We start from the raw sequence: 235823 nt of genomic DNA, 5'->3' as shown, positions 1-235823 counted from the left end.
GACTTCTGTCACACATATAATGATGTCGATCTACAGAACAATACCTACAATGTGCATATAACGCGGGTGGAACAATAAAACGACAAAAATCTCGAATCCAAAAATTATATGAAGCTCTTCTTGCAAAGAAAAGCCAAACTCTGTAAAATCACCATAAGACAATAATACCATACAGAAGAAACCTTGACCTGTGTGCTGCTGCAGTGCCACCGTCAGCCGCGCAGAGCTTCATCTCCGTCACTTGTGGAGCGTTTCTGCCCCCTAGCGGTCATCTAGAGACAAAGGGGGGAAAAAATTGAATGAAAATGTTGAAGACCAAGATTAATTTCAAAACACGCTGCTGGGTTTATTTGCACTCTGTTAAACAAAAGTGACCTGGCGCTGTTTGTGTTCAGGTGAACTGGTAAACATTTGGCTGAATGGTTACTTCCACAGTTTGAGTCCAATAGCTGTGCTTTGAGTTCTGCCATTGAGTTTAGGAAACGATTAAATGGAGAAAACGTGTGTGAGTTGTTCAGGGTCAGGTGGGAGCACAGATTCTGGGGGTAGGACCTTGATGTTTTTGTAGCTTAACTTTATTTATACAAAAATATATCGTCTTTTCAGTTTCCTGTTTTTAATAACTGGGGCCTACCTTTTGTATTATCTTATAATTAGACATGAAAATGGATGAATCTCACACAATAAGACACAAAGAATATGTTCTGATCTGTTCACACACTGATGTTTTTACATCTGTTGTTCATTGATGCAGTCAACTTGTGTTTATAGTTATTTTATATAGAGTGTGTGGGCAGCTACCTAAAGGTTATAACTGCTATAAATGTCCCTCTAATGCCTTCAATATTGAGTAACAAGCATATTATCGTGACATAAAATAAAGATTGTCTTTATTGATCAAAAAAGTCTCTCTATATTGTTTATAAAAAACTGATTATTTAAGTCATAATATATCATACAGACTCGCACGTGGTAGACTTGCAACTCTTTAGTGTCAGGGAATCACGCACCAGCTGTACATGAATCAGAATTCTCATGATCCATTTAATAATAAAGTCATTTCAGAAAGCATTAATATATAACTAGTGTGAATAATGTATCACGATTAGTCTCTACAGATTCATTTGAAACAAGAGAGGTTGCCATTTTGAGTTCTGGGCCGGATCCAGAGCCAAAACAAAACCTCTATAAAAAACCTTTCAAACACCTTCTTTATTATCTGCTGCTTCAGAGTCAGTGGAGTTCTTTTCAAGTTTATTTTTAAAAACTGTGACAAATCTTCAGATTCTAAACTCATGGAAGATCTATAAAGCCTCTAAAAAGAGACAACATATACAGACTTTTCATTTGTAGCCATTTTCTTTCTTAATGCCCAGTAGTTATAACCACCGCTCTGTCTTTATTATTAAAGCACTGGTTACCACAGAGCAGTCCTCCACACACGCTCTCTGCTCCAGGTACACAAGTAGTACAGATAGAGGCAATTATACTTAATATTCCAGTAATGTTAAAAGAATGAGACTTAATTTTCCATCTGGCTGCATAGAGAGAAATGTCAAACGTATTGGATTGAGACCATTGTGTTCATCATTAAAGGCACACGGGGGAAGCTTGATTGAGACGTAGGGTTTCTCTGCACATGCAGAAGTTGATCGTATCGATCAGATTGTGCTCATTTGGCTGTAATTTGTATTCTTGGTGAATTGTATGCATTTTGTACATCTAAGATCTTGTAAGTGACCATTTCTCAGTAAAGGTAGCATTATTGGATGATAATATACAGGTGATTGACATTTTAGTGTGAAAAAAAACAACTCTAAAATAAGCTAACAGTTGCAGCACATTAATTCCCCTGTGTGTGTTTGTGCTGCAGATTTTTTGTCTTGTAATGGAAATGTGTTTCCCTCAGAGGATCTCTGTCTCTCCCTCCCTCCTTTCGCTCCCTTTCTGCTTGTCTCTATGCATGGAGGGAGGCTGGCATTTACTTGACAATTTCTGCCTTTAAGTGCAGTGTTTTTATCTACACCTAAGATAGCCACGGAGCAGGACAATTTAACAGGCAATTTAACTGACCGTGTGTTAGTGAAGCTGTCTGAGTCCCACTCTCTGCCAGAGTGCCATGGCATGATGGATGTAGGCAGTCTGGGCTAGGTGAAAACACACACACGTACACACACATGCACACAAACACAATCCTATTGTATACACAGATACACAGACACACCGCCCCGCCATATTTTCCCAATACAAACACATATGGGCCAATCGGCAGCCAAACCCCGTTCCATTAAGTCAACATCTTGTGCTGGCGGTTGGAACAGTGCGGGGCTGGAGTCAGGTCGTCCAAATCCGTCAGTAAGCGGAGGCAGAGGCGTTTGTCATCCTCCTCTCTGGGCACCATCCTCTTGGAAGAGGGAGATGGGGGGGGGACAGAGGGTGGTGCGGCTATGTAGCATCTGGCTCTGGTAGCTCCAGCTGCAGGGAGAGAGAAGGGGGACAGGAGCCGCGTCGCAACCCAGGGGAGACACACTTTCTGCAGCCAAAAAAAAAAAAAAAAGGCCCTCCACCACTCTATCTGCTGGATGTGAGCAGGAGGAAGAGTTTAAAGATGTCGTCGATGAAACGAGAAAGAAAGTGAAGCAAGCAAAAATCACAGATATTTGTTTTCTTGATTTCTCTTGAGGGGTTTTAATGATCTAAAAAAAGATGATCAGTCAACATGTTTTCCTTCCTGATACCTAGACTTAATCGGCCAATACAGAGTGCCCTCCCAATACTGGAGCAAAATGAAAAATATACAACATTGGGAGCAAAAACACTGATATTTTACTAGCTTTTAATAACTTTAAGATCTTCTCTAGCATCACACTGTTGTTGTTTGTTATCCTCTCACGATAAGTTACTTGAAACCTACATATATCAGTATCAGAACCATTTGAAATATCACACCCCTTTTTCAGAACAATATCTCAGATTGATCTCTTAGGGTCATTAGATTACAGAGCGAACATGTCTTAACATCACAAATAAGTCAGTGTGGCTGTACCAGAGTGTGTCCTCTGCATGCAGACTGACCCTGCAGAAACAGGACAGGGGGCTGGAAAATGACGTCCGCGGGCTCGTGCACACTTTTCCCTCAAACAGTCCAGAGAAGGTACAAGAGAAGTATTGTAATGCCAACTGACTAGGATGTTGCACCAGAGGAAAATGTCACCCAAATGATGACCCATAAATCACAGGCCGCAGTCACGCAGCCAAGGCCCGGAGACAGTCTTTAGCATCTTCAGCGACGGCACACAAAATGATGCTTAGCCAGTGGCAGACATTTAGCACCAGACTCCATCGCGTCTGAGGGGCACTTTGTCACAGATCTATGGATGATTCAAAAGCCCAGGGACAGCTTTCTGTATTAGCACTTAATGTCCCAGTGGGTTCCAGGGTTTGTTCTCGGAGCAATGTAGTTACACTGATTGAAGGAAGGAGATCGAATTAGATGTTTTGAGGGAGAGGATGAGGAGTCCACAGTGGGGCAAAACACATGCGTAGGACTCTTATTGTGAAATATGACCTTTACGGAGGGGAGAACTGGGGGGTTGAGGAGCCCCTCTCCTCCAATCTGAGATGTCCTCTGGGATTAATTAACCCCATTCTCCCATTAGGCCTCTGGGATTTGCATTTCTCACATTGGGAGAGGTCCTGGAAGAGACAATTTATGCTTGCTTATTCAGGTGTGTGCACTTTCTGTTCTTTTTTTTTTTTAAAAAGGTGATCCTGCTCCCTATTAGGTGTCTTCATGCATCATAGTATTATCAAATGTGTGTTCTTGTTGCAGTACATGATTCTGTACGCCTTAGTCACCCCTAAAGACGTCTATAAAACACTTCCTACTTGTTTCAGCAACAAAAAGTAAGGCCTGTGGTAAAAAAACAAAACCATAGGCCTTAACCTAAAAGTTCATGAAATGAATGGTACAGACCACAAGCATCTGTCTGATGTTACTAATGATGTATCAGGGGGGGCTACCATGTGCTATTGTTCTGATCGCCTATAGACACACGTCTGTAGAAAGTGATCACCCAGAAAAAAAAGAACAAAAATCTACCATTCTTTCCGTAAACTGGAACATTAACGTCAATCATGTGGACGCCTGCAGGGAGCCGGAGGGAGCCAGCTCACACAACAAGCGCAGGTCCCCACAGTGTCGTGATGACGCTCCCCAGACGGGCCGCTGTAACAGCTCCAGCTAATCTTCTTTTCACGGGCTTCATTACGACCTGTCAGGACATAAATTGACAGTAAATTGCCGTGTTTATTAACACAGCACTGAAACAGCATCCTTAACTGTTCTGCCCCCTCGTGCAAATGTTAACGTTTAACAGTGACCAATGGGATCAATTAAGATGCTGCGCCCACAACAAATCCCCCTCTGACACACACACACACACACACACACACACACACACACACACACACACACACACACACACACACACACACACACACACACACACACACACACACACACACACACACACACACACACACACACACACACACACACACACACACACACAGCCTCACAGTCACAATCCCACCTTAATATGCCTCCTCAAACATTGTGTCCTCTTTTGATGACCCCCTTTGAAGACCTATTCAGACAGACACTTGCTCGCCACATATTTGCAGCCTGAGTAACGATGGGAAGAAGGGCCATGCTTCACGGAGCGCTGCATCCACAGAGTCTGGAGTCTAGGACTTGCAGCGGCCTTTGCCATATAACACAGTAATTACTAGATCAAATCTGTTCAAATGGAGCCAACGCTGTTCTGTGATCCCTCCTATACTAATCAGCACGCTGAGGTATGGCTGTGCGACTATAAATTGCTGACTTAATTAAAACCAGGACCCCTCTGTCATCTAATTACAGGGAGAAAAGGTTATTGCTTCAATGCAATTTTCCAAATATGATTCCTTCACAGTTATTAAAGGCTCAGGCGTCGTTTATTGTTTCAGATTTTTCAATATGGAAATGGCCCCGGTGACAGACGTAATGACTCGGGGAAAACGCTTCATCTCGATAGTGGCCTGGCACGGCCATTTGTCTAAGATAAGTGGAGCGGACAGGAACGGGGAAATGTCATGGGAGGCATCCCATGATTGCCTCCACTTTACAGTTGTCATTAAACAGAGCAAAGGTTTCTTTTCTCCTGTGTGGCAGCAATGAGAAGTTTATTAATCTCTCTGGAATAGTAGGGGCGGTGAGTTATTATAACTATGAAAATTCACAAGAGAGGGAAATTGTGGGAAGTAATTGTGTGAAGATGGACTCTATATTACCCGTTATTGTCACGCCAAATCAATATTCAACATCGTCTCCAAAAATTCCTTAAAAAATGGATGAAAATCTGCTGGAAAAAAGGTTTTAAAAAAACTCTATGAAACAAAAAAATTTGAAAAAAAAAAAATTGTTGAGAAAATAATGTTGCCTAAAGAAAATTAAGCATCAAGCATAATATCAAATATCTCTGTAGAGTTGACAAGATATCAGACTATTTGTGAATTTGTGAAAAAGCAGAAAAACTCCTGTTCACTGTGCACACAATGTATCTGTGCTACTTAGACAGCTTTTGCTTTAAAATATGACTGAAGAGAAAAAAATTATCCTGGGTTCTTCAGTCAATTGTTAAAATAACAGAGACTGTATTGTTTTAAAACATACAGTATTGGGGGCGTCGGTAGCCTAGTGGTTAGTGTGCGCGCCCCATGTACAGAGGCCTAAGTCCTCCAAACAGAAGGCCCGGGTTCAAATCTGATCTGAGGCTCCCTTCCCGCATGTCATTCCCCACCCTCTTTCTGGTTTCGGACTTCACTGTCCTATCAAAATAAAAGCAGAAAAAGCCCAAAAATAAATCTTAAAGAGCTGCATGAGTCTGGTTCTGCTCCAGGTTTCTACCTGTTAAAAGGCCGTTTTTCCTTGTTGTTACTTTGCTTAATGTTGCATGTAAAATGACACAACAGATGAATCTTTAGTCTAAAAATCCTCACTTTCTTTGTGTATTGTGTTAATTCAGTATCTCAGAATGTTCACATCTAGTACACAATAATCCAAGTTTGAATTGTTTCATCTTCTTTACCCTTCAGAGCAGCAACGAGGCCGCTTCAGCTACACAGGAAGATAAACCCGAAAAGGTGTTTTTGCCTTCAGCTGAGCAGCGAGAGGTCTTTAACTTTATCTCAGTCTGTCAGAAGCCTGAGCAAAGATCTAAACTCTGACAGCAAGAAGCAGAGAAAGGATTTGTAGACATCCATCAGATTGTGTCTAAAGCCTCAAGAAGACCTCTGGTTTTTAGTATTATATGAAATATCAGGTGCACATTTATCCATAAGAGACGTACTTCTTTTCATGTAAAATCTTTTACATCTCCAATTTATACATTTTGTTCATCTTTGAGTGAACAAATTCACTTTCATAATCAAGTGAGATGTTAAATATTATCAGGTTTAACAAAAGCTTTTCTTTTTTTGGCACATAAGGAAAATATCTGTAAATGAATACAGTCTGTGTGGGTCGGGATGGGGGAGTGGCTGCAACACAACTGTACATGCTGGACACTAATGCTCTGTGTCTCCCACCATAGGGTTTTCTTAATTACATTAACCAAATGCCTTCTGCAGTGTGTGTAATCTCATGGTTAACTGAACACCCCTGTAGCTGCATGCAGCCCCCTCCCCTTTCTGTTCCTCAGTGAAATATTCATGTTGAAAGCCACATTTCTCATCCACTTCCTCTCTTCAACATATTAATGCCATGTTACTATTGTTTAATCCAAACTCCTCAATAACCTTCAGCATGCAGGATGTGTGTTCCCAAAGTGTCTCCCTTTATCTGGGATGAAGATACAACTGCATATATTCTAATAGTTACTAGTTAATATATAGGTGAAGCCTAGACATCTCTTATAAAATATACCTTTATCGTGTGAGGTCTGACTGATTTTTTAAACAGTCTGATGTTCATATTGTAAAGAGTTCATCAAATACATGCTGATTTATGGATTTGTTTTTGTACATTTTTTGAGAAGTATCTTGCTAAGAAAAGCACATTTGTATTTCTTGTCTGTGCAACACACTGATTCGAATTGACTAGGCAGGACTAATTTAAATACATTAACTATTCATTAATTGAATAAAGAGGCTAGTTAGCCCCGGGGCCCCTTTATAATCATAAACTGGGGTGTACTCTTTATGCAAAACAGCAAAGTGCCATGTGCTGGCTTATTATGCGACTGATGAATGGCAAAGTACATGTTCCTCCTGCCCACAAACGAGGATTAGGCATGGCAGTGTCAGCAAGTTGTTTCCAGGGTACAGAGTCTGCTCGTCCACATTACAGCATGTTGAGATGAGTCTGAGTAATGTGAGTCTTCTAGTCTTCTCCATACCATCCCCACAACCCCCTCAAACCATGCTAACTCTTGTGTGTCTTTCTGCAAAACATGAAGTTGCAGGTTAACAAAACTGCTTCCAACACGTTCACAGTCCCTTTTCTTTGATCACTTACAGAAACACCTACTGCAGACTCAGTGTAGTGCTAAGAAATGTGCTTGTCAGATACACCAATGAAACTGTTTCTTATAAAGTCATTTAATAATACTGTGTACACTCTGACACCAGTGCTCTCTTTTTTTTCCTGAACTTCAAATCCCTTTAGTGTGTTGAACTATTCAAAATCATTTTCATGTTGGGGTAACATGAGACTAAATATCTCTGTATGACTACAAACTGACCAAGACAAAACACAGTTTGTGGAGACCAATCACTGACAGACGACGGTACATCCTCTTAATAAGAGCAGATGATATAACAGATGGGTATAGGTAGGGCTGGGCGATATGACTTCAAATCAATGTCACGATTAATTGAACATTTTACCCCTCATAGTTCACTGACATGCTCTCTACTGTAAATATGCTCCACTATTAAAGCTGAGACATTTTTCCTAATGAAAGAGTGCATATCTGATGAACTATTTTGTGGTTATTTATTGAATATTTCAAAACTGAAATCAAAGCAGCGCTTGAAATGAAAACGACACATTTTAGTTTTAAAGTAGAAATTAACTTCTCTAAAACAGTAGGAAAGAAATAACTTGCTTTTCTTGCAAACAGTTTTTCCTCAGGGTTTACATTTGACTTCTTTTTGTTTCGCTGTCGTCTTCCCTGAAGACAAAATGTGTCAAAACGACGGACACTGCTTCCATGATGCAGATTGGACGTGTCGTCCAGTGACTGAAAATAATCTAAATAATCGACATGGGCAAGATTACCTCTGTTACAGGTTCTGAATGTCGGTTTCGATTAATTAGGTATAGGGCCAGGAAGTGGTATAAGTTAACTTAAAACTCCACCTTAAAGAAGTCTATATTAAAGATCACTATAGACCCTGTTGAATCCAAACATCCTATTTATAAGTCAGATGTCTCTCAGGGAGACTTGGGGTCATGATTTATTTTAGGAGTGCTTGCATTGGTTTGTTTGTGACTTGAAGTCTCGTAATGACTTAAACTGGTTCATCTCTTTACTCTCTATACAGAACACAGCAGACATTAATGTCTTAAAAGACCGTGTCATCCTCGAGGATGTGATATAACATTTCTCCTTTTTATCATTTTGACTGTACAACAATTACAACACTGTACAACACTGACTTCTTATCAGCAAAAAACCCTCAGAGTCCCTTAAAGCTAACGGTATGACTTTAGTAAAACTTTTGAATTATCAAACAACAATTGTGTTGCCCTTTAATATTTCATATTAGCATCCCCTGTAATCTACATTATATTATCATACAGTCCTTATGCCTGTGACAGACACATAAGAATATAATAACACTATACCTGCATGCATAGTTTGTACATCCAAAAGGATTTGACCTGCAGGTTGTGCTTCTTGTGTGTTTATGAAGCTACTTTGTTGAACTCTAGCGCTGTTTGAGTATAGGACAGTCTGAAAAAGTCACAGGCACTGCTTCAGTCGAGTCAGCCGATCAGTGCTGCAGCTGTACGAACATCCAGTGGCTGTACTCTAGTCAGAGCTCGGCCTTTGGGAATAAGTAATGTGCATTGAGATGATCATATAAAGTGTCAGATCATCTCTTCATTCTGTAGTGCTGCTAGAGTTTTTCCTAAACTGGTCATGTATCACAGCTGGACTTGACAAACATACTAATAAATGTCTCCACGGATCAGCAGAATACAAAAACATGCAAGAGAAGCTATGTTTATAGGGAACTCAAAAGGAGTTCTGGAAATCTTCCTCTGTCCTTCTTAGTAGTCATTGTTAGTCATTAGTGATAATATTTCCCAAAGATACACCAATCAATACACCGCGCCAGTATCATGTGAGGATGTACTCAGCTCTTTCTTAGCCATTCTCTATCCCTAATAAAGACATGCTTAGTTGCTAAATTACCCAACGAAAAAGCAACCACTACAAAGCAGTTTCCTTCACCAAGCTGTCAAGTTGCTGAACTCTCTCTGACCCATCTCACCTATCCATGAAGGGACAGACACTTTACTCTATAGAAAAATAATTAGACCATGCACTGGCACTTTCTCTTTTCGAAGCCACAATTTGAACATGACTGCTGCTACTTCGACTTTGACAACACCTGTATTTGTCCACTGACAAATTGCACAATTGTCTTTTTTGTTTTTCCTGTTCTTGTCTATTGTGTCTGACTGTTGTAATTTTGTTTTTCTGATTCGCTGAGGTCTGGGGAAGACGACATTTGGATCATCTGTATGTCTAGTACATGTGGTAGAATTAACAGTGAAGTAATCTCTGTTTTCAGATTCTATACAGAAATGTTGATCAATCACTGCTGTTGGTAGACCTACATCCTCTTGCCAGGCCATGGACACTAACCAGCTCTGTATAGGTCTTAAAACATTTCTGGGTTCTAACCTCTCTCCATTTTCTCGAAAGCATCTCCAATATTTATCCTAGTTTTTTCCACGTTTCTGCTCGTGGAGTATTAGAAAAATGCAGAGGCTTTTTAGATCGGGTAGAATAATTCATATCTGAACCAGTTCGCTTGCCCGCTTAGATCGCTGCATCACCTGTTGGTTTTCCGTTTGCCGGGCAAACCGAGCTGGTCCAAAACAGCCGTGTGGGGCCTACATCTCTGGTCAAAATAAAAACAAACCATTCTGCACTGGAATCTAAACTTAGGAGGACATACTGGCTGCTGCACTGTTGAGAAGCCAGCACTGCAACATAGCATGTTTCCTTAAAGGCTTTATATGTGATTTTTCACACTTAAATATAATATAAATCAAGTATATCCTCTGAAAATAACTCTGAGTCATGACTGTCTACAATGAGTGTAACAGCTGAGTCCCACTGTCTGTGATGTTTTCAGAGTTTTCAGAGTCCTATCTTCACTTTGTTTACATCGTTGGGACGGCCGGCTGACTCCTCCCCTCGTGTATAAAAGTTGTTTAATTGAGGGACTAGAGAAGAATAACATACTGTACTCACTGCTTAACTGTGTTTCTAGATCACGCTCATTTCAGGTAAATTTACATGCAGTGTGAAGATACGAGCATAATAAAGATCGCTAGCATTAGCATGCTAACACAACAATGCAGCGCGAGTTGTTTTGGTTTCATGCTGGTGCTCAAGGGCGACATCTGCTGGATGAAAAAATCATATAAAGCCTTTAATGTCTGACGATATACTAAGTTCCTTTTATGCTATGATTCAGTAGATATCTTACATATTGGACTTTTAAATTTGCTATGAAAGGGTTGAATGCTGCTGCTATAGCTGTTTGTTACTGAGGCTATAGTTCGTTACCAAATGTGTTTGTCTTGAAATATGGGTCAATATCTGTCCAGATTTCCACCTTCATTGTTCTTTTAATCGCTGAAACGAGAAGGATTGTTACGTTCCCAAGATTGATATGACTTAGCTAACCCTTCAGGGTTAGCTCTGGTGTTTCAGTACTGCAAATGTGTGAGGAAATCATTTGAGAAAGAAACCGGAGTCATTAGACTATATTCAGATCTATTGTGCACTAATGATGATAAAGGGATATCATACGCCTCTATTTGCGCATTTCCCATTCACTTTTTTGTTTTTTGTGCTAGTTCTTCTTACATTTGTCACTACATCTGTGTGACTTTAGTCTGCAGTATATCTTTCACTCTGTCATATTTGTAACGACATAGTTAGCTCTAATTTTAAGACGTATGAAGATCTGCTGACTTGTTAATATTGTGTATATTGGTCACGAGCTGCTAACATCTCCCCTTTACGTAAATGGTGCTGATAGAAAATCTGGGTTTACTTATCAAATTGATGTAACTAGCTGTGTGTGACTGTTTAAATGCATCACCTTTGTGAGGGTTAGTTTAGGTCGGTTCAACAGAAGATATACCCAGAGCACTGAAGTCGCTCTGCAGCACAGGCCTCTGGAGCTCTTCGATGTATTGTTTGGACAGTTTGGACAGAAATCAGGCGTCACACAACTGAACTTTTGTACACAAGAGGAAAATGGTGAATGAATTAGAAATATGGGCTGAGATGAGAAACCTTTAAAAGCCTCATGCCCTTCTGTTCTAATAAATAACTGCCATCACAATCAAAAGAACGACAACAAAACCGAATCTACTCACAATACTTCAACAAATGATTTTCACTCCTTAACTTTAAACTGGCCTATAGCCTTACTGTGTGAAGAACCAACTCCCCATACTGTAGCTATTATTCTGGATCAGAGGTGGGCAACTGGCGGCCCGGGGGCCACATGCGGCCCCCATCAACCCTCAACGTGGCCCTTAGGTCAATTTTTACACATCAATTAATTGGAAACATGAAGAAAACATGACAAATAATCATAATAATATTTGATCACTTTTATATGTTGAGTTAAAATTGAGACATAATTGACTGTAATCGTTTTTGTATGCTACAATTTGGCCCTCTGGCAGTGACAATTAAATGAATGTGGCCCTTGCTGTGACCAAAGTTGCCCATCCCTGATCTGGATCAAAGAAAGTAACTCTCACACTCCAAACAAACATTGAGCTATCCCTCTGCTTGCACAATGTGCTGACTGCAGATATTGTAAGTTGTCTGGAGAAAATCCTCTCACACAGACATTTTGAGTTCCAACTTTCTTTCTTTGGTCACAGCAGACATGACTCCATAGGGGACTTATTTGGACCATCTTTCTGTCTTGCACATGAATAGCCTACCTGTATACTCCAAACATTCACTTACAAGCAGGAGCTTTGTTGTGCTTCTGAGGCAACACTGTGGGCTTGTCGAGCTGTAACAATTTCGCCAAAAAACTTAAGTCTCGTCCCTGCTTTCCTCTCTAGTGTCAAACTGAAGCCGGTTTTCAGTGGGCTGAGTTTGAGCGTCAGCTTGCAACGTGGCGCCGGAATCCTTCTCGTTGTTACTGACATCCCACTGACCAATGGCAGCTGTTCTTTAAGTGAAAGAGGCATGAGTCTGCCTGAAACGGACACTCTGATTGGCTGTACGTAAGGCGGCAGGGGAAAAAAACCCGGCTTGGTTGCATCCTTTCCTCAAGGAAAGCGGATAGGAATGCCCAAAATTCGTCTTGAGTGAGGACTGTGGATGCCCTTAGTGGACTTCAGGTGCTGTTTTGCAGGTTTCGTAACCGGATGCAGCTTAAAGAAATCCTCGCAGAAGAGAGGAGTGTGTCGATACAAGCAGTGGAAAGTGGCCACATAGTGTCGCCGCCTGTTATTGTTTCATCCCAGAGCCACGGGGGCCTGTCTGGATACAACTGTTTGGGATTTCTCTTCATCCTCCCTGACTTGATGGACGTCCTCGGCTTCGTCTGTGCCTTGCTTATGTGCGCTGCCGCGGCGCAAAGCAAGCCCACGTTAAGAAAGGAAAGGGTCCACCATGAGCCAGATCTGCTGAGCAGGCCAGGCCACGAAGACAATAAGAGCTACCAGTACGACCATGAGGCCTTTCTGGGGAAAGAGGAAGCCAGGACATTTGATCAGCTCACACCAGAGGAGAGCAAAGACAGGCTTGGGTAAGGACAGGGCCCTCCTTCACCCTCCAACCATGACCTGATTTTTCATGTTATCTGACACAGTCTTGGTGTTATTGTCACACATGTTGCAGCAGCATTTGGAGTAAATCACTCCACACTCACTCCTCTCCTGCAGGAGGCTGCTGCGTGTTATCTGTGCGAGGCTGGGGCGCATTAAAATTTAACAAAAGCCTGAGAGAGACGTGCATGCCAGAAAAGTCTTACAAGGCTGGATACAACCGTGGTGCATTACTACTGTTCGCACACACTCAAATGGATCTAATTGCGCAGCCTGAATCTTAATTATACATCGTCATTAAAGAAGCATTTGTAGGCGATGTTAGTGTGAGTCAGAGTAGTGTGGGAGCTGTCATTGGCTGCAGTATGGTTCTGTTGGGATGAAGAGGTGACACCATGTAAAACGTGAAGGAATCCTCTCTCCTGGTGGTGCTGAGGGTGGGAGGGGCCCTCCTAACATCACAACGTGGCAACCCAGCTCTAGGAATAAACCACAGCTATACATATCCTGCATTTGTCATGTAAATGGCTCTGCCTGCTCCCCCCCTACTTAAGTAGACTCATTTAAGCCACGGTACCTTTTTTACTTTTACTGCTCACTCTACATTTTTCTTAATCGTCTCCAAAGTTGTTATAAAAGTATTATACGGTGTATTTTGGACATCTAATTGTTATCTCTTGTCCTGTTTGGGTGTTAAAAGTGTAAATTCTAACAAATGCCGACCTTTCTCTTCCCTTGCAGTAAAATAGTGGACCGGATAGACGGCGACGTCGATGGCTACATCACCACAGCCGAACTCAAGGCTTGGATCAAGCGCGTCCAGAAGCGTTACGTGTATGAGAATGTGGCAAAGGTGTGGACGGACTACGACCTGAACAAAGACAACAAGATTTCCTGGGATGAATACAAGCAGGCCACGTATGGGTACTACCTAGGTACGTGTGTTCCAGGCGTGAACCATCATATTTCCTTTAAGACGTATCGAGTGATTTTTTTTTTTGGTATAACCTGGTTTAATTTCCCCCTTTTCAGCCAACCCCGAGGAGTTTGAGGATGCGACCGACCAGTTCAGCTTCAAGAAGATGCTCCCTCGTGATGAGAGGAGGTTTCAGACAGCTGATCTGAACGGAGACCTGGCAGCCGACAGAGAGGAGTTCACATCATTCCTCCACCCTGAGGAGTTCGAGCACATGAAAGATATTGTGGTTCTGGTAAGCCCTCTGTAATCAGACAGTAGTTAAGTATGATTAGAAAGAGGTGTTGAAACATGTTTGGCATCAGGGACCTGAAAAAAACTCTCTAATTGAAGAGTTTCTTAACCTTTCTCACCACATTAATAGCATGAATAGAGTCGACTTCTTCTCCATAAATCTGATGACCCGGGCAGATAAATGGGATACAGTTGGATAGCTCCTTAGTGACGTTTGAACGTGTCCAGGAAGTGATTGAGTTTCAGTATTTTTTTTGGGAACAGGTCCAGTGGGATAGCACCAACCGTCCCCTTTCAGACTTAATCTTTAAATATAAATTTGGCTACATGGAACAGTTGCGTGGCAAATGTTAGCAGCGATGCACTATGCCGCTCTGTTCATAAAAGTTGTACCACCCATTCGACAGAGTTAATAATTCATCTCTCATTTTTGATGATGTCACAGGATGTAACCAAAGACCTGTTCCCTCCCAGGGGGGCCTCATCAGTGATTGTGGTCCATCTGGGTCATATGAGGCTTGTTTCTTGTTTCAGTAATGGTTCAGACTCCGGGGCAGATGCAAGTCTTTCACACAACCACACAGCAGAGTTACTGATGGTATCTGTAGTCATGTGAGGAGAAATGGGGACACACTGCTCACTGCTGACACAGATTAGGAGGACGGATAACTGATCGGGCTTGTAAACATGTGCAGTGTGTTGTTATTGGATCCGTTCACTTTATTCCACTTAGAAGTGAACGTTCTTGTTCTGCAGCGTCTCCCAGTTTCGGTCCAAAAATGTGTCATTGTTCAGAATCACGGGCGACTTTTTTTTCTTCTTTCTTTTTGTAATCAAATATTCATTGGATATTTTTCAATATGGGGAGGCAGCAAAAGAATTCCATGAGTTCCATTTAACAGAACAACACATACATTGTGATACTGCAGTACCTGCCTCCCACCACACCAGTGTACACCAGACAAAGACATAGAGAAGGCAAGGACCTAACAATAAGAGACAGAAAAAAATGACAATGAAAATAACTAAACAAACAAAAAGGCATGGAAAGGCTCGACCTCCCAGCCCCATCACCCCACCGCCCAGGGATCCCCTAAGAAGTCAGACATAAACAAAACCATTCAAGCAAACAAGAATCAATAGGATGATTCATGATGATATGATGATGTCCACAGAAATAGACACAAAAGAACATAAGATGTGTCTTCTCTATCACTTGTCTTAAAGAATAAGGAGCCATTGCTCTGTTCTACACCAGTTTGTTGGAGATACTGTTTCTTCTATTTAGTGCCTCCTCAGAACTCCTTTGGTAAATCCTGGCATGGTTGTGTGGAGTGGCATATCCCACATTACCTCTGTAATGGTTGCTTCTGTGTGTGAAGGGCTCGAGTGTTGTGCAAACCCAGAATGTGTTGATTATGGTTTGACTCCTGGTCTCCATAGAGACACATTACACTTCTCTCACTATTAGCTTCTATATCTTTGTCCATTTTAATCAAAGTATTATTCAATTTTTCCATAGGTTTTATATTTTGAATGAATATCTCTTCTTGTTTACATGCAACCTTTCACAGGTTAAGTGGGTATAGAAACCCCATAGATGGTCGCTCATGTTTATTATTAGTCAGCTATAAGACGAGAGAAGATCCGTGGTTATCAATCATTTAGCGGGGCTCAGAGAGAGCCTCTCACCTGCAGGAAAGGATGCATACAGTGATTTGAATCTGTGTAGCTGGGTGCATGTGATATGAACCAGATGCATTTCACTTACTGCACATGTATGTGTGTGGTTGTTGGATAATGATCAGCTCCACACGGCAAGCCATTAAAAAAACATTTTGTGAAATTCACACTCTGTCACATCCAGGATGGAGAAGAGAAAAAAAAACCCTCCTGTAATGTGCGTGTCAGTCTGCCTGCCTGGCTGTAACCTGACCCTCATACACTCACTGTTTCTGCCTGAGGCAACAAGTCTCCCTTTTATTACTCGGAGTGAAAGTTCCAGCATTGTTGACCCTTGTGTCCCCCCCTTTAATGACATCATAAACTCATTGTTAATGCAGGAAACCCTGGAGGACATTGACAGGAACGGCGACGGACACGTGGATGAAGATGAGTATATCGGTAAGTCTGGGCAAATGAATTCAATCAAAACAAAGCAGCTGCATTAAAATACAGATACAGACTCAACAACATGGTATTCTAAGCAGTAAAAGCATAGAGTAAAAAATGAGAAGCTCAAGCCGTCAAGTGGGATTACAATATGCTGCGTCCTCAGCTCTTCTGAACACTAATCAAAGACTCTGCTTGTAGTGTTAGTCTGGGTCAAATATATTTTCAGTAGTCCAGCCTTGAGCAAAACGTCTCAAATAGGAATACATTCCTGTCCGAATATTACAATACTTCAGAGTAATTCAAAGTATTTGATTTATTTCTGGCTTTTTAAGGAACCAGAGCTGTAAGTGCGTTTAAATGTCCAAGCTTACTAAAAATAAAACGATGTCGTGGTTGTTCAGTTGTAACAAAACATGCCATAATAACAGCTCTCAAAAATGCATTACTTGGGGGGGTTTTCAAGCAAAGTTTTTTTTTTTAAAGTTATTTATTTATTTATTTTTGGGCCATTATTTGATGGTACAGCTGAAGAGAGACAGGAAATGTTGGGAGGACATGCAGCAAACGACCAAGGTCTGATTTAGACCCGCAGTCACTGGGGCAACGACTCTAGCTTCTGTACATGGGGCACTCAACATAACCACAAGGCTATCCAGTGCAAGTTTAGGGACAGGCTTGTTGCTGGTATTTTTTCTGATCCATCGGAACTTCAACTCTGTCCTGGTTAAGCTCTAGGATTTCAGTCCATCTCATTTCCAACCCTTTTATTAAAAGAGGGGAAAAAACAAAACTATCCTCTTTTCATAGACCGCTAAATACAGTTGTGTATCATCAGAGTACAACTCTAGTTCTTTCATTGATTTCATCTCAGTTTTAATGCAATTTTTGGTTGATCTGATAAAGAAATCAAATCTGTGTATGTTGCATTTGCAATGATGGTTTGCATTTTAAATTTTTCCTGCAAATATGTACTTACATCTGCAAGTTTGTCATTTCTCGTCTCCTCATTTGTTTGCACTCTTCAGCTGACATGTTTGCTCACGAGGATGGGGGTCCAGAGCCCGACTGGGTCAAGACTGAGAGGGAACAGTTCTCTGACTTCAGAGACTTGAACAAAGATGGTAAAATGGACACCGACGAGATCCGCCACTGGATTATGCCACAAGACTACGACCATGCCCAGGCCGAGGCCAGACATCTGGTGTACGAGTCTGACCAAGACAAGGTACCTTAGTCTTTACTGCATTAACATGTTAGATTTGAATGCAGATTTGCCTGTCATGATGTATGTAGGAGTTCTTGTCCACTCTAAAATGATTTATCTACTGTGACTTCAATTATCCAAAAGATAGCCTTTACATGGAGATGCTAATATCTTTACCTGAGCAGCCATTTTCTCCCTCTTTGATTTGTTAAGATGTATTGTTTTAGTTTCTGAGCGCAATAAGGAAGAACTGAGTGGGTTTGGGATCTACATGAGATCACATAATGGTCCTTAATGTCATTGTTAATTCTATTCATTGCTAAAAAAAAAACCCTGTGTGATTATAAGATGTATACACCTTGGCAACAGTTTGCAAAAATGACCTTTTCTTTTTACTTTTTGTTTTAAAACTCTGCAATAAAACTGGTTGTAGGTCTTACCTGATATGGCTAATATTGTAAAAAAAAAAAAAAAAAAGGTTTAGGGTTAGTTACTTACCGTGCTATTCCCTTGTCATCATTTCTCAGGACCAGATGCTGACCAAAGAGGAGATCCTTGAAAACTGGAACATGTTTGTTGGAAGTCAGGCTACCAACTACGGAGAGGATCTCACTAAGAGCCACGACGAGCTCTGAGCTCTCAGTGCTCTTCTGACGTGTGTGTATGTGTGTGTGTGTGTATGTGTGTGTGTGTGGAGGGTTGTTAAACATCTTTGTTTTAACTGACAGAATTCAAAACTCCTCCACCTCCAGACGTCACTAACAAGCTCCACTCCATCGTCTCCTTATGACAACAGGACAGATGTCAGTGTGAGGGACCTTGTGAACAAACACTGTAGAGCCCAAACTAGAGGAGGGATGAGTGTCAGTCCCACCAGTAACTCTTAAGGGTTCATCTCGCTTTTGTTTCTGACATTCAGGAGCAAAGTCAGGCCAAGTGGACTCAACTCTCCAATCGTTGGTGCCTTCCAGCCGCGTCGCCGGCTCTGCTGCCTCAGAATCTGTGTGCACTAGTCTTCAATAAAACAACGCTAAAAAGCTGAGCTTCACGTGGATATTCAGATACAGGAACCATTTTTGATAGCAATGTTAATGTGAAACTACAGTGCAGATAAGGACATTTTATTCTGATTTTATTTATTTATCAAACATCACATGAACTTTGAGATGAATACATGTTGAACAAGATTTTTATTCTTTAAGCAAGACACAAGCAATGATTCTTTGTTTACAGTTTTCCTTGCCAAATGATTATTATTTTTATTTTTTTGCCATTATTGTTTATCTTCTGTTTAGTTGAGATCTTTAAAACTGTTTATTAAAAGATGTTTTATGGCATGACTTTTGCACGCCTTGGTTTTTTTTTTTGTGCCTGTAAAGTTTCAGTTTGACATGTATTTATTGCTTTATGTGAGAGTTAGCTTCATCTAAAAATCCACTCTGATCCTGTATTTGATCATGCCTCTAAACCCCTCTATTTCAGCCCTGCTCAGAACAGGCTGTTTCTGTGTCTGTACCTTTAAATGCAAATGAGCTGTGTTAGACCACACCCCCTCTCTGGAAGTGGATATTGCTTGGGCTTTCTTGCACCATGCCCTATTGTTTACAGTAAGAAGGCAGACTCAGAGCAGAACAAACACCTAGCTATGGGAGTGTCACCCACCTGGGGGAGGGGCTACTGCCACGAAGTAACGATGTCACCAAGGGAAAATCTCCAAACGGCCTGAAAACTGGATCAGGCAAAAGACAGAGAGGATGGACTTTTCTCATAGTTTGGGGGTTTTGTATTCAGACTAGAGACACATCTTAGTGTATTTTAGTATATAATATGTTATCTTTAAGTATTTTATTGACCTTTGTTGATCTTATATTTGAACTGTACTGTTTACAACTGTCTAATTTAAGATGCTTTTTTGTACTCTGTCTTTAATACATAAGACTAAAGAAAAGTTTCATTTGGTTACTTTTGCATGACAGTTTGCTGTTGGTTGCATCACTCCAAGGTCATCTCTTCTAGCGTGTAATGATTTTTTTCCACTGCTATTGACTATTTGTTACAGCCCGTTGTTTTGCTTCAGAACTATTTTTTAGACTTTTCATTTATTTTCTCTCACTAATGGCCACAAATGCATCCCAATAATCTTATTTCCCCACTGCAGAGGCTCATGAGTTGTCTCATAATAAATAAAGATTTTTGTTTTTTGTTTGTTAAGCTGCAAAGCATCATCATTGAGACTTTGGCGGTGCTGTGTGCCTTTCCAAAACAAAGAAAGTGTAATATCAAACTATTTCTCTGTTTATTATTGCTGGATTATGACAAGAAATACAGAGTTCATCATTTTGGGACATGCTTAACGGTTTTCTTGCCGGAAGTTAGAAAAGAAGAGATCACTACTACAAGAAGTTGGTTTGCTAAGCACCAGCTCCTTGCTCCTGGTGTAGACTCCCGGTTTTCTCTGCAACCCAAAACAAAGTCATTATTTGACATATTGTACCACTTTAAAAAGTTGAGATGTTTTTTTTATTCATAGACTGTAAAAAAAAGATGGACAACACTTGTCCGTGGTCTCCATCTCCTCTTCCTCCTGTATTTCACTTGGCTGGAGCACTGCCAGCAAACTAGACGAGTTCAGACATGATGAGAACAATAGGCATCAGGTGGCAGGAGAAAAATAAGTTTGAATTTGCACATTGAAATTCATAGGAAACAGAACATACTGTTGTGTTATACATCACATGTTTTGCAGGTAAAGTTATGTTACCATGCCCCTCCACTCGAGTTTTCTTTCTTCCCTCAAAGTGAAACTGACCAAATTCGAAGCTTGATCCAAAGGCAGCTGGACGTTTCACCTCTCCTCCGAAAGGCTTCTTCACTTCTAAGCTTTCTGGTGGACAGAGCTGTAAATGTAAGCCTCTGTGGATCATTAGCATGCAAATCCTTCAGTCCTTCAATCCTTCACAGTAAATTCAAAGTACTGACACCTCATTGACTCCCAATACTAGAAATATTACTCCTTTAACTTCAGTGTCATCACATTTCCCTCTGGTATAACTTAAGGTATTTCTAATTCTGATCGTTTGTATATTTAGAGTTTGTCACAGCCACCGAAAACAAAACATTTTTCATCTTAATTTGCCTAGCTATGTTTCAGATTTCTGTCAAAACTAAATACATATTTGTACTGAAATGAGATTATTATTATTTTTTTGTCAAAGGAGAAGTCTCACTGACATCAGTTAACTTTCACCCTGTGTTGACCACAGACAAGGGTCATTAATCTATGAGTTTTAGGCTATTACCTTTGGACAGAACTAAGCTAGCTGTGTTTTGCCAAGCTAAGCTAGCTGTGTATTTGCTGTAGCCTCATATAAAGCTTTGATGAACAAGTTGTATTCTCTTCCTCTAACTATTGTCAACGGATGGAGTTATTTATGAATACATAAACTTCTCATTAAGCAGATCATTATTAGCCCTTTTGTTTATGTGCCCTTTTGTTTATCTGCCTCCACCTGCCAATGTAGTTAAAACAATAGCATAGCAGTAAATGCTACTTTTACTATGTTAGAATATTATTTATGAATCCCATGATGTCATCTGACTGATCTGAATATAAATACATATAAATAAGACATGATAACAGATAAAATACTGTCCTTCTTGTGTCCTATTTTAAGCCGTGTTCTACTTTCCTTGCCTCCCTGCTGTTACCGAGCATGATGGGTACAGGTAAACACATTCACTGTCTTTTTATAGCAGTTGGAGTCCAGCCTACAACACACAATACTTTAAACACCCTGCGAGGCCTCTAGGCTGATACACTGAGGTAATTTCCTGCTTAAACTCCTGCTGTTAATACCTTTACTCTTTCAGCGTATTCTCTCTAGCAATTTTAATAGATAACAAGACTCCCAATGAGAATCTACTGGTGTTATTTTTCTTTCTTTATTTGCCTGAGTTGGTTTTCCATGCACTTGGTTTTAGTCCCACTGCAAGTTCGTTTAACCTTAAAGTTTACAATAGCTTTAATGTATCCCAGGTACCTCTATTGGTTGTAGCTCCTTTGTACATTTGAGTCTACATATTTGACTCATTGAACATCAGGAGCAAGCGGATGCTGTTAACACTTCTCATGACTAATTGCAGTGTGCACACACACACAGCAGAGATGGAGTTAAGCTGACTTGCCGTTGCTGCTGGCTGTTGCAGTAAAACTCTCAGATGTAACTGAGAAAGCAGCGCTGCCACCCAGCCTGTCCCCTCTGCCTGCTCATGTGGAACATATGGATATATGTGTGCCAGTTAGCAAGACAAGTCAAGCGGGACCAATGCGATAAAGCTCATTAGGAACAAGGGGACAGGGCGATGTATGTGTGGGCTGTGTTGTGATGTAGGACCTTCTTCAAACACACTCAGACAATCACTGAGGTGGCCAGAAAATGTCTGGAAAGCTAATAAATATTCAGGTTTTTATGTTAGTTTCACATTTATATAATTTCTTTGACATTTTCCAGGTTTGAATAACTTAGTTTGAGGGTGACATGACAAAAACAAGGATTATTTCATAAAAAATTAGCAAAAATAGGTCACCGTATTCTGGCGTGGCTCCATTTGGCCATTGACTTCAAAGAGAACAAACTTCTTTGCAGATGACTTCCTTCTTTGTTCATCTGACTAAAAGGTCCAGGTCTCGGGGGGGAATTCAAAGTAGAGGTGTTACCTGTACTGACATTTCAAGTTTTCAGTTATTTCTGGTCCTCATTATACTCATTTGATAATCTAATATTTGCTCAATTGCCTTGCTAAAGAGTGTGGGGTCTGTCTAGCATCTTACATTTGAATAATTGGGAGGCCTGAAACACTAAGTAGCTCAATGTACTTCCTGCAAATAGGATATGAGGTTTGTCATGTGTCAGTGTGCATCTGTGTGTGTGAGTGGAGGTGGGTGAGTGTAGTAGTGCACAAAGATGTAAGGGAACCAAAATGCCTGAGCAGGATGGGGGCACTTTGCGGCCTGCCTCGCGGTCATGTTTAACAGCCTCTGCCCCTCCTGTATATGATAGGTTCCTAATCATTCACACTGGGGGTGTGCGTGCGGTAATGCCTTAAGACAGCTCTCATATGAGTGTCTGTGTACATCAACCCCTCTCTACTGATAATAATGAGCCCTCTGGGTGAGAACAGGGAGGAGATGGAGGATGAAGAGGGTCATAAAGTGAAGAATATTAATGTCTAAGACTATAAGCCCCCCATCCAGTGTAATTTTCACTTAGCCTCGTCCACCAACAATCTCCTTTTAAAGAGCTTTTTTTTATATTGCACTGCCATTTCCATATCTGCAATTAACAGCAGCAAACCTAGGATGACTACTACAATTAAACCGCATGCATAACAAACTACATACTGCATCCAGCCCCCTCCTCCCCCTCCCCCTCCACTGACTCTGATGCCCTAGTTTTCCTCTGAATATTTCTGAACTCCCTCATCTTTGTCTTTTATCTCTTGTGTTTGTTCCTTCTATCCCTTTGGGATTTGTAGCCCTGGGTGTTGTTTCTAATGATCTTTGGGACATCTGACCCATCGTGTGCTGACGCTCTCTGCCCATTATATAATGACATGCATTAAAACATTTAAAAAGTACACAATGTTTCAGTATCAAGCTGTTTTTCTGAGTGAAATTGGGTCTTTAAATGTTTCTGTGGCTTAACATGACACCTCATGTTTCTTTTTCTCCTCTTATTGGAGGTCAAACTATAATCTTAATATGAATCTTAAAAACAAATACTGCAACTGCAAAAAAATAACTTTTCTGTCCCTGTTTCTTTTCAAAGGGTCATCGGACTTCATGATCAACGTGTTATTTTTGAATATGGCACCTTTTAGCCTTTACCGAGACATTAACATCCTACAGTAAAACTCCTTCACATGGAGGATTTATTGTGTCACGCACATACAAGCCCCTAGCCTCCCTTTTTTTTTTTTTTTTTTAAGAAAAATCCTGTAAAATAAAAGCTTTTGCAGTGTTGAAACATTTATCAAACAAGAACAAAACATTGTACAACTTTACAAGCAAAATTATGTTGTTGTTTTTTTTTTTCAAATAAGATCTGTTTTAACCAAAGTTCCCCTCCAAAACAAACCTTAAGTTTTTAAAACTCATCTCGGGGAACACATCCAGAAAATTTGCTGAACTTAAATCATATAATTAACAAAAATTAAAAGGACTTTGTACATTGTACATTTCACCAAGTCCCATAGTGAACAAAGTCTTTTCTATAATGATCATTATTTAAATGTGACTGCTAATTAAGCTTCACATAGTGCCCAGCATTAAGTCCATCATACAGAAAATTCAATTTTATGGAAAATAAAGTTTAAAAGTTAGATGAGTCATTACATTAAATTGTAAAAACGTTCGAGACCTTCCCAGTGTGAGGTCAACCCTCTCTGCGTTGCCTGTTGGTCTTTGTGACCTCGGTATTTTCCAAAATGCTGCTGCAGCCCAAAGCATTGGTTCTGTGTTTCGTGCGAGAACTGTGGTCGTATGTGCGTGTCATGTGGATGTAGGCTAATTCAGCGCCTTGCATGTTTCTACTCCTGGACAATGAAGCTTGAAAGAATCCATCAATCTTTCATGTCATCTCGGAGAGAGCTGTTCTCCCTCCTCTCTCTGATCACAGGGCTCTACTCCTCCTAGTGGTGATGATAAAAAACAAAAAAAAACAAGATGAGGAGTCGTCCCGCTCTCTTTTTAAACAACTGCACTTCTGCTCGTTTATCATCATGAGTTTTTTATGTCCTCATCAACGCGGTGTAGATATGGAATCGGCCATTAATGACTACACAATTAGAGAGGAGGCTTTAAAGGGCGATATATTTCAATTTAGGAGACATAAACCTAGTGAGTTGGTAACTAATTGTAAGTGCCTCTGGAGTAATGGGAGCCCTTTGAACTGAGGTCAGGATGACTCAAAATCAGCTTCAAACAGCTTTTACTTGGCTGCTTTAGTCGCCCACTCACTCTGACAGGCTGCTGCATATCTTATAATGATATACGCAAAGAGAAAGTTTTCAAGTTTTAATTAAAAAGCGGGCAAAGTGGCCCATGGTGGAATTGTTTTGGAGTTCATGGAGTTAGGGGTAGAGACAACGCTTTCCCAGTGAGACTGATATCTTTGGACAAAACGCCTCTCTCGCTCCATTTGTCAACATTTGTCTCTACTCATTCTACGGCGCTCTCCCCGCACGTCCCGGCATCTGGATACCTTTGGGATGGAGGGTAGGAGAGGGGAGAAGAGGCCTTGTTTCATCCCCTCCTATCCCACTGCTCCCCAGGGGGGCTTGAGGTTGTTTTGTGATCCTGTATCTCACATGATAGAGACACATCTAATCCTGTTAGGTATTAATATCTTACAGTGGGATAGAGGAGACAGCAGGAGGGCAAAAAGAGGAGAAGATGAAAGACAGGATGGTCGAGGAGAGAGGGGAATAGTTAAAAAGCTGGCCTACATATTGGTTTTGGTTAGAGTATACATACATGTGTGTTTTTTCTGTGAATCCTCATGGGAACTTCCCGGCTGCTGCCTGCATATTTGACAGATTACTCTCAAGGTGTTTTTTTTTTTCTCCTCGCTGTCTTTCTCTGTCCGCTCCATCTCTGCTCCCTGAGTGAGAAAGTTTACCCTCTAGGCTCCATCTGAGCTCCAGGCCCCCAAGGCCTCATGCATTCCCAGAGCTCCTTCACACCGGAGCCCCTCAGGCTCCCTGTGAAACCACAGGGAATACCCCCAAGAACCCCTTAGGCCCCTCAGACTGTGCAGCAGCAGCCCTGCACAAGAGAGCTAGCCCGAGGGGGGGAGGAGGAGGTTGTCTGGGAATACAACTGCGAACATGCTTCACTTAACATTACAGCAGTCCCTGACAGCGCCTCCTGTTGGTGCAGCATTGTTTTTGCACGCAGGCCTTCTTGTAACCCCGTTAAGTTTCCTCTCTGGGGCCTTGACCTTGTTAGCAGTCCCTCGGGGCTCATTGAGGCCTGCGTGTGTGCTATATGTGCACTGACCTTTCCCCTTCCTGAGGGTTAAATAGCGTCTTTCTGGCCTAAAGTGTCACAGTTTCAGCTTTGTGATGATAATGATGGATGCACCTGGGACTTCACAGAAAGACATACTGAAAATAGTATGACTTCTAAGTACATGTAAAGACTCATTATTCAATATTATACATATTTTTTAGTTATAGTTCTTTTTAAGTTAAGTTAACTAATATGCAAAAATCTACTTACTTTTACTTATACACAGCTTTACGTTTTTATATTGCCTTTTTTTTTGTTGAGACCATGTTTCAGCACATCGTTGCATATAAAAGAAAACCTTCTTCAAGGTTTGCACATGGATATGCGAGGCTGTGAAGCTAGCAGGCCTGCTGTACTACAGATGTCTTGGGCTGTGCGTTACCAGGTGTACGTCACCTGAGATTACCCACGCCGACACCCCTTAAAGGCAAACAGCCAGCAGTGCAGCTGAGGGGGCATCTGGCGCATGTGAGTGTGAGTTTGTGTGTGATTGTGTGTTCGCGCTGCATTTGTGTGTTCATGCATTCAGATCGGTGGAAAACGTTTGACGGAGTGGGACTGAGTGCAGTTGTTTGTTGTGTTATAGATCTTATTATTACAGATATTACACTTGTTTCCGACTATCTCAAATCAGAAACAATCTAAAGAATGAGGGTCAGGTGGATCATGAGGTCATTGTCTCTGTGATCAGTTTGAAGCTTGGTCTGGTACAGCCTTTGCAGTAAGGAATGAACTGGAGTGAGTAACGTTGAACTTCATGGTCCATCTGATCTTCCTCTGCTCCTGGTGCCCCTGCAGAGAGAGAACAAAGAGAAGCCTTTCCTAATCAAAGTGCATTGGATTAAGTAGCAGAACATCACAGAGAACACCACCTCGCAGCCATTTAGTGGATTGGAAAAACAGCCTGAATCACGACTTCAAATGAGTTGTCTGTGACCCTGAAACAGGAGAATTTTAATCTTTCTGTTAAGCTGTTTTCACACATGCACTTCTGAAAAACTTCCTGTGTCTTGAACACACATGTCTCTCACAGCAGGAAGTTTCCCCCCCCCCCCCGTCCGACAGGAGGGGGCGAGGTCTCAGGAGGTAAGACGTGACTTTGAAAAGACGTGCAGAGGTGGCAGGGCGAGCACCAGAGTCTGACGCTGTGATGACTTGGTGGAAAATAAAATACTAGCAAGCAGAAAAGAGTGTGAAGCAGATTGATTATGTGCACGAAGATCGCGCACGCTGGTGGGGTAATATAATGCCATCGCACGGCACACTCACTTGTGTAAATTTTGCTGATCATTCCCTGCTGCGTTCACACATCGGCTCACTTCCAGTGGACGTTTTGCTTGTGGGCTGGCAGAAACAATCCGGGAGGGTCGGGGTTGAATAATTCTGACGCCCGCGTTTTCAAGAAAAGCTTCCCGTCGAAATTTGCTGAAAATGTTCAGGTGTTTTGTCCAATCGTGTGAATCAGGCTTTAGTTTGGCAAGTAGGTTATAAAGTTCTGCTGAGGGAATGAAACAAGCAGTGTGAGCATGTTTCTGTTGAGTGACCGCCTTAAGTAAACCATGTGTGAACATATAGCCAGCAGCTAAATCTACCGTGCCTGTATGTGCGTGTTTACATCACTTCTCCAGGTATGTGACATCAGTATAGCACACACAGAGCCATGCAACAGCTCTGTCTTCCCACATTGGCTCATATTTTATTAACACACCTGCTGAAGCTGAATCATCTCGTCTCTTATAGACTTGCACACGAGCTGACACACAACTCCATCCACATCGTGTATATTTGATGAGCCGGGGACCCGCTCTGAACGTGGCTTCCTGTTTCTCACTTTCGTTGATGGGAACATATTCAGTGTTGCCTCTCAGACCTCAGAGGGCGAGACAAGAGTGGACATGGACTTCATGAAGGCTCGAGTGTGAATACTAGTCAGTGTTATGTGTTCAAAGCAGACTGATACTGCCATCATGTGGCGGCTGGAGGATGTAGAAGTCAGTCTCAACTTGAAGCTGTTATTTACGATGTGGAGTTAAGAGGGGTGTGTGTGTGTGTGTGTGTGTGTGTGTGTGTGTGTGTGTGTGTGTGTTGGGGCCCAACCTCAGCAGAAGGGGGGTGGGAGGGGGTGGGGGAGGTCAGACGGTGAAGTACAGCCAGCTGACACTGAGGTATGTGTCTTTTCTAATGAGATTTATCTGGCTCCAGATGTTCCTGGTTATGAAGATGTGTGTCAGAGATTTAGAAGGGTGAGACCTGCACCCTGTCAGAGTCACAGTGGGGTGCTCTTTTACTGTCTGTCACCCCCCCTACTAAACCCCCAACCACTCATAGGTGGCCTCTTAACCTGAGAGCACCAACACCTCTTCTCTCTTTCTCTCACACAAAAACAGCCAATCAACCACTCCTTGACAGAGAAGTGACTCCAAATTTTATCAACTTAAAAAAAAGCATTAAAGTACAAAAAGGAATGTCTATAAATGGAAGCAAATACACCACATATATACAAAGCAAGTAGGTAAGTATCATGTATACTGTAAGTTAATATAAAGATGTTCACATTCCCGAAGCTAAACTTCTGGGTGTTCAACTTCATGGACATAAAAAAGACACATTGTCCAATTCCTAAATCCAGTTTACATCGTCCAGCACATTTTCAGAGTGACACAATTAAAATGATAAAAAAAGAAGCCAGTGCAAGTGTACTAAAATATATCCAACATAGTGTATTAACATCTTTCTCATCCTGCTTTTTAAAAATCATCTTTGGCTCAGATAGAGTTTTTAGGTCAGATAACATCTCAGAGATCTCGAGGATCATCAGAGTCTCTTTTTCGCTGGCCGGTCAAGGGAGGCATCAGCTGTGCTCGCACTTCATCGAGTCTGGCACAGAACCACAGTCGCTGACCAGGCTCCGGCAGCTTTTTATCTGCTAGCTGGCACAACATCTCGTCACCTTCCTCTTCCTCTTCATCGTCCTCCTCTGGCTGCTCAGATGGCAGGCTGCAGCTTGCTCAGGTTCCTCTGGTGCATGCTGTGGTGGCGCATCAGCTCGTCAGAGCGGGCGAACTTCTTCTGACAGTTGGCCCAGCGGCAGGTAAAGGGCTTCTCACCTGACAACCAGGGGATGAAAAAGAAAACAGAAAACAAATGATCCCTTTAGAGTATGTTCAATTCATAGAATGCAAACTTCTATTAAAGCCAATTAATGGGCATTTCTAAAAAAAAAAAAAAATGAAAAAAATCCCACTGGAAAAAGATGGAGAGGTAGAAAATAAAGGTATACGCACTTGTTTTACCTGTATGAGTCCGCGTGTGCGTCTTAAGATGATCTGAACGTGAAAACCTTCTCTGACATGTCTCGCACTCAAACGGCTTCACCCCTACACAGAGATGATAACAGTTTTTGTGGTAGAGACAGAAATGAGAAGAGGGTGAGGGTCAAATGTTTAAATACATCATTAGATGGAGCTATAAGTGGAGAGAGGGAAAAAAATAACATTTCTTATGAATTGGTGTTATAGAAATACAGCTTGATTAACAGATGTTTTAAACTATTAAGTAGGAATATGCATTCTTAAATGGTTTGTAATGAGAAAATTGATCACTATAGTTTGTGTTTTTTATTGTTTGTTTTTAGTATTCCTATAATTAAGTCCTTTATTGTCACATGTACAATTACAGTGACAAAGTCATTTGTAATAAACATTTTAATTCCTCGAATGGCACGCCATTTAATAAATGATAAATAACAGAATAGAAACTAATATATTCAAAATATCTTCTTAGTTACTGAGGGGAAAACAAGGAAAAATATATAGAGGGCAGAATCAGGCCCTAAAATCCCCTCCCCCTTAAAGCTGAAAATTTATTGCACTTTTTGATTGCACAGATATCTTAAACAAACACGAAAACTGGCCCCATGAAAAAGTTAAAAGCATCAAATGAAATGAAGTACAGCCAGCTAGCAACAGGAACAAATATGGAGGGAGGAGTCCATAAATTATCAGCAGGGTAGTAAATAGATTCTGAAGCATTGATAGGGCTGCTTTAGAAAGGTTATTTCTAACTCTGTACCATATTGAATTTTACAGGACAAGATTTAACACTGCTTTGTTACAATGAGATAATCCTCCTTCAGAACATTCGGATCAGAAATAAAACAGTTTTATTTAGTCAGGAAACTATCCAGTTCAATCTTGTAGTAATCTTTGATCACCTTTTCCAGACTTCTCCACACAGCCAGGAATAAAACATCATAAGAGAACTTCTAAATGGCTTAAAGGTATCCAGATAAACTATTTCTGGAAACACCAATGTATATCTGTAGAAATAAAACCTTCTGTATGAGGAGGGTTTTTAAAAAAAAGTGTAGTATGAATTCCCCTCTGGTTTAAAAATCTAAAAATTCCCATTAAAAGTGGAGGTAGGGCCCGGGGGGGCACTCATTCAGTATACTGGTGTACCTGTGTGTCTGCGCTGGTGCCTCTTTAACTGGTCCGAGCGAGAGAATCTGCGTCCACAGTCGGGGAAGTCACACGGGTAAGGCTTCTCTCCTGAAAAACAAACAAGCCCTCATCTTCATCATCCAATTTAAAAATAGAAACCAAACAATATTCTCCTAGTTACAGTCGGGGGAAGGTCAGTGCTCTAGCAGAAATGTTCCCTAATGAATCAATTTTAAAGCGGTTTAAAAACAGTTTTTTTTAACAGTATGAATTTCAATGACATTTGAAAGATGGCAGCAGTTTGAGGTGTGTGTAGGGAAAAGGAGGAGTATGAGTCACATTATCTCACCTGTGTGCTTGCGGCCGTGCATCTGCAGATGTGACAGTTTGAAGTATTTCTTGCTGCAGCCAGGATGAGCGCAGACAAACGGACGCTTTTCGTTGGCCTCAGTTGACCTCATCACTGGCGGAGCGATACTAGCTACCCGTCGAACATCCTTTAAGAAAGAGAAGAAGGAGACAGAGGGCTTTACAGTATGGAAGATTTCTGTTTGTTTTTTTTGTTTTTTTGTTTGTGTGATTTTAGTCTCACTGACCTGAAGTCCTCTTAAGACTCCATGTGTGTGTATGTGGTACTGGGCACTGACCAGCATGGATGGAGTTGGGACTGTGGGGTCACTGTCGTAGCTGGTAGGGTGTCCGCTGACGGGCAGGAACAAAACAGGAAGAATTAAGAAAATAAAAAAACTAACAACTCAACTATACTTGAAGAAGTCACTTCACTTTGTAATGACTTAAAATAGTCCTCAAACACTCAGGGAAGCACGTGACGGCACACAAACATGTACACACACACACACACACACACACACACACACACACACACACACACACACACACACACACACACACACACACACACACACACACGTGAATATGTTCCCCACCACTTCCTGATCTCCTTAGGCAGAGGGCCAACAGCCATCTGGTCAAATCCCCCTCCTCTGCATTGTCACAAAAAAAGCTCAAAACTAAAGGAAACAGCGTGTTAATGTAACACAAAGTAGAACAAATGGCTCACCTCTTCATGGAAGATGCAAGAGTGTTCATTTGGTTCCATGTGACACAGTCCAGCTGAGACGCCATTTGGTACAGGTTATCGCTGAATAAAACATACAGACAGGTTATAAACATTTTACCCAGAGGTGTTAAAACATAAATACACTCTTGTTTAATCTGGGAAAATACAATGCAAAAAGTTCCTCAGTAGACTCGCTCTGAGAATGACACAGAAGTTAGTTTTTTTGTTTTTTTACAAACTATATTTGGGAAAACCTTGAAATGTTACAAAAGAATCATGCTACTCTGATCTCTTCCTTTCTTTTCTCCTCCCTTTTAAGGAAAATGAAGAGGTTTCATTCAGAGGGGGAACTCCAAACTGCTCTCTTATTATCACATCCTGTCCACCCTGCACACTCCTCACTGGCTTCATTAAAAAACATGGGCTCAGAGCCATTCTTTACCTTGGCAGATCACACTTTTGCACTCTCACTCTCTCACACACACACACACACACACACATATGCAAACTTGGAGAGGCGATGGTGCACCCTGCGGGGGTGAGTGCCTCCGTGCCTAGCACACCACGCACCAGTGCATGACATCACTCTGTCCTCAGTATCATTAAAAAGCGAGAAACAGTTTTCGGGGAATTCTGGACGGCATTCCTTGAGAAGTCCTTGAGGGAAGGATGGTGATGGCTCGCTAATCAGCTCTGAGATATGTTAAACTGTGGAAAAACTCACTGATATCTGACATGTATTCAGTGTGTGTGTGTGTGTGTGTGTGTGTGCATGTCTCTGTGTTTGTTTGAGGATTTCCAGCTCATGCCATAAGCTCTAACAACAGCTGAGTCTTCCCTCCTCTTATCAAACACTGCTCCAGTGTTTGGGTAGCGCATGTTCCTTTTCTACAAAAACATCACAAGGCGGCATTTCAAGAATTTCATCCTAATTTCCCTTTCAGATGGTTTGCATCAAAAATGAAAACAACTTGGAAACCAATTCCCGAGGTTAGAATAAGAAGATTCCCAGCCTCAACCGCCACTTAACTTTCACTTAAACTGAACTTGTCTCTTTTACTTTTCTCCTCATTTTTCCTCTGGGTGGACTCGGACACATCAGCAGTAGATCACTCTCTGTTTGTTTTGGCCTGCTGAGCAGCAGTGGGCAGCACTTAACCTCAGAACAAATTAGGATTCACAAACCAGACAGCGCCGAGGCAGGATCAGAGGGAGTTCACACGTTTAAAAAAAAAAACGACCAAGCAAGTAAGCAAGTGAGCGAGCTGCATGCGGTGTTAGTGGAAAGAATCTGACATTAATGGATGTGTTTGGAGTCTGAAAACTTTTTGAGACGAATGGAATTGTACCATGAGGGGATTTAAGGTAGCTGGAGTCAAATGAAGTGACAACGAATGCTCGAAGAGGTAGATAATTGTACCTGTTGTAGTTTCTCAGCAGCAGGGCTTGGCTGCTCGGACAGGATTCTGGGGGATTGTGGCAACCGAACATGGGAGGAGGAGCCGGGTACTGCTGCTCAACTGAAAGTAGAAAAAGTAAAGAAATGATTCACATAAGGGCTGCGACTAATTGATGTTTTTGCAAATGATTATATGCATTAACACTGGTTTATTGGTATCCAAAATGTCAGAAAATATCAACTCAATGAGAAACTTTATGGAGCAACTTGTTGTTTTTATAAACAAAAACTCCAAATATAAAAAGCAGAGAAAAAAGGGAACTAAAAGTCACATAAAAAACAATTTAAAAAAAAGATAAGCAAAGATTACCCAAAACAAAGTCACTCTTTGTTTGAGTTTGAGTGTTTAAAAATCACTGATATATAAATATATTTCTAATAATGATTGTATTATTGCACTATTTCATGCCCTCTTTGGAACCAACACAAAACACATTAAATTCAAACAAATACTTCAAATAAAAAGCTTTAAAAATTCAAAGGGCTACTCTTGCATGTCTACAGGGCCCTCCTTTGAGAAGAGCGAGCGGGTCACTCAGGAACAGTGGTCTTTTTCAGCCTCATATACTATATTACTCCCCTGACAGTTTTTGACATTCCAGCAGAGTCACATAAAGCCGCTTCCTCCAGTTATCAGAGTCATTAACCATACGTGTGCTTACAGAGCGAGAGGGAGTGTGTGTGTGTGTGTGTGTGTGTGTGTGTGTACGCCTGCGTTTATGAATGTGTGTGCAGACAGAGACGGAGGGAGATGAAGGACAATGGGTGACAGCGATTCTGTTGTGATATGAAAAATAACGGGTTACTTATATAACCTTGCTTTGACATGACAGTCCTCCAAGTCTGCAAGTCAATTTAGTGGCGAGACGTCAGGATGCAGACGCTTACCTATGTTGTTTGGCGGTGACAGCGTGTCCTCGTGTTTGAAGGACAGGCTGGAGAGCTGAGGGGTGTGGTGAGACGGAGTGTGACCATAACTGGGGTTGCTGTCGAAACTCAGGGCTCCGTAACCTGAGAACAAAAGTAGGAAGCAGTGGAAAATTTCAATAATCCCATTTGCCTGGTGGAGGAGTCATCAGATTACCATCCTGCAAATGTTTGTAACATGGTGAAGTCTGCAGAGTCTCCAGTATCTGGTCAGTTATCTGAATCCCCCTGGTAGTGGCTCTCAGTCTCTGGCAGGGGTCACCACAGAGAGACATTCATTAAACAACTAAATCCCTTTTCCTTGTAACATGTTCTTTTTCCCCCCATCTATCTTTGGCCTTGTGGTTGCAATATTTATGGCAGGTGGAAAAAGAAATTTGGCAAACACAGCACAGACGGACTGAGATGAGCTGCTGTAGTGTGCTCAGTGATCAAAAAAACCCGGCTGGGAAGTGATGAATTGCATGTATGCTAACTTAATTAAAGTTATAAGAAACAGAGAGCATTGTGATTTATAGCATTATTTAAGGAAATGCATGAAGGTTCTGTTAAATAAGAATGTTACATTTGAGAAATCTGCGTACAAATGATGCTTGTTTAAATGTTACATACACATAAGGGAAAAGTCCATCTTTTATTCAATTTGAGGGCGGAATAATGCCCTTTAACCAACCTCCATCCTGGATTTAAATCATTCATAAACTTATGTAAAAAAAAACAAAAAAAAAACATTAATTGTTGAAAACTGTGTAATCAAAGATTTTTCATTTGTTTTTTTATTTTATTCTATCATTCTTTTGATTTTCCAATAATAATTATTTCATGAAATATTATTTCACCTTATCTAAAAAAACTGAAACTGTTGACTGAAAGTTGATAGAGTAGCTTTGTTGTGACTGTTAAAGGGTGAAATCAATGTATTATTATTATCATGAGAAGTAATAAACTTAGTTGGAATATATATATATATATTTTAAAGTATTTCATTAAGAGTAGTAACCTCTGGCGCTGTTGAAGCAGCCATACAAAGTTAACATCCGTTCCATCATTAGCACATTGTTTGACTGGAAGGGCGTCTTCGGATTAAAAAAATTTTTTGCCAAATAATTTGTTATGTTTGTTTACGGCAAAGAATTGCATATCATATCAGAAACAGATTTCACCAGGGCTTTTTAAGCAGAGGGGGGATGGGAGATGTTAAATCTAACCATGAGTTCATTGTCTTCTGGATAAAAAAGGTGCATTCTCAACACATTTAAATTCCTACTTTCTTATAGGAAAAGGAGAAAAACAATACAAATATCTGGTCCTTGGACACTTCCCTCTTTTCTAATCTTGCCCTTGTAAAAGAGTTTTAGAGAAGTGCTGTCTTAAAGTGGCAGGCAGACAGATCCTGAGTCAGGCCCGTGAGGGATGTTGAAAAGTTTCAGAGAAAAATGACTCACTTGGTTTTCTTATTTAAAACCTATCCCGCCTGCTGAGCACCAAACACACCGTCTATTTTTATTATTTCATCAAAAACTACTTTCCACTGAGCAACGAGACTTCCTGAATCCTGACTCTGAAAGTCACACCGGTAGAGCCCGAGCAGGTCTCTGATCTCTGAGTAATGAAGCTCAGCAGACATGAGGGTTGTTTACAGTAAAGGCAGAGTCATCACATCTATGAAAGCACTTCACAGGATAGTGTAATAAAGTTAATCCCTGAAAAGGATTCCAGATAAATAACATTGAAACTCTCAGTGATGTGTGTGCAGGTCTACTAGGATAAAAAAAAAATCCCAGAGGAAATGATACGATTAGTAGCCCAAGTGAAATTATGATTAAAATATTTCTATTTGTGTTTTTCTTGATCTTTTTCTTGATAATTATTTTGAAGAATACGTAAAAGAACGTAAAGGGAAACAATGGTTTTTTTTTGTGTGTGAGTTTTTTGTCTTTAATTTTAGCATGTAGTAATCACTAATGGATCACAGCAGGTCATACATATGTGCGTTTGTATTTTTTTGAATTACCAATAATGATACACAAGCTCAAGTTTAACGCCACACAAATGTATTATTTGTTTCATAGAAACAATGCACATGACTTTCGTAGCTGCAGAGGCTGAACATAATATAATCAGGGGCACCCTCAAGCATTTTGCGCCCCATGAAAAAAAAAAAGATTAGCAAAAAAATAACTAATGTTCTAATATTTTCAGAGCCCCCGTAAATCATGGGCCCTCAGACTCGTCCTAACGTCTCTCCCACATGCGGCACCCTTTATTATAATACGCATAAAGTCACATATACCTAAAAAAGAGATAATAGAAGATAATAAGAATCTGTCACCACTTTTGGTTAGAAATAAAAAAGCAACGGTAATATAATAAAGGACACTGGGTCAAAACAGATCTTTGCAAAATGCAGCTTTCTACCCGCGGCTGCTTTTACAGACTTATAAGGTTAATATTGATTTACGTTTTCTTTTTTTAATCAGAAGTTTAATGTCATGTTTTTTTTTCACTGTAATGTTGAGGTATTGATCTAATTGTGCTCAGATGCTTTTGCATTTTTCCCCCTGAAATTGTCCTGCCATTAAATCCTTTAAATGAGTAACGAGACCGGCTCAAACTGCAAAAATGATTCACCGAAAGATCTATTCTGACATTATGAATCTAACAAAATAATGAATGCATAGCGGTGCTCTTACATTTATCTACAAGTGAATGAAGATCTAAAATCGGTGTCCAGTGAAAAGCCCTTTGAAGCACCAGCAGAAAAAAAAAAGAACTATTGTATGGATCAGTGCCAGAGCGTTACCAGGAAGCTGTCAAGCCCATTCCTGACCCGGGACAGGGTGACCCAGTGCTGCACACAAAACATCCTGCTGAGACACAACACCCTAAATATGGAGTTCTATCATGAATGCATACAGCAGGAAGTATAAAAAAAAACACTGACCTCCTGTAAAACCTGGATTTTACGTTTGTGGGTGAAAACAGGTGAAGAAAGGTGGGGTTGGTGATGAGCATGCTTACCCTGGTTCCTGGGTGCAGGAGTAGTCTCCATGCAGCCGGGCAGGTAGGTCCCACTGGGAAACATCCTGGGTTGACCTGCAGTCGTCTCTCCAAAGGCCCCAACTCGACAGGGGCCAGATCCTGTGAACTGGCCTGAGAAGTGCACCGTGAAGGCCCCGAGTCCACAGTGAGGGTCCTCTATGGTGTCGGAGGTCCCCCATCCTGGTTCCTGTTTGATGATGGAGTGGTGGGAGGGCAGGGAGCTGTAGGGAGAGCCGGAGTGGAGGTCCAGCAGTTGGGTCCACTGTCCCCCACCAGCGACAGACATCCCACAGCCGCCACCGGCTCCTGGTAAGGACGGCATGGGAGGCGCTGGAGATAAGAGGGTCAGATCTCGAACGTCTGACCCCATGGACATGGCTCCACACGGGTCAGTCAGCATCGGCAGAGTTGGCTCGAGAAAGTCCAAATAAGGAGGGATGGTAATTCCAGAAGAAGATGCAGAGGGGAGAAACAAAATCCTGAAAGTTTAACACAAACAGTATCTAAAAAAAAAGAAACAAACAATAATGGAGGAAACCAACATCAGTGGTCACAGTTCGCTATTGGAGCCATCTTTCCCTAAAGTGATGAAGCTATAGGTTAAAAAGGTAAACTGGCGGTGATGATGGATGCCAAATTTCACGCTCCTTGGCTGTTAGGTGTGTCTTTGCAGTGGGAGTGTGTGAGGCTTACAGCTCCTTGTCCCTCTGTCTCTATACTGTCTGACTTTCTTTCCTCTCCTGAAAGCTCAAATAGTGAATAACTCTGTGGACAGGGGGGAGGAGCGAGGGAGGCTGAAGAAGAAGAAGACTCCCCTGCTCTGCCCTGGCCAGCACACACCAAACATCAGGGGGGATTCTGCTTAACATAGCATTTGCATGAGCCCCTGTTGCTCTAATTTCTTTATTCAAGTATGATGTGTTTGTGTTAGGAGGTGGATTGCGGGTGGAGTGTGTGCAAGGAGTGAGGTGTTTAAAAAAAAATTAAAAATTAAGACACCGAATGTGCTGACATTAAAGCGCGACATCGTCACATTCAAGTTTGAAAGTAGAGTAGTTGATAAAAGTCCTCATCACAGATTAAATTAGTTTTTACAAATTTGTAACATTGAAATATGACATTTTCAGGATGTGAGGATTTGTGTCAGATACTGAATACTGGAACACGTATGTATGTACAAATAACCCTTTCTCAAAAGGCCTGATGTCCTCTCAGAAGCTCATCATTCCTGACTCTTTTGACTCATCTGTTTTCTGAAACTTACCCCACTTTCAAAACACGTTAACCATAAGGATGAGGCAACACCCTCAAAGGACCAGAAAAAACTTGGTGAGTAAGAAGATACCGTAACAACTCAGTAATGATTATTTCTTTTACTTTTACTAATGCGTTAAAATGCGTTTAAGTTTCAAAATGAGGAGTATTTTTTTAGATGCAGTATATATCAGAGGATTTGGGAGATTAGGACAAAAAAAAAAAAAAAATCAGAGCCGGATTCAAACTGCATCACTTAAAGAATACACAGATAAATGAGTTATGGTTTAAGATGTAAAAATGATAAAACAACATATCGGGGTTTTTCCCATTGTGGAAAAGGTTCTGTTTTTGCTAAATGTAACTCACATAAACTACACACGTCCTTGGAGGAAAGCCACATCACACAAAGGGATAATTATTTATTAGTCGAGAAGAAGGGGGAGTTCTGTGCGTGTGTGTGTGTGTGTGTGTGTGTGTGTCAGTGTGTGTGTGTGTGTGTGTGTGTGTGTGTGTGTGTGTGTGCTTAAGAGATAGAGGTTTTGACCTTAACTCCAACTTCACTCTACGTGGAGCTGCACAGGAATGCAGTCACTTAGAATATGTCTATAAATTTCAGGCAGCTGCTGTGGATCTTTTAACATTATTGTATTTGTCAGAACAACAGCCAGACTTCTCCTTTCTTCAAACGCTTGAAAAAGTCGTCATGTTTTCAGAGGCCCTTAAAAAAGAGAAGAAGAAAAAACCAGCACTGCATAACGGTCACTTTAAACATAATTATAAAAAGCTAATCAAACTGTTTATATCACTCGTCTTAAGACCAGTATAACACAAAATTAATTTGAATACTTTACTAAAATATATCATTAGATGGTTTTACTTAAATCTACATTGTGAATTTAAAATAAATCCTATTATTTAATTATCTGATAGAATAATGTTAATTAAGTTTATCTCTATGATAATGCCATTTTATCCAATGATTAGTATTTATGCTGATTTACCTGGTTTCTTTATGGATCTCTTGTTGTTATTTATAATGTAATATTATTCTGATATATAGGATCCTGTATGTTTTTAAAGATGTTATTTAAAAGTTATAATATCGTACTACGCCACATCTTGTGCAGTGATTGACTGAAACATCTCCCTGGTTCATAAATAACGTTAAAGCTGGCTGTGTACATTAAAGATAGTCTTTTTTTACCTTCAGGATGTCTTTGCTGCATTGTCTCGTAACAAGATAACTGAACAGAGTTACGAATCTACGCACAGGATGTACCTTCCTCCCTTCCGTTTCAGTCAAACGTACCCTCACCTCCTCTAAATGTCATCACTGTGAAACATGTACAGGCTAAATCTCACATGTTTTGTAGGAATGCAGACATTTGAAAAAGATCTGGAAGGCGCTGAACAGCCTGACTGTTAAAGGTTCACTTCCACTGGTTATGCATATATATCTACGTAGAGGATTGGTATAATATCACATCTAGAGAATAAAAGACCTCAAACTTTTAATCTGTTCAAACCAATGAAATTATGCCTGGAACAGGCGGACATTTTTTTAATTACTTTTTTTTTACAATATGGGAGCTTCTTATGGACCTCTGACCATCCACTCTTCAGAGCCAGATGTGTTTGGGCCTTATTCAGAGAAAAAACTGTGACCAATTAGAAACCTTTTTATTTATTCACTCCTTAGTATTTTGTACTATATTGTATTAATTTGTATTATGTTTTGGCTGCTAATATTACTTCTTCCTTACCCTGTTAATTATTTCTCCTCTTTTCTTTTTCTTAACTCTCTCTGATTGTTTTTTTGGTTTTGTCTGTTAAAAGTAAAATGTGAAAAAAAAAAAAAAAAAAAAAGTGGTAACATGCATTTGTTGGACTTTTTTAATAATAAAAGAAGAAAGATAAAACCTTTGAATGACAGAAGCCTGGGCCTTTTACTTTGCAGAGTGAGAATTAGCTCCTCTTAAAGTCCAAAGGGGTCAGAAGTATATGTTTAGGCAAATTAATTTATATGTGTGTGAGTGTCTTAAGTGTTTGTATATGTATATGAATATAAATATGTTTCTAGTGGCAAAGTGATTAGTTTGTGCACAATGTTTAGAGGCTATACAATCCTTGAAGCGGTGCGCCTGGGTTCAAATCCGACCTGTGGCTCCTTTACCGCATGTCATACCCCACTCTCTCTCTCTCCCTGCTTTCTCACTCTATCCATTGTCCTGTCTCTCTAACGCAGTCATAAAGAGCCCCCCAAAAAACAAATCTATATGTATATGTTAGTACAAATATGGATATTTATGTGTACATATGCATGTGGGCACAAAATGTATATTTAAGTGAATCTAATGTAGCAAGTTGAAATCAGTACCTAACCTAAAGTTGCTATAATTCCCCCCCTCCCCCTTTTATTTATTTTATTATTTTGAGCATTAGTTTTCTGTTCTAGTTCATTTAAAAGCTTTATTATAACTGTTTGTTAGTATGACTGTATACAATGGGTTTCAGAGAAAGAACAAAAAGAGCAAAAGTACATCTTGTGCTGTCTGTTCATTTCTAAAAACATTTTCTATTGGACACCTTTTCTCTTCAAACCATAAAAATGTGGATCATAAAAAGTTATTCGCCAGTTCATGACATTAACAAAGAGATTTCTTTTCTTTTTTTGTTTGATTATTCAATCATGCACTCTTCCAAAACGAAAGCATATTAAAAATCTACAGCAGATTTGAGATTTGGGATCGAGACCATGGGGGACGAGGATGCTGTGAGGTGAAGAGTTCTATCCAGTTCCTGTCGTCACCATCTGGAATATGAGTCTAGGATTCCAGCAAACTCTTGTGACCCCTAATTCAACTTAAGAGAAGTGATGGCTGAGTGGTGGTGGGGGGGGGGGGGACACTAGATAGAGAAGGACAAAAGGACACAAAAGCAGAACAAGTGAGAGAGAGAGTGAGTGAGAGAGAGAGAGAGAGAGAGAGAGAGAGAGAGATGCCTACAGTCCACACGCTGATTTCATCACTCGTACAGTAAAAGTGATGAAATCAGCTGACTAGCTGCTGAGATGGAATCAGTCATTATTGCTCAATATCACTGATATTAACCTTAGAATTCTCACTTGTGCATAAACACAGATTTTCTTTTGTGATTTTTGGGGCACGGAGAAGAAGAAGAAGTGCTCTCTGACTTTTCCTTCATTTTGGGAAATAAACTGGTGCAAAGGCAGACCAGTACCCCAGAGGAACACCCAGTCATTCAGAGGATGTCGAACTGACTTAAAAATAGTAGCAAAGATAATTAATTTCTCCCAAAACTACTTAAAAAAAACCTCCAGTGGCCCGCCCACTACAAACAAACAACCTCTTAAATAATGGACTGCATGTACAAAAGGTTGTGGCACAATTGAAAGTATTCCGCCAGAAAACAGAGAGAGAGAGAGTGGAGGGAAACTCAGAGCATCTGAGCCAAGAAAATGCTGGCCGTGCCTTCCCCAGCGGAGTCTTTAGCAGGGATTCATCAAAGGTGACGGGGCCGGGAGAAAACAACCCTTTCAGCCCCTATATGACGGATGGCGGTCCCCGAATACACCCATTCTTCAGATCAATCTCTGGTTAACTCAGGGTTTAAAACAACAAGACTGGCTGTGTGGAGGAAGGGTAATGGTCAATACTGCCTGTGACCCTTAACAAGAAATACACAAGACTTTAACTTTCTACAGCGAGATGCGTTACGAGGAAATTGGAGAAGGCTTTTGTTTCAGCCAGAGAGACGTTTGATAAACGGCACAGACATGTGACCTGGCAAGGAAGGACACGTGAAGAAGAAGTGACTTTTTCCGTTTTAATAAACATCGGTATTCCTGCTACCGCGTCTGAAGGTGGACACTTTGTTGAGCTTGCTCTTTTTTAAAGCAACGTGGTTTATTTACACGTTAACATTTTAAGATATCAGCATCAAAACAGCTTTGATATGAGGAGAAAAACAGCATGCAGGAGAGCAACAGGTGTGGTTTTCATGTGCTGACTGTGGCATTAAAAAGAAAAGGCCCAGTCCTTCACTTTCCTGAGTGGGCATGGAAACAAACAGATAACAAGCCAAACAGCAGTGTGTTGTAACGTTTCATCATTTCCCCTATCTGCCTGTGGCCTCTAGGAAATGGTTACAATTTCAAACAAAACACAAGCAGAACAATATTCTTCTTTCTTCCCCTCGCTACTTTCTCAGAGGTCTGTTTGGAAGTTTGTGACAGCCAGGCCTCTGCTCTTTGAGAAAACAAAGACGCACTGGTGCTTATCATACATGGCTTCATACAGCCACAGATACATTTGGAAACTTTTTGACTATACATACGATTCATTATTACTCTTGAGGTGTATATCAAACGCAGCTGTAAACAGTGTGGTCATTGTTCCCTCCGACCAACTTGAAAAACAACAGTCGTCAGTTTTTAATTCTCCGTCACATCTTCAAAGTGAAGCATATCACACCGCAGATAAGAGCCGGAGAGAGGGAAAAAAAAAAGATCTGTGGGAGAGCGGACATCTCCATGCTTCATGTGTCAGACACAACACTGGTCCACTGATCTTTCACGCACCCGATCTCTTCTTTTTGTTACCTTTCTCCTCTATCAGCACACCAAAGAGTCCTCCCTCAACTGTATTTATATACAGTCAAAGCCGGATGCTCCTGGATCAAATCTCAGAGATATAATTAAAAACCAAGGAATTTAAACACTAAGATCAAACTAAAGAACGGCTGCATACTCGCAGGAAAACATTAGTGATGTTTAAAATCGTTGTTGTTGTCAACACATCTCATGAAAATACTTCAAAAAACTGTGTGTTATTCTGTCGGACATTTGCATCCGACTTTCTCAGCTTATCTTCTGTTTCTGTAAACTCTTAGAAACAGGAAATCCATACTTCATCTCCTTTTAAAGAAAGCTAAATAATGAGCTTCAACAACTGGTTCAAAGTGAAGTTTATTCTTCAAGAAATATTGCCAGCTGGGATGAAGACACAATCAAAGTCTTGCTAACTATCAGTCTGTGTGTTGTGATTTGTGTGTCCTTGTTTATTGTAATGCAGGGAAATGGACGTGGCTCTGTTGAAAAAGCTGTCGAGAAAATGCTTCATAGCAGAATTTATTTATTTTTGTTATAACTTTGTTGATATTAAAAAAAAATAGGAAAATGATTCCTATTGACTCCTAATTCTTTTGAGGAAGCCCAGTTTACGGAGATATCTTTTTCAAATCGCTTCTAAGAAATAACCTTTTAGCTGCTGGCTTCAAAGTAGCTACAAAGTTAGATATAAAAGTGTGTATATGTATTCATTTTTGTACCTGCTTTCTTAGAAATGGTGCTTTTAAACATTTGACTTAGAGCAGGGTTAATAGCTGAATAGTTTAACACGTTTTAAAACACATTGTCTTGGTGTTTCTTATAAAACAATGTACAAAGCAACAGAATCTGAAATGGGAAGTATACGTAACAGATTTGTGTCTTTTTGAAGAAAATATAAAACCTACCAACATAAAACTGTTTCTATAAATGTGTTCAATAAGTGTAATGTAATGAAGTACAGTGACTACAGACTGTTCTGTTAATGCTGTTTACTCGACTGTTTTGTATTTTATTTCTTTAATTTAACTTTTATTTAACCAGGTCATTAACTCATTGAGATTAGGATCTCTTTCACAAGGGTGACCTGGTTAAGAGGTCAGCAGCACACGCCTTAACAAATATTACACGATTAAGAAACAGTTTACAAACAATACGTTAAGAGAAAACAAAAGTTACAATGTGCAAATCTGTTCGCAGATAAAAGTGCGGAGTCGTGATCAAAGATTACAATTCAAAAACACAGACACTATCCAATGGTCTTGTGGTGTTTTTTTGTCTTTTAAAGTAGAGCCAAAGGTTTCACGTCGTTTTGGAGAAAGTTCCCTGCAGAGGGCGGGCGGCAAAACTAACCGGTTCTTTTTTCCCCGAGCTCAGTGCGGACGCGAGGAACAGACAGTTTTAAAAAACATCACAGGAGCGCGAGGCAGAGTGGCTTCTGGTTCTTTGGAGGTATGAACTTAAATATGAAGGAGCTAAACCAAGAAGAGCTTTATAAATAAGACTCAGCCAACCTGCAAACCTTTAAGGGTGGACATTCATATTTTATATACAGGTCACAGTGATGTTTATTTATTTATTTATTTTTGGATGGACCGGGGCATCACGGGGTGGGGGAATCTGAATATTGACTGAATTGATTACAGACTTGATGACACATTTTCATCATCAAACTAAACATAGCTGCTGGATTAAAAGAGACCCAGTGGCATGACTGGATGTCTTACTTTTAATTCTGAGCAGCTGCTGATGCCTTTTTATTTACAAGAGGAACACATTACACATGTCTGTGATGTAAAGAAGTGGCTTCATGAATTTCACCAAACAGCCCACGTCTCATCCCAGCAGGTGCTTGTGTGTCAGCAAGCAAGGCCGCCCTTTATCAGCTCTTTACAGTAAACCACAGCCTCTTCCACGCCGTCACACCCTCACAGCTGTGGCCGAGGCCTCAACAGTCATCAGAAAACATTTTTTCAGATATCTTGAGCTGCAATTGTCTGCTGTCATACCTCTGAGTCGCATTGTGAGGCTAGACGAGCAAAAAAAAAAGTTTAAGGGATGACTCCGATGTAAGCAACACTGATGGGAAATACACAAATGACCACAATTCACACAGAATTTGACCTCTCAACACTTTAGGGGAATGCTGCTTTGCTGCAACTCTCTCGATCTCAGGAAGCGAAAAGGCTGAGTGTTGAAATCCAAATAATACCTGAAAATGATTTTTTATCAGATCAGATTTAGTACATTAAAATGAAATCTATATATTTTTTAAATCTACTGCAGAGCTACTGTTAAAAGACACTGTTGTTGTGTGATTTAGTGGATAAAATGATTATTGAGGAAGTTTTAATGTCCTCCAGCCACAGTACGGTTTTAATTTATTAGCCAACGTTAACGTGTAAATGACATCTCAAAAGTATTAGTAACATGACATGCAGCAGTTCAAGTCAAAATATGTGCAATTCTTCCCCGATCAAAATAGATTATTAGATTAGATAAATAGATTATTTAGCTTAATGTGGCTTTTAAGGTCACATGCTTCCTCCTAGCTACCTCTGAGTGTGCCTAGTATAAACACTTTGTGATGACAACATAGTGCTCCAACATGACCAGCGCGGCGGTTCTACACTGCAGAGACTCGATCCATCCAGAGCAGGAATGTAAGAACTCCTGGAAGACTAAAGCCTTTTTTTTCTGTCTTTTTTTTTTGCTGCCATGGGGTTTAAACAGAGCACACACATTCCACATAGTGGGATTAATGACCTCAGATAGCTCAACACCACGAATGTGAGCTCGCTTTGATGGATTGCTCGCGGTCGTCAGTGATGGAGCTGGTCATGGAGTGATATGAAAAGATAACAGTGGTATTTCATGTACCAACCTTCGTTTTGTACAGTACAGCCGAGTCAGCATCATCAGCTATAGGAGGCGGCCAAGAGAACGATGACCTCTTAATTGAATGGGCAAAATAAATAGTAATTAAATGACTCTACGCTGGAGGTGTGCAGCTGTGCAGTGTGATTGATCCTCTATCAGGTCGTTCAGAAGATAAGTGATCACAGGGGTTGAACAGCTATCAGGCCGTTAGCTAGATAAGTTGGTTGCATGCATGCACGCACACACGCACGCACACACACACACACACACACACACACACACACACACACACACACACACACACACACACACACACACACACACACACACACACACACACACACACACAAAGCTGCATAATGTTATACGTTACATTGAGGGAAATACACTGCTACATCATAGTGCAGGCTAATGAAGTTGCATGGTTAACCAGTAAGTCAAACATTTGATGGACTGAAGACACATAATACAATAGTATTATTCAAGAACACGATTCAGCCTCCATTTAGCTCTGGATTAGTTTCCAGCTAGTTCTAAGAAACTCTGGGTCATTCATTGTGTAACTACCAGCGAGGGCTACTCACTGTTTATTTTTGTCAACCATTTGCTGCTTGGCTACAGAACAACATGTTTATATGAGCTGCCAACATAACTAAGTGCATGGTCAGATAGATGCCCAACTAGTGACTAGTGACTAGTGACTAGAAGGTCAACACTTTTTTATATTTTTTTATTTTCAGGTCTAATTACAGATTTTTTTCCCTCAACTGTTTATAGGTTCTTGTTTTGTCATTAAACATATATTTTTATCCCTGCACGGGTTATGTACATTTCTTGTATAAATCTATTTTTAATTGCACAGTTTTTATTTAAGTTTGTTTCATTTAGGGGTATTCTTTCAATCTTTTTTCGGGTTAATATATATGTATGGGGACATGGTCATTTTAAGATTTGCAAGCTCTGAACGTACGTAACAAGTCATTTCTGAATACTGTTCTTTTAAGTCACTGTTTGATGTTACTGTAGAGCTGGTACGATATCCCACAATTAAATATATCTATCTATCTATATTACAGGCGTTTTTTGTCTATATTGATTAGGCCTGTATCCTGAAACCACACATACCAAATATAGACATTAAAAAGAGTCTTACTCCACTGCTTGTAATATGCATACAGATAAGTGTACATTAGGTTCTGCGTTTACGTTTTACCAGAGAGTTTGTGTAGGGTAATGTGAAGACCATCTGTGGTGAAGACATTCAATCATTCATCAAATGATCAGGAAAATGTTTATGGTTTTTTTTAAGCAACAGTCCAGGTCCAGTCAAGCTGCGTTTGTGGATCAAATGAATAATTAAGTTAAGGAAAGCCAATAGCCTGTTGTTGTGTACTACTTTTCTTTCTACCTGTAGAACTATTGTATAATATCAAAGAAGATGAAGTTTTGTTAAGGCTGTTCTTTCCTGTAAGGAATCAACCTCTCTCATGTTGGATCGCTTAATTGCCAAGATATAATTGAAGCCATAAAAGTCCCTTGTTTAGTCCAACCAACAGAACATTTTCAGCTGACAATCACAGATTGCAAAGTGCAGTGGTAAGCCCTGAAAATTCGGATTTAAAATCAAAATAACATTTGGCTTTTTGGTTTTGTTCACAAAAAATTACTTTATCGAAAACTGATTGACAAAATAACACCTTTTTTTCTGGTTAACAAACAGATTGATCAACTATCTGTTTTAGACCTTCGCTTTATTATAAATGTGGAAAATTATAGTCAAAAAAGCTTCTATGTAATTATTGAAATAAAAAGTGTCCAAATGAAAGTGAATCCAAGATAAAGGCAGTAATAGCTACATTTTTTATTAATCGTAACCTAAAAGCTGTTTTACAAGTCTGTATTGTTCTTAGCAGGAACAACCTGGTGTATCAAGCTGTGTTTATTAGCTCACTTGCGTAACCTAAATGTATATGAGATAATGTAGGACAAGACATAAACAGAAAGATAACCGGCCTTTACTGAGATTATGTCTCCCAGCCTGGAAAAGGAAAGGGTCCATCAGAAGGGCCCACGACTTGAACCAATATGGAGTCTACATTCACCGGAGTTAATACCTTCCCTTTGTTTATTTATTTGTTTCTACTATCTGCGTGTAAGTGTGGGGGGAGGGTGGTTCAGCTCATAAGTAATTAACAAGCAATTTGCTCCACCCAGGGAAGCAGGGAAGTTACTCATGCGATGCTCCCTGACAAGGTCACTGGCTGATAGATGAGCCTGAGCGAGGGGATTTTTCAGAGATTGTGAAGGCAGGCAGAACTGTGGGAACCAGACAATTAGTGGGTGGAAGGTGGGCAGCCATGTTGGATGATGACCATGAGACTGGCTTACACGGATAGGATACTCACAACTTGGCCGGCTGACAGGGAGAAAACAGACACCTGGGCTCACCCAACTCTTAACACAGTCATTTATCTTTGAGGGGGCTGAGCAGGCAATTTGCCAACCGTTTAGGAAGAGCATGTGCTGTTTCATATCAAACAAACATGGATGAGGTCAATCAAGACATACAGACAACATAAATATTTCAAACACACACATTACCATGAAAACATATTCATCTTGAATAGCTTTAGTAGACTTCTCACTTGTCTATTCTGGATCTGACTTTGTGTTATTGCACACCGTAAACCAAGAAACACACAAATTATCCTACATATATATATATGTATAGATATATATATATCTATACATATATACGCCTTTAAACATGACAGAAAAACTTTATCCACCCAAATTCAACCATAAGAAAGCAAAGAATATATTTAAGTATTTACAGGGAACTATAATCAAGTGAAAACAAAAACATTAAAGTGCCCACAGTTTACATATTTTGAAAGCTTTTAAAGCAGATGTTCAGGATGTTGTGGGCTCTGACAAAAGTGTGTTGCAACAATCCTAAAAAAAAAAAGAGAGAATTGGGATTCGACACAGGACATTACGTTTTTCTGAAAAAGTAACAGAATAACATTTAGCTTTGGTAATTTCTGAAATGATTTCACAACCTCAGGGGAAGCTATGATTTCAAGAAGGAGGGTGTCTGACAAGCACTGATTTTTTTTAATATGTACATACACCAACATTAAACACCCAATCAGACATCAGTGCTTGATACTGGAAACATTGACCATGTTTGCTGAAGGATTAAACGTGCCTTGTTTGTTTGATCTGTGTCTTGTCCTGACTACGTTGCTGGATAAGATTTAAAATGATATCAAAAGAGGTTTTCCTGTACTTGTACTTTTGTTACTCTAGTCAAATCTAGATATTTCCAGGACTTTTTGTCACAAATATTAAGAGCTAGAGGTTCCTGAAAATAGCAAATTCTAGACCACAATGTACCGAACCAAATCTCCCAGGTACCACATCCCACTTCAGACACTTATGATGTAACAATGAAACACCAAGATAATAACGAAACATCCTCAGAGTAACAGAAACAAGCCTGTTTCAAGCTTTTCCTTGAAATGTCAGATGTAATGAAGTCATTAAGAGATGCCATTGTTGTCACTGACCCCTTGTATTTTCTCTAACTTTTAGCCTTGTATTCCACTCATTCTACTTTAATCAACAACAGAAGAGTTCAAATCCCACTGGGCTAAGGTCAATGTTTGTATTTTATAATACTTGAATCAAATCTCCCCCTCCCCAAATGTGTAAAGTATTTCTGATTCTGATATTTAAACAGCCACTACTACTAGTCTACTTAGCGTGGTTAAGTAGCCTACATGAAAACATGAAATAAGTCAATTTAATTTTTAAACAATTCAATTATATAAAGAAAACTCATTATGATCACTGCAGTGTAACAACATGCAGAGATAATGTACAACATATGAAGCACAAAAACAAACTTTCGGTTGTTGTTTTTAAATAATAGTGTGCTGTGAACTCAGATGGTGAGTTTTTTTCTCAATGGCAAAATAAATATAAAGATTTAATGTTCATCTGCAAACTGGGTAAACTTGTGGAATACCTGCGGAAGATGTTTCAGAAATAAAAACTGTGTTTAATAGAATTGAATAAACTGTTTTCCTACTTTTTTGTATTTTGTATGAAATGTTTGGAACTTATTTTTTGCTATTTTTCCTGTACAACCTAAACCCAGTAATAACAGGTTTTCCTTGAAGTATTATGTGAAAAGTTTCGTTTCACAAGTCAAAGTTTCTGCCTACTTCTTTTCTTTCTACTACTGAATGGTGAAAATGACATTACTATCATTTTGTCAAGATTAACTTTAGGACTTCGGCCGTGTGGAGTGCATTTGTTTGGCCTTTCAGAAAACTCCATCATACCACAAAGCTCACACACAATCAGTTATATAAATACCACAGTTTGGGAATCACTGATATAGAAACTAAGCATCATGATACACTGTGGCATTTTTAAGACCCTTTAAATAAGACAAAAACAAAGTCTCATATGCACCTGGAGCTTCAAAGCCTCCAAAACTCTTATTGTGGACTTGAAATACACCAGGAACTTGACACCAGCTGTTAATCAGATAATGAAAGCCTTGCAGTTACACAAGCACACTTGTGTGGAAGCAGCTATAAATTCTTTGCCATGACAGCATGCGAGGGCAGGGAGCGAGTGAGAGTTGGATTTGGTACCAGGCACTTGTCTTCCCAACTGAATGACGCATCGAATGAGCATTATGCTGAAACACTCCATCAGCTATTTTCCCTCAGCACATTATTTTCATAAATATATCCTTGTGAATGCAACAGAGTTCAGTTCCTGCTAAGAGAAATATGTGACAAGCAGACTTTAAGGGAATTATGAAATGGCATGCAGTGTCTCTGTAGTCTGTGAAGCCCCTAAAATACACATATTTTTGTGACAGATGAACTGCGAGCTGCAGTTCAGGTTGGAAATGGAAAACACTCCACTGGGACACATCCTACTCAACATTTCCATGTTAGTAACCTGACCACAGAGTTTTAGAGTGAACCCCTGCTCCACTTACCCTTTTCACCTCCATCACCTCAATCACCAAGCAGCCTGCCATTGTAGTAATACACAGGAACCCACCTGGTACAGAGGCGCAATAGCACACCAATAGGTCAGAGAGTGTGAGGAATAAGAGTTTTGCCCTCTGACACTGACTGTGTTTCCGGGCTGGACAGCTCCTCTGGGCCAGGCCAGCCATGGTGGTCCCTGCATATGGACTGAATCTCAATCAGATAACCTCTCCTGGGGATCAGGTTCACCTCTGTAACTCTCTTCCAAGACACCCAGGGTTAATCTCCCACAGAGCAGAATGGATACCTGGATAAGAGAGAATGAAAGATGAGGATATGGTGGTGGAAGTGAAAGTGATTTATATAATTTAGTAGGTTGTCTGACCTCTGAATGAAGGGGTTGCACCAGCTGAAAGTAAGCAGAACTCTGCATACAAGGATTTCTCAAATAAACATATTGATTAAATATATGTTCAGGTTGCTGATGCATAGCTACTTTAAAATTACAAAACATATTTTATCCAAGTAATCTTTGAAGACGGACTTTTCAATCAGTAACGTAATCTCCTCGTCATCTCTCTGAATTAAGTTACTGCGGCTTTAAGAGCAGGACCCGGAAGTGAAACAGACTCACCGGCACTCTTTTCGCGTTTCCTTTCCGCTCAGGTCTCAGCAGTGGTTGGAGCGTGGATTTCATCATCTGGGCTCACAAAATCACCAAACATGAGTGTCCCAGCGTTTATCGATATCACGGAAGAAGATCAGGTATGACCCAAGTCTTTAAGAAAACTGATTAAGTATTGTTCAACTTGCGGGTGAATCAATAAATGGAAACTAATCCACCGGATGGGTTAGCATGCTAGCTAGCTAGAATGCTAACAGTTCTTAGCTGCTGACAGATGCGTGCTGGTTGTTGAGCTGCATGAGGATAAAGCTGCATATGGAAACACAACATACGTGTATTTAGTAGTACTATAACCTCTTAGACGGCTGCAATTAGAACCATTGGCATAATGACGATTCTCAGCCTATTTTTTAACTCCCCTTCTTTTGTACATGTATTAAAACTGAAGTGATGAGCTAGCTGAATGCTAATGCTAACCCAGGCACCGAAAATACAACATGCATCAAAGCATCCTCACTGTTTTTTAACTGTAACCTTTAGAGGAATATAGTGTTAGACTACAATTTTAAAGTATTTGTCTTAAATTTACTCTGTGATTCAAAACTAAAACTATAACCTTGACTAATTTACGACATATTGAGATAATCAACATCAAAACACAGCTTCAGAAGTAACCGAGGTTATAATAATAGAGCCGGATTTTCTTTTGTCTTTAGTTTTTTATTTCGTTTTTAATTATTTTTCAGTTTAGTTTAATGTAGATTTTTTATTTTTTATTTTGTGTAAATCTTAGTTTTAGACACGTTTTTTAGTTAAAGTATTATTATTTTGTCTCTGTATTGCAAATGGTTCAGAGAAAGATATTAGGATAGGATAAAACTTTATTGATCCCCAGAGGGGAAATTCAGGCGTTACAGCAGCACAGACAAGAAAGCTCGAAAATACACATTAAACAGAATAGATAAGATAAATAAAAACAGGGGGTATATACAAGTACAAAATGAATGAAGTTAACTATGCAGGGAATTAAGAATTGAGACAGTATTTGCAGAGAATGACAAGATAAAGTGACAAGTGATTAAAGTGACTTGGTATGATAAATAGCAGTAAGTAATGTAAACAGCAGAGAAGAGAGGCAGTGTTGTACCACAGTAATGCAGAGTGCAGTTATATAATATAATGTAGTATAATATAATATAGTGCAATATGAACAATATAGTGTAATATAATGAAATGTTATATAATATAGACTAGTATAATAAAATATCTAGAATGTACAGTATATATGTATTGATGCTTATTAATAATAATAATAATAATAATAATAATACAATGTTAGTAATGATAAGAATGATTAAGCAACTTATTTGAAAATACCTTCTTAAATATTGTAGAAAGGAGAAAAAGTTTTAACTTCTGCAGTCAGAAAACTGATCCAGAACTGACGTGCCTGAGACAAATTGTAAGGATTGTAAGGTTATATGTCACTCAGTATGCTTGTGTCCAACACAAAAAGTAAGGACATTTTCTCTGATTTTATTTTATTTTTGTAAACATACAGTACAATTTCAGTTAGTCATTGTTTATGGTAGAAGCACGTTTTGTTAATGATAATAACCTTGAAAGTAACTTTTTTTATTTGATATTAACTAACTACTGCTAATACTTTTGCTTAATCGTTCCAGGCCTCCGAGCTGAGAGCCTACATGAAGTCTAAAGGAGCTGAAATATCAGAAGAGAACTCTGAAGGTGGACTTAATGTAGATCTGGCTCAGATCATCGAGGCGTGTGATGTGTGCCTCAAGGACGATGATAAAGGTAAGTGATGACCATGAAAACAACTACATCTTACCCACGGTCAGTTGTTTATTAATGGTAGAATAATAGAAAACACGTCTTTTTAATGTGTGTGTTTAATGTTAACAGTTTTACCAAGAACAGCATTTCATCATATTGTGGTTGAGTTGTTTTATGTGTCACATGGGCTGTTCCAGTCTTCCAGCATGCATATCAACAAGACACCGGACCTGCCTCGACTACATGCTATGCAGTTATAAAGTGATCTCACCAATTAATGTCACATCTTCATTGACAGGAAACAATTCAGTAACTAGTGCTCTTGACTCACTACATGTGACTGTGTGCCTCTTTTCAGACGTGGAGAGCGTAATGAACAGCATTGTGTCTCTGCTGTTGATCCTGGAGACAGAGAAGCAGGAGGCCCTCATTGAAAGTTTATGTGAAAAGCTGGTGAAGTTCCGTGAAGGAGAGAGACCTTCCCTCAGGATGCAGCTGTGAGTCGTATTTACTCTTTTTCCCTTTAGATAAATCCACAGCTGTGCCTCTCTTCATCTCTGTATACCTTTCACAAGCATGGAAACCAACTGGTCCATGATTTTGATGTAAGAAAAAGGTAGCTGGTTTTATAATCTAAACAGAATACTTTTCAGAAAATCAACAGGTAGAAACATCTGTGTTTCTTTGGAAATGTCATGCAGCAAGAAACTGCCAAAGCTAAAAATCTAATCTCAGTTACTTTGATATCTCCTTCATGTTTCAGACTGAGTAACCTGTTCCATGGCATGGACGAGAATGCTCCAGTGAGGTACACTGTCTTCTGTGGCCTCATCAAGGTGGCAGCGACTTGTAATGCAATCGCTTTCATCCCCACCGACCTCGATCAGGTATAAAATCTCTACGGCTATTCTGAAATAACTGAGCATATTGCTGCTGCATTTTGTCTTCTGCAGTTGATTTATGATGCCTGTTTGTGCTGCTTATCAGGTGCGCAAATGGATTGTCGACTGGAACCTGACCACAGAGAAGAAGCACATACTTTTGAGGCTGGTGTATGAAGCATTGGTTGACTGCAAAAAAAGGTAAATACAAATTGGATCAGATGTGTAAAACTCATGTTTTTTGGTATGATCAGAAGCAGATATAGTTTTGCATAGTACTCAAGATAAAGGCCTCATGGTCAGGTGGCTCATCTCTCAATCAGAAGGTTGGCAGTTCGATCCCCAGCTCCTGCAGACCACATGTTGAAGTACACTTGGGCATGTCGCTTAAACCCAACTTGCTCCCGGTGGCATAGCTACCGGTGTGTGAATGCCTGTGGATGTGATTCATTAATACTGATTGTCACTTCAAATAGCATCCTCTTCATTCAGTCTATAAATGTGTGTGAAATTTTATTTGTAACATGTAGTGTAAAAGTGCTTTGAGTGGACAGAAGACTCCAACAGTGGTATTCAAGTACAGTCCATGAACTAACCATAACATTATTTAGGTCCCTTTTATTCACATTAAGACATGGATTGTGTTTAACCCCTGATGGAAATGATCTCAGTACAAGAGAGTCTTCAACAACTGCTTTGCTCGTTTCACAGTGAGGCTGCAGCTAAAGTGATGGTGGAGCTGCTGGGAAGTTACACAGAAGACAATGCTTCACAAGCACGCGTCGATGCCCACAGGTAAACTTTGAGACCCTGTTGAACTTGTAACATGAAGCCTCGATTTGAATGTGCATCTCTCAGACACAGTACATTCATGCATTTGGGACTGTGTGCCTTCTCTTTAGATGTATAGTTCGTGCTCTCAAAGACCCCAACACCTTCCTGATCGACCACCTGCTCACCCTGAAACCTGTCCGCTTCCTTGAGGGAGAACTCATCCATGATGTAAGTAATGAATGACATTGCCGTTTTGCCGACATTGTCTGTTTGTTAAAATGAGCAAAATTTCAATAAATATAATGTACCTTTGGAAAAAAAAAAGGTCACTTATTATTTTCTCTTTCAACAAGTTTAAAAAAGCTCCCAAAACATGTCTGTGAAGTTTATTTTTAAAAATCCACTCTGATCCTGTATTTGATCATGTCTATAAACCCCTCTATTTCAGCCCTGCTCAGAACAGGCTGTTTCTGTGTCTGTACCTTTAAATGTAAATGAGCTGTGTCTGACCACGCCCCTCTCTGGAAGGGGGTGTGGTTGGGCTTTTTGCTGCATTCTTGTGCTGCTCGGTGGTCCAAGTTTCCAAGTTTGGAAGTCGTTCTTCCAACTTGATGGTGTGTTCACGTGATTTCAGTTCGGAAAGTCGGAAATGTTGTAACAACAGCAAAAAACAGCGTCGATGTCATTAAGAAGATCTGTGAAACGTCACTGTTAAAAGTTATATTTGAGCAAAAAGTTGATGTGCAATATGTGAATTAATAAAAAAATTGTTAAGATTAACAAACATATTTTGCCCCCTATGTGATGACGATTCTGACCTCAAGTCGGGAAGTCGGGCACCTAATTTTTTTCCAGAGTTTCCGACTTGTTGTTCCGACTTGAGCAGGTGTTCATGTGCATTTTACAACTTGGAAACTCGTTTTTCCGATGTGTCCGACATCACATGAATGCAGCATTTGCACCATGCCCTATTGTTGGTAGACTCAGGGCAAACCAGATATATATATGTGGGAGTGTCACACACCTGGGGGAGGGGTGTAGCCCTTTGTGATGTCATGAAAATGGAAACGTTTTCTGAAAAGTGCAGCAGGCAAAAGACGGAGTGGATAGACACATCTCATAATTGGGGGGGGGGGGGGTGTAGACTCAGGACACATTTTTGTATTTAGCATAATATGTGACCTTTAAAGCACATAAAAAAAATATATTTTTAAAACAAATTGTCCCTCTGTCATCCTTACTAGTCTGTCGTTCTTGTATGTATATGACACCATTTAAGGTCACATGATTAGAATTCAAGCTGACTGTGATGTGGAGGCCTCTCGTCTGTGTTTAACACGGGTTTCCTGATATACAGTGACAGCACAGCCAAGAGAAACACAATGTTTAATTGCAGACCAGTCAATGGTTCATAAACTTTGAATGGTGAGCAGCAGGAATGTTTGCACATCACCAGCTGAACAGTCTGAGACAATGAAAACATTTTTTTAACAAACGCGTGTGCACAGTTTGGTAAAAGAGACTTCTCGGGTCAACAGGCTAGCCTTCCTGAAGATATTAAAAGTGAAGCCCATTCATCATCAAGGGAAAATAAATGTCATTCCTCATTGTATTTATTTATCACCTGTTCATAGTTCTGATTTTATTCTCTGAACAACTTTCAGACTGAGCGTGTAGAAGTGTATCTGACTGTTTCTCGTCTTACGGTGTGATTTCTCCCTCTTCTCACCGTCTCTCCAGCTATTAACCATCTTCGTGAGTGCCAAGCTAGTTGCTTACGTTAAGTTTTACCAGAGTAACAAAGACTTCATCGACTCTCTTGGTAAGTTGATATTGCACAAGATGTTGCTTGCATCAGCCCTGCACAAACAGAAATGCACACTCTGACCATGTATTAGAAGTTCACTACACCGTTTGATTTATGAGAAAAAAAATCTACACGGCAAGGTAGCTTTCTTTATGAGCCATACAAAACACAAGAAAATGAATTAAGATAGTCAGAATAGTTACAGTGCGTTTATGAAATGTAATTTTAACACCCGTTAAATCTGCAGTAATCTCAACACCCTGAAATAACATTTTATTTGTTGTTCAGAAAGGACACAATGGGTGGCTGCACCTAGATTCATATTAATGACTTTCGACCAATCAGAAGTGTGTTGTAAAAGCTTAATAAGTAGAGGTGGGAATCATCAGAGGCACAATTATACAATATCCCCACGATACGATATTATCAGGATACTTGTGTCACGATACGATGTTACTGCGATACAATAAATTGTGATTTAACTTTTTGAACTGCATATTATGTCAACAAAATTCAATGCATGCATGCACTGAACAATCTGAACTGTTAGTATTTCAGTCTAATCCAACTTGAACCTGTATGGATGACTGAAAAACAGCAATAATTTTTAACAATGCAAGTTCAAAATGAGTTATTCAGCCATTAAAATAAAAAAACATATTTACTATTAATATATAAAAATAACGATACTTGTTGATCGTGAAGCTATATAATATCTCCATGCTACATATTGCGATACTATGCTGTATTGACCCCCCCTCCCTACTAATAAGAAACATGTGTGATACAATTCTTCCATTTTTTTAAAATCCCCATCTTAAAAATCCAGCTGTTTCTCTGGGGCTGATGGGAACTTTGATGATCTCAGAGTGGAAATATAAGAATGGGATATGAATCATTTCAATACTAAAAAAGTTTTTCCTTCTGTTTACTTACCTTTGTGCAGGACAGAAACTCATTTGAAACCATTGAATCTGTCTTTTATCATAAGAATTAAAGCATCTTCTCATTTGCAGCTGTAACATTTACTACATGGTGATGTTAAAGTCAGTTTGAGCCATCGCACCGTGCTCTGTTGACTCAGTACAGGAATGTGTGTGTGTCAGCAGCGTGTCTCTTTCTCACTGCTAAAAGGCTAGGATGCAATTACAAGCGTGTGTAGGATGGACTCTCCAAACAGACAATGTGGAGTGATGTTTGTGTTAATGAGAAGATTCCCTGACTGCATGCTCCTAAATGTAGTAACAACTATCAGAGGGAAACTCCCAGTGTGGAGGCTAATCGACTGTGACAGCTCTGTGCTTAATGATCCCTGCTTGTTCCTCTGCAGGCCTGTCCCACGAGCAGAACATGGCCAAGATGCGTCTGCTGACATTCATGGGCATGGCGGTGGAATTCAAGGAGATTTCCTTCGACACCATGCAGCAGGAGCTGCAGATCGGAGCAGAGGACGTCGAGGCCTTTGTGATTGACGGTACAGGCACTTCACCTCAAAACTGTCTGTCATTGTTTACCAAGGATGCTCTTTGTTTGTCATTTGGGACTTCTAGGTCTTAAAACAAAAAGTACCTATTGGGTACTGAATTCTTTGGCGCTCTTTATAAAAAGAAAACAGGGACATGAGTAGGATTTTACAAAACTTAGAACAACACTCAGTGATCTGCTGTTTAAGCTGCCTCCTTCCTTATTCATTCTTTTGACTGTGGTGTTTGTATTACTTTTAGTCAGAGCTTCTGCTGTTTCTTTATCTCATTCTTGTCTTCCTTGTCTTTCTAGCTGTTCGCACCAAGATGGTGTACTGCAAAATTGATCAGACACAGCAAAGAGTTGTTGTAAGGTAAGTGTTTTCCCCACACCATTAAACATGGCTCAATTCTGTCTCACTAAATTAAGATTAGGTTTAGAAGGTGTTGATAATGTCTGCGGGTGAACAATGCAAGTTGGCTCGCAGAGTGTGGCTAACGTTCACAGTGCTAGCATCACCAGCCTTGGGTCCTCCTGGCAGGTAAACCTTGTCATGCCTGTACTAAATGTGCTTATGCATTGCTCCAGTTTAATGCCAGTTCAACCTAAAACAGCCTAAATACTTTCATATCTACATCAAAATACTGCCTTGCACGCTGCTCCTAAAAGATGCTATCTGTTCATTGTGCTTGTTTACATCAGGGCAGTAGAGCCAGGAGAGATGGTCCATTAGCCAGGACTATAGTCTCTTTATAGCAGCGGTCTCCGATTAAAACTAAACAGGGTCTGGTTTGATTTGATAAGGATTCTGGTGTATCAGTCACATTGGGCTCTTAGTTCATTTATTTTCATCCTCAGAGGCTCAAAACATGTGTGCTTTGTCTCGTAGTGATGCTTTTCATGAACGCATTTAATGATCGCAAGTTTCTTGAATAATGTTAGGGATTAAACTGTCAGTGAGGAGAATAAACATAGAAGAGACGTCCATTCTTGGTTAAAATTCCTGTTAGTCAGTGTCTTCTTTTCTCATCTTAGAACACACCATGTCTACTTTTCTCACTCACTTAGTTTCTCCACTTCAGCATCTTTTCTGCCCATGGACTCTCCATGTGTCTCTGTATTATCTCACTCGCCGCCTTGTCTTAGTAAAGGATTTGATTGGCTGAGTAGCGTCCCCTGTGACAATTCTGGACTAATGCATCGGCCTGTGACCATACTGGCCGCTGAAATAGCTGCTGTAAAGGAAGGAAAAGCTCCGCCATTTAAAATAGACTACTGTAATAGCATCAAAGGCTGCACTGCTCATCAACATAAAGCTGGGTCATCACTAAAACAGCACCTCTGTCCGGATTCGCACCATAGTCCATCATTTGGTGAAGGCCGGTCTATGGCTCCAGCTCCAGATAGTGGCAGGTGGCTGCATTACAGTTTGAGCACAACCATAGAGCGGCGCTGTGGGCCAAAATATAAAAATATGAATTTGATCAACTGGCTAGTAAATCTGTTGCTGACTAGCCAGGGTGACGTTGTTTAACCGTTGAGTTCGCTAGTCGCACGCATCCCTAGTCTCTGCTCTTTAGTGACTAAACATAGAGCATAAACATCAGTGAGAATAATTTATTGTAAAGATAACGACTTCAGCATTTAAACAAGGCTGTAAAATCAACTTCATGTATGCTATCAGATTTCCTCTGAGACAATCTGTTTCATCTTTTTTGTTCTTGTTCATGCTGGGCCTAGACTAGGCTGCAAAGAAAGACTGATTCATTGGTTTGTGGGTTATATTGCATTCCTGAATCTGGCCAAAGAAGTCTGGCCTTTGTTCAAAGTCATGGATGACTTAAGATTGTTGGTTCTGAAATGTGAAAATAAAATAATTTGTGAAAAAGGTAGATGTTTTTGTGTGAATAAATCCCCTTCACTGAAATAATGCACAGCCTTTTGTTGTTTAATGTAACTCCACCTCCATAGGTCTTTTATTTGAAGACCTCATTGAGAACATAAGGGAAATGTCTCTTCATATTATTGCCTTAAAGATTTGAGACATTACTTGACATTTTTGTCTATTAACACATTCTTTCTCCTTTCCTTTCACCAGCCACAGCACACACCGCACCTTTGGCAAGCAGCAGTGGCAGCAGCTGCATGACAGTCTCACTGCATGGAAGGCCAACCTCGCAAACGTCAAGACCAGCCTACAGGCCCTGTCCCCCTCTGCTTAATCCCACCTTAAAAACCCAACTTTCTAGACTGCAAGATCCTTCAATTCTTTTTCGGATCTCAAAATACCACGGCTGAAATGATCCGTTTTTATATTTCTCCAATAAAAGATCACTGGAGATCACCTGTGATTGCTCCTTTTTTTGTTGAATAATAGATTGTTCCTAGAGGTTTTCGAAGTCAAATAATGCCATCAAAACAAGAAAATAAACTTTAGTAAGCAATTTTAAATCTTGTGGAAAAGTGAGAAGTTTTATGGATATACAGTGTAATCAGTCTTTCAGACAAGTACCCCACCAGTTGCCTTATCTTTTCACAAAGCCATACATTGACTTTAATGGGGGCTCGTCCTCCAGCAGCCCTCAACATCTGGTTTCGGTTAAAGGACAACATGTCAGTATTAGATGAGCTGTGACTCTGACTGAGAAATAGCCTGTAGTGAGAGGGTCACTTGTCTGGGCGCACATGAGAGGTGACAATAGGAAAGTGAACTTCAAATGACCCTGTCTGCTGAGGTCAGAGCTGTGGCATCAACACTTTGAGCTCATGGTGTGGGCTGAGTCACTGCCACTGCATATTTGAAACTGTCCTCTTGGTTAATAGATACAGTTCAGCTGTAGTCGGCATGACTCACGGTCTCTTTATGTTGCCTAAAAACGTAGGAAAACAAGACTTCTAACATCCACTTAATAGTTCACCTTGCCCTCGCTCATGATGTAAACTAAAGTGCTATTTATCCCCCAGAGAAATCTGTTCTCAGGCACTGGTCCAACGCTAGATTGTGAACTCTAATGATATATGGCCGAGGCATTAGGTGTAAAAGGGGTCTGTTAGAGTTCTCTCCCTCTGGGGCTGTGATGAAATCAGCACAAACTGACGAAGAGCAGACTACTGACAATGAATCCCCACCCCCACCCCAAATACGTGCTGCTTTTTTATATGTCTAATAAAGCCAGAGCTCATCCTGGTTACTGTTTTAAGTGTATCAAGTAATCTGATCACTCCAGGCCCTGCCACTAAAATATTCTCTCTCAGATTAAATGGGCATTAGAGGTATACATTTATTGCTGCAGTGTGTTCTTTTTCCTATCGTAGCAGAGGTCTGCTGAGGCTCACCGCTCACTTCTGTCCGGTTGTCCGCGAGGAGCAGCATCTCCGACTCTTATCAGCCAGTGTAAATCACTAAACACATTCTCAGGAGCATAACCTCATCACAGCCACCCTGCAAGGTGGAGCGTACAGAAGATAGAAGCTAATGTGATCGAAGCTAAACAAAATGTTTGCAAAGCCTGTAACATCTTGGTTTCCATCTCTCATCAAATGCATCCTTTTTGTCTGTGGACAGAGGCTCTCCAGCTTCTTTTTCTCATGCTGTGCAGAAGTCTCTCCCTCTCGTCTCCAATTTGTCTCACTGGCTTACAGAAACTGTTGTGTGGACGGGCCCATGATGTGAGACACATGTAAATACTGCATGCTGCCGTTGGTTTATCTGCAGCAAATGTCACGACCTCGTCTTATCACAGACAGATAGAGGAGGTTCTGTATTGTTCAGTGAGGAAAAGCAAATGAGTTGATATTCCAGTTGGGAGCTCTATCTGCCTAACAGCTCGCTTTTGCATACGCAGCTCAGGTTATCAGACGCTGCAGAAGCGAACTCCAGTATTAAACATTTCATTTGCATATATTTGACTTATTTCAATTTTCTGTTAGTTCTATTCTGTACAGAGTTTCAGTGAAAAGTATTTCACTGTTTCTGTGTTGTACAGATAATAGTTTTCCGTTAAGATTCAACATTGAACTCACATTACAAGCTCATGGAACGTGTCCCTGCAATTATTCAAAACCTTTTAAGCTAGTGACTTTTTATGAAAGCAGGGCAATTAGGGCGAGTTATTATAGTTTGATGTTTTTGAGTTTAACCAAAGACATCCTCTACATTTTACTGTTATGTTGAAAATCTGTTCAATAAACAGGATTAACAGTTGCAATTTTAAAAAAAAAAAGGGTATTTTTTTTCTGCAACTGCTATCACTTTCGATGTTTTAGTGGATTCTGATGCTCAAACTTTTGTACTTTTACTCAGGGGTGTGGCCAGGGGTAGCATGGGGCTCCTAGAAATTGGATTGGACACCCCAGGTGCCACCCCAAAAATAAACTGTGATTGGCTATTTGCCCTGTCAGAAGTGGGACTTGTGTTAAAACCAACTATTAGGTTTTTGGTTTTCTTTTGGAAAGGCTGCCAGTATTTTTCTTTAAATATATTCCTTTTAAAAATAACTAATTGCCGATGTTACGGAACCAAAACATTGCCATTTAATGTATTTTTGAAAGGTAGATTGTGTGCAGGAGTTTGCATGCACATTTTTAAGTACTTTACATTTTGAGTTTAATATAAATCATATTGTTTCATTATCATTTTAAGCTAATGTTGTCATCATATTGTGTTATAAAGTAGATAATGATTGAAGTATGAAGGGGTAGATAATTGATACTTCATCAATCAATCAATTTTTATTTGTATAGCGTCAACTCAAGTGTTATCTCGAGACACTTCACAAAAAGCAGGTAAAATACCTTACTCATTGTCTGTTAACATTACAAAAGAGCAGGTAAAAAGACCTTACTCATTGTTATGTTACAAAAAGCAGGTAAAATACCTTACTCATTGTTATGTTACAAAAAGCAGGTAAAATACCTTACTCTTTGTCTGTTAACATTACAAAAGAGCAGGTAAAAAGACCTTACTCATTGTTATGTTACAAAAAGCAGGTAAAAAGACCTTACTCATTGTTATGTTACAAAAAGCAGGTAAAATACCTTACTCATTGTTATGTTACAAAAAGCAGGTAAAATACCTTACTCATTGTTATGTTACAAAAAGCAGGTAAAATACCTTACTCATTGCTATATTACAAAGACCTGGCCTATCCTTCAAGAGCACTTTAGCAAAGTGCCACCCCTGGATAAGTCATGCCCCAGTTTGGCCATCCCAGTCAAAAATATGTGGACACGCCCCTGATTTTACTTTAGTAAAGCTTCAATCCAAGATGTAACAGAGCCATTAAAAAATGGTGCAGATACTTTGACTTTAGTTATGGACCTGGATACTTCTCCCACCACTGGTCTGGGATCAACTTAAATAAGCACAACACCACTGTGTGAGTTGATTCAGGTCAAAATGAATTTCGCACATTTGGAGTGAGACACTTTTAAACATTCTTACAGGCAAATGGCAGTATGCTGTGTGAGGTGGCAATGTCATCCAGAGTCTATTTCTACTTCTCCTCGCCCCTTTTCTTTGTATCAACATTCTTCTGGGTGAATCTAAGGCTCTGACAGTATCCAGAGTCACATACAAGAGACAGTCACTCACTGTGCTTCAATTAGCACCATCCAGTAGTCAGTAATGATAATGTTCAATTGCATCCTATCTCTGCTTTACATAAACACTGGCCAAGAGGCCCAGAGGCTCAGAGACAGATATGTGTATGGACGGACTGAAACATAAACACTTCTGTGCGAGCCTGTTTGCCAGACAGACAGAATGGGAGATTTTATTATCACTGCATTGCTGAATGTTTTGCTGTATGTGGTGTCTCTAAATGTGCTTTGTGGATCAAGAAGCAATGCTAAGTGAACTGGATCACTTAGTCTGGCCTTTTCTCGTTCTAAAGGACTCCTCAGCCCATATCCTTACCCTTTCCCATACAAGGCCTGTGCATGATGGTGTAGTCAGCAGCTTCCAAGCTACTGAGAGAGGAGGTTTAGTGCTTGTAAAAGAGTCAAACATCCCAGAGGATATACAGCATTGTGTTACAATTGTAATTTGTGCCCACCCGTAAGAAGTGGATCAGATGTTGCGGCAAAAATGATGGCACTTGACACTTTTAAGGGGTCATTTAAGTAAGATGACCCTTTGAGTCCCAGTAAAGCTAAGTGTCTAAAATGGAAAAATGTTTCACCTACACTGCATAGGATTAGAGTAGCGGCCCCTAAGTACCATGTACACTGTTGTATTTTGTGTTTTGAGGAATGCTTAAAAGCCTTTAGTAGGATTTTGTATTCAAGACGTTTGAAGGGTTGTAGCCTATGTGTTTTGTCATCTACAGGCTTGTATTTCTTTTTTATTCTCAAAAGTAAATAGCCTGTTTAATTGCTGCTGTTATTCAGAGCGTTTGCAATTTAAATTAGACACACAATGTTCACAAACAGCCAGTCAATAACTGCAGAGCAGATATGACTAAATGCCTGTCAGTAAATGACCTGGCCTTGGGGAGGAGTTGTGCTATCTGACTCAAAAGTCAAATGATGTATGTGTAACTCTATGTAACACTTGCATGTGAAAAGTTTGGCCGAGAAAAGTAGTTTCACTTTCGCGGTTTCAGCTGCCATCTAGCGTCCACTTGCAGTTTTCAAAACTTATCGTATTATCCAGGTAACAGGATCGATTGGTCGAGTCTGTGCAGGTGATTCGGTAAGAGCTGAGGCCACATCTGTTGGGAGTAAACAAATAGCTTCTTTTTTTTAGACCTTCCGGAACTCTTTTGGACTCGTCACCGACTACTATAGCTTTATTTAACTGTATTTTGCCGGTGGACAATGAGCTGTGGTAGACTTTGTCAGAGGAAGCTGCTAAACACTTGTTGTTTGTGACTGTCAGTGAACAGTTTCCTGACTCATCTTATCAGCGTCGAGGCTCCGACACGTCTCCGCCGCTCCTTCAGCTTTTATTCACTTGTTAACTTTTTTATCCAGCATTATGTGCCACCCTTTGTAATAGGTAAATGTAGAATATAGGTAGGCCTATCCGATGCCGGTTGTTTAGATGTTAGATATTTAGGTGTATAGTTGTTTGAAAAAAGAGGGGTGTGTTTTAACAGTACTCTGCCCTCTGGACTTACAATTAATGCCCCGCCCGGTTGTCCTCGCTCAGGTAACATTTGACCATGTTTTTTCATCTGCTCATAATCCTCCAACTCCTGTCATGTGGACATCTGGCCTGTATGAGGAGGTTACTGACCAACCAAGAAGGAGACCAAGAAGGTGAGATAGAAGAATTAAAAAAAAATCCTCAATAATGTAGCCTGTCTTTTTACCTTTTTTTTTTAATTTATTTATTAGCACACATATAAGAATACATCAAAATAGGATTAACAAAAACATAAAAGGTGTGTCAGGAGAGGTCAAGAACAGGCTTATACAAGGGACCTCACCTCTTAAGAGACAAATAAATCAACTAAACAAATCGAATTACACAATTTCAAAACAAAATTAAATATAAACCTATACACACACACTTAGACACATACATACAATAGAAAGACTGAGAATGTTAACCCTCTATCAGCTAAATGAAACAGGCATTGATCTATTAAAAAGGGAGTGAAATGAGTGAGTTGATGGAAAAAAATATATATATATATATTTTTATATATATGCAAAAGTTTGACCTCATGGATTAAATGTGAAGACAGTTTCCTTTTAAAAATCTCTGTAGACGAAGAGCCGTTAACAACGTGTCTTTTCTTTAAATGATTTCTGCTCATGTGTTCAAACCATGCCAGTGTTTGTAGATGAAGGGGACGCCAACTCGTTCCTGGGTCGTCATCTACTGTTCAACCGGTTCGACTTTGAGATTTTTGTGCCTGGGGATCTGGAAAGGGAGTGTTATGAAGAGGTCTGCAATTACGAGGAAGCAAGAGAGGTCTTTGAAAGCATCCCGGTTACAGTTAAGTGATGCTGCTCACTGAGGGTCTGCCATGACAAAGGGAACTGAGATTTGAATATAGCCTACTAATAATGTTTTGTTTTGCAGGATGCTTTTTGGAAGAAATATACTGCAGGTAAGACAGACGGGCATTAAAATGACCTGTTTTTTCTTATCAAATACACTTTAAAGTACAGATACAGTAGGCTGTGTGTTGTTAAGAAACACTTAAGCCTTGCTAATGCATTTGTATTATTAGTGCTGTCAATAACCTGCTAAACCACCTTTTCAACTACACTGTAACTTTTAGATTTATCGCCAGGTCTATGCTGCTAAAATGTCAAGTGCATCAGAAATGAGCACTGAATTCAGAACAAACTAACAACCATGTCCATGCTGCTAACTCTATTTCATGATGGTCCACAGAGCAGGATAAGCGTCCCTCTCGGGTGGATGTGACAGCTCTTTTAGTGGGACTGATTGCTGCTGGAGTGTCCATTGTTATTGTTGGACTTTTGGTCTGGTATTTCTGTCAGGGCAAATGTAAGGACAACGTAAGCCGTGCAAGGTGAGTCAGAGGTCATTAATACCTAATTGCTGCTTCTGATTCATTCCTTTGACTGTATTGTAAAGTTACGAGTATTTTCGTATATTTTCCTGGGCTCTGGCTCTGTATAAAAAGGAAAGTTCATCAAAACTAGCGCCAGCAACTTTTTAATTTGACTGCACATTCTCACTATTTGTTTTAACCTCTTCCTATTTTTTTGTTTAAGAGACCCAAAACAGCAGATAAAAAGAATGTTAAAACAGATTTAAAAAAAACAAGACTACAACATTTTCAGAAAAACACTGTCGACATTAAAATTCCTCAGTTTTCCATAAAAATATGTATGCTGATGCGCCTTTGCACTTACCGCATCAGTGTTGGCTCCAAATGTAAGTGTGCCGTCAATTATTGTCCCCAATCTGAGCTGATTCACCATCTCAACAGCCTGCCCATTCATTAGGATGAGGGTAACAGGTGAAGGCTACCTCCTATGCTTTTGATTCCCTCATTGTACTGAGAAAAGACATTATAACAACGATAGCAATCATATCAAATAAATGTATGGTTAGAATTTTACAGCAGTTACTGGAACCAGAGGGTACTATGTTAGGCCAATACTAAAGATATAGGTAACAGAATGAGGAAGGAAAAACAATAAGTGAACAACTCTTAAATGTAATGTTTGAAGGCTTTGATTAGGGTCACATTAAAAATGACATGATGTAAACTTTTTTTCTGCACTCACAGCTCCATTCGATCTCGACCGAGGAGAAGTAACGCTTCTCTAATAATGCGACGGCTAGAGGAGGTGTCCCTACATCCTGTGGTCCCGCCTCCGATCCCCATGGTGGACATAGACCCCCCGGGGCTGCCGTCATATGAGCAAGCAATAGCAATAAGTGGACAGCATGACGCCCCACCTCCTCCATATCCTGGGTAATTGCATATTCATTAGTACTTGAAGTTAGTTTATGACTCACTTTTCACGTTTTTTAGGTACATGTACACAATCCACGATGCAGTCACAGACACATGATACAAGGAAATTGACTCATATTTTTATTTTTTTTTCCTTTAAGCTCAAGAACTGGAAGTATTCGGCGGTAGTATCTCCAGGACTCCACCAGCATGTCTGTCTAAGCAGACAACTCACGTTTACACTGTGCTGCTCTGCTTACTGCTTATATTTTTCATCATCACAAATTTGAAAAAGTCTCCTTGGTGCCTTCTGTTTATTGTTCTGATCAAGCTTTGTTTTTTATACATTTATAATATGAATGGTCTGTTGTTGTTCCTTTTCCTCAGCGGTGTAATATCATCTTTTCTTTTACCTGGATGTGCCAAAACATGTCCTCCTTGGTGTGTTTTCACAGCTGTGGTTATGCTTAGTAATGTAACCGCAACCCTTTGCTAAATAAGCTTTAAATACCTATGCTGCTCTTTTTCTAAATGAAAATGAAGAATTATTCCTGTTTTGAGCGTCAGAGCGTTGAGTTCAAAGGGAACACTTGAGCCCTTAGGGGAATGTTGCTTTCGACACAGCTTAGAGGAGTTGAGAGCATCATCATTATAAATATTGATTTCAAATGAAGAAAGGTAAACAGTTGTTCATAGCTCTACAGCTTTCTGTCTCCTCCAGAAGGAAAAATAGAAACTGCAAACCTGCTTGAAGTGACTGTATGGTTTGTGTAGCTATGAGGACAATGTTTTGATGCACTGTTTGCTTTAAGATTCACTTTGATCTGTTTCTCATCATCTTGCGCTTTTTTAAATCTACAGATATTCATCTTTCATATTGTGATTTTAACTTTATATACAAACAATGTGTTAAATTATAAAATGTAGGCCTGCTGTATATAGACACATGTGGAAGATTCAGATGCAAGACCATTTTGCGGTTGTAGACCAACACGAGAGTTGTGATTTATATGAGAGAAGAACACTGTTATGGTTTTGTTAAGAATACAGCACAACAGATTGATCTGAGACACTGTCACTCACGTAATTGTTATGTGAATTATCTTTATACAAGATGGTTGTATGCTATTGTCTTTTAGATGATGGGGAACACAAGACAAGTTTCAACATGACATCATGAGAATGTATCCACTGGTCTGAAGTCTAATTAAAATGAACATCTTGTTTTTTAATGTTTCAAATAAAACAGATATTTTAATATATGACTGGGTCATCTTTCAACAGTGAGTGAGGTTGTGAATTACTCATTTCACACTTTAAATTGTATGTGGACGTGATCATCCCTTAGTTTTTTTGTCAGTGGTATGAAGTGGTATTAGATGAAAGTGTGTACTTTTTTACAATAGTGGATTTGGTTTCGGCTCCCTTATTTTAAATAGACAGAGACACCCAAATTATTTTAATAGCCTACTTTCTTAAGTACACAAAGACAGGTTTATTTAACATACAATAAAAACAAGTGTGACAGACCGGGGTGTACTGAACTGTGTCCATTTACAGCCTTTGGGACCTTAAAGAATCAAGTAAATGAAGTTGGGCTTTCCAATGTAAATGTATTCATGTGAGATTTATCAGCTAAGTTGTCCCAGTGTGTGTCTATGGTGCTAAGGCCTACATGTTTCCAACTTGATAGCCTACTAGTGTGGCTACTTATAATCTAAACTTCATTCAAAAGGGCTCAAAATAGTTTGTTTTGTTTTTATTTTTTAAGCAGGAGGTCTCAAACTAGTCTATGTAACCTAAACTATGTAACAAACGCATTATTAATGTCTAATTAATTTCAAAATGAATGTGTGAATGTGATTATTCCATATCCATTTATCAATGAGAGGCTGTAACAAGTCACTTCAACAGGTCATTTTGGGTTGCTCTTTTAAAATAAAAACTTGGATATCTATAAACTATCTCAAACAGCAGACAAGTAGGTTATGACATAGCTGAACTTTTAGGTGGTCAGAGGGAAAACTACAAAACTTCCAGCCAAAGTCTGCGGTGCATCCTGGGAAATAAACTAACATGGGTACGTGAAACCATGCAGGGCTTGCACGTCTCTCCCCATGACGAGAGATGAAGAAAATTTAAGAAAATCACTCCCAAGGCGAAACGGCACATATTCATCCGGCACATCGCCACAGCTTCGCGGTTCTTGCGGACTGTGAAGTGCTCCGACGGGGCTGCCTCGCCTTTCCAGGTCGGTCTGTCGGGTTAGTGGGTCGGACCCTGGCTGCTACGATGTATGTCCGCTGCTCCACGAAGCTCCGTCGGGGAAGTGAATCTTTCACCGGATGATGGACAGGAACTACCCGACCTCCAGCTTCGCGGACGCGCTGGCTGCTCCAGCACAGACCGTAGCTTCTTGGGCCTATGACCGCAGCACGGCTAGTGTCAAGCCCAGGTAAAGGATGCAGGAGAAGGGCACATTCCCAAGGAAATACCGGTGATGGAGGGCCTAGGTTGCTAGGAGAGAATTGAAGAAGCTCTTGTTGTTGTAGGAATGGGTGAAATATGAGAAATGTGTAGTCATTAGAGAGTCTCCCACCTTGCTAGTTGTCGAAAGCACACCACCTCCACTCTATGGCCATGCTAAGAGTTGGTACGAAATAGGGGAAAACGTGTGAAATATGCAACTTGGCCAGCTAGGTAGCCAAAACAAGATAGGTAAGTAGCTTCACATGCTAGTTATGGCACTTCAAATTAGAGGTATTTAGCTTTTGGTGTTGTTATCTAAGTGCGCAGAGGCGACGTGTCGTAGTCTGCACAATATGTGTGTCACTATTTAAGTTATGAAAGTTGCATGTCCATGACTTTCTTTCACAAAATGTGTCACTTTTGAACCCACGTAACTTGCATAATAAGTCGCAGAGCTAAGACTTAAAGTCAAAGTCATTGTTTGTTGTTTTATTTTCTACAAATTTAATGATGATAAGAGATTATGGCCAATTTTATTATTTAGTATTTGGCACATAAAAAGTCGGATTGTGCTAAATAATCATCACCATATTATAACACTACCTAGGTTCACCCTCCTAAAACATATAGAGCAAGGTCAAACAGATGAAATGTGATGATGCACTAAATTATCCCATAGAAGTGTTACTTAATATATTTGCTGCATGGCACAAATCATAGCATACTGCACTGCCAACAATCACTTGACTATAGTAAATATATCATGTTTGCACTGATTACAGGTTCAGAAAAAGTAGCCTTGGGTTATCTGAGTTTTCTTGTCATATCTGTGTGACCCACATAGCAAGGTTTTTTGGCTGTTGATGCGTGTGCCTCAGCTGTTTGTGAAGGGTAATGTTATATGCTCAGTCACCATTTATAGGTTAAAGGTGCTTAAAATTAAAAGAAACCAATGCAAGGTCTATTTTACAAAAGATTATAATGCTCAGCTGATTGACAGTCTTAGAGAGCTAATTATTTACCTATATGGAATAGTGAGGTAGTTTGCAGTGTTGTTGTACTGGGATGCATTATATTTAAAAAGAAATCCAATGTTTCACCAATTCCATTTACCGTAAACATGAGGGTGGATTCAGTTGAATGTGGTCCAATATCATAATAATAAACCTAGGTTTAAATTGATGGTACAATTTATACTTCTGTGACAGTGTGAACAAAATTGTACACACCGTGATCTTTTGAAAAGAAAGAAAGCTGTTGTGTATGATTACAAACGTGTATCTAGTTAAGAGGCAGAGGAGTTTATACTGGGCTTGGCTTGATGTTATGTTCTCAGATTGATAGTTAAATTGAGGAGAAGAGAGAGAGAACAGAACATTGCACATCTGTGAATGTAAAAGGGACAAGAGTAAGCTGTGGATGACACCCTTTCTGCTTTGAGTCCTTCCACAGATGTTTTCCTTCTGGCAAAGAGAGGGAACATTTTAGGTCAGACTGGCTGCCTTCGATTAGCCCACCTCTGGTTTTATGTCTGTTTCCCATGATTTTCCTGGGATAAGCAAAGAGTCATATGTCAGATATTAAGCTGTTTTCTCCCTGATTGGTCCAGGCAAACATTACCTCAGTATCTTACCCCAAGCACACTGGTTAATTCTACAACAATTAGAGTACATTATGGGTTTGAGTCATGTTTTTAACATTTGGCACTTTTTTCAATGCATGCTTCATATAGCCATGATTGCATCTTCTGCAAATTGGCTGTGGGCCTTCTTAGGTTGTCACTCAGACAATAATTTACAGAAAGAAAACACAAGAATGCTGTTTTTCAAGAAAAGCCATTCACTCTACATATTTGGGTGCTGTACTAAAACCTGTAAAGATGAAAGCTCTCATGCAGGTGTGTTGTGTGTTTATGCAGTTCCAGTTATGGTGCAGCACACCTTGAGGCAGAGCTCCTCCAGCGGCAGAGCTATACTTCAACCCACCAGCTTCCCACCTACACTACATCACACCTTCCTGCTGCAGCAGGTGAGTTATTAATGTCCTAATCCACTGTATTTTTAATGGGTCAGTTCACCCAAATTACAGGTAACGCATGTTGTCACCTACAGCCTGTGACATCTGGTCATGCAGATATTTTCTGGTTTTCATTTATTTGTTTTGGCTTGAATTGATGACCAGATATCACAGTTTGACAGATACATGATTTTTAAGACTAATATTGATATTTGTGAGTTAAATATGTGTTAATTTCTTTAACAACCAATTATATTGATAAGGGTTTTTGATTCGGTTCCCCTTAAACTTCAATTGCTACTACCAAGAAATATTCTGGGCAATGGCATGAGTGAAAAAATGAATTTACATGACTTTACTGGGCTGAAGTATAAAATCATGACACTGCTCCAAAACATATCTTTGGCATTTTTCAGATCAGGTAATAAACTACCCCTAATGTTGATACGACATAAAGTATCACAATATAAGGTATCATTGAATTAACATCAATTGGGATATCAGCCCAGCCTTTTTTGCACTATTGATAACTAACTCTTATCCCTCTTTTTCCGTTTGTTGCTATTAGGAACACTTGACTCGAGCAGTAATACTTCTGAGACCTCAATCATGAGCTTCCTGTCAGCTATGGAGTCTAGAAGCCTTCAGGCTGGTCCTGTTAGTGCCTCACTACTTCCTCCTTTCAGACCTCCATCATGGCCTGCTGGTGAGAAAACATCAGCTTTGTGTTGAAATTACACTGTAACTTATAAGCATGTAACAAAATAACCCTGTCTTTACAAAGTTTAGGCTTCTTTTTTTATAAACAACTTACCAAAGGTACAGATTTTAAATGTGACGCAAAGCGAATCTTGTTCCTTTGAATGAGAATACTAAGTTTATCTGCAGTGTTTATGGATATATGGACTAGTGATGGAAATTTATAGTAATCCCTGTACTCGATTACTCAAATTACCTAATGAACGAGTACTCGAGTACCTGCAGATTATTATTATTTTTTTTTTTTACCGTAAACAAAAAAAAGGTTCCGTCGGACACAGACCTCCCGGACCGGAACCGGCTTGTACTCCGGCTCGACAAGCGCCATTTTGGTTATTAGCAGGCTAATCTTCTCCGCTCTGGTTTCGTCACAACGACGTGTGCTAACAGGGCTAGCAAATGACGTGATGCAAGACTGCCTGTTTTCTGTCTCCGCTGTTTTCTCCTTGTGCTTTAAGCGCATGTGGTTAAGCATCGAACTAGTATTTCTATGGTATGCAAGTTTAACGCCACATATCTTGCACTGCACATTAACTTCATCGTTTTTGTCGAAGTACTTCCAGACATCACTTTTCTTGACTGACATGTCGCAGGTGTAGCAGACGGTTCTGTATTTGTTGTGTTTTCGCTTTTGGTGTAATAATTTATTCCTAGAGAGTTGCTGTAGCTGCTGTAAAACAGTTGTTTTTGCTGAAATCTGGCTCGGTGTGTACTAAAGCTGAAGCCGTGGCTGGAGAAGTCATACGTTTGTAGCCCGTTAATTATTGTCCTACCTAGTATATTCAGTTAGGTGAAAACAAAAAGCTGGGTCACACATGTAACGCTGTATGAGTTCAAGTTTTGTAGCCAAAAGCAGCGCTTGCACAGGTGCACTTTTTTGGGTTTAACGCAAGATATGGATTTAGGTATTATTTATTATTCTTACTGTACGATTATGTCCCTTCATGTTTCCAGTCCTGGATATTAATTGTTTATTCTGTGCTATGCAGGTACAAACTCATCAACCACAGAACTATATTTGACTGGGGCCCTGCCTTCTACTGCTACCTTCCCCTCTCCTGCTGCTCTGTCATCCTATCAGCACACTGGTGCCTACCCTCCCAGGAGTTATGCCACAAACCCTTCCTTGGCTCTCCCGGATCCTGCCTTCAGCCCTTCCACCAATGGCCTGTTTTCTCACCATGACCCCCTCCTTCATCTCAAATCAAGCCAGACTGTGCTTCCCACTGCACTGGCTTTCAATCATCTCTCTGCATCCGCTCTGGGCTCGACTCTGCCAGTCCAGTCCTCCACTTACCGCTCGGCCCAGGAGTCAGCCCCCCACCTCTTACAACCCCAGTTCAGTCTGCTACCTTCTGGCCTGCCAGCTCCTCATGGCACTTCACAACCATACGGGGCCACGGTTTTCTCAGGCTCCATTGAACGAGCTCTTCAGCGTGAATGTAGTGTGATTAAACACCACCAGAGGCCTTCTAGTAGCCACGCAGCACCCGAGCAATTGTCCAATTCAGAGCACTCCTTACAGGGATACTTTGGCTCTGGCAATGAAGCGGATGTGTCCTATGAGCAGGACCCGTCCCGACAGACCCAAGTGTCCTGCAGCCCTTCCACAGGCCAAGATTCCTCTCAAGGGGTCAGTCGTGCTCCACAACCCAAAACAGACTCAGTTACACAAGTATATTCATCCACTTCTTTGCCAAAGGCTAAAGACTGTTCTTCAAAACTGGTTCAACACTCTGCTGGTGCTGAAGAGAGTCACAGACACTCTCAGAACCTTTCAGCAGGGTCTCCAGATAATTATTCCCCAGGTCAAAAACAGAACTCAGTGATTGCTAATCAGCAGTCAATCCAGCTCTCCAGCCTTATGTCCAGTAGTCTGGCTCAAACCTACATCACCCCCCACACCCAGTCGCAAAACTCCAATTCCACCTCGGGCAAACTCTCCCCACTTTACAAGACTCTGCCTTCTCTCTCTAGCCAGTCTAACAATGTTGCATCTGTAAGTCAGGCTCTTATTTACTCTTCCAGTCCTGGGCTGAGCCAGGAGCAGGAGATCCAGTATGGAGCCCAGGTCCAGGGCTTGTGTCAGGGGAATCTCTCTGAGAGTTACCCCACAGCCAACTCTCAGGGTGCCCCAAGTGTGACTTTTACATCTCACTCTCAGGTGCAAGCTTCGGTAACTCAAACTCAGAGCTACGCAACAGGACAATCCCTTAACCAATCCTTAAACTCACCTTATCAATCCACATGTGTACGGAGTCTGCCCACACCAAATTCTACGCAGGACTACACCCTCATGCAGTCGTCATTGGGAAGTAAAACACACGACACTCTGTCCCAGCAGCAGACAATGTCATTGCCGACATACTCTTCAACTGCTCAAGCCTTACAAATCAATGCTAGGTCATCAATCCAGGACATCAAGCTAACATACAGTAAACAGAAACTTGAAGAGCTTCCTATCCAGGATCTAGATGCTCTCCAACAAGCATCTATGGAAGCCTCTGCTGCGGCAAGCAATATGTCTGCTCATAACAATGTCATCTATGTTGTTTCAAAAATGGATGATCATCAGAAAACCCAAAGTGTCATCCGAAGCAATTCACGCTCTGATGATCAGCTCATGGGACTGGGTCATACAAACACAGCACAGCTAAAGGATGAAAGGATTGATTCTTTGAGCCAACAGCACATTCATCTAAGCAGTACAAATGGTCATGATACAAGAACCCTGAAAAGCACCAACTCCAGTATTATAGCGTCACATGTACCTCTTAGCTCAGAACAGCTCAAGCAGCAGTTGCTCCAACTTAAATCTCCTGAGCCACATCAACCAAACCATCAGAATCATAGTCAGTCCCAAACCACTGCACCCCACACCCAATTTATTACTGTCCCCAGCACTCAGGTTCTCCTTGACCATAACCAGATGATTCTGCTCCAGCAGTCCCTCGCACATCATACCCAGAACACTTCGAAGGTGGTATCAGTGCAAGGTATTCCACCAGGACACGATTTGGGTCCTGTACATGTTCAGTACCTTCAGATGGATCGAGAACTTCTTGGTCCCAGTGTCACTGAAACTCAGAGTCAGCAGGGCACAGTAGTGTCCGAACAGAGCTCAGGATGCCCTGAAACCTCCAAACAACACTACAGCCAGTCCACAAACCAGCAACCCAGTGATGCCAAGAACCACTTTGCTCTCAACTCTATTTGCTTCCCCGACTCCATGCTACTTGGAGATGACAGAAATATTTTGTCAAATGTTGATGACATCCTAGCTGCCACCGTGGCAGCCTGTGGTGTCACACCACAAGACTTTGTCAAAGCTACGTCCTCTGCTGAGGCTGAAATGGCAGTGATGTCAAGTCCAGTTGATTCTAAAGGCCACTTCCAGACGGTGGATATGAGGCACATGTCGCCAAGTTTTACACACTCTCACGCCATGGCCATGACACTAAATGGAGCTCAGATGGCCACAGACTGTCAGGGTCAGTCTGTCCACCACAACAACAGCTCTGACCTCGATTCAAATGGAGATGGAGGGAGCTCTGAGAACGACTATCACTTAGCCGGGCAGGTGTATGACCCGTCAGGTCTCCAGAGCAGAGTCAAAGGGAATGTGAAATGTATTAAAACAGAGGATGGCCTCATGGACAGCCAAGGAGTTGAAGACTTTCCCAAAAAGAAGGCCCGCTCGAAGACCTTGATGAAACCAGGGGGTCCTGAGGAGGATAATGGACAGGCAAGAGCGTCAAAGCGTGGTGGGCAGGCGAAGCGACAGAACTCCAGGGGTAGTGACGTCAGCTCGCCATCTTCTTTACAGAATGTATACGATGGTTGTCTGCAGCAGGAAAGAATCAGGCAGAAGATCCGCGAAGTGGAAGAGAAACAGCCAGAGGTCAAAACCGGTTTCATAGGCTCGTTCCTCGACTTCATCAAATCTGGTCCCAAACAGCAATACTCTCCGAGTCCTACACGAACGATAAGTCGCCAGAAAAAGCCGTGCACCTCATCCAAACCACCGCCGTGTGCTTTGCCATCTTTGCCTCCCAAACTGCAGACTCTACCCAGTCCATTGATTCCCCAGGAGAGTCAAGGAGTGAGCTCTCAGCAGAAACGTCTGGATGACGATTTGCAAAAGAACTTGGAGACTCTGCCGTCTTTCAGTTCAGATGAAGAGGAGAACACTGGGAAGAACCAGGCCCTGAGGAACAGCATCACCTCAGCACTTTCAGCCCTGGATGAGTCTACAGATCGGAAAACCAGAACAGGTAACTTTACCTTAGCAAAGATCTCTTTACTTTGCATCTTTTATTCTTACTTTATCTATTGAGATGCCAAAAACACCCTTGCTTGTTAGCTCTTCGGTTTAAATGCAATTAGACGCTTGTGAAGTACGTTTTTTTTATCTTTTAAATGAATTCTGTCTGAAATATCTTTTATATTATTGTTTATATGAGAAGTCTAGTTGACATTTCATTTAAATGTTCTTTGTGTGTTTTCACTGAACAGTCCTATATTTGTAACCCTTCTCCAGATAACCAAATCCCTGGTTCAGTGATGAAGCCACAACAGGTTCCCACCATGCCACTCCTCGTCCCTGAGGCCCGAATGTCACAGGTCGTCACTCCTACTCAGACAACAATCGCCGTGTCAAGAGGGACTACCTTTGTGGCCAATAAGGAGTCCAAAGAGACCCCTCCAGGCCAGTTGGCTGTGAGGCTTACGAGTGTGGCCATCGAGGGACTGACTGACGAGGAGCTGTCTGACAGTGGAGGAGAGGGAATGTACAGAGAGAGGGACGAGTTCGTCGTCAGGAATGAGGACATCGAAAGCCTAAAGGTAAAACTGAATCAAGCCATAAGGTTGTTCAGATGGGGATGCTTGGAATAAATGGAGAATTTTCCATGCCGCAGCTAAACTGTAACCCTTTTCTGACTGCCTTTTTTTTTTGCAAAAGTGCCGTAGCTAAGCTCAGCCGTCATCACGTCTTTGTACATTCATATTGATTCCGCGACGGCGTAATAGTAGTGTCCCAGTCTGTGAATTCACATTGTGTTTTGGCATTGTGGAAGCACAGCACAGTGGGAGCTCCACATTGACACACAGTCAGACATGCACACACACACACAGACAGCGCTGCCCTCCCACCCTGGCTCAGCTGAAACCATCTTGCCTCTGTTCCTACCTCTGAAGATGTTACAGATCCCATTATGCCTCCGCAACATTCATATTGAAGGTGAAACATCACAGGGTTGTGAATATCACTGCTTGAAACGCTGAATATAGCTTATATGACCTTGTGGCTGTGTAGTGGTCCTTATTTTCATGAAACATCATAAATGTAGAATAGTGTCATCCAACACGTTTCCTTATGATTGTGGAAGGACAGTTATTTCCTTTATTGCCCCCTTCATTGTTCTTGTTGTGCATCTATCACTGAAACCTATTCTGCACTGTCATGTCTGTGTGCACAGGTGACAATGAGAGCAGGCAGCGAGCCTCCAGCCATCTGGAAAGTCCAGAAGGCTCTGCTGCAGAAGTTTGTGCCTGAGTTGAGAGATGGAAAGAGAGTCTTCTCAGCTACGAACAGTGTAAGTGTAGGCGGACACGTCTAACCTGTGTGTGCATTTAAGATGATTTGTTATTCACATAATTGTTTCAAATTGTGCAGCCGGTGATATTTTCCTTTTCTTTGTCTGTGTAGTATCTTGGATACTTTGGTGACGCCAAGACAATGTACCAGAGAGTCTACGTGAAGTTCTTGGACACGGTTAACAAAAGAGAGTATGTACGAGTTTGCAGTCGGAAGCCGCGCTGCAAGCCAATGAACTCCCTAAGGTACGTTAACCGTATGGACAGGTGTAAACCAACTTTCTTTTTTTTTTTTTTTTTGCATGACTAACAAGGGACATATATGGTAAACAAGAAGAAACAGTAATGGAAGAAAAGGAAAAACAATGCAATACGCTGATACAGATCATAGAATACACTTAACGTTTCCTGTCATTAACTGTTGTTGTGAGATTGATCAATGGTCGAAAAATTTACAGAATTGAGGATTGAGTTGATGAGAGTTAAGGGTAAACAAATATAGAAGAGAAACACATCACATGTTTTGTTTTTACACAAGTGGGTGCTGTAACTGTTTCTCTACCAACCAGGGGTGTTCAGGTGAAAACTTTGCTGGGCCTGACAGCCGCCCCGTCCTCAGTCTCCTCGAGCCAAAAGCCTCGACCCAAACAGCTCAAGACCCGGGCAGAACCTCCGCCTAAGAAGAGGAGGAAATGGAAGGAGGAGTTTTCGCCCACTGCCTCTGGATCATCTGCAGAAGAAGGTGGTGAAGATGATGGTGAAGGATTCCTCTGACTTTTCTCCTTTAAATCTCAAGTATACGTGATGTTTTTGAAAAATGTCTCCTGATATTAATTTCTGTCACACTCACACCTTTAGAGTTAAACCCCCCTGTTCCGTTCGCTTCACGGCTCCTCAACACACGAACCACGAAGGAGACATTCAAGAGCTTTGTGGAAGTGCTCATCGGCATTGCCTTAGACGAAGATGTGATCACAGCACTTGAGAGGGCAAATGGTAAGAGTTGAGTTTAAGTTTTCTATTGACATATTTGCTTGACGTAGGTGAAAGATTGGAAAACAAGGTCATGAAACTTTATTTTTTCTCGTCATGATTCAGATGAATTGCTGCTGCCACATATGAAAAGAGTTGATGGGATGATCACAGACAACAGGAAGCGCCTGCTTCACAAACTGCACATAGGGCAGGTCCTAAAGGTGAGTGTGTGTGTGTGTGTGGCACTTTGAAATATGCTGCAAAAAATGTACTTTTCATTTGATGATACAATTTTCTATATTAACATTCATAATGTATCTTTAATTGCAAAGGTACAAATCTTAAGAATTGAAAATAAATACTGTTAAGAGTTCAGTTTTTTAATGAAGTCCTTGTTTTCTTAAGAGGGCAAGCTGTTCAAGTAAAACTGATTAATTTTACTGACAAAGAACAGAAAAGATACTAAACGTTGACTGTTGAGTATGAATCTGCAGTAAGTCTCGTGTTCTGTCTTCAGACGGCTCTTGACAGCTTCCCAGAGATCTCAGTGGTGACTGAACTTAAAAAGGATGGGGAAACCCCAGCCTTTAAGGTGCGTCTCAGCGGGAAGGCCTACAACAAGAAAACCATGAAACCTTACAAGATGCCCAACAAAGTGCCTCAGGTAAAACATCATTTTATAAGATGTACTATCATGGTCTCTCCAGCAGAGGGCATAGTGTTACTACTTGAGTGTCTCACTTACGTTCCCTTTACTCTGCTCAGCACTGATGCCACTGTTCCTGCTCCTGTGTACTGACTCTAATGAGACAAAAATAGGATGCCCTTGAAAGTGCTGTAATAGTTTGCTTTCTTCTAGGAGTATACAGTGGACCAGCAGAAAACTCAGTGGTTCTCTCTGTACCACTCTTTGCAGCACTACAAGTACCACACGTACCTCATGTGTAAGGACGAGGTAAGACATCATCGCATCCCTGATTGTGTTTAATTTATTTAGCTTTCTGTTAGTGTGGATTAGATAGATTGTTATTTAACATGGATGTCAAAATGACATTAGACAGGGAATATTGGCTGGTATTAATGGTTTGGCTTTTTACTCCTTTTCTGTTTGTGGCTCTGCTGTCCAGATTGCATCTCTGCGCTTGCAGGTCGGGGACCTGGGGCAGGAGGAGACGGTACAGAAGTGTCTGCAGAACGGAGCGTGGGTGGAGGGGCTGTTCGATCGCTTTGGAGAGCTAATAAGTCAGGTGCAGCAGGCCTGCCGATGACTGAAAACAAGTTCAGACAAGAAGATTCCTCCAGCAGAAAAAGGGTTGAGTGAGTCTCTCCTTGGAGCCGCAGAGAGATTTGAACCAGGGACCTGTCAGACAACTTGCCTGAAAGACTTTGGATGGCTTGTAGTCTGAAGGGGCAGCAGGTGAACAGCAGGAACGTTTATGACCTGCATCGCTGCATCCCAGCAGAAAGCAGACGCTTGACGAACAGAGGACACGGACATGTTTTTGTAATCATTTTGGGAGACTTCCACTTTCATGCCTCTCCTCGTCTTTGTAGGTTTTTGTAGTTACAAGCCCACTTTTTATGGGCCTTTTCATAGATTTCTAATGTTTTTTTTTTATGTTTTTGGTTGTTTTTAGTTCACAGCCAGATCATAACCCGTGAGTAAGCACTAGATAGAAAGCAGTCGGTGTAGAGAGTAGAGCACAGTAAATATAATACAGGATTCTGATTGCCTACAGTTATAACAAGCTTTCTTCAATCATTTGAGAAGTATGCTCACATACAGCCAGGTTGATTTATTGTAAAAAAAAAATAAAAAAATAAAAAAAATACAACGATATATTATATATAACCGTAGATATACTGTTTGTAAAAGATCCATTTTTGTAATGGAGCACAGACTTATATATAATGTAAATTTTGTATAAAAGAACCGGGAGATGGGAACTACAACAAGTCTTTTAGTAACTATTTACTTTATGTATACAGTTGTTTGAACCTTTGTGCTTCAGACAGCACTTTGCTTTCAAGAGAAAAGTCCGACCTGTTCCAGGACTGAGTTTTATGAACTTTGTTAATCAAATATTCTGACCTTGACTTTACCGAGGGTAAAATAAAAATACATATAAGTTGTCTTTATACTGCTTTACAGATGTAGCCCACATTTTATGACGAATAGATCTATATTTTCACAGAAGTAAATAAATATTATGTTATTTGATCATCACAATTTCGGAGACACTTTCCCATTGTTGTTTTCTTTAATTGGATTCTTCATAAGATGCTTACCAACTTTTATGTTATCAAAAAATGGCCTTTTTCTTTACAGATGCAGTTTGAAAATAAAGAGCCGCATGTATTAGATGATTGGTTTGTTTTTCTCTTAAGTTAACTTCCTCCTTTATTATTTGCACATGTGTGAGTCATTTGATTTAAAACATATTGTAGTACAGTGATCAGCAACTGGCGGTCCCCCCAGAATATAAATAATGGTAGATGATTCAACAATAAACATCAAAATAAAACCACAAGGTTGTGAAATACTTGCATTACGTTAATGAGAGATATTACATTTCCCCTCTGACATCACCTTCTGAACATCGGGCTTGACAGCTGTCAGGCTTGTGTCTTAAGTATATTTGTCCAAGTCCGGCCACCACATAATCTGTCAAGCATAAAAAACTGTCCCTTGTAAAAATGTAGTTGATGACCCCTGCTGTAGTAGCACTAACCGCTTAAGTTTCGATATAGAGCTGGCTTCCTATAGCGTGCTTAAACAACATCAAACCTCACATTTATAAACATGACTCAGTCCCTGACAACGTAAACCAGGGACACAAATACCTTTAAAGCATCGACGGCCTCTGTGGTGAAAGTTAGAAAGATAAAAACAGTTTGAACAGGAGATACTGAGTACAGTCTAAATATGTCAGAGAATCAGAATACTTTTACCAGGAAGGCAGTGTTGCAGAATATGAACACACACTTTAATCACTTTATTTATTTTTTAGATTTTCTCCATCACACAGGATCTGTTGAGTTTGTTCTCTGTGTTATTTCAGAGTCTGTTAGCATCTGGCTTGTACATTAAAAAGAGTAGTGGGCCAGAGTGAGATAAGTGCAGATGGTTTTTTCCCACACTCCAAAAAACCTTAAAAAGCTTCAAAAGTGACTCCAGCCATCACAAGAAAGTTCAGTCACCACTGTCACATTCCTTCCTGACTTCTTATCACAGCATTGTTTCTTGTCTTAACCAAGTTGCCTTACTAAAAAATGTGTTTCCAACATGTCAGGGGTCAGTTAAACGTCACCTGCCTGTTGGAGGCTCTTATTCTCATAGAGTGTTTCAGGGCGCGAAACTTGTGGCACTGCTCGCCCACCATGCTCTCATGACCAAACTATTCACTGTGAAGGGGTGGCTGACTTTGTGTCGTCCGAGAGGCTCTTTGGCCTGTTGAATAAAATATGATTGCCCAGTGGCTTTGGTCACAATGCGAAAATTACTGGCAACCCCCCTAAAAACAAAAGTGTCTCTGTGCTGCATGGACGGCTCTGTGAGGAAAGCCACTGTCCTCTGTCCTTTGGAGTTGGCGGAGGACGGCCTGTCATGCAAGCGTTTGGGATTCCAGTACGGGCACGACTGTAAGACACAGATACTGAATGTCTGCTGTCCAGATGAAAAGCACATGAATATTAATGCATGGTATTGTTCCATAATGTGGGAGACAGACTGAGAGGACCCTTGAGGCAGCGTGAGAATAACAGAACAGGCAGAGTTAAATGGATGGCTGGATGTTGGATAAGATTTGAAAACACAGACTGTTTATTGGTTCTGTAGTAAAACATGATGTACTGTGTGATAGTGGTGTAGTTTAAAAGATGTTTTGACCAGTCACACATTCGCTGAATACACAGTAGAAGACAGAAGAAAGGAAGACGAGTTGCAGATTTACACTCTGTCTAAAAGCTGAAAATATGTAACTGAGTAAATCTACTCTTGAGCTGCCCTGTCAATCATAATGTGTGTTTATTTTTCTGTAGTTTTACTCTAGTCTTAAAACAATCATAAAAAGGAAACCAGTTACTTTTTATGATAACTGGGGTGTGTGATCTTTTTAAAACAGCAGTAGGCTGTCTAGATGTAGCTTCTTATAGCTCCGCTCTTAACTTCTCTAAAGGTTTTGGATCATTTTATGTCAATGTGTCATAAAAAAAATTATTGACAAATAAAGATAAAGATTTGTGTCTTCAAACATTTTCTTTTCTTACTGGATTTTTGTCCTGACAGCTAAAATGGAGCTTGATCCCTAATAGGCAATCCAGGACTCATATCCAGTTAGATAACAGTTCAATCTACCTCCACCTTAACCAAATACACATTCATACATCAGCAGTGACAGGAGAGCTATACAAAAAAATCCTTCACGTGAATAGAAATAGGTACAACAGTCAGCAAAAATACTCATTACTCTACATAATATATAATAATACAATACTGAGTATGTTACATTTTTGCATTTCACAGCTGTAGGTGTTCCAGGGAGAACAACTTTAAAACTGTGTTGACTAATTTATTCCAAGGCTTAGTATCATAGTCATTTGAGTATCTAGAAACTAGAGCTCAAATGTAGTAGAGTAAACAAAACAGTTTTTGTCTTTTAGAATAAAATACAGCACAAGTTGTAAAAATGGGTGGAGCTGGCGCAGGTATGGACCAGCTCCTAGTTATGCTGCTATAAGCTTTAGACTGCTGGGGGCACTTTAACACAACTGGCACCTTGAGCTCTCATCTCTCTCTCTCTCTCTCTCTCTCTCTCTCTCTCTCTCTCTCTCTCTCTCTCTCTCTCTCTCTCTCTCTGTCTCTCTCTCTCTCTCTCTCTCTGTGCATTCACATCATATAACTGCATGTCACTACCTGTACATCTGTATGCTATACCTGTATATGTGCTATATAAGTTACTAACCACTCCTGAGCTCGTGTCCTTTAGGTTCCTCTGGATCGTTAGTGGGGATGGTCTACTGCTACCAAACCACTTTCCCCCGTTTGTCCCTTTCCTTCTTCTTCTACCTCTGTCCCATTTTTCAAGTTTCGAGTTTTTTTCAGTTTCGGCCGATGGCTGTTGGTCATGAGATTGGTTTTGCCCAAGGTTTCTGCCTGTTAAGATTTTTTTTTTTTCTTGCCAATGTAACTTTCCTAAATGTTGCTTAGTGCTCATGATGCATTAACGTTGAGTCTCTGTAATATAACAATGAGTAAGGTCTTTTACTTGCTCCTTGTAATGTGTCTCCAGATAATAGTTGTAATAAATTGGTGCTATACAATCAATCAGTTGTTGACTTTGCCGTAGTTTTTACTTTATTGATGGATAACTCTGGTGTTCATGTTCATTTTCCAGGTCACACTGGATCCAGAAACTGGCATGGTAGATTTTTCTTATTTACAATGTGACATCCTAGATAGAAATCTCTTTGAGTATTTGCCTTAGTCATAACTGTAAGTCAAACAAGTGACTAACATTGCATGACAGATAGGAGGAAAGAAAATGAAATATGCTGGGCGCTCAGGGCAAACGAGGAGAACGAGGAGAGTAAATATTGCTTTGACCTTGTGAGTAGAGTTTCTGATTGTATTAACCAGGGTTCTCTCTCTCTCTCTCTCTCTCTCTCTCTCTCTCTCTCTTCCCTCTGTGTTGGTGTAAACCACTTTTCACTTCACAGCACTTCAGAGTCAGCTTTGTTGCAGGTTTACTAAATACCAGCACATGAAGTCGAAACACATTCATCATTTGAGTCGTAGAACCTGTTTGGCCCACGAGTTGCCTTAAGTTAAGGAGTGGATTTCCTATGTTTGGACACGGCAGCTGTATAAATAATAAAAAAAATACATTATTCACGCGGCAACTAAACGTGAGTTTATACACACATGCAACATGTTAAGGCTACAGGCAATGGTCCTGCGCTTCTATGAATTGAGTTCTCAGAGTCTGTTCAGAAGCATTATTGTCTGACTGAAAAACTCTTGTGATTTATTACGGTGACAATGTCAGGAGTTATTTTTTGACAGAGTCTTCTGTTAACCAGGTTAAGAGTGGGATATGTGACTGAATGCAAACAAGATAAAACGCATGTGTTGTATCACGTAATTTTGCACATAATGCCCAAAACTTTACCAAACACAACTCTTATTATTCGTCAGCATTTCCTCCACTAAGCTGTGGGAGAACACAGTCTTTTTCCCACAGGGGATGTCACTCAATTGAGTTTTTCATTTCCATAAAGTTGGTGTACTCACAGAAGACAGAACAGAAAATAAGAATGATCAAAAGTCATGTTGCAGAGATATCCTCTCTTTTTCCTTAGATTGCGTCAAGCTACAACAGCATTGGGATCCTACATTTCCAATGGTTCTACTCAAGCACCAAAGGTAGCTCAGGACTTTTTTGTCACAGGAAACTTCTTTGCAGCTCACCATTGTCTGTGTTTTCACAAAGGGCTGAAGTCCTGCAATCCTCATATAAGGTGATGTTTGACTAAGAAGTTCCTGTCCTTTTCTAAAGTACAATCCCCAGTGCAGGGACCCTTTGTTGGGTAAAGTCCCAGGAACTGTATTCGGTGCTAATATAGCAATATTACTACTACTACTACTTGAAGCATAATGCAGGACAAAATGAGTAAGCTAAACGTGAAATTATTAAAATGTGTCCCAAGTAACCCGTATTGTCTCCTCGCAGCATCCTGCCTTGCTCAAGAGCATTGTAACAGTATGATGTGTCTGTATAGTATATGTCCTCGTCTTTGTTTTGGAATGCAAACTAAGGATGTCAAACCGCCCCCTCCCTCTTTTAACCTACATGCATTCTTACTTCCTTATGTAAAAAAAAACACATGTTTCTGCATAAAGGAGGTGAGGACAACAGTAATCAAACCGGTTTGCACTAGTTGGACGCCTCACCCATTGCACCATGCTTGTCTCTTGCAATGATAACACCTGTCTTCCTGTCAGTCTCCCTCTCAGCCAGTGACCAACTTTTGGCTTTGCAGTGTCTTCTTACTGCTTTTCCATTGTCAGATTACACCTGAAGAAAGGAGGCACCAGGTTAGAGCCTCGGCTCATCCGTGAAATCTACAGCTCAGGTGTGTTTACTCTGAGGTGTGTGTGTGTGTGTGTGTGTACATATTTGTTTGTGTCATTTAAGTAGATGACTGTCTGTGTATATGGATCCTAAGGTGGAGCAGTCACATGTTTCATTATGACGCCTTTTGTTTTGACAGAGACAGGGAAACTGTTCTCAATTTGTTATGTTCATTAATCCTCTAGTTAAACATCCTCCTCTTCTTCTCTTCTCTTATCATATCTGTCTCTGATCTGCTTTACAAGATCAGATGTAGGGTATACTGTCAGTCTTAAAAACTGTGACAGAGTGATATGTTGTGTGAAAACTTTTCTGGCATTTCATTTGATTGTTCATTTTTCACTTTTAAAGTTAAATATTTGTAAAGGTTACATTCTAAAGAAATTGCTTTATAAGGAAATAGCAATTAATTACAATGGCTGATTTTTTTATTTAAATCATTTGGGACACCATGACGAAACCTTCAGTTTTACTACTTTTATTTCTCTTCTTCAAATTGACAGTTTCAGCTTAGGAAGTTGTCCCCCCATGTAGGAATAAGTGACTTAAGAGTTCCTTTTGATAAACATGAGGGACTCTTTGAGCCTCTTTAAGGCGTTAATGGCCTGGCAGGGCGCTGATTTGGACATGAATAATGTACGGCAGTGGGAGGGGACGGTTTCGGGCTGGACTCCTTTTAGCTGCGTGCGTCACGTTGTGAATTGAAGACCAAGGACGAGGTCTGGATGGCTGTCTCTAGTCACTGGAGGAAGTTTTACTACAACGAACTCCAGGTAATACACTCTGAATCACTTGTTTGTGATCAGGTTTATTCTGTATGTTTATGTTGATAGTTTTTTATGTCGTGTTTGAGGCTACCTGAAGATTTCGGCTTATTTGGTGTCTAACCTGTCGTGTTGAGATGGGAAAGTTTCAGAAATTACATTTAGACTACTTACAGTCTATAGCCTAGTTAAACATAGATTTGACTAAAAGCTTAGTTTATAAACAGACATTTAACATAGGCTACTTTAATAGGCTGTTATGCATTGTACGCACAGTTCTTGAAGTCTATTTGTTCGGTTTATAGCCTAATAATAATTTTTCTGTAAAGTAAAGTGAATGCTATTTTTAATCGAAATCCAATATTTCTAAAATATGTTCAGCATAGGCTATTTATTTCGCTTTTGTTATTTAATAGTCCCTTCTGAGTTTTCTGTAAAGTTTTAAGTGTGTAGGCTAAAAGTCAGAAAGTAGGCTATGGTGTTAGAATGATATAGGCTTAGTGTTGAATTTACTTTTTGTTTTATTGTCGTTTGATAAATGGTTCAAATGCTATGAATGATAGACTTAACACCGGCTGTGTTGTCTTCTTGTGACATTGTGATTGGTGCAGACTCAGCAGCCTGCAGTGTTTGTGTTAAAACACAGGAGGAAGGGGGTCATTCCGTTTACTGACCTGCATATTCTATATGAGGATGTGGGGGTTCAAATCTATACGGGCCATGCCCTTCTTATTCACAATGTGTCCTGAGGCTCCATCAGTTAATCTCACTGGTCTCAGCATGTTAGAGGAATGAAGGTATCTGCGCGGTCTATAACCTGCTGCTTCTCATCTGTCAGTCTCATTGTTGCAGCTTGATAGTTTAAAAAACAGACTCGATAGGCCTTTCATATTTTTTTTCTGTAGCTTATTAGTGACATTACAGACAGTGATGTTAACCCCAGGAGATGGATCCTCTTGTGTTGACTGTTCTGGTCCCCCTGCGATTATTTACCTCCACTGATGTGTGCAAACACACACTGTACTGTTGTCAATGGCTGTAACACAGAACACAGCCTCTGTTGTATACCACAGTCTGTCTGATGGGAATTAGCCTATTGCAAAAAAAAAAAGAGGACCAAAGTCAGCAGAAAAGAAGTGTGACGTCGGCTATACTAACTGAGCTTAAATCTCAGTGACAGAACACAGCCGGGTTCCCAGGATTGTTTCGACCTACACCTGACCTCCATCTCTTTTTTTGCTTTTTTAAGGAGCATTAATGGATATTGATTAGATCCGGATTTACTGTGTGACTGGTAATCCGGAGACCCCTGATGGGATTCTCCAGATGGCCCTGTATTAACTCCTATAAGCTATGACACTCTGATAATGCAGACCAAAAAGTCTTTTGTTCCTGCAATCCTCACAATTGTATTCTATACAATCATATCTATCTCTGATCTACTTTACAAGATCAGATGTAGGGTATACTGTCAGTCTTAAAAACTGTGACAGAGTGATAGCTTGTGTGAAAACTTTTCTGGCATTTCATTTGATTGTTCATTTTTCACTTTTAAAGTTAAATATTTGTAAAGGTTACATTCTAAAGAAATTGCTTTATAAGGAAATGGCAATTAATTACAATGGTTGATTTTTTAAAAAAATCATTTGGGACACCATGACGAAACCTTCAGTTGTACGAGTATTTCTCTTCTTCAAATTTCAGCTTAGGAAGTTGTCCCCCCCATGTAGGAATAAGTGACTTAAGAGTTCCTTTTGTCTATCATTAACTACCGTTTGCAAAGAAAGACTTCTCCTCACATCTACAGTAAAGATCTCTGTTAATACTTCTTTAAGCAAAGAATAACTTTTCTGACTCTTTTCCATTAGTTTTCATATCATACTTGCAAACTGCGGCTAGCGTGTTTTTTTCTTATCCATCTCTTGAAGCACAAGTTGTTCTTCCCTTAGGCCTATATATATGCAAATACCCAGTTGAGGACAGTTTCCTCCCCCCAAGGGAGACACAGTTTGATGCAGAAGGATCTCATTAATCAGCTGATCACAGATAAATCTTCCACACTCCTTCCTCTTTGCTCCACGAGGCGTGAGCTGTTGTATTTGCTTTTGAGAAGTGGTCGAACATTTGCTCGCCGTGGTACCTTTCCTGAGTGTTTTTGTTGTCAAGTTTCACAGATGGGTCAGTAAAAGTATTTGTCCTGATGTGTTATCATAACATGGAGCCAGGCTGCTGCTGACAGCGCCTGATATATGGCCCATGGTCTCTCAGAACACCCCCCCCCCCCCCCCCCCCCACTGTAACATTTGCTCAACAAGCTTTATAGGTTTCCTGTTGTGAGATGAAAGCAGATCTAACATCCCACCATGCCCAGCTCTGCTGTCGTTCACTGGTCTGGCTTTTGTTGGATGACACAAATCATTTTCTATCTGTGGTCCTGTCAAACATAGACAGGAAGAGTTTGAGGAATTGCATCATGTACTTATGGACATGTTTAGTGTTGGATTACGTGTTTAATTTTCTGATTTTCTGCATGTTCTCGTTGCCATGAAGTGGAAAATACAGCAGGAACATATCACGGTATCTCTTGTGGGAGGAGGCTTACAATATGATCATTGTCTCTGTATCCGTGTGTGAATAAGTGTGGCGGATGGGGTAAACAGATTGCGATTGGGTGTCTCTTGTGGTAAGAAAATCAGAGAAAAGTCATGTTTTGACTTTGTATTTAACCTTTACTGCCTGACTGCAGGTCTAGATTCTCAGGTTTTAATGATCTGTTAATAAACAAGCGGCTGCACATATTGTACACTAGCCTGCGTCAAACAAGGATTTTGGGTTGGGCTACTTCCCCCATGAGATGGGTTCATTCTGGACCATGTGCCGTAACACCCACACAGAATAACTTGAAATGAGTTGAGGTTTTATTTCATCTGCATGTGTATATCCATGTATATTTATATTATTGGGTGCATTATTTATCTCATCAATTGATTCAAAGATTGTCTATGAAGTGCCAGAAAACTGCCATCTTCTTCAGCTCTTATAGTCTAATTATTTCCCCCCCCCTCCCCTATTTATCCTTCCACTCATTGTTTCTCTCTTCCTCTGTCAGAAGCAGGCATGGCTGGGAAGCCTTTCCGGGCCACCTACATCTGGGGCAGCATCATCTCCAACCTCCACACTCAAGTGGAGGTCAAGCGGAGACGCCACAAGCTGAAGTCCTACCATGATTGCTTTCTGGGCTCCGATGCCGTGGACGTGGTGTTGGCCCACATCGCCCTCAGCCGTTTCTTCGGTGAAGAGGTGGTACCACGCTTCAAAGCTGTTCGTCTCTGCCAGGCCTTGATGGACTCCAGGGTGTTTGAGCCGGTGGGTGTCAAAGTCTTTGGGAAGGAGAAGAAGCGAGCTACGTTCGAGGACAGTTGTTTCAGTTTGTACAGGTTCCTGAATCCTGCGGCCAGCTCCTCTCCATCACTAGCAAACACCAACTCTCACTCCACCAGTACCATTGAGAGCGGCTATGACTCACCGAGCATTAACAGGAACAAGAACAGCTACACTCCGTCACATGAAAGGTACAGATTGGTGTCACAACGTCTTCCAATCTCACTTTTGAGTAGCTTTGTTCTCCTTCCTCCTGAGCTTATCCTAAATCCAGCGTCTGTGATAACTAGTGAGGCGTGACCTGAGACTCTTGAAGTCCAATTGTGCAGTCATGTCTTTATGTTCTGGATTTCTAGAAACTTTCTTATTATCCAAAAGTATAAAGTTCAAGTACAAAATGACATTTCAGAGTCAAGAAGTGATATTGAAAGAAAGATGGATCAGACAAACACACTGATATACTTGCTCCAAAACATTTATATTTGTTTTCCTGCAGCTTTAAAACCACATTCATGTCCTAACCATTGACTGTTTATAAAGATGCATGATCGACTATACCCCCGTTTGCTTGTACATAAATGGTTGCTGAAATATTGGTGACATCATTTGAAACCAGGACATGCACAAAAGACATCTGGCTGCTGAAGCAGCGGTAGCATTGCCCATAACTAAAAACACACTATTGACTTTTACAATAAAACAGTAAAGTTCCTTCAGGTCGGTACAGTCTAGCAGCAGAACAGATTTTTGTGTCAGTTTGACTTTCCATAACACTCGAGGTTATGTAATCTTATGCGTTAAGTTACGATTCCTCTCGCCATGCGTTCTCCACTCTCTTAATCCATACAGGTTTTGTCTTTCATGACGTTACGTCTACTCTTTTTAACATAAAAAAAATAATAATAAAAACTCAACTTCACCAAAAAATAAACACTCGGCCAAATATCTGCATGACAACAGAAACAGAGAAAAAGAGTGTAACATGTATTGTTACAGTTTTATAAACATACCGTAAAACTTCAAATAAAAGCCCATCCCATAATAAGGCCCAGTCCCTTTTAACAACTAGTGCAGCAAGTTGGAATAGATGCTTTCTTACAAAGCAAGAACAAATTAGTGATTTCTAATTACTTTTTTTTTATGATATCCCATTTGTTTTACACTGTTCAATTTTCTTTCTGGTGTAAATTTAAAAATGAATTGTCTTCCTCATCTTTTCTGTGCATGTGTTTGGTTTGAAAATCATTTAATCCCAGTAAAGTATATATGGTGTGGGGGGGGGGGGGGGGGGGGGCTTTTGGTCTGTAATATCCAAACTAGACTAGACTACAAAATAAAAATGGGGGGAAAAGCTAGCTTGGCTCTGCCTTCCTTTTGGTTACCATGACAATAACTACAAAAGTTCCAAAGCTCAACCAAGAAGTAGTTAGACACATAATGTGAATCCTAGTTTAAAAATGTGTAACCACAAGGTGTCATTTTATAGTTATTATATATTTAAACCAGCAGAATGTAAAAAGTGAGCTTCAGAGATGATTGTTAGCACAATTTATGATAGAGAAGGCTAGCTATTTCCTTCTGTCTCTGGTCTTTTTTGGCTAATCTATGCTAATTGGATGCTAATGTGTACAAAAATAATTCATCTAACTCTTTGCCTGAAACAAATCATTGTAACTGTTCCTTTAAACTCAGTTGATTCTGCTTTACTTTGAGGATGTTGAATTAGATTTAGGTAGGCTGGGAGTTAACAGCAAAGACGGACGTGATGCATGTGGTGCTAACACATGGCCTTACCACTTTGTCTTTTTGAGAACGATTTACTCCAGACCAGACCGGATCACAGAACAGCCCTGACGTCCCTAATGAGAGATGAAAGACCCAGAGAAAACATGCGCTCTTTACTGGATAAATAAGGCTTTCTTTTCATTCACAGCATGGAGTTTAAACAAAGCAAAGGGGGTGTAGTCCGCTTTGTGATTTGCAGCATGGGTTAAATCAAGTCTTTATGGGATGTAGTTAATAATCACAAAAGAAATTCTAGAAACTGGGCATTTATTTTGTCTGCTTAATATGAAAAAAAAACTGAATAGCCTTCAGACTGTACCAAATTGTGACTGAATAACAGCTACTTGAAAACATTTGTTGCCCAATGCCACATTTGTTCATGTAATTAGTCTGTGTGTGCCCCCCCCTCTCCTCCCCTACAATCGCTTTCACTGATTGCTGTTATTATGTGACTCTTCAGACAAGAGGTGCTGAGCTACTCCACTCACTCCCCTGTGAAAACGGACAAATCATTGGAGGAGGTACTCGGAAACCTCAACATGAGCTCGACCGTCACCCCTCAGATGATCAACCTCGGCCTCTCACAAGAGAGTAAGTCCAATGACGTCAAATCTGCAATGTGTTTTTTGAAGCACTAGATCAGCACGTCTGTGCATATGTACCTGTGACACTTATAGTACATGTTGTCCCCAGTTGTAGATGAGGTGTGGCACCAGCAAGCTGTCTTCAGGCTGCTGCAGTTGATAGAGCTCCCCCTGCTGGAGAACTTGTTAGAGGGTAAACACGCATCGCGGCCTCCTCTTCATGGTATGGACAGTGACCCGGACCTGCTGTATACGTCAAGCTACCTGGACAGAGAGGTCCTCAAAGCCTTCAGTGAAGCACAGTAAGCCCCCTGAATCATTCCACATTTAAAGACTCCTAAAGTTCATTTTCTGTTTCAACTCTGGGATTTTTGAAGTCTTTATCAGCTGCTTTTAAGCCACACATCTTATATAATTTGATTTCTTGTATTTGCCTAACTTGATGTAATTTAAATAGTTACAGTGAGGTAACAATTTTACACAAAAAGGCACATGACAGACTTCTCCAATGTAGACATAACTACCCAGCTGTAAAGGTTAAAAGGTTAAGCTCATTACACCAAAACTAAACATAATATTAATAATCATCATCATAATATTAAAGTTTTGTGACATTGGCAAGGGCTAGGGGGCAGGCGGTGGCAATTCTAGAGTATTTTGGGGCCCTATGCAAAAATCAATTGGGGGTCCCTCTTACCAGTGTTCATCACCATCATGTCTGCCACTGTCCCGACTCTTACTCCTCTTCCTCTTTTTTTCTGTTTCTTTTTTCTCTCTCCTACAGACGGAAAGTTCCTCTTCATCTTTCTTTGTTGACTTTCATAATAATGTGTGCAATGCTTCAATGGGCTATGAGAGTGACTGCTGTCATATGGCGCCCCCTTAGGGAGGTTTCCTACGGTCTTTGCAAAATTTGCGCCACTGCTTCGGTTTAGGTTTGTGAGCCCTCAGGGGCCCTCTACTGGTCTGGGGCCCCAGGCGGATGACAAGCAGTGCCTCTGGGGGCACGTTATATTTGAAGCGCCTGGAAGGAGTTTTTCTCTTTCTATAGTCTTGTTTTTAATGGCTGTAAACGCTGCTGCAGGTTTTATGTCAAGCGTCGAGATTAACAGCACAATGAATGCCTAAACAGCTTTTTCTTACATTTTCCAGTTCAAAGAATCACCATGCATGATGCATAATGTCTGTTAAAAGACTACAGGATGATTTTTCTTTGTTAAAAAAACACTATTTTCACATACTGGAGAAATCCAAAAAGCAATACTGCTTCATCCACAGGGGGCGCATACAATCAACACAAAGCTGAGGTTCCTCACATAACTGTAACCTAAAAATAAAAAAAAGCTTTTTTTCCGGTTTTAATCTCCAAATTCATGCTCACTGTCCATTTTTAAGACCACTGAAGGTCAAGTGCTGGCCTGACCTTATTCATATATCTCTGTTGCTCCACTTTTCTCAATCTTTTTGCCGTGTTTTAAAATAATTCCTCTCCCCTCTCCCTTAGGGCTGACGAGTGGATGTCAGGTGCAGTGGACTGCCTGGAGTTTCTGCCTGATGAGCTGGTGGTGGAGGTCAGTCGAGGTCTTGCTGGTTGTGCTGAGGACCTGCTGCAGTGTAAGAGACTGCTCTATGAGGTCCTGGCTCAGCATTACGGACGCACACAGCAGCCACCTCTGCTCAGCAACCACGTGTTCGACATCCACTCAGGCATCTCAGAGCTCCTCGGTAAGAAGAGGCCATCCCAAATCTCTTTTGTTGCATTACGTTAAGTCATTAAGGCTTTGATTGAAATCTATAAAAATCCTTTCTGTTGTCTGTACCAGTGAACGGCAAACAAGAGCAGGCTCTGGAGGCCCTGCAGCTGAGCCTGAAGCTGCAGGACTCCCGCAGCAGGGAGGAGCTGCGCAGACTATTAAGATTCATGGCCGTCGCAGCAAAACCACTGGAGGTCAAACTGCACAAAGAGGTGAGCATGTGTGCACATTTTGCGTGAATCTGCATGTGTTTGTTTGATGCGAGTTAACTCACAATAATTCTCTGCTCAGATCGAGAACAGGATGGCGGTGAAAAGGTCTTTTTCGAGTGCCATTGTCTATAGTGGTCGACTCTCCAAAGGAAAGGTGGACTTCATGGTTCTGTTCATGATGGATAATCACTGTGATCTCTTCAAAGTGAGTGCACTCAATTTGCCTCTGTGTACGTGTGTTAGTCCAGTTTTATAAGAGGGATGTGATGATAAACATCTGTTAGCCACTGAGTTGATTCAATGCTGTTTACAAGAGCTGTTTAGAAGCAGGACTGCAAATCTGACATCATATGCAACTTGAAAGGGAATTCATATTCAAATCAGTCCATCTGTTTTAAATCAAAGCCACAAAATACATTCAAATAGTGATTCCATTTACTAAATGTTTGTCTCTCGTTCAACTAGATTCCTGTTTCGTTGCACAAGATGGTCAGTGACAGAATAGTGAATCTTGTGAAAGGGAAGGATCCAGACACGATAGCAGGTTTGCAGATTTCCCGTATTTCCATCCATTCATTATTCATTTAAAGGTCACATATTATCCTCCTAAGTTTAAATAAGTCTCAGAGCTTTCCAAAACATGTTGTTGAAGTTTCTAGCTAAAAAATCCACACTGTTCCTGTATTTGAGCATGCCTGTAAACCCCTCTATTTCAGCCCTGCTCAGAACAGGCTGTTTCTGTGTCTGTAGCTTTAAATATGTAAATGAGCTGTGTCTGACCACGCCCCCCTGGAAGGGGTGGCTTGGGCTTTCTTGAACCATGTCCTATTGTTCACGATGAGCTGGCAGACTCAGAGGGCAGAACAGACACCTAGCTGTGGGAGTGTCACCCACCTGGGGGAGGGGTTACTGCCCTTTGTGATGTCATGAAGGGAAAAATCTCCAAACAACCTGCTTAAGCACACTTTTTCTGAACAGTGGAGCAGGCAAAAGACTGAGAGGATGGACTTATCTCATAATTCTGGGTTTTGTAAACAGACTACGGACACATATTAGTGTTATAAAAACATGATAAAGTGTATTTTGTATAATATGTGACCTTTAAAAGCTGTTTGTATCACCAAAAACACTTAAACATATAAAAAGGCAAAGCTCTTCCTTCATTTAACTTCTGTGTCTTATTTGCTGCAGGATCAGCGTACTGCACAAGGCTGAGCGCAAAAGACTTTGCAGAAAATGCAAAGAAAACCACGAAAGAGGAGCTCTGGTCTTTACTCCAAGCAGTCCACGAGAACCCGAGACTCTCGGCTAAGGAGAAGAGACGGCTGCTGGGACAGTTTTTCAAAGGCCACCCTGAGATTTTTGTTCAGTACTTTGGAAATAGATTGTCGAGTATCAACATGTTACAGTGATATTTATGTCGTTTTTTAATATGTCATGTATCATGATGAAAAGAGATTTAGATGTAGGGACAAGATGTGGTGGAATGTGAATGATGTGCTTTAATGTAAGTAGAGTTTATGTGCTTCGATGTAAAATGTTTAGACCACTGAACTGGAATGTGAATTTAAACTGCACAGACTTTGAATAAGCTTCAATGTATTTAAGGACATATTTACTTGTCTTAGGAACTTCTTGGGTGCAGGACACAAACATGATAACTTCTCATTGCTCTGCATCTTGTGGGCACTCTGTGTCTGCATACAGTTTTCAATGGCTGTGTTCTTTGTGCTTGGGCAATAGACAATGTAACAATGTAAGCAATAACAAATATGTGTGTCCATGTGGTTTCCATGTACAGAGTGATGCACAGCGGAGCTGTGTCTGAGGAACCCTCAACCGGATATTTGAACCTGGACATTTAAAAGTCTGATGTAGTGCTATTATAAACAGGCAGATGCATCCATGAGATGCAGCCCTCTGGTGTTTTTTTGTTTTGTTTGTTGCAACAAATCAGCAAAACAGATGTTTGTACATTTTCTTTGTTTGGACTGGAAAACCTTAACCGCGTTCTAGTGGCATCTTCAGGGTCCTGTTTTTAAAATCTATGCTAAGAGCTATGTGCATCTTCTAATCAGCTGAGGCTCATTTCCCGGTAAAGAAAGCATTCCCAGACTATTTCTTAACCGTACACATGTTGTTTCCTTTGTTTGGTTTTGCCAGGTCTTTTTAAAAAGTCTGAACAGAATTGTCCTATCTTTCATTGTGTTTTCATTGCTGACTCAAAAATATGCATAATGTGATGTAAAAAAGCGTAAACGGCATCTGGTATGTCAAGTTGTGATTCCCCCGGAACACTCACAATATTAAAGTATGAGATATGACAAGATGTGTTACAACTGTGTGGTTTCTCTGACCCACACACAGACCGTACACAGGGTAAAAACTGACATACAATCATGAAAAATGACTGTTTATCAATTACTAACAGAGTGGCACAACTGAGAAATCCATTACTGCTAATGCTACTGACGTTTCAAGTAAACTAACACAATGTTTAAAGACTGTATTTCTTTCAAATCACATTAGTTTCGAAGCACTGAGATGCTAATTTTACTTATATCAATCGATCTTTATTTGAATAGCGCCCATTCATAACAAACCTTATCTCAAGACTTAAAAGCAGAACCAGACTCATGATGCACAGACATCTGCCAACATTCTGCTGGGCTTGGAAAGGGAGATGGAGATAAACAGAGCAGCAACAACAACAACAATGAATTAGATAGATTTAAAGCTACAATGTCACTAATGATGGTGAATGTGTGTGTAGCATTAGCAGTAACAGCTAGGTATGACAATAGACTGCTCAGTGTAATATTAACATTAGCACCTGTAATGATGATGAAACAGAGAGGACTGATTATGTGAATTAGAGGTTGAAGTTGAGCAGCTCTAAGATTTACTTTAATATTTATGATAATAGATGTAAGGCTGATACTAATAGCTCTTAGATTCCCTTTTTTAAAATTGGTTCTCATTCATTGTTTTGGCTCATGTTAAAGAGTTTCCAGCTCAAACACTCTCACATCTAAATATTTTGTTGAGAAAAGGGAAGCGGTATAGATAGAGAGAATGAGTGGCACTTGAATTTTTGAGTCCTGCTGTTGTTTTTATTTAGTTACTGATATACGACTTGCCTTTGATTCTCACTCGATATAACAGTCTACAGACCTTTATCAGGAAGTTGTCTTAACTGTATTCAGTGAATCACAATTCACCACAAACTGGTAAAATGAGGAAAAGCAAGCAGAGGATTGTCTCCTGTAAAACTCTAAGAGAACCCATTTACTCAAATGTCTCTACTTCTGAAGCTGAAATACAAGACGAGAGTATAGACTTTCAGTTTTCCAAATGCTGCATCTAGCAATCTTGCATGAATTATTTGTTAGTCGAGTTGTGTTTAATGTAATTGTTTCCTTTCAGAAAACACATCTTCATGTACCATGTAACTTACTAACCACATCTTTTCCTGGGAGCTCCTGAGCTATCTTTTCTTGTAGGTTATTCTGGATCTTTGGTGGGGACGGCCTGCTATAGACCCACCTCCCCCCTATCCTTCTTCCTGCATCTCCCTCTATTCCATTTTTCAAGCCCAGCAGAGTTTTGACAGATGGCTATTCATCTCTGCCTCTTAAATCACTGTCACTTTGCTAAATGTCACTAAGTGTTGTGCACATGATGGATTCATCTTTGTAATATAACGAGTAAGGTCTTTCACCTGCTTTTTTGTAACGTGTCTTCAGATAACATTTGTCCTGAATTGGTGCTATACAAATAAAGATTGATTGATTGTAATAGGTCCAGAGCTCAGTCAACTGCAGCATACTCAAAAACAGAAGCTGTGCAGAATAAACCTGACACCAAGATAAAAATAAGCAGTTATAATAATTCTGTTGTTTTCCTCGGGTGGTGTCAGACAACTTGCCAAGAATATGATCGACACCGCTAGTCCTCTGCTGTCCCCTAGTGGTTATGAGAAGGCCTTCCATGGCTCTTTATGAAATGTCCTGTCAATCACAGAGAAAGATAGGGAGTGAAATAAAAGACCAGCTCCAGTTGAATTCTTTTTTGGACTTTTATTGAAAGGAACTGTGTTTCTTCCAGTTATCTAAAAAAAGAAGAAGCTTGGTTTCACGTTGCCATTACTGGAACATCACAAGGCCAAAACTGAGCTGTGTGTCAAATCATAGCTTGAGTTAAAAATTTTGTACAGTATAATGGTCAGTCTTTAAAAATAAAAACTGTTAACAAAAGGAAAAAAAAAAAAGAACAAAAACAAGAACACACAGGTGAGCATACCGTTTGTATGTCTGTGTGTGTGAGTGAGTGTGTTTGTATATATGTATGCTTATCTTTTGTACAGAGATCAACGGAGGAACTATCTGTCTGAGGATCAGAAACATTGACATGTACATGTATCCCATAGGACCATCTGTTAAGATTACATTCTTGTAGCGTTCAGTGTGTCGGAGTTTATCGAATCCTTTTCTGCTGACGTGAGCGGTAGATGTCATGTATGGGCGGAGCCACGGCTCCTTTGTCATCCTCCTCGTCGGAGTCTGCGTTAGGCCTCTTGAGTGACTTGGCAACAGCATGGTTCTCCATGGATCCATTGCCCTCCCCTCCTGTGTCAGGCTGTCTACCAGTGATCAGCTCTACAGCAGCGTCGACAGCTGTGCAGACAGAAAACACATCAGTAGCATGTCAAACAGCGAGAGAGATCATAAATAATAAACAGAAATGGTCTGGGTTCATCTTGAGTGCAACTTACTCTCAGGAAGTGTGCATCTCCTTAAAGTTTCCATGAGCTCTTCCACTTGAACAAAGGGACCCTGCAGAAACAGACAATGACAGACTCTCCTTATTCTATTAAGAAAAGGCCCAGCTTTCTTCTTGGATGCATTACCAGCAAATAAGAGCATAATAGTGTTAAGCTGCTGCTACTCACAGTGAAGCACGTAGGCGGAGGGAGCAGCTTCATTAGGACAACAGCAGCTGGAGGGACAGGGAAAACTCCACCAGGGACAGGGTGTAGACCTGGAGCTGTGGGGAGGGAACATGAGAGGCTACATCAAAGAGGGATAGTTTCATTCATATGGTACATATAGAAGAGGTCAGTGCAGACAAGCAACCGCACAGCTGCCTTGGAAATGATTTGCATTTTTTAAACCCTGATTTCGTAGCACATTCAGCTGACTTTAGTGGATTTAAAGGGGACATATTATGAAAAATCCACTTTCACAGTGTTTTTGAACACATATTTGGGTAACCTGAGTGTCTACTGACCCACAAAATGTGAAATAAACCCATCCAGGCCTTTGTTTGTGGTCTTCATAAGTCTTACAAAACAGAGAAAAATGCTCTGATTCAAATTTGCTCAACTTGTGATGTCACAAGTTGGATTCTGGTAAAAACAAATCCCCTCCCCTGATATCTCCACCCATGGACTCCAGCCCAGTATAGAACAAAACGTTTGCACAGGTCTACCTTCATTCTTGCTACAGAGGAGTGATGTCTACCGTGAAAACTCAGGGGGGTCTCATTACATTTAAAGAGACACACACACCAAAACGGAGCGTTCTGAGAGAGCTGGTTTATACAGGATCACAAACCTCCTCTGGTGATTGATTCATGTTATATTTTGACCAAAGCACAGCACCGATTTTTCATTTAGATCACAGGGGACTGTTGTAAACGGCAGAAAAGGGGTCAAATTTGTCCTCTTTAAGGGAAAGTCGGGGGAAGCTAAGGACTACATACGGGCGAGGTGACGTGGCTGGAAGGGGATCATCTGGTTGGTGTCAGGTTTCGGGTACTCAGGTTTGCGGTCTGCTTCATCCTTCAGTGTAGGCGCAGAAGGAGTCACCACCGTTTCTGGAAGAAGCTGTGCCAGTTTGGAGCGAGACACATCCTACAAACACGCAGCAGAGAGTGTTCAAATATAAGAGAAAAGACCAAACGTGCTTGATATGAGCACCAACAGACAACAATTTCAACAAATCACAAAGAGTTAATCACCCACCTTGTAGCCGAGGGCCTTGAGTTCACTAGCTGAGCAGGGATAGAGATCCATAAACTTGTATCTATCTACGAGCAGGGCCGTCTCTTTGCCCTCATACTCGTCTTTGAAGGCAGAGAACCGCCTTCGCTCAACTTTCAGAATACTGGCCAGGTCTCCTATGTTGCTCTCAAAAGCCAAAAACCGAGCCCAGATCTCCCTGGAGAGGGAAAGAACAGCAGCAATTAGCTAACAACATCATAGACATCTTATCATTACATCACTTAGTATATGCACGGAGAATAATCAAGCACGTGGCATTACCCTGACTTCTCTGGCGACAAGCTTCCTGAGGTGAGGACGCGCTCGAACAGGACTCTTGTGTTATTGTCCTCTGGTGAGAGAAGCAGCAGAGAAGAATAAATAAAAACATGGTGACAAACGATGAGCTTCAATGTTACTCAGACAGTAACTGAAGGGAAATCTTTCATTTTCAGCTGAACAGTAATGCATGTGCATTATTAAATGGTGCAGAATGTTTTAATAAATTAATTGATGATGGTTGGATTATATATCTTGTATTAGCTTCACATTGTATCCCACATAACCTACCGTTAAGATGTGAGAGGTAATCAATGTATGCCAGTATGTACTCTGGAATGTCGCCATACTTCTTCAAACCAAGCTCAAAGATCTTGAAGGCCACCGACTTATCCTGTAGAGAAAAACAAGAGTATTTAGATGTAAAGAAAGCGGTGTGCAGGATGGATTATTGTCACAGTTTACACACTAAACAAGTGATAAATCACCTTGCTGCAGTAGTACTCCATGAGCGCGGCGGTCACGTACACATGGTGACGTGTGCGCAGATCCTCCCGGGCCTTTTTGAAGATGGTGCGTCCCGATTTGATTCCCTCGGCCCTCCTGGCAAACTTCATGTACTGAATGTAGACCAGCGTGGGGTCGATGTCCTCGATGGCCAGCAGTTTGTTGTAGATGCTGTGCACCTTCTCGTACTTCATGCGACTCTACGGGGGAAGTCAAAAGAAAACGTGTTGCTGATGAGTCCCTCTGTCCCTCATACTTTGTTGATTTTTTTATTATGTGTTCGGTAAAGCAGGTGGACACTCACTTCTTCATAGTCAGCAAAGGAAAAGTATAAAAGCATGTTTTTCTTTAAGAGAGTACCGATGGCACGTTCGTAGATGTTGGCGGCCTCGTCGCTGAACAGCTTGGAGTTATTCATATCCTGGGAGCAGAAAATAAGGAATCTCTGTAAAAAAATGCCTGACAGATTTCTGAAAATGGATCTTATAGTCTAAGTCTGAAGGGAGGGTGGCAGGGGGGGGGGATTTCTTACCCCCTTCTCTGCCAGCAGTTTGCTGGACTGCTCCAGGTACTGTGCTGCCTCGTACCACACGTCAGGATGGTGACCCAGCACTAGCAGGCACTGCTCGTACGCAAACATGACTGAAACAAAGACGCAACAGCAATCTGACAAACCATTCACAAAATACAGAACCACGACATCTTACACAACTCAATGAATAAGTGACAACCCACGCCCCCTAGTGGCCACATGGCTACATTCATTGCATACCCAACAGCACACTAATGCTGTGTATATGCTGGCCTCACCTCTCTTTGTGATGAGCGTCTGGTCTTCTGTGCGCAGTGGGTTGCTTTTCTCCCACTGGATGTACTTCTTCCACATTTCCACCTGCTGAGCTTCCTGAGGGGAGTTCTGTGGGGGAACTGATGGTGCGTTCCTGTCCAAGCCCTTCATCACTGTCTCATACTCCTGATTCACACAAACATGATAACCTGGGTGAGTTTATGAACACAGCCTGACTGGGATTGGGACTGGTCAGTGTAGATTGGCGACTCTATCCAATGTCTCACCTTTGCCACTCTCCTCGCATTCATGTAGTCCCTACTTCGATCCTCAATCATCTTTTTGGCCAAGTGCACATTGATACCCTGTTCATGGAATAGACATGTTAGTCTGGCACTTTGTGGTTCTTTGAACAGCAGCTAGAGGCGTGGGGGGGGGAACTTACCTCCTCATACTTGCTATAATCTCTCCAAAGCTGCTCAATGTTGATCATGGGGTTCACACAGCCTCTCTGATACACCCTCCTTACTGCAGTGATCCGCTGGTTCTCTGCATAAGAGCCCACCGCCTCTCTAAAGCAGCAAGAGAAAAAAGAAAACACATCAGAATTGTAGAATTGTAGACTCAGCACCCAAGAGTTGGCTTACACACTTCTTAAAGCCTCATAACATGGCCGGGGGAAAATGACTTACACTCCTTTGAGAAAGTTGATGTAGTCCACCCAAATCTGGAAGAGGAGCAGATAGCAGTTAGGGTGAAATCAGCTCACAGAAACGGGCAGAAATAAAGCATTCAGATCTGTGTACCTGATAAGACATAATCTCCATGCCTATTTTATCCAGGGCAAAGTCATATGCCTGGGCCATCTTCTCTCTAAGGGTTAAACATGAACGTTAAAGTTAACAAGAGTATTTAAATGAGTGGCAGTATGCGAACATAGCTCATCCCGTCATGCGGCATGTTCTCTTACTTGTAGCTGGGCAGCTTCCCTTTGGTCTCCCGGACATATGAGAGGTAGCATTTCCACAGGTCGATGTGCAACACTTTCATTAGACATCTCTGAAACAGCTACAGGGAGCAACAACACAGAAAGTTACAACTGGAAGAGACTCTCCAACACCATTCTTATATGTACTGTGCATTTCTCTACAGACATCCACCTGGGTTGTTTATTGTTTCACTCAGTTTTCTTAAACTAGGCATGACGATGAGTGACATGTCCCCTTGTTAAAGGAAAACAAAGAGCAGGTTTCTACTTCAGCCCATATGTGCCACGTTTGACTCCGCCCAGTTGTGCAGGGCACTTGGGTTAGGACTCAGATTTGACTGTGAGCTCAGCGGTGCTCTTCCAAACGTGTTCATACAGCAGAGTATGAAGCTTGTTGGAGGGATTGAAAGATTTTGATTTGAATAATTTACATAAACAAATAATAAAAGTGAACTGGAAACAACAATTTCCACAAGGGGAAACAGTGAGTAAAAAAAAATCTATTCCACCATTAGAGCAGAATGTATCATATTTGACTATATTTAGTTTTAAGTTAGTGTTTTGTTGAGCAATATATAACCAACAAGTGGTTATTAAATAAACATTGAATTATCCATTTGACTTCATAAAGACTTGGTAGTGATCTCAAGGAGCATCCATTCATTCAGTTTAAGAATCAATATATGTTTGCTCGTTAGGACTCAACGTGAGAGCTTTCTCAGTTATCATTAACACCTCGTAAAACAACGATGATCACACTACAGTAGAGTTAGAGCTCCTTACAGTGGAACTCACAAAAACCAGTACAGCTCCACTGTTAGGAGAATGCTTCACAGATGATGGACACTTACCTTTTCTACTTTGTCATAGTTTTTAGCCTTGATCTGCAAATAAAAAAGTGTAAATGCAATGTTAACTCAAATGTCTTCTTTGTAGTTTGTACAGGTAACATGCAGTCATGCAAATGGGACGACTCCCACACACACACATATCTCACCCACCCACACACACACCTGAGCCTCAAAGATCAACAAAGTGAAATTCACACAAGAATGAGGTAACTTTTAAAGAAGGGGTTTATTTTCTGTGTAGACTGCACTACATAACCCAGAAAAACACAAGCTGACAGGTGTTACAGACAAAAATCAATCAAATTGCAGATTTGAACAATAACTCGAAGAATAACACTGAAGAAGCAACGTTTGAAAAATTCTGAACAAAACAGCCTGAGGTGAGCATGTCCGCTTTGGTAAGCACAGCTGGAGCAGTGTGTCCCATTTTTTTTTTGCTATAGTCAGTGGTCTCACTGCTGCCTCTAGTACAGACAGGAGAGGTGATTATATTGTGGTGTTAGCACGCTGGGCCTTTCCTATTGTTTTGTTTTTCACACACATGGGCTATTCAGAGTTAAACAGCAGACTCAAACAAGCCTGGAAGTGACATGAAGCGACAGTTTACACAGCAGGATAAATGTCTGCAGGGCTTTCATTCAGTGAAATAGGTTATAACCATCATAGCATTACAAGTAGAAACATTCCTGTACCATGAAGAATGCTTTGCTTAATGATCACCAAAATGAAAGACTGAACTGCATGTTCATGTGACCTCCTGTCAGAAAATCTAAACCCACAAGAACCTGGAAGCATCCGGTACCTGTCGGGTTAGATGCATTACATATAAGATTGCTGTGCTCTGGATTAAGCCCCCTCCAACCCTCCCCCTATGTATCAACACTCAACTGTCACTATTGTATAAATGAAAAAAATAAGCATTCAGTTATATGAAGCAGCTTCGATTTGTGCAAACAGCTCATGACTTGGTCATAAGGGAAAAAAAGCCACAATTAACATTTCAACATGAAAGGTAAATTTTGGCAGTTTATGTAAATTATGCGATTTAATATCCCAGTGTTGCACACATTTTACACAAATGACCAAATAAGTCTTTCACTGTGAAAAAAAAAAGAAAACACTGAACCACACGGCATGCTTCACTCATTTGAGAGCTGGATTTCTGTGTATTAATGCAAACTAGTTTCAGAGCATCTATAAGGAACATTTCAAAAGAAAAAGGTGGACCTACATAACTTTCTCCTTCAAGGCCCTGCACCAGCACAGATGACACCCTAAGCTTTCACCTACGTTAAAAACAGATAAACTAACCAGGTATCCAAAAAGTAGAAGAAATACCAGAGGTTTGCTTTAACTGATGAAAATGTTTTTTTTCAGAAAATACACCTGCAAAATATCAACAAGTACCCCAGGTAAATTTAGAGAATCCAATATGGCGACTACTCTTAAGAATTCTTGGGATAATACTGGAAATAAGCTCATTTAAATCTTCCATGGTCATTTGGTTCAAAACAATAAGAGTGGACTCCTCGGGGTCTTTCAGAAAAAGCTACACCATACCTTTTAATTCTACATGCATGTCCATGTTTCTATACATTTAAATTATTTCTTTAAGGAGCACACGACTTTAACTGCCAAATATGGCTTCACTTTTTTTTTTTAAAGGAATCATTACTACACCTCCACTTGCAGGTTTTAGTCTGAGTATCTGGTGACATGACGGCCTCATTAGGCTCAAACTCTGCTGCAGATTAGTGCTCAAAAGATTCTACAAACACACATTTTACATCCACATTATCAACCTCAGTTTGATAAGAGAATACAAAATAACTATCACAACCTTATTCTTTCTAAACAGACGTTATGGAAGGAAAAGTGAGATCATGAAAGATAGAGGGCAGGAACAGATTAGTGAAATGCTAAATTAGCATGAAGAATAATTAGGACAAGTGTGGAAGAAACTGCACTGGAAGTGTATCTAGTCAACTCTTTCTATAAAAACAAACTGAACCACACTTTATCAGAATGATGACTGCTGTGATCATTCTCATTTCCATCAATGAACACACAAATTAACTTGCATTAGGTAAATGATTTCATTTCTTTCATGCAGAATGAATCGTTATACTTATAATACACGCAGTAAAATGTTGACATTGTGCCCTTTGTCTGGGGGAAATGGCCTCAGTGTGCGGGACAGATAACTGTATGTCTCTGATATATTAAGGGAGACTAACTCCAGCATTGTGTCTGACAACGTGTGCTGGCAGCCCACACTGGGGGAATAGTTTCTCACATAAAGCATGACGTTTCACTACGTGTGAGGTGATCCTGTTGGAGCTGTACTCTGTCAAAGGCTGTAAAACATTTGCTGTGACTTGCCTTGTGTACAAATCTTAGAAACAAGGCTGTATGCAAGAGGACAAGACTATGACGCAAACATGAGGCTACACTTTGTTCTGCAGTGGGTTTTTTTATTTTATGGCAAAAATGATGAAAATGAACAATGACACGGGGCCCTTTTTTTTTTTTAACTGTTGCTTTACTTTTTAGAATTTGGGGGTAAAGGAGCTTAATTACCATACTTACCCGATAAGGAGATGTTTTACTACTTAGACATGCAAATAAGTTGTAAGCGATTAAAAAAAAAACACGTCTTGGATTCAAACTGTAATTACAGAACTGAACAAAATAACCAGCCTGCATTTAAGAAAAACAAGCTCATACTAATGAAGATGATTTTCAGGAAGAGCTCGATGAAAACATGGAGAAGTTGTACCTTTAGGTTTTAAGGCAGGTTAGTAGGGAGATCGAGGCTAGTTATAGGTTATGTTTAAATACTGACTGACGATTAGCAGTAACTAAAACAATTGAATTGTTTTAGTTAAATTAAGCATACGGGCCTGTTTGTGACATTAGGAGTCATTTTTACAGCCTCCTTTTCTCTTTCAGTGTCAAACAAAGACAACACATCAACTGTCTATATTTTAAAATCTATGCAAAACACAAAACGGCCAGGGGATACTGAACATCTTCTGAAAAAATAATGAGAGGAAAAATATTAATAGATTTCAGGGAGATATTGAACAAAGTTAACAAATCAAGATTTAAAGCAAAACTATACAAAAAAAATGTACCTGTCCTCCGCCCACAAATAGCCTCAATTAATTTAGCATAATTCATTCTCTTTGATTTCTTTATATCCTAAAAATGACAAACATTCTTTCTAGTTGTACAGGCAACCTTACTCTGATAGTTTTTCTGTATTTGCTGGCGGTTTTCTTTACTATAGAGGACACTATGTTGGCAGTGAGGAGACACCGATGCTCTTCTGTGATTTAGTTAAGGACTGTTCCTGAGAAGCCTATAACAGATAGATACATTTCATCTTCAAGAAATGACAGCTGGCCTTTCGTTGACCTGGTTAATCTGAGTGGGAGAGACGGGGGTGAAGGTGTGGGGAATAAGGGGGAACGACCCGACAGCAACAAACAACAACCACTACAGCCTCAACATACAACGACATTCACTTCACAGAATAGAGGTGCTCTATTAACAGGACTACACGCTGGACTTTAAACTGGAGGCTAAATTCTGATGCTTGATCATTTGGTAAACACTCAATGCAGTGGTCATCTGCAGTGATGTAGCCATCACAAAATGCACTGTACTGAGGTTAGAGAAAGGATGATGTGCAGTGAATGATCCTTACTATCAGGAGCTGATTACACAAAGTAAGGCAGAGCCTGGTGATGGCTTCAATGCAAATGGATGACTGGTAATATATACAGGGGGGTGGGAAGAAATATCTAAAGGAAAGGATGGGCCATAAAACAAAAATATTTGATTGTAAAATTACCCGAAAGAAATGACACAGGAGGCAATAAATTGACACGACAAGTGAACAAAAGGCTAATGCACTCCAATACCATTAAAATAGTTTTAATACTGTTGCAGACCAAACATGCAACAAATGCACTTTACCCCATTTAAATATGACGCAGAGAATGTGCATATATTTTTTAATCCTGGAAACATAAGAACTCTCTGAAAAGGAAATGGTTAGAGCTAATATCCCCTTTTTGTGTTTAAATGCACAATTCTTGATGAGTCCAGCAAGAGCCTCACATATCTAAGTGTCAACATCATATTTGGTCTTTTCAATTGTGTGGGATTGTCCTCGGCAGTGAGATGCTTTGGACAGTAAAAATTTTGATTGGAGATAATAATTTTGATAGTAATATAAAAAGGTTAATGTCTGATAACTGCCATGAACCTGAGCCGCAAGCCTATTGAGTCAAATCAAGAATTGTGACTTTAAACTCCATTGAAGTAAGAGACATATTGCTTGTGTGAAAATCACAATGTTGATCGTGTTAAGAAAATTCCCAGCCATGCACACGGAAGAAAAGAAAAAAAAAAGTATTAACCTCAGCTTCAATGAACAGTTTCCAGAATCTGCCAGAACTTGGGAACTGCGTGACAAGTCGCTCATATGTCTTCCTTGCTTTGTCTATGGGTTGATTCTAAAGAAGAAGAATTCATTTACAAACCATACTATTTTAAATACAAAGAAGCAGACAAGTAGGGGAAAAGATTAAATGCTTTATATTTTTAACAATCTGTAACCCCTATGCCCTCTCCTCCCCCCACCCACCCGTGTTCCCCAGTTTGCTCAACCCAAGAATGCAACTCTGTGTCACTAAACCTGTGCTTCTCGAATCAGAATGCTCCATGCGTCAAGGTCATATGGGTTTTCTTCCAACTTCTTCTCTGCCTTCTTCACCTTCTCTGGAATATACTCTGCTGCAGCCTGCAAGACAAATACAAGACACACAACAGGTTACGCCAATGAATTACCTGCAGTGCATTGAGATGCATCAGGTACATTGAGGAATCAAAGGAGCTGATTGCAGCATACTTCAAACACAATGTTGAGCAAGGGCTTATCATAGAGGACTGGGTTATATTATTGTGTTTATACAGTATTCCCCTGTAGTGTTTTGCAGAGATATTATCTACATCAGACACTGGGTAAACCTGGAAAACATTTAAAAATCGTAAAACACTCTACAGTTAGGAAGAGTATTACAGAAAGGCTAATTCTGCACTTTTACCATAATAACACACGCTACATGCTAAGTTTGCTAACCACGTTAATGTTGCACAAATTAAGTAGCATCGAAGCTAACGCTATTAGCCACAGTGAACAAGGCGAATAAACAGGCGAAATACAACAAAGCCTGGGGATAAAACCCGACGATATGGGGTATTACTAGTTTCAAAGTGTGTTTAAAAGTAACAGCATAATGCAGAAACAGTCGTGGAGTTCGCTTGATTACATTAGAACAAGTTTAACACAGAAGCTAATCAATGCAAAGCGTCAACATAAGGGTTAGCTTGTTAGCTACCTGGTCGGCGGCTCCCTCGGTTGTCATGGCTGAAGAGTAATGCAGGTTAGAAACAGACAACTGTTGTTTCTGCTGGTTTGTCCTTCAAGTGGTAACGTGTTGGCAGATTTGAAAATAGACTAAGTTATGAACATAGCTTCCTATGGATCGATCACATTGCACTCATACATGAAGTTGCTCGATGGTTGGCCAGTGTCTCAAAATGGCGTGAAGCCCGTGTTCCGCTCCACCAACAGCTACAACAATAAGACTTCCGGCGTTAACCCTTCAAAATAAAACATTTATAGCTATAAAACTAGTCCGACTTAAACACTTGTTGTTCACTTTTATCAACATACAGTAGGCTGGAAGTTATTATTATTATTATTTTTTAATTCATATGATACATTTATGTTATTGTAGATGTTTTTTTTAAGTTAAGTCTATCTCTTTTTATTATTATTATTATTATTGTTATTATTATTGTTGTTATTATTATTATTATTATTATTATTATCATCCCCTTTCATGTATAAACATGTATATGTGCAAGAGTGTAATAGCATGTAAATTTACATATATTTAGGTTTGTTTTAGTTTATTTTTTAATTTATTATTGTTGTTTTTTATTATTAATTTGTTTTCTATTTTATTCTCTAATTCTTTCTGTTTAGTCGAGTATACTGGCTGGTCACTTGGGGTGGGAGGTGGTGGGGGTACTGTGTGGGGTATTGTGTGTTGTATTGTAATCTTCAATAAAGACAGAAAAAAAAAACACTTGTTGTTACCATTGTGACCACGTATTTAATCTGTTATGTAGTAGTAGTAGTAGTAGTAGTAGTAGTAGTAGTAATCATTTATTTCGGTCTCAAGAAAAAAAAAAACATTTTGACCGAAAAGGTGTAGGCTGAAGCTTTAGCTTATTACACCTACCCTTATTACAAATCTGATTATTTAAGACACTACTAGTTTGGTTACAAAAAACAAAACATATCAGAACAAAATTTGTTCTAAGAATTTCTTTCAAAACAAAACAAATGAAACAAACAAACAAAAAAAAGTCACACTCACAAAAAATAATCAAACCGACCTTTTATATTAAGCACCATTTTTTTAAACAAAAATGTAAATCTGGAAAGTGAACTACACATTCTTAATTCCATGGCACAAGTATTCCACAAATTAGCCCCTTTTACCGAAATACACCTGTTCTTTATGTTTGTCCTTACCTTTGTTTTTTTTATACACACGTATTCCCCTTAGTTCATACCATGTCGCATAACAAATTGCATAATATGTATCGTCATATTATTTTATATGGCAAGACATACATAAATTCATTTATTTTGTCATTTCTGCTGACTCCCATATTTTGAATTCATACAGAGCCTGTTAATTTTATGAATACGTTGTGAACCTCCCTGCCTTGAGTTCATCCCATTAATATAACATAATATTATGTACAGTCTATGGTTCATCCCACTCAAAGCCTACACTTAGAACTCAAGATAAAGCCTAGCACAAGCACATTCAGGTGTTTTAAAACATGTTTTTTAGGGAGCTCTATTTTTTTTTCTTCAAACCTGTAAGTCCTTCCCGTGAGGGGTTGTGTCATTAACATCTAGATATGCAGGACTATACACCTTATCGAAATGGTGGCTAAAAATGCTGCGAACACAAAACACAATAAAGGCTGGTTTTGTGCAGCACAATGCTGGTCGCTTTGCTTTGCAGTAGGGGGAGACAAATGACAGCAACCAGCGTGTACCTGGTCAACGAGCAAAACAGACCAGAGCAAAGGACCACAGAGCAATAACCTGCATCTACGTCATCAAATGCATTTTCCTCTTCTGGAGAGAACAACGCTTGATATATCATAGGGTTTCATAGTTGTAGTGCTGTAACACAAAGCAGATGTTTTACGCTTGTCTAAGTTGTTTGCTTGAGTTTTGGTGGACCAAACAATAGTGCAGAGGAAAAAGGACAAACATCTAGGGGTCTGTTAAATTGGGGAAAGCCATGTCATTTCAAGGCCTACTTTTGTGGAACACTGTGGGTGTAAATGTTGTATTGTGGTCAGTATGAAAGCATATATCTTTTTTTCATTTCAGGGTAAGCTATGCCCTCCTGTAAGGGGCCATACTCACAATGACATCATATCACAGTACTCTAGGAAGCACTCTTGTGTCTTTAATGAGAGGCTAAAGGGGGCTTTACAGGGGGCTGTACCTGTAGGCTACTGTGCTTCCTGTACTTCCATCACAGCTGTGTTTACTATTACTGCATCAGCTAAGACAAGAGGTGTTCACACCTGTTTTCCAGCTGACCAGGCCTTGTTGTTTGTAGTTTTTAATTGGGGTGGCGGCTGGAGGAATGAGGAAAGACAAATACCTTTTGGGAGATTAGGTTACAGCTGGTCTTCTCAGACACTGGGAGCTTATGAGCAGCTTACTTTGTCAGCTGGGGGCCTCCTGACTGTCTGGGAAGTAGATGTCAGCTTGTGCTCCCCCACTAATTTCCTTAAACCCACTCTGCTGTCGGCAATGGGTGAAGACAATTAAGAACAGAAAAGGAATAATTCATCTTTAACATCATGACAAGCAAACTGAAGAAATAGTCCAATAGTTTACCCACTTATTCTGTTACAATATTGCAAAAGGGCTTAACAAAAAATCTGCAATAATGTATTCCTAACTCTGAAATATTATATAAACTTTGAACCATTATTCCTTTACCTCCCATTATCACCACCAATAAAGTCCTCTACACTTTAATTTATTGCAGAAACTTCAGGTTTGGTTTATTAAGTAGATTATCAGGAGGAGGCAATTGTTTCACTCTTTTTCTATCAACTTCCAGGTGATAAATGTTGGAAATCTTAGCAGAAGAGACCACAAGTCACTGTCACATTCGATGACACAAGTGGATTTCTTTACTTCAATTGCCTTTTTAATAATAATAATACTAATAATAATAACTTTATTTAAATAGCACCTTTTAAAAACACAGGTTTACAAAGTGCTTTGACAAACAGCAAAAACAAGAACAAACTAAACCAAACACAGAAGAACAGAAACAACAGCAAGAACAAACAAATGCAAAATACTAAAAATAATTAAATACAATTCAACAGAAAAGAACCCAAAGTGCACGATACCCAACAGACATATATAACCAGACCATCACAAGAACCATCATAAGAACCCAGGAAACACAAGAACCATCATAAGAACCCAGACAACACAAGAACCATTATAAGAACCCAGACAACACAAGAACCATCATAAGAACCCAGGCAACACAAGAACCATCATAAGAACCCAGGTAACACAAGAACCATCATAAGAACCCAGACAACACAAGAACCATCATAAGAACCATTATAAGAACCCAGACAACATAAGAACCATGATAAGAACCCAGACAACACAAGAACCATCATAAGAACCCAGGAAACACAAGAACCCAGGCAACACGAGCTGAGACCAAGAGGACCAAAGATTTAAAAAGATGTAAGAAACTAAAAGAGCTAAAAGCAAATCAAAAGATAACAGCAATAAGAAGGTAAGAGCAGGAAAATAAATAGAAACAAGTGGTTAAAGGATAAAAAAACCCAAAAACTATAATATTAATAAAAATAAAAAGTAAATATAAATATAAAACATAAACAGACAAAGTAAGTAAGATAAGAAATTACCAAGTTAAAACACAAGAGTTAAGATAAGAGCATAAATAAAAGGACAGTAAGAAGATAAAAATAGTAAAACCAGTAAGAAAAGACATTAAGAAGACAACATCACATAAAAGCAAGTCTGTAAAAGTACGTTTTAAGAAGGGATTTAAAAGAATTGAGGGAATCTAAGTATAACTAGGCTAAGTAGGCCTGTGTTACTTTAAATATAATGTACATTGTAAGAAATGAGAGCACTGGCTTTCTTGTGAGGGTTTTCTAAAGACAGTTATGTTGCATTGTATTAGTTTTGCACTGGTCGTTCAGTCTTTGACATAGTGGTAACTGTGAAGCTCTTGGATCTGTTGCTCTGGTCTGGTCTATGCCGTCAGTTCACAAACATTCACTTGCAGTAGCTGGAGAAAAGAGAGACATGTTGTTAGAGGCTGGCAGGGCCGCGGAACAGCACGTACTAACGGGGTAACAGACACCCTTTCGGAGATGGGCTACTTTGCCCAAAGAGGAAGGAGACGATTTTGAACTGCGTATCTACAGCCTGGGCTCGGTGGGGTTTTTGTGGACGCTCATATGCAGGACTTATTTAATGTTTAAAATGTGGGAGATGGTGTCGTTACCGAGAGGGAGCTCTCCCTTCCTGTCGTCTAGGACAAGATGGCAGCAATGCAGGCGAACTGTACATGGTATGGATTTATAAGTCCATAACATGTTCAGAGAAGGATTATACTTATAGTGACTCTATGTGAAGGTGAGTAATACATAGAAAAATGTCAATAGTTATATCTGTTTATAAGTTTAGCATTTGAAACGATACTTTGTATGTGACGTAATGCAAAGTCATAATAACTTAGTAGCAAACTCAGCTAGCGAGCTTTTGGCTGTATATGGTTTGAACATTTGCTTCGTACGCAGCTTGCTCTGTCAGCACTTCTTGGTAATTACTAGCGGTATATATATTTTTACATATTTCCAAACAACTTTGACGTCGGTGGTAATTGTGAACGTAATTTTTTATTTTTTTTGCTATTTGAATGTTGTTTAAACATGTTGCAACAGGAACCCACCCTATACAGCTAATATGGACCAAGGGACATAACTTATCTGGCCTTTGAACACATGTCTTCAGAGCAAACATTTCAAAGATAATGTTATATTCAACACTGTAGTTATTGCCAATAATAACAAAATATTTTTTTTTGACGTAGATAATTAAATAGGCTTCCGTTTCTAATTAAAAATGTATAACCAAATGTCCATTACTGTCACCTACTACAATTATAACATTATTAAAGTGACCTCGGGATGTGTTACATTTTTTTTTACATTGTTTTTTTTCGTCGGTAAAACTTTAACGCCCCAACAACAGGGCGAAATGAATTCAGCAAAGACAGCTAGCTGGTTCAGGCTACATTCACGTGCTCCTGGATACTCGGACTTTCCAGGTTGAGAAGTTTTTTTTTTATGTCTGACTTCGGTGTGTTCTTGAGCTTTAAGTTGTTTAAGTTGTGGAAACCACTGGGGCGCAATAAAGACAAGTTGTATAACTTCTTTGTTGTAGTGAAAAACTTTTTCAAATTTTCAAATTGGCAAATTCGTGCGAAAAACTATTTGAATGCGTGGATTTTCCCAGTAAGAACGCAATTTTCCCGATAATAAAAACACAACGCGAATATACGGTAATATCCAGCTGGCCTCTTTCAGGGTGGAAAACTAAAAGCAGCCTCTGCAAATCCATTGTTTTTGTCCGATGATATTTCAAGTATTTTCCGTCACAGTGTTTTCTTCTCGACTCGTGGTATGAGTTAAACCAAAAACTTTTTTTTAGACTAACACAGCTTAAAAAAAATAGTCTCTTAACTTGGCTTGCCATGTCACCATAGCCATCTTGGCAGATAAAATAGATGACAGCCATGAAACGCAAGAAGTCAAAGTTAGGCTTAATGTTAATACAACAGTTTAATAATCAACTTGGTCTTTCACCACAATGCAAGTGTCCGTTATGTGTGTAGGGTTAATAGTTAAGCTCATGTATAAACCACAAACCATCAGAAAAAAAATACAGTGGGGGTTCTATTTATTGTTTGCTGTTTGCTTACACATTTAGCTGCTTATATGGTAGAAGAGGAACCATCACAAAGTGTCCCTGGTCCCACTGAAACTCTCAACAATAGGGAAACTTAGGCAATAAACAAACCCAGTGGCCCTTAGACCTAAAAAAGTATGTACTTTCCAAGCCTTCTTCATTTTTGATCTCGTTAGAAGAAAAGTAATGAAATATAGTCTGTTTTGATATTTTTTTATGACAAGCTGAATAAAATATAGAAGACAGCAGATAAATAAGGGACATTTTGGCTGATTTGGTTCGTATCAATGGTCACAGTTTATTTTATGACTTTTTAAGCAACACTTCTTTCTTACAAATTAAACATATTATCAACTAGGGTTTACCTAGATTCTGTCCAAGTTACATAATAATTTAAATATGCTCTTTAGTACCGATTACCTGGAATTATTCATTCACAACAGGTTGTCTCTAAAATATTTTGTCATGAACCAGTTACAGAAGTGTTTCCCAAACTTTTTCTACCAGGCCTCGAGATGAAAATATTTTCAAGCCCCACACAATCCCTCACCATACACATCAATATTGACATACATTAATCAAACTGTCAGTCACTCTCTTTGCTAATAAATTACATTACATATACATTGAGAATTTATCTCAAACATTGGCTGCAAAAAGTCCAAAATTGCAACTTCAGTGTGACAACAAATTGAAAAACCTAACATTCCACTTTTTTAAAGAAGCAATTACAAGTGATACTGAAATGTGAAATTTTCAAATCTGTGACGTCAGGTGTAGATTCAGCCTTAGATTCAGCCTTAGATTTACCGGAAAGTCCCCTTACAAATTCTGACATGCTTTGCTGTGCAGTGAAAAACTGTATTGTATTTGTTTGCTATGTAGGGCCACCCCTGTCCTAACTCCGCCCCCCCCCCCCCCCCCCCAGGGGTCCAGGCCCTCAGTGAGGCAATCAAAGAGTTACAGTCTGAGTACACCTTGAGTACAGTGCAGCATTGTTATGTTTGTGCAATTCCCCTTTGTCTAGATTCTTCTGTCTGCTTTACGTGTGTCACATTCCTAGCCTTATCAGTATAAAGGCCAAATAAGTGAGGTTGTGGGGGATAGTGATACCAGTAATTCCAGAAGAAAGTCAGCATGTTGTGGCGAGTAAATAAACAATATAGTAAACAGTGTTTTCCCAAACAGAATAAGTGGGTAATGGTGGTTGTTAATAGGGGTGTGGAGGCAAAGAGACTTCTTTACGCATGTGTTATGTGACGTAATGCCACACTGATCTGCTATACTTAGGGCAGCTGGTTATCCCTATTACATTGTGGCCAACTTAAAGACTGGTTTTCAAATGATTTCTTGTCGAAGTGGACTCAAAGTAATGAACAAAACAGAATGACACAGAGTTTACCTGGAGAACACCATGACAAGAAGATGTTGTGGGGTAACTTGGGGGGTGGAAAATATCCAATATCTCAAGAAGTAAACATCTGTTCCAGCACACAGTACAGTACGTAATTACTTTTATCCATCCAGTGATCTCGTCAGAGCCCCTGGATTTTTAATAACACGGTAGATGCTTTTGTTGTGAAACTGGTGAGGGGAAAATAAATACCTATAGCTAGAACGGCTCACTCTGCAACTGTGTTCATGGATTGTGTAATGAAAGGTGTAACAGCTTGTGTGGCTCTATGATTGGCGCTTTACTGATCGATAAAAGTGCTTGTTGGGACGTGTAGTATTTCAGCGTGCATTGCTAGATTACAGCTGTTAAAACATGATAGAGGTGAGAGAGTAGTTGCTGTGAATGCATAATGATTAACTTAATATTTTTGTCTGTGCTTTGAATGCATTGAGTTAGGAGTACATGCAGTGATGAAGTAATATAATATGTGCCTTGTACACATTCTTTTGATGCATCCACATAACAATTCCACTATTTAGTGAAGATTAAACAAATCATAGCTGATGAAACATAAATGCCCATATTCTGTTTTCGTGTTATCATTTTGTGAAGTAAAATTCTTACTGTTGTGCTAAAGGAATAGTAATTTCTGTTAATACGGAGAATAGTCAACTGCATAGTGTATATCTTTTTCAACAAGAAAAATACTTCTAAATGATAGTCATAAGTTCACAGTCCAAATACCATGTGGTCACATGCCTCAGAAAACAGGGCCTTTTTATCTAATGAGCACAGAACATCATGTTCATGGGACACACGTGTGTAGGGAGGTTATTGGACTGTGAATGAAGACCACAACTTCTGCTTCATGCTGAAAGGATAGCAACAGCACTTAGATTTGTAACTTCGATGTGTTTGTTTTTTTATTAAGCAGGAAAGAAAACAAATGATTGCATACCAAGAAGAAATACTAAACTTTTCTGTAAAGAAAGAAGAAGCTTTGCAGTCTGTGAAAATCCATGTCCCAGACCGCTCAAACATCAACAGATAGCCCTTAAAAATATGGTATTGTGAAGTTAGCCAAATTTCAAGGCATTGTGGCATTGACAAACACCCATAATTTCCAATTGTTTTAGATATGATTCAAAAACATGTTGGGCTAATGCATATTTTATTGTTCCAATAAGCATACTAAGGCTATAAGGTCCATGTTTTTTAAGAATAATATTCATAAAGACTTGTACTTATACTTATGTCATATATTTTGTTATCCTGTGTGTTCTGTTTGCTTTTTGTACAGACAGCAGAGCTACCCAACAGATGATGATGCAAGGTGATGATATCAGCCAAGCTGGTACCATGATCATCTGGACTGTGACAAAATGTGAATGCCTAATGCATCTGTTTTGATATTCTGTAGGATGGTAATAGATCACATGTTCAGAGTCTTAGCTGCACTGATCACAGCAACACTGTTTCAGATTTAGCTTTGAAGTCAAAGCACATGGCTATGAATAGGTCCTACAGCTGTGGAGGACAGGTGTATGCATGCAGCACGCCGGTCTGGTTAAGGCACCTATTGTCTCTTACCTTTGAATATTTAAGAAAGAAATAACTTTTTGCAAGAAGCAGGGATGTACATTGTTGTTTCAGCTGCTCCTGTTGAGCGAGATGGAAAGATAGCTCTTTATTTTTGTTTCGTTTTTTTCTCCACGTCATGGTGTGTCTGTCATCACCTGCTCGTCCTCTCATTTATTACTATTACATCTGTCACTCTGTACCATTTGTTCATTGTGGACAGGTGTATGGTGTTTATTTTCTTTACAATTTAAATTGTGGTAGGCTTGGGTCAAAAGTTCAACAGCAAGCAATTACTTAGCAGCTCAAGGTTGCTGGAGAGCTTCTATAGCTTTGAAGGTAATGTGAAACTGCAGGAGGAGCCTGACGGCTAACAGAGGGAGTGTATGGCTTCAGATGGTAATAATAGCTGTGGCTGCCATTCTTCTGCCTTTGAAACAACAGAGGCTGTCTACTTTACTTCCTTGGGTCAGAGTTCTCTTGGCCATTTAGTGATTGCATTGGGGGGGGGGGGAATTAACAGATGCCCAAGTTACGTTTTGTTTTAAATCGGATTTGGGTGTTGTATAACACTAAGCTGATATTCCAATCTAGATATCTTGATTGCTCAATTGGTGACAGTTTCCAATTGCAGGCTGCCTCTACAACCATAAAGCATGCTCTCCGTCTCCAGACCAGTAAATTAACATGGTCAGTCCCCTGGCTCTGACAGGAAACTCATTTTATAAATGTGGTATTTATTTCATGTGGAAAATTACTGAGCATTTATTCAACTTGGCTCATGTTTTCTTCCCTGTAAACAATCCCTAGCAGCACAGCAAGCACTGAGTTTTAAAATGCATTGTTTGAACTTGATAAGGAGCAGGGTAGCACTTAGGGGCTTATCAGTTTGTAATGTATTCTACTTATTTGCATGGTTTGAAAATAGAGAGAGCTCTGAAACAGGGAAAATACATGTTTGAATTGGCTACTAAGCTGATTGACAGAATACATCCCTACACTGAGCTCTGTCTGCACTGCAGAGTCTGCAATTGCATTTTCTTGTTGTTGGCTTGGGTGTGTTCTATTTACCTATGACCCTTCAGGCGCTGCCCTTTCCTAGGAACCATCCTTAAGCACTCGGCATACTCCCTGAGGAAAAACATGACTTCTGAAATGCAGCGTTTACCATTCTCCCCTAGTTAATGTAAAATCACTAGAGTTGTGGTCTCAACTTGCCATTACTCTTTGTCGGGGTGGTAAAAATCACCTTTGCATGAGAAGGCCAATGTAGAATACAACTGAACAGTGATGACACTTTTCAAGTTACTCTTTCCCCTTTAAACAGTATGTGTGTTGTTTCTTTTTGTCCCCATTATTAAAACTACATTAGTGTTGGTTTTTTTAAGTATGCAGAAAAGGGGATGATATTTTTAAATTAGTACATCAAAAAGCCAGTCACCAACACTGAGCCATGCACAGTTGGCCAAACCTCAAACCATGATTTTTCAGATTTAGAGAGGCACACGATGGGTAATTGCCCTGCTTCAAAGTGCACACACACGTTTGGAGAACCTGCTGTGAGGAGCATGTCACTTCCCCCTCTTCATTTTGAACAACTGGAATAATTAGGAAAATCCATGCTCCTCAATTACATTATAAGAATCACAACACACCCAATGTGATATTGTCCACACAGTTGAGTTGTGTTACATGTTTGATTAACATCTAGAATTGATCCTGGAAGTGACCAAGATTCACAGCAAAAACAACAGAAAGAGCTCAAAAAGTTTAAAAACATTTTTTTAAACTGCTAACAAAGCGAAAATGACAGCTCTGCTGCTCTTTTTTTTAGCCAGATTCACCATGTGCTAGTGTTGTACTGTTGCTCCATCATATCTGTGAAGTTCTGATGGAACGAGTGTATTTAGCAAATTTTTAAAGTGAGAAAATCTGGTGTATACAAGCCTGCTGATCAAAACGGATAAAAAAATGTGTTAATGCTGTAATGCAGAGTGCATTGCTTTTTGCCTGTGTCTTGTTTTGTAAATGCCCTTTAGGAGCCCCAAAGTCATACATTTTACAATTCACATAATGGCTTTAATTGAATAATGGAGGCCATGTCCCTTAATTACAGGCAACACACACACACACACACACACACACACACACACACACACACACACACACAATTTAAGTGAGTTAGCAACTGGCCCAACAACAATTTCGTAAATCTTGTGGAAACCAATGCTGACACTTTTTCCACACATAAAGTTACTAAACAGTTGAGATTACAATAATGTTAAAATATGTTAAATTACAGGCTAGTAAACACTGGGGATACAGCAACACAGTCAGCACAAAGTTCAATACGTACCTTTTTTTTGGGGGGGGGGTCATTGTTTTCGGTTCCGTTGGTTCTGTTGGCCCAGGTTGTTGGAGTGTTTTCTTGGTGGTTTTTATTCTTTAGAGTTTTAGGCAGTATCTAAAGGGACCACAAGGAAGAAAAAAAGCAATTTATTTTTTATTACAAAACTATTTCTGTATTTTGATTTTAAGCCAAGACATTAAGACATTTAAGACAACTTTTCTATTCATACACATTCCTGGTGTACGGTGTTATGTGTCTGTGAAAAGAAGGCAGCGTTAAGATAGTGCCATGAAGTACTGCTGTACAATAGGAAGATAATTTAGTATTTATATATTTTTAGATGGACTTCCACAAAGGAACAGGTCACTAAGTGTTTGTATTTGATTGTGTACTATAACTTTGTTTCAATTACTGCTTTGTCTTTACTCCATTCACTCTTACCCTGTCTGCATTATGCAGGGAACAGGTGGTGTCTCTATGTCAAACAATCAGCAGCTTTATGTTAGTTACGCTACAGCCTGCTGCAGTCTGTTGCTGGAAACTTTTTTGTAGGCGACGACGCGTGTAAAGCACTGTTCACCATTTCTCGTCCTTGTCATTATATTTAATGCTGAAAAGGTTCACTGATTTGAGAGATGGCAGTGCTTCCTCATACTGCAGCCTCTCCTCACCGCTCGCCGTTGTAAAAGTTGTGTGAAATCTGACACTGGTGTTGTCAGCTTCCCCCAACTTTAGCGCATCATGATTGGATTTTAACTCGGGGGAGTTTCCTTATCCCAGTGCATGGACTCACAGGAACACCAACGGATTCAATTAGGAAAGGAATACAATGTATGGTGCTACAGAAAACCAAAATACCCTAATTCACAAGCGAGTATTGAACTGTGGGTGCTGTACCGAACCGTTCAATATTATATTGAGAATTGTTGCATCCCTAGTAAACAACATGTGATGTAGGGTTGATAGTGCTGTGGGGTCCGGCCAGGACACTTACTTGTTGGTACTCAAGCGTTGCCAATTTCAATGTCACTATTAAGCATTTCCAATTTGTACTTTCATTCTTTGCTAAAATGGTTGCCCTTCAAAGTCATGCTTCTATCAGAGACGATGGTAAACAGTGGCACCAAACAGTAACACAGTGTTTGATTGTGCACAGAGCTGTCAAGGGAATTGGTTGACCTTATCTTGCTGCTCAGAATAAGTCAACGGGGTGGCTCACAGTTTTAGTGTTATCACAGCACCAGTGTGTTTTCCATCAGGGATATTTATTTTAGGAGACTCTACAGGGGCCACTTTAAGCCCAAAACCTTTCTCACTTGTCTGTTTAGGAAAAAAAAGATCTTTTGAAAGAATTGGGGGAAATTAGGCTTAAAATTGACTTTGAGTCAATATAGGCTAGCTTTTTGTATAGAACACTTTAAACATTGATTTTTCTTATTTTGTTATTATGGAGGGAAACTTAGATGAGTAAATGCACTGCCGATTAAAGTATGGAAACCCTTGTGAGACAAGCAACTGACAAATGTCCCTGAAATTAAGTAGGTCAAAGGCGCCACTTTGGCACACACAGGGTCTGATAAGGTCACAATGCCAGTTTGAATGTGACATTTAAAAACAAATGTATGATGGGGGAAGATATATAGCCATGTCTTAGGTAAATGGACATGTGGGCCTGATGATGTGACTTTATTTTTCTCTTTGTGTGTTTCTCATCCTCTCTCCCGCTCTATTGGTTGCCTAGAGACCCGCAGTAGGATGCAGTGAAATGGCAGGAAAAGGTCAGGCAAACCTTTGAGAAGTTAGTCATCCACTGTGTGGAGGTGTTGGTGGGATTGCAGTAGATAGGACTGAATGGCAAAGGTGTTTTCAAGCACTCTGAACCATTTGTTGATTGTAATTGGGGTGCCGGGGTATGGATGGAAATGGGACCTGTTTTTTGTAATGTCATCTAGTAGGTGTAATTAAAGTAAAATAATTTTGGTCAGTCGTTTTAGACTCGTAGTAACATAAACTCACCTAGGGCCTTTTGAAAATGGAGACATAAAACACCAGAGATCTGGACAGTGGTTTGGTTTTTCAACTGATGCTGATCATTTTTGTAGTATGAACATGCTTAACTTTCAATGTTTTTATCATTGTTTCTCAAAAAATTCCCACATTTTATGAAATTTGAAAATTGGCTTATTTGTTGAAGATGCAAACTAACCACATTTTCTTCTCTCCTTTTTTGAAGGTATGGCCTCACAAGTCTTGGTCTACCCACCACACATTTATCAAACCCAGACAAGTGCCTTTAGCAGTGTGAAGAAACTCAAAGTCGAGCCCAGCAGCTGTTTGTACCATGAGAGGGCACACCCGCGGACTTATCTGAACAGCAGAACCCTTGGAATTGTGCACCCAACAAAACAAGCCCACTCATTTGTGAGCCGAGACGTGGCCGTGGGCGTGAAAGTGCGTGGAGGACAAGAGTACCCAGTGCAGACGGTGGTTGTGCGTGGCGTACAGAGACATCAGCCCGGTAAAAGAGGAGGAGTATCAGCAGGCCCAGCTGCGGCCCAGCAGGGACAGGACGCAGGGTTTGTCCACTTGCAGGGCAAGGAGCAGCAGCAGACAGACACAGCAAGTGGGGGCAGCAGTGGAGCAACAGGAGCAGGAGGAGGGGGAAGGGGAGAGGGCTGCTGTGGAGGAGGGGAAGGAGTTGAGGAGGAGGGCAACAGAGAAGAGAACTGTGGAGGTTTTAACTCAGCTGACAGCTCTCAGCGATGTGGGCTGAAACGTAAAAGTGAAGAGCTGGATAACCGAGGGAGCACCATGCAGATTGTCGAGGAACTGTCAATGTTGCCTGCCATGTTGCAAACTACGAATGTGGGGAATGCAGCCATGACCGCACCTGCGGCTGTGGGGGCTGGAGGGGGTCCTTCCAAACAGGGTGTAGGTGCAGCAGGAGGGACGGGAGCAGGGGATGGGGACTATCAGGTAGTACAGCATGAAGTTCTGTGTTCCATGAAGAATACTTATGAAGTGCTGGATTTCTTGGGACGCGGCACATTTGGCCAGGTTGTAAAGTGCTGGAAGAGGGGCACGGGAGAGGTAGTGGCTGTGAAGATCCTGAAGAACCACCCCTCATATGCAAGGCAGGGTCAAATAGAAGTGGGCATCCTAGCTCGTCTGAGTGGGGAGAATGCAGATGAGCACAACCTTGTGCGGGCCTTTGAATGCTTCCAGCACCGAAGCCACACTTGTCTGGTGTTTGAGATGCTGGAGCAGAACCTGTATGATTTCCTGAAGCAGAATAAGTTCAGCCCGCTGCCCCTGAAAGTGATCAGACCAGTGCTACAGCAAGTAGCCACAGCTCTAAAAAAGCTGAAGAGTATGGGTCTGATTCATGCAGATCTCAAGCCTGAGAACATAATGCTGGTGGACCCAGTGAGGCAGCCCTACAGGGTTAAGGTGATTGACTTTGGCTCAGCCAGTCATGTGTCCAAAGCAGTGTGCTCCACGTACCTCCAGTCTCGGTACTATAGGTAAGTACAAAAATTAGAAGAAATATTTCTCAATTTTAACAAAGAAGGTTTGACTAATGTGGATTTCAAAACAACTTCAGTGTGTTTGTTTCCAGACTGGCATAGTCTGGTTTAGAAACTCTCCTTCCTCTAGAAACACAAGGAAATATCTCCCATACTGCACAACATCCTGCCTATTTAGGAGCCACATACCACAGCCTCTGAAAAAATGTGACCCTGCAGTGTTTGCTAGCAGACTACGGGCTTACTGTCCATGTCTCCACTGCCTGGGAAAGAAAATTCTCCCAAGATTTAAAAAACTATAGTAGAAAAAAAAGCTTCATTAAAAAACTGATATGCATTTGGGGCGATGGCTTTTGGAATTATAGGGTTTATAGACATAAGAAAAAAAGTAAAATATTTGAGAACTGACTACGAGAAGTGTGGGTGTTACAGCAAGTCAAGAAATGTTCAGTGAGAAATTACTGAACGCCATTCCAAACATGAGTATACTGTTAGGGGCTCGAGGGTATCATGGTATGTGTATAGTATAGTAGGATGCCTGTGTTTCCTTATTGTCTTAGATATCATGAACTAGCAAATCTGGCAAGATACATTTTGTTACGAGTGCTTTGGTTTGATTAAAAAAACAGGCCTGAAATGGTATCAACTGTTGCATAAGAGATGGGAGTGACCCAGTTCACTGTGTTTGTACCTTACCCTGGATTACATAGACTCTGGGTTGATAGAAAAAGAAAAGTAAGCCATTTTTATGCATAGTTCGTTATATATGCATACGTTTGAATGTTTTTAATAGAGTTTTGTCACTGTTAATAAGTGTGGAAATGCTCACACTTGTTTCAAAATTGAGGAAGTTTAGGCCTTCTGTATTTTTTAACAGGCGGACATGAATAAGTAATATTGACATGTCTTTCTAGTTAAACAAATAAAACCATGACATATCATTTCCATGATCTCCCACAGTTAAACTAGTCAACCTTTTGTGAGATGAGATGCTTATTTCCACCCAGAGCTTAACATAGTTAATCCGATCAACTAAAGATTTTGGTCTCATCATGCCAATACTTGCTTGGTGCACAAATAGTGTGACTGATGGAGGCAAAATGATTTGAATTCGAACCTTGGCAACTGGTTCATTCAGCTGAGTCATTCAGCCAATTCATGTCTTAAATGACTCATTAGCAGGGACATCATTATACTTTCTCTGAACCAATACCAGGACACATGGAATGGATCATGACAGTAAATATATATTATCAACTTACATATTGTTTAGTTTTTGCAGTATACCTGCTTGTTTGCCACCCCTCTGACGTAAAAGTGCATGTGCTATACTGAGCTAATGGCAAAAGGGCATATTCAACTAAATCTTGCCACACTTATAATAGCAACATGTCTATGCCAGCTGCTGTTAGTCTTCCATCTGACGCAACTGTTTCTAGTTAACCACAGCACCTGTTTAGGCTTGCCATGTTATGTGGCATGCATCACTTGCACTTTGATCAAGCTCAATGTTTATAGCTTCAACTCAAAGTTCTTTTTGCACTTGCATGTGGGCATACTAACTACAAAATCTGTGTGCCTGCCAATGTATACAAATTAAAACATGCATTATAGAACAAATTACTGTAAACCATTCTAAGATAATATCCCAGAAAACCCCTGATGAAATGAATATTTTCTGAATTCTTTCTTATGAAATGTTGCTGTAAGAGATGCTAAGAGCTAAATAAGCGAAAGTAATACAGTGCACTAGAACCTCTGTCAGATCAATATTGGTAAGTAAGACATGCTAGTTAATTTATTTAGTTTTTAGCATTGTGGCTTGGAGGAAAAGCACTATTGGTTACACTACATTTATGACCTGTTTCACTTGACTGCACAAACCCTTCCTTTATTAGGCAATATTTGACATAAGAGGAAAGTTACGCTTGTTTTCTTCCTCTATGATGACACACTACAAAAAGTATGATGAAATCTCTGCATCAGCTTGATGCTTGGGAATGTTTGGGACGGTTTGTGGTTTTACTCTGTCAGAAGATTCAATGTTTTGTTTTTGCTTTTAGTTAGTTGACCTTCTGATGATTAGGAGACATTTTAGCCCTCTTTGACCCTCCTTTATTGTCACTAACTGTTTGAATTTGTTGCAAAACACAGCTATTAAAACAAAAACAAACGAAGCAATTCTGGTTTCCCATTTAATCACCATCATCAGAGTAAAAAAAAAAAAAGGAAATTTAAATCCAAACTTGGACATTCAACGAACCTAATAATAATGTAATGAAGACATGCAGCGAATGCTCTGACAGACTAATTCAAACTTTAGCATATTTGTCTTGAACGTTGGGTTCTGGGGTTGGGAAGAAGCGAGCAGGATTTATGAGCCACATTCAGGGCAGCGTGAGCTGTTTTAGTGAAAGGCATTTACATGGCATTTGAATAATTCTCACTGCCTGCACACTGAGCCAGTGAAGCGGTGTGCTCTGACAGGAATTAAAATACTGCTGATGAAAATAGACGATTTGATATCTGTCTGTATTTGCATTACTGTAGGTATTCTTACCGACTAAAGTGAGAAGATAATAAGTTCTTCTACTTTCTGCCCGTGCCCATAATTTTTTAGAGGCAGTTTAAAAATACTTGTCAGTGACATAATAAGTAAACTCTCTTTTCATCCCACACATGAATGGAGCCGTCATTTTGTGAAAATTGTCGTGTTGTAAACGTACTTTGTTTCAGGAAGCTACTCAAAATAGAACTGTCGTATGAGGGGGGAAGTGAAAGAGTGCAGCTGCTTCAACTGTTTGTCAGTTCTGTCAGCCTCAAGCTTTTGTGACCAGCTAACAGTTTCTTACAGGTCTTAAATGTGTTATATTTTGATACCACACATATCACACACTGCTGATTTGAAAGAGCAAAATGATTAAAGAATAAAGTTGAAATGGAAATATGGAGGGAAAGCTCAGTGAAAAAACTTTCCCTGCATATTTAACTGTTCATAGGTGGAAGAGAGTTCAGTAAAGTTGTGACTTCATTCTGTAGGAAAAAAGATTATACTTACTGTGTGACATAATAATTAATAGTTTAATAGTTTTATAGAGATATGTGAAGTTATAATGCACCTGCATGGAAACGTGTTAAGAACTGATTTTGAACCCCAGGATTCTCCAGTACCAGTATGTGATTTATTTATTTTTTTAGAACCACATGTTTGGATTTGTTTTTGATTTAATTCTACTGTCTGGTTGCTTTGGTTACATATCACTTCTAAGCATTATATTTGTTTGTAAAAATGTTGCTAACATCTTAAGCTTGTGCACCCTGTTAGTCAGGAGTATGCGAGGCATACTGCGAGGGGACAGCGTTGCTGAGGCTAGGAGTGAAGGGCTGCTCAAAATAGCTCGTGGGACACTGGCCAGTGGGCTTTGACTTCTATAGATGGTGAAGCACATATGCAGCCAGAATGAAAGACGGACAGCTTGAAATACTAGAGAGCTCTCACTTACTTGTTCAAGGTCAACCAGCTCTAACGTCAGCTATTTTTGTTTTCATATGTCAAGTTGTGTTTGTATGTAATTTTTGAAGTGCCCAGCATGCAGCTTATTTATTTGCCAGTTATCCAAAGTGGCTGGTGTGGACATAAAATCTATCAGCCACTCAAACCAATAAGTTTGACAGATACACCAGCCACTGTCGCAATTTACAAGCATTTGGCCAGAGGTCGCTTATAATTTGTCACTCTGGTTTGCACAGTCAGCTCAGTTGGAGCTCTCAGAGTGGAGCTTTCCGGAAGAGGAAATATTAACACGGTCTGAAGATGGCTTTTACATTTAAAAACAAAGCCTTTCTTTATTATATTCAGTTTGTGGTTTAGTGTTTGTATTTCATATTATTCTTCACATTCTACCAGATTTTCTCATATTTGACCTTTTGATTGAAAATAAGTAACAAAAGTTCTTTACACATGTTTTTAGTCACCTGTGGAGCCTTTAAAAAGCTTTATTGCATGACTTTCCATACACTTTGAGTTGCCTCAGTGTCTTGAAATGTGCCATACTAATAAAGCTGCGTTGCCTCTCCTACATTATGCATTTGGCTTTTAACAAATGCTAGCAAAACAAATCATAGTCTCCTGCTCAAGCCTCTCTTCACTGGTTACCAGACGGTTTGAAACTAATTTTGAGAAATAAAGTGTTATATGTAAAGTACTCAATAGTTTATCTCAGTGATATTGTTAAAAAAAAAACTTTCCTTACAAGTCTCTGATCAGGGGACACATTCTAATCCTTCACAATCTAATGTTTTCAGATCGCACACTCCTACATAAGTCCTTTTAACTGTCACGTATCAGATAGAAAAGGAAGTATTACCATCATAAAACAAGCATGTGATTTTAAGTTCTTTTCAGCTTTGCAATCTAACAAAGTAATTACAAATGTCTGGCAGGCCAAAACCATTCATGCAAATCCCAATTAGCTGGATTTGAGACAAAGTATTAAATAGTTTGGATGTTAATGCTTATATGGAGTTTCTATCTCTGTTACACAATAATAAACATATGATTCCTATAAAACATTTTAGCATAGACTAAGTCGATTTTAATTCTACATTTTCTACAGTTGTCCAATACCTCTTTATTAACTATGAGGTGATTTTTCTTCACCTCTCCACACATGAAAAATGATTAAGTTTCCACCCCAAAAAGTAGCTCAGGCAGTCTTACAGAAAGAGCCAGTTATCCCCCCGACCGTCAGAAAAACATGTTTTCTGTGTGTGGAAACTTATGGGCACACATGTATCTCCCCTTGTATGAACTGTGTGCCTTTTTAGGTTTGATCATGTCAGTGTTCACAGGTATTTCTATCGCTGAAATAGCATTATTTATGTTGGTAAGTACCAAAATAAACATCAAGTTTACTTTTCATGATGTTTTCTGCAACACACTTTATCTTTTACAAGATCAAGGTTTGATCAGTAAATTGTTGGGGTGAAAGTTTACACAATTTTTTACACTGTTTTGAGACTGAATCCCTTCACTTAAGATTCATTACAATATCTCAAACATGTGCTCACATGCTGGAGATTAAGCTACCGATCACCTCAAATGATCTGATATGCCAATTGTTGTCATGTGTCCCTCACCAGGTCCCTCTGACGCACCCTGCCTCATTTTTCCAGCTACTGAATACTCTGCTGGACTTTAAATACAACCTATTGTTCCCACTGCTATGAACAGCCACAGTTCCTGCATTTACCAGTGCTGGCTATACTGCTGCAAAGCTGCAAATGTTTTGTTATGTTACAATCAATGTGTGCAAACTTAACCCAGCGAGCTCTCTATCCTTCCTTTTTACCAGCCTGTTCTGTTAAAAGATATTTCTTTATTAAATATTCTTGACCTACAATGTTAATGAAAAATACCAAAGCTTAGTAACATATTGTGCTGTGATACTACGACTTCCTAATGAATTCTGGTCTTTCTGGCATGCCTGCCTGAGTTGGTAGTAAAAAAAACAGTTCAAACACAATAATACAGGAAATGAAAAATATAAGAACTTCTTCAAATCCAAGACCAGGTTTGGGTTCCTGAAAGTCTACTGGTCCCTTTAGTTGTTTCCCTGAATTATTGGCTTCATCTTGAAAACAGCATCCTTCACAACTGAGGCCATGAAGTTGGCAAGTACAAGCACAGATATGTTGTTGTCAAGGCTGTAAGCTGCTGATAGCACTCCGTTTGCTGTTCATTCTGGCCAACGCTCGGCTGAAAGAAGATTTAATTTGATAAGTAAGCCGCGGGTTCCTTTCAGACGCAAGCACAGCTGTATGAAGCTTTGTTTTAATATTAGAAAAAGTAATTTCCTCTCATACAACTGCAAAGTCATGCACAACTTAAAAAAAGTAAAATAGTTAGGCTGGGCCTGCTAGCAAGGAATTCCATATAGCTTCACAGGAAAACAAATGTTTTTAATTGCTTTGATTGTTTCGTTTGCTGAAATCGCCCCGCATGTTTAACTACCCTTAGGCAAGAGCTCTTGTTATCTTGTTCAAACCCCAATGTAGAATTTGCAGCTGATTTCAAAATACTCCAATTTAAACAGCAAGGCTGTAGAGGAGATGAGTTCACCTGATCTTTATAGAAAATAACTCTTTATTATTAGCTCCATGTCAGCACATTGTACAATATGTTTAAAGGCTTGTATAGTTAAACTAACGTCTGGGAAGATCAGAGTGCAGTACAACCTCCGCCTTTGCTTCACTGCCTCTGTGTTTCACTGAATAATGCAGAGTGCTTGGAGAGTGTGTGGAATTACAGTTCCTGGAAGAGATGTGTGGTAAAACTCCATTCTTCAATCATGGAGTCACAGTGTTGTCTGTTTGCCTTTGTGGGTGAGCTTATGCCAATTGCAGTGTAGTCCAGATCGTTTTATTTATCAGAACAAGCTTACTGAAAGGCCTGTGTAAGCATGCATGGGCAACGGTGCCCTCCCTGCGTGGAGCCACCTTTATTTACTGTTCTCTGTGTGAGCTGGTAGGATGCCACCTTACACTCGGTTCCTCCCTGTGTGGACAGAGCAGGGAGGTTCAGACGACTATTTCTGGAGTGTGAGATAATGGCCATGAATAAGAAATAGAGAAGCAGATAATTTCTCTGCACTGCCATGGCCCTGCTTGCTTAGAGTCATGTACCCACTGTTCTTTTTGTATTCAGGTTAGATCAAAATAAGGCACAACTTCAAAAACATGACGATATCTGAATATCAAGGTAACAATGGCATTTTTGGCAATATGCTTGTTCCTTATCAACCCACTGTCAAAGCTGAAGAATGTTATGACTTTGTTACTGTGCAGAACAAAGACATGTCTGGGATATAGTTAGCCTCACTTAACTCAAATACTTGAAATAAAGGCAACATTTAGCTACAGTAAAGCGAGAAAAATTATCATCTCCACAAAAAACTTCAATGGATCCTTGATGTCTTAAGTGTTGGCAAACAATCCATTCACCAATACAGCTGTGAGACAAGTAAGAGTCAATACAGTGCAAAGCTTGAAACCTTACTCTAGGGACAGTGCTATATTTGAGCCTGCGTTTTTTTTAACGTGGGTTTTAGCTTAAATTACGTTCTTGTGAAATCCAATTTTTGTTGTCGTAAAGCAACTGAAGACCTGTAGAGCTCAGCACAAAGATATAAATCTGAAATGGATTAATTTTTACTTACATTTATATACAGTTAAGACATAAAAATACAACCTAGAAAAACAAGTTAGAATGTTTATTCATGCTCTCATATACAATTTCCCATGTTTCTTCTTTAACTTCGGGTCAACAGTTGACATACACTGTTTGCTTTGGAGTCCTGCCATAAATCATGTTTTTGATGCTTCCACTAACATAACATTGCCTTGTGTTCAGCTTCTTTGTGGATTAGACACAGACAAGGGGGGAAGAGTAGAGGAGGATGGGAAGCAGCTGTTTGAGGTGAAGGAGCACACTTGTTGAACTTGTTGACCAGGGAGAGAGTTGTTTTCATTGGTCAGTCAATCCACAGAAGAGCAGTAAAATATAGTCAATGCCTCAGGCTGTGGGGAGAAAAAAATAGCAAACCAAATCCAACCATTTGCTCCTGTCTGTTCTGGTTTTATTTAGTGATTGTTGCTGAATATCATACCTGCAGTGTGGGCGGGTTATACTTGGCACTGTGGTGTGCGTGTGCTGGGCCTGCTGTTACTGCTGTGCTCAGCATTGTGTCTATGGGTTTGTTACTGATGGTTTCCATTAAAGACAAGCTGGCAGCCAATGCAGAGTTTGTTATTCTCTGGCAGGCTTTGTTCTGTATTGACCTCACAAATACCAAATGCTATATGTTTCATCATACTTCCGCCTTATTCTGCATAAAATGATGGAAGCCCAAATTATTTCTAACTTCATGGGCTTCTTTTAAACATTGTGGCAAACAGTGATAGAAAGGTTAAACCTTAAGAAGTGAGGAATGTTTTTCAAAGGGCGTTTGAATAAACGGCTCTAAGACGCAGATAACTCATGTCTTACTCAAAAGCCTTGTTCACACTTGCACAAAACTCCTGAAAACGCCCTGAAGTCTCCTGGTTGAGCTGCACGTGTGAACGCAGACAGCCGTATTTTTTACTCTGATTTTATCCGGAATTTCTCCTACCAGCCTCCTAGTATTTTTTTTTCACATGAATTACGAGTGAGCTGATACGAGAACACGGCAAGATTTAATAAGTAGAATACACCTTGAGCGGAAGGGGTCATGACGTCAGTTATGACCATAGATTGTATGCAGGCAACCATTGTGATCTTAATGCATGTAATTAACCTGCTGCATTATGTTTTCTGCTTGCCATTATTTTCCTCTCTGTTTTTTTGATGATATTCTGATTCTGTTAAACTGCATAGAGCATTGATACAAAGGCAAACAGTAGAATTATAGTGGATTTTGTTGCTTTGTCTGCTACTTCCACGTTGTTCTTTTTATATCATGTCTTGCCTCAGGAAACCCTCGCCCCTCCATCTGTCCAACAGGGACAGTGTCCTGCTGTGAGTTGCATGTGCAACCAGATCCGGGGGATTTCAGGGGCAGCCCTTCTGAAATGAGCAATACATTGTAAGGAGCGCATATGTGAAAAGGGCTTAAGTCATTAATTTCAGACCTTTGAACACAGTGTTATCAGTCAACAGACTTGATATGCAGCCTTGTGATTAAAAATGGTTCAGAGGTGTTCTTTCTTCAGCACACTATACTATAAGAAGCAGATTAATTGCAGTTAATAGAAGGAAAAAATGTTGAGTCTATGCTTCTTAATTTTATTGAGATAGCAATCATAAACTTGAATGAAAGGTCCATATTCATGAATTGTAACACACATTGTTTTGCCTCATGTAAGGGTATACTAGTTCTGGTTATAAGGAAGCCACATGTGTTGTATGACCATACAACTTCACTTACCTGAAGATGAGAAATTGCCTGTTCAGTTGCAGCTTTGAAGCATAATTTCAGATTTTCTTTGTGTTAAACGTGACCACCATTATTATCTGCTCTGTGCAGTCATTTGTCTGAGTTTATGCTCGTTTCGGTACATCCATCCATTCATTCATTGTCTGTTCCCACTTACTCCTGTTACATGGGCCGAGAGGCTGTTCATGCACTTGGCAAAAGCAGGATAGTAGTCCATCACCCTGCTCATCTTTTTGTCCTACCTGTCTGTTTCCTGAGAAGCTCCTGCACGTGGCTGTAAACAGTCACGAGGCTTTGCCCCTTAGTGTTCAATGGCCCATCTGTTTGTACGCCACATCCTCAGGATGGAAAATAGATTTGGTTTCACATGAGGGCGGTGAGGCTTGGGTTGCGTTGATTAGGACAGAGCTGTGCAACCATGGCAACAACCCCTGCTCCACCCCAAAAACGATTGTTTTTATTGTTGTTTTTTTATTCGACTTTCTTTACTTCACTCTATGATTATGCTTACAATGCTTATCTTTCCCTGCACTTGTCGTGGAAAGGTTAAGAGCTAACCGAGAAGCAAAATTATTTGTAGAATCTGACAAAGTAATCATCATGGTCATTACTGACTCCTATCACTCTATTTTCCTAATGTTTGTCTTTTTAAATTTCCTAGAAATAGATCTGTTTGAAGTTCTGTGTAATGTATCTCTTCCAAGTTAAGATACATTTTAAAATAGCTCAGGCGAATCTCAAAGTTGTTTCATATGACACGAAACATTGAGGAAAGAACTGTATGCCAGACAAAACTGAACCGATTTTGTCATAGTATCTTTTATTTGAATGAGATCCCATTAGTGGGCTTATTTACTTTTAGAAAGAGAATTGTTTTTCATTCTAGCAGATTATCAATGTCTGTGTACTAGCTGTTATCCAGTGAAATAGGTCTGTAGGCTGCCACACTCTGTAGTTGAATAGGAGTTTTGAGGCTGCTGAGGGATTAATGCATTGGGCTGTTGCAGGAGGTAGCGTCGTGAGTGTTGGGTTTCAGGGTAGTATCCAACTACAAGACCAACTTGGTGATGACGCCATAGTGCTTCTCGCGTGTTACCAATCAGCAATACAGTATGTTCCTATAGTAGCCCTGTGTCCTGGTGAATGCGTGTGTGCGTGTGCGTGTGCGCGTGTGTGTTGATATGTAGCTCTCCTCACTCCTCCAGGGAAAACCTGTTCCTTATAAATAGGACATGCCTGAGAGGCTGAGATGGTTGGAATAACGGCCTGCTTGCTTTTCTGCTGCTATGTTGCCTGCTGCACCAGCTGTTGTGGGCATTTGTTTAGACTATCTGATAAAATTGTCTAAAACTTATTTCAGTAGTTCTAAAGTTTGCTGTTGCCAGCCATATGTTTCACACCATTCAGTCCTATATGGCTCCAAAGACGTCATAGTGAAGTCTGCAGGATCCCTTTTGATATGTTCTGTATGAAAGTGCAAGACTGCCCCAGTTGGTATGTCCAGCTGTCTGAAGGACAGCTGTCTGAGCTAATTGTCTTGAAATCATACTTCCAATCCTCTGAATTCGTCCATGTATTAAATAGTTTGGAGAGTGTCTACCTTGTCTATAAGCTGATCAGAAGTGAAACAATATCTCTTGGTCACTCGGCAACAAGTTTCTCATGTTTCTCTTGTGTATAATTTAAGGGCTGAGTCATTCTAAGCAATGCTGTCATCTATGTAACAACCAGACTAATTTGCTAAATACTTATCACACTATGATATTACATTAATGCTGATACAATTATAATTACATTAAATAAAAAGTTGAATTATTCCCCAGCAATTTTGTTGGTAAAATAAGGACTGTGTGGAAAATTTCACAAGGTCTCCATTGACATCGTTCTATTTATAGACATTTCACATCATCATAGGATAATACTTTATTGATCCCCAAATTCGGTCATCATCATCATCATCATCATCATCATCATCATCATCATCATCACCCCTTGATGGTTACTAAAAGGACATTTTCCTTTCTGTTTCTTTAAATTGCCTTTCGGATTACTTAGTCTAAAAGGTATCCTGTTAGTCTTAGGCTGTGTGTTTGATATAATATGGCTATACAGTACAATAAATATCACAAAACAGATTTCAGGGTTAAATATACTTCGATGTGATAATATTAACAATGAGATATAATGCCTTAGTTTAAACAGTGTCAGGATAAGCATTCTCATTTATCACAATCATCTCTAAATATCACTCATGGCACTACCATTCAACTGTGTATTCATTTTCTTATGATTGAAAGCTGGTACAATAGATTGTTCACCAAAACATTGAAATATTGAAGTGTACTCACATTTTCTGACATTCCTAGTATGTTTGTGTGCCACACAGTCATTGTGCTGTATTTACACTTAAAAGGAGGCCTCTCCTGCACAGCAGACTCGCATCAGAGAAACGAGCTCAGACTACATCATGCTGTCAGAGCAGTGTCACAGTTTATAGGCTTTGTGGTGTCCTAACCACTGAGTTCTTGATAGTTGTCAGCACGTCTTACCTGTATTGGTGCTGACAGGCCTGCGTCACCACTAGCCATCGCTGCAACATGGTATTACAGTGCTATTATGGAGTTGGTTAAGGCAACACTGGGCCAGCACGTAGGCGAATACGTAGTGACTGTGCTCCTTATTTCCCATCAGCCTAGAGCAGATACAACAGTCTGTCAGAGGTCTGATCCCGGCCTGGCTGACCTGCTAACCCACTGACTCAGCCTGCTGACGCTTGGCGACAACACTGGCTTACAAGTCACTTGGCACCAAAACACATACAACACGTTCTCATCTGAATGGCCAGGAAGAGGAATTCCATCAAATTACTGTAGTAATCATTTCTATTCAGAAGCATGAGAACAAAACAGGCATCAGGGTGAATAAAAAAAATAAAAAATGTTTTAAGGTGTTAATGAATAAATCGACTATGTTTACAATCAAATGCCTTTTAAAGTTAATCATTTGAGTATACAACACAAACAGTGCTAGTTGGGATGTCAGAGGCATTTACATTCTCATAATTTTTAACAGAGAGATGCTGTGTGAATTTCATAGCTTGTTTCAGAGAGAGGTTTTAATTTATTCAAAAATAACACAAACAGTTTTATTACACTATCTTTATATTTAAGACGATGTTGGTCATTTGATTACTGTGTAAACAATTCAATGACCATTGTTTGAACTTAGCTGAACTATGGTTGTGTTTTGTCTGTTCCACAGGGCTCCAGAGATCATTTTGGGATTGCCGTTTTGTGAAGCCATAGACATGTGGTCCCTGGGCTGTGTGATAGCTGAACTTTTTCTGGGCTGGCCCCTTTATCCGGGGGCCCTGGAGTACGACCAGGTAAACAACAATCCACCCACAAATCTCTTTTATACCGCCATTGGTTCTTGGCGCATTTTCTTTTCCTTTTTTTAGTTTTCCACTTTTCAGCCATTCCTCCATTTTGTACCTCCTACTATCCCCTCCTTTTGGCTCTATGTGCTACTTATTTCATCATCTTCTACTTCTACTTTCAACTTCCATGACTAAATCCCTCCTTGCTGTACCATAGCCACATGGAAACTGCTTTCATCTGGGGCCCCATTTTTCACTGGCCTTTCCTACTTTTATAAGTTTTAGTCTCACTACAGCCGTTTCTCCCATATGTCAGCCACACACCGCACAACACACACTTATCTTTGCACACAGCCTATGTGGCTGTCTGGGTAGAGTTACACCCTCTGTCTCCACCAAACCAGTTATTTTCCTTCTGACTCTCTGTCCCTCCTTTCTTCTTACTTTTACTCCTGCTTTTTCCTTCGTCCCCTTCACTTTCCAATCAAGGCAGCCCACAGAGGAGTGGGTTCTGTGTGTTTTGTTTTTGGGTTTGCATTCAGTCGAGCTTTCTATTACAGGCTTGCCTTCAGGGTACTGAGTCAGACGAGGCTCCCACTGTTGAAGTTTGCAGAATATGTGATTCATTGCCACTTCAGTCCGAAAAAAATCTCCCAAAAAGAGGGATTGCAAAGATATATTTCAGAAGAGAAGCTGACAAAGCCTTAAAGGGCAGACAGGGACACTCAGCAGCAGAGTTCAGGACAGATGGCTTGAAGCTAGGACAACAACATTGTCACAGTGTGTACCATTGTAAAAGAAAAAAAAAAAGGTTATTTCTTTTCTAGTGGGATCCAGGTCTAATGTCATCTTTAGGGTACTCAAGGAATTGTCTGTATGATGGTGGAGGGGAATTAAACTTTTGAAGTTTAAGGACAAATAACACGGAAAGAAAGACGGTGATTGTTGTTTGACTGAGGAAAGAGACATACTGCTCAAGGGATTCACAATAACAAATTAACGCTGTATTTACGGCTTCCTTGGTGACGTACCCACCCTGAGGATAATATAAGCTGCGTGTGTGACAGCAGAATGGCATCTTTATGTGATTGATGCTTTGTCTATTTGGAGCTGTCGGATGCCTGCCCCTCCCAGCGGAGCCCTCACAGTGTCTTCCCAGGACCAAACTGATCTGGGCTTATGTTGAGCTTCTTTCCCCGGCCCCAGAGCCCTCTCTACTAAAAGCCTGCCAACAGTCAGATCCTGCTCTGTACTAGGCAGAACCCTACTTTACAGCTCCAGCCCCTCTGCACATCGCACTCATACCGGGGTATTTTTATATCCTGGCTCCATTTTTCACTCTCCCCCAAAACTAAGACAGGAGAGCTAACTCAAGACCTCCGAAAGAGATTTGACTTGAGCGCTGCACCACCAGTCTGAATATGAGGAATCTGTTTTTGCAGGAACCAGTCAGAATGTCTGCAGAGCTGATTTAGAGATATGTGGGGGCAGACTGACTCCTCAATTTAGTAAGGGCCTGCTTGGAGCTGATAGGATGACGAGGGTGGGTAGCAAAAGGTGGCATAGATAAGGGAGTGTGAGATACAATGACATAAAATGCTGGATAAGAGGGGAGAAGAAACCTGTGGAATGTAACAGATAGAACTTGAAACCCTACTATATGTAAATGAGGGTTAAACACTGGCAAGAGTTAATTGCTTTAGATTGCTACTTGTTGAATCTCGCGCCCCTCATCTTACAGTCTATTATTATCTGCTGATTAAAATTACAGCAGTGAATTTTAAGCTAAGGATGTTCTATGGGATGGCTGAATACCATCCTGGACAGTTTTAGCAGAATGGATATGTTGTTAGGGGAAAGTGCAAGCCTGTCCCTGCCCATGTGCATATGTTTTTTTTCTGCTTTGACATCCACCCTACATAAAAAAAAAACATGTCTCCCTGTGCCAAGTCTGCCCACTGGCATGCAGGGTTCTCAGTTTGGTTATGGAAATGCCCAGCACATAATGAAAAACAGACTGTAGGAGTAGGAGCGTTTATTTAAAGGAAAATCTTTTGCTCTCTGGCAGTTTAATAGTAAATATTAAATTAAAGAACTATACATACCCAGATAGTTAAAGTTCTCTCAAATGATCATTCTTATTTGAACACATTTCAAAAATGCTTTCTAGTTTTTAAACCATTTCAGGGAACAATTAGCATCACTGACTGGTTTCCAAACGTGACATGAAAGAAGTTTGTAAGGTTGAGTACATGGATAAACTTAAATGGGCATTCCCTGGGCTATCATTCTGATATATTAATATTCCAGAGCTTGAAAATAGAAAGCTTGTAAATTTGTATCGCCTAAAATAAATAGCCAACTGACTGTATGTCAGTAAACAGCCAGGCAGCTGACTGCTGGTGTGAGGTGTCATCCAGAGGCCACATGGTGGTCTGCCTGCCACCCCCTTCTTCCTCCTTTTTTTTTCTTCTTATCTTTCTGCAGGGGGTCTTTTTCCATGCCACCAAGCATGTTGTATTTATAACTATAGCTCCTCCTCTTCTGTAGGCCCCTGTTGCTCTCCTCTTGCCTTACCTCATTCCCTAGGCTCACCACCTTTTTTGCCTCACCAGTACCAGCAGGAGGCTGCTCACGTTGTTGACTTGGCCGACCTAACAATTCAGCCGTGTATCATTGAGTGGCTATAATAAGCCCCAGAGTTGTAATCTTGGGTATGACTCCCTTCTCTGTACTTGTTTTATCTTTCTTTATTCCCTCTTGCACTCTCTGACTCTTGTTTTCTTGGGAACCATTGAAGTGGTGAAACCATGAGGGTCAGTGCACACAATTGCAGACAGCAAAGTTATGTGATCGCTGTTTTTTTCTTATCTTCTGAGCTCGACCTAGCTGGCAACATGGAGGATCTGAAAGAATAAGAGGATGTAGTCAGGATCAGTGGGAGCAATAAAGATTCGGGTTATAAACGCAAGGTCAAAGAAGGAAATTTCCTGAGTGTAAATGGGAACAAACTGTACCCCAATGTCTCCAAATGTAAATGATTATTTACACACAAGGTAGCTGGGAGGGTGTCGCTATCTCATTCTAAGCTTGGATCTACTTTTATGTACTGCATTGAGGCATATCATTCAAATGCATTTTTTATAGCTTGTATTGTTATCTGGATGGCTATAAAATGAACAGTGCCTGTTTGTGCTTCCTGTCTGCTCTGCAGCAGGCCCAGGCTCGCTTGATAGTTGTTTTGTGAGCGCACTAGTTGTGCACCAGTGATCTCACTGGTTTGTCAGATCTCTGCAGAGACACGCCTTCCAGGAAAAATAAGGGTTTTCCCGTCAAAAGAATTTTCCCACCCACACACAGTGACTGTGATGTTTTGTGTGTTTCTGTTGCTGTTGACATGTTGCTTAACTACAACGCAGCTAGCCAGCTACAGCATATTATGGGGATGAAAGGAGGGAATTTTAGTCTGTGTACCTCCAGAGTTTGTTGGAATCTTCAGTTTCAGTAATCTGGGACTGATGGGAAAGACAAACACAAAATGAAAGAGAGGAAGAGAATCTTTAGTTGACATTTATCTGCTTGTTTTTGAAAAATAAATAAAGGAAGGATTTGATTCCTGAAGAGAGAAATGGACAGGAACAAAATTGTTTTTTCGATGCTTGGCTGTTAGTTTGCTTTGAGATAAGCAAGATATCTCCACCATGCCAAGTTCATCAGCAGATGAGGTTTGAGTCATCACGCATACTGTCAGAATCCCAATTAATACATAGCTTTATCATGGCTTAATTTACAGAGTGGTAGGTCCGAACCACCCACACAGACACATTTGCAGTGTTCGCAGTGCAGTACAGGACAGACAGGATCAATTTGGGCCATGTAGAGCAACATGAAGATCAACACATGAGAAGCTTCCAATAAAAACATTAAGTTACAACTTGCAATCTGACTCATTCACGTTTAGCAGCCTGTTGTCTTTGTATGTGCAGGAATTGCAGGTTGTGTTTGTGCCAGCTGTCGTAAAAGGAAAAAAATAATTTCCGATACGAGAGCTGATGTGTTGGATGTAGTCAAAAGCTGACATTTCTCACATCAACATTCCCTTTGACATCTTTTGATACCTGCGGTTTTAAATGGCCACTACAGCTATGCTTACCTTCTGGCACAAGCTGGACTGATATTACACAATTAGATGATATCAGTTGGGTCTGGTTTTGGATTCTTCTCATCGACAATATTATGTGTCCTTTGTCTTTCACTTGTTTCCCTCTTAAGAATTTGGCATTTAAAGCTTCTCCCTTTTCCTCAAATGGGAACTCTTTATTTCTCTATCTGGGAATTTAAGAGGCCATTCTTTGCAGCTTGAAGGGCAAGCTTCAAAAACATTAAGTAAAAAGTTGAGGACTTACATTTTAGTCTACTTGACATTTCAAACTATGTGTTTAAAAGCCAATCTAAAAAACTAGTCATCAGTATCTGTATGCCAATCTATAATCTGCTACATTTAAAAGTTTGTAATTACTGCTTCATGATCCTCACCGTCCTCCTGCTGTGTGCCTCCTTGCTCCTGCTTCTTAGCAGCGCTGAATTTTCTAATGGTTGTTGGCCTTTACACACGGGTGTGATTGACGTCAGCCAGGCTTCTCACTGGTCTCCTCTCATAAACCTGTATGTGACACATTTGCCCCACTGCCATCTGACTGACAAGCACCATTACCCAGCAAAGCGTTTGGCATTGAGAGCACAGGGACCTTGTTATCAGAGTTTACATGAAAAGACCCTGACTGCTTTCAGAGATCATAAACATGAGCTGCACTCAGTACAGGGTCTTATTTGGGTCCAGTCATTTCTCAGGAATGTGCCATCTTCAGAGTCTCTGCAGCGGTCTCCACTATGTACAGATCACTAGCTATAGCTGTGAAGGACTTTATAGTGTGTTTCAGTTATTCTGAAAGACCTTGTAGTTGATCAGTTTCTGAGAAGAGTGTCAGTGTTAGGTGCTCTTGTGATATGTTGGTTTAGTAGAGTGTGAATGATCAAGAAATAAGTAACACTTCAAAGACGCCCTCACTTACATATGTCAGCTAAAAGCAATGAAGTGTCTTTTACTTCACCTACAAGACTCTTTCATTAAATCGTTTCCTCCTTCCTCTCTTATCTCCAACAGATTCGATACATTTCTCAGACACAGGGTTTGCCAGGAGAACATTTGTTGAATACGGGGACAAAGACTGCACGTTTTTTTTGCAAAGAGTCCGACTCACCTTATGCAGCATGGAGACTCAAGGTAAGTTTTAAACACCTGAAAAAAGATGGCGGATTAGGTATTTTCATTAGTTAAAAGCGACTCACCTGAACTCCTGTTTTGCGTCACTGAAAGCTAACATTGAAAGTCATTGGCCAGCTGTAACTCAATAAGCAAATATTTTCTTCCTGCCTCTGGGCAAACAAAGACTGCACTTCCTAAAAAAATAGAATTGATAGATTTCCGGGAATAAAACAAAACATTGACAGAAATGCTAACTATTTAACTCTTATCAAAGATAAGGTCAAAGAAAATATTGCACTTATAATAGTTTGCCAGTCACATTGCCTCACATACATCAGCCAAGGTCCCTCGAGCGATCTTTTTCCAATAAGCAAATCTGACTAACAGTTTCTTACAAAGCATGCCTGAAACCTTTTTATATAAGCATAACATATTTATATCATAACATATCTGAGCTTGGTAGCTACTAGACTGAATTTAGTGTTTACGTCACCACTGATCATGATCTTTTCCACAGTCAACAGATGAGCATGAGACGGAGACAGGAATGAAGTCAAAGGAAGCCAGGAAGTACATCTTCAGCTGTTTGGATGACATAGCGCACGTACGTTCAAGCTGCTTGTACTCAACAGGACTTCAGAGGAAGTCACACATGAAATGTTTAGAGGCTATAGACTACTAAGCCAGAGGAAGTACACCTACAGCTGTTTGTACAGAACAGAGCACGCTTGTCTTATTTCTGGGAAAGAAAAGGTCACCTCTTAGCTTTACTTCCCTGCGTTTGAATGTTCAACCCAAATTCACAAAATGAAAGTTCAGGTTTTACTCACTATTCTTTGGTTAAACAGACCACAGGTGGAAATTCCCCAACAATGCGTGCTATCTCAGGTCTGTACTTTTATCGGTCAGAAGAGGTTCTTGTGAATTTATGTTCATGAGTAACTCTCTGTCATGCTTGGGGGATGAACCAACTGATTAATCAGATACTGGTTGTATTGTCATTTTACAGTTGACTTTTCTTTGTTTCTCCTGATGGGTTTTAACATGTTTAAGTTATTGTGACTGCTTGTTTTAACGGTAAATGTTTGTAATTCAGGTGAACTTGGTGATGAATCTGGAAGGTAGTGACATGCTAGTGGAGAAGGCTGACCGCAGAGAGTTTGTGGGCCTGCTGAAGAAGATGCTGTTGATTGATGCAGAAGAGAGGATCGCCCCCGCCGAAGCGCTCAGCCACCCGTTTGTGACAATGCAGCACCTGCTTGACTTTCCCCATAGCAACCAGTGAGTCCTTTTGGCCTCTGATTTTCAGACATGTTGTCACTTTGACCTCCCAACATAACTTGAACTCTCCCTGTCACTCCCCTGCCTGTAGTGTTAAGTCGTGTTTCCACATCATGGATGTTTGCTGGAGTCGTCCCAGTGCTTATGAGGCGGCCAACAGAAATAAAGGTCCTTTCGTCAGACCAGTGAACACAACCGCTGCTGCCTCTGTCAACCATCCGTTCAGCAAGATCGCAGGTGTCCATGCTCAAGTAAGTCATTCAGAAGGTTTCTATTCTAATGTCAAACAAATTTATAAATCTACCATATACATTTTTTTGCAGTTTACTCTCCTATCGGCTTACTGTGTTGTCTGTAAATCTGCTCCTGCTAAGACTCATCAAGCAGACAATTTCCCCACATTTATTGCTTCCGTGTTTCTGTCCTATTACGTCTTGGCCCTGCTGTCATGGCAACAAAATAACGTCATGTGTCTGAGGTCATGGCAACAGTGCAAATCAGTGTTGTTGCCGAGGAAGAAAAGGAGCTGACCCTTTTTTTTTTTTAATGGATCTTTATAATCGAAACATCTCAAAGTCTATTCAGAAGCTGCCACACGAGGATGAAATATGAAAAGATGATCTAATGAGATGTGTAAATTGTAGGACAACACAATGCATTTCATCAACACAGATATAAAGATAGTATGATATAGGCCACTTTTCTTGAGCAAGAAAACAACTGCTCAGATATTTTATCCTTTTGTGCATCAGTGTAGTACATGGTGAAATGTTCTTGTTTGAGGGACTTTTACAGAAAAATGTGGTGGCTTCTTTAGTATTATCCTGTGAAAGGCTGCTTTGTGTTGTTAACTATCATGCGTGTGTGGGGGCAGGGCAACATGCAGGAGCTGCTGTAGAACAATATAAGCCTAGTTCTCCTTATTCAATAAATGTGATTATAGCCCGGCACGAGAGCAGCGTGAGTGTTTGGAAGCAGAGGCACATGCTCGACTGTTCTTTGTTTATCTCAAGCCTATCGCAAAGACTCATTTCAACATTTTTCAACAAATTTAAATGGTTAGTGTTGATAAGTCTGCTACCAACCCAGTTGCCAGTCAGCTTTCAGCAAGATCCCATTCAAAGTGGACATGTCCTTTGCAGTATTTACACATCAAGAGCGGCATAGCCAAGTGAAAGTATTGATTAAAACACAGTAACTCATTGTGTTTGTCTTTGGGAGTACTTTTAGCTCTAATTCAAAAAGATGAGTAAGCGATTTGTTCTTGAATCATTTCTGATGTTAAACTCTAAAAAGACCTGCATTTTGTCAGGGTTATAACAGTGATCTATCAGAGAGGGACAGCCAGGGTTGTCCCTAAAATAAAATGACCAACCCACTGACCTGAGTTCTGACTTGTCTTGGAAAACAGCCTTCTCTTGACAGAGATGGCGCCATCTACTGGATCCCTACTGCTACTGTTGGTCATTTAAATAGCCCAGAAAAGTCTAGTCATTTCCCTTTTTCCTTTTGCTTTTGTTGTTTCAGGGGCTAGCTCCATCAGCCCCCTCAGTGATGCACCCTGGGATACCACTTCAGACTGGAAGTGGTCAGTTTGGATGCAGTGATTCATTTCAGCAGGCTCTCATTTTATGTCCCCCCACCCTTCAAGGTAGGACCTGTGAAGTGAAATATCTTTATTTATTTTGCTTCTTAACGGCTAGACTAAATACCTTACCGTCCGATATATTCTTATCCTATCGTCTCTGCAGGAATCCCAACCAACACAGCGAAACCAGCTGGCTACTCTGTTCGCATGGAGGCCTCTGTGCCTCTGGTTACTCAAGCACCACCCATTCAGCCCTTACAAATACGACCTGGAGTCATAACACAGGTAAGATGGTAGAAACAGTGAGTAGTAAGTGAAGGTCATATATATTTTTCAATAGGTTTTCTTGTATTTGTATGATGTTGATCTATTCAAACTGTAAGCAGATTGAAGAGCCATTGAGAGGACAACTGTCACGTGTAACTAATACGCTTCTCTTTAACAGGCCTGGTCTAACCGTGCACAGCAGATTTTGGTGCCCACTTGGCAGCAGGTGACATCAGTGCCCCCACCACCTTCCACTTTGGCATCTGACACTGTGGCCGGCTCACAGAGATTGGGTGACTGGGGGTAAGAAATTATTTTGAGTGTCAGGACCAGAATTAGAATTAGAAATGTGTTTGTTGCCAGGTTTACACATACAAAGAATGTCTCTTCTTTTATTGGTGCAAAACAATATAGAGAAAGTTAAAACAAAGTTAACAGCAAAACTCCTACTGTGAAAAACATCAAGAAAATCAACCTCAAAGACTAAAGAATCTTTTATAAAATAATGACAATGTACAGACCTCCCTCTTACTCGATGGTTAATCATTTATTGCCATTAATCAACAGGTTATCGCCGAAGGGGAAAAAAAGTTTACCTTGTGGAGACTGTATTTGTGGATTTAAAATGAAAGAACATTTGGTGTTAATTGATGATATTCGAATAAAGGGTAATGATTGAACTGTAATATGTTTTCTCAACATATTTGTTCATCTCTGGTGTGAGCGTGCTGGGGGAGAATTGTTCCTGCATTTCTGTACTTTGCCAATCACATCCCCGTAAATAGTATTATGTTAAATAATTTGTATCAGTGCTTCATTAGTTGCTTTGTTCACTGTTGGGAATGGCTGCACTGCTTCAAATCAGAATGGCTGCTCCCCTGAATGTTAATGATCGATGAGTCATACATGTCCTTTGCGACCGGTGACTGAGAGCGTTTCGTCAGTAATGGTGTTAAAGGCTTTTGGCTCAATTTGTGATGTTCTGTTTTCTTAATGCAGGAAAGTGCGTCCCCATGGTAACCATTACAGCTCCATGATTGCACATCCTCAGCCATTCTTAACCAACCAAATGACCATGTCCGCCCACCAGCCAATCAACATCGGCATCGCACATGTGGTGTGGCCACAGCCTGCTGCCAACAAGAGAGCCAAGCCTTGTGTGAACAGGTATGACACTTACTTTTATTGCATCAAAATCTCTTATACATTAAACAAATACATTGTTGTGTCATATTGAGAGAGACCTTCTTTCCTCAACAGGGGCAGCAACTTCTCCCAAAACACAAATATCCAAAATTTAGCATGCCAGTCCCCAAAGATGGCCGATACAGCAAAGAATGTCCAGGAGGTCGAGGAGGAAGCAGCCAGATGCCCAAAGGAGGGGCAGACTGCAGGAGAGGGGCAAAGAACAGAGCAGCCGGATGAAAACTGCTGTAAAGTGGCTCCAGCGTGTGAGGAGATTTCAGTTTCACAGGAGCAGCGTCAGGCCATGGTGATCTCTGACTTAGCCAGCCCAACTGTGAGTGTCATCAGTATCAGCAGCGATGAAGAGGAAGGAACCCAGAGACACTCTATGGGGGAGTGAGTACTGACCATGAGGTTTCCTCTTAGAATCTCCTTAATGGCTCTTCAAATGTCTTATTTTTTTTTATATCTCTGTGCAATAAGGTGTAAGGGAAGTGCAGACTGTGAGGCGTGTCAGAGCACAGTCAGCATGGAGAGAGTCTGTTCCCTCAGCAGTCCAGACAGCACGTTAAGCACCAGCTCCTCAGCCTCGGCCCAGTCCAGCACCTCACCCTGCAAACACCCCAACAGGTAGGGATAATACAACAAAACCTCCCTTGTTTCCCTTGATCTACACAAGTGGCCACACTGCAGCAAATGTAACTTCCTTCCTCATTTGTTTTCCCTCATGCAGTATGTCGGACGACGAACAGGAGAGCGGTTGTGACACAGTGGACAGCTCGCCTGCCTCAGACGCCTCTGGCCCTAGCAACAGTCCCTTCACAGAGAGACGCTTCATCGCTGACACCAACCAGAACTGCGAGCCCCGTGTGGCGTGCGTTGCCCCGGAGACCGAGCCCAGCAAGCCAACAGTTCGTACTGTTGTGGTGCCTCCAATGAGGGTGCAGAACAGCAACAACAACAACCCTACTATCGGGGAAATGCCTGGTAACTCAGGTAAGACTAGACAATGAATACAGTGCTATCAAAAATACATTTAGTATTTCTCACTTGGAGTTGGACCTAATAATATGATTTCAGGTGTCTAGCTTCCTGACTGAAACTTGTGACAAGCAGAGTAGTTAACCCAGATTCTCTCTAATCGAGATTATCAAATGACTAAAACTGGTCTCTTACATACTCAGTTTCTATATGTTTACTGGTCTTATCCCCGCTGAAGACCTACTGAGTAGGTCATGTTAGCTCAAAGGTCCAGTCACCACTGCTGCTGTCTGCTCCACAGGTCACATTGCCTGGGATTATGCTGTCTTTGTAGGCCACAGAGGTTCTCACAGGTGATTATGGGTGACCTGAAGTGTCTGCTCTGCTCTCTGGAGTGGATATTTGTTTGCTGTCAACACTCCTCACTCTGACTCTGAGAGCCCCTTGTCTCTGCGTGCATTTCTTCAGGCTCCATATGCATGCGTAATTGCACCCAAACGTTTAATATCCTGAATAAAATATTCAACAAGACAAAAACCAGCCAGGGAGCCTCAACACATTTGCTGGCTGTCATAACCAGATAAAAGTCTGATGAATGTTTCTTTCAGGTGTTAAAGGGGGGTTACACATGTTATATGCAGGTTTTATAACAGCTGTGGTCAGCTGGACACGTTTTCTCTTTCAGCAACAGAATTCATATTAGAGCTAGGTTTTTTAAAGGTCTTTTAAACTCTAAATCCACAAAGTGAGATAGCCTCTAATGTTAATGGCATCATCCTCCCCAACCCTCAAACTATTGCAACTTAAGCCCAACATAAAAGGGCACAGCTTGCTATTCTGGTGCTACCAGTTGTAAAAATAGCTGATGGTCTGACCCCACTATAAGATCCACGAACAAGCTTAGTTACAAACTCCTCCCAGATACCCCAAACACATCTATTTATAATCCCCTAGATCATATTCACAGGACAGATGCCACAAGGTTTAAAGGTTTTGGACTGATCAAATACAGCTTAGAGCCCTGATAAGTCTACAGAATGTCCTGCCACTAAAGTTGCTGTTTCTCTGGTTGAAATCAACTCTGTTGTTCCATCTCCTTTTGCCTCTTCTAGAAAGTTGTGATACTGATAACGAAACACTGAATTGTGTGTTGTAACTTCTTTCACCTCAATCTTTGCCTCTGTTTCTCCATCTTTTCATGGCCTCCTTCTTCAGTGTTAGAGTATGCGTGCCATACCAGAGGGCGAGGCATCCCTGGGCGACAACACCACCTCTCCACTCCCCTCCTCAACAGGCCGCAGAAGATCCCACCTGCATTCCAGCCCCAGCAGCAGCAGCCAATGGGCTTTGGGCAGGTGAGAACATGCAGTCACATACATGCATTATACATATCACAAACACATGTAAACAAATGACATAGGAAGAACTTTTTGGACAGCATTTTTAAAGCTTGTTGTCGATAAGTGTTGTTAAGACCAGACAGACTTTGTGATGATTAAGAATTTAAAATGGCTGACTCAATTTTATTTTTAGAAAAGAAATACAACGTACAACATTGGCTCATTCACTAGCAGGACACATTTTTGTTCTAATGTAAATAATTTGCCGTGGTCCAGTGTTGGAGGTCCTGTTTGTTTTAAATTGTCCTGTTAAGTCAGTACTTCCTGTATTGGTCCTTTTTCTTTCATGTGTATGAACAAAGACTTTGGAAAGTTGTACCTGAGAGTCACATTGTTGACTGATCTGGTTGTGGCTACACTCAGTGAATTTAGGAGGGGGAAAAATCCGACATTGGAATTGCAAGTACCGGTATTTCCTTTCCATAGTGGAGCAGCAGCTAAGTGCACACTTCACACAGTAAATGGAACTTAACTTTCCTGCTACAGTAGCTCTCTTTGCTGACACATTTTTCAGGTTGGTTCTTATCAACTTGCAGTAGATGAACATTCAATCTGTGTTAAGGGTGAGGCATTTTACTTTGATACTGCTTACTTAAAGCCCCAGCGATGAGTTTTTAGCTGGTTATGAAACGGACTGAGATTGATAATGATGATTCTCTATGACCTAAAAAAGCAAACCAGGCAATCAGGAAGAAGATTGAGTATTTCTATTTAGTAATTCTTGACGGCCTAAGCAGCTAGATGGGAGATTTTTCCAGACTGTTTATGCATGTACAGCTACAAGACCAGATAAGAGAAACAGCTTTGTCCACATTGATAGCCATGATCGACACATACTGAAAGTTCCTGACAGGGGCTTCAATGCCCTCCCAGTCAGAGAAAGAAAAACATAATTGTGTAATGTTATGCACACAAATTAAGATCAATGAAAAGAGACCTAAAAACTACTTGTGAAGAGGGGGGGAAGGGGATCAACCCCCTGGTACCTTTAGATAAACTCAAAGGGTGTGGCAGTAAAGAGCAGCATTCAATGTATTTATTATTTTTCTGACAAAAACTGAGATGAAACAATGTTCATGTTTTATTTACGGAACTATAGAACAGAAAAGAACACTTTAAAAAACACACATTTCTTTAGAAAGAACATTAAATAAATAAATAAATGAATGCATAAATTCATATTTGACAGACAAAAGCAGCTTGTGTATGTAGACCTTTCAACATTTAATGCAGAAACTTCAGAACAAGTTTCTCTCTCTTTTTTTAATGTTAACCTGAGACTAACATCTTCTGTCATTTTTTCCCCATTGTCGGTAACTACAAAAGATGTTCTTTCGAAAAGTGCTACTAAGCAGCTCTGCATATATTTGCTTAGCGCATGTGCAGAGCCACAATCCTGGGTTCTTGTCATTACAACAATACCTTAACGTTCGTATAAATGAATTACAAAGAGAAAAGAGAATAAAAACATGCTTCCATCTTCCTTGGAGTGCAAATGGAGAGGGGTAGTTGTGTAATTTGAAGTGACTCTGTACGGGGAGCATAATGTGACAGGAAGTATTGAAGCCTCGACTTTCAGTTTGTGCTATGATAGCATCTTGGGACAAAGCAGGACAACTCGGTTCATCAGCCAGTCTTCTTCAGTAAGCTTTCATTCCTCTGTAACCTTAAAACTCCCGCCCTATGAGCACCAGTGTGAGGCTCGTACATCGGCCTACTTTGTAGCACGTAGGAAAGCATTTACCTCTCGTCAATAAAATAGGCAACAATGTCACCGATCGCAGGTCAGTGCAACTCTCTCTGCTGACTGGAGTTCATCCTCCATCTATCCTCTCATCGCAGCATAAAGAGCTGGAATAGCCTTTCTTTCTAGCCTCTTTTGGATTCAAAAGCTGCGAGCTCTTCTCTTTACTTTTTTCACTGCTGTTTGTCTCTAGCCCGCTGTCTTCTTCTTTAATTCCGCTGTCAACTTCTTCCTCGGCTGATTAAATCCCACTCAGGTTACCCTCAATCATGTTTTAAGTTCACTACGAGAAGTCATGAAGTATTGATGGGAGTCGAATTGGCAATCAGGCAATCTGCTAAGAGCGTCACATTTTTTTAAATTAAAATATCAATACCAGGGGCCAGTGTATCAATGAATGGATCACACAAGTCAGGACAACGATATCTTGCCTGAACAATATTTTGTCCAACCCCTAGAGTTGATTCTAATGATATTATTCCCATCTCATTCAGGTGCAGCATTTCGGTTCCTGCCATCAGGAATGGAACGGCAACTTCGCCCACCGGAGACCACAGGCCTATATCCCTCCCACCATGCATGGCCACACATTCGCCCTGTCCCACAACAGCCCAAACCACAACACAGGCCCCCACCCTCACCTTGGGGGCCACCCGCACTCACAGCCCACCTTACTGTCCTACCCCCCGTCTGGTCCCCTGGTCACGGCAGCACCCGTGGCCCACCTCCTGGCTTCCCCCGTCGCCTCCCGCCCCGTCCTCCAGCCCACCTACAGCATCTCCCACCCGGCAGGCATTGTGCATCAGGTCACAGTGGGCATCAACCCCCGGCTGCTGCCTTCGCCCACCCTGCACCCCCAGGGCCAATTCAAGCCCCTCTTTCCCCCGCACTCCTACATCGCCTCGCCTGCCTACGCCAGTTTCCCTCTCAGCCCCACCAAAATAAACCAGTACCCTTACATCTGAGCAAGACTGCCCAGGCTCCCTTCAAACCACCTGAGGGCTAAGCGAGCAGGGCGAATTCTGTCTAAAACCACAAACAACATGGTTTTCATTTCCAAAACCATGGCACAACCACAGAGAAAGCAAGCTATTTTTTGAATCATGTAGACTTGGGTGTAATTGAACTTCAAGCTTTAAAAAAATCAAAAAAAAGTTCCAATGGTGGAGATGATTTGGGTAAAAATTAAGAAGGAAAAAGTGTATGAGTGATTGAATGAAAGAATGAATGAGTAGTTAAACTCACACTTAATGTGTTTTGCACATTTGATATATCTTTGCATTGGATCTTCTACGAATACTCCTCAAAACAGGTAAATAATTGGGGTGGTGTTGAATAGTTAGACTTTGCACCCCTTGGTCCCAGCTATTTTTCTATATTGCCTTCTTACGTGTGCAAGACACATCCATATTTGTAAAGCCATCCCAGTCTCTAGCTCTAGATTGACAGATGCACACGTTGTCCACAGTGTATGTTGTACTGCGTTTGAAGTATTTGTACCTTTTTGGTGTCTTTTGGTGTTAGCAATGTCAAGTCAATTAACCGATCTAAATAGGGTTGTTCCTCACGCTGCATGTGGTCTTGCATGAGCAAAAAAATGTAAAACGGAAAGATGCATAGACGTTGCTCTTGTTGTTCGTGTCACAAGACTCGCTGCATTGTATTACTGTCCCCAGCCATAGTGCCTTACATATTTGAGGTTGTTAATGTTACTACTTATATATGACTATATACATGAATATTAATGTACTGGACTGCAGCACTTGAAATTCCAATCAGTTGATGCATCCTATGTGTGAGTATATATATGCACATGTGTATATGTCCATGCATAGCCTGCATTGATGTGATGTACCGCAAATAGCGGTGCTTATATTTTGGAGTTGGTGTAAATTTCAGTGTGTAGTGAGTTACTTTTCTGTTCTTTTAAAGAACAGCATGCTTTGCTGTTGCGAATGCTTACTGTTTCATGAAATACGTTTTGTTTTTTTCCGTTCTCCCCTTCCCCCGAATGACTAGTGTACAAAGTGCAAGTACTGAGTATTGCTTAATATTTGATAATCACTTTCTATTTAGTGAAACTCTTATTACAAACAGCATTTTGACTGTTTGATGAAACTGCAATACAATCTAAATAGTCGATGATTCTTCTTTTCTTTTCTCGTCTTCGTATTTTTCATTTTTTTTTGAGTGTTTTCACTTTGTTTCTTAGATGTTTAGAAGTGTGGTGGGCATGGCTTTGAATAGGTAAGGAAACATTGCAAATTAATTCACGGTATGGAATCTTCTTAGCCTGAGCAAACCATGCAGTATTTGATATACACACATATATGGACATATATTATAGAGCTAGACTATTTAGTACAGATGCTTGATAAGGTGTGAGTTAATTGTGTGCAATTCTCTCATTTATGCATGTGTGACAAAGTTAACTTTTCCCTTTACATTATACCATTTGTTAAAGGCTTAAGGCTTATCGCTGTCGACTGCTTATTTTATACATTCCGTCAGGGAGGATATATACATATATATACATTATATATATATATATATATATATGATGGTAGCACCAGTCTATATATATATATATATATATATTAATACATATATATATGTAGATATGTTGTGTGTGTGCATTTTTTTGTTCATTTACTAGTTACGTGTGTAATTTTTTCGTCTTTTATTTTCAAATGAAGTTGCTTGTGCAGCACCAAAGACTGTAATTCATTTCCTGAGCAAGGTAGCTATTCTGTTTGCATAGACCTCAGTTATACTGTAGTCGTAGAATGGGGTTGAATTAAAACAATTCAAAAAAAAAAAAAAAATGTATTTAAAAGAAGAAAAAAAAAAACAGCCGAGGTTTTGTCTAGCTTATTGGGCAATTAATAAGTCGTATCATTTCTTCTTGAATGTATCATAGATAAGCTGCTATATGATGATTGCCACTTCAATAGCTGTGAAATTAGGTGATTTCTCTGAGTTCAAACCTAGCGTTGCTATTTTTGTATAGGTCCCTAATTATCTGAAATAGAAGTGGTTTTAATTTGTGTTTTTGCGTTCATATTTGGAGTGTCATTGTAACTACTGTATTGCTGATGATGAACATTAGTTGCATTTGTGTTTTCTCGGGGTGTGTGTTTTTTTGCATCAGTATTTTATCCTTATTAACCTTTCGGGCTCATCACTGCATATAAATGATGTATCGATGTAACTTAATTTTTGTATGTTTTCATATGGACGTTTTGTACACATCTAAAGCTGTAGCTTGCAGGATGATTTAACTTTTTCATTGTGCGCAAACGGTAAAATAGCAGTACTCTATTACGTGTGTTGCAGGAGCACTGTGAGATGCCAGGAGAAAAAAAAAATCCATTGCGTTGATTGGAGAGCGTCTGTAATGTTTCCACCAATCGCACACAAACACGCTCAGCACTAAGCTCTCATACAGGTAGTGAGGCTTGTAAAGGGTTCAGCTGATTACAGCCTGTGTGTCCAAAAAGAAAAGAAGCCCAATGTTTCTGTTCCAAGGTAATGTTTTCAAAAGTTGTTTTCACTTTCAATTGATTTTAATTTGAGATACATTTATTGCAACCTTTTTACCTGTTCAATGTTATATCTGGCTGGAATATCCGTTTCACAGTTTGATATTCTGAACTGCCTTGTGTTCGGATCGCTCTCCCCTTTATGAGTGTCTCATATCAAAATGTTTTGTCAGTGCAAAAGTGTGGCCATTGTTATGTGTTCCTTACTGAAATTGAGACAGTGTGAGCAGCACTGTGTATGTGCCTTGAGATTCAGAAAGTTAGAATTCATGATGGTGATACCTCTCCGCTAATTCATGGAGGAAGTCACAGAATCCAGTAAAGCAGATAGCCTAACAGCCACCAAACAGGAATACTACAAAAGGACGTCATGTTCTCCCCTCTGTGATGACAAACCAATAATACATTAGACACGCTTTGAATGATATGACACTTGACGATCTCTAGATAGTCTCTCTGGCTGAACAGCAGATGCAATACTTAACATTGTGCGGTCATTGCACCACCAAGTGTTCTTAGATCATCTCCATGCTTTTGCATTACCTTGCATGCACACCTAAGTTGCTTCACTGTGTCTTGCCTGGAAGCTGTCTTCTCAGAGCAGCTTTTTCATCGTGCAAGTTAAGAATTAGCGGGGGCAGCCAGAGCACAGACGACGCTGGCCTTTTAAAATCCAAAGAGCCGTGCTTTGAATCCAGGAGATAGTCTATGTGGACGTTACTTCTGTGCTCTGGATGTGAACCGCTCCGTCAAGGAGATTATTGTGGTCGGTCATGAGTGCAATACTCCACATTTAAACACTGACATGGATATGGCTGTGTGTTTTCTAAAAAGCTTTTTTTTCTTCTTCTTCTTACCTGTATGCTTTTACTGCTAATACTCGAGCATCATTTTGGTAAAGGAAGCTGATGATAACAAGGCATGCACTTGGCAGATTAGTGCTTGAAACAGTTCCCCCACTAATAAGCATGTGAAGTGTAATTCTGTGTTTTGATTCCTCCAAAGGTATTCACCAGCAATGCGCCTGCATAAACTCTCCTATACATGTTAGGAAAAGAATGGATGCAAGAGGAGAGAAATCTTAAAAACTGTTTTTAATTTTCCACATGATTGACTTTTTTTGGTTTATGGATTTTTTCTTTCTTTGATTTTTTTGATTTGAGGGTTCATGTAACATTTAACAGATAAATCATTGGTTTGTAAACGTTCTTCTTTTAAAGTGAAGGCTTTGATATCGGAGAGAAAAACAAATCCTCTGCTAAGGTATTATCCTTTAGAGATGTTAATTCAGGGTCTGTATTAGTCTAAACCTTCTAATGTGTTGCTCTTTGATTTGATGAGGTTTGTTCTACTCGAGCTCTTATTTTCTGGTCATCTGTATCAATTTCAGAGTTAATTCACACTGCAAGTTATGGAATCACCTGTTTCGATTGCTCATCAAATGGACTTGATCATGAAATCTGAACTGTTACTGTTTTAATACCTGTAGATTTTTCGTGGCTTTGTTTTCTTCCGTTTGTTCGTTTTCTGTTTTATTTGCTTTTTTATTTCGTGCTACACTAGTTTGCCATGTAGCAATTGCACTGTGCAATATTTACAGTATGAGGACTGGGAAAACTAACTCTATGGATGTGATGTCTATTTACAGTTTGCGATAGTGTTTCCTCTCTAGTTCTCAGTGATTTAGGTGTGACCAAGCCTTCTCTACTTTGTCACATTAAGCGGGTTTTCCAGGTGACTCTTTTGGTGAGTGTCAAAATAAGACTTTATGGTGTATTATTGTTAAGATTCACTTTGAATTAAAAAAAATCTATTGGAGCGGCTTGTTTTTGTCTTTGTCTGTTTTTTATTTTCAGTTGCATCTTGTGCATTTAACACTGGATATATCACATTTATCAAACTAAAGGTCTAACAGCTTATACTACATTAATTTACAGGTGATAATCCATAAAATAAGATGAGGTCATCTACAGCAGATGGAATATTTATTAACAAATCTTTTGTTTATAAAATCAAATCTGCAAAAATGTATATGCATTACTATCTCGCACAGCCGAAAGACACATCCTCACAGTCCTACTTGTGTGTGGCCAAATTATAAATGATACCCAGCAGAGGTCACCATGTCTGACAGAGGGAATCGGATCATTCATGGTGATTTTGATTGATAGAAATATTTAAAGGTAACAGTTTTAATATCTGTGGTTGATCTTTGTCACAGTCAAATGAGGGAGTCATTGACCAGGAGTTTATGCCGCAATGGTCAACAAGAACAATGTCATAAAAGTATGGGTGTTTAGACATTGTTGCACAATAGCATTAGCTGATTAAGATCAGATGATATTATATAAAGCTCTGGATCAGCTACTAAAAATGGGCTTGAATAAAAAACAGGCGGACATAAAACACAAATAAACAAATGCATAGTTTCCTCACGCTAAGTTATATTGTGAATTATTGAAATATGATGTTTTTTACTTTATTGATTTGTGTCAGAAAACAAAAAAAATTGGGGGGAAAGCAAAATCATTTTGACATGTTCCATTTGGTTTTACAGCCTGGTATTTTTTTTCTGAGTCTCTAGTGACATCTTGCGGCAGAAAGGGGGTACTGCAGCCGACCTGGTCGTATGTGCTCGATTAGGTATTCAGGTTGCCTCTAAAACTAGCCTAGATTGTTGCTTGTATCACTAGACTATATTTCGGACCAACAATAAAAAAAATATTCATTTACTTATTATTAAACCGTAGGCCTATTGGTTATTAAGACTTGAATTGAATATCCTGCCTGCTCTCATTTGTCCAGCAGAGGTCGTCATACAGACAGCTGGCTGTGACTTTCAATTAATAGCAGAGAGACTAATTTGCACAGTTTGTGTACTCGGGGTACTTAAAATGATCGACCCTCTCCAGCTTCCAAATCCTTCACATTTGACTGGAACATCTAGCACCGTGTCTGGCAGGTCTCTGTGATCCAGTCTATCATCTAGAGCTCGATGTCAAACCTTTGGCAGACTGTGCTCTGCGCCGCCCTGCGCCACACCGCGATGATGATGCTGGGTGGACCGAGCGCCGCGGAGCGATAGGGCGCATTTCTTAATTCCCCCTCCAACACCGCGTCCACCCCCTCCCCACTATACCACCAAACCCTGCAAACACCCCTCCAGCCCTGGACAACACGACGAGACCGCGGGACCGCACGAGGATCGATCAAATGTATTATTTACGGCCGAAACTTCAGCAACTTATCCACTGGATATGGCTCCCGCTGTGAGGAGTGGACGGCGGACAGGTCACCCCAAAGTGTCGGCCGTGGTGGTGGCGGTGGGAGCCGGAGGAGAGGACCCCGGTGGGCGCTCGGATGCCGGAGGAGAGGGGAGGTGTTTGAGGACCAGGTGGCGAACCGGAGCAGCGGGGATGCTTGGAAACTGTGTGCTGTCTGTGGGAATGCTTTTACTTGTTGTCCGTTACGCTGTGGCCGCAGAGGGTAAGCAGCACACCGCAGAGAAAACATATGAATGTGTTGCATTTGTCGAGACTAATCTGCGAGTAATATCTGCTGAGAAGAGTTGGAAGACATGGGGAGAGGAGGGGGGGGGGGGGGGGGGAGATGGATCTTTTGTTTGGCACATGCAGCGTTTTGTAATCCGCACATTTATTGCTGCTGGATGCATGATACATAGACTGTATGCACCGAGATGTGCTTGGCTTAATGCCTTTGCTTTGTCATTCTTTAGGATAGGAAAAACTTAGATGTTTCCTTTAAAGGCATCTATAAGGTGTTTGCATGCAGCAGGCTGTTTTGCATTGCAGTCAGGGAATACCCAAACTGTACAGGCTGCCTATTATTAGGATGAATGCCCTCACTGGCCGCACGGACATGATCTGTTGTTGGACTGACCGTGTTGATGTTGGTCTGCGCCGGCTAAGCTTTATGTCATGTATCACTCTTTTTCCCTCCCCAAAGGAATGTTTCCACCTGAGACCAAAACCTGTCTACTCTTTTGTCTCTGATCAGACCGAGATCCCCTGCAGCTTAACTCCTTATGAGCCATCTCAGCCTTAACTTTGTGTCTAAATTCTCCCTTTGTCCTACATTGTGCACTTGAATAGTGGGTTGCATTTTCATGACCGAGCTTATTATTGGTCTCTGGGAGTTTTTCCGAGAGTGCATCGCAGGCACAGGACAGTCAAAGCATCTGGGTCAGCACTAATGACACACATACTGTAAGCCCTGCTCTGTGGGGTTTGTCTGTCTCTGGCGGCTAAGAGGCAGCTGAGGTGAGGTGGAGAAAAAATAGCTGCCTCTTTACATTGAAGAAAAGGCTCGACTATCCTGCCTTTACAGGTTCACTGATTTGGCTGCATCGCCTTTCTTCTCTTTACAACACCTCAGTCTGCCTAATTTTTCGGGTCCTTTGGTATGACCCCTAAAAAAAAAAAACACGTTCTTTGAGGGTGTTGTGTGTGTTTTCCAACAGTAGGTCTGTCACTTCTTCTCAGTGTACAAACAGTGATGTAGTGGCTGTAGTCTCACCTCTGCTGATGCACTGCTACAGTAGCAGTCTCCTCCTCCCTCTCCTCCCTCCCTCTCCTCTCCCCTCCTCGTCCTCCTCCTCCTCACAGTCAGCACATCCATTCTTAAACACATGAGCCCAGCAGAAGCAAGTGCACCTGAGCCATTCAGGACATATTGGCTGAAGAGCGCACACCAGTGATTTCTCTTTGTAAGGAAACAAGTAGCCTAATCATCAACTACAGACATATGTGTAGATATAAAGCAATGGATGCTGGATTCTGTAGTCTTTGTCACAACGACTGGGTGTTTACAGTAGTCTAAAGAGAACCTTTTAATAGTTTATATTTTTTATTTTAAAATTGTCATGTATTTCAGTTCTTGAGGAAGCAGAGAGCGTCTGGGCTTTATTGATTCATTGATTTTTTTTTTTGTGCAAGCATGTGGAATTTAAGACACAACACAGCAACAACATCCACATGTCACATGACCTAAAGAACCTTCAAGAAGAAAAAAACATTTCAGAAGATTACATATCCATATCAGAATTGGCCATGAAACCTGTTTTATATGCCATGCATTTTCTTTAATCTCACCTTAATACACAACTGATTATTGAAAAGCCCACTAAGCATGTTACCAATAGAATACACACACACACACACACACACACACACACACACATATGGTAAGGCAGTTGTTAACACAGGGACATCCATAATTAATTAACGGATCAGTATTCACCTTTGTTATTTTACCTAATGTCTGAGCTTTTACTTCCTGATTCCCTCCCTTTATATGACCTCATCCATCTGAACCTGTATACAATATGCAGTTATTTAGGGATCCACATATCAGATGTGTTGGATAAGTGTTGTTGGCGATACCAACATCATCCCGTATTGTCCTGGATGTGACTGAACTATAAATGTCTTTGTGAACGCCGTCATAAAAATCTGTGTTTCCTCCATCTGTTACTGAAGGCTGGCCAGCCCGGGAGTTTTTAGTGCCACAGTAATGCCCTGTCTCATATTGCTGTGAATATTAAAGAGCTCAGATGAGTCCTGTTCAGAGACATATTTCCCCCCTATTTTCTAATGTAAGAGAAAAAGAGCAGTTATGTTTGATACCCAGTATTGGCAGATAGGTTAAGAAAAACATGTCCTTGTCTCAGGGGTTTACACAGACATTTCTTTTTTTTGTACTTTATTTTTCCAAAAGGGAAACACCAATGTGACAAAACGAAAAGACATATGTAAAGCTTACGCACACAATGCACAGACATTTTTGAGAGCAGGGGCTTAGGCCAAGAGGGGGGATTCACTCCAATACCACAAATTGTGCACCCTGATGTTGCTACACAGAGGTTTTCAATGACACAGGATTCACAGCATGGTAACATAAAACAAGAAGCTAAATCACAGGAAGAGGCCTATTAATATATTTTTGTTTCTTCTAGATTTATTTGCATTGGTGTATCAACCAATAAGAAGACACCTTATTGCAGGAATGACAAATGTTGAATGATTTTTAAACATCAGATATCGATAACTGGCCTCAGAAATCCAGTACCGCTGAGGCTCTGCTGCTGTGTTTTTGTGAGATTTACTGAATGAAAAACATCTTCACCTGCTGTGAGCGGCTAATATCCTGACTCACAGATTCCCCATGTGTGGACTCAGTACAACATGTGGTTTCTATGGAAACAGCAATTTTGTTGCCCTGCAATGACCATTTCCCCCTTTAACCCCGGTATCAGTCAGTGGTGTAGAGGACAGTAAGCATCGATCATTCTGAAGGTTGTGGCTGCAACGACGAATATGTTTTATGCAGTTAGATTTATCTTCTGTTAACTCTCTGGAGCTGTTGTCTGGTTTATTTCTTTCTTTCTAGCACGGCTGGTGAAATCAATGCTCGACAACAGCTCGAGGATACAGCAGCAGAGCAAAGGCATCTTTGGTCTTTTCACGTTCAAGAAGACTGTCCTCTTACGTCAGCTTTGTTTACTCGTACAATTACAACCCCCCACGCCCCTTTGCTTATGAGTGCTGACGGCTCGGTTTTGACAGGGGTTAACCTCAAGGACCTCCTGCTGTATGAGATGCTATCCTTGAGCTACTGCAAGTCATCAGTTTCCACTTAGGAATTCATGGAAAGAAGACATGACAGTACGATTCAAAGACATTTCCTATTTGTGAAGCAGTCTGAGTCTTTTTCCCTCTAAAATGACTGTGAACATGCACATCACAGAAGTCTCTTTGGTTTGTCTTCTTGTGTCTTGTGTCTTCAGTTTTCATTTTCTCTCTGTCCAGATAAGCCTTTTCATGGCTGTCACGATGTTTAACATTAAAATAACTTCCAGGAATAGCTTCTAAAAAACAGCAGCCATGACTCAGCCATGGTCTGATAACCCATCTGTGTGAGCACTCAGTTTTCAGGAGCATGCAGCAAATTTGAATTCTCTGTTTATTTACCTTGTTTCACCTTGTTGCAGCGATTTGTGTGAACCTGTTAATTATGTTACGGGAAACCATGTCAGGAGGGCTTTAAATGTACACAGCCTGTGTGTGTGTGTTGTGTGTGTGTGTGTGTGTGTGTGTGTAGGGGAGGGGGGGATTTGTTTGAGTGAAGATAGATGGTAATCTCTAGTTACAGATTTCCCTTCAAATGTAGAATCAGTACTCAGGATCTTGATATTCAGTATGAGAAGTAGTCTAGTTTCTGCTTGTGATAAGTTTGTATTGTGTGTGTCAGCAGGCTTTGATGTATACAAGAAAAACAGAATGTGTAGAGAGCAAAAGGAGACAGAATATAGTGCTGCATGGATGACCTTTGGAGGCCAAGTCGTTGTTAGCATCTTGCCGGTTCCATCGATAAATGGAAAATAAGCTTGGTGGCCAAAAAGTTTATGACACTTACACATTTTGTTCATCAAGATAACAGACAGAAATCAAAAGTCTCCTCTATGCTGATGACTTGGTGTTGTTGTCTCCTACAAAAGAGGGTCTACAGCAGCACCCGAACCTCCTCCATCAGTTCAGTCAGACCTGGGCCCTGATGTTAAACCTAGAGAAAACCAAGATCATGATTTTCCAAAAGCAGGACAGGAGCCTGGAAAACATTTATCAGTTTTATTTGGGCACCTCTAAATTACAACACACAAAAAATGACCCATATCTAGGCCTGAAGATCAGCTCCACAGGAAGCTTCACCCTGGCTGTGAAAGATCTGAGAGACAAAGCAAGAAGGGCTTTCTATGCAATCAGAATAAATATCACATTTGACATCCCAATTAAAATCTGGCTCAAAATGTTCCAATTTGTGTTAGAACCAATTATTCTGTATGGCAGCGAAATCTGGGGACCAAGGACTTTGACAAATGGGACAAAACAATCATCGAAAAATTTCACACTGAGTTCTGTATGAACCTCTTACATGTTCAAAGAAAGACCCCAAACAACGCATGTAGAGCAGAACTCGGGCAATATCCCCTCCTCCTCAAAATGCAAAAAAAGAGCTCTCAAATTCTATCAACAACTAAAAACAAGTGAACCCCAGTCCTACCATCGCATCGCTTTGAGCTGCCTCAACCAGCTAAGTGTAACTTACTATTTAAAGTCAGACTCACAAAAAACAGATAAACGGTGCTCCTCCAGGAGATTTAATGAATCAAGAAATGACTGTATTTATTTTGTAGACATATCTAGAGGGGCGTATGGAAAAGAAAGTCTTGGCTGGAAGTCGTATGCTAACCACTTTCTGGACCAGAATTCCAGAGTAGTTGGCCATTGTTCCCAGAGACATACGTCTATATCATCATCAGAATATCGTCGGTTGTTCCTTTGGTGGTCTTCCATTCGATTCAATAGTGATGCCATCATTTATCGTTGTGAACAGACAGATATCCAACATAGGATCAACAGTGAGATTTTTTTTTTATCCCACTCACAGTTCTTCCATCTTTTTTTATTTGCATGTTTTGCCGATATTTTGACAAAGGAGATAGTGTGACTCCTGTTCAATCTTTTGCAGAATCTTTTACAGGAATGCAAGGAAGGAAAGTAAGAGTGCAGAAACAGCGTTATCAAGTGATTGAAAATATAATCGCGTGCCGTTCTTGATTAGAACGTTGATTACCTTATCTTTGCTATCTGTTTTTTGGGGATCTGTTTGTGTCAGATCTTTGCAGAACTGGAAAGGTTTGCAGTATTTTCTCCTCCACCTCTGTAAACAACTCAGGCAGCACATCTACAACACGTAGATGTAATGATAAGAGGCAAACAGGCTTCTAATTAGTATCCTGGACCATCTGCCTCGCATTATCCCCTGTATCTGCAATCAGGGAATATTGTGTGTGAATGTGTGATTGTGTGTTTTATAAGCTATCTCTCTGTACCTTCGTGCCTTTCTGCTCTCTCTCTCTCTCTCTCTCTCCCTCTCTCTCCCTCTCTCTCTCTCTCTCTTTCTCTCTGTGTTTGGTGCAGGTTTATAGCGGACAAAGGCTTGGCTCTGAAGCCAGATTGAGGACAGGACAGCAGGCAGTCTGATTTATTGGGTCTCACTGTATAATACACCACACTGCTCTGCACAAGGCCACTGCTCATCACACTGCATCACACTGGGCTAAAGCAGAAGACAGTAGGCCTGAATCTCTGGGACATGTAGGGATGTCTGATTTTAAATATTAACTCTACATTATGTTGTCAAGTTTGTCTCCATCTTAGAAAATTAATTTATAACAACTTGTTTTGTGATGATTGAATCTTTCACATGTAGCTGATTGGAGTGACCAGGCACAGGAACATTGTTGACTTAATAAGAAATATTTTATTAAGCGTCTCTAATGTCTAAACACCAATAATTGAAAATAACAAGGAAAGACACACAGTCAAGCAAACTCCAATGATATTTTAGTGTTTACAGTTCCTGCGTTTCCAAACAGATGTTTTTATTTTTCCAGGCTTTTAAGGTTTGTAGGCTGAAGGTAAGCATACAGTCACTAAATGTAACCGGACAGGCTTCAATCGGCTTGACTGAACTTTGTCAGTCGAATCAAATTTGACTTAATAAGCTCATAACAAAGCTGTTGTTCTTTTTGTTTGTGGTCACTACATGGGAGTTATGTTTAACCTGTGGTTTAATTAACTAGAAAAATAAATAATTCCAATCAAACTTCTACTTGGCAGCGCAATTTATTGCAATTTCATCGTTATCGAGAAGCTTCCCCAAAAAAACACATTGCAAAAGTTTGGATTTATTGCAATAAATAAGACAACATTTAATGCAAATAGGTAACGCTTTCTGCATAATGCATGCCCATTGGGTGGAGGTCTGGGTATAATTGCCATGCCTTCACGTCACTTTGATGCAGTGAAATGAAGCTAAATCTAGCTATCAGCTACCCTCGTATGAATTGGTGCAAAATTAGTGGTGAAAAAGAAAGAGGCTTTTTGGATTCAGTTTGGATTCAGGGGGGCATGACAACCACAAGTGTGAAATATAAAGAACAACAAATAGACATACAATTGTGAGCTATAGCTAAAAGCTTTTGTTTTTGTTGTTTGAAACACCGGGTAGTAAAAGATTTAGTCAAAACGAGACTTGTTTGGTGCAGTCTGTCATGCTGTTTGCATTCTCAAACTACAATGGTGCCGCTAAAAACAAAGAAATTAGCAAAAAATTCCAGAAAAATTGGTGCCGATTGTGTTTCTGGAAAGAAGATTCAAATCCTTACCTTTCATGGCAAAGCCTAAACAAGCAATGGGATGGTGAGATGTTGTTTGTGTTACTGCAACAGTTTGGCTAAGCTCATGTAGACCGATCACAGTGTGACCTTTTTGCTTATGAAAAGTTTCCAAAATGGTCAGACACAACAACAACCAGCATTTTGACCTATGTAAATAAATCACCTTTTTTTTGTTTACCAACCGTCAGTCTGTTAAATAATCACATAATACAGCTTTAAAAACCATTCCCCAGATGCCCCTCTTATGGGCACAAATGCTGCCTTGACTGTGGTAGCTTTGGTCATGTTTGAACTAGTGAAGTCTTTCTCCTTAACTCTGAGTGATTTCATGCAACAGTGAAAGATAGGGAAGTTAAAAATTTAAGAAGATTTTTAGCTGAAGTGAATGAGGCCGGATCAGGCCAGGCTTAAGGTCTGTGATGTGCATAAATGAGCGAGACAAGAGGAAAAAGAGGGAGGGTGATTTGCCTCTTCACAGACAGGGTCATCAGTCACATTTAATGGTGTCACTGTCACTGTATCATATTTAGCTTTTGTCTACTTTTGTAAAGTACATTGGAAATGCTGAAGTGTAATGCCAAGTGTAGCTGTAGGCTTGGCTTTTTTTCCACACAGATGCCTCTGTGGACTGTGGCATTTCAGCTAATCCCTTTGAACCGCTGAAGGGGGGAGTGTGAGATCACTGAGACCTACACACACATTAATTACACTGAGCCCTCAAAATGTTACATACTTAGCAGCTAGCAAAGTAAAGACTTACTCACACAATCCAACAAGCAAGAAACACAAGCTTCCCAGTAAATCCTGGTGGATTTATTTTGTTTCTGTAATACCATCAATGCAGCACTTTAACCTGTGTAGTTACTTTTGGCCACTAGGGGGCAGACAGACAAAAACACAAGCTGACAAACAAACTGAACAAACACAGTGTTGCCTTCAAATGTTGCTAACATGCTAGCAAACTGGTACCTGTTTGCAAAGCTAGCTGCCACTAAACAAAACAAGCGTCCCATATGAGTGCTTTTTCTGTCCACTTAAGGAATGTTAGTTTAATATTCACTCTTCAGTTTATCCTGTTAGACCAACTTAAAATAAGATAACACCATATAAGCTTAGGAAAAGTGTTTTTGTGGCTAGCTTATCTCTGTACTCTTTGCTCTAGCTAGCTGTGTCTGTAGTTAGAGGATAGGAAAGTGATGTACAGTGGGGTTTATAAGAGGGTGTTTGCTCAAATTAAATGCTTGGAGCTGCTGGAAACACAGCGGAAAAATCTATAAGTGAATCTTGTGGTTGATTTATGTGTTGCACACTTAAGCACTGAAGCGTTGTGTGGTCAGCATGCTGCCCTCTTTAGAGGGATGAGCGTTTTATTGTGGAGGTTATTTAAGAACCAACGTTAAACCAGTTCTAGTTATTATGAGTTTATGTTGCTTGAATTCTGATGATATTCAGATTCTGATGTCGGTCGGGTTTCTGTTTGGTTTCTTTTACTGTTGTGGTTTTTTGTTAATGTAAGAGTTACAAATTAAGGTTGTGATAATAATGCAGTGAGGTACAGTTACAGATACAGTTACAGATGTACAGGCTAAAGTGTTTTATACTTTGAAATATTAAATCATGTTTCTTTGGATTATTCACAATTAAATATTCCTATTTAATTGCATAAAAATGCTATTTTCTGACAATTCAGGACATAATATGAAATTATTAAAAAGCACAAATACACAAGACCCTATGTTCCCCAAAATGTAAGGTTCATAATGAAATAATAAACTCATAGTTGTTTAAAGTTGCACTCCGTCTATACTTTACTTTATTGTGCAAAAGTGTGAAAACACTACAAGTGATACACAGTACAAAACAAAGCATACCAAACATGGTGTAGGACAGTAAAGAAAGGTGCAAAATACAGAGCGAGGCAGGACATAAACAGGTATAACTGACAAAGACCAAACAAAAATACAATAAAATAAACATCAAACAAGCAGAGAAAGGAGAAAGAGAGGAGATAACAGGAGAATTTCCTTTTGGTGACCTTGAGAGGGAGTAGAGAGAATTGAGAAGAAGTGTTTAAATAATCGTTGGTGTGTGTGTGTTCATGTTGCCGTGTGAAAGTTGATTGGAGAAGGTTTGTTGGTGTTTTGGTTGTTGGGTGAGGGGCGTAGGGGGCTGCAGTAGGAGGATCGGAACTTACGAACTTTCAACTTGCAGGAGACAGGCAGTTTAATGTGTGTGTGTGTGTGTGTGTGTGTGTGTGTGTGTGTGTGTGTGTGTGTGGGGTTGTGGGGGAGTTGTTGTTGGAACTTGGTTTCCAGTCATTAGTGTCGTTGTTATTGTTGTGTGAAGTATAATGTATTCATGGAACAGAAAAGTTACTCGGCTGCTGACAATGTTTACATAAAAAAGTGTAGTTGTTATAGCCTACATTTAATCTGCAGATAATTAGATGGCTTCATTTTACCGGCTCTTTATCATCTCTTGATGAGACCTCTGCAAAGGCCCTTAAAATGTCATCCTTTGTGCACATTTAAGTGAAATATGCAAGTTAGGAAATGATATGCTGCTGAATCTACTTCTGCCTTTTAAAGGGATTTGTCCGTCGGCTTAAAAAAAACAACAATTGTCTTTAGTTGTAAAAAGCTAAAAAGTTTAGTAGAGCTGTGAGATTAGTTGCTCATGCTCACACTCTCTCACACTTCATGTCATCACCTGAGTCAGTAGAAGTGACGGATGAATGGCTTATTGTTGATCTGACCCCTTTTTTTCACTCTGAGAATTGTTCACGTCCACGACTATCAAAGCATTTACACATTGCCATGTAAATGTGATATGACCTTCTTCTGTGTGCTCTAATTGGATTGCATAGAAATTGGGGCTGTAGGCTGTGAGAAACCATTGTCTATTATATTATATTAGTGAAATATCATGATGAGCTTACTATTTCATCCTTTTGAAAAAAATCCTTAATAAAAGGATCTTAAAAAAAAAGGATGCCTAAAAACATCTAGATAGATTCAAAGACATCATCAAGTCTTCAGCCTTTGATATTGCTCACAACTGATTTAGCACACAAAGTGACCCAATGCAGCCCAAGACAGAGACAGGTTGTTTTTTGGTGTAGTACGGCTCGAAAACATCAGCGAACCACTCGCAGCCGGTGCTCGAGCCTTTGATTTTAAATCTCGGTGACATCACAGATTCAGGGACTCGCTCTCTCGTTTCTTGGCTTTGGTGGAGCAGGTTGAGAGCGAAGGCAGCGATGACAGCGTCGGTGAAGCATCAAGAGCAGCGGGGAGGGCTAAGCTGAGCTCAGAGAGCATTAAAGGAAATGTTCAACAGTTTTGGAAGCCTATCTTATTAATCAGTAATCAAGCTGTCCTAGGACTTGAAAAAAATGTTCTTCTGACAGAATTTGGAAGCCGGTCTGCCAACTTCTGGTTTAATCACAGTTGGAGGTAATTTGAATGACTTGCACAAACTAAAATAGGGTATGTTGTTGGATAGAAAGTGCTGAGAATTTAATGTAAAGATGCATTTTCATTATGTACACTCTTATAAAAGTAAGAAATCACCCCTTCCACACACACACACACACACACACACACACACACACACACAGCATACATTAATATTCAATCTATTTCATGGACACTCATAACTCTGTGGCAATGGTTTGATTTATGCCCTAACCTTGATCTCAAGTCCCCCCCAAAGTCTTGAAATGAGACACGCTGTTCCCAACAGGCCCATCCATTATTTCTCTGATAATCCTAGTGTGTATTTCGGCAGCGTCTGGAGAACTAACCCTTTATATACACACAAACTCACTCACTACCTCACTCACTCACTCACTCACACAAACTGGCCTTTAAACACACCACAGCAACTTTTGAAAATGTCTGTATTAGCTCCAGAGTTTGTTTCCCCTCAAGTCCTCCTGGATATCTTAATAGTCTCTCCTCAGAGACCGTCCCAGCATGTGCGTGTGGGTTGGGTGTCACATCTCGGCCCTCTCAGCAGTTTGTGACCTGCTGCAGCAACGTAGCTGCTGTATCTGATCTTTAACTTTTTTTAACCTGATTTATTGCACAGGAGGCTTAAATATAAAATTACAGCAATGAATGCCTCTGTTTATTTTATTGACCAACCCCCCCCCCCCCAAAAAAAAAAAAAAAATCAAACATTTTACTGCAACATCCATATAGCACAGAGCTGCAGTTTAGATTGTGTGTTCAGACTGTGTGTGTTTCTGTGGAGCATATGAAGGTCAAATGTGTGTCCACAGGATTAGCTCATGGTACCTCATGATATATATACGTACATCTCAGTAATGATATTGTCATGGAGGAGACCGGCCTCTCCTTGACAGTGGACGTCATCTCGAGTCACACCGATGGCACCCATTAAGCTGTGCGTGCTAAACACTGTCCTGATGGGAAGTGCAAATGAGAAGAATGGCAGGAGATCCAATTCAAAAGGGAGTGTGTCAGGAGGAAGGACAAAAAAGTGCAGCATGATGGGAAGAGACAGACACACTTATTACGAGGTAGATTAAAACTAAAGGAGAAAAACTTTAGCTTTTAATCTTTCCTTCACATATTTGAAACCTTGTTTCAGAGAAAAAGAGATCAAGGCATGGACATAACTAGATTGCCCACAAACAAGGAGTAAAATGAAGTGGCAGCACATGTGTTATAACAAAAAACACACCGGGAAATCCAATTATTTCCATTTCAATTTGCCCATATTCCTCAAAGACCTTTAAGCCTTTATTTCTATGGACCTGCAGAGGCCAGCACATCTGTATGTGTACTGATCGGTTCTGTTTCTTATTCTGACAGAAACCTGCTTAAAGGATTCTACCTTACCTTCCTGGTTAAGCCCCTCCTGAAAATATGGGTCCTGTGGGGACATAAATCCTCTTAAAAGTATCTCTCTGACCATCATAAAACTAATCGAGATGAAATCTGCAGCAGTACATTGAGCCACTGTGAGTGGATATTAAATCTTGATTGAAAATCTAAAAGAGCACTAGTAAGGGTTGTACTTAATTATACATTTTTATCGCCTAAAAAAGTCATAATTAAAAGACACTCCAATAGCAGATGGCCTCGTGTGAACTCTGATACTTTGACCAGTTTGCATCATTTTCTGTCCAAATCCTGAATGATGTCCAGTATAACGAGAGTCATGCATATAAAAGGACAAGTTTCTATTATTTTTAAAAAATGTTCTCCCCAGTCGGCTCATAACGTTTCCCATAATAGTCTTGCAGAGCTGCCTTTCTGAATTATATATTGAATATATTATTCTGGTGAACTTTGAGACTCTGTCCAAGAGTTGACTCAGAGAATTACTCAGGAAGTCTTATTGGTAGGTTGTGTATTTATTTTTTTACTTGCATCTTTTTGGTCAAATGTTTTCAACCTGTATGAGTCCTTAACACAACACATATAATAAAGAAGTGGAGATCTGACCATTTTTTAAGAGAAGATCTTGATTCATTCATATTAAAAAAAACCTCAGAGGACATTAAGCTCTTTTTGGTGCATTGTCTGTTTGAGCAACGTTGACAATTTGCATTGTGTACTGATTTTTTTTAGTCATTCAACGCTGATAGAAAGCATATATGGACAAAACAGAGGACAACTGAAGTTTGAATGCTTTTCCAGTTAGATTTAGATTAGATAGACTTGTGTTGAAGATTAGACAGAAAAAAAGAGAATCCTGGGATTTTTTTTAATTATAAAAATTGTAGTGTTTGTTGAGTCATTTTGCATTTCTCAGTAATACAAGTCAAAGTGAGAAACAACATATCATGCAGCACTATACTTTAATTGAAAGAGTGCATTTTTTATTAATTTATGGCTATTTAAGAAAACTGCAGAAAATCTAATAATATAAGATCGTATATACATTTGCCTTATACCCTTGTTTCAAAAGATCTATAACATCATATTTGCTACTTTAACAAACAAAATGTATTGAAACCAAATACTCGGTCAGTCTGGCCTCCTTCCATTCAGCTGAATCAGTTCCCTGCTTTCTTTGGTCTCAGAACAGGCAGCAGTATATTACCATGGATATCTTTACCTCGAATGCCACAGCATGCAGCTGCTGCAGATGTTGAATCACTAGTTGTTATAACGTGAGATAAGATAAATCAGGACTTTATTAATCCCAAAAGGAAACTGTTTAATAACCTTTTTTTTTTTTTTTTTTTTCACTTCCGTCAGATACTAAACTTTACATTACTAGAGCTTCACAAGTAATTTACATTTTATTCAAATGTTCAACATGGCTGTGTACAGATTCCAATTTACTGCATCTTTTTTTCAATAAGGAAAAACACAATGAAATACAAGTCATAACAAACCTCAAATTATTTTGATTAGTTTAGAGAGGATAAAAATTGTGGTGCATAATTGATAATTCCTAATCATCTAGAATCATATCACAGTTGTAATACTAGTTCTACTTATAGCAAATACAATTTTTTTCCATACTGTGCAGCCTTAGTTTTCATTGCAACCCTGGAGCATCCTAACTGAAAGTAGACATTCAGGCACATAAAACCAATTCATCTTAAACACTGCAGCCTAATAGGAAATGGTTAGGAGGAATATATAATGTATATATTAAAAAAGAAATGTGGAATCTCAGAAACCTGTAAGATGTAAGTGACTGTCTATCTGTAGCTATCGCTGCCCTGCTGCAAATATCTTCCAAACAAACACACAGGCTCATTAAAGACTTGAATACGGCATCTTTCACTGCCATACTGATGACAGGAGCTGCAGTGTGTCACAGCTTTGTTGCCCCGCAGTGTTGTGTTGAATTGAGGATGTAGCGGGGCCTTTGTTTGAGAGCTCATCCATCACGCTGCCTGCTGCAGGAGGTGCTGATCTCTGTGTTTGTTTTGACTATGTGCACTGTGCAGTGCCAAGGTTGAATGTACGGTGTCTGTGATGTGAAGCATGAACAGTGTTGAGGCTCAAACCTGTGTGACCTGGTATTCAGTAAAAGACATAAAGCAGTCATGACTTGTTTTTTACTATCACCTGCATGAGTGCATGTGTAAGACTTCCTCTGTTCTTGTTCTTTGCGTCTCCTGAAAGGGGGAGGTGGGGTGTTTACTGTTTACTGGGGGAGCAATCAGCCGGACTTTTCCTCGTGCAGAGAAACAGTAAAGACAGCAGATTGTGTTGAACTGCATGAGCAGGTTATAACCTTTTTAATATTTCTCGCCAACTCCTGCAGAACATAAGCAGTGGTCATTTTATTGAATAGTGGCTCCCAGTGTGTGGGCTCCATGCACCTCCAGAGAAGTGCGAGCTGGAGCAGCAAGTTATTAATTTTAGAGCCAGAGGGCTCCCTACATTAAACTTTATGACGGCAGATAGAGAGATTATTTGAGCTGGAATAAAAATGCAACTTTCCTTAATGGAATGGAACAAATTGTCAATGAAAGTCCATTCAAAGGTACTCAAAACCCTTTTAACAGCAAGACTTTTAACACGCGTCAAACTATTCTGGTTTGGACTGCCTTTTTCTATCAGCCAGGTTATTCTGCTACCTGTACAGCAGTCAGTGCTGATAGTGTTAAAAACTATGGAATTAGCATGCAATGTGCTGGATAAACTATGCGTTGTTGTCTATCCTATGTTGTGTGAGAGATCGGTGCATATTACAAAAAAATACCCTGATACCTATATTATAGTGATTGGCCACTATTGGCAATATTGACCAACTGCTATAATCATGTAGCTCTAAGTGTCTTTATGATCTGCCCGTTGTTTTCTTGATGAATTTATAAGTGGTGGTGTGGAGAATGATCTTAAAAGTGTAAAATTGGGTCACAGAATCACAGAGCGTCAAAAAGTAATTTCTAAATCATTTGTCCTATCCAAGCGGCAACCTCCGGTCTTGAAAAATTAAGCCGATGCGGAAGTGCAAATTCCTGCAGTTCGTCGAGTGTCCGCTTGAGGCTGGCTCCAGGAACATTAGGAAGTCACATACACATGACCGGCAAAAAAGCTTGTTTACAGCATAAATTAACATGTTTACAGCCTGGTACAAAAAACAAAATAGGTCTGATAAGTTTTTGTCATCACTGGCACACACTGTAAGGGGGATGAATTTGAAAAAAACAGCTCTGTTTTGATTTTGAAAACGATACATGTTATTCATATTAGGAGTGTAACTGACATGATTGACAGGTGGGCGCGAGGCTTAAAACCCGCCTCAGCTCCGGCTCTCAGCCTGTCGTTAGGTTGACTAAAAGTTAGGCTGAGGCAGCATTTCCAGCTTGGCGGCGGCTGTCGATGAGCCTCCGGAGCCCCCTGCTGTAACAGATGGGTGAGTTCACTCAGGCTTCGTCCATTAAAGGGATACTTCACCCGTTGAAACATGAATCTGTATTGACACTGGGTCATATATGTAGTAGAAATGTGAAATACATTTTGAAGTTGGTGCCTTCTTGGCCGAGAAAAGGCAGAAAGTGTATTTTTGGCTCATGTGGATGAAAGACACCAAATCCCAGAATGCACAGCACCGCAGGCCACTCCCACTAAGGTCAGGTTTACAGCGGCCGCAGCAGCTAAGACACAAGACCGGCCTGTCGGCAGCAGCCGTCTCGCCGCTATATTTATATTTTTTCGCCATTATCAGCTTTCTCCATAGAGCCTGTTAGCATAGCTTCCAAGCAATATGGCGGACGTTAAGTTTAGATTCTGGAAGTGAGTTCCCACTCACTGATCTGTGATTGGTCTGTAGCTTCAGTGGTCGAAAATATGAGGAACTAGCGTTGTAGTTTAATCCCGCTAACCACAACAGCTTCCAGTGACGCAAAATGATGATTTACGTCACTGGAAGCTCCTTTTCAGACTTAAAAATACAAAGTTTTCCATCTCAGGGGAGAATGAGGGCGGGATGCACGACCATTCAAAAATACTACCAGGTTTCTAATGATACAAAGATTAATGCAAATGGGTGAAGTATCCCTTTAATATTTACAGTCTTTATGGTCTTATCCAGTCAGCAGTGAACTACACAAATATGATCGTTTTGTATTACAGTAGTTGTTAAAGACTATAATTTAACTACTATCAATTTAATACCTAATATTCTGTCACCCTTAATTATTGATTGACTCATTATTCAGATATTATATAAACTGTTCACATTTCATTTTTAGATTTGAGTTGTAGTCGATTGAACATTATTCCAGGGTCATTTAACAAATGGCTTCACTTATTTTTGACAGTGACGGTTCAAAATCTATTTCAGATTATATGCAGTCATTCAGCTCCCAAAAATCCAAAATACCATCTCCAGGTAAAACATGAGCACCTTCTTTTGTGTCCTGCTGCTTGCAGTGACACCATTGTGATTGCATTACATACATTTTGACATTCTTGTGCTTGACTCGAGTGTGGATTTCAGAGGGGATCCTACAGGCTTAACAGGCTTATCCCACCTTGTTATCCCTCATTGTCCTCCCCTTCTCTCCATCCTCCTCTTGCCTTGGCTAACCTCTGTGCCACTGAAGCCAGCAAACACAGTCAGAGGTTGCTCACAATCATTTTGTAAAATTACGACTGCTCGGGAGCTCATCATTGGAGGAGTTTGCAAAATAATTCTCATTGCTCATATTTGTTTCCAGTGATTTAGCTTTTTCCTGTGAAACACTGAAAAAAAACACAAGCCCCTGGGCATGTAATCATTATTAATCATAATAATGCAAATGAGATGAAATGAGCTGCTCACCACCCTGCATGTTTGATCAAGGTCAAGTGTAGGAATGTTTCCCTTTATCAATTCTTGCAGGAAGTAATTGAACAACTGCTGCAATATGTCTTTGTTATGTCACTTCAGGCTTTGTAATTCACCATGATCTTTTTATGTTGTATGCTGTTCATGTTAATATACTGCTGGTGTAATTTAGTTTGACATGTGAGGCATGATTTATGTATCGCTACGACAGAATCACAGTCACTTTGTTCACCCTGTGTAGTCATTTCTAAATGCGGGGACATTTTTTTGTGATAACAATAATTTCAACAACCTCTAGTCAAGAGGCCATGTGCTGATATAAAACATGGAAACGTTAGAGTAAATGAATTGAGGTTTATTAGTATTATCTTGTTTTAACAAAACAAGAGTGTTGAAGGGTTTTAGCTGTCTGCATTTAAATTATCTTCTTTGACGTTTGAGTTTTGACTGACATTTTTTAAAATATATTTTGCACAGTAACAACTCACAAACCACTTGTGATTATTCATCAGTCTTACTATGCTCTGGTCGTTCTCCATGCTCAACGAAGCAGTCACATAGGAATGTAATGGAAGGGCAACAGGTTGCAACATTTCCGACAGAAAGCATCTAAATTTATCAAAAAGGTGGGTTTTTAATTTTACGAGTAGCACTTAAAGGTTGTAAATCATACTATTACTTTGTATTGTGCAAATTTAGTAATGGCTACATGTACATTTAAGGGTGTTGCTATGGCAATATTAAGGAGTGACATTGTGGGCATTGTGCAGGAGGAGAGCATGGGACGTATAAGTCGGTCACTTGGCAGGATGAGGATTTGACTTCCTCTGAAGTCTCTCTGAGGGCCCAATTAAATAGTCAGAGGCAAAGCCATAGCCATTTCCAGCAGTGATAAGAATTCTTATGTTAAGTCTAGTTTTCCACCTCTGTCTGTCACAGGTGACCAAGCAGCAGCTACTTTACCTGTCCCTGTGATGTATTGGTCTGCCTTTAACAGAATGCAGGCCTCAACTCTGTGCAGAGGTCAAATCTGGAGGGAAAAAAGAAAGACTTTGATGCAATTTGAGTGATGGTTTTATTGTAGTGCGGTATTATGTGAGGCTTGTATACTGATAAATTATTTCCCACACTGACGAATTCTGTCTGTCTGGATCCATTGAAGGTGAAATTAATCAGGTCACAAGTGGATTTGTAGTCGTGGTCATTTAGCAACACAACGAGTCTGCACTTAGACAAAGCAGACCCAAAAGCACATATACAGTATAGGGATTTTACACTTCCAGAAATCTCATGGAAAAACTCCTGATATTTCCTGGAGGAGCTGTATATGTGAACACATACAGCCCAATGTTTCACTCGGAAATTCACCCGGAATTTCTCCTGCCAGACTCCTAGTATTTTCTCTGCAGCAAGTCCGAGTTGGCTGATGTGAGAACACTGCAGGTTATTCTCTGGAGAATTCAGCTCGAGCCAATAGGGGTGGGGGGAGGGGGGGGGGTTACGTTTCTATACTGTTACTGCTAGACGGTGCATAGAATGTACACCCGTGATAACTACAATCTCCATGCACGTAATTAACGGCTGCATTGTGTTTTCTGTTCGCAGTACGTTGGACTACACCCAGCATTGATATGAAGACCAAAATTCTCATTAAAGCATTGTATAGCGGATCCTGAAATCCTGTGGAAAACCTTGTGGTCCATACATTTTTTCCACTCACACTGCCTGCCATCCAGAAGTGCAACTCAGGCACAATGGCCTTAAACAGATCCATAAAAAGTTAAAGTCACCAGAAAAAAAATTCAAAATCACAAAAAATGCAGTAATTTCATGTACTTTTCACTAGCTATTAGTGTCTCCCTGAAGAACATATTGAATCCAACATAAAAAGTCAACACATGAAAGCTTCTGCCAACAGGTCCATGCATATATATTTCTACACTTTCATTATTTCTGTTGAGCATACAATCATCTGTCATGACTCAATATTGAAACAGCTGCAGCAGCATAGAAAGTGACTGTCATCATTAGTTCCCCCTGTATACATAGATCAAACAATAAACCTAATTGCAGACAGTGAAACAGTCATTTTTAAATCTTCTTGCAAAACTAGAAGATCCTGCTGTCTCCACGTTCCATGATGCTGTTTAGATTAAACGGGGCCCTGTGGAGTTTTCTCCAGGAGTCACAGAAGTTTATGTTTAGATCCACAGTGACTCACCCAAATGTGTTGCATGTCCACGATATCTAAGAAATATAGTGAATATATTTCCATATCCGAAAACATTTTCAAAGGTGAACTTTTACGGTTTGAAAATCCTGTGTTTTCTTGCATACATATTTACAAGGCTGCTTTCACCTTCCCTTCCTTTGCTGGTGCATTACAGCACATCGTCCTGTGTTGCCCCCACCTTTAGATCATTCGACTAATAGGAAACTATTGGCATAACTGTGTATTGAGTCACCAATGTGTGTCCTTGGGGGACCTTTAAATCGACAAAAACAAGATTTAAGTTGTTAGCGGAGGTCAAAAACTCCACAGGGAGCTGCCGTGCCTGTTTATTATTCTGCTTGTCTGTGAAAAAAGCGCCCCTCTTTATTCAATCAATAAACGTGTTAAAATTAATCAGAGCAAATATATAACTCAAGCGAGACTTTCATCCTAACCCAGTATGCAGTCCTATCAGCTGCCGCGTCACTATCTGATGCCCTTCTTTGATCACTACCTGTCATTCCTCACCCACAGTCTGCCACGTCAAACGGCTTTGTAATCCCCAGACCCATCACAGCCCCAGCGTGCAGCTACACTCCTCCACTGCCTGATCTGATCTGCACGGCTCAGGAGATGTCCATGGGCCTCGGTTTGATGTATGTGTGTTAGGTTAACACAGGACAAGGCCAGTGTTTTTTCTACGATTTATCAGGCCTATCTTAAGATTTACTAAACTTCTTTTGAGTCACACATAGCTCAAATGAGAAGAGTTGGTGTTTTTTTTTTTCATGCTGCTCTGTGTTTGTACCGCCAGAAGAATAAAAGATTTCAGATGAAAAACACTATTGAGAAGAAACACAAATGTTGTCCTTAGATTTCATTTGTATGATGCTCCCATGGCAAGTCAGTACATGCATTTACCTTTGCTTTTATCTCTACCTCATGGCACACACTCTCTGCGTTCAGCCCTGACAGCTGACAGGCTGGTGTTGCCTCTGGGTAAGGTGCTGAAGTCAAATATGACTTACTTTTGGTGGTTTTAATGGGACTGTGATTGCCTGCAGTGCCCGACTGAGCTGTCTGACTCCCAGTCATCCCCGTCTGTCTGTGAGCGAGGTTCATCTGATCGCTCCATGCATCAAAGGAATATTTCACTGTGAAAATGTTCCTTCAGTTTTATATACCATGAATCTGTAATGATCTGTTCTTTTCATGTGTTATTTTGTGATGAAATGCACCGTAGCTCTCTCAACACATCCAATTTGCAAAAGTGAATGTGTATGTGGTGCAGTAACTTGTACCTCAACATAGACCTTTAAAGTTGTTGGGGGAAGAATACTAATACTGTGGCACGTTGCTCTTTAGCTACTATGATACTCAGGCCTATAGTCAACAACTATACACAAATTGAATTAGACAAATATATTCCTCTACGTCTTTCTTCTAGTCCAAATCAGAAAAAGTTCAAGGTCACTAAATCATATAGTTCTGAAAAGGCTTCTATGTTGGAGATTTACAAAACACTGGTTTCTTTGTATCCCCATGGACCTGTGAAGCAGAGCATTCCAGAAATGAGTGATTGTTTCATTTAGCACAGGCTCATAAATTATAAGAATGCAACTAACACATTCTCCATAATGGCAGGCTACTAATGTGTTAACATTTGGCTAGCACTTCTAGTTCTAATCAAATATGTCAAATAACTAGCCTTTCTATACATGTAGATGAATATCATCATGACAGGATGTAAACTTCACAAACTGAGACTCATGTTGGCAGCAAGGCACAAACAACAAACAAACAAACAAACACAAAAGGAAGCAGGACCCCGGTGGCTGCTACAACACTCTCTGCTCTAATGATGACTTCAGTTTCCACGAGACATTTGTTACTATTTGTTCTGCTGCTGTTTGAGAGGCTTTGCAGAGATTTTACAACAATCTATACGCTATACAAAGATTTGAGCCCACAAGATGGCCAGAGGTACAGCTATAAAAGAGCAGGAAACCAGGGAGAGGAAGTGGATAATGACAGGCAAGAAAGGAGCCACAGGCTGGACTTGAACCCAGGCCGCCCGCTTGAAGGACTATAGCCTCCGTACATGGGATAGGATCAGTGTTAGCCATCATAACTTAGAACTTATCTACTGAATCCTGTGAAGAGTTTTCATGTTTTTCTCAGTCTATTTTTTCTATGAATTTGAATTAAAAGGGTAAATTGTGCTTCTTAGAACACACAGTAACCACTGGAAATCCAGCCTCTCCTGTTGAAGAGTGAAGCAGCACAGTATATTTCACTTCTCTGCTTATGATGCTAATGTGCTGCTCTCTATCCAATGCTTGTATTGTATAAGCCACCCAGCCTTTAGACTCCAAGTCTGTGCTTCTTCAAAGCTTTCATCAAAGCTACAAAAACATGCTAAATTTATTTAGCGTCTTCAGCGCTAGAAATGATATTTCAAACTGCCTCGAGAGTTTTACTTTGAGATTTATTTATCAGCATCTTGAGGGTTTTCTTTGGTCTTACTTTTCAGGATCGAGTGTAGAGGATTAGCGCAGGCCTGTTTCTGTCAGTGGGAGAATAGAAGTAAAATGAAAACAAGGCTTTTGACCGACTCTAAAGGTCATTCACGCTCTAACACCATATTTATTCATTTGAGGGTTCTAACTCTGTACTGCTTATATAATAGTTGAAATGTGATGGTTTATTTTACAGCCTTTGTAGCTGACAAGATATACAAACTGAAAGGCTTCTGAATCATAGCATTGTCTACCCTTTCCCCCTGCAGGGGGCTCTGGAGGTTCATCGGCAGCAGCCGCCATGCAGGTAATCCTGTCTCAGCCTAACTTTTAGTCAACCTAACGGCAGGCTGAGAGCTGTAGCTGAGGCGGGTTTTAAGCCTCCTTACAAACCGTTAAATCGCGCCCACCTGTCAATCAGGTCAGCTACGCGCCTAACTATGGATAACACTCATTCATAAAATCAAAACAAATGCATTCTAAAAAAAAATCAACCCCTGTACAGTGTGTGCCCATGAGGACAATAAGTAATCAGACCTATTTCATTTTTTTGTACCAGACTGTAAAAAACAGTTTTTTTTTTTAAATGTGGTGTCTATGTGAATCCCGGGACTCTTGGAGCCCGCCTCTCAAGTGGACACTCAACAAACTGATGGATTTTGCACTTTCACATTGGCTTCATTTTTCAACACCGGAGGTTGCCGCTTGGTTCCCATTACCTGGCTTAGTAATACTTTCAATGTGAAACGAGAACAGATAATGTGCGTTTAGCACAGTTTTTGAGAGTATTTGCTAGTTGATCGTTAAGTCTGGTTTGCACCAAAATCAGCACTTACTGAAGCTCTGAGGGGCAATCAGTGGGGGCGGTTAGAGGACAGGATTGAACAAATGCAGCTGACTGATAAGCCTGTTTCTGTGTGATTTTTGAGAGATACAGTGATTAGAAATATGTTTCTTATGAAGATGATAATAGCAGAGAGACCTAACAGAGTGGGACAGAGTTCTGTAAACTCTTTATTTATTCTTTGGCTCATTTGGTTCCACATTTACATATTGTTTCTGTCCAAATAGAATTCTCTTGTTACTATATTTTGGGGGTCAGTTTTGTTCCATTAAACATCATAAACATAATACAGCACTTCTATGTTGAATAACATCAAACTTAATTCCCCTATCCTGGAAGAGTTTGTTTCTATTAGAGGCAGAGTTGTGTCCATATACTTTGTTCATGTAATCATTGAAACACCTTCATTTCTAAATTTACATAATGAGGCCTACAAATCAAGTTTGGCTGCTGTTCGTCTGTTTCGAGCCAATAAGGTTTGAGCTAGTAGATATATGATCTGTGATATGAGAATGGAAGGGATTTGTCCCCTGTCACCTTCCAAAACGCTCGCTAAAAGCCCTGAATAATGGCTCTCTGGTGTGTTAACTGAGCCAGTGCCTGCAGTGGAGAACAAAGAGACACTTGATAGGAACATAATCCTAATGTACCCCTATGTATAGAGAGACAGAAAGAGCAAGGCTGTCAGGCTTTTAAGTACAATGAACTGGTTATTTTTAGTTACCAGACTTTTTATTCAAACTTATAACAAATCTCTAGTGTCATGTATATTTCTCATGTCCTAACTAGTTCAAGCTGAGGGACAAGAACAGTGCAAAACAACGTGGGTGAGAGATAACAGGAGTGGACAGAGTGCAACAACATAAGCCATGACTACAGTGTCCTGAGCTGTGTCAAGACAGAAGTCAGAGTGTTGAGATGTCGTGCTGGAACCGATGAGCGTCAGTGAATAGGCGGACTTTTATGTGGAACACTGAGAGAAAAGGGAAGAGAAAGAGAGACTGCTCACTTTCTCCTGAGTAAGAGTAATGCTCCAAGCTGTTTTTTTCCCTTCAGGTATTTGTTTTCTATCATTTTATCAATGAAACAGGAAAGACTGCTTTGATGTGGAAGCTGTTAGGAGTGCACTTTGGATGATAGCTATAATACAAGAGTTATTGACAAGAAAGCTCCCGGTGCACTGAGTGCATTCCTTAACCAAGGATATTAAATCTTCAAAATGTCTTGATTGTTTTTGTAATACATTTTCTACAACCTGGTCTCAGACCTCAGCAATGCATTATGGGATGGTGGCGAATAAAATGCCATTACAATACACATGAGTTTTAAAATATAAAGGACGAAAGCTTGTGTGATACATAGTGTTGTAAATGTAACATTATGTTCAGGCATCAAAAAAAGCTTTGAAAAGTTTCAGTTTAACAAAGGACACAATCTCTGGTCTCCTGGGGTAAAGTCTTGTGTTTCATTGAATCCAGCCTTCACTCAAGCTTACTACATTATCTTCCTAATAGATTTCTGCAAATCATTCTAATTGACTTTACATTGAAATGCTCTCCTACCGTGCTGACATGTAATGTTAATAATATATTAAGTGCCAGCTCTTTGTAAAACGGTGTGAAGAGATGTTAGTCATTACTCACATTCTTGTGAGTCCACACTTAGTGAAAGGTGTGTACTTTGTTTTGTGACTCAGAAGTGTCCTATTCATGTGATTGTATTATTTTGCCAACAAAGGCCCTTTATCTCAATGTTTAGAAATTAAAAAAAAAAAAAAAAAGCTTCTTTGTAATTGAAAAGCGTTCACCTGGCAACAAGTGACCATTAAAATATAACAGTAAATTGGTAAAAATAGCTCAACTCTAGAACAAGGATTGCAAGGTCACAGTCACTCAGGGGACGGACTAGAAAAAAAAGGTAACATAACATCTATCCAGAGTTTGCTTAAATTAGCTAACATGTGCTGCCATGAGCTACTGGCCGTTCAATACCAGTGAGGGTCATATTGGTGGAACTGAGCAATAATGGATATTTTGCTGATGAAAAGAGTCTACTCTTTTTAAAAAAAAGTTGTCTATAGTATTTTTGGGGGCTAGAAAGGACTTTAGGTGTTTTCGGACAGTTCTGGGGACTTTTTGAAGAGGAACTATCAACTAGGGAGTTCCCTGAGAACTACACACCATGGGGAGTTTTTCTCTGCATTCTCATCGCCATGGTACCTACTCTGAAGCAGGAGCTACAAAGGTTCCTCTAAACGGGGTTCTTGGGACTAAAATAGTTCATAGCTCCTGCGGTACCGAATCAACAAAAAAGGGGGAGGATTCCAACAGTTCCTAGAACTATGAAAAGGTTCCTGTGGTCTGAGAACGCCAGTTACTGCTCGCATCAAATTTAAAACTCTCCTGCTCGCTTACAAAACAGCAACAAAAACGTCTCCTCCTTACTTTAACTCTCTGATCCAGGTCTACACTCCCTCCCGCCCACTACGCTCTGCCAATGAAAGGCATCTGATCCAACCTTCACAACAGGGTCCTAAGACACTGACTAGACTCTTCTCCTCTGTCACCCCCCGGTGGTGGAATGACCTTCCAAACTCCATTCGATCTGCAGAGTCCCTCTGCACCTTTAAGAAAAAGCTAAAGACCCAGATCTTTATGAACACCTACTAACTTAATGATGATGAGGTTTAGGATGGTTTTGATGCTGATTAGAGCTCTCAAGAACAGCTGTTGATGTTGTGCTCCGCCTCTGGTCACTTCCTGTCAGCACCTGTGTGTCCAATCGGACTTAAAGCTGCACGTTTCCTCCTCTCTAGATCTTTGCTTGAGTTGTTCTAACTTAACTTCTGGTTAGGTGGCAGAAGAAGTAGACTAGTTAGCCTGAGTGGCTAACTGCATGGATTTCAACAGTTTTGTAATATCTCCTGCAGACGACCTCAGTTGTCAGCCATGACATGGAAACAGTTGCTGCAATATAACCCTGAAGGAAAAGACAAATTAAGTCAGCTATAAGTGATTATTTTTTGCAATTCCCAGGCTTGGATTGATGTTTTAAGTATCACTGACAATGTTGCACAAAGACTTCCTACAAATATAGACTTTTGAGTTGATGTTATATTCCTTGTTTACTTAAAACTGCTTTAATTTTCTCGCTTTCATTAAAGCAACCAAAAACCATTCATTGGTTAGTTTGGATCCAACACATTTTTGTGAAATGTGTTCACTACAACTTAGCAACTATACTTAATTTAATGGAGACAGTTGAAGACCAGCAACTGTTCTATGATGTAAAATACTGGATTTTATTGATGTAGCTGATTCTGTAAAATAAAAAAGTCAAATTTGATGTAAGTGTAACATGTTCTTAAAAGGACAACCTCTGACTGTCAGTTGCTTGTGGACACACTTTAATTGGGCGCTTTTTATTTGAGTAGTAAAAACATAACTTTTTTCTTATGATGAATTGACGTTTCTCAAAGTTTTTCAAATAGTTTTTCACATCACCCGAGCATATACCAACATTTTAGCTGAATATGCTAATGTACTGTTACATTATTTGAAGCCACTTCCTTGGGTCACCAACTCACCATTAATTCCCATAATTTCATGAAGGATGGGAATTAATTTATCCAAGAAGGAGACCTAGCATCCCTTTATCATTGAAAATCCTGCTCTGGTTTGGTGACTGGATGATCTGAAAGTGAGGCTCATACACCATGTAATCATGGAGTCTAATATGAAGGATAATCATCTTTTAAAGTATCCCTGAAATCACACCACAAACCAACAACATGCTCTTTGGCCTTTTTGGAAAGGGATAAACAGTCGAGCAGGTCCAAAGACACAAGTCACCCCCTTGTCAGGAGAGATAATCATGTGAATGAATGAATGAATGAATGAACATCTCTTTTAATGTACACGCCTCTGCGTAGTTGCAGGGTTAAGTGTCCGATGGGCTGTGTTCCAGACAGCTGATGCGTGTCATAGCCTGCTGTACTCTTTGAAAAAAAAAAAGTGTTGCCATCCATACTGCCACCACAGCAGTGCTTGGAATCGCTGCACCTTCATCCTCCTCCTCCAAACCTACACAGACATGATGCCTCCACATACGGACAGAAACCTGAGGGTTTGTGCATGAAAGATACAAATGCAATCAAAATTCACTCCTCCCAGACTTCCCTCCACCTTGCCACTGACGCTCCCATTTACAATTTTATACATCAACAATTGCTCAAAGCATTTTTAATGCTGCTGCCTCCATAAACAGTCACGAGGAATTTGTGAGGCTCTCTTCCTCAGAAGCAGTTGACCAGACTTCTGAAATTTGTTTCTCTTCTCCCAGGCTTCATTCCACCACACTGTTGAATTATCCTCTCTTGTTTACCATTTTCCGCACATGAGAGAACAAAAACAGCTCAAAGCAAAAGAGGAAGCAGTGTATAATGGTGTGGAGCAGCGGGAGCCCCGGCAGTGTCATGTCTGTGTCCTGGTAGCTCAAAGATTGTGACGGCTGCAGGGGGGGGGGGGGGGGGGGGGGGGTTGTGGAGTTGAGGTCTGTAGTGTGTGCGTGCTGGTTGCAGATGATTTTGGAGGCAAATCAGAATCAATAGCTGTCTCTTGGGTAAAGAAATATATACCAAGAATTTATGAAACACACAAGCTTGGAGTATCTATTTCTTAGATGAGGTCATATTCTAATTGTTATTTCACTTATTTGACAATCAGTTTCCTCCCTTTTAATTCCCATGATGTAGCTACAAAGTTGAAAATGATCTAACTCCCCACAGCTGTATTCTTTATCAGTATATTCCAACTCTTTGTTGAAGCTGTAAGATGTGCTTAATGTTTACTGCACAATCCTTGTATACATGTCCTTGAATTCAGCTGTTTGGTTTATGTGTAAACGCTGAATTGAAACATGAGTTTCAAAGTTCTGTGGATTTGAACGATCAATTTTTGGCTGCACTGCACGAGTGTGAAATAAAGAGTGATCCATCAGCGTGTCAGTGGGGTTTAAGAGGCTAAAGAAGGTGTTGGTTTAAGCTTTTGCTTGCACAGCAGCAGTTAATCATTATTTTCACGATCCATTAATCTTGCAGTTCTTAAAATGTCAAAAATGGCAATTCCAATTTACTTTAACCCACGGTTACATTTCCAAAAAGTGAATTTGTCCAGCGAAAAGGTAAAAAAAAAAAAACACTTTTAATTTACCATGCATATACAAAAATATAAAATATTAGTCTGACACTTAAGGAAGAAGCAAATACATGTTCTGTTTGATTTTAAAATATGTTGTTTGTTAATTTTGAGAAGTATTTTAATTATATGTTTTGCTATCTCTTTAAATTCAACCAAATAAAAAACGTCCGTACTAAATCTTGTTTTATTTATAGTGGGGAATGGGAAATGATGTGTTAATCTGGTTGCAGCACTGAGTAGTGTGAGGGACTAAAAGATAAATTCATTTTATTGGAAAAGTCCTGCAGACGTGTAGACTGCAGACACTTTAATGCAAATTGAAAGATTACTTTCTTCTCACTCTTTTACAAAATTGCTAACTTCTTTTCCCCCCACTTTGCAGTCAACCCGTTCTCTCCGTTTCTATCACTAACTCCTTTTATCTGCACACCTTGTCCTCTGTTGTCCATTGTTAAAATCCTCCCATATGCTCCGCACAGTCTGAGCAGGTGGCAAACCACGGGTGGGCTCCACACCTCTGTTCATCCTGGCCTCAATCCCAGGCACCCAAATTCATGTTTCTGCTGGGCACGCTAAGCAGGAGGGAAGGGGTCCAGGAAGTTCTCTTTTATTTCCATGACAAGGAGGTTTGACTGACTGACCTTTTAGTGGCCTTGAAGTAAACGTAACCTTTGTTTTCTAGGACCTCTTCTGTGAAAACTGGAACACATTTTTCTTCCACCCACTCTGTGTTTTTATATATCAACATTTTTAAATGAACGGTTTAAAACCTGCGGGGTAGCAATTTCATTAATCACATATAATCTCATTAGTGATTCATTGAAGAACAGAATCATATAAACAGAATTATAGAGAACAATTCATATCTTTAAACACAAATTATGCTGGTTAATGAAATTCAGAGATTTAGTCCTCTGAAAACAAATTATAAAAAGCATTCATGCAATTTTCTGGGGTATTGGTGACATTTAGGAATAACATACAGGGTCAGTGACCTGATAGTTTTACTGAATAGGTGTCAAATCCTATTACAGTTCTCATGTAAGGTCAGAAAAATATCTGAAGACGGAAAAATGTGTGCAGATAGCTTTAAAGTGTCAGCTGTGTGAGTACAGACTGCCTTAGGCTAACCATGGTGTGTGTAATTCAGAAAACATGGACTCAAGGGCCCACTGTAATTTCCACAGTATGAGCTGGACAAATCTCAGAATGATACGCTTTATGTTCAAAGTGTGTTTTCATTTAAGTGAACTCCAAGCGCAGTATGAGAAAATATGAGTGGCTAGAGTGGCCTTTTTTTTTTGCAATCCTGGTACATATATGAAAGCAAAAATGTTCCCCCAAAACTCAGTTTCTCTCCTGCACACTGAAGGAGGTGTGTGTGAGTGTAGCTGGATGCAATACAGCAGGAGAAACATGCTGAGGGGGTGGAAGGTGTGACAGGACTGCAAAGCTTTTGAAATGGATAAGAGAACCCCTATATGGGTGTGTTAGGGATGTGTGTAGAATAAAAGGGAGAGGACAGGACTTGAATTGATGAGAGACAACTTCACATTGACCGTCTTGGTGCATTAGTAACATCTAGATTATTTAAAAGCTACTCCATATGTAAACATCCATATCTCTTCCTCTGCAGCATTATTTCTTCACAGGCTACAAACACTGCAACATGAGGCCATTGTCTGTTTTTAGAAGTGGCGTTATCTTTGCCAAACTTGTGCACACAGCTACCATCACTTGAATAATTCTATTTGTTCCACTTTTGCCTCTCCTTTGGAATACACAAAAGTCTGTCCTTGGTGTCTATAACTATCAGAAAACATTTATCTGTGAATAGTTAGTGGGATTTGTTTTCTCTTCTTAGCACAGATCAGAATGGTAACCACTCAGTGGTGAATTAAACGGTTGTCCTTGAAAGGCATTTAATCATTCGTAATAAGTTTGACAGCTTATTTTAAAAACCTGACAACCTGAGCCATACGCAAATGTGTACTGTTGGAATCAGGTCTTTCAAATGGCAGTGTACCATACCTGGCTCTTTATAATGGCTTAATCTGTCATGTTTAGAGGAGGTAATTTTATGCTGACACGCAGGCTAAATAAATATGCACACTGTTTAGACCATGAGATTTTTCACGCTGCCAGTTAATGGGACGGAAACAACATGTCATCTGAGAGCGTTTTTTGCCTAATAAATCAGTTCAGAGTCATTCATAGAACAGCTCTTGGGTTGCCAGGTTGTAGAAAAAAAAACATTTGGCATGTGTTTCTCTTCCTCGCATGATGCTCCTTTTTGTTTTGAAATATCTTTTGAGAAGACCCCCTAATGGGGATTTGACCATTTAACTTTTGGAAGAGAGCTGCAGAGAGTCTGAGCCAAAATTCAGAGCTTCAAACCCAAAAGATTGTTGTAAAAACTCTTTAACTATGAGATAATTATAATTTAAACTGCAGACTAAATTATTTTTTATAAAACAAGAAGCTCATAACTATTGATTAATGGATTCCCTATAACTACAATAGTGCCATTAGAAAGGATAAACTCAGGTTAAAGGCACTTTAAACACACAGCGCTAGTCTCATCTAAGGTCAATATTCATGACTACTAGCACTTTTTGTTTTTATTTCCCATATTAGCAGATGACTCATATTGGTGGAGATGTTGACCAATAACTTTGTACTGAAATGCCAAGTAGCAATTCAATGAGTAGCATAAGAAAAGTACAAGTGATCCAAAATTCCTGGTCCTAACTGTGGGTTAGGATCAATTGTTAATAATGACAGCCTCTCTTGAGTTGAAGTTAAAAACGATTTTTGTATTCACTAATGGTTTTCCTTTGGAATGTCACAACAATTAAGAATTTATATTAGGTTGTTTTATTTTAACCTAAATCAAAAACCGCATCATCTCAGCGTTCAATAAAGGAATAATGCAAACAAACAAATACAGTTTAAAAATAAATAACTGAAACATAACCTGACTTTGATGGGCTGTTTATGCCAACATGTTTTTCTTTGGATGCTTTAGATTCAGTCGGAGCCTTTGTAATGTCTGTTTTCTTTGTTTTTATTTTGAAATTTGTGTCAATGGTTAGTTTTTGTAACTGTAGATGAGATGTCTGTCGTGTAATGATTGGGTATTGTGATTATCAAAGTAAATGTGTAAATTGTATTGTCACAAAGTAAACTGCAGACCCCAGCAAGAAGAACTTATATATTACACTGAAGCTGGGATCCAAACAAACAAAGTATTGTGCCTTATAGGAACTTCTATAGATTAACGAAAATGGGATGACATAAAGCTACAGCTTCATAAGTAGGCATTCGGAATGGCAATTAATCTTAATCTATGTTTTTTCTTCTTTTTGTTTTTCTTTACAGAAAAACCCACCTATGATGCCTCTGGCTCCTCATCTTTACCAAGCGACCCTGCAGTCAAAGTTGCTTCTGCACATCCATTGGCTGACCTGTCCGTGGCAGAGGAGGTGCCTTTCTCACTCGTTCATTTGGATGGTGACTCAGAGTCTGAGGTGGAAAGTTTATCAGGGCAGCCTGCCTTTTCTTCTGTCTTAACTGTCATGGCAGGAACTGTCAAACATCCAGTGAGCCTTGATCAAAGTCAGACCTCGCCGACTATCACCAGGGATGACCCCAACACCACCCAATGGCCTTCACATAGTTCCAGCAAGGGCTCAGACATGTCCTCCTCGTCGTCTGCGGGAGAGAGGGCCTTTCCTGCCAGCTCAGGTTTGACTTCTAACATGTTTCACCAACATGCCAAATCACCTCAGGCAGTTAACATGGCATCAAGCGCCTCCAGGCATTCACATGTGTCTATGATGAATGGAAAACAGAATGTGTCGTCATTGTCTTCATCAACAGCATCATCTCTTCCATTTTCATCATCAGCTCAGACCATTACCACTGTTTTATCATCTGTACTGTCTCCACTTTCAACTTCTGCTGGGTGGACAAACCATGAAGCTTCATCTCAAGCACAAAGGTTCTCATCCAGCCATGCCCGTCAAACAGAAACAGCAACATTATCACCAGCAGGGTCTCTGGGATGGACAGACGGACTAACACCCAAACAGTCCACCACTCAGTCAGTGGTTAACCTACCGGCTGTTAGTCTGAGGCTTCAACGCATAACAACCATACCATCATACTTTTTGAGTATAACCAGCAACAAAAAGAGCAATAAAGTGACAAAACACTTGTTCAATTCATCAGCAGTAACAATCCATTTTGTGAGTGACACATACACAAGGAGTGCAGGCACAAAAGTTTTCAAGACACCAGCAACCAGAACTAATACACCATACACCAGTCAAAACCCTCTCTATATTTTGTATGAACCCACTCAAGCCCCAAATCCTAATGTGAACTCTATATCAACTACTTATCCCGACATTAGCACATCATTTCTTTTTCATCCAGAGACTCGAGCTGTTCAAATGCAACAGGGAGCTTTACAAAGTCTGAGATCACCATCGCTGTCTGCTGATCATAAAGGCTATTCAGCTGCCAGTCATGTCACAGAGCAGATGTATAATCCAACAGCATATGCAGAAAAGGAAAAAAATATAGCAGCAGTGGGTCAGAAGATTGTGAGAGATGCAATCACGTCCCCTCTCAGTTCACATGGCGTAAATCCGACTGTGTTCCCAGAAGTGTCTTTCAGAAGCTCTGGATCATTTTTTACAGTTTTCTCCCAGTCTCTGCCAGGTAAAACATCTCTCACTGAAATGGCAATCACTAAGCTAACAAATATCCACTCTGGCATGGTGTCCTCAGAGTATGCATCTAATCCTGTTGATTTACTGATGGCAGCAGGTCCCGGCAGCCCCAGAGATCCTGCCATCAATATAGATTACAGCCTGGGAGACAGAGCAGGAGCAGAACTCAAATCTATAACCACTCAAGCTCACCTGAATAACTCACTTTCACCCACACAGGCGAGGCATGAGTCCACCACCGGTTCAACCCTCAGTTTGGTTACCATAAAAGGAACAACCTCCTCCACATTTGTGTCGGATCCACTTGATTTGCAAAGTAATAGTGGCAGAAATGTAGAAGATCTTGTAACTCAAACAGGGTCTCCCATGGGCATGGCTCAGGAGCCTAGAAAAAGGATGACACCAAGCTCTATATTTTCCTCCAGCAGTAGAAAAATGACTTTCTTTGGTTCAACAATTCTGGTAAGCTTAGCAAAGGATGCGCCTGGCAAAACCATGAACAAAAGTCTCACTCCCACTCAGCCCACAAACTTATTGCCCTTGCTTCTCAGCTACAGACCAAACCACAACAAAACTGATGATAACACTATCCTGTCTGCCCATAGTCCAGATAATTTTGCAGACCAACCCAGAGCCACAATATCACTCCCAATTACCCCTTCACAAAGACCTTTTCAAACAAGATCTTTACTAAACTTTTCCAACAAGTTTTATACAACATTTGGTAAAATCCAAGATCCAAATAAGTCTCACCAGACGGCTGAAATATCTTCTCATATGAAAGAATCTCACCAAGCTGGAGTCAGTTCACCTTCAACTTTAAAGCTGGAAATAAATGCAGGAAACATTAAAACATCACCAGCCTCAGATGCTCACATGACATACAAAGAGATATCTGTTGTGCCCTTCCAGAGAAATGCTGTAAAGAGTTCAGTTTCTAGTTTATTAAATGGAAATGAAGACTCCACTCCAATCAGACACGCTACGTCTTACGAGCAGGGTGCTCCATTAGTGCAGCTAACTACACATTTTTCTTCTTTCACGGCTGCAAAAGACTTATTTGTGTTTAATAAAGGTTCTGAAGTTGCTTTCAAAGGATCTCCCACTGAAATCCACGCTTCTACAGTAACCTTTGATGCTGCATTAGAACCTCTTACAAGTCTGTCCCATAAGGATAAAGTGACACTGATGAGCCACTTTCAGAATTCCTCCTGGTCAGATATTACCCAAACACCAACAACTAACTCTATTTCTCAATCTCAAGGATCAGTAACCAGTGCTAACAGTAATAAATCAGATTTGTATTTCGGTGGACAAACAATCATTCCCTCTACTCCTTCCTCTGCTCCACCTACTTTCTACAGTGATGGACGAAACAGCAGGGAAACATTTGGTGCTATTTTCAGCATTGGCACAAAGCAAATGGCACCATATACACAGTGGAAAGCCACCAAGCCTGTGTCTTTTCTAAGCGCTGCCGTTAAATTTCAAACTACATCCATTGGCTTTGATAAGGCAAATACTAATTCACAAGCAGATGGCCCATCATATGAACATCCAAAGCTGGAAGACAGACAAGAGAGTAATTTGCATGTATTGAGCTCAACTGCTTCAACTGTAGTCGCTCCAGGTCCATTTTTACTTTATCCGACTATTGGAGAACACACATCTTTTGGATATATTAAAGGAACATCAGGATATGAGGAACAGAGTCAGAATTTGTTGCCAGGTGATCTTAGATCTGCTTTGGCCAACAATATACGGCAAGAAGCCTCTGTGAACCCTTTCACTCCATCAGCACAGGGTTCAGATGGCTCTTCGGCACTCACTCAAATAACTACTGACACTGCACCATCTTCACACGATCCTTTGCTTGAATTGGTATACAAGAACAAAAACAGCCCTCTTCTGGAAAGTGTTGACTCTCTTGAATCTTCCTTTGTTACTTCTGCCACACTTTCAAACAGCATTCAACGCGATATCTCTGATATTGATCATGTCAAACACACAACGGATGATAAACTAAGGCGGTTCACACTTCCAACAGAGCACTTGCCATCGTCTTCAGAGACTTTGCCTCTATCAAATAGTAGTATCAAAGCTTCTCATTCATCCTCCTTACAGATTTCAGTGTCCTCTAAAGCTTCACTGTCACCATTATCATCATTGTTGTCAATCAATCCAACCATGTACCCAAGCTATACATCATCATCTGTACCTGCACCTCTACCTGCAACTTTTTCATCCTCATCACCAAGTCTCACCTTATCAATAGATTTTGATCACTCGGAGGAAATTACTAAGACCTTTGCTGTCCTTACAGAGGCAGGGGCGGACGACTTGACCGTTGGAACATCTAGAGCAGTTGCTCTCACTTTCCCCAAAGAAAAAGTGGCCAGTCTAGCCCCCTCTCAATCAGTCAGAATCACCCTTTCTGCTGGACCCACCGAGAGGACATCTCAGGTATCACCTCTGCCCCCTCAACAGGACACCAATACGGCCTCTGTAGAGGTTACCACCACAACTGTAGCTTCAACCACCAAGACGGACCCCACTACTACCATGCCCATCCTCAGAGTCACCACACAGTCTATCGCCACTACCACACCACATCCCACACCTGTGACCAGGAGGACAACGGCCACCACAACCATCAGAACTCAAACCAGCAGGAAGATGTTCACACAACCTGTCCCCAGAACAAGCCCACCCAGGGTAGCCACCACCATCTTTATTTCCCCCTTCACCACCACCACAGAGGCTCCACCACAGCTGTGCAACATCACAGAGAGACTGTGGGTAAAAACAGGTACAAAAAAATACTTTTGACAGTCTTAAAAAGATATTCAGATATTTGTCATTCCTTTAACATGTTTTGTCCCATTTCTGTCTCGATTTTTCTCTTTGTTGTCTGCCTCTCTGTCTTAGTTGTTTCCATCTATGTGAGAAGAAACAGACTTGACAGCATTCAGAGGCAGAACCTACGGAGGGGACTCAGTCAGGGCCTGAGAAAAGCTCTGAATGATAGTTCAGCCCAGGCACAAGTAAGAATTTTATCTTTTATCCTGTTGATTTATCAATGAAAAAAGCAGCATCAACATATCAGTATACACAAAAGTATCCATTTATTTGAGAGAGGTGTACCATGACGATTTTTGCGAAAGATTGTTTTTAATACGGTTACTTTTTTCTCACCAAATCTTTGAGGTCATGTTACCATGTTTGCACTTTTTTTAGTTGCATCACCTTTAATTTCACTTCAAACATTAGTAAAGCCAATGTATGGAAAAAATGGTGAAACCTGCATTGTTGGCTTGCTTGACATCCGCCTCGTTCTTGCCTTTTGTTTGTTTTTTTTAAATTGGGTTCAACTATTGGCAGAACTGTGGATCATGTCAGTCATGTCCACATTCACGATCATATTGCTGCTTTTTTCATACATGATATTCCAACAAAACATTGACCCACTCTCAGAAAAAAAAGCACCACGTCACTACTTGTGGACAAAAACTTCTCATGGTACCTTTGAGATGTATTACCTTCTTAAATATAAAAAAAAATGACTATTATTGTAAGAAGTTCAATTTTAGAGGCACTGGAGTCACTAACATGTCTTAAAGCTGATGAATGAAATAAAAGCCTATAAGTCAGCCCTGTTTGGGAAATTGTTTGAATATTAATGATTGTTATTCCCTTCAAGCTTTTTGCTACTATGACATGTTCTTTGACAAATTCATTTTTACTGACCCAAACTGTAGCTCTGCTTTAGACTAAGGCTTACAGTAATCATCAACAATTTTTTAACATTATGGAACTACGAATGGTTCCTATATGAGCTCTTACAATAAATCTGGAGGTTTATTAGGGTAGTGAAAATTCACTCTTACCAAGGACCCTCATGTAGGCTATGTGAGAAGAGATGAGGACTAATATAGAAATTAGGTTGACTGAATGTGTCCCAGAAGACAGGTGATGGCACATATTTGAGTAACTGTACCAACACTGAAAGAATATGTAGATTAGTTGCTGTAGATGAGTGTTGCTCCAATTCCCTGATGTTCACAACATACATGCTTTTATTTACACCATGAGAATCTCTCCACACTTTGACAAAATAGAATCTTATCATAGCAGTGGGCTCACCAGATTTAGTTCAACAAAAAAGCAGGTGGAAAATAGTCTTAACATTTTCCCTGCCATAGTGATACAAACCATTCAGTGCGCACACAAAGATTTTTGTGTCAGTGGATAAGCCGTTTGTGGAACCAATCATAGTTCCAGCTGTGCCAAAACCAATCTCTCTCTCTCCAGTGAGTGTCTTATATCTCCGCTCACTGCGACTTTGTGCCAGGAGCACCTTTTGGCTATGCAAAGCTGTGCTTAAATGCGGTCAGTAAAAATAAATAAAAATATGCAGTTTTGAGTCCCTTAAGCTGTATCTATATGTAAAACCCAGAGATGAAGACATACTCCAGATGTTCCATTATCTTACAGTCAAATACTAATATTAAAACACTGATTGCCGAGCTTTGACTTACATTATCCTGAATAGATTGACAGTAAGCTGTTTCGAGCACAGCCATCATTTTACCTTACATGCATGTAATTGTTCTGTTGGAGGAAGCCAGAGTACCAGGAGAGAACCTAGTCATGCAAAGGGTGAACATGCCAACTGTACACAAAAGGGCCCCTGATCGAAAGGGATTCAAACCATGAACTTTCTTCCTTTGAGGCAACTTTATATGCTAACCACTGCACCACTATGCCATCCAAAATGGGATTCATTTCCTACATAAAAAAACACTACCTCTCACTCTCCAGTGGGTTGGAGTACCTTTAGAGTATTCTAATTTTGAGCAAGTGTTAAGTACATGTTTTGTGTGTGTGTGTGTGTGTGTGTGTGTGTGTGTGTGTGTGTGTGTGTGTTCCCTGTACATCAGCAGTCCTGTTAAATGTCCTGGGTATTGTATTTCTCTGAGTGGAAGTATCAGATAAATGAGAGTGAGGCCTGTATTTAGGTGTATTTGTCCTGCCTGTGTGAAGGTCAGTGCTCTCACATGTTCAGTCTCTCTCCTGATGTGGTCTCTGGAGGTGCCTTGCTTCGGTGCACTCCTGTCACCCATTTTTACATTGCTTGGGTTCCTTTTAGTAGCACTGTGCTCTCATCCAATGGGAAGCAAGCTGTCGGCAAGGGAAATTGCTGCTGTGTTTAATTATAGGCTATAAACGGTTGGGAGGAGAGCGATGTGCAGTGCCGATGTTAAAAAGATGATGAGAGATAGACTTAATGAGTTGGGCCAAAAGTCTAAACCATTTGAATTAAAAAAATATATATATAGAAGTCAACTTTTTTTGTTTCCTGTAGCAAAGCCTCTCCAGTGACTGAAAAGTTTTTGGAAATGACTGAAATCTGTGGAGTTAATCTTTGGCAGTCCTAACACTCTATGAGACAGAGTCAGTGGGTGTGTTTCCACTCTCTGGCTCGCTGGAAATGCAATCTCTTAATGACACCTTCACATGGGTGAAGCCTGAGAGGATGAAGTGATAATAAAGGGCTCTTTTCACAGAGGTTTTAACAAGGCTGAATTGTAAGGAGACAGAGTGCTACAGAGACTTCAGGCTCTCAGTGTTTGGGCCAGCGGATCCTCTTGTCAGCACAGGCTTTCATATGGGTTTAGATAACTGACCTGATTGGTTTCACCTCTCATATACACACACACCTAGTTTCATTACATCTATCATCATTCAATTTTTCTGTTTCATATTACATTTACAGTTTGTCAATAAGTCAAACTCCCACACATCAACATTTGGTAATATCATCACACGTGCTTACGAAACCCACAGATTCCCCCCTGTGTTTCTGTGAGAATGAGGGCACAGTGATACCTGTCCTCTTGGGTAAGAAGTGGAGGAACATAAGCCTCTTTGTCCCAAACTCCCCATTTAACAGTCCTTGCCATGTCTCGCTCATCTTTTCTCTCTCCTCTCTCTTCCCTGCAGCCCTTCGGTCCCTCAGAGATCTCTCCACATGTCTGTACATCATAATAAATCTCTGTCCTGTTTACCTCGTTAGCGAGTGGTTGGACTTCTCTTTAACTGCTCCATCAATTTAATACATTTCAATATTTAGTCATTGAGTCGTTTGCTTATATGACTGATTGATTCCACCTGGTGGTCCTGCTTAAAAGTCCATATTGAGAATTAGTTTTTTGGCAATTACCTTTATATATTCATATAAAGGCCCAATGTTTTAATACGTTCACACTTTATTTACTAGCTATGAAATAAAAAATGTCTTTTAAGTCCAATTCTTTGGCTGTTCCAGATTATTTACTGCTCAGCAGAGACAGAAAGTCAAAATAATTTGTTGATTTCTCTCTGACCTGAGTGAGTTTCTGTTCTGGGTTATATTTAAAGGTTACAGGAATCAACAGACCAAACAGAAGTTGTGTGCAGGACAAAGATAGCTACAAGACATGAACACAAAACCCAAAATATGAGGAGTGGTTTTTTGAGAAATCCATTTCATAAGACATTTCAAGTTGGTTTCTTGAAGCTGCAAGAAGCTTGAAGTCAATGTTCTGGACAGAAAATACACACTATGGATGTCTCACATTCATATGTCAGACAACTCCATAAAAAGAACAGCTAACAAGGTTACGTTGGGAAACTTCACATATCAAAAAGCACTTCAGTGACCATAGAAGCAAAGGGAAATTCACTGTGATACACAACCTGTTTCTGTTTTGAATTTACAAAGACGTCTAATGAGAAAAAATGTAATACATATCACAAATACAAAGTCCTTACACATGAATGGATAAAGAATCCAACTATAATCTGTACAAACTGGGGCCTGAAGTAATTAAGACAATATTGCTCGATTTAGTGGACGGTTCTTTTTTTTTCAGAATCAAATGAAAATAAAATTCAGACTTGGTTCATACAGTTTGTTTTCATTGACGTGTCATTACAGGAATAGCAGAGGTGTTGATATTAACAACAACAGTGTGACAGTGGTCATGCAGCATGGACCATACCAGGACCCTCAAGGAAATAGATAAAGAATTCACCCATTATTACAGTAGTAATAACAGCTACACTGTCACACTTGATTTATTTTATACCTACAGTGATATTAGGTTGTCTCTGAATGAACCAAAAACAGACTACATTTTGTTTCTGGATATTTTGCTTTGTAAAGTTTTTTTCAGTTGACCTCTGCAAATGTAACTGATATTATGATACATGGTGCTTTTTGGTATATTTACATATTAATATTTTAGTGTTCGCTGATCTTAAACGGTGTAACATCTGACTTAACTGTAATGTCAAAATGTACTCTAAGACCGTTGTGACATCAGTGGACAGTGTGTTACTGGGAATTATAGCCCACTCTTGCCCACACTTGATTATGAGTGTAGTTACTCTTTATCATGGCCCACTTAGGAATAAATATTGAACACTTATTGGGGTAGAATATTGTACTTCCTGGATGACACATCATTTTAATTTCTCCTTTCCCCTGTCAGGTGGAGACTGTATTTGGATCTCCCAACATGACAGTGGCTTATCACGTGACTGGAGGGGACATGGTTTACGTTCCCTCTGTTGTACTGGAAGCCTTGAACTCCTATGGCCGTGATAAGATGATTGCAGACCTGCGACAGTACCTCCCCATGGTAACAGCGCTGCCCCTCCCCGTGACAACATGGAGACCCATTCCAGCCCCTGGCTTCCAGATAAAAACAGGTCAGCTGGTGCTCAGTCGGGATGAAAGACAAAAATAAGTCAGAGATCAGCTGGAGAATTACTGGTATTTGTTCCTGCTGTGATGGTGCACTGGAGAGAGTTCAGAGGAAAACTAGGTTTGAGACTTCCAAAAATAAAAAAGACAAGTCTTTATACCTACAATAACATTTATCATATTCTAATCGTTTCCAAAATGAATACAGCAAGATAAAGCAAAAATACAAATTTGTAACCTACAGAAATATAGAAATGGCATTAGTAGTCCTTTCATTGTTTACTTTTGTGTGCTCATTTTGTTTTTATGTTTCAGTGCTGCAGTTTGTGGGAGCAGGGGATGATCCCCGGTCCTGTCGGTTTTCTCAAATGATGGAACAGAGGCTGGAAAAGGTGTTTTCTGAAGCGCAGGCCAAAGTGCTCAACGTCAACAGCAGGCTCTCTGTTCAGGTACAGTGGTCTAACCCTTGGGTAGCTCCTATCACTGTGTAGGTGCTTCTGTGGTGTAAAGCTCTGGTGTCTGGGTATTTAAGTTAATCAAAGCTAGACTTAGGCCTGCCACACACTCAAAGATTTTTAAAAGGATTTAGAAAATGTGAGAGCACACACACATGACAGATCGTTCAGTTCTTTTAGTGTGTGGTGTGCGACCAACTCAGCACAACACACACTAACCGATTCATTAACCAACAACCAGTGTCCACTATCAAAATGTGTAATTTCGTGCGGTCAAACGCGGCTTAAGAGTAAACAAACATGATGGTCAAGTTAAATGTGGCTAGCTGTTAACTGGTCTAAAACATTTTGGTCCAACTCCTTTCCTTGTCACTTGGACTGTGGTCTGTTTTTCACAACATGTTGTATAAATACTTGACATCCATTTAACTTTATGCTTTGCGTTTGCTGTTTTCTGTAATGGTAATGTTTGTTGTGCTTCCTGCTTCAGTCAGCTCTCTTCCCTATTGGCTATTGTTCAATTCCAAGTGTCAATTCACAGAGTCTGTGCTCGGCTGTCCTCGGTGTTCTCTCCACACAACAGTTAATTGAATATAATCTGCAGCATATTAGAAAAATATTTTTCTTTTACACATCAGTATTACAGCATGGTTGAGTTGATTTGGCAGCTGCAAACAGATGCAAACTGTGTGCAGTTTGTGCAAAATTGTGCCTCTGTGTATAAGGCTTTTCCTTTTAAACCGTAGCTGCTTCTGAGATGCAAATTAATTATGTTTAGGGAGGCAATGTTTGAATGAATTTTAATGAGCTGCCACACTTAAGTGCAAACTATTTTGAGCCAATTCAATGTTTATGTCTGTGTGAAAAAAAAATGTAGGTTACAATAGTCTTCCATTCTTTAATGCCTCTCCAATTTCTTGGATGCTCTGCTTCTTGATGATTTGTTAATCCAAGTCAATAATATATTTTACATGATTGTTTGATTTTTTTCTCATTGTGTTCAGGAGCATGTGCTCTAATCTTTTCAGTTTTGCATGGAGCAGTTATGATTATACCTAAGTTCTTATGTGCCTTCTTCTTACTCTGTTTGTACCCCAGATGGTGAGTGTCTCCCAGGCTACAGGCTCCCCGGCTGTGTCGTTGGTCTACACTTTGAAGAACGGGACTGTCCTCCTTAATGGCACCACTGCCTCAAACCTCCTCGGTCAGCTGTCAGCTGAGCTGGTTGGCTACTTCCTCTTCTATCCACCACTTATCATCGCTGAGCGTAAGTTGTCATTTGCATTCAGAATTACATCTGTCAGTCAGGGGTAAAATAAAAGTGGTACAAGAAGAGACACCAGAAGTCGTTTTTTAAATTCTGGCAGGACTATTTAGTTCTCCAAATGCAAATTAGATTTACGAAAGAAAAAAAAAAAGGTCCTTTTTCCCAATTAAAGCCTACAGGGGGCTTTACACATATATTTGGTCTGTCATCTATAGGTTGGATCATGTAAACATAGCCATCAAAATATAAACTAATAATAGTTTAGAAATCAATACCTGATGAAACTGAAGATGTTTAGTGTGTTTTCATGCATTCACATGAGCAGGGTCTTTCTAGACAAATGAAGCTCAGAACATCTGACTAAGTCTGACTAAAGTCTGACTAAATCCAGCTTGTCAGTAATTGGATGTTTTTTTGAGTGGGTAGTGAATGAGTCACTTAAAGATAGTTGATGTTAAGATACAACAAAGCCCATGCCTCTAATCTCTGCCCCCTCTGAGGACAGACTCAGCCTAGCGATCCATCTGTGGTACAGATGTACTCAGAGAAAAACAAATGAAGAGTGACAAGGACTCAGCGGGAGTCTAAACAGCAATCTTAGTACAGTTCCAGAGTGCAGCCTGTTTCTATCCCCAGTGTAACAGGGGAATGATATGTAAACTGCTCAGCAGAGGGAGATACAAAAAAGCATATTTGATATAATAACACACAAAATTTTTATGGCACTTTATTAATTCCCTGAAGGATCATGAACATGTCTTTTGTTTGACCCCATTTGCAGCAAATTCTAAATGTAGGTTCAGCAAAAGATCTGGCTAACTGCAGAGGATTGACATTTATTTTACATAGAGATTTACCCAGAAAACACCCACGTATATTCAGTTTAAGGCTTTGGACTAATAAGAAGCCGAGCATATATTCTGGATTTGAGTTTCCATGTTTTGTTAGTGTAAACAGAAGTTGAATGTTTCATACAGATGCCTGTTATCTACATTGGTTCTAAAGTAATAACAAGCTGCATCTTGCACGTTGTTCTGTAAAGTCTGCACATTGGGTGTGAAACATTTTGCTTAAAAACTTTGTAGAAAGTGGACAATTCACACGTTTCCCAGGCTTCCATATTCCTCTGACATCATTTAATAGGTTGGAGGCTCAAATGCTAATCTGTTATAATGGTGAATTCAAGGATTGCTTTATTCATTCAAAGGTAATAAAGCATTTATGATAAATTATCATTTAAGTGTTCAATGATTAAACAGCAACTGAAAAGACGACGGATATTGTAAACCTAGATGTTTTGTTATATTTGTATTAAATTACTTATTTACTACTATTAGACAACAGCTAAAGTTAGCATGCAACTACCTTTGACATTACCATTTGATTCTAGTACAATATACATGAGGAAAGACAAAAGTTAAAATCTAATGCTAACTATAGCTTCCTGAAGATAAGTAGTGTTAGTGAGGATTGGTTTAATGCTAACATCATCGGTTGGGACTTAGCTATTAACACCTATTAGTTACTGTTGTATGTTGTTTTCCTTAAATATATAGCTTGATGTCCCTCTGGAATTATTACCATTCATTGTGTTTTTTAGTATAGGGAACTGAACTGGTGCAATGTTAGTTATTTTTCAGTTTCCTATGTTTATATGATTTGACAAACCTGAACTACAGTACAACAAATACTCAACATTTCGTCTTTTAACCAAGACAGCGACATCTGATGATTATTATACAGTACACTCCCCTTACTACCATGATTGTGTATTGGGGGCTAAATCCTACCGAATGCCGCTGACCTACTCAAATGAACGTATGTGTTATCAGGGACATTGTATAAATATCCACTATGAAAAAACAGTGCAGTGTTATAGGTTATATATATATATATATATATATATATATATATATATATATATATGTTTGGTGTGTGTGTGTGTGTGTGTGTGTGTGTGTGTGTGTGTGTGTGTGTCAGGCTTTCCAGTGAATATGTATTTAAAAAGAAGGGGTTCAAGGAAACTTTGGAAGAGGCAGCTTTACGATTGGCTGTGGATTACGTTTTATGTTTACACCCCTTGTTATGGTTCTGTTCATGCAGAAATGTCTCCCTAGCTTAGTTGTAATGGTACATGAATTTCTCTAGAATTTGGTAAGTTTGACAAGTCTCAGCGTTGGCTATGCAAGATCATGCTCAGGATCACAGCAGAGTAGATGCTTGAGCCAAGAATTAAGCTGGGGGCTACCCTGCATTAGCGTCTATCTGGACCTAATCCAGAGGTCAATTTTTGCGCTTTCAAATTTCTCCTTTGCTGAGCCCAGCGAGTTAATGAGCTATAGATATTCTCTATACCTTGCTGAACTGCATTTAGCATAATTTAGAATCAAATATTACACAGTGTATCTTTGGGGGTTGGTGTGTCCTTTGTCAGACACTTCCTCACTTGAATAGAAGTTGTAGACCTTCAGTATTGTTGTGTCATTGTTCTCTTTTCTCTGCGGAACAGCACCTAGATATCATCAACTACAGTAGATCTCTCCTTCATGTTTCTTGTGTCTGTACTGTACAGTGTGACTTGTAAATCTCTTACAAACTTTTTTAACAGATTATGGTTCAGTGCTTTAGCTTAAATGTATCTCCCTTCATCCGGGACCCGGTGTTAGTGATTTATTTTTTTCAGTCCGCTTTAAAACCGCAGTGGCATACATGGACAATCTCAGTAAACCCTTAAACTCTTTACCCGCCTGCAACAAATTATGCAATACTGACGTCACAAAAAAAAAAGGATATAAGACATGAAATTTGCAGGTCAGTGTTATTTAGGGCGGATCACACACTGTTTAAATTTAGATAAACAGGACCTCTGTTAGTGAGCATTAGATTATAAATTGCAATGTGTCAGGATTGAATTAAGTTCTAAAAGTTACCAACAGGCAGGATGAATCTGTTGGGAAACAGAGAGAAAGAGATAGAGCATTAGAAACACACTGGGGGAGCAGACACTGACACAGAGAAAAACTCAGTAAGACAGGGCAGTAAGAGAAAGAATGAGAGAGTGTGACAGGGATTTTACTCTGTTTGTTTTGCAGGCTCGCCATTAGTGATATTACACTGTTCACAGGAGGTGTGAGCATATGCTGGCAGCGGCTGCCTCCTCACTTCAACGCCAATTATCGCAGTAAATAATTAACAGTGGGGGATTCTCGTACCACCTTGGGCTCTGACAGAGAAGGCCTGCGATCTCACACCACTCCGATGTGCCGGTTTGTAGCACTGAGTACCCACTGGTTCCTTGGCGTGTGTAGGCTAAACAGCCGATGCTAGGCTCTTTTATTCCCCCAGTCTCTCTTAGGTGGAATATGCCTGGAGCTGATTGAAAAAGATCTCTTTTTAGGAAATAATAAGCGTCATTTAAAACTATAGCCTAAGTTCTGATGTTGAAATGAAATATTGCTTTAATAATAGCTCCCTGTTGGTGATTTTCAAGTTCTTGGAATGACTTGAAATTTGTTTAAGGTTGTATCCCCAAGCCTTGCATTATGTAAAATGATTACAGTAAATTCCTAATGATTCGCACTTATGGATATTGTCTACTGATTGCCCTATCTATTAAAAATGCCTAAGCCCTTACTGTTCCTGTCAACCTGCATCCCCTGCCCCCTTCCCTCCACCTCTCTCTCTCCTCTCTCACGCAATGCCTGAGTGTACATTTCTGTTGCGAGTTTGTTCTCACAGGCTGGTGATACAGCATTCCCAAAAACACTGCAGCAGCCTGCGGCACAAAAGCTTAATCAGGCAGGAAATAGATGTAAGAGAACACAGAGACAACCGGAGCTCTGGCAGCTGAACGCCCGCCTTGCTTCAGTGTTTGTCTGAAATGCAGTGATAATGAGGCTTTAACCTGAGATTTCAATCACAAACAATGCACCAAACTGAGACCACTTGTTGCTATGCTAGCAGCAAAGAAGCAGTGACAACATACTCTCAAAAAAATGACTCATTATTTCAACGTAATTTTTTTTGTAATTGTATTTTTTTTAGATTAAACCAATTGTATCTTACCACTTTCATCAGAGTAAATTAAATTGCTTTGATCAAACATATCTATATTTCGTTGACCCAATGTAATTTGACCCCAAATCAAAAATAACAATATTACGTTGAACCAATGTGATTTGTCTCTTAATTTATTATCTCTACATTTTGTTGATTGAATATGATTTGTGCATCTGGTTTCTCGAATGCATTTCTTTAGGCTTTGTTGCGTTCATTAATGTTTTCACAATAACATAACGTAAACCACTTTATACTTTATAAACATTATATTGATAAAATGTCAACCTAAATGTCCTTTTGAGGTATTTATTACAATTATTTGAAGTGCAACTTTGACAGCAACAGGAAATGGTCATGTATAACTACAAGCTAACAATCCAGACAACGTCTATGATGCTGGCATTTAAAAATCCTCTGCAGCCTGCCAGATGCTGAACAGCAACATTTAAATGTGCCTTCTGTTCTTGTGTCTACTCATACATCTTCAAGTTTGAACACATCAAAAGTATGTTGCAAAGGTGTTGGGTAGCTCAGGTCCAGAGAATAAATCAATCCAAGTAGCATGGTGCAGGAACAGGCAATGATCGGGAGATCACAGAGGACCGCAAGTCTCTCTATGACTACGCCAGCTAACAGTCCTTAGAGACATAGAACAGAGCAAAAACAATGATTAACAGCCATTCTTTTTTGTTCCAACACAAATAAATGCTACTACAGACTTAAATTCTCTGAAGGTGACCATCACAGTAATCATTACGGCCCAATCTGTGTGCATAAAAGTCACTGACATTCTCCAACTAGGTAGAGTGTGATCCTAGAATAGTTGTTTGAGCATGATGTTTTTAGATGGCTTGGTTAGGAAAAACACATTTAAATACTTTTTTTTCACAAAAATGGGTGATATTACCCTTTTATTCTGTAAACTTAAAGGAGTGACAACTACACTGACAAGCCAACTCACTACCACCACCGCCCACCACCAACAGATTTGCATTACTTACCGAGTACTCCTTGATAAAGGTCTCGTAATCTTCTTTGAGGTAATGACCATCTCTCTCTTGGCATCTATATGGCACCACTCTGAAACAAAACGGTCAGAAATGTTTGGATCCTGCTTAAATTTTAACATTCTGGAAAGATTCAAACAGCCATTATTCATTATCTCGAGGTTTTTAATCTATCTTATTAATTAATCATATTATAGAAACAGAGAAGTTTACTGCTTCACTCTCTTCAGCTTAATTCTCCCTGGCTCGTGAATAAATCATCACTTACTCTCACTTGTCTGCCTCTGTCTCTCACTGCCCCCGTGAACGCTATTTGTGTTTGCAGAGAGTTTTAATCATGTTTGTATCTGTTAATTATCAATATTAATCTGTAATATTATCTGCAAAGTCATACTTCTCATATCAGGTCAGACTTTTTTTTTTAACCCCCATAGGGTCTTAGTTTTTTAGTCACAACCAGGCTCATGTTCAAACATTATAAAGTAGTTATAAACACAAAAAATCCTACTTATCATAGTTTGTTCATCGGTAACACCTTAAAATAAGGTACACACATTTTCCATTGTTAGTGTGAAACGAATAAGTAACCACTAAGTAACCACAAAATAACCACTAAGTAACCACTAAGTAGCCACTAATTTTCTGTATTTAAAGTTTAAACACATTGTAATTTTTTTAAATAAAAGCTTTCAAATGTACAATTAGGTCCTTGTTAATTTTCTTTTCTACACTTGTGTCAGGAATTTTAAAGCACTTTGGATTAATTTTATAATGTTATGATGAATAACAGTTAAATACTTCTTCAACGAGCATAACGTTGTACCTTTTTAAGAGGGATGGAAATTCATTAAAATGTTATTATGAAAAAGTTGAGTTTGTACACAAAATTAGTAAGTGGTGTTTAGGTGTTCTCTCTGTGTGTGTGTGTGTGTGTGTGTGTGTGTGTGTGTGTGTCAAAATGCAATGTTTACTAAAAAAAATACCAATATGTCGAAACTTTTCATAGAAAGAAATGGTCTAGTCCCTGGGTGAAGACCCTGGGTGTTATATGTTGATGTGGGGGGTAGCAAATGTACCTTGCTAAAACATGCAGCAAACGTACCATTTTCATATGAAATCAAAAATCTAATTATTACATTTAAAAGATAAAAAAAAAAAAAACATTAAAGACATTAAATAATGAGGTGATGATTACAAAGTGAACATGACTGTTTTCATTTATGAAGCTAACACTGATTCTCAGAGGTAACAGCATCATGTTTTTATGTCTTGGCAGCACTGGAGTATCACAATCTGAACACCTCTGTTGCTACCAGAGACTTCTGGGTAATTACAGGTAGGGTTATCATTGTTTTTAAAACATTTTCACATATTCAGTGGGGACACGTGTGCATGTTCTACAATACAACCATTATAATGAAATATATATAATTCCTTTACAATTATAAACAATTTACAGGGTGCTACTTATTTGATATGAAGGACTTCATGCATAAGCTTATGTTTACAATCAGTCCTTTCAGTGGATCAATAAGATGCATATGACCTCTGGATTGCTTGTTGTTTTTTATCTCCTCGGCCGGCTTCATTCATCAGTGTGTTTCAGTGTTCAAGGGCACACACAGTGCTACACTGTTTAATGGATGACCCTTCAGATTATGCTGTGTGCCTCTTAACCCTGCACTTACTGCCATGAGAGGCCAAGTCAGCCCAAGGTCTCCCCCTACATAATTGGATTCACTCACACCTGAACAAGATGTACGACCGGCTTTATTGCCTGTAAACAATTGATAAAAAGGAACCAGATTAAAGCTAAATTAGGTGACATTTTACCACCAGGGGGCAGTCTTCAAAACAAGCTTCAAGGAGGCATAGCGTTTTTTTAAACAGTATTATTAGCTTTACGTTGCTATGGCTAATAATAACTTGTCAACTAACATATTGATGAAACACAGAGCACCAAGGGAAATCAGAAATCTGGTATTATTCTTACATGTTTGGTGTGTTTATTGTAGCACACACATTTTTAATTTGACCTCTCTCGTTTCTCTCTTTTTGCTCATCTCTTTTTTGCCAATCATGTATTGCCGCTATCAACAACCATCTGGCCACTCTCCTTTTTGTTGTCTACATTTGCAGTGATCCAGGACGTGGATAACGCCAGTCTGGAGGGACAGTACCAAAGCTTTGCCAGTCTAATGGAGCAACGGCTGGCAGAGCTTTTTGTTTTGGCAGGGCAGCAGGGCAATCGTTTCAGACGAGCTACTGCTGTAGACAGCTACACTGTTCAGGTAAGGAAGTAACGCAGGACAGGGCCTCGTCTGACCTATTCCTGTAAGAACTAACAGTCAACAAGGCATAGGGTTAGAAAGTAAAAAAGTTATATATTTTGGATTTTAAAAAATGTATGTAGATGTTCAATGAAGTTGAAATTAAAGCAATAAACCAACAGCTCTAATTTTTTTTACAGTATAAATATTTCATGAGATGCACTCTTTGATACACACTCCTACACACGCTTGCATGATAACTTGCGGTCAGCCCTTGATAATTAGGGAGTTTCTCAGCTTATCATCAACTAATTGCTCTTCAAAACAGGCCAGAGGTTTAATGTTTTACAAAGTAAGTACTCTTCCATGCAGTTTTTAACCTCTCATGAGACTCCACACCTAGATGCTTGGCTTTATTTGTATTTCCTCTTTGTAATGTAAATTGGTTCTGAACAATATACAAGATGTTCATTAACAGCTAAAGTTCAAGGAAACTTGTGTCATTCCTTTCCTTTTTTTCCACATTTAGATGGTGAGCATCCGCAGAGTTTCAGGGTTAAAGAATCCAGCTGAGATGACCTACTACGTCCAGCACAATGGTGTTCCTTTATCCGGCACATCAGCTGCCAAAGTCCTGAACACAGTGGACTCTCAGACCATGGCGCTCACCCTCGGCTACTTTGTCCAGCTGCAGGCGGAACGTGAGCACAGCTTTCTTCTATCATTTGACAAGCAGCCAAACAGACAGAAACACAGACAGACATGCAAACTGAAACACATGAGTCATCCTGCTGAGTATAGATAGAAGAGATGGAGTATGGGGAGAAGAGAAAGCTCTTTGCTCTCTAATGTCTCTGAAGCACTCCTGGCAGGACAGTGTTTTTTTTAGGGCTGCAGTTCACTGCTAAGTGAAGATAGAAGGGGAGAGAGAGAAAAGGGAGAGCTGCATCCTCTTATAGATTTCTGCCTACAATAGCTGAATCCATCTCACTGTATATCAGGTTAGGCAGTTCAATAGCATGGATGTAATTGATGATTCTGCATGTTAAAGCAGGTCCATTTTGCTGTGTGTCATTCTTCCAATCAATCAATACATAGACAATCTTTAATTATTTTGTGTCCAGAGTCGATTTGATTATTATGCAATGATGTGGTGATGTTAATGAAGTGCTTTTCTGTTTTCAGCTGTGGTGAAAAATCCTCCTAATAACCTTTGGATTCTTGCGGCAGTGTTGGCCCCCATCGCCGTGGTAACACTCATTATCATCATCATCACAGCTGTGCTGTGCAGGAAGAATAAAAATGACTTTAAAGCCGATGCCATCGGCAACCTCAATCCCCGAGCTAAGGTATCTGCCTCTCTGTCCGTCTGTGCTGAAACTGAGTTAAAGCTGAAACATCTTTTACAGTCAGACCGGCTCTGTTTTGATAACTTGTTCATCGTTTCAATTATTTTCTTGGTTTTATATCATTGTAAATTGAATGTGATTGGGTTTTTACTTCTGGTTGGAAAAACAAATAATTCAAACAGATATCTATCCATGGATTATATGTGCATGTTACTCTCGTATAAAGCTTTTTTGTGCAGACCTTCTTCATATAAATGAACGTAATCAGACCTTTTCAAAACAAACTTTTACATGATGCTGAGTAAGCTTATTATAAGACAATCTCTCTGTAATTTGTGGATGAGTCACATTTTTAAATATAGTTTCTATTAAATCATATACCTTCACTGGAGAATAAAGTAGTTGTGTTGTAGGTCATCCAGGAATTATTGGTGTGCAAGAGCTGAAGAAGGGAGCAACCACAAAGGGGCTTTAGACCACATCAACTAGTATATGGCAACGTCTATATGTAGAAAAGCCTAAGCAGCTCTGAAGAATGTTTTTGATGTCTAAATTAAAACGAAACTTGTTATTCAGAGATAAAGATCAGAGTAAAATAAGGGATACATATCGATGACAAACATGGATTCAACGCTGGTGTAACGCTCCTTCTTTGGGCAGCACTGTCAGTATAAGTCAGCATAAGTCAACAGTATTTGTGTCACTTCTCACGTAGGATGTGGATGCAAAACATCTGCAATGCAGGTTTAATTAATTAATTCATAAACTTATCAGTGAATTAATCGGTAGTGAAAATAATCCTGAGTTGCCGCCCTAGAATCAGTATCTGTGGATTTGAAGATGGGGTGCAATAAGAGTCAGGTAGTAAACAAGATACAAAGAAAATCTGTTGTGTCTGTGACTGTGATCCAACAGAAAGTTTCCTGTTTTCTCCTGTAAGGTCTGCGTCGGCCATCTAAATGACACTATCAATGCATTTAGAGATAGAATCTTAAAATTGAACTCACACACTTTTTTCCCTCTGTCTTTGTTTTCAGATGGCGTACCGGCGAGATGTGGGTTACTATCACCAGGTACCCCGCCTCTTTGTTTTTCCCTCATTACTGATCCATGTTTTCATCTTCAGGGCTCAACTGTGCCAACAGAAGGATTTAAATGAATACTGAGGAAACATCATCTATTCTGTAAATCCTGCTGTTCTGATGACAACTACCAACACATTGTACTTTAGAGTGACAAACCTTTTACAATGAGATTATCTGGGATGAAAGGCCGGTTTAGACCTTCTTCTTATTCTCCTTTTGGCACAATTGAAAGAGTAAGCTTTAAAAAGAATGGTTAGTATGGAAATGAACGTGTGACCATGCATGTACTTCCTTTTAAAAAAAGATTTTAAAGTGTTTTAAGTATATGGTTGCACAATGATGTCAAATATTTTTTTTTGTTTTTTGCTCAGTAGTTCTCCTCGAGCTGATTTAGATCCGTGTAAATGCAAATGGAGAGTAGACGAGTCAGCATGCCACCTGCTTTATTTATGGAATTTCATAGAGAGAGAGAGAGAAAGTAATAAAATCTTTAATATTAAACCGTGAGAGCCACTTTAGTGCCACTTTCAGAGCAGTCATTATTATGTAACGTGAAAAGTCTTCTGTAAAAAAAACAAAAAAACATCCAAAAAGCCTAATTCCATCAGATATTAATTATTTTGGGGCTGCTTTGAGAAACTTTCACATTTCACAGAGTTTATTCCGCTCTTCCTAATATGTATAAAAAAAAGGGGCAAAAGTCTTAAAATGGTTTAAGATGGAGTGACTTCTGAAAATGTAAATAAGGCACTTGTGGTTGCTCCTCTGTATCACTCTGCTGTACTGTAAACCAAACACTTTTCACATATAGCCTTGTTAGAGTTTTTTACAGTCGCACTTTTAGTTAGTGAGAAAAGTAGAAGGAAATCTTTATGTTCCTGTGTGTGTGCGCTGTCAAGAGAGAGAGAGAGAGAGAGAGAGAGGGGATGCATGTTTCTCCATCGGGGGAGTATCACATATTGACTTTGCACCATGGCTTGGCTGCACTGAGGCAACGATGTGTGTCTGACAATTTATGACACTCCCATGAGAGTAGTCCTTAATATTGCAGTGTATACATGTGTGGGTTTGAACTCCTTTGGCCCCTAACCGCTCCATAACCAGGAAGACATCCATGAATCCTCATCAATCTTATCCACCAATCCATCTGGAAGCTTAACTTCACTTCTATATTTCTGTAAAAGTCTCCAGATCTCATCTTGTCACCTCCTACTGCCGGTTATTTCTTTGACAAGAATTTGGAAGAAGATGAGAAAGGGCCTCGGTTAAATCTGTGCTTATCTATTTCAAGGCACCACAGCTCAGTAATCCCACTCCTGCTCCCTTAATCCTCTGGACATCTCTTAACGAATACACCACTGAGGATTTTAGAGATGTATGTCCATGCAACACCTTTAATGTATGGCTCATGTTTATCTCTTTGTATCTCCTGTGGATTAGGGTCCTTATTACTAAGGTATTTGAAACAAACAGCCTAACTAAAACTATCTCTCTTTCTCTTACTCCTCTTTCTGAACCTGTCCATCAGCCAGTCCAGGGCTTTGATTATGCTAAGCAGCATCTGGGCCAACAGGGAGGGGATGAGGAGACCCTGCCAGCCAGCCAGGATACCTTAGTGATGTCTCTGCAAATTCGGGACACACCACTCTCACTGGAAAAGAGCCTACAGCAAGATGGAACGGTCAGCAAGAAGAGTCTCTCCTCGGATAAACACAAAAGGTATGAATAGATGTGTATATATTCAACTGCTTTTGCTTCAATCTCCCTAAATTATTGTTTTCTAATTTTGTTTAATAAAATTATTCGCCCCAGCTTGGATGGCATTGTTATTGTTAAAGTACAAAACATTTGTTTGGAGATTGAATCACAAAGTCAACCATTTCTTTATCATATTTTATTCCAGTGTCCCTGTGAGTAATTAGGCAAAGCAACAATTTATTGATATTCAGTTGCAATCATAGAGGATTTGGTTTATTTAATCTGGAGAGTGAGATTAAACACTGTGCATGATTTGTGTTTGCAATTATTTAAATGTCAGATTTAATTAAAAACCTGTTTACAAAACAGTTTTGACAAGACACATTAATTACAGCCTTCATTACAAAACTTCCTGAGGACAGATAAACTATTAAAACACAAGGAGACAAGATTTTAGATAGATGTGTTGACTGCATATAAAGATTTATGTCATGGTTAGAAAAGCAAAAATATTTAATTAAACAAAGAGGCAAAACCAGGGCTTACTTCTTTGTCCAAAAAGGGAAAAACAAATATCTAGGAGCCGCAAGGATAGAAACAGATGACACAGGACCACGGGTAGGTAGACATACGAACTGACACCGAAGGGAAGGAACGCTGGGGCTGAGTCAGAAATCACTCACTATTCACTAGTGAAAACGCCATTTTGAAGTGGTGTCAGAATTCTGAGTGAGCATGCTCATACCCTATATAGTCCACTCACAATGCATTGTGAAAAGTAGTGTACAACTGATGGTCACTATCCGAGCAATATATACCATCATGCATTGCGTAGGAGGAGCAACCAGTAAGAACACAACAAAGTTCATATTTGGAGCGTTTTTACTGAAATCTGTTTGAATAAAGAGTAAAGGACTGTTAGTAACGTTAGTTTGTCCTAATGATGATGACAGACACGAGACCTGAGTCTGTGAGCATGAATAAATGAGAAAATATTTTTCATTATTTATTAAAAAATCTATATTTTATATTTATTCATAATTTATTTATTTTTATTTATTTTATGTTTTGTGAAAAAACACTCAGTTTAATTAAGTTATCACTGAAATTGATTATTATTGATCCTCTGGCGGAGTTCAGCTGCACGTTTTAGTAGTAACACAACAATGACATCTGAGTCAGCGAGTAGTGTCCGTTTTTATTTTTTTTTACCGAATGAGTGCACTATATAGTCCACTACATATAAGTCACTATGTAGAGAGGAGGGAGTAGGGAATGCGTGTGTGATTTCAGACACAGCCTAAGATGAATAGACATTGGGGTGAGTAGAAACTGGTGAGAACAATCAGGGCAATCAAAACAGGAGGGAAACACACAGAGGCAGGAAGAATCACTGTAGACATGATACACAGGTGAAAATGACAAAACAAGACCACAGGAAACACTGAAAACTAAACTCAGGATAATCAACAGAACATATCCAAACACAGTAATAGTGCGTTTGTGGAAATGGGCATCATGAAGTCTGAAAAACCTGAATTTAATTTCAAGTAAAGTGTACTGTGATGACATAGTTATTTCACTTTAAGTATGTTTGAGTGTTTTAAGTAAGGATTAATTGCATCTTTGACTGTTAAGAGATACAATTAAACTGAACTTCTCCCCACTTTTTTGTTTTATATATTATATACTATAACAAGACTCAAACATTTCGTACTTACAGCATACGTGGAAATCCTTTCTTGGTGCTGTTCATGGCGCAGAAGTTTAAACTGTGTGCCAAAGTCCTTGATTCAACACAAGTACCAGATGAAAAGACTTAAATATAATATACATGCCTATTTACTTTAGGCTCTACGTAAACAGATCAGTCCAAATGAATGACAGCATTATGACACACCTAAGATGCACCCAACAGTGCAGCGTTATTTACAAGATTTGCACAGTGGCCTCTGCAAGAATCATGTAATCTCACAGCGCTACTTTACAGTTCATACACAAACGGTCTGAGACCTCAGTCAGTTATTAGTGCGTGACAAAGTCAGTAACATGGTGACATCATGACAGTCACATCAACACCACGGACAGCACTATCAGACAACCACGACAACAGTGACAGCTCCGAGGGCTTACACTGTCTCTGTTACTCCACATTGACAGACATCTATTTAATGAGACCAAAACTTTTCACCAGCTGGGGCTAGAGGACTCCTCACTGAACTGTTCAGAAAGAGTCAAGTACTGATTGTGACTATGGCAGGAAAAATAATTTACACAGATATGATACATTATGATGATGACCTACTGACGCTAAGAGGCTGTGGCTCAGGCTTGGACAAATAAAACTACAGACGTTGATTTCCAGATCAGTGGAATCTTCTAGCTTATTCTTGTAATGTGGTGGCAGCTGTACCTGTTGCAGAGCAAAGATCACAATCCTTTTTAAGGCGAGCATCTCTAATCAATGACGAACTTTATCATAGGCTGCCCATTTCCAAAGCAAAGAATTCCTTGATGGGCGGGCCCTACCATAGCGCCCTGTCTGACTCAACATGTTTTTACTCTTTTTAACTGGCTCATATATAGTAAGCTATAATCTATAAATGTAACTGGTAAATAAGAACATTCAACATCTGTGAGTACAATACGAAATGAAACGATGCCATATGATTCTCTATAATTTCTCCATTGGGAAATTTGTCTTGGTCTTTTTTTAAACTTGGCTGAATTTTTTTCTCAGTTGGCATGTTAAAAATAAACATTCTTCCTCCTCAACCAGATGATAATCTGCTCAATCAGTAACATATTAAAGACTTCCTTTCAACTGAAATGGAAGATAAGAAGAATGCATCTGGTAAAAGTACATCTTTGCTTTCTCAATAATTTCCCCCTCTGCTATGTCAGAAATCTCCTGGGTCACATATTAAAAGACAGGAAGATAAAACACAAAGATCCCTCCAGCCCTATTTTCTCCCCTTATTATACCCGGTTGCTGAATAATATAATTGGTCATTTACAAAGATCTCTGTATGGGCAGGTGAAATTGACCATTTTCCTTTCCTGACAGTTACTAATGCCCCTTTTGGAAATGAATTGCCATGTTGAATAATGCTAAATTATTCAATCGAGGAGTGCAAGAGTCTACAGTTTTTTAAAGCCATGCAGGATAATGAGATCAAATAAGATGTATCTGACCGTAGAGGAAATTTTTAGACAGGAGGTGCTGCAGTTAAGTCTGTGGGGACTTATGAGAAATCAAAAGTTTTACATTTAGGAATCTATGTTAAGATGTAAAACACCTCTCAAAATGCCCGTACCTGCAGTGAAGTTAAAGAAATGATGAGCAAAGAGTGTGCTTGATATTTGTTTTTTAGACTTTGATTTGATGCATGTTATTCTCAAAATGACCAGTGTTTTCCTCTGAAACAATAGCTACTGTATATAAGTGGATTTGCAAGACTGGGATATGGAGATAACTTCATGGTTAAGTGTCTTAGCTGTTTTTTCTCTGCAACATATGTCATAGCCAGAATAAAAGCAGCTGTTCTGCAAGTGGAACATGTTTTTAATGCCTATGTATTTGATTGCATTGACAAACCAGTCAAAGCTGTGTTCATTTTATGCTTTTTCCAAAAATACTTGCCATAACTTGTTGTTTAATTCTATCAGGCTACATAATTACACGTCAACATTTCAAGGCTGAGATGCTGTTATGCATGTTTGATACAAACAAATCTGAAAACATGCACACAGGCACGCTGAAGAATTTCCTCTAATTGTTGTCTTACTTTCTTAAAAGTCATCATATTATTTGAACCAAGGTCACACAACTGTTAGCCCTGCAGGATCAAATGCACAATCCTTTCAAATGGCTGAAACAAATGTTTTCTTTACACCTCGTTTAATTAATACACATAACACGTCTTTGTTGAGCCTGCGACTGTTGCACGGAGCGAGCTCTCTGCAGCACCGCCGCCACTGTTCTTCTGTCTCTCTTCCGTTATCATTTTTTACCAGACAATTAGGGGATAGACCACGGTGCTTTGATGTCACTGTCAGCCTTGTGGTCCTCGGTGCCGCTGCTTGATCAGCTCTAATTCCAACCACAGTTCAGCCTTTCAAGCTAGTGAAAGTAGAATTGGATAAAGCAATTGTTTTTTGTGTTAATAGAAGAACCAGTACTTTGCCTCGCTCTGGTCATAATTGAACATGAGATTGGAGACATAACATGTGACACAGCCATTATGTGCACATAGTGGAGACACATAAAGAGACAAGCTTATTCATGAAAGCATGCAGATAAAAATGCACATCCACCAAGATTTTAGTGATATTATCCAAAAATTCTAAACGTGTTGGGACAGTAATTTATAGTTTTGCATTTGCTATTATTTCACTAATAATGTAGCCCCACATGACTCATTAGTCTTGATTCAACTGATATTCTTCAAAAACAGGCAGTGTGCACGGACGGTTTCAGTACTGATTATGCATTTTTTGTTGTGCAAATAGAAACACAATCATGACACATTATGCTTACTCTAGAGAAGGGGAGAGGCAGGTGGGGTTGTTTAAAGGAGGGATGACATAACCTGGCTGCGAGCCCAGCTTCCGGAGATCTCACCGCCTTTCCTGTTGCTATGGTTACTTGCAGCAAGTTGCCGAGCGAGGACGGTTCCGTCATCAGCAACGAATCAGAGAAGCTGAATTCCAGCCGGGCCTTGACGGTGCTAAAAGTCACAGCGCAGCAGAAACTGACAAAGGAGGAGACGCGCAAGAGAGATGGTGAGAATCAGACTCTGATGCAAAACACAAATCATTCATTCTGCGGCTCATTTTCAGACCATATCACACGTGCAGGAAATCATTACCCCTTGTCTCTCCTGTGTGAAACACTTCTGGGTGCACACACTCTGCCACTGCAGCTTTTTTTTTTTTACAGCCAGAAAAGCAGCCACTCAGCAGTGAGCACAGATTGACTGGATGAATATGCATGAGAGACACTCTGCTGACATGATACAGTATGTCAGAGTAGTGTATGCTCACTGGCAGAACCACATGCACGCACACATTCACTAACCCAGTGTCACACATTTTGATGCTTTGATGGGTGGTTGGAGTAAAAGCTATTCCCTCTACTATTCTTGTTCCGTGAAGCTAAATGCTCCACATGTGGGGCTGTGAGTAAAAATTAATCTAATTCAGATTCTCCGCCTGCAAATTGCATCTAGCTCTCTAGATTATGATTTTCTTAATGGCTGGATTTGAATAATTCATCAGCTGAGTTAAGGGAGACTAGAACTGAATCAAGTTTGTCTGATGTCTGATAAGGATTGAAAGTGCAAAGTCAGTTCCTTTCATCTATCACAGAGATGTATAGGCACACGCTTTGAAGCTAACGCTATCTTTATGATCGATTGTCTCAATCCACCACTTAATTTGCTGACACAAGCGACTGATGTTTGACATAATCTCACAGCCACAGAGACGAGGTGATGAGACAGAGACTCAAAAAGAGAGAGAGTGACTGACAATGGAATGATTAGAGGAATTTGTATTCTCTTTGTGAGTGAACTCCCTCTCTGTTCTTCAGATCCATATGACACCTCCTCTGGCTCCCTGCAGCTCATTTCCATAAAGCCTATGGCGGCTAACCCCAACTACTCTTACCCTGCATCTTCTGACCGCAACCGCGAGTCAGCCATCGTCAACGGAGAGGTGATACACACACTTATATCAATATAGAAAAAAAATGTAAAAATATATAAAAACTCAGACCGGAATTGACCATAGATACACAAATTACCTGTGTACCTAAAAACCTGCTTTTTCTGACAGATCTTTTGTGAGACACAAACAAGCGCCCACTAATTATCAGCTAGGCGAAAGTTTCTTACTTTGCAAGCTTCCGATGACCTCACAGTGGAAGCAGTTTACCTAAGATAAAGGTAATCTAGGAAGAATTACAGTTTAGTTAAAGAAAGCTTCTTTAAAAAAACAAGTTCAAACTTATTTGAAACAAATGATCAAATGGAAATTTGATTGAAAGTTAAGACAGTATGTGATACAAAAAGATATATGCAAGGTAATATGCCAATTAATCTATGATAGAAAAGTTGAACAAAAAGTTGTACCAGTTGAAGAAAAACTAACAAACAAACACTACTAAAGAAAAACTACAAGTCTGACAGATTGGGTTTATCTGTTTCCTTTACTGTCTTGTTTGAGCTTGAACTTTACAAAAAAAGAAATCTGTTCAAAAAGCAGAACAGGCCAGAAAATATTGGTTTCCTTCTCAGCTTTTTAGCCTTTTAGAGACATGTATTTGTGATTTTAGTTATTGACTTAAAAAAAAAGACAAAAAAATGAATGTTAGTAATTGAATGATACAAACATAGTTTAATGACTAGTCAATTACTGCCAAGTTAAAAAAGCATTTTATTACATGTAGTTCACCACTCTACAACAATGCTTATTAAGATCATTTCACATGAGGAATATTTGTTTTCATTTGTGATACTTTGCTCCATTTTCTGATTTATATCGGACAGCTCTAAGATGAAAAAGTGGTTTCATATTTCTTTCCTACCATTAAAAGTTTTGCAAAAAAAAGAGAATAAAATCAAAACAATATTGGAAGTTTTTGCTTGTCAATCAAATCTGATTAAACTACAGCCACACAGTTCTTATGAGGCCAATGTGAAATAAAAAATGAACGAAAAAGTTTTTTCCCAGCTGTCCATCCTAAATTTAATATTTAATGTTACAAAGAAATACTTTAAAAGATGTTCCACTCTGATGCCAATAAGGTGGAGATTTTTTTTCCCAGTCCTTTTAAATAAGTGATATGATTTATGGAACTGTGTGATTTCTCCTGATTGACCTCTGATGAGCGCATTACAATACCATTGGTTTAATGATGTTAACAAGGAACAGCTTGAAAGTGCTTTTTCTTGCAGTATTTCAATTTAATACATTCCTGCCATTATTTTACTTTTTAGAAATGTGATTTCTTTGCATTTGTTGTTTGCTTATTCAAGTTTTATTTCCCAGTATAATACAATCTTTCCCCCACACATTTATTGAAAAAGCTGAATCTTGCCACATCTTTGTATCTGATCTGTTTACATTCTGATCTCTACATGTGTCTTTGCACCCTGCACTCTCTCTTCTCTGCAGGTGAACTTGGCTCTGAAGCAGAAGTCAGATATTGAGCACTACAGAAACAAGCTGAGGCTGAAGGCTAAGAGGAAGGGTTATTATGACTTCCCCTCCAATGATGGCAGCAGCAGCGGCCCAGCTCTGGTGCAGAGACAGCGGCACGGCCATGAGAGGGCAGCCGGTGAGCATGGCAGACCACAGGAGCCTGATGATGAGCGAGGTTCCACTTTTGTCAAGTCTCACAGGAGGTGAGAGGAAAACGCAAGTGGAACCTGGGGTTTAAGATAAAATGAATGCTTACATAAGGGGATGGGACAATAAAGAGCCACAAAGATCTGCAGGTGACTGGGCTTTCTCATTCTCATTAATTTATGATGACCTTCACATTTCCCAATTAGCTTATCAAGAAACATAGACTGTATATAAAGGTTTGTATCTAAACTGGTTATAAGAGTGACACAAATATGGAAGGGCTTTAAACCTGCATCATTTTAAAAGGCCAGCAGGGGGCAACTGGTTGCAAGCTAAAGCTTGATCGTTTGAAACCAGATGAGATAATTACACCACTCCTCAGTAGACTGAATACCTTACTAAACATTTACTAATGAGTTTACAGACTCAATCGCTCATTTGAAGTCGTATTCAATACTTAATGAACTTTAATAAATTATTTATTGTCCCATTTAGAGTCAAATTAATGAAAGCAGAGTATGCTATATGACAGCTCTATCTATTTAAGGATTAAAGGATGTTTATTGTCATTCCAGAGCATGTTCAGCATCAGCTACTGCTAATCTAGAATCAATATCAGTGTTAAGCTTTATGTAAATAACATGAAGTTGGGGCGCAGATGACCAAGTATAAAGCCCCATATACAAAGGCTACATGGCCCTCCAAGCAGGCAGGATGTGGCTCCTTTCCCGCATGTCATTCCCCGCTCTCTCTCTCTCCCTGGTGTCCTACTCTATACACCATCCTATCAGATAAAGGCAAAAACTCAAAAATACATCTTTAAAAACACATAAGGAGTATGTATGCTGTAGTATAAATACTACACAGGCTACATATGTAAAAACTGAAACTTTCAAAAAGATTTCCCACTGTAAATCTATCTTGTCATAGGTGTGGACAAGGATCATCCTCAATGGCACACACGTTCTGGAGCTGCCCGAACATTTTTACTTACATGACTCAAATATTCAGAATTTGGTCTGAGATTTTACAGAAGCAACTTAAATCAGACCCAGTTCTGGCACTGCTTGGAGTGAGGCCAACTGCGGGGCTCTCCAACAACCAAATTAATGATTTGCTTTTTGACTTTTTTGTTGGCAATAAGGTGAATTTTGCTGAATTGTAAACAGAAAAACCTGCCAGCTCACTTATCTTACTAAAAGATGTAATGTAACACCTACAATTACAAAAAAATACATCTGTACTAAGAGTGAAGGTACATGTATTTTATTCAATATGGCAACCTTTCATACATTATTTTAACAAGACAACCCCATGATTGATAATGGAATTATGATGTAAAACATATAACATCCTTTTCTTTTCTTTTTCTGTTTTTATGTCTCATTCTTCATGTCTTTTTAATAAATATTCACAGAATGTATGAAGACATGAACATGTGTCTATGTCTCCTGAACCCCCCAGTCAAAAGAGTTTAAAAAATAAATGGGGAGAAAGGATATGAGCGAGGTGAGAAATGTTATCAGAGTGCCCTCAATTGCACAATCTGGATATTAAAAATAGCAGCATGAAAACAAAAAGCAGCAATATAAAAACATATCTATGAATGATCAGTTGCTAACACAGCAACCAGTCACCTGTGATAAAGTCATAGCAATGAGTTTGGCTATTTCTCTTATATATACAATCTATGTAGCTAGATATTGTCATCTCATGTTCTCAATAACCTGTCCCAGTAGGCAGGGACAGACCCATCAGTGCTGGCTAATTAGTTTTAGTCCTGAGCTTCGAAGACAGAGAGAAGAGGATTGAAGAGGAAAGAAGAGACTCAGGTCAAGAGGAGAAAACAGCCTTTTCCACATGAGATAAACATCTGAATAGATGCATTTAGAGCGGAAAGCGACATTTGAATTTTGGCTTGTGTGTTGCCTTAGTGAAGGGTTGAATGAACTTGCTATTTTTATGTCCCACCATGATGAGTAAGATAAGGCTTTTAACCACAGTTTTCAGTGTAACGTTAATGCGAGGCTAATCAGTTACATCAACCTCATGCTGATATACATCTTTGCCTTTGAATTGTAAATTCATAGGCAACTTTTTACTAGAGGCATTATTAGCCCTGTGTATTGCTCCAAGGACATCGTCATACATGGCGACATATATTATGTAATCTGCTGATTCAGCTCTTTTACATGATGTCCTAATGAGGTCTCTGAACACACTGTATGTATTTGAACTTAAAAGGGAATCAGATCCTTTCCCCCCCCTCTGTGTTCTCCAAAACCGACCAGAAAGAACTTCAGTTATGTTAACTGTACCCCAGGTATGATATGTACTTAAGCCACTCCGTTCTCTCATTGGCAGGCACTCCCAGGTAGGGCAGACAGCCTACCGCAGCAGACAGAGTCTGAGCAGTCCCAGTCCTGGAGGAACAGAGATGGACCTGCTTGTTATGAGGGAGAGACCTAGGAGAGGCATTCGCAACAGCGGCTATGATGTGAGTCACGCGTCATCACCGACTGACCCTGTCTGCAAACCAGAGGGCAACTTACATAATATTTACCATTTAGAAAAAGTAGCACCTCTGCTAGCAATTCACAGAGCAACACTGTGTTGATAGTTTGTTGATAGTTTGTTAATTTTCAATACTAATACTGTACTAATTAAATTGCATTCATGATGTGTTAGAGATGTACTTTTAATATAAATATCAGTACATTTCCATGCTTAAATGCTTGACACCAAGTTCATATTAAAGAAATTACATTTTGTAAGTTACAACACTTTTTAATCCTATTTAAGCTTTTTACTGCCCCAAAACTGTGCCTTCTTGCCCCTTTTAAAAGCCCACTCATTGAGCTTAAAAATCAGTCCCATTCCACTACCCAGGTGCGGTTTCAAGTATGCCACAGAAAGCTGAAGGAAGAAAAATTGCTCATTCATAATTAAGCGTAAAGATTTACAAGCTCCTGTCGTCTTGATATAGGGTGTGTCTTGGGCTTTCTGGTTTATGCCTGGGCTCTTTTATTGTTCCATTATGGCTCTGTGTACAACGCTTTCTGTCTTGAGGTCAGAATACTAGCATGTGAGCCTCCCGAGTAATGGAGCTGACCAATCCTAAAAGGGTGTTTTTCATTCAGAGCTGTCCTTTTGTAAAATATATATGAGCAGTGAACTGCCATCGACCTGCCAGCCACTTTGACCACTCACAATGTGAAAAAGCAGGTGTATTTGGCTCTGGTTTTGTTGTGCTGGCTCACTGGGACACAAAAATGGAAAATAAAATGGAAATGTTTTATGAACCCATGCTTTATTAATAATAATAATAATAATAATAATAATAATAATAATAATAATAATACATTTCGTTTTATAACGCGCTTTTCTAAATACCAAAAGATGCTTTGACAAAAACAACCAAAAACAAAACAAGAAAGATGAGGACAGTACAACGGAGTAATGTAAGGGGGGGGGGGGGGGGGGGTTAGTGGTTGTAGGCAGTGTTGAAGAGGTGAGATTTTAGGAAGGGGGAGTCTCTGATGTTTTTAGGGAGAGAGTTCCAGAGGGTGAGCGCAGCAATGGAGAAGGCCCTTTCCCCCCAGGACTGATATTTTGTCCTGCAGGGGGGGGCGGTTTGCATCCGCAGACCTGAGTTTGGTGGTGGGAGTGTGTCTATGTAGTTGTGTGAAGGGTGATTGATGGGTGGGGTGGAGAATAAGGGGTTTTATATGGGAGCTAAACACCTGTTGGTATGGTGGAAGGAGGGGCTGAGGAACGTGAGCCGACGATGTCTTACTAGCCAGGCTCCACATTGGCAGTCCCCAGAATGCTAGGAGTGAACCATGCCAGCCGCAGGGTCCAGCCAACTGTAGGTTTGTACATGCACGAGCAAATTGAGATTTTGTCAGTCCACATGATTCTTCAGATTCTTACAGCGTCTTTGCCGGTGCTACCATATTGCGAAACAATAGCAGAGGCTCTCAGTATCCCCTATCAAATAATGCTACCAGAACAAAATAACCATATTAATTCAGCTAGAGTATGGAGAAAGGGTTTTAGTACTCTGTTATTTATGATTTCAGTAAAAATTTCAATGGACAATTATTACCTGTCAAATAATACCCCCAGTACTGAATCACTTTAAAACAACAGGAAACATGTTTTAATATATTAAAACCTTTATTTAAGATTTAAGAGGAAGCATTTCTCCATAGACAAACATACCATGCTCCCTGTACTACTTAGAGCTGCATGGTGGTAGCACATCTCGATGGGTAGCACTTTTTGATAGAACACCTGTTTCACCACCCTCTGCTTGTCAACCTAATTTGGGAACCCATTGGCAATCGTCGACTTTTAACGTCTAAAAGAATATGTCTCGGGGAACAGATGCATGATCTCCGTAATTCCGGTGAAGCTAGCGGTTAGCATAAAACAACTTCCAGCCAAGACTTTTCCTTGCAGGGATTACATCTGCAACGTGAACACCCTCATTTCTTTGTCTATAACATCCCAAAGGAGGGCCTGTTCTTCTGTTGAGTCTCAGATCAACAGTAGGATATGAGTTATACAGCTGCTTCACTGGATTAGTTCAGCGGTATGAACCCGGAAAGAGACCGATTTTCTTCTTCTGGCTGATTTATGAGGTGCACAACACCAGGTCTCCTTTGTCTCCTGTGGCTACCTTCAATTCGCATAGGAAGTAGGGCAGGCTCAACTCTTGTTCATTCATCACTGAATACAACGACTGGATAAATTGAAACAGAGTCTTGGGAGAGTGCAGAGGGTATGAAAAGATGAAGGGACTTTCAAAAATGTGAAAAAGATGATGGAAAGATGGAGTGAGGCGGCAGGAAAATGATTAGAACTGTAGTATGATGTAACAATGGTCATACAAGATGATTAAGTATACTATAATGTAGATTAGAAAAGACAATATTTGAGTATTTCCCACCATTGTCCCAACATTGTTTGGAGTATAGAAGAGTGTAGCGTAGCTCTTATTGAAACAAACTGCCTGCTTCTACTGCTGAACCTACTGGGACCAAGCAGTAACACTGCTGGTTCAAAGCCTTCCTGCTGACATGTCTCCAAAACTCAGAAAAAACATTGAACAGCCTCTTCAATCTCAGCTGGCACATAGTCAACAACCCACTGAGAGAATGACAGGTGACATTATTGAACTTGTAACTTTCCAGCTTTCTTGGGGTATCTCTGTTGATATCCTGCTTTTTCAATAAGGATAGACTTCATTTTCTAATATTTGAATCCAGGTGTAAATCAGAACGCGCCTCCTGGGGTGCTGACAGATTCAGCCACACAAACCCTCAGTACAGCTACAGTGACATTTGTGCTCTTGACTAAAACGTTTGCTCTAGTTTAATATAATGACCGCATTTCAATTAGACAAGCAGCTATTAATAAGCTTTCAAAATCAAATATTAAAAAATCCATCCACCGCCTTCCTCCTCAGTCTCAGGCCTTGTCTGTCAAAGTATTCAGGACATATGCTCTGTTGTTAGCTTATCATTGAACAACCAGTCACCAAAAAAGGGACTTCTGGGAATACATGGGTAAAAAATATATTTTTGAAGGCATTTCCAGAAATACAGAAACACAACCACTTCAGCTCTGCATGGCTGCAAATCTCAGAGATCTTTAATAATTCACTTTGGCATGAAACATAAAGTGTCTTCTAACATACTAGCAGCCAACAGACTGATTTCCTCATTAGCTATTTGTTAGGTATCACACTTCAAACTCTCTGAACTTTAAGCTTGAAAAGTACTCTCTCAGTACTTTTATACATTTGCTCCTACAATTTTGCTAAACTGGAAACACACAAGCATATCAGCTTGGACTGAATAAACATACTGGACAACTCAGTCTTCTCAATGATGTGTGCAATCACATTCTTAAGACTGCCAAGCTGCCCCAAGTTCCGGGCAGGAAAAACAAAACAATACATATAAAAAAGAGTTTACAGTGTCCATGTATATTCTTAATATTACTGTGGTTCACACATTATCAACCAGATATATTGCACATACTGTTGTGAAATAGCTTCTACTATTTCAATGTATCTATGTTTGATTCTTTAACACTGTTTCCATTTGTATTTCCGGGTCAAAGTTTGAAGATACGTGCTACAGCTGTAGGTCTAGATTTCAGTTCATATCAGTGTTTTCCAATTGTCTCTGTTTTAGACTGAGCCTGAGTTGATTGAGGAGACAAATGTAGACCGTTTGATGGGTCCTCGAGGGTATATGTACGGCCGGGGCTTGAAAGGCCACTCGGAGACCTCCACTCTGAGCTCACAGCCGTCTATTGATGAAGTGAGGCAGCAGATGCACCTGCTGCTGGAGGAGGCATTCAGCCTTGCTTCAGGGGGGCAGTCCACATCCGGACGACAGTCCCATCACCATCATCACCAACCTCCGGACCACTACAGCCCTGGACCACCTCCCCTCCCCTACACAGAAGTGGTGACCAGCGCCCCTGGTACAATGACTGGTGGACGGGGAGGCCTCCAGTGGGTGCCATCTTATGGCTCGGACGTGTATCAGTGCAGCCTTCCTAAACCGGTAAAATTGAATGTATTGGTCCCCTGTAAAACAATGTGATAGAACTTATATAACCTTACATGTTTTCTCTATCTGTTGTAGGCCTTTCACTTCACCCAGCTTCCTGAGATGGCCATGGGTTCTCCTCCACCTTTACCTCCTCGCACTGGTCCTCCTCCTGGGACCTCCTTAAGGCGGTAAGGCTCGATAAGTCACAGACATACACCCACTGTCTGGAGAATCCCAAAGCCCATCAGATATTCCACATTTATCCACATTCATATTCAGGGACTAGGTATTCACTAGATAATTTGCTGTGGCCAGGGTGATTTGAGGAATTGTATAAATTTGAATATTGAACTAGTGCATTGAGAGATGGGAGGAATGTTAATAAGGTGCTCACTTTCCCACATGTACTGTCACTGCCATCTAGCGGTGCTGACCAGGTATATCAGTTACACTATTTTTATTTCTAACCAATCTGTATCCAACAGTTCCGCTTCTGACTTGGGGCCTAAGGGAAGGAGCTCAGAGACATCTGTTGCTGAAATGCAGAGTCAACATGACAACAACCCATACGGGCCAACGACCAGAGCAGCACTTCCATCTATTACTGCAGAGCAGCCTGTGTCTAACTACTCAGGTAACAAATGATGAGATCATGTCTTTGCAGTTCAAAAGTAACCAGTCATTTGCTTTGCTGGTATGCTGACATATATTTTTAATTCTCAAACATAAAATATAAATATAGATCATTTAATCTAATCATCACCTGGATTACTTCTGTCATCGAATGTCTGCCTCTCCTCTCTTCTGTTCTCTTTAGGAAACCCAATAACAGCCGTCTACGCCATCCCAGCCAGCAGGCCCGGCTACTCAGAATACTTTGTCTCTACCCCACCCACCTCCTACCACAGTCCCTCCTGGATGTCCTATCCACCAGAGCCTGAGGATGTGCCGCCACAGTGGGCTGACTCTGTAAGGACGTTCACTTAGCTTACTTCTCAGACACCCATTTACTTAAAACATGAGCAGAGGTATTAAACTAGGCCACTCCCTCTTTTATGGAATTTGTTCCTGTGCCCCAACTGCTTTTGTATGATAAGTTAGCTCTTTCATTTTGAGAAATAAAAAACAAATCTTTTTGGCTATTAAATACAGTGTCTTGTTGAAATAAAGCCTTTATCTAGGGAACAAACAAGTTAGAAAAGAAGATTTTTTTACATCTCTCTACTATTAATAGTTGTTAGGTCAAACTCAATCAGACAGTCATTTCATTGCAGAGACTAAAAGTTTCTGGATCAGAAAGTACATTTTTGAAACTGATAAAAAATGTAAGATCTTATGGAGCGTTATTACTTTTACCCCAATTGTAAAACATGTTTTCAGGAAGTTTCTCTCTCTATCGCTGGGCCGTCTACGGCTGGAAAGTTGAGAAAAAAAAGTTAAATTGGAATAAAATGGAATAAAATGGAAAATGAATGATACATTCAATAGGAAGATAAGTGTTTGAATATACCTGTAATGTTATTATTGTTACTCTGTGTTAAAACCGTGTTTTCTGCAGAGCATCTAACTGTGTCACTGACTGACTTTGATTCTAAGAGTTGTTTCATGCAAGTGTCCTTATCTACCCTTGAACATGCCTCATTAAGCATCCACCTACTTTCTCCTCTTTTTCAATAAAACAAGATGGGTTCCATTTGTCTTGTCACATCTGTTGTTACCCATGCAGCCCTCCTTCCCCTCCTTCACACAGTACTCACCTTGTCTGTTGGGGATGTTCTCTTTTTGCCTGTCTGTTTGCCTGTTTCAACCAGTTGTCTTCACGCAGTGTCTTTTTGCAGAACCAGTGTCATATAGAAACCATTTGCTGATCCGAATTTATGGCTGCTGTTGAGTGGACACAACAAAACACCAGGGTAGTTGAGCACATTTACTAAAAGAACACCTATTTTCTTTTTTTTGTTTTTCATTATATCGTGTAAATATGACGCCTATAAAGATTTTTGTACCAGAATTCAAAGGTAGTACATTTTAGAGTTCAAACACAGTTTGAACTGAACTCATTTTAGTATCATATACTTTGACAGTAGCTCTCCATACTCATTACCTTCCCTGTCATTTCACTTATCATTTGTTAATATCTTATCAAAATAATCTGCAAGTGAAAACGTTTGCACAACAACATAAAAGCTTATCCCCACGTAATGTATTCTTTTAATCCAAAACAATTGCAGCCTTCCTTTTTTTGGGTGGTAGTGTTTATTTCTGATTTCCTGTACCCTCTGTTTTCCAGTTGCCCCTGCCTGGGTATGTAGAGGCTTTTCCTCATCCTCGATACCCACAGGGGAGCCCCAACAGGCTGCCCCTGGAGTTTAACCCAGCACTGGAGCCACCACCCGCTGCCCCTAACACAGCATCAAAGCAAAGCCTGAAGCAGGTGGTGAAGGACATGGACAGCATGCCCCTGAGCAGCCTCTCCACCTCTGCACTGGTGCAGGCTATCCGGCAGGAGGTGGCCAAGCTGGCTAAGAAGCAGAACGACATGTTTGAGTTTTAATTCTGCTCCCTTGTGTGCAGGAGATGGTCTTCAACAGAGGCACACAAAGGTGGTGCTCCTTCGGACTGATTTTTGATGTTTGTACTGTAAAACAGACTGATCTTTACCCACAGATTAACCACAGATTGATTTCTTTTCATATGCCATTTTTCATTTGAAGATCCTTATTTGAGAGGGAAAAAAAACATTTTTCTAGAAAAATTATTCATCAACAATGTCCCATGTAACTGCATTCTTCTCCTCCTTGTAGATATGTCAATAGGAGTTGGGATGGATAATGCAAGGAGAGAACAAGTAGCATTATTGTCTGTACTGAGAGGACCACATACTTTCTGTCAGATGGTTTGGTATAAGCCACAGTGTATATGAGCATGTACAGTATAAGTACATCATGTGTCTTAAATCCTGAATAGACCATTTGCTTCAAAAAGAATGGCAACATCTGCATCGGCTATTTATTCTATTCATGCCGTATCAGTTTACCACATTTCCTTTTTTAAATCTTTCAGTTCATTTGACTAATATTTACACCATTACATTAACAAACAAGTACAGTACTTGGTTCTCTGATGATAATACGGGATTTAAACTGTTCCCTTCAATTAACAAAGGGACTTGATCAAATATATATTTATCAACCCCTACTGAAGCGCTATTTATTTTGTTGTCATATTAAGATGGATATGTTTGCATTTATTAATCTGAAATAGACGGGATCATGTATCCATGCAACATTAAATGTGGACAGAATCTTTTGCTTAACCTTTTTTTTCTTTAATTCTAGAAAATGACACTTTCAATAAGCCCAAATAGAAAACTGCTAATTGGTATTAACTGTCAGGGGGACATTTTGGAGTTGCAGTTTTGTACTGAAGTTGTGATGAGATGCTGCAATGATTCAATTGACAAACCAGCCCCAAGCCTTTATCAGCAAAAATACTCAATATTCACTATGCAGCAATTTTCCTCTGATGCCACTTTGAGGGTGGGAACCTCAAAACCTATATAATGTTGTACAGCTGGGTTATAGGTTTTCTTGGTATGTTATTGTAGGGAACCTGCAATTGTTGTAATGTCATTGCTTTCAAAATGATCAGAACCTAACAAGTTATTGGATATTAAAAACCTGAGAGACTTCAGACATATTGGCTGATTGATCAGGTAACAGGAAAATTAGTTATAACAGCTTAATTAGCATTCACAACCACTGTTAGCAAGGAATTTACAACTTTTTTCAAATAAGTCTTACGATCTTCTAGATCTAACGGTAATGTTAGAAAGGAAGTGATTGGATGCTAACATTAGCTGACGCTGAATGGTAGCTTCGGAGTTAATTAATATGTTGCTATCACTTTAAATAATGGTACATTGGCCTCTGAATTTTCACTCTCCATTGATAGATGGAATAACATAATGAAATGTTAGTGATTCCTTAGTTTTTCCAACTTTATAAAACTTTGAACCTACAAAAGAGAAGTACAACATTATGAGAACATTTTTTGCTTCTTGACCTGGACTAAGAGAAATAATGACTGCCAAATATATTTGTTGAATTTCCTTTTCTGCTGTTAGCTGGGCCAATTTGTTTAAAGCTTAGACTTAACAAGTCTCACTTTTTTCCTCTCCTAATTGGTGCGTTTTATGAATAGATGCTAAATTGATGTTAAGTATTGGCCTAATCAGAGGTCGTGCACAAACATTAATGCGTTTTTGTAACATTGTGAGTGTCTGCCTGAGCGTATAGTCTCAGATCAAGTGTACACTTCCAAGTGTTTGGAAGAATTTTCATGGTTGAATATATCAATCTGATTCATCCTTGTGTCTTGGAATCACCCAGTTTTTAGCAGATCTGCTTCTACCATAAAGACCTCATGGTTATCAGCATGTAAAACAAGTTTGTGACACACAGACCGAACACAAAAATTAAAGATAAGAATGGATAAAATACAAACCAGAATACCGAAAAATACCTTACACTTATAACCAAACATTTTCATAGCTATAACAAAAGAGACCTATTTGTGCTAGATTACTTCTTTATTTTGTAACACGTTGGAGAAATCAGAAATCTTACGTTTTTAATTCTTTATTCAATGTAGGACTGAAGCAACGGTGTTGCAGAATCTTTACATCAAAATTCTGATGCTTAAGACTGCCTACTTTTGCTATGTTCATGCTAACCACCTGGAATGTTTTTTGATGCTGTTATTAGAAAAATGCCAGATTTGACACAAGACAGACAACCATGGGTGAAATGCCTTTCTCATACGACAGTGTTGCTCTCACAGCAGTCGAGGATGAATCATGCCTTTTTTGACCATGACTTTGGAAGCCTCTCTCTCTTCCAACAAACTTTCTTTTACAGTCATGCTTGTTGATGTGTAAGTAGGTATATGGAAATACTGTACGTCTTAAACTCGCCAAGAACTCTGTTGCTTGTTTTTCCGAGATTCCTTTTACCCATAATGCAGCAAGCACTTAATGTCTTAAGAACTGTACTAAGCAGTAAAACCATTCTTTTTTTGTGTATACCAGAAATGAACAGCTTTCCACATACTCATGCTGGAAAACTAAGCGATATTGAATAAAGGTGTTTTATGTGGGTGATAAGATGAGAAAGATGAAGTATTTATTCTATAAATGAAGTATGAAATGAGCAAACTCTATTAAAATATATGTCTTCTTGTCTTCCTGACTGATTTTGTCATTTACGTTTCATCTGCTTGGTCTTGTTATATTTGATGTTCCTCAGTGACTGAACTGACAAGCAGACCCTGAGACAGATAGAGAATGAAAGAAATGATAGCCTACATGATTATTATCAAATAAAAGATTTTATTAGAACAATCATTCATCAATCCACGTCTCCAATTTGTCTTCTACTTCCGCCAGTTTTACCGATGGGCCATATCCCAATTAATTCTCTAAACATAAAAAGGCTGTTTGTCCAAGGGAAGATTTACAAGAGGGCTCTGACATTCTGTTAGTCTACCATTTTGTTTTTATGTGTTAGGGTATAATTCCTGTTTTATTTTGTAATCCTTTGCTTCCGTATCATATCTAATCTTACTTCCTGCCATTGCTCGGGTTCCCGCCTTTTGTCCCAACTCACCTGTTTCTCATTTGCAATTAGCCTGACCTGTATATATACCCCTGTGTTTCCACCAGCCCTCTGCCGGATTGTCATTGTCTCCTTAATGTGTATGCCTTAGTCTCCAGTCTTCTTTTCCTTGTGTTTGCTTTCCTGGCTTTGTCTTTGTTTTGATTTTACATTTTAGATTTTGTGGATTTGTAGGGATGGCAAATTTGAGGCTTTGAAACGTGTGATACATTTGAATCATTGTTTTGAAACGTTTTGAAACATTTCAAAAGCTGCTCGCTCAATGTCTGCATCTACTGGCAGAAGCTGTTATCGCAGCCATTAATCATTATTTGTGTTGAAGTGTCTTCCCTAATACCTAAATAGTTTTCATGCACACACAATCAAATAATCATTTGTTTATTTAGTTCTTTTATGACTTTTCTTATAGTTCTTATAGTATGGTGATCCTATGCGACTGTTAGGGTGTATTCACAACAGGGGCCTGTACTACAAAGTGAGATTATCATACGCAGTTTTTTCTCTTAACTGGATGTGTGTCTCTGACTCTTTCATTTGGCGTGTATAACAGTTTAAAAAGTTATATTTCAGCTGCAGCTCTGACGATAACAGACAGAGCGGCATGGAGACACTAAACATTAAATATGAAAATATCATTCAAAGCCATAAGAAGCTATTCATAATTTAACATCTTAAAAACACAACTCAAAGGCTCCGGTGTTTTTTTAGTCTCTGTTGAATGATTAAGGATGATCTGAGTTAAAAATAATCATTAACTTAGCGGACTATAATGTTATTAAACGGGACACATGAAGGGTCTCTCTCCCTCCTCCCCTCTCTCGATCAGCTGCGGGAGCTCCCCGATCAAAAGATCTGATTGGTCAGTGTGCGGAGATTTCCACAGGTTGATCTCATATCTCGAACATAACCTGCTCCATAGCAGGTTAGGTGTGCAGCATAAGTTACCGTGGTGATATACCCAGGTAACAAAGGAACGTTCTTCGTAGGATCTGCTATCTATGAATTGACCTCAAAAGTCATGAACTGTGACCGAAACCACAGACATCATGTCCCTGCAAGTCATAAAATTTGTTGTTTTGTTAAGTTACACATGTTGGTTTAATCACTGTAAATAAATATTCACCCCTTGGAAAAACGTCATCTGCTGAGTTGCCTTTCTACCACCTTCCGAGACACTTGTGCAAACCACATTACAAACATTGAGATTGACATTTATTTCCATGTATCTAGCTCCGAGAGATGGCAATGTGGAGGGACGTCGAGCTTCTCACCAACGAGGATACCAACAATGTCTGTCTCGACATTGTGTCAAGGGAGGAGAATGGGAGCGGCTTGTACCAGGTGGACACAGTGGTCAAAATCTTTACTGCCACTGAGGTAATGCATGTCAATATTAACATGACTTGTAGTGAGATAAGGGGCATCGTTTCCCTCTGAGTTTAAAAAAATACTGCTGTAGTACAATACAATGTTACACCCAAATGTTTTATTTACTTTTTTAAACTTTTGCATACTCTTTTAATCCCCCTGTGTAATTGAGAGACATGCTTCCCACACAGATAGGACTGAATTACACATATGCTCAAAATATAATGGATATTATAAACTTTTATAACGCCTTAAGTAAACAACCAAAATGGAAACAGAACACTCTGCTATCTACGAATTGACCTCAAAAGTCATGAACTGTGACCGAAACCACAGACATCACATCTCCGCAAGTCATAAAATTGACCATCTGTTGAGTCAATGCTCAAGTACTCTGAGTTAAACCACAACGCTGGGTATCAAGACCTCAGGACCACACCATATTATCCTCAAATGGATGGGTTAACAGAGCGCTTTAACCAGACCCTGAAAAAGATGCTCCGGAAGTTTGTAAATGACACTGGTACAGACTGGGATCAATGGCTGCCCTACCTCCTCTTTGCATACAGAGAAGTACCCCAATCCTCTGGTTTCACTCCTTTTGAACTTTTGTATGGACATGAAGTTCGGGGGCCGTTGGCTCTGTTGAGAGAGATCTGGGAGGGGGACTGGAAGGGGAGTGTGGGATCTGTTAACGTTGTATCCTATGTCATCCAGATGAGAGAGCGGCTGGAGAAAATGGGTGAGCTGGCCCAATCGCTCATGGCAGACGCCCAGCAGCAACAGCAGTCCTGGTACGACAAGTCAGCCAGGCAGAGATCCTTCGACGCAAGACATATGCTCCTCCTTAGTGATGACAACAAACTGTTGGCTAAATGGCAAGGACAGTTCCAAATCCTAAAGAAACTTGGGCCAACAACATACCAGGTATCAACACCAGGGCACTCGTGCTCCAGTAGGGTACTACACATAAATCTCTTAAAATAGTGGGTGCAGCGACCAGAAAGAAAAACAGTAGTGACGCTAATAAGAAGTGTGCTGGATGAAGAAGTGGATGAACAATACTTACCTCTCTCTAGTGACCTGGTAGACCACGATCTCAGTAACCTCTCAGACGGCCTCACTGAGGAGGGAGGTTGACCTGATGCTGTCTCTGGGGATCATCGAGTGGTGTAACCCAGTGATGCTCGTACCAAAGAAAGATGTAAGCATAAGGTTCTGCATTGATTTCAGGTACTTGAATTCAATTTCTTTATTTGATTCCTTTCCAACACCAAGAATTGATGAACTGCTTGAAAGGCTAGGAAAGCCTTCAGGACACCATGGGGCCCTTTCCAGTTCAAAGTAATGCCATTTGGGTTGCACAGTGCTCCAGCAACTTTCCAGAGACTCATGGACCAGGTACTTTTTTCTGATTTCTCTGGTTTTGCTGGATCATATCTGGATGAGATTATCATTTACAGTAACACGTGGCAGGAACGCCTGGAACACCTGCAAGCTCTGTTGGATCGCCTTCATTCTGCCGGGCTGACTGTCAACCCATCGAAGTGAGTCTTTGCTGCTGCAGAGACAGAGTACCTGGGCCACGTCATCAGCAATGGGGTTGTACGCCCTCAGGTCAACAAAACTCAGGCCATAGAGTCCTGTCCCCCCTGCCACAAACAAGGAAGCAGCTCCGATCCTTTTTGGGCTATCCAACTTCTATCACGGCTTCATACCCGTCCACCATCATTTAAAGCTCATATCAATAATCTGGTCACTAAACTTCGCATTAAGCTTGGGTTCTTTTTTAGAAATAGAACCTGCTTCTCTCTCAGGGTCAGAAAGAAATTAGTGACAGCAACCTTCTTGCCCATTCTTGATTATGGGGACGTGCTTTATTTGAGTGCGTCATCCAAATATCTCAAGTCCTTGGACACTATTTTTCATTCGGCACTGAGATTTGTCACTAGCTGTAGTCGTCTCACCCACCATTGTGAATTGTATTTGAAATCACAGATACGCACATTGGCTGACCCTAATTTATAAGGCTCTTTTAGGCTTGATTCCTTTATATTTGTGTGCTTTATTGCGGAGAACAAGCAGTCGCTATGCCTTGTGCTCTTGTACTACACTTGTTCTATCTGTTCCTCGGGTAAGGACTGAATTAGGAAAAAGAGCTTTCAGCTTTGCTGCCCCCTCGGCATGGAATACTCTACAGACTGAACTAAAACTCCCAGAACTTATTCCACTTGGAGCTTTCCGTTCTATCCTGAGGGACAGACAGCGTGAGACCATTGAACAGTGCCTGTGTTTTTAAAATCTTAAATTGTTGTTTTATTGTTGTGTCACAGCTCCCACACTTTCTTTTTATTGAAAACACTATGTTGTCATCTATACTTTCACTTCATTGTAACTGTTCTTATGACATGTGCTGCTGACCTCTTGGCCAGGTCACCCTTGTGAAAGAGATCCTGATCTCAATGGGTTCTTTATCTGGTTAAATAAAGGTTAATAATACCCCATTTCTCCAACAGGGTAGCTCTACTCACAGACTTGACTAGATCCCGGAGTCCCAATCAGATCCAGTGGACAGAGGAGGTGGTGGCAGCTTTCATTGATATCCAGCAATCACTAAGTAAGCAACCTGTTCTGTACAGCCCAAACTTTGACAAACATTTTCTTCTGCAAACTGATGCTTCTGACAGGAGTTTGGGAGCTGTGTTACTCAGGGACCTCAGGATGATCGGCATCCAGTCGCCTACATAAGCTGGAAACTGTTCCCCAGAGAGGTTCGGTATTCGACGGTGGAGAAAGAGGCACTGGCTATCAAGTGGGCTCTTGATTCCTTCCAATACTACCTTCTTGGTCGAGAGTTCACATTGGAGACGGATCACATGGCCCGTTTGATTTGTAAACTTGGTTTTCTATTTTTGGGTAAAATAAAAACCTACCTTTTCTTTAAACTTACTCCTGTATCTCGTGCCTTTATGCTCGGTCCCTAACGGTAAGAGAATCCTTCTCACCAGGGTTAAAGTTTTTATAAGGCACACTACAAGTGAGGGCCTGTGTCTGGCCATGAAATGTTTGTCTGATTTTACCTATGGCTTTGATGATTTCACCAGTTGTAATAATTCCATGGATTTCATTACCTACATTAAGATGTGGGTTCTTCTTTTTTAGACTTTGGTAGAGAAACTATCCAGTGCTGACGAGAAAACATACCACTATCTCCTCACACAGAAATACGAGGGTTCTGAAGGTAAAATTTTAATATGATTTTGAGAACTCTGTATCAATTTTAACAAAAAGAAGCTGCTCAATGTAACACGGGGGAATTAAGAATCTCATCCGTCTGTGTGTCAGGATTATTCTCTGAATCTTTGCTCTGCATGGGCAGGCCCATAGGCAGTATAGCCAAATGCTAAGGGCACCATCCTTCCATAGGTGGCACCGCTGGCGCCCCAAATGAGTGAGGGAGAAAAGTTGAAGATCAGAAGAAGAAATAGAATGAAAATGCGTTTTAAAAAGGATAATTTTTCTTGCCTCCTGCTTGACCCAGCGCATCACAACACCGCTGCTCGTTACCTGCTCATTGTGGGGGAGGAGGGCAGGTGACTGAAGAGAAGTGAGTGACACTGACCGTACTGATTACTATCACCTTTATAAACAACTGTAATGTAAAAAAAACCAAAGCCCTAGGGAGCCCAGGGATGAAAAAGAAGAAGAGGAGGAAAAATATGAAAAAGACACAGAGGTAACGTGCTGCACGTATCAATGATTTATCTGTTGTAGTTAAACTAGCTTGTTATGGATGGAGGATAGTAACGTCAGTGTTTCCTAATTCCTAATCAATAGCTCGAGTTAACATCAGTTATTTCCACTGTACTCTCATTAGGTAAAGATTACTCATTTTAAGAAAAATAACCAGTGTAAGAAAAACACTTCCTCTTTTAGGAAGTAGGCAATGTTGTTTGGGGCACAAAACCTACTTTTATATTTATTGACATCTTTGTGTACTTAGTTAGCTTTCACCCTCGTCGATTAAAATGTTTATTTTCCACCTCCTGTTGTCATTAATAGTTTTAAGCTCTTGCCTTTAGAGTATTGATGTCTAAGAGCATGAATGCATTTTGTACTAGAAGTCCTCACTGTATAGATAGTTGTGCATGTAGGTCTGGTTGTAAGGAAAACATTTGGGCTCACATGAAATACTATACTGAGGTTTCTGTACTGTGCTGAAGAGAAAATAATATTTTGTGTTCACACTGTTATAAAATGCCCATTGTTTCACAAATGCACATCTCTCTCCAGATGCAATCATAAAACATTTAAATCCATCCCTGGGCCGTCTGTGTCCACTTCTGCTCCCTGCGCTGTTTGGTGTTGTTTGTTCTGTTAAACTAGCTATTTGTATTTATTTATAAGAAATATTAGAGTTATTACCATTTTATTCATGTTTGTTCAGAAGTAGTTTTTATTTTTAAAATAAAGAAATTCTGTTAAATATAAAGATGTATCCCAGTTTTTTTGTATTATGTATGATGGCTGAATAAAATGCTCATATATCATCATACACCATAAAGGCAGTATAATGAAGCAATACTACATAACAACAGTGAAAATAAAAACAGAAGCTGTGAAACTATACAACTATAAAAGAAAGTAAAGCAACGGGTGAAATTGAGCATAGGAATGAAAACAGTTAA

At 40.0% G+C, this 235823-nt stretch overlaps 9 protein-coding genes across 15 annotated transcripts; 7 read left to right on the top strand and 2 right to left on the bottom strand.

Annotated features, from left to right (window-relative positions):
* The first annotated feature begins 12558 nt into the window (after positions 1–12558).
* rcn1 (reticulocalbin 1, EF-hand calcium binding domain) lies at positions 12559–18968 on the top strand. The gene is made up of 6 exons (XM_061041671.1): positions 12559–13080; positions 13841–14034; positions 14132–14310; positions 16373–16433; positions 17450–17649; positions 18156–18968. The coding sequence occupies exons 1-6, from the start codon at positions 12698–12700 to the stop codon at positions 18261–18263; spliced, it is 1125 nt and encodes a 374-aa protein (XP_060897654.1). The 5' UTR covers positions 12559–12697; the 3' UTR covers positions 18264–18968.
* Positions 18969–28101: 9133 nt separating this feature from the next.
* Positions 28102–37392, bottom strand: wt1b (WT1 transcription factor b). 3 transcript variants are annotated; one of them, XM_061041648.1, is made up of 9 exons: positions 36630–37392; positions 33570–33692; positions 32643–32742; positions 31223–31303; positions 30738–30843; positions 30491–30638; positions 30160–30249; positions 28993–29076; positions 28102–28806 (listed from the first exon to the last, which is right to left on the bottom strand). In XM_061041648.1, exons 1-9 carry the CDS (start codon positions 37048–37050, stop codon positions 28685–28687), a joined length of 1275 nt encoding a protein of 424 aa, XP_060897631.1. In that variant the 5' UTR covers positions 37051–37392; the 3' UTR covers positions 28102–28684. The 3 variants fall into 3 exon arrangements, with proteins under 3 accessions (XP_060897631.1, XP_060897642.1, XP_060897621.1); XM_061041659.1 differs by having other exon boundaries at positions 28984–29076; positions 30789–30843; XM_061041638.1 differs by having other exon boundaries at positions 28984–29076; positions 36630–37391.
* A 13658-nt stretch (positions 37393–51050) lies between these two features.
* eif3m (eukaryotic translation initiation factor 3, subunit M) lies at positions 51051–60127 on the top strand. Its single transcript, XM_061041629.1, has 11 exons — positions 51051–51200; positions 52746–52878; positions 53216–53354; positions 53621–53744; positions 53845–53939; positions 54450–54533; positions 54641–54740; positions 56253–56334; positions 57650–57793; positions 58096–58156; positions 59882–60127. The coding sequence occupies exons 1-11, from the start codon at positions 51159–51161 to the stop codon at positions 60003–60005; spliced, it is 1128 nt and encodes a 375-aa protein (XP_060897612.1). The 5' UTR covers positions 51051–51158; the 3' UTR covers positions 60006–60127.
* Positions 60128–64440: 4313 nt separating this feature from the next.
* On the top strand, positions 64441–68437 carry prrg4 (proline rich Gla (G-carboxyglutamic acid) 4 (transmembrane)). The gene is made up of 6 exons (XM_061041616.1): positions 64441–65046; positions 65568–65731; positions 65819–65846; positions 66137–66278; positions 67005–67193; positions 67337–68437. Exons 1-6 carry the CDS (start codon positions 64950–64952, stop codon positions 67362–67364), a joined length of 648 nt encoding a protein of 215 aa, XP_060897599.1. The 5' UTR covers positions 64441–64949; the 3' UTR covers positions 67365–68437.
* Positions 68438–69226: 789 nt separating this feature from the next.
* qser1 (glutamine and serine rich 1) lies at positions 69227–81354 on the top strand. Its single transcript, XM_061041609.1, has 13 exons — positions 69227–69630; positions 71563–71672; positions 72229–72366; positions 73409–76693; positions 76960–77264; positions 77900–78016; positions 78130–78263; positions 78587–78774; positions 78876–79013; positions 79116–79213; positions 79510–79656; positions 79852–79947; positions 80120–81354. The coding sequence occupies exons 1-13, from the start codon at positions 69521–69523 to the stop codon at positions 80258–80260; spliced, it is 5007 nt and encodes a 1668-aa protein (XP_060897592.1). The 5' UTR covers positions 69227–69520; the 3' UTR covers positions 80261–81354.
* Positions 81355–86479: 5125 nt separating this feature from the next.
* depdc7a (DEP domain containing 7, paralog a) lies at positions 86480–96932 on the top strand. 2 transcript variants are annotated; one of them, XM_061041596.1, is made up of 9 exons: positions 86480–86898; positions 90002–90461; positions 92516–92646; positions 92749–92941; positions 94144–94364; positions 94463–94605; positions 94685–94810; positions 95071–95149; positions 95797–96932. In XM_061041596.1, the coding sequence occupies exons 2-9, from the start codon at positions 90007–90009 to the stop codon at positions 96015–96017; spliced, it is 1569 nt and encodes a 522-aa protein (XP_060897579.1). In that variant the 5' UTR covers positions 86480–86898; positions 90002–90006; the 3' UTR covers positions 96018–96932. The 2 variants fall into 2 exon arrangements, with proteins under 2 accessions (XP_060897579.1, XP_060897571.1); XM_061041588.1 differs by having other exon boundaries at positions 86481–86898; positions 89999–90461.
* Positions 96933–98669: 1737 nt separating this feature from the next.
* Positions 98670–109691, bottom strand: cstf3 (cleavage stimulation factor, 3' pre-RNA, subunit 3). The gene is made up of 20 exons (XM_061041578.1): positions 109472–109691; positions 108769–108873; positions 108491–108586; positions 104061–104093; positions 103192–103289; positions 103028–103094; positions 102914–102948; positions 102667–102793; positions 102509–102586; positions 102245–102407; positions 101967–102076; positions 101739–101855; positions 101416–101634; positions 101219–101321; positions 100931–101000; positions 100631–100826; positions 100369–100519; positions 99557–99651; positions 99380–99440; positions 98670–99281 (listed from the first exon to the last, which is right to left on the bottom strand). Exons 1-20 carry the CDS (start codon positions 109496–109498, stop codon positions 99082–99084), a joined length of 2151 nt encoding a protein of 716 aa, XP_060897561.1. The 5' UTR covers positions 109499–109691; the 3' UTR covers positions 98670–99081.
* A 3841-nt stretch (positions 109692–113532) lies between these two features.
* hipk3b (homeodomain interacting protein kinase 3b) lies at positions 113533–155498 on the top strand. The gene is given in 17 exon segments (XM_061041564.1): positions 113533–113856; positions 113858–113886; positions 122779–124069; positions 136309–136432; positions 141591–141710; positions 142210–142296; positions 142789–142973; positions 143065–143224; positions 144501–144624; positions 144725–144846; positions 145007–145131; positions 145828–145995; positions 146089–146409; positions 146497–146643; positions 146747–147009; positions 148210–148349; positions 150633–155498. Coding segments are annotated over 17 exon segments (3915 nt in total). The 5' UTR covers positions 113533–113818; the 3' UTR covers positions 151104–155498.
* A 1002-nt stretch (positions 155499–156500) lies between these two features.
* On the top strand, positions 156501–229058 carry kiaa1549lb (KIAA1549-like b). 4 transcript variants are annotated; one of them, XM_061041697.1, is made up of 23 exons: positions 156501–157166; positions 187870–188235; positions 191551–192036; positions 192156–192271; positions 196763–196982; positions 197293–197426; positions 198531–198699; positions 205042–205101; positions 205905–206056; positions 206565–206736; positions 207221–207384; positions 208422–208457; positions 209998–210188; positions 214822–214952; positions 215761–215885; positions 217347–217576; positions 219885–220017; positions 223727–224104; positions 224186–224280; positions 224578–224726; positions 224910–225061; positions 225931–226005; positions 226383–226521. In XM_061041697.1, exons 1-22 carry the CDS (start codon positions 156938–156940, stop codon positions 225958–225960), a joined length of 3918 nt encoding a protein of 1305 aa, XP_060897680.1. In that variant the 5' UTR covers positions 156501–156937; the 3' UTR covers positions 225961–226005; positions 226383–226521. The 4 variants fall into 4 exon arrangements, with proteins under 4 accessions (XP_060897680.1, XP_060897675.1, XP_060897669.1 ...); XM_061041692.1 differs by lacking the exon at positions 225931–226005 and having other exon boundaries at positions 156503–157166; positions 217368–217576; positions 226383–229058; XM_061041686.1 differs by lacking the exon at positions 225931–226005 and having other exon boundaries at positions 156503–157166; positions 217365–217576; positions 226383–229058.
* The last annotated feature ends 6765 nt before the right edge of the window (positions 229059–235823 follow it).

The sequence above is a fragment of the Labrus mixtus genome, chromosome 1 (assembly GCF_963584025.1).
Source record: "Labrus mixtus chromosome 1, fLabMix1.1, whole genome shotgun sequence".
Taxonomy (NCBI): Eukaryota; Metazoa; Chordata; class Actinopteri; order Labriformes; family Labridae; genus Labrus; species Labrus mixtus.
Note: the sequence above shows the minus strand (reverse complement) of the source record. Positions and strands in the feature narration are given on the sequence as shown.

Coding starts and splice junctions, on each gene's coding strand:
- rcn1 (XM_061041671.1), top strand. CDS start 12,698: ATGCAGCTTAAAGAAATCCTCGCAGAAGAGAGGAGTGTGTCGATACAA. Junction 14,311..16,372: donor TGAAAGATATTGTGGTTCTG/GTAAGCCCTCTG, acceptor TTGTTAATGCAG/GAAACCCTGGAGGACATTGA. Junction 17,650..18,155: donor ACGAGTCTGACCAAGACAAG/GTACCTTAGTCT, acceptor ATCATTTCTCAG/GACCAGATGCTGACCAAAGA.
- wt1b (XM_061041638.1), bottom strand. CDS start 37,050: ATGCTGACTGACCCGTGTGGAGCCATGTCCATGGGGTCAGACGTTCGA. Junction 32,743..33,569: donor GTCACCGCCAAACAACATAG/GTAAGCGTCTGC, acceptor TTCTACTTTCAG/TTGAGCAGCAGTACCCGGCT. Junction 30,639..30,737: donor GAGTCTTAAGAGGACTTCAG/GTCAGTGAGACT, acceptor TCTTTCTTAAAG/GATGTTCGACGGGTAGCTAG.
- eif3m (XM_061041629.1), top strand. CDS start 51,159: ATGAGTGTCCCAGCGTTTATCGATATCACGGAAGAAGATCAG. Junction 56,335..57,649: donor AGACTTCATCGACTCTCTTG/GTAAGTTGATAT, acceptor GTTCCTCTGCAG/GCCTGTCCCACGAGCAGAAC. Junction 57,794..58,095: donor CGAGGCCTTTGTGATTGACG/GTACAGGCACTT, acceptor TTGTCTTTCTAG/CTGTTCGCACCAAGATGGTG.
- prrg4 (XM_061041616.1), top strand. CDS start 64,950: ATGTTTTTTCATCTGCTCATAATCCTCCAACTCCTGTCATGTGGACAT. Junction 66,279..67,004: donor GACAACGTAAGCCGTGCAAG/GTGAGTCAGAGG, acceptor CTGCACTCACAG/CTCCATTCGATCTCGACCGA. Junction 67,194..67,336: donor CCACCTCCTCCATATCCTGG/GTAATTGCATAT, acceptor TTTTCCTTTAAG/CTCAAGAACTGGAAGTATTC.
- qser1 (XM_061041609.1), top strand. CDS start 69,521: ATGATGGACAGGAACTACCCGACCTCCAGCTTCGCGGACGCGCTGGCT. Junction 78,775..78,875: donor AGAAGGTGGTGAAGATGATG/GTGAAGGATTCC, acceptor TCACACCTTTAG/AGTTAAACCCCCCTGTTCCG. Junction 79,948..80,119: donor ACCTCATGTGTAAGGACGAG/GTAAGACATCAT, acceptor TCTGCTGTCCAG/ATTGCATCTCTGCGCTTGCA.
- depdc7a (XM_061041596.1), top strand. CDS start 90,007: ATGGCTGGGAAGCCTTTCCGGGCCACCTACATCTGGGGCAGCATCATC. Junction 94,811..95,070: donor ATCACTGTGATCTCTTCAAA/GTGAGTGCACTC, acceptor TCGTTCAACTAG/ATTCCTGTTTCGTTGCACAA. Junction 95,150..95,796: donor GGATCCAGACACGATAGCAG/GTTTGCAGATTT, acceptor TATTTGCTGCAG/GATCAGCGTACTGCACAAGG.
- cstf3 (XM_061041578.1), bottom strand. CDS start 109,498: ATGACAACCGAGGGAGCCGCCGACCAG. Junction 102,587..102,666: donor ATTATAGCAAGTATGAGGAG/GTAAGTTCCCCC, acceptor TTCCATGAACAG/GGTATCAATGTGCACTTGGC. Junction 99,441..99,556: donor CTCCGCCTACGTGCTTCACT/GTGAGTAGCAGC, acceptor CTGTTTCTGCAG/GGTCCCTTTGTTCAAGTGGA.
- kiaa1549lb (XM_061041676.1), top strand. CDS start 156,938: ATGGCTCCCGCTGTGAGGAGTGGACGGCGGACAGGTCACCCCAAAGTG. Junction 198,700..205,041: donor ACCACTTATCATCGCTGAGC/GTAAGTTGTCAT, acceptor ATGTCTTGGCAG/CACTGGAGTATCACAATCTG. Junction 225,062..226,382: donor CGCCACAGTGGGCTGACTCT/GTAAGGACGTTC, acceptor TCTGTTTTCCAG/TTGCCCCTGCCTGGGTATGT.